This window comes from Polyodon spathula, chromosome 3 (genome assembly GCF_017654505.1).
Source record: "Polyodon spathula isolate WHYD16114869_AA chromosome 3, ASM1765450v1, whole genome shotgun sequence".
In the NCBI taxonomy this organism is placed as follows: domain Eukaryota; kingdom Metazoa; phylum Chordata; class Actinopteri; order Acipenseriformes; family Polyodontidae; genus Polyodon; species Polyodon spathula.
This window is the reverse complement of record NC_054536.1, coordinates 24,356,191-24,594,511: the sequence shown is the minus strand read 5'-3', so window position 1 is coordinate 24,594,511 and position 238,321 is coordinate 24,356,191. Positions and strand designations below refer to the sequence as shown.

Sequence of the window (238,321 nt, the reverse complement as noted above, 5' to 3'; positions counted from 1 at the left end):
GTGTACAATGCTTCACACTAATGGGCTTCAGTGCACAGTGCAACAATACTATGCTTCCCTACGTCCTTCACCATCAGCATAAGAGTCTACAGTGTTGCCCATCACTCTCAGCCTCCACCTGCTGAATGCATCCCCAGTATTAAAATAGGCACATCTAAAAACCTACCTGTCATATGCCATTGAAATATATACAAACTGAACTTACTGGCAGGAGATGGGGTGCTGCATCCACAGGCTGGAGGGTAGCCCTGCAGCCTGTGGAGAGGAGGAAAAGGGAGTCTGCTAATCACTGAAGGGTATAGGAAAGGATAAGAGCCTGCAGGGTATCTGTTCATTTGGCCATCCACGGGAATGGGGCAGGACTGACTTCTGGCTGTCATCTCCATGCCTCCTAGGACCAAGGATGGTGCAGAGCCTCTAAATCATTCCTTCATGCCTGCAAGCTACAATCCTGAACAGCAAGAGAGGCAGAGGCAGAGGCAGCAGCGAACCATCCAGGCTACACATTGGCAAAAAATGAGACTGTCCATTGATTTCGACGTTGTGGTTTTTATTCTTCCATCTGTTTCTGAGTCTTTGTTAAAAAGCTCATGTGCATCTCTTGATATTTCACCATAATCCTCTGCCGTCTGAAAAATAAAGTCAAAAACATGTTATATATGTTATTATGTGAGCCTTGTTGGCTAAAAAAAAAAACTGAAACTACAAGACTCGGTGGTGATACCAATACAAAATGAATACAGGTTAAAGTGTAGTTGTTTCAAATAACAGTTTGTATCTTTGTGTTTAAGAATCACTCAGAATGAGTGCAAGTATCATAAAAATGTAAAAGGGACAGCAAAAAAACCCCAAAAAACTATGACAATGTAATTTAAAGCAACTGACGCATTCAAACATTGCTACCTAATTTCCACTATGCTAATTCAGACCACAGTAAGCCATTGCATTGGTCCTTCAACACAAGTAAAACCATTGTTTTCTTGATAACACTTCTCATCCAATGTGTCGTCATCATTATCATCATCATCTCTCGTGCAGTTACCCAGCCCTGGGCTGTACTTTCCCTTATGGAGAAGAAGATTCATTTTGAAGTTTTCACACATCCATGAGGGGAAGCAGCGAAGGTTATTAATTCCACTAATTTGACAAGATCCAGTCCTTTCATTTCAGAGAAAGTGTCTCTTTCTCTTCAACATATAAAGCTATTGAAAAAGAGGAACATTTCCTTGTTGGGTGGAAACAGCGGGTGCCAGTTTTGAAGAAAAAATAACAGTTAGGAAATAACAGCAAAGCATTTGTGTTGCTGTTATCTTCACATGTATATTGCAAACTAGTCATTTGTAATTTACTTATTCTATCTGTATATGTGGGTATCCACATTGCTAGCTTTGTAATTGTGCATATATTGTATGGCATTTGAAATGGGTAGAAAGTGCAAACTTCATCCCTAATCTTTATTCTAGACAATAAAAATTATGTGTTTGAAACTGAATTTAAGTTTATTACATTTGCAAAAAAACGCTGTTGTATTTTCTTACTTAAACTGTAAGTATTAGTACAACAACATAACTTTTTGTTACAAAGTTTAATGTATAAAGTTCAACTTGTGAACAACATTTCAATGAACTTACTGTTGTCTGTAATCACCAAGTTTTATTTTGTTACAAACCAGTATTCCTGGACAAATCAGAAATTTATATTTTATTAGCTTAAACCCATGTTATAAATGGGCAACTTTAAGGCGGTAGAGGGCCACAAAATCCACAAAAAACATATTTAGAAATATATATTATAAAACATACATCTTGTTTTTGTCAGTGTACAAAAGAATAGGGGGTTAATACATTATAATAAGAAATGTATATCTAACATTTTTTTCAGTTTCATTTAAAGTGAAATTTATGGGTTCAAGTTATATTGCCTATCCCTGCTATAACCTATGGTTGAATCCTACTAATTTATTAAAATCAGGCATCACATCAATGGATTTATTCATCAGTATCTTAGCATCATTGTGACAATTTTTACTTCCACTAAGCTCCTGTATGCTTTGTGTCTTCATTTTGTCAAGTGTACAGCAATATTCAGTTGTGCAATTGTAGTGAATATACTGGTGCCTAAGAAGAGAAACTTTTTTTTTTTTTAAATCAATTTCCATTGAATATTGCTTCACTGCTGCAATACATCCCTGAAGACCTACAGGCAACCTCATGCTGTCAAGCCAATTGCCAGGCCTGAGAAACGGATGTCACCAATCTACTGAATGCTGGAAGTAAATCCCTGCCTGGACTCATTGGGTGCCTGACCAATTGGAATTGCTGAAAGCAAACTAGAAGATTTGCCCCCCTAACCCTGCAGGAGAACAAAGGCCAATGAAAGCCTCTCTATGGGCACCCAGATCGGCAATTTGCTGCAATCTGTATTCAAACCATACTCACACGACTCACCTTGCACTACAAATGGCAGTGTTTCTACAAGTGGAGCCACACAAGTGCACCATAAAAGATGTGCAAATGATACTTTAAATATAACAAATTCTGCTTATTAAATTGTGGTTATTCATTGCATTGCTAATTCTCATTCTATACTTCTCTGTACATAGTGTGGATAAATGTCATATCAACATTTTCATGATACTGTCTAATTTACAGCTGTGGTGGGGATATTTGCTACTAACATGCTTGTTTTACTGAATATTTTATAATCATGTTAATTTAACCTGACAGCAATGCCCTTTAATCAAGGTTTGTTTGTTTAAGCCTACCTAGCTAGATGATGAATTAGGCAGTAACTTTAGAGAGCAGTTGGCTGATGGAAGTGGCGGTTCAGAATGTGCGTCCAGCTCATCTAACTGTTCAGTAGGAAGCTGATTTTTCCACTTCAAAACCACATCAAGTACGAGATTAGACGGATCCCCAATCAATCAGTTCCCGGACTCACAGATAAAATGAAAAGCAAATATACCCTCATAGCATAAATGTTGCTCCGCATTCCTGAGCAAGCAAAGGACATCCACTAATTGTCCAGCCCATCCGATTGGTCCATATAGAACTGTAAGTGCACAATGGAAGGAAACAGGAAACAGACTGGCACATCTGCACTGTCTTTAATAGTGAGTACTGAAAAATAGTCAAGCTCGCACTTCAATCACACATGGAATAAAACACACCTAACAGCATGCTCCCCAGACTAAACTTTGAAACCAGAAACAGCACACGACAAAAATATTATTTCATAATTATTTTCACATAGAAAATGCCAAACAATTTGACGAACATTTACAATGTTATGAGTAATGTAATTAAGATAACTATAAATTAAGTTATATTGCTATAATCTGGATGTATATGGAATTTTCCAGCATGCCATTAGTTCCTGATTCCTCTCACAAAGTCTTGGTTGGTCCATAAGTCTGTCATACTTGTCTGCTCCCTTCCGGCATATAAATGTTCACAGGGGTGTGAACAGGTCTATAAATAAACGGCAAATGACAAATACAAGTGTTTTATTCACGGTTTGCTACTGATGACACCAATGTATTACAATTGGTGTCATTAAATCAACATGTTATATGCTACATCCAGAATTTTCCAAAGCAATTCTGATTCTACACTTCAAGTCTATGACAACGTAAGCCGCCTTATTTGAGATGCATTCCATTCCAAAAGTTTAAACGCCGTTTGAAACAAAATGTGTTTATTAAGAGAGTTTTGATTTTATAATCCACAACTGTGCAATCTTTGGAAAAGTAATAAGTGACGTCAATGCAATTACCTGTGTCATGCAAACCATGGCATGGGAGTATGCCAGCGATGACAAAATGAATTCGCTAAATGTCTAATAGCCTGGAGTCAGGTATTAATTTTATACCACAAGCATTTATGTAAATTCATTTACTAGGTTTCTTGCATGCTGCAAGAATAACTAAAAACAATTATGAGTTTAAGATAATGACATTTTCATTAGCAGCTATTCTATTCTAGCTATAACATGTAATTAGGGTGGTCTATATTATTCAACTAAAGATTTTTTGGTGGTTTCTTAAAAAAAAAAAAAAAAAAAAGCTAATACATGTTAGAGATGAAAAGCATAATTTGTTTTCATGTATTTATAAAAAATACAAATACGAACAATGTATGACTATATAGTTTCATAAAATGAACTTTTAAATAATAATTGTGGAATAAGAAAAATTGTATATAGGTCTGGCATGTGTGATTAATAAAATTTTGGGAAAAACAATGGTAGCCTGTGGCAAAGGTGAGAACAAGAGCAAGGAGGTAAACACTGAATAATGAAAAGACGACAAGTGCTAAACGTGCTGGCTCAAAACCAGCTAGATTCTTGTTTTGTCTAGTGGAATTATTTTTTGTCTTGTTTGGCCAACGTGCCCCTTTGTTTTGTTATCGTGTGTTTTTTTTTTTTTTTTTTTAAACTGTTTATTATTTAATAAAACACTGAGCGCAGCCATAGCGCTTCAGTTTCACCCCATACCTTTGTTTTGACTACTGCATCAGGGTTGCCAGATTGCTGCAGAATTTATAGCCCAAAGTCACTTCAAAAACAGCCCAAAAACAGCCCAATTATTTGTTTTAACCGAAAGCAAGCTTAACACGTAGGCATATGCATAAAAAACAACAAGCAAAAGCTTTCGTAAGAAAAGATACCTGGTATAAATTTGATAAAAAACTACAAGCCCCAGTACAGCTTCGTACGGAATTCGTACGGAAGCTCTGAAGGGACAAATAAACATTCATACCAGGCCAGCAACCGACTTACAGCGTGATCCCTTTATTGAAATACTAATGCTGGTACTGTATCACAAACAATATTGCAAACAAGAAAACAGTTCAATCTTTTAAAGTTATACCACTAATCTAATTATATTATCAACCCGCGACTCCTTAATATTTCCCACGGCTGTGTTTTTGAAGTAGCCCAATTCTGCGGGAAAAATGTGGACCCGGCAATATTGTACTGCATCCTGAACCTGACGTCACCACCCACACTCCACACAAAGCTATCTGTGACATAGCCCTGTCCTTGTTTTGCTCACAGAGGCTTCTAGAAGTATGTAATGAAATATCCTGTCATGCTTGACTGATGTCACACCTTGTCTACTGATGGAAAACTTCACCGGAGTATTTAGGAATGAGAAAAAAATGTAACAATGAACACAACCTTGGGAAATGTGAGTCTGAAAGGTCAATATTACTGTATGACAGTAACATATTGGCTGTATGCTTTCAAGTGTAATTAATCAAGGAAAAGGCTTGGGGAGGTCAACTCAAATTCATCACCCAAAATCAGTTTACTAAATCATTTTTACACATTTATTAAAATGCATCACAATTTATTGTTCTCCATGTAGTTTTCCATGCAGCCTCTCCCTATATATATATATATATATATATATATATATATATATATATATATATATATATATATATATATATATATATATATATATATATATATATATATGCACACACACACTAACACATAAACTTTTCTTTTTGCACATTATGGAACTCCCCAGTATGAATAACACTAAACAAGATTGTATCATCTGGCCTACAAGTACAACTAGCAAACTAGGACAGTACAGCTATACTCAGCTATAAAGTATTAGACTGACTGTATTTAATTCTGAGTTCAAGACTGACTGTATATGATTGAAATGAAGAACAGCTTTAACTACCTAATGCAGAGGTTTCAACCCTGGACATCAAGTACCCTCATGTGTTTGCCCATGTCCATGCTTTTGTTTCAACAGCTGAATATTTTGTTTTAAACAGGTAAGACCACAGACAACAGACCATATATTTAAGATAGCTGATGGGCTGATATTCAAATGGGCTGAACTGATAATTCGATGTCTTACTGAATCATTGCTTCAGCTTCAAGCACACCGTAATGAAGTTTCTAGAACAGCTGGTTTTTGCAAAAAAAAAAACAAACAAACACAGATACAGTAACTGGTTGAAACAAAAAGCTAGACCACAGGGGATGAAAAACACTGATTTAATGGCAGTATTTGTACAAAGCAACCTCCTGGATGAGTAGGGTTCTAAACAACATTGTGTGGACACTGTTTTTATTTATTTTTTAAGGAAAATGGGGATATTCAATCTAATTATACAACAGTACTTTATGACCAATGCTATTTCAATGCTCAGTGCGGAATTCAATCACCTTCTACAGCCAAGTTTTTTTTTTAAAGGCATAATGAATGTAAACACAAAGGTTTGGCTTTTTTGCTATCACAGTGGTGTGTTGTCATATTTGTTGTCCCCACTTGACTGTGATTGGTTATTCCACCGAGGGTACCAAAACTTCAACCCATACAAATGTTATTTAAATTTAAACGTTGTTCAAGGGATTTTTTTTTTAAAGGTGTGTAAATCCCTATGTAAAAAAGGAAAAAAAAAAAAAATCAATAAATGCTGGAATGTTATCTCTGTTGTATGTCCTTTAGTTATTAATTTTCACTAAAAACCTAAATGTAACTGGTACTCTGCAAATTTGAAAGACTTGGCTCTATTTTACTTCTTTGTCACGGCAACTCTTAGTTATAACTGGGTATAAAAGGTGCCATATTTATAAAAAAGAAAGGCATGTTTTTTTTCTTAACGATAGAACGTTCTTTTAAAAAGGTGGACAATATGTTGTTTATACACATTTCAGCTGAGGGCTAGGCTGAGCCAACCCAAATGGTGAAAATCTTACATTGACCAGTTGCACCACCTGGCTTACTGTCATTGAGTATTATAAATCTGTAATTAGTATGTAATGCAACCTCTGCAAAACTGCATACATGCCCTGCAGTAATTATGCAGTCTGTACCATGCTTCTGCCACACTATTATCATGCTTGATGCCCACTTTCTTTTTTACAATCTGGTTACCTTACAGACTTTACTTTTTACCAGAAATCAGTGCCAAATGAAATCATACTGCAGTCTGTTAACCAACCCGCTGGTAAAAGTCAGACTAATTAGTGAGTCATCAACAGTTACAATATAATTAACTCTTTTCATGAACTTTTAGCCATACAGAACCATTTATTCTTGTAACACATGGACCTGAGCCAAGACAAATATTATTTTATTCCACTCCTGAGATTAAAAAAAAAAAAAGTGCAGCATATTTTTTTCTATTAGCTAGCCTCAAAGATCTAAGTGGGGAGAGCTTGTTGGAAGTGCCTTTCCCATTGAGAACCATTGTCCCCTAAACACAGCATTTTGTAAATTCAACACCTTGTATTTTCCTGAGCTGCAAGGAAAGTGTCATATCATTGTCCTGGTTTCCCATTCCCACCTTTGCTGCACTCAGTGGTCTTGTAAGGTCTTGTTTCAATGTGTAACTGCAAAAGACTTATATACATATATTGTTTTCATTGCAAGCAACAATAAATCACTTTGTCTCACATAAGTCATATAAATGATTCCCCCAAACAGGAAATTATATGCGACAATCAAAAAACAGTTCTACATTAAGTTGATTTTCTTTTTAATGAATTCATAATACAGTATCTATTGAAATAGACATGCATATTGAATAGCACTGCATTCTTAGATTAGGTCCCATAGGAAATATATTAGAGATAAAATATATAAATGTAGAAAATATACCTGATGATGCTTTTTGTTTTTAAAATAAACAGAATCCCAATGCAAGACCAGCAATTGGAGATACTGAATCTATTTCATTTGAAATGAAAGCCACGGGCAGTCCGGTGCTATATACAGTATGTCCCTCAATGTAACTAGACTTCTAGACTATAAAACATCAGGGGACTGAATTCCTTTTCATTGAAACTTAAATTTGTTCTGACCTATTTATATTAAATCGCAGAGATAAAGCTGCTACATAATAGAGTAGAGACATGCAATTGTCTGTTTTACTAGAGCTGGGATACACGTTGGGTGTAGACAAGCATTTCTTCATGTAGAGTAACTAAATTCAGACTAGCTGATTCAGTCGAGGTCACGTCCCCTAGTCCTTTCCTGCAGCAATACAATGCTGAATATTTTAATGACTCCGTTGTATTTAGCTCCAAACGTAATCTGAAAGGACCACCTAGAATGTAATGAATTGCTGGAATACTGTATTTGTTTTCTTAAACTTTATGAAACCCCAAGGAGGCCAGGCACTGATTCAATAGACAGAGAATGTAATAGAGTTGCCTCAGAGTTAAATAACAAAAACCCTGAAGTCTGAACCAAGAAACGTAATCCATATCCTCCAGGTCCTGAAATATGAATTTACAGCTTCCCCTGTCAAGCAGTGTTTTCGATTCTTCTGATAAACTGGGATTCTGTTAAACTGGTACTCAACAGCTGTGTGTCTTACCAAATATAGCCTTTTTTATTTTTATACTTGACTTCATTAAACAGGATTTCAAAGAGAAAAGGGAAAAGACCATAAATATAACTGTCTGCCAAATCAGTGGTTACATTCTAGCAATTAGCTACAAGCAATACTAAACCTTTGCCTACAACTAAACAGACAGTATGACAAACATAACTAGCAAATCTATCAACATGCTCAAACAGTTACAACTTTGTAGGTTTTATTATTCTTATTGGAGGAGCTTGTAGGGAACAGTACACTGTTTAAAACAGTAATAGATACAGTAACTGTTTGCAGTGAGCAGTGATGCACTTTGACATGCTCAATGTCAGACTGTTTATAAATGTGTGGCAAACAAATAAAAAGTAAGTGTTGGATTTTATCTACTAGTGTGCATGTTCGTTTAGGCTTGTTTATCTCTTAATAGCACTGGCAACATTATTACTGGTCACTGGTCTGAAGATCTTTGTTATTTTACCTTCATGCAGAAACTCCATATTTTTTTAAATCCAACGCTGTATAGAATTGATGCTTTATGGTACAGTACCTCATAACTTCCTCTGACAAAGTGTCCTTGTGGCAGGGCAGAAGCCCTGCATGTGTAAATAATGTGGGAATATGAAAGTGATTGTTAGATATGGCAGGGCTGGAAATTAAGATTCCAGCCCTGCTTGTCTTGGGTGTGTTTGTGGTTGGCAGGGATAGGGTTAAGTCCAATCATTACAAAATAAATGTGCAGAATGTAGCCAGGTGTTGATTGAATTATTAGTTCTCAATCAACCCCGGCCACATGGTATTTAAGGGAACTCACTTTTGAGAAAGAGCTTTGGGAGAGAGACACATGCTCTTGCAATGTTCATTTGAAAACCTCACTGATAACACTGTTTGGGTGAGGGTTCTTTTTTTTGTGAAATGTGATTGTTTTGTTACAACCTTTACTTTGCTCTGTGAGCTGTGTTTTGTTTTCTTATTTTTGTTTAATAACCCCGTGCAGCAGAGCTTAAACTGCAGTTTTACTGTCTCTGACTCTCTGTCCACCCAGGCACAGTCCTAAATTAGTAATGCTGTTGAATTTTAAAGCCTTGTTTATTTTTCCTTTGACAGTAAAGTTCACATGAGATACCGTAATTTAAACATAATAAGCAACTTGAATGTATACGTGTTACACAGTTTGCACATTGCTGTGCAGTGTTCTGCTATCAAGAAAGTTTTCTTTTTTAAATTAAAAACTACGTTTTACTAGATTTCGTTAATGTTTTAAATATAATATATATATATAGATTATATATATATATATATATATATATATATTATATATATATAATAAGATAGTAAGATTTGCAAAAAACATAAGTTTACCTTAGTAAAAGCATAGAAAGGTGTTATAAAGCATTGTGAAAGCATAGGTATGTACTGTAAATCCTATCAAAGTGGTAAAACATTAAAAAACATGGTAAGCCATAATAGACTTAGGTAAATTCATAGTATAATCTTGCATAGAAAAACTGCAAAATTACTGCGCAAATTTACTGCTGTTAACTTTTATAAGGGTTGTGTCTGAAATAAAGAAAGATATTGAGCAATTACAGATCGAGGAGTAGATCAGTGAGCAACATGTAAAGTATTTCATGGTCATGATTGCAAAATACCCAAGAGCCATAATTAGTATACAACTGAGAGACCACCAAGAAACAGTCTCTCATGATCTCAGGCCAGCTCTGATTCATGTAGATGTACTATATATATATATATATATATATATATATATATATATATATATATATATATATATATATATATATATATATATATGTAACTGATCCTGCAACTTACGATTCATTGCCCCCTTAAAACAGGACCCAGGACAAGGAAATGGAATTTTAAGCGCTTGCGCACTATTTTTAATAATCACAAGAACAGAAAATAACCAAACACAAAATAATCCCTAGCTCTAATCGAGCACTAACTACACAAAAACGATTACCCTACCTACTACTGGACAGCTAGGCTGTTTAACGGTTAAACAAAACACACACCAAGGTTTTCTCACACACAGTACCTTTTTGACGGTTGCACGCACGCACGCACGCACGCACGGCACGCACGCACGCACGTACACACTCACAACCAGGCTCTTCCCATTACAATCTCAAGCACACTGCCTGCTTTCTTTAAATACGCTGCACCTGGCTCTAATTTACAATTAACACCAGGTACAGGGGATAACTAATAATAAAACAATTAAAAAATTAACAAACAATTAAACACCAAATGTGCATTCACACATGTCTTTTGGCAAGGAAAACTTAACCCCTTCCCTGCCGTATTACTATATATATATATATATATATATATATATATATATATACGTATATATATATATATAATATTATATATATATAAATATATATTTACATAGACTTTATGTATTGGATAAACTTGCATTTCAAGAGTGTCATTGAAGTTAATGATATGGTTTGGATAAACTTGCACTCAAGTGTCATTGAAGTTAATGATAGCTAGAGCCCCGTGTTTTTTTTTTTTTCTTCTCACAAATACAAAATAACACAAAATAAAATGAAATGCAACATATAAAACTGAATAAAACAAAAAATCACTATAAAGCAAACATAGAAGGACATTTTTAAATAGGGAGATTTAAACAAAAAATACTTTAAATAAATACTGTCAAGTTAAGTTTATTCATAAGCAGTCATTATTAGACCAAAAACTCCTGTCATCACAGCTGTATATATTTCTTCCATATCCGCAGTATGAATAAATAAAAAATCCTTCCAAACTGACAAAAATAAATAAATACTGTGATTTCGTAAATTTAGTCAATTTGTCACGAATGTTATTATGTTGTTTGGTAGAGCACTCTTTATAGAATGGAAATGTAATCCAGTCCTGGTTCCTGGTGCACCTGATAAACCAACATAAGATGTTGGTTTATCAGGTCCAACATAAGATTCACAAAACAAGCAGAATTTATTATCGCAGCAGCAGGTGTAGAGCACCGCTGCACTTCATTCCCAGCACCCCTAGTTCCTGCGCCCCTGATATATTCTTCTATACTGGCATAACAATTTTATTTAAAGCCACCACCTGATAGATCTTGGATAAATGATTGCTGCTAATAGAACTCAATTTTGGTGAAAGGTGCTGTAGAGAGAAACACAGAGAAAATACAATACTGTCTCTTTTAATACAAAAAGCACATTGTGTAATACACTTTCAGTTTAAATCATGAACAAATGTTTTGATAAATGCTTAATGCAAAGTATCAACTGATTGCCCCCATTTTCTTAAAACAAAGGATAACATGCAGCAATTCATTGCACTCCACTGTTTTCCATCACATTTTCATTCAGGCATAGCATAATGTTAGAAGTCAATAAATGAAGCATATGCTTCAAGGCTAAATATGTTTCATCTGCCAAAATTCCAATGTTGAGTTATCATGTGCCCAACCAGCCAAGAGTCATTTAAGCTTCTGAAGCTACTGGTAAACGCAACAGCCGAGCAAAAACATCTGTGTTGTTTTCAGTTCCTGTTTTACATGTCTAGTGTGGTTTAAAACTGTCTCTTATTATTAGGAGAATGTACTTGTATTTTTGAAGAGAAGCACTGCCTTGAGATTTTTGTACAATAAGCTATTTCTTGCTACACTGAATTTTGACTCATTCTTTGCTACATTAGACACTGCCTTAAATCTGCAAGATGCAGAGAGCTGAGATCCCATAAGGATATTATGAAACTGTCCTAATTTCTTGTAAAGCACCTGGGTCGGACACCCAATTTTTACTTAATGGGAGGTACAGACTTTTTCTTGTGCTTAAGTTCATGTCAGAAGATAGATGCCTTAATATCTTCTGTTATTTTAGGTGAAATTCAGTATTTGCAACTGTATTTGTTTTGCCTAAAAATACAAGTAATATTTGGTAAAGAAAGATATAATAATCATGCAAAAAAAGCTTTTAAAATTAACTCAAGCAAATATTTTTAACTCAATATATAATATTACATGTGGTTGAGGGCAGCAGCCCAATGATGCTTTAATAATAATAATAATAAATAATAATAATAATAATAATAATAATAATAATAATAATAATAATAATCTCTCACAATAAACATATTCGATAATAACAATAGGCTCCACTTACAATTCATCAGCATGTGTTTCCCACTTACTGTTTATAGATATTGCAAGAAAGTGTCAGAGGAAAACTTTTTAAGCAACCATGTATCCAAAATCTTCTTCTGATTCCAGAATGGAAATAAACCATCAATTATGAGTGTTAAAGGTTAATATTTAGTCATTTTTCCAGTAAGACAAGTCTGCTGAGCTAAAAAAAAAAAAAAAAAAAAAAAAAAAAGTCCCACAATTGCAGAGTTCCAGTGTATTGTCCTGATACCTCTGCTTTCAATGTCAGCTCAATAGATTTGGAAGAAATGTTGCTCTGTGGTCCAGCAGTACATTAACAACATTCTACCCATTGCAGATACAGTGCCATCTGCTACCCTATCAAATCACTGCAAAATCATTGTATAACCCCTGCATTTCCACTGAAAATTGTTTGATAAGGGTCTCTCTGGCCACTATAATGTGATACACAGCACTGCTGTCCATTACACAGTGATGTGTATATACAGTTAATCAAGTAAAACCATATAATAGGTTGATACTGCAAAATAAAGAATGATACACGTTTCCAACTGCCAGAATTTGTTGCTTTCTGAATTAACCTCAAATAAAAAAGGTTGCTGTTTATTTTAGCAACTAGAATAATGAATTATAATAAATGAAACCAACTGCAACACAATAATAAATGTTATAAGGTGTCAGCTATGCCTGTGTGTGTTGTATTTTAATGTATTGTATAAATGCACAGTTCTTTCAACTATCAATGGTTCACAGCTTTAAAAATAATGACAGGGTAGTTATCATACAATAATTTTATTCTCCATATTTAGGCTGTTGACCTTGCCACACTCATCAACATACTACCATAACAGGAAAAAAAAATCCATGTGCAGTGTAAACTACTAATGTGACTCAGATTAGTTAGATGCAGCAAGGAAACCCCTTTAACCTTGGCAAAGGATGTTTACAAAGAAAATAGATAAAGTAATCTGGATTTGTACAGGATGCTTCTACATTCAGCTCTTATTTTCACCATTTAGAAAGCACTTTCATGCTGATACATGTTTGGTCTGGAACCCATGATACACCATTAAAGACATACATGTGATTCCTGACTTACCTGCTTTCTAAGAGAGTGCATCAGAATAACTGCTCTAGTGCATATTTAAATCACCAGTGAACAAATAAAGGGATTGAACATTTGGCTGCTTAGGCAGGAGACAAGGCGATGTATTCAAGGGATTTTTTTTACTGGTTTTATAAACCAAATGGCAGTGTCATAACTTGTTTCTGAAATACGGTAATATGCCTTCATGCCATCTACATTGTCTAAAAATGTTGATACGCAGTTATAACAACACATTGTATGCACAAAAGGTTGGTTTGGGGTTAGTCCTTTTTATCTATACAAAGTTGTTTTGTTGTAAATTCTTAACAACATATACATCAAGATATATTAAAATATTTGGATCTGGGGTAGCATTACTACCCTGGAAGGGGGTTAATTAAATTCTGTCTTTATTTAGTATATCCACCCATTCTTCCCTGGCCCTTTCCCACTATATATATATATATATATATATATATATATATATATATATATATATATATATATATATATTATATATATATATGTGTGTGTGTGTGTGTGTGTGTGTGTGTGTGTGTGTGTGTCCTGACCCTATAAACGTCACCAGAGTTACTCTTGGATTGAGCACTCATCGTGGGCCTGACCCTAGCCAGGACTGGGATCAATCCAATTATGACCTCTTAACCCAAATCATCAATGCTAATAACCACTTTACCATTCAAGATATAAATTGAATACCCTGGAGCAGACTCTCTCTCTGGAAAGCACTTACATTTAACTTAGTTAATTTTTTTTTTTTTTTAAATTGGCCAATATGGGCGTTAAAGCCCAGTGTTCTTATCTCTGAATATTCTTCAGAAACCCCCCCTGATAATTTATGGCGATTTAGTTATTGTACTTGACATGGGTTTCCCCAGGGGACCCATCTGTTGCTCTATACAGATCTCTAAATAGGCACTGCTGTTAAAACATTTATTGCAGGCTTCAGTCTTATAATGCTACTATCACAGACGACTATGATGGACAGCTCCATTCTCTAATTAAATACCAGAAAACAAACCAGCAACTATTTTAAAGCATGTTAAATATTTAGTGATTAATGTGCACAGTAAATAGCCCTTTCTTATTTTACAGTACACAAACTTTCATTTTGGTGTGGAAACATATTAGTGATTCAGATTGTAACAAGGCGAGCAGCCCTGTATGTTTAGTTGTTTATTTTTAGAACAGTTTCCCCCTCCGCCTGTGTTATTTTGTATTTGCTTATTTATTTATTGTATGTTTATTTATATGTGACGGCGAAGCGCCGTGTTTTGTTTATTGTTTTCTATATGTTTTGCAGCATGGATTTCCCAGCGAACTGCCCCCTTCCACCAGAGGAACGCCTGCTGAGCCCACCCCCACTACAGCTTGAGTGGGAGGAGCCCTAACATCCTGCACCTGAGTGGGAGGAGCCCGAACATCCTACGTCTGAGTGGGAGGAGATGGTGCGTCCACAGCCCAAGAGGCCTGCCTGTCGCTCTGCACTGCCTGGGGCTGCCTATCGCTCCGCATCGCCTGAACTGCTTGTCTCTCTCTTTTATCCCCTAGGGTTGCCAAAGATCCCGCTTCGCCTGGGGTTGCCTGTCTCTCCTCCGCTTTGCCTGGGGTTGCCTGCCTCTCCTCCTGCTTCGCCTGGGGTTGCCTGCCTCTTCTCCGCTTCGCCTGGGGTTGCCTGCCTCTCCTCCGCTTCGCCTGGGGTTGCCTGCCTCTCCTCCGCTTCGCCTGGGGTTGCCTGCCTCTCCTCTGCTTTGCCTGGGGCCACTACCTGGCTTGCGCCGCCTGGAGCTGGGGGGGGGGTCAGGAGACCAGCCGCACTTTCGCGGCAGGAAGTACGGTGGCCGGAGCCCCACAAAGGGGAGCTGCTGGCCATGAAGAAAGGGGTGGGGGAGGTCAGGAGACCAGCTGCCCCATCCGCACTTTTGCGGCAAGAGGAACAGTGGCTGAAGCCCTGGAAGAGGGAGCTGCCAGCCACAAAGGAGTGGGGGCAGGAGGACCTCCCACCATGGCCACCCCAACCGATTACTCCAGACCCCTCTTCCGGGACTCTGAGACTGAGGGGGGAGGCCCTGTACATATAGTTTATTTTTAGAACAGAGTTTCCCCCTCTGCCTGTGTTATTTTGTATTTGCTTATTTATTTATTGTATGTTTATTTATATGTGATGGTGAAGCGCCATGTGTTTTGTTTATTGTTTTGCAGCATAGATGGGAAGCCCCCATTCACGTTGATTTAAACCTTGTGTTAATGTGTGGCTGTCCGCTAGTGCATTGGTAAACTAACTGGCAATCACACATATGAATAAACTCGTGCAGATTGTGGCCGAGGGGGTAACAGAATAATTATGAACTAGTTAAACCTCTCGTCCACTGTATTTAAGCCTGCAGCTCTCCCTGGCCTGTAGGTGGCTGTACGGAGAGCGAGAGTGCGAGCAATTTAAAACGAAACCAAAAGCGTATATGATCAGTGAAGGTGATTGCCCAGCCTGACCTGTAGCGTAGTTCTAGTAGTTTGTTTCGTGTTTATTTTTGTTCATTTATTTTTTATTATTTCAAGAGTGTTTCCTGTTTAAACATTTTTTTTTGTTCTTTAATAAACGATGCAAACGCCATTGCACCGTACCCGTCTGTTGATCCTCCTTCTGGTCTGACGTCACCGCAACGCCATTCCTGCCACACAGATTTAAACCACACAAGAAGTTTACCAGGGTTTTTTTGTTTGTTTGTTTGTTTGTTTTTATATGAAAGCGGATTACTGCGAAGCAGTATGGATATTTAGAACATTCATATGTAATGTGCTCTGAGTTCATCATGTTTTTAGGAATGGTATTCTTATGGTTTCAGTAAATGAACTATTAGACAGGATAGGATTTCTGTCAAGTATTTTATTAATTAAACAAAAATGACATGCTAGCCTGCTAACAAAAATAAAAACAGCATTTTTTTTTTCATTAAGAGATAATTTAAGGACGACACAGAAGACCATTTAAGATAATTTTCTGTGGCAAAATGTCCTACAAACAACATAAACTCTTTTCAGTTCCTATAGCAACGGTCCTTTTCTTTTTCTGTTGATAATACTATTTTAATAAATGCAATAAGGTTGTACACTAAGATGCTATCTAATTACTTAAAATTACCTGGTACAGACTGTTCAAGACTGTGTTCCTTAATGCTATATAAATTAAACCTCCTGTTCATTCCCCCTCGCATTCTCTGTAATAGACATCTTACATGACTAGTTTAGGTACTTTCAGCATTTGATTGAAATTGACAATTTAAAAGAGATTCAGTACATAGTCTTCATTAACAAAGGTTATGGTTGTACACAACTGTTCACAGACGGAATTAAAATACAATATACATTAAACAATGTTTATTTTTATATATAGTAGACGGTCATAAACATGGAACCTGGCAGTTCAAACTGACCTATGAATCATGTTTTCATTAGTTAAATTACTGCAGCTAGCCACTGTATAAACTTTAGTACATAATTATACTGCTTGATAAGTTTGTAAAACATTTAGAACGATAGTATCTCGGCATCTTCTTTTCAACGGGTTAAAAAGGACATTTCTATCATAGTAGTATAGGACAGATTGCAATCAAGCTCAGCTCACTAGTCTAGAGATCAAACATATAAGCATCAGCAGACGACTTGACCTTAACATGGGAAAAACAAAACTGTCTCAAAGCCATGATGGTTTCTCTTCAGCAGATTCCAGGGACGGGGGGACTGTGAAAATATAACATCTGATCACATGTTTTCAGTTGCAATCGTTGACTGCTCTGGTTCTATTCATGATGCATTGTTTTCCTTTAGAGTAAAAGGTTGTTATTTTTATGAAACCCATTAAGAAATGATGTACTGCACTGTGCTAATTACATTTGAGCTAAAGCTTGGTAACTTTTGTTCAAAATATTTAACTATATTAAAATTGAAATATGAATTATGATGTTTTTTTTTTCTTCCACTGTTCTAAAGTGCCATTACCTCTGCACAGTACAGGTTTACCATAGTAATGAATACTAGGGAAAAACCTGGCAAAGCACAGGTAAGCACTGTAAAGCCCAAATGACAAAGTTTATTTAAAGCACGGCAAACTACAGTTAACTATGGTAGATTGTTAGTATAATTATTGGGGGATGGGGTGGAATTACCCTGCTAATTTACTGTGGTAAAACTTTATATGGGCAGTACAGTCTTGTCTTAAAATCTGGTTTCATTAACAGCAGCGCATTTTTGAACTACAGCTATTGCAGCTTTTCATGTCTAAAACTGAAATATTTTCATAAAATACGTATGCAGTAGCAGCTAATGCATTTTGTTACAGTTTTTTTTTTTTTTTTTTTTTTGCAATCATTCTGAAAGTTTGTTCTAATACTGATTTTTCTGAGGAAATATTTAACTCTCTGCCAGTCACAAAACATGTGTTAAGTGAAGTTCTAGCAAAAAACACACTGGGGACGATTCATAAAGGGTTAACGCCTGTCGAAATGAGAAGACAGGAGTGCATGATCAGATTTCATCCACAGCCGTCTATTTAACGATAGTTGCTATTCATAAGAAATCATTCAGATGCGTTGTTAAGCCCCAGCAATTTTTGTGTATGAAGGCATGTTTTTAAAAAATTGAGAGAAAGGATAACGATTACCTAATTAGCATAACGTTTTCACCAGTTCTGAGCGTCACCCTGCTATTCATAAGAGTGAACGACAATGAAATGCTGTTGATGAATAGTTATTGAATGCTTTCTACAGCCAAGTCTAAACTAACGACAGCCTCGGCAGACCTATTTTTTAAAGACCTATTTTATTACTACACTTGCTCTGTTGTTATACAGTTTTACATACCTGTGATTAACACTGCCTTTCAAAAAAAAAAAAAAAAATCTGTAGCTTCACATGAAGGAAAATGTTTAATATAAATATATACACAAGAAGGTATTCTCTGGAATTTTGAAACAGCGCTGTGAAGCAGAGAGCAAGTGAGACTGAGAATAGACAGTTATTTTATTATTATTATTATTTCTTTGCTATGATCCGCGACTGACACTGTCCTTTTCTTTTTATTTATTTTACCTGTGTTCACAATAAACAGTTTGGACGAATGCTGCATGTGTGAATCTGTTTATTTTCATTGAGCGTTACAATATATAGTATAGCAGTGCTCCTGGTGCAGTCGGTGGGAAATTTGGGCTTGCTTGTTCAAGTACCCTCAGGGTCACATACCTTGCCATCTATTTCACTTGAGGCACTTAGATACAATGGATTACAACTGATGCTTAACACGCTGTGCTTAAAATGAGAAAGTAATCCTAAAAACTTATTAGCATGAACTGCTATTCCATACTGCAGCAGCTCTCTAAATTGTATTAATTCATTTAAATGTTACTCAAAGAGAGAAAATTGAGATTTACTATTGGACTTTTAGGATGACCTAAGGACAAGAAAATTGAAATTAATAATCTTAGAAACAATATTTATTTATTAAGTATGTAGGCCTTGTTTCATGAATAAACACATACAAGAATAACCTGTGACTCAAATAATAATAATAAATTAAAACAGATATGAAGGAGAATTCTGTAAATGACTATATGTTCATAATGACACAGGTGAGGCTTTGTTTGAAGAAGCTTTATTGTTCCCTGCTGACTGGCATATTCCTATTCTTGTCAGCTAAGAAAACGATGTAACCCAGTAACCCCCGTTTCCTGAAAGAGAAGACGACCAACAACAATAGATTTGGGATATGCCTGCCACAGGTCAGGTATTTACTGAGCATTTTATGTCAGAGCTGACGATAGACTCCTGTGCGGAGATTACATTCTCTTTTGCATTGAACCCGCGAATGCAAGTGATGTGACATTGAAGGGTTTGTTGGTCATCTTCTCTTTCAGGGAACCGGGGGAAGAGGGAGCGTGAGCGGACAGCAGTTGAGGGATGTCTCACTACCACCAGACCAATCTTTGTGGTGTGAGCGAGCAACCTCCAGGACCCTTGTGCCTAATGAAGGCCTAGAGGAATCTATCACATTGAGTTGGTAGGACCTGGTGACGGTATGCGGAGTAGCCCAGCTAGCCGCACTACAAATATCAGTCAATGAAGCTCCTCTAAAGAGGGCCCATGACAAAGCCACTTTTGGTAGATTGTGCAGCCACCCTCCCAGGTGGGGGTAGGCCGGCATTAGTATATGCAGTCGAAAATGTGTCGACAATCCAGTGGGACAGTCGTTGCTTTGAGAGGGCTTGATCCAGAGTCCTTTCACCATGACAGATGAAGAGCTGGTCAGACTGCCGCAGCGCTCTTGTCTTATCCACATAACATCTCAATGCCTGAATTCAAACTCCGATCCTCCTCCGAAGAAAAAGGAAGGGAATGGTAAGCCTCTAGTTCCACTGATTAATTCAAGTGGAAAACCGTAAGCACCTTAGGGAGGAAAGTGGGGTTCTTGCGTAATGACACCCTGTTTCCATCATCCTGAACATGCGTATAGGAGCAGTGCACTCACAGAGCCTGTAGCTCACTAACTGAACATAATCATTTGCTCATTTTCAGCAATTCTTCTTTTCAGGCAGCACTTTCAATAGTCAGGAATTTAGGCACAGTTTATATTCGCTGATGCAATATTAAGAACAAAAAGGTCAGGGACCAAGACTTTTATAGCATTAGATAAATCAATTGCACATCATAAAATACACCTTCTCATAGATAACAAACAACTCGCAAAGATGGAATATAAATTTGGTAGTTGTTTTAAAATTAAATACAAGAATACATTTGACATCCGCAGAATCACTTTTCTTTGAACCCAAATATTACATACAGGTGACAAAACAAATACTAACTTACTGGATTGAAGGAATACAGTAAAATTGATACAAAGTCCAAATAAATGGTGCCTATTGGAAATAGTTAAGACACAGTCTATATGGATCTGTGTTAAATTGTTCGATTTCATAATTTACGTAATACATATAGACCAGACTAGAGCATATTTAGTATGTCCTACAAACTGGGAAAGGTTACAGGGATATACTCCTTAAGGCTGAATGCATCATTTTTTCCACTTTAAGTAATATGTTTGCAACAAATGATAGTGCCTTTTGATATGACGAATGGCCACAGAAAATTTCCCAGTCTTTTTTCAAATGGGAATTTTTGTAACAATTGATACTTATAGTATCAAAACTTTTTAGGTAAAGGATTCAGGTTTTTGGGATTCACTCAGATGATCTGGTGTGATATTTTAGATTAATAATAATAAGCTTAATAATAGTTCATTCATTCTGAGTTAGAGTGGGAATGTGGAAGTTGAATGGGAGGAGGATACATGAACAAAATGGAGACAAAAATGCAGTGCACTTCATTTCAACACACACAGCATATAGCAAGCCAAATTATAATTCAGAGATATCTTAAATTAATTTATAGATAGCTCTAAATATTTTAAGCTATCTCTAAATCATTTCCAGATATCTCAAAATTGTCAAAATGCACTTGAAGATATCTGCAAATGCTTTCCAGATATCTCTAAATAGTACAAGGTTTCTTAAAATGTACATATCTCTAAATGATAATTTGGCTTGCCATACACAGCAAGTACAAATTAATGAGAACTAATGCAAGTGCAAATGTTCACAAACATATGGCTCATTCACTGATGCCTTAGAGAATTGAGTTTTACACTGTCAGTTGCTGAGGAAACATTACTCTCCATAACCACTATTTAATGATCATTAGAGAATTGATTTGGCACTGACAGCTTGTATTGTGTTACTGATTTTCTTATATATATATATATATATATATATATATATATATATATATATATATATATAGATATATATATATATATATATATAATCTAAACCTGCAATCATTTTGCCCATAGAGGCAGTTGAGAAAATAATTTTCATGACAGTTCTTGTTAGGTTAAGCAATGAAGCTCAATGTGGTGAATCAGATGAGGACTGCACCATTAAGATTCTAAAGTCAAAATTTCCAGCAGTAGCATGGAAGCCTGATAGAAGTGTCGTTGAAAGGAATCTCACACCTTACATTTGATAAAATATTTGTTTTGCATGTGTGTAATGGTAATGTATTGCTTCCCCTCAAGTGCTCTCTAACTAAGCTGTCACTAAACCTCAATGATAATGCATTCTCTCTGTTTGCCAGCCCACTGTTTGCCAGCCCATCTTTTTTCATGTTCCTTCCAAGCTCATTAAACATACACTGACACAAACACATAAATGGTGACACTGATCTAATACAGTAGGAATAATGAACATTACTAGCGTTTTTATGAAATATAACTTTACATAAAAAAACCCCCAAAAAACAAAACTATGTATGCAAACAACATTACAGCCTACAGCCATGTCAGAGTCTTATCTCATCAAGTCTCAGATGGTTTGCAGGGCCATATTTGGATGGTGTGCTTGGTAGGAAATCATTATTTTAGTTCAAACAATGCCCCAAAAGGTGTCTGAGTCCAGAAGGTATGACTCAATAAAAGGATAGACAACAATTGTACATGGCTGAAAACAGTGCCACAATTCAGCCTGCATCATCTTGAATACTGGCTCTCAAAACTTCTATGCAACAAGGGGAAATCTACTAAATTTAATTTAGTCTCTGATAAACTTAGAAGCTTTTAAAGGCATGGTATGGGTTGACTTTTTTTTTATGAAACCAGGTATAATTAATTGAGATACAATTTTCATAAGCACTGCTGCCATTTCTCTATCATGTTGCTATGTTGTTTAAAGTGACATCAGCACAAATATGTTCAGTTGTAGGTCAACGGTCACCTAATGAACTCAAAGGGCACTAAACTTTATGGTGTGCGATAATTGCAATTAGTGTGTACGTTCATGACTTCCGTATTTGGTATTGAAATGTTATTCATTATCGTATGCGATACTTGTCATATTATGGCGCACACTAAATTTAGTGCTGCACACTATGGTAATCAGAATGAATATGTGATTTTTATTGTAATGCATGCTGATGTGTTTAAATATGCATCCAGCTCAGAATAATGAGATGAGCTGTATTCAGATAATATTTACTGAAGGACATGAATTTTATAAAGTGTACATTTATTAGTTTGTTTGGACACTAAGGTTTTACCACTGACTGGCACGCTATTTAAACCTCTTTTTCTGACCCGAAAAAATAGTGTTGTGCAGTTTGATTCTTTTTAAGAACATAAGAACATAAGAACATAAGAAAGTTTACAAACGAGAGGAGGCCATTCGGCCCATCTTGCTCGTTTGGTTGTTAGTAGCTTATTGATCCCAAAATCTCATCAAGCAGCTTCTTGAAGGATCCCAGGGTGTCAGCTTCAACAACATTACTGGGGAGTTGATTCCAGACCCTCACAATTCTCTGTGTAAAAAAGTGTCTCCTATTTTCTGTTCTGAATGCCCCTTTTTCTAAACTCCATTTGTGACCCCTGGTCCTTGTTTCTTTTTTCAGGCTGAAAAAGTCCCTTGCGTCGACACTGTCAATACCTTTTAGAATTTTGAATGCTTGAATTAGGTCGCCACGTAGTCTTCTTTGTTCAAGACTGAACAGATTCAATTCTTTTAGCCTGTCTGCATATGACATGCCTTTTAAGCCCGGAATAATTCTGGTCGCTCTTCTTTGCACTCTTTCTACAGCAGCAATATCTTTTTTATAGCAAGGTGACCAGAACTGAACACAATATTCAAGATGAGGTCTTACAAGTGCATTGTACAGTTTTAACATTACTTCCCTTGATTTAAATTCAACACTTTTCACAATGTATCCGAGCATCTTGTTAGCCTTTTTTATAGCTTCCCCACATTGCCTAGATGAAGACATTTCTGAGTCAACAAAAACTCCTAGGTCTTTTTCATAGATTCCTTCTCCAATTTCAATATCTCCCATATGATATTTATAATGTACATTTTTATTTCCTGCGTGCAGTACCTTGCACTTTTCTCTATTAAATGTCATTTGCCATGTATCTGCCCAGTTCTGAATCTTGTCTAGATCATTTTGAATGACCTTTGCTGCTGCAACAGTGTTTGCCACTCCTCCTACTTTTGTGTCGTCTGCAAATTTAACAAGTTTGCTTACTATACCAGAATCTAAATCATTAATGTAGATTAGGAATAGCAGAGGACCTAATACTGATCCCTGTGGTACACCGCTGGTTACCACACTCCATTCTGAGGTTTTTCCTCTAATCAGTACTTTCTGTTTTCTACATGTTAACCACTCCCTAATCCATGTACATGTGTTTCCTTGAATCCCAACTGCGTTCAGTTTGAGAATTAATCTTTTGTGCGGGACTTTGTCAAAAGCTTTCTGGAAATCTAAATAAACCATGTCATATGCTTTGCAATTATCCATTATCGATGTTTTTACTGACTCAATTTGTTTGATTCATTCAGTTTAGTGAATCAATTCAACAGATTTGTTTGTTTGATTCACTGATTCACTAACGCAAAATAAATACATCTTGCTGAATTACTTGGTTATGAAAATTTGTTTGAAAGGAAAAATCTGGCAGCAAGTCACTTGGTGGGCGTACTACGTACGTTTATATATATATATATATATATATATATATATATATATATATATATATATATATATATATATATATATATATTACACATATAGATATACAGGCATCTCCAAAATTATTGGCAACCTTGATAAAGATGAGCAAAAAAGGCTGTACAAAATAAACAGCACAGATAATAAGCTATATTTTATGCTAAAAAATATGGGAAAACTATATTATTTAATACTAATACAATTGCTCAGAGAAGACTTTTATTTTTAATAAGTAATATTTTTTTTTCTCAAAAAGATAGGTGTCAAAATTATTGGCACTCCTGAAGGTTGTTATAAATAAAATCAAACAAAATTAAATCTGCATTAACATTCTACGTTGTTAAGTACATCTCAGTCTTAAGGAACTGTATTGCAGCCTTTCATAGCTTCCTGTTTCACTGGGGTATAAAAATGAGATAACACACATGTAAAATCAATTTGTCATCAATCACCATGGGGAAAGGCAAATAACTCACAAATAAAAAGAGACAAATGGTTGTTGAACTTCATAAATCAGGCAATGGGTACAAAAAAATAGTTAAAGCCTAAATATACCACTTATCAGTATTAGGGCAATAATTAAGAATTTCAGAACTAGTGGAACAGTGGTAAATCTGCCTGGTAGAGGACGCAAGTGCATCTTGCCCCTACGCACAGTGAGGAAGATGGTTTGGGAGGCAAAGAAGAATCCAAGGGCCACAGTTGGAGAATTACAGAACTTGGTTGCATCTTGGGATCACCAAGTCTCGAAATCTAAAATTAGACACCACCTCCATGCCAATAGCCTATTTGGAAGGGTTGCCAGAAAAAAGCCTTTATTGAGAGCAACCAACAAATGTAAGGGCCTGGAGTTTGTTAAACAGCATTGGCACTTGGATTGGAACCGGGTGCTATGGTCAGATGAGACGAAAATAGAGCTCTTTGGCCATGCGTTTGGCTTCAAAAGAAGGATGCGTATGCAGAAAAGAACCTCATACCTACTGTAAAATATGATGGTGGATCTTTGATGTTATGGGGATGTTTTGCTTCCACTGGTCCTGGAGCCCTTGTTAAGGTCAATGGCATCATGAACTCTACCAAGTACCTGGACATTTTAGTCAAAAACCTGGTTGCCTTTGCCAGGAGGCTGAAACCTGGCCACAAGTTTCCCTTCCAATTTGTTCTCCAAACTCATAAAAAATATATAGAAAAAGGCTCAGTTCCGTTATCCTTTCAAGGGGAGGGACCTTCAACCACCCAAGAAGTGATGCTATCTCATTATAACACACAGACCCTGGAGAGTATTATTGTTATTTTTAAATAGGTCTATCATGGGGTTTCCATGCAAGTTTTTTTTTTTTTTAACATTTACTCGAGAAAAATGTCTTGTGTAAAATGTTTTTTTTGGTTTCCATTCGCTCAGTTTATTTTGCTTGAGTAAACCAGGCTTTTAACCCACAGCAAGCAAATGAATGGGAAAGGTGGAGGTTGATATGTAAATTATCAATGCCTGCTGTTTATGAAGATTACTAGTGAAATTTTGTGAAAATGTGGTTTTCATGCACATAGAACTGGTACACCAGTAAATCTAAGCTGCTGTAAAGCAAAATACCTTGTGCCTGGTTGGTTAATAATGTGTTTTATTGCTCTTGCCCAAATTGTTTTTCAAATGTCATTAGTAGTGAATACTGTTTCAACTAATTTATCTTACGACTCATTAATTAAAAATAAACTCCCAGGTATACAATGAAACTGACAACAGATCAGATCACCATGGCTGAAAACCGACACTCCACTCAGATTATATATATATATATATATATATATATATATATATATATATATATATATATATATATATATATATATATATATATATATATATATGCCAATATAAAAAGTTTGTGAACCCCAATGTTAATTATGGAAATTGCATAGTTTTACCATGATAGCCTTCTTCAATCAAAACCAGTCTTTTCTTAAATATCCAATAGCGTTTATATTTACCAATTCCATGTCTTTTGAAACAAAATGATGTATGAATTAGACAAACAATGGGTAATTAAGATTCAGTGTATGTGAAAAAGTAAGTGAATCCCTGGTTTTATCAGCTCAATTAAGGTGATAATTAGAACCAGGTGTTTAAATAATTAGGTAGATCTTCAGGGATGAGTTTGGGATATAAATAATTATATAAAGATCAGAAACTTTGGGAGTTTGGTCTTCACCATACAGGTGTGTGGAAACACGTCATGCCACGATCAAAAGAAATCTCTGAGGATCTCTCAAGCAAAGTTCAAGACCACAGTCACTCTACCTAAGAGCAGTAGTCCTACCAAAATCTCTCCAAGAAGAAACTGGAAAATCATCAAGGAAGTCACAGAACCCCAGAATAACATCCAAGGATCTGCAGGCCACTCTCAGCTTGGCTATGTGAGTGTTCATGACTCAACTATCAGAAAAAGACTGAACAAGAATGGTGTTCATGGAAGTATAGCCAGGAGCAGGGTAGAACTTTTTGGCCTCAATGAGAAACATTATGTTTGGTGAAAACCAAACACTGTGTTCAAACAGAAGAACCTCATCCCAATCATCAAGCATGGTGGTGGGAGTGTGATGGTTTGGGGCTGCTTTGCTGCCTCAGGACCTGGACGGCTTGCCATCATTGACACAACTATGAATTCTGCATTGTATCAGAAGATTCTAGAGGAGAATGTCAGGCCATCCATCCGTGAGCTGAAGCTGAACTGAAAGTTGGTCATGCAGCTAGACAATGATCCTAAACATACAAGCAGATCTACAAAAGAATGGCTGCAGAAGAAGAAATGCTGCATTTTAGAATGGCCTATCAATGTCCGGACCTAAACCCCATTGAAATGTTGTGGCAGAACCAGAAGTGAGCTGTCTATGCAAGGAAGTCCTCAAATGTCATCGAGTTGAAGCAGTTCTGTAAGGAGAATGGGCCAAAATTCCTCAAAACCGATGTGAGACTGACCAACAGTTGAAGTTGAAGTCATTGCTGTTGAATAGTTGAATACATTGCTGCTCAAGGGGCTGCCACCAGTCATCAGCTATTGAATGTTGAATCATTTGTGGACACATAAATGTTGAAAAATTATCATGTTTTTGTGTCATTTGTTTCATTTGTTTAATCAATTTATCTATTATTAGGACTTAGATTAAGATCTAATAATATTTGGGGTTTGAAATAGGTGAAATATTTGAAAATCCTAAGGGGTTCACAAACTTTTTCTTGGCACTGTATATCCCTTTCATTCAGGCAATACAGCAGGGGATCAGGTGATGCTGCGTGTACTACCCTGGCTTTGATTTAGAAACCCTACCGTCGGGACGGCTGATGCTGCTGAGGAAGCATTCAACACCACGCTTGGGCAAATACGGGCAGTGGGCACTTGAAAGGGAGGTGGCGGATACTGATGAAACGGACTGAAGTGCAGCATTAGTTCATTCCCAAAATTGACACTGCCTGCTGTGAGACAGATGGGGAAGGTTACCAGTGTTGTCAAGTCTCACGAGAAAAAAAAAAAGCGACACTGCATTTCAAAACAAGCGAACCCATGTTAGAGTATGGGTGTATGCAAGTTCTAACCAGCGACTCTCAAAAACAAGCCCAATTTTGCTTATTATAAGCCGACATGGCAACTGTTAAGGTTACCTCAGCCACCAGTTTCACCTGACGTCCTGCAAATGAATGGGAAAGGTGGGGGTTGATATGTAAATTATCTATGCATAAAGTACTCATACTGTTTTTGTAGATTACTAGTGAACTTTTGTGAAAATGTGGTTTCCATGTACAGAGAACTGGTACCCAAGTAAATATAAGCTGCTGTAATAAAGCAAAATACCTTGTGCCTGGCTGGTTAATAATGTGTTTTACTATTCTTGCCCAAATTGTTTTTCAAATGTCATTAGGAGTGAATACTGTTTCAACTAATGTATCTTACGACTCATTAATTAAAAATAAACTCAGAGATATAAAATGAAACTGACCAACAGGTATTGCAGATCACCACGGCTGAAAACCGACTGAGACTTTTTTTATAGATAGATAGATAGATAGATAGATAGATAGATAGATAGATAGATAGATAGATAGATAGACAGACAGATTTTTTCGGCCTCAAACCTGATTTACCCGACTACCCAAATGTGCATGCGCATCGCCATTTCACGTGTAAATGGACTGGCATGGAAACCCCATGATCGAGTATGTTATTATTGGTAAATAAAGAAGACTTTAAACTTTATTTTAATCATTTTTTATTTGTGTAACCTTCCACTGAGAGAAAAAGTAGTTCCACAGTAACTAAAATTATTGGCTTAACAATAAAACATTTAATTTTAAAGAGTTTTGTATAATATTTTCTTTTTTGGGGGCTTTGATAATAGTTTGTTGTTTAGGCTTTGTAGATATTGAACTGGATGTTGCCATTTATTGTTTCAACATGTATTTTTGGGTTTTGTCCAGTCGATGGAGCTGCTGCTCCTTTTATTTTTAAATCATTGTCAATGTTCTTTTCAGTTAGCCAGTTACAGAAAACTTTCATAGGCCATTTTGTCTGCCACTTGGTGTTTTCCTCAGCTGTATTAATTTCTAGGTTGTCTAAATCTGCTTCATTTACCTCAGTGTGGCAAGATGTTGATATTTTCAATGTTTTCAGCTGCTGAACTTTTGTAGTTAAATCATACTGACTGATTTGAGCGGTTTTATAGTTAACCTCAGGGATTGCTGTCATACTGACTGATTTGAGTGGTTTTATAGTTAATCTCAGGGATTGCTGTCATACTGACTGATTCGAGTGGTTTTGTAGTTAATCTCAGGGATTGCTGTCATACTGACTGATTCGAGTGGTTTTGTAGTTAATCTCAGGGATTGCTGTCATACTGTCTGATTCGACAGGTTTTGTAGTTAATCTCAGGGATTGCTGTCATACTGACTGATTCGAGTGGTTTTGTAGTTAATCTCAGGGACTGCTGTCATACTGACTGATTCGAGTGGTTTTATTTACCCAGGCTTACAGTTACAGTTGGCGTATTGATTTTGTTTACTTCAGAGAAACAAGTTCTGCACTGTTGTGTTATCACAATATATGTAATGGCTAGTGTGAAGGTCTCAGCCAATCACAATCTAGTAGCTTTACCAATTGTTTCTACCCATTTAATAATCTTTTATAACTGCAACCGTTGTACTGCAAATCATACATATTACCTTGCCATCAAAATTATTCATTGAACAAATAATCATCTGGCTATTGATTTTAGAATCTTCTGTGTTCCACCTCAACCTTTCGCTTCTGTGACATCTCCAACTACTTTTGGCTGTTGATTTTAAATTGTACACAAAGTAAAATAAATGGTTTAAACAAGCCTTCGCTTCGCTATCCTAATTAAAATTATGAGTCCTGTGCTGTTACACGTGTGCATGAGGAAATGGATCCTGTGTGCTATTTGATTGGTTATTTTACTACCTCTGTGAGCTGTGATTGGCTTAATGGGAATGTACTCATACAATGCCGACTGAACATTAAAAGAGGCGGGTTGTTTTAAAGAAGAATTCCAAAATGATATAGTGCATCAATGCAATTTTAGAAACCAATAGGCGGGCTGCCAAAAATTGCCCTGCTGGCCGTATGTTTGACACCCCTGCTTTAGAGAATGAATTATTTATTTTAAACTATGTGATTCAGCTTTAACTGCAACCTATTTAATAAACTGCATTTTACAAAAAAAAAAAAAATAAATAAGCCCTGCTAAAATTTCCCACTCAAAGGACAGGTTTATTTTAATTTTATGTGTGTTATTGATTGTACTCACATAGCACTGTCACCCGATCCATGGAGGGAGCAATGCCGACAAGAAGAGAATTGAGGCTACGTCTCATCTATCAATATTTCTCGAGTAAGCAAAACAAATAGACAAATACACCATTGCACAACATGACTTGTACATTTTTCACATTATTCAAAAACAAAACCTGAAAGAGCACTGAACACTTTCCAGTATGTTGCTTCCCACAGCAATATTCATTTAGACTCATAGAGTTTATTTTTGCATACTGTATAAACATAAAAAATATTATTATTATTATTATTATTATTATTATTATTATTATTATTATTATTATTATTACATGCACACCCTTGGATTATCCATTTGCTGCAGTTATAGTACTGTACCACAAAGCAACGCATAAGCTGGTGAAAAAACGATTGATTCTCATGCTTATTTATGTTAGCACATGACCATGTACTGGCACACACATTTAATGAATGCAATATTTAGTATGTTGCAGGTTCTACTCTTCCATGATAATTTCACAATATCCCTCAAAAATGACATTGCCAGTTTGGCGCTCTTAAGCTGTCAGCACTAGCACTGGAAATATATTTTCTCTCATTATAAAAACTGACATAAAATGTAAACAATTATGAAGCATTGTATTTTCATTAATTAATATGTTAAATAAAGCCAAAGTGATTTTTTTTCATAAACTTAATTATAAAGAACAATTGTACATCCTCATAACTGTATATTTTACCTGTAGGTCTGTAACAAATCACCCAATTCCAGGTGCACTGTAACACAGTATGGGTCACTGAACTACAGCTGAAGATGGAGAGACAGTGGTTTGGTCCATTGGACTATTTAAAGAATATATTTCATGGTTTCACTGAGGCTGTGATACACAAGTAAAACCATGACCAAATAACCACTACTTGGTCCCCATCCAACAACAATTCTATAATTTTAAAATGGTTAAAACAAAAAGGGAGACATAACAGTGGCAGTGGAATTCTACCCAATGGTTTTTGAATATCACATACCAGGTATTCCCTGAAGTATACTTGAAGCACCAAAACATTTGTCTGCTTTGCATCAATAATCTATCCTTGACTTCTTGCATTTCCAATACCCTTTGTGCATATGGTTTCTATTAAACGAAAATGAGAATTGAGTTGAACAACATCAGTTTCACTAAAAACACTTGAGGAACTGGTGATTCTACCATCAACAGCACTTTAAGCACTACATCAAAATAAAATCTCCCACATAATTATTTAATAGTCAATATTGGCTCAAACATCTGCACACATGACTGGATCAAGTCTTAACGATTCTTCCTAGTTTGCAGAGGAATTTTAATTTTATTTTTACTTTTCTCAACTTGCATATTATTTATATCAAATTTAATAAAAATATCAAAAATACCTTGAATAAGCGGCTGTCCTAATTAAACGAGATGCATTTCATTGGACCTTACTCACACTTATACCAATAATTTACAACATGCACAAGACAGAAGTATTTTTTACTGTTTTTTTTTAAATTTATTTCTAAATGAAATGAAAAATAATAAAATCACCTGCGATGTTGACACGCCAACTTTCTTTACAACAGCAGCCTGAGAAACCATAGGAGACTCGGCTCCTTCAAGAGTTCAACCTGGTTTACGAACGTCACAGTGTTATCACACTGTCACTGCACTGCGCTATGTGAATCTGTCTTGCTCTGAAAAGAGATCTCCATTCATCATTTGAAAATACTGTATCCCAAAGTGACGTCACAGTTAAACAAAATAAATACTAGCACCATCTCTCAGAGTTCTGTCCCATTTAAACAGAAATTCTAATTATCAGTGTCCCGATTAAGTGGTGGGGACTCTTTTACCACCAAAGTTAAATTTCAAGTTTGTTCTCTATTTTTTACTAATTTTCTAAAAGGAATAAAACCATTTCATGGTTGTCAAAAGGGTTTCTGGTTTTAGGTTATAAATAAAGAGAAAGAGATGTGGACTAACTAAACAATAATTAAACACAAGCTTTCAAGACCTCAAAGGTTTCTTCTTCAGGTGGAAGTAGGAAAGAGAGATTGATGTTTACATTCAAAGGTGGCATAAAAATAACCCATTTTGAATCACTACAATTTTAGTGTAAAGAAAAAAGCTGCATAAAAAAACAAACAAAAAAAAAAACAGGATGCAAGGCCGCATAATAAATAGGGCGATTTCAATGGAAAAAGAAAAATAAGTCTCATCTTTTATTCACTCTATTTTGGCAATACTTTTGGGTTGTGTGTGTTTCCATGTAGTTTTCTTTTAGCCAGATAAATTTTCCTTCCAAATGCAAATAACCCAATAACTTAATAGAATGTTTCTGAGTTCCAATTTGGCCTTGCTTACTGATTTTGTGTAGCTTTCTTAAGTGGATTTCCACTAAGCTTTTAGATTGCCTCAAAGTTTCTGGCCAGCCTCATTTGGCCACAAAAAAACCCCCAAAAAACAAAAAACAAGACAGAGTTACACAAATAATAATAATTTAATAAAAGATTCTATAGAGAAACTGCATAAAATGTAAAAGGCAATGCAATTTAACAAAAGATTAAAAAAATAATACTAGTTTCCAGAATGAAAAAAGTATCCAAAGTCAGTATTCAAAATTGCAGACTATGGACCTCGATAAGGCCCTAATGTAACAGCTCATTTGTAAATGAAAATGCACAAAAGCAACTAAAGATTACAGATTAAAAAAAAAAAAAAAAAAAAAAAAAAAGCATAACAGTATGTAAAACTGTTTAAAGATTGACTTTTACATTACCGTAGCTTGTCTCGTTTGCTTTGTTTTTGCTTTTGCTGCATGTTTGTCATCTGAATTTGTAGGAAGTGCTGTGTAACTGCACAATAAAAGAGATGTGAGGGAAAAAACTGAAAAAAAACGCGGCCTGTGATGGATAAAGAAGTACATTGTAACACTGAAGAGATGGGCTTTGTATCAGAAAACTGGTGACGAAGTCGGAAATCTCGTGTGACGGGTAAGTGTATTAATTTGTTACATGTATATAATGGGGATCGGTTTTGTTCTTTTATTCCTAACCATAGCATCTGCAATTCTGATTGAACAGAGCTAAAATACCAGCATTTAGGTTAATGATATACAAATTATCCAGTCAAAATGTTTAGTACAGTATGTTTTTAAAATATTGATAGCATATCTACAATAGGATAACCTACACACCTGCATTTCCCACTTATAAATATCTTCTTGTAATAATAATAATAATAATAATAATAATAATAATAATAATAATAATAATAATAATAATAATAATAATAATAAAAATATGTGAATCCAAATTCCACTGGGACGGTGCAAGGCTTTCACCAGTAGTTGTCTTTATTGATCAAATTCATGGAACTAACAGCTTTTTTTTTTCTTTTTCATGTTTTCATACTTTTCAAACAAATCTTGCTCATCAAATTAGGCTAAAGCCTGATGTTGGCTGTAGCCCACAACAATAACACCGCTATGCCCTTTGATAGATGCTGCTAAAGGCTAGTGTACAATGAATGGCATCTTATTGCTAAGGGACTAGGCTTAAAGCAATCAGCTCTTCAATGACCAATCACGAAGATAACACAAAAATAAAAATAATAATAATAATAATAATAATAATAATAATAATAATAATAATAATAATAATAATCTTTTTTTTACACTGATCAAAAATATAAACGCAACATGCAACAAGAGTTTACTGAGTTACAGTTCATACAAGGAAATCAGTCAATTGAAATAAATTCATTAGGCCCTAATCTATGGATTTCACATGACTGGGAATACAGATATACAGATATATATGTTGGTCACAGATACCTTAAAAAAAAAGGTAGGGGCGTGGATCAGAAAACCAGTCAGTATCTGGTGTGACCACCATTTGCCTCATGCAGCGCGACACATCTCCTTCGCATACAGTTGATCAGGCTGTTGATTGTGGCCTGTTGAATGTTATCCCACTCCTCTTCAATGGCTGTGCGATGTTGCTGGATATTGGCGGGAACTGGAATACGCTGTCGTACACATCGATCCAGAACATCCTAAACTGCTCAATGGGTGACATGTCTGGTGAGTATGCAGGCCATGGAAGAACTGGGACATCTTCAGCTTCCAGGAATTGTGTACAGATCCTTGCGACATGGGGCCGTGCATTATCATGCTGAAACATGAGGTGATGGCGGCGGATGAATGGCACGACAATGGTCCACAGGATCTCGTCACGGTATCTCTCTGCATTCAAATTGCCATCGATAAAATGCAATTGTGTTCGTTGTCTGTAGCTTATGCCTACCCATACCATAACCCCACCGCCACCATGGGGCACTCTGTTCACAACGTTGACATCAGCAAACCACTTGCCCACACAACACCATACACGCTGTCTGCCATCTGCCCGGTACAGTTGAAACCGGGATTCATCTGTGAAGATCTCCAGCGTGCCAGTGGCCATTGAAGGTGAGCATTTGCCCACTGAAGTCGGTTACAACGCCGAACTGCAGTCAGGTCAAGACCCTGGAGAGGACGATGAGCACGCAGATGAGCTTCCCTGAGACGGTTTCTGACAGTTTGTGCAGAAATTCTTCGGTTGTGCAAACCCACAGTTTCATCAGCTGTCCAAGTGGCTGCTCTCAGATGATCCCGCAGGTGAAGAAGCCGCATGTGGAGGTCCTGGGCTGGCGTGGTTATACGTGGTCTGCGGTTGTGAGGCCGGTTAGACCTACTGCCAAATTCTCTAAAATGACTTTGGAGGCGGCTTATGGTAGAAGAATGAACATTAAATTCTCTGACAACAGTTCTGGTGGACATTCATGCAGTCAGCATGCCAATTGCACGCTCCCTCAAAACTTGAGACATCTGTGGCATTGTGTTGTGTGACAAAACTGCACATTTTAGAGTGGCCTTTTATTGTCCCCAACACAAGGTGCACCTATATAATAATCATGCTGTTTAATCAGCTTCTTGATATGCCACACCTGTCAGGTGGATGGATTATCTTGGCAAAGGATAAATGCTCACTAACAGGGATGTAAACAAATTTGTGCACAAAATTTGAGAGAAATAAGCTTTTTGTGTATGAAAAATTTCTGGGAACTTTTATTTCAGCTCATGAAACATGGGACCAACACTTTACACACTTTGTTCAGTGTGTATAGCACCTTTCATAGTGGAGCACCATCACAAAGCGCTTTACATTCGAAACTAAGGTGTGTGAACTATGCATCAGCACAAACCTTTGGTTATAATGAACCTGGCCCATGGACCCCAAATATATATATTTTTAAAGATATTATAGACACTGTCAACATCCCGGTCTGTACGCATGGGATGCCACCTCCTCAATGAAGTCAACTCTTTTATAGCCAAATCTGTTTTTTGTGTTTATGTCCTGATTTTATGATTGGTATGTTTATTTCTCTTTTAGCTATTGTATTAATTTTTTTAACTGTGTAAAGGGCCCTGAGATGTGCAGGTCTGCACATGATAACATGCTATATATAAATCAAAGTTGTTGCTGTTGTTGTTGTTGTTGTCTGTCTTGCTGAAATACTGGGTTCAGGAAACAAAGGTTTGGTTCTGGGAGAAAGAAGCAGCAACACACCAATGATCAAGAGTAGATCCGAGGTTGGAGTTGGGTGAACTGCCCAAGGGACAGGGAGTTAGTTTCGGGATAGTAGATCCCATCCAGTATAGCAGGGTGGAAGCAGGACCTCCATTTATTAGCGGACTAGCGCAAGCCGTTTTCACGGCACCTTTATTTTGATAGTTTTTTGTACAGTGTTTATTTTGCTTTTTGTATGCTGGGTTGTATGTCCCACATGAGCTACCATTGCTGGTAGCGTCCCTTAATGTTCCTGTGTGTGCAAATAAACCTGCGTGCCTGAGTGTCAATTCCAACCTTCTGTCTCCATCTCCTGTCAATCAAGCAGCCAATACGCATGCACGTCATCATTTCAAGTACTCTTTACATCACGGGTAGCCCTTTGCTAAATCCTAAAAGCCAGTAACCTGGGAACAGTGAGCAAACCCAGAAAGAAGACTCACAGTTACGAATGTCAGTAGCAATGCATCAGCTTCCTGTTATTTTAGTTCTGAAAACAAACTCTTCCGATTGTTCTCACTTCTGTCTATTTTCAAGAGCATAAGCTAGTTAGCAGGGTAAATCCTTTTATAGAAAGATGATAAACAGTAACAAGTGAGGAGGTTACCATGTCACTGAAGTTTTATTAAGTTATCAGAAGCAATTAATTACTCTTAAAAAGGAAACATATTCCATTGGTCTGCAATGACAGTCCAAAGGCAAGACAGATTTTTACTATAAGCTCCCTCCTTATGCCCTGAATTTGAGTTCTCCTTGGACCATATCAACAGTAACATAATCTATACCTTCACCACAACCAGAATAGGGGTGAGTGAAACGATTCTCAAAACTTGCTTAATCAAGTAGGAATGTCATAATTGCTTATGTGCCTCATACAAAAAGTCAGTCAAAGCCATTTACTCTGACACTGCCTGGTCCAAACAATCAGAGTGCAAAAGCTGTGGTTTCCTTGTAGTGGACAATAAATGTCAGTCCTGTTGAATTTGGAGAGGAGTCAGAAGGGGTCAGGCTAATTTGCTGTCAGAAATACCTATTAGTTTGGGTTATAAAACACAGTCACTAAGTTTTATAAATCCTGCCCCTTCCCCACCACCACCCCAGAATTCAGCTAATTTTAAAGCACACCTAGCACCTACCAATCCCTGACCTTGGAAGTGTCACAGGCTTGAAGGTGAAATTTGTTCCTTAAGCTTGAAGAATTTAGTTTCTGGGCAGGAAGCCAAGAAAAAATGAAACACTTGGCCACATTAACACACACATCGGACACCTGGGAATAAAATGAACTGCGGTATAGAGGGGCAGCACGTACCACACTGTAACCTGAGCTCTAGGGGAAAAATAATCTGAGGTACTGGAAATAACACCCAATCTGCTAGCACAAAAGATAAAGTCAAGAAAAAGACGTCCCTTCAACAATTTTTCACATGCCAAATAAGGGACTGGCGCCGAGGAATTAAACAAACGCAGGCCCAGGTTTCTAACAAGGAACGATAAGCAGCCAGCGGAAAGAAACCATTATGTACGTATGAGGAATTCACTGAGACAATGGGTGGCCTGAAATAAGAGGAAGAACGAAGCAATGCTTCAAACTAGTTTGACCTTAGAAAGCTGTCTGGAGAACAACATGGATACAAATTAAAAAGTAATAATAACAGTAAGGCAATATCTTCTGATATCTTGATTGGAACATGTTCTAGAGTGTAGAGGTCTCACAATAACAGCAATACCTATAGTGATCACCATGAATACATCATTGCTTCACCTTACATATTTCAGTAACTCTGACTGTATCAATCCTAGTTACCATACATCACAAGATGTATTAGATATTGCAAGATTACTTTCTCATGCTTTTTCAAATCATTTAAAAAAAAAAAAAAAAATCCATAATGAAGACACCAACGCTCACCAGATTTATGCATTTTTGTTTCTATATTGTTAATTGCAGATGGCGGTTCTGCTATTTTTATTGAAATAACATGTCATTCGAAAAAGATATCTTTGACTGTAAAAATAAACCTGTGGCATCATATACAGGATCTCTTAACAACAGAACGGAAATGCTTGCACCAGTCAATAACAATGTGTTGTGTTTTGTTTTTACTGTAAAGACACTGCTCAGTACCTATCATTAATTAAACATACATTGCATAAAAGTATGTTTACAATGACTTTGTAAGATTTTAAAATTATATTACAAAAACATTTCAATTTCTTACTTAAGTGTGGTCATCTGGGTCTACAGCAAAAGAAAGTGGAGCATTCTACTGGTCATCTCTGCTTTTTTTGTTGTTGAGGATGGTTAAATCAATTATTTTCTGTTTTATATTTGTAACAAATTTAGAACAATTTGTTTATTTTATTTTCACTTTGACATTATAGACTTTTTTTTGCGTTGATCAGGCAAAAACTCCTGTGTATATGTATACACTCTAACTAACTCAATCAGTCTTGGTGTCCAATCCTTATAGGCTTATATTATTAAAAGGGACACCTCTAACCCCTAAAAATTGTAATCGTACATGGAGTGGAAGTTGCATTGTTAAACAGCTGGAGATTAGGACTACAATTCGGGAGATGTTTGTTTCAAATCCCAGCTTAACCATTTATTTATTTTGTATTCCAGCCAAGCCATATGTCATTGTCCCTCCATCTACCCACATTTTCAGCTCCCACATTGAATACTTTATTGTCACTGTTGTTTTCATTACTCAAAAAATATGCTAGAGGCAAGTACAAATATTGTCACAACAAATATAAACATACAGTCTCCTTCCATTATAATAAATACTGTTCACATAAAATCCATGAATGCATAACAGGAACACATGCCTTCATTATAATAACTTTAATGATTTAAAACAACAAATTCAAAATAATTTTAAATATTGAAATCAGCCAAAACAAGATCAAATGATTGTAGTAGGGGCACATAATTTAATAATGTAGCAAACTCCTTATTGTTCAAAAACACAGGAAACGTGCAGGTTGCAGGTGTTTGCCAGTAACATACCTATCCTCAGTAAGAATAAATAAATAAATAAATAAAGTCCATAGCATGATTTTCAGTAAGCGGATTTTGAGTATAAAATCTACTGTTCTTCTGTTTTTCAATTTAAACAGGATTTGCTTTTTTTATTTCCAGAGGTTTACTATCAATACCTTAATCAACATAAGTTACCAACCTTTGAATAAAAGGCCCATACAGTAGTGCATACAAATGTTTGACATACATCCTCAGGGATGGGTGGACTAACAGGCTCCCTGCATATTCCCCCAGACTCTGATACTCTCAGTAATGTGGACGCCTCCACTATACCTCACTGCTGGGGAAAACAAATTAAGGTAAAGAGCAGGTAAAATAAAAGTGTAGCGATAATTCTTTTTCCCATTCTCTCAAGTCATTCATTGTCTCTTCATTATCTCTTGTGACATAAGGCTGTCTTCTCATGAGTACTTTGGGAGGACAAGAGACAAAGAGCCAGCTATGTGGTTCTGCCACCTAAAGTGAGAACACAACTATAAGCTACAGGGTCAATTGCACTGGGATTAAAACCATCTTTAGTTAAAGAAGAGCCTGACATTTATATGCTACCCTGCAATACTGGCTCAAGTCATGTGTAAGAGTGTGTGGCAATGTTTGTGAATAGAGTGTCTTAATTAGTTAAGCAGTACTTAATGGTTTAAAATAAATTTTTTGAAGCCAAGTCTGGCAGGGTGAAAGCCCTGCTGGGGCACTTGTGTATGTGCTGGTGTGGAAAATATTGGGTTAGCAGGGAGGGGGTTAAATTTCTCCCTGTCAAAATGTGTATTTAAAGGGTGATCACAGGTGTTAATGATAAATTATTAGAGTTGATGATGGTGAGAGGCGGAATTATGTGTTTTCGTGTTCTGTGCTGTCCCGTCTGTTTGTTTCCGTTTCCATGAGTATTTTGTGAAGACTGATTTTTGGGCTGTTTTTTTTTGTTAATGTGTTTTGTTTAATGTTCAGTGTTTGTAAATAAATTGGCGCATTTGCTCTTAAACTGCAGCTTTCTGTGTTCTGAGTCTCTCCCCATGCCGATAACATCCGAGCTGTGATGTTGCCTCGTCACACCAGGCAAATAACTGTCAGATTGAATCTGCCGTAGTGAAGAAATGTGGAGCGCTGCAGGCACATCAAGATTTTACTACCGTGTTTCTTTGTCAATTAACTACCCAATTGGTGCTAACTGTACTCCTGATTCAAATGGTTTGCAATATCTGTATGTTATGGTAAACTACAACCACACAAGGTGTGTTTTCTTATACGTATTGCAAGTTGCAAAGTAAAAAATAAATATGAACCAAAGGCCTAGTTGTTAGATGCATTACATTTTGCCACATCATTTTTTTATTTACCATTAAAACCCCCTGTGCAAAGGGACACCAGAGGGCAGGACTGACCTTTATGTGCCTTTCCATTACTGCATTAAACTTGATGTCACTGACACAAACTGCATTCTAGAAATAGCACGGCGCTCTAGAATGAACAGGAACATGCTTTGGCTTTATAAATACTTTTGGCAGCATGGTTCCACTGTAACCCATCTGATGCTCTTTCTAATCGCCTATTAGAGGTGGGTGATTTGTTAATGTTCCTACTGGCTTTATGGACCCACAAGACCTTTATTTTATGTTGTTACAGTAAGACAAACTATGCCCTTGCAGATTTATCAACATACTTATACAGTATTTTTTTAAAACATATGTTCTTATTGAGGCTAATTATTTACTTTCCCATTACTGTAATAATGTATTACACAATATTAGTGTTAATGTATAATTTAAATATAGCCATAATATCACTGGTCTATGCCTTTTATGTATTACCTGCATAGATTTTTGGGAAATGGGACTGTGGCAGGCTGGCGAGTGGTTAGAGGCCCAGAGACAGACTTCAGTTCAAACAAATATACTTTTATTATAAATAAACACAAAATGAAAGGGCACAAGGGCCAAAACAAAGCAATTTAAACACAAAAAAGATAAAAAGCAAAACTTACAAAAATAACAGTTTCCAGGCTGGGCAATGCCTTCACTGGATTCAAACTTTCTAACCAACCAAAAAACCAAAAAAAAAAAAAAAAAAAAAAACAACCTGCTTCCTCAGCTCCCTCTCTCCAAATGAGAAGCAGAGGCCTCCTTTTATATCAGGTGGCTGGGCGCTGATTGATCGTTAATCAACCTAATCAACTAATCAACCCCAGCCACCTGAACATAATAAACCCAGGCAGGTAGGGGAAGTTAACCCCATCCCTGCCAATTTAAAGGGCAGAGCTTTGCTCTGCCACAGGGACATTGTTACAAAAGAATTCAGCCGTTATTTTTATTTGAAGATAAGCTTTGTTTTAAGATTGATCAACTTTGTTGTGCCCAAGAGATCCTTATCTGTTTTCTAGTGCTATTTTCCCTTTTAACCATTGCTGTATTAAAACCATTCGTCTGTTTTTGGAATGCTCTCGTACAAAGCTGACAAATCTCTCCTACGGAAATTAATAAGCATGCAATGGGAATAACTCTTCTTTAAAAGCACATTGGAAATGTCCTTTGAGGGAAAAAATGTCGTGAAGAACAAAATCATCTGCAGAAAACAAATGAATTTATTGATTTGCTGCAGTTGGAAGAAAACAGCTGGCATTCCCATTTGCACTTCAATGCATTTGGTACATTCTCAGCCTCTGCTGTACACTCTTTTCTTCTTACATTTAGCAATTACTAATTCTAATGCTTTGAGGCTGGGAGCGAATTACAGAAAATAACTTAAGTAAAAGCAGAGCATTGACACACACTATGTGTATGTATGTCATTTAGGGAGGTGTAACAGGGGGGTTTGCTGACACTAGGGTACCAGCAATGGTAACTCTAGTGTTAGATTTCATAAAGAAAACAAAAGAAAGCTAAAAATAAAAATTTGCCGCACAAGGCTAGTCCCACTAAAAGGATTGTCCTGCTCCAAGAACCTACTACTCTATGCAAACTCTTTGTTTGGGATCAACCTTCCCTAAACTAATCTATTCCTGGGCTCCCAGATTCCCAGCCTTCTCACGGCAACTCCTGCCTTAGCTGGGCATTTCCTTCACGAGCACCGTTTTGCAATTAAAGGTTTCAATTGTAATTTGTCCTGTGGAGCGGACTGTCTCCTGGGTTGTGATCGTGTGTAGGGGTAGATTCTCCTGGGGTTAATGCTGGCTCCATAGCTTCAGCTCCTGGGTTGATACGTCTTTGCAACACAACGCAAGCTTTCACCTCGAGCTATAGCGCAATAACACTTCTTGTATGTTTGACCTGACAAACTCTGTGATGTTTAGTTGTTTTAGATAAACAATGTCTCAGGCCAATATGACCCCAGACATTTATTCATGTAACTTTGTGTACATTAAGACAATGCTTTTAATTGGTCTTTTCATTATATTTGTATTACTATTGTTATTATTATTTCTGGAAATTGGTTATACCTGTCTGAAGAGCTATTGGTAAAAAGGGCTTATAAAAATCTGTTCTAGGCTTAGGTAATTTTTGCTGCAAGTAATAGCTTCTTTCTAAAAATGTACAATAGTTATAGTTACATTAAATTCTGCACTACCCTCCAACTTTTTGTTATAAAATTGAAAAATAACTATGATCTAATTAAATACTGTATTACCTCAAAGTTTATTACTGTACTTTGCAATATTTTGCAAACCAATCAATAATTTGCTTTATTTATGTATTCATTTAAGATTTATTTGGTTTGATATGTAATTATTCACAAACCACCATTTGCAACATCCGAACAGTGTTAAATTTACAGTATTTGGAGATAAACCTACAACTATGGTATCATTAATTTTTCATAATTTGAAAAAAAAAAAATCAGATTTAAATAAAAAAATCAGATTTTTTTAAAACGTAAAATAATAATAATAATAATAATAATAATAATAATAATAATAATAATATAATAATAATAATAATAATTGCAACCCTGACATTAAGTTCACAGCCTTTATGCAAAACAAACTGTCATCTGTTTATTCTCACCCCATGGCATAGTGAATAATAAGAAATTGAAAAATAACCTTGACCCTGTAATGACACATGTGGTGTAATGATAAATGTCGTAAAGATACATGTGCCAGTTTCCTGATATGATGCGCAGGTTGCAAAACAGGGCATGCTGTTTTAAAAATGGGGCATAAATGTCAAGGTTCGAGGTAGAAATTGATCTGTTAAGCAGGAAAAGATATCCCCCCAGACTTCAGCAAAGCATGTGCAAACTATGTGAAGTCATCTAGGAGCTGTGGCAAATCCATTGGAGGAGGATACACAGAATCAACGTTTACGATCAAGAAAGTTCTTTGCACATTTGTATTTTGGACATGTGTTAATGTATTATCATTGAATGCTATGTATTAAAATAACTAGTTTATCCAGACAGCTATATTATTCACTGAGTATTTGGAACAACAGGGTGCCAATGATTGTGGACACCACTGTAATATAATTGTTATTCCCTGGGCTTCTTTGTTGCATATTCATGAAATGAATTTAAGCAGGTTATTAAAAGTCCATATATTTAAAAGATGTCCTTGTTTGTAGACAGGCGGATTTGGAAAGTAGACATCGCTGGAACATAAATATAAATAGCCCCCACTAGCAAGGTAAAGGCTTTGGTCAAACAAAATGAGATCTTGAAGTTTTAATGGAAGAGGTCATAAACAACTCTGATTAAGTATGCTGCTGCCAAAAGAAAAATTCAAGTGAAGGAAAAAAAGATGAAAGGACGTGGGTAACCAAATAATTTCCTTAGGAGGTCAAACAAAAAGAACAATTTTACGACCTTAGAAACAACGATATAGCAGAAGCTGGGGCTTCAAAGTACTGATGCGAAGCTCCCTTTCCCAGCACTAATCACCTTTGGGAGTAAGAGATTGCCGCTACCTGAGATAGCACTGTGTGGGATTGGTGGGCACGCTTTAAATAAGACACATTCCCAAAATGGATTTTCTCTTTTTTTTGGATTTATTTTATCCACTATTTTTCCTGTTGTGTATAGTTCCGTCTTTTATTGTAAACTTCAATCCTGAGGAGCCTTCTAACTTTGAAACACTAACACTGATATAAGTATAGTACATTTTTCAGATAAATTAGTATCTGAAAAACAAAAAGGTTCAACTCTCTAAATCAAACGTTTTTATTTGAAAATAAAAAGCTGAGAATCTACTCAATTTTAGATGGTTCTTTTGTTCTCAGCAAATTCACATTTTCAGAGAGGAATAAAATAATTGTTCTACAGGTCAGTCATTTCATAATAAAACCAATGGGGATAGTCACCTTCTAAATCATATCCAATATTTTGTATTCAGGTAGAACAAGACAAAACCAGAAAAGATACTGTATCAACACAATGCAGCACACCTCCTGTAAGTGGTGCTATAAATGCTCTGTATCAAAAGCTATTCTATTCTTTTTTTAGTTCATGATTTATACACCCAAGATCAATCAGTGTTTGAAGGTGGAAGCTTATGAATCTGTAATTTCCCTAATATATTGTAATATGTGACGATGAAACACCAATGTTATTAAACAATCATTAATCATAACAGTGCTTTGTGAGGTAAGCACTTAAACAATACAACAAAGATAGTCAAGATGAGTTGGAATGGAGCTTCAAAATTTCGAGTCTTTAGCTGCAAGTTTATCTTTACTCTCTTTGAGGGTGTTAAAAGCAATGTGTCCTGTACAGTGCATGTAAGATAAGAGACCTGTCTGTTAGATAGTGCCTTCACTACCTTGACTGATCTTTATCTGCTTCTCACTGTGATGCTTCAAACATAGCCCAGATGAAAGTACCAAAGATCTTAAAGCTTTGAAACACAATTAATACTTCCCTTTTTAGAAGTGGTCTTCTCTTCAACATAAAAAAAATATGTTATTGTTGCATTCCAGCCAAGGTATCAGATTAACATCAGTGAAAAAGGCTTAGGATTTGTTTGTTGGTTAGCACGATTTTTACAGTATAATAATAATAATAATAATAATAATAATAATAATAATAATGTGTGTGAGAATGTGTATAGATGTTTGTTTGGACATTTGTTTCTATGAAATCTTGCATCTCATAACTTTTTTTTACAGACCTGGGTACAAATCACATACATTCATCCTCGTCGGAATGGGTACCAGTTGGATCTGAGTACTCAACATATCTGTAAGGCAGTGCTAGTTGGCATTGAGGTATACTATAGGTCTGCACAGTGCATTTGCAGGCAATCCCTTTCTTGTTCCAGTAGATATGCATGCTAAAAGGGAAGCAAACTCTTATATTTCTGACACTGCCTTACTACCATCATTTTGCTGCAGTTATGGCCATTAGATTTTCATTTAAATTAGAAGACATTCTTTAATGAAAGTAAGACTTAGTTTTAAAAGGACCTTTTTTTTAATTGCCCCCTAGAAGCACCTGGTTTTCCTGTAGAGATTTTCTGGTTTGGCCTGAAATTAAGATTCAGCAAGCGCCACTTCTAATTCCACTTGGCTATCCATTTTCACAAACTGGCAGATCCTAGACTGTGTGAATAACCCCATACTAAATATTTTCCATGCTTACTTTCTTTTCCCTGTTCCAATCACTGGTTTAAGTAATTAGAAATTAAATATGATACGCTGGAAAATAGTATGTTTTTAAATGTGCCTAATGAGACGTATTGAAAAGTACAGAATGTACTAGAGGTCCAGAGCTGCACGTGCCTTCTATTCTTAGTGTTCATCTAATACTTCAGGAGAGAACAAAAAATAGGCATCTAGCCAATAATCTTAACTGCGAGCTGCAGCCCATCGCAGAAATGTTTTGACATGAGTTGGTTGAACAAGAGCCAGCAACCACACCAGATCTTACCTTCCAATAGGGCTCAATAGGACGCGAACTTACGATCTGCCACTTAATCAACTCACTTCATTCTTAACCCCTTTCTTGGGTTGGTGATTAGCAGAAATGTACAAAAAGATTTAAAATTGAAATATGAAAGATGCAATTTGTATATCTCAATACGATAGTGATGGAAATTAACTAAATGCAAATGTTCCATTTTATATAGACAAACATTTTTTTTTATCTTTTACTGTGGATCACAATGGCTCTAAGGGGAAGAACGTGGGAGGGTAATAGTTGGGAGGCTGATTATTGAATTATCCAATATTATAAACCTTATAAAATTAAAGCTCATCTCTGATCGGCTGAGAGGGGTAATTACTGGCAAGACTAACTGCTGCAGCTCATCATGTTTGGTTGATCATAGCGCATCGCTGAAGGGAAAGTGTTTCTTAACATGTGCTGACATTAATAAATTATTGTTTAAAGAAAAAATTATTTTCAAGTTTATAATAATGTAACATACAGTACCCATAGCGATGTGGAGGGCGCGTGTGTTGCTCAGTACACTACACTGGTACAATATCCCGTTTTACAGGTTTTCTATGTTTCTATTTCAATACATTATATTGTTATTTCATGCTTCATTAAAGCCATAAATTAAAGTTACCTTGTAGAAACGTATTTGGGTTTTGGGTTTTTCAGACAATAATGTCCTTTTGTTTACCTTGTACTGCAATTTTTGATACGTATTTTATTTTGCATACAACTGTAATCCGCCCTGGGTAGGGGTGCCTGCTAAGAAATAAATAAATAAATAAATAAATAAATAAATAAATAATATCTGGTATGCAACTTTGTCAATATACACTTTCATCTCAAGTTGGTTTTATTACTGATGCTATTATTATTATTATTATTATTATTATATCAATTATTATCCAAAAAAAGAACCCCTCATAAAAACCCTGTTTTCCTATTTCTGGATTCTCTTTGTAGTTTTATCTTTATTTACAACCCGGCATTGTTGTTAAATTGTTTGAACCAACTGTTAAATCACAATGGAGTCAGTTTATTACTCACCTTACTGCATTTTTACAAGGTCAAAGGAAATGAGTATTTTTCCTACAAAAGTAACAGCAAAATTATTATTAAGTATTATTAAAGTTTAATAGAAAACTAAATTTTCCCAGTTTCCTTTACTCATAAAGGGATGTTTTTCATTGTCGTTTAAATAATAATCATAATAATTTCAAATTATCTTTTATTAATACAGTAACTTGAAATTGCCTAAATAAAACAAAGCTACACTGTTAACAGGTGTGCAGTCACTGGTTTATATATATATATAAAATGTTGTTATTATTTTTCTTTTTTTTATTTACAAAAATTAAAAGTATACAGTGCTTGTTGGACTGAACTCTAACTTAAACATTTTAAACTGTGGGCTTCTTTCTTGATAGTGTTCATTACATTTTGTTGTGATCAAAGGCCCTTCGTTGATAGGCTTTTTTTCACAAAACATAAATGCTATAATATGAGATGACTAGGCAAGTAACAGTTAGAATTATTAATACCAGATGAAGTAATTTGCATTTCTAATGAAAAGCTGTTTAATGCAGTCTATCACTCTTGAATAACTTCAAACAAAACAAATAACTGCAGAATATTTTATAACAGCTTGAATTTTGTGTGAAAAAATCTTACAGTTTAAAGTGTTTTTTGCAAATGTGCAAACTGCCCCAATGGCTCACATGCTTATTTCATTATTATTATTATTATTATTATTATTATTAGTGGTAATAGTAGTCATAGTAGTAGTGGTAGTCATAGTTGTATTATAATCATCAGCTGAGGTAATCATTTATTCATTTATTCCTAATTGACTTAGTTTTTGAAACTACTTGCCAGAATTTGATTAAACTTTGTGTAGCATGAATAAAACAATATCTTAGCGTAACAATATCTTAACCTGTAAAATATGGTTTTGGTTTCATTACAAATACGGTGTGGTGGGTTTGTTTGATTTTTAAATAAAAATGTTTAATTTTGTAAATTAAAGTATGTGCTAGATATTGCAGGGCTGGGAGTTTAAACTTCCCTCTCTGCCTAATTGAAATCTAATGTGTAGCAGGTGGCCAGGTGTATAAATTGAATAACTGATCATCTATAGACCTGGGCCACATGCCTTTAAAAAAGGTCTGAAAAACCAGTCCTTTATTCTGTGCTGTTCCATGATGTGCTGTACTTTGTTACCAGTGGAAAGCCTCATGACAGCGTGTGCAATCAATGTGAGTAAACCGAGGCTGAGGGCCACCATGTGTTTAACTGGGATCCTTGGTGTACTGTAGAATAGGGAATTATTTTAATCCCACTCCAGTTTGTGCAGGGAGAAGGTTCCTGGTGCGGGACCTCCCTTTTAGTGGGAGTAGTGCATGGCCCAAGCTTGGCCACCTTTTGTTTATTAGCTTTGTTTTTGTACAGTGTATTTGTTTCATATTTTTGAATTATGTACACGTACACCTTAGTGGTGACCACCAATCACTATAACTGCCTGCAACCCCTTGTTTATTAATAAAACCTGGAAGCTTGAGTGGCATTTCCCAATACAACCCTGTGTCTCTCTCGGCTCTCATGGGATACTCACACGGTAACAGAGCATCGCTGTTACAGTCCCTTACTGAGCAACGCAACACAGCTGGTCTAGCAAGGGTAGGGAAGCACTTCACCACACCTCACAACACAATTATTCCTGGATGATGTAATACAGACATGAGGAACATAAACAACAAAGTTTCATATGTATAACCCATATTAAACACACTTGCAAGCAAATATCAAGAAAAAGGGAACAAATCTGAATAAGCAGACTAGTGTAGTCTTCACATGACTAAGATAATGTAGATATTTTTGTGACCACAAGAATTTGTTTTAGCACAGTAGTTCCTTGCTAATAGAGACACTGTTATGTCAAACATTTGGGTAAGCCAGACATAATGTATGTTCCCCAATAATAAAATTAAGTGTGATGCTAGGTCACTATGAATTGCATGAGCCAAAGAGACACACTTAAAAAATTGATTGTTATACTGACACCAAAGACAGGACAAAAAGAAATAGAAGAACAAATACAAGTAGATTACTAAATCGCTAAAATTAAGAACACATCTAAGAGGGCATAAAAACTCAAACTCTACAGAAATTCAGCTAACTGTGATCAAATGTTTTTAAAGTTTTTAATTTCTATTTGCAAAGAAAAGAAAGTCTGATTGTGGCAGGCTGGCGAGTGGATAGAGGCCCAGAGACAGACTGCAGTTCAAAAAAATAACTATTTTATTATAAATAAACAAAAATAAAGTGCACAAGGGCAAAATAACAGATACTCAAACACAAATAAAGCAAAAACAAAACTCACAAAAATAAAGTTTCCAGGCTGGGCAATGCCTTCACTGGATTTAGAAAATTCAAAAACCACAAAACAAACACCAACCTGCTTCCTCAGCTCCCTCTCTCCAAATGAGAAGCAGAGGCCTCCTTTTATATCAGGTGGCTGGGCGCTGATTGATCGTTAATCAACCTAATCAACTAATCAACCCCAGCCACCTGAACATAATAAACCCAGGCAGGTAGGGGAAGTTAACCCCATCCCTGCCAATTTCTAAAGAGCAGAGCTTTGCTCTGCCACACTGATTCATACCAACAGAAAACAAACAGCTAGGCCATGTGTTTTACTTGCAGACACATGGACACATGTAACATTTTCTATATACACTTAAAAATATATATATTTTTTTGAAGTGTGTGCAGTATATGTAAGGTGTGCATAGTATCATAATGTGTTACTGCAGCACCATTATCTGTTTGTATTAATTGTATACTAAGTGAGCTGCTGTAAAAAAAAAAAAGAACTAAAATCATCCCTTATTATACAGTAGTGTGTACAAAGAATGCAACAGCATGATTTATTTATGTTACTGGTAGCCTATAGGCTAAAGTAAAAATAAAATGCACTAGGTGTTCACTTGCTTTTAGTTCTGAACTGTATATTGTATAAGCCGACTGTACACAATTATATTTTTGCATAATGTAATGTACACAAAAAACACATTAACATTATTTCAACACAAAAATGTATATGTTTAAAATAAACTGAGCACTATAAATGTGAGTGTGTGTCTAAGTTTAAACACAGACAGTCTGTCTGTCTCCCCACATGTCTGGTTTAGCGAGGACTTCTGTACTCTGCAATCAGTACTAAACTTGATCTAGGCCCTGTCCACACTATACCTTTAAACCGTATCAGTTTCCTTTAAAATGGCGTAAAAGTGCTAAATAAGGTTAGTGTCTACACTACGCAGTGTTTAATACTGTACTCGAGAACCAAGCTTGAGACCACCTCAAGCGGTAGTCTCGAGTCCTGTTCTAAATTAGACCGCATCAGGTAGTGCGGTTTGTCAGAAGTGTGGACGCTGTAATACCAAACTACATTTTTTGTGTATCCTCCAATATCCCAAAATGCTTTTTGATCTGTTTTGGCACGTGGACATCACAAATACAGTACTCTGAACAGGTGCCTGAAGGAGCTGAGAACAGCTATCAATACTGCTGTACCATATACAATTTCTGAGGCTTGTTGTAAAACGGTGACTCATGGAGCAACGTGATCAGATGCCGAAATTAAAGCACATTGATATCTGGAGCGATGAAATCGGTCAAGGAGAACTTCAGAGTTCAAAACGAAACGCAGATATTTTAACAAAATGTACCTCGCGTTTTTAAGAAACAAATCCATAACGTTCATGCTAAGAAGCGCTTTGTCTTCCATTGGCACAGGCTCCATATTTACCCGGTTTTAAACATAAAATACAGCGCAAGGTGGTATAATGTCATATTGAGTCCCACAGTTCATTGCGCTGCCAGGAACTGTAACCAGACTATTTTAATAGTGTTTGTATGCATTAAGCCTGACTAAATATGAAACAATACTTTAGTGTGGATGATTTAAGATTGATTAATTAAAACGTTTTTGAGTATGGTTCTTGAGATCAGTCATGTAGTGTGGACAGGACCTTAGTTTAACTGATGATCTCAATTATCTAATCCACTGTTGGTACAATGCAATTGGGATTAGCAATGGTACTAATTTAAAACCAAGCAAGTGAATAAAACCTCACTTAATGCCCCTGTTGGGCACATCAAGTGGACTAAATCTGGTACGCTGCAGTTGGCCCAATAAGATTTAGGCTGTATTTTCAGTAGCTAGTTGCTAAAATCAGTCTAAGATCCCCTTACAATTTATTTTATTCACTACCCACAGTTTAAAGAACTGTCCACCCATCTCATTTCTAAATACATGCTTCACACACTCACAGAGTGTATATAATTTTGTTTGTATATATTGGTTAGTTTGCCTATTAGCGATGATGTGCATGATTTGTGAACACCACCTGCAAAAATTATATAATTCTGTCTAATCTTCTCCACTACTATATCCCGTGAGGTTAGATTTCACTGAATGTGAGGCAGATGCTTTTGTGAGATTGTGTTTGTATTTTAGTAATGCAGTGAGGTGCACTCCACACACTGCTGGAGGCAGTGTTTAAATTGTAACCTGAAACATCTGCATTGTCTAGCTGTTTAATGAGGAAGATAGATATGAAAGATAGATACATCTTGTTAGCTGTCACAACTTCTAGTACCATGGAGGTTGATAAATGACTTTAGGTTTTAGACATTGTGTCTGCAATCCATGTAGTGTATTAAAGTATTGAATGAATGCACAAATGCTTTTGATGCATGAATGCTTTTTTGTGTTTTTTGTGTTTTCTGAGTTTTTTTTTTTTTTTATCAAAACATATTATCATGGTTGAAATGTCATTTAAATGTGAGCTTGTTTATGTAGATCAACTCTGGATGGTGGATTTCTGATGATAGAAGGTAATACATGTAAACTAAACATCTAATGCACCCCTCATCTTCAGTTTTAGTCAGTTGTGAAGGGATATTGCACATCACCATTCCTCATTTCCATCTCTGTTCTCTTTCAGGGAACCTGGGGGATGGAAATCCTGTCCTTGAGTCCCTGAATCATTGATTTCCAATCTGTTCCTCATGAAATGGCAGCAATATGTGCCATTGTAATGGGCACTGTTGTATGATGTACTGCCGCTACAGGTTCTTTCACGTCGGTGAGATGAGATGAGGTTGAAAGTTCTAAAACGTGAACTGCATTGTGCGAGGTCATGGGCTCATACCCAGCATCCACCCTGTTACACCATCATGGATATAGCCATCTATCACCATCTGTTAGATCTGCTTATTGTCCATCAAACTTTTATAAATTAAGAAACACGTCAGGGATTTATTTACAAAAACAATGACTCACCAATGTAAGAATGACTGAACGTGTGTGCTAATTGTGCCCTTAGATCATAGGATTCAGGGTAGTTGTGCATTCCTAAGGTTAATAAAAACAGTATGTGAGGAACCAGTCCTTAAAGAGCTCCAAAATTGTTAAATGAAATGGGTTTTTTTGGGAAGCTGGGACTTTAATTTAGATTAAAAACCTACTTTATCTTCGTACTTTTAAACTAACAGGTTCAAAGATGTGGTTGAATGAGCCGTGATACAGACTCATCCATGTTTTAAAATGGCTTGGAAATGTCCTGCATTCCGACTGGCTGCTAACATTCCAAAGCCATACTCTAAAAACAGTACAACCAATGGTTCAGACCTCCTTTCATTCCATATATTAGGATCAAAGCTCATCTGGGTACCGAATGCAGTGCTTAATTAATTTTTTTAAGTATAGGTTCAGATTTTAAAGTTGTCCATTCAAGAAGTATTCAGGTAAACAACAGTACAGTAATTTCAGACATTGTGTTTTAAAATGCAGTAAGCAGTTTTGTTTGTGTTTACTATGCATGGCTCCCAGCCAGCCAGCAAGCAAGCCACACTGCCACTCCAAGAGTCTGGAAGAGTTGTAGTGAAAATAAACTAAGGCTTTGCATTTAGAATTTAAAGGTGCAGAGCGTGATTATTGTAGGGGAAATTTCATTCAATAACACATCAGTTTATTTTTTTTAAATAATAATTTTAAGATGTTTTAACACATTTTAAAACATTTCTGCGATATCACCCTTTGATATTTTGATTGAGTAATTCTACCAATATTCCAACTAAAAGTGGCTGAGTGGCTTTGAAGAGAAGGGGAGTGTGGAGCAGACAGTGTTGATTAACAAATCCACAGAAAACTATTGATTCGTCAATGAAACCACAGTCTGAGCAATTCAGCAGAAAAGTGAATACCATTTTATTACACAACAATAATTTCAGCAATTAGTTCATTATAGCATTACACATTTCAAACATAATACTTAGAAAAGGGTTTGCGATTTCAGTTTAGCATTTCATATAGCCTTTTCATTTATTTAGTTTAACCATTGTTCAAACGAGCTTACAGACCACTCACTGTAAAAAAATTGTATAAGTCTATTTTCTAGGTATTTTTAGGGGGTCCTAAAAAGGGTTATACACTGGTGTGACCTATAGGCTTTTTTCTAAAATTGTTGTCTCAAAAAGGGGTGGACTTATACACTGGTGTGACTTATACACAGGTTTTTATGGTACATTTACCTGAGTACTTACTCTAGAAAAACTGGTAATGATATTTAGTTTTTCACCTGTTTTACATTCAACAAAATGATCAATAACTTTATTCTCTGTTCCTGGTTCACATTCCTTTGCTTTTAGCATATTTATTTTTCTAATCCCACTTTCATGTTCTATTATTGGATACTGGATAATGGATTCTAAAGCATAGTCGTCATTACTATCTTCACTTACAACAGATATTTTTTGTCTGTGTGGGATTTCAAACTCCAAGTAACTCATGACAACAATATGAGAGACAAACTTTTGAACTGTCTGAACTAAGTGTAACAAAACAGCAAAAAAACAAATCCAGTTACCAAATTAACAATTAATTAAATCTCATTAAGTGGCATAAACAACTCATAGTGTTGAATCGGTAAGGAAAGAATCCAGTTTCTCATGCCTAAAGGCACTCGAAACAGTGATTTGTTTTTTACAGACACAACACTTATCGTTGTTTATCCCTTACTTGCAGGCGTGGGTTGTTCTGATATAACCCACTTCTCAAGTGTTTGAAGTCGTGAGGAACAGCCAGGCATCAGTACATCCCACGCTTCAAGTGTGTTATTGCTTACAAGTAAGTCGGATGTTATTAGCAGAGTTGGGCATGTTACTGAAAAAAGATATATTACTTGCTACTCATTTCTTCAGAAATAAATAATATAATGTCCTTACTTATTTTGTTCATGTGTGTTTAGTGTTTTGTTTGTTCATATTTATTACTGAAGTATGCATTAGTGCTTAAACATGCAGCTCCTGTGCCCGAGTCTCACTTCCCGGTAAATAAGAGCCTGGCCACTAACGTTGTCCTGTCACAAGGGGTTTCGGATTACATTTGGTTCTAATCCGATACAATTTTAATTGTTTATGAATATACACCCATTCACTTTCTTACTTTAAGCAGTCCAAAAACATTACATCACTTTACGCCATATCCACCTAATGTGTACAAAACATACTGTAGAGGCTAGAGAGCGGTCAGAAGTCGTTCAAGTTACATTGGAGTATACAGTAAAACTTATTGGCTATTGTACCTTGGATGATGTTAGAAATTTCATGACACTTTTTTTTTTAAAACAACTATCCCAGCAAAAACAACACCAGCTTAAAATTACTCTATTCACACTGTTAGAAATATGTGATATTAAAAGGACAAGAAGAATAGAACTTATAAATATGAATAAGTAGATGGGTTTATACCTTCATTGAGACATGTGTTTGATTCACTGCTACTGAGGTTAATGCTGAGACTGGTGACACTGATGCTACAACTAGAACTGTTAAGACTGGTGCTGCTACTGCTGGGAGTGGTGCTGACACTGCTGGAACATGTGCTGCTACTGCTGGGACAGGATAGACTGGTGCTGACACTGCTGGGACTGGTAAGACTGGTGCTGACACTGCTGGGACAGGATAGACTGGTGCTGACACTGCTGGGACTGGTAAGACTGGTGCTGACACTGCTGGGACAGGATAGACTGGTGCTGACACTGCTGGGACTGGTAAGACTGGTGCTGACACTGCTGGGACAGGTTAGACTGGTGCTGACACTGCTGGGACAGGATAGACTGGTGCTGACACTGCTGGGACTGGTAAGACTGGTGCTGACACTGCTGGGACAGGATAGACTGGTGCTGACACTGCTGGGACAGGATAGACTGGTGCTGACACTGCTGGGACAGGATAGACTGGTGCTGACACTGGTAAGACTGGTGCTGACACTGCTGGGACTGGTAAGATTGCTGATACTAGCGCTAAGACTTATCAGACTGCTGAGACCATTTGTAATACATTATTAAAAACACTGATTTAGAAGGCTTTACTTTAAATAGAGTTTGCCAATCCCCCTATGGCCTGTTCTATTAAAACACTGTGACACTTCCTCCTGGGACATGTCTCTGTGGACATATAGCAGGGCAAGGCCAGTCAGTCTATTGTCACCCATATTGCTGCGAGACCAATCAAACATATTGTGCTTCTCCACGCTACCTTTCTGCACAGGGTACAGTTGCCTGAAGTTTTATTTTTATTGCACTTGCCAACCTGGCATTGGGGTCTCTTGCTGCTCTCTGCAGGGTTGCCAGCTTCAGCTGTGGGTACACGCTTGGCAGTCACCCTCTGTTCCAAATGCTTCTTGTGAAGTTCCTGTGCTAACTGTATTCTCTCCTTGGTAAATTCTTCTCTGTGCATTCTTTGTAAAGTACCCAGAAGTTGATGGCTGCTAGGTCCAATACATTGTAACACACCTGGAAAGGCCACCGCCGGGAGCCAGCTTTCAGGGAATACTTCCATGCCACCTGATCCAAAACATCAACTCCATATTATCTTGAGATGTAAAACTCCACAGTCTCTGGTATTTATTTTCACTAGTCCTGATGCTAATTGACTGTCCTAAACGCACAGTTGTCCAGCAGGTGCCAGTCTTTGAAAAGGCTGATTAAAAAACAATAGACTGTCATTCGCTCAGGCAGAGTAGAGACTAATCTAATTGCAGCTAAACACATTGCAGACTGGTAATAAAGTAGACTGTATCTGACCATTCTGTATAATCACAGTAAAATTGTTTTCTGCGTGGCCATCAATGTGACTGCTCCTGGGGCTTTTAGAGAGCTGCTGTTGAAAATATATCTCCTTTATTTCTGCACTCCCGCGTTTCAAGCTTTGCGAGAATTTTTAATACACATGGACAGAAAGGGACATGTACGGGCAGCCCCATATGTGTTACACGACTGGAGAAAATGACATTTTAAAACCAAAAACCGCCAAAATGACTGCTGGAGGGCTTCTAGTTCTTGGACCATGTGAGAAAAAAAAAAAAAAAACTAGAAAAAACTTTTAAAACATGAAATTTCGTACATTTACATATGAGCTGGGTCTCGGGAAAAGCTTGTGGAGGCGGAACTCGGAACTCTTGCTGACAGCACTGCTGCCTGAAGCCTTAAAAAAAACGGAATTTTCTAGTATAAATTATAGAATCATACATGTTTGAAAAAGCAGCTAAAGTTTGGAGTAAGCTTGTTTTACATGGGATTGATCAATAATGAATCTGCGTTTCTCTTCAGGCAATATTCCGTTTTTTTATGAAGGCAGTTTTAATGCCCCATTGATCACTGATCATAGATAAATGTCTCTTTGAAAAAATACATAAGTTTGGAGCAATGCAAATGACTTATTAAGTATTATAATGACATCACCAAAGAATGCATATTGCCCCAAATAACCCATTATCCAGTATCCAATAATAAAAATAAGCCAGCTGTAGCCCTACATAGTAGTACTCAATTAAGGCTGGCTTTTCTATATAAAAAAACAAAACAAAAACCTTGCTCCAGGATAATGCCAAATGTATCATATTGTATGGACTTGTATCGCTTAAGAAAAAAATGTAAGCACAGAGTTTTGGAAGATATTTCAACAAATCTGAACACAGACACTTTAATGAATAAAGCGGCCAACATGATTCATAATAGACTCATATCTCTTAGGAAAAACTGTTTAAGGTTTGGGTTTCTTTCTTGGTTCTCTTTAGTCCTGCTTCTCTCTGGCTCTCTTAGGCTGTTCCTCTCCAGCCTTTCTCTCAATTCTTCAGCTCTCTCTTTCATTTCAACAGCAGCTCTCTTTAGTATCCACAGCCCCAGCTCTCTAGTCTCTGTAGCCTTTGTTCGGCTCACGCTACCCTGTTCATCTCAGCAGCCCACTACTTACCCCCCCCCCCCCCCCCCCCCAGGCCATGCCCCTGGTGTACCAGCCATCAATCCCAAGCATATGTTTGTCACATTGATAGTAAACAATATAGTGGGAGGTATACAACACTGACAATGCAGTCTTTATTTTATTTCTTCTGTGTACTGTTCACTGTGTAATTCACTATTAGCCAATGTTTTTAGCTTTATAGATTGCTGATCCACTTAATTTATATTTAAATACCCACATAGTCCTTGCCTACTGATATGATGCATCTACATTTAAACTGTTACATGCATAGAATCAGTGTTCTACTGTGGACAGTATGTTAAATATTAATACAATTTAAATTGTACATTTCACTTAACTATTTCACTGACCAACATGTCTGTCTGTCTGTCACACTATATTGTGAACATGAGAACTATTAATTTTGCAGCAATCTACAACAGCCTTTTTTTAATTTTACACTCCTGGCCTCCTGCAGAAGGACCAGAATACATTTCACTCTAGGCTTGTGCTTGTTATGAGATTATAGGACCCTCTGTATGTGTCTGTAGTGCTTTAACAACACAATCAGGCCTGATCATGGTACATTAATAAAAGGTGACATGAGTCCTTAAAATGTTTATGCAAGCCTTAGATGAAAAAATCTGTATTCCAATAAATTCATGTTTCTTCTGAACAGGAGATTCTTCATTCATAATTTATGTCGTGTGAGAACTGTCGTCCCCTCAAGGCTAGCATGGGCTAACATTTTTAAAATGTCTTTTTAAAATCTGTTCTCTGTTAAAAGCTGAACTCACCTGCACTTTTTCACTTTTTCCCATGCTTTTCCCATGGTTATGTTATGCATTTACCATAGTACACCATGGTTTGTAATGATTTCTAATATAATTCACAATATTTCCCTATGTTTTACCAGTCTTGCCGGCACTGTACCATGCTATCACTATGATTCTCTAAATGTCGCTATGTTTTAACTGTGATAAACTTTTATAATGTTGGTTGTTTATATGAAGGTTATTTATCATTTATAAGACAGACAAAAAAAATGCCAAACACCTGCAATATTTAGCAATTTATTATTATTATTATTATTTTTTTTTTATAAAGGGGGGACCTATGACTGATTAAATTGTTGGACAAATGACATCCTGGTGTGTATTCTGTCATTAGTTTTATGGAAACTGTTCCTTATTTGAAGAATCATTCATCAGCTTGATTGTATTCTGTATTTTCAGCTCTTGCTATCACAGTCACAAGCAGGAAAGCAGGCAGGAACACTTCTTTGAAAACGCTGTGAAGATTCATATTCAAAGGTAGTTTTGAATCTGAGAGTTTGTACAGTCTTTACATCAACATCAAGTCTCACTATCATATGTGTGTTCCTCTGCAACAACAGGGAAGGGCTCTACTCAGACGTCAGATGATTTAATGGGGGATCCTGTCCCATTCTTCAGCAGTGCAACACCAATAACGTCCTAGAAGATCCCAAAGGTGTGCTATGGGAAAACGGTCTGGACCTCTTGCTGGCCAGTCCATAAGCTCCATAGTCTCCTGCTCCATGACAATCCTGGCAGTATGACAACATGCATTATCTTGCAGCCGACCAAACTCAGGGCCAATTGTACCAGTAAAGTGTTTACTACTGGGCCCAAGACTGCCATAGCTGTAAATCTGCCCCCTTTAAAGTACAATAAGATCCATGCAACCTCCAATGCAGATGCCACCCTTAGGGCCTCATTTACTAAAGGTTCTTAAAAGTAGCCATAAGACGCATGTTAACACATCCCATAACACAGGTCTTAAAACTATAAATAAGTTGGTATTTACTAATGTCGATGTGTGCTATGGAAATCATTAGCATATTAAGACGTGCCTTATCACACGACATGACGACATAGGGGCCACTGATTATAATGGAATGAGCAGAGATTGAGATATGCAGTTGTCAGTTCTTGACTTTTACTAAATATATGTATTAAATACTCTATAATGGTGTTTGAAAGGCAGGATCACAAAAATAAATCAATAAAAAGTTATAAATAATCCTAACTAGACACCGTCATGACTGTACATTATATATAAAAAGCATTTCGCTCAACAGTATAGTAGCCTTTTTTTTTTTTTTTATACATCATTGATCAGATCAGTCTGCAGCCCTTAGACTACATTAATGAAATTATCAATACAACGAAATATGGAGTTGGCATTTAGACCAGGTTGCATATTTCAGCGATCAACGCATTTCTGTACATTGAAATGACGTTCACGTGTTTAAAAAACGTGGCTCTCACAGACACCAATTGCAAGAAATGCACAGGTAATAATAACTAGGAGTAACTATACTGTGCATAGCCTGCTGTATAATCTATTGTAGCTAGACAAAGAATAATTTGTACTGAAAAGTGCAAATCGGTTATGCTGTGAAGGTACAGAATTATTTGCACAGAAGTAAAAGCAGGTATGCAGAAATTATCAACCCCAGTGCCAGCCGACACATGCAATGGTATAGCTGTGCCCAAATCGTGTGGAGAAAAAAAAGTACAGTGTATGCAGGTGTGTGATTTACGAGAACACTTCCTTCTTTGATATTATGTGATATTGTGATTGTAAACCCAATTTCCTTTATTTATTTATTATTATATTACCATGTTTCAATTATGTCTGTATGAACGCAGTTGTCTTTTTTTTTTCATTTGCGTAGTAAGTTATGACCATTTTTTCCCCTTTGCATAGTAAGCTTTTTGCATGCTTTTTATGTCTATAGTCTACATAAACACATTTACTTTTTAAATGTTTTTTATTTAATTATGATATACCTGTATATAGACACGTTTGTTCAAAAATAGTTTTTCTTTCTTTATTTTTTATGCATTCGGCTGTTATATATGCGTTTTAGTATATAAACGCATTTATTTTAAAATTAGTCTCACTTATTCACAGTTTCGGATGTGTAGTATCGTACATACCTGTACCTTGTGCTGACAGACAGCTTTAAGACAGATCTCGGCTCGTAACACCTGCTTTCCTTCAGTGCTATTTAGGAAGTGCTTCATGGTTAGCACAGTTTAGAAAATATCGTCTGAATAGCATTATCCTCATTATTGCTCTCATGCCACTTCATTTGAATACATCACCATGCATTTTGCATATTCATCAGATGCTAATGTATCCATTGTGTTACTTTTAAGGCTTGTCTGCGAACTCACATGCTTTAAATTCCGCTTTATCGTGTTGATAAATATGGGATTAGCTAGCACTAGCCATATCCTTGGATAACACGCATGTTATCACATAAGAACCTTTAGTAAATGAGGTTCTTAGTGAGTCCCCTCAAAAACAGTGGTATTATTTGATGTTTAAGTGAGCAAATCCTCCTTGGGCTGCCAGTTCTAGTGATCAAGGCAGTAATCACAAGTCTCTTCAGTGTTGTGGGGTCAATTGAGGAGCTGCAGCTGGTCTGCTTGACCTTAAACAAGACAAATGCAATCAGTTTCTCACAGTTTGGTTTCTCATGGTTAGTCCATTTGCTGTCCTGAAGTTATTATTAAGCACATGTGCAATGGACTGGCAATTCCTCAGTTCCATATTGTGTAGATATAGACCATTGTTTGGTGTGGTTGACCTCACATAACTTATCTAGGACATCTAGGGGCTGATATAAAGATAGGCGTGGTGCAAACAATTGTGGCTGCAAAATCAAAATTGCCTAGCCGCCAGGCAATTATTTTGCACTGCAGTCTATGTAAGCTTAAGAGTAATTCAAATTATACAACACGCACAAATAATGAGCTGATATCATGATAATGACGGTTGCAGTGAGTGCCGGCTGTGCATCGGGGTATTTAGCGTCGCCACTTACAGCCCAGAGGTGAGGAGAGTTAGGAGTACAGAGAGCAGTAGGCGCTATGTGAGCTTTGTGGAAAACAAAAATTAAACTGAACAAAAAATGTCAGAGGAAGGGCAGTAAAGTCCTCTTGGCACACAGAAAAAAAAATTTAAAGTTTTCTGAGGAGGAGCTGAGAGTCCTTATGGCTGAAGCCACTCAGCATGAAATTGAGTTACTTGGAAAAGCGTCAGCCAACATCAGTTATGCTACCAAAGAGGCCATATGGTCCTCTATAATGGAGAAAGGCAATGATGTCGGTGTTACCAGGAGGACAGTCAACCAGGTGATGAAAAGGTGAAATTCAGCTTTTAGGTCTAGGATGACCTGCAGAATAAGACGATAACACCTTACCACTGCATCCTCCGGCATCCCAAACAGTGACCCCGGGTTTGAATATGCAGGGTCTTCTCCATCTTGCCCTTTCCTGCCTGTCCTCAACAAAAGCCAAGCCAATCACTGCATCAGGAAGTGTACCACAGCAGCCATCCTGAGGCCAGTGACAGGTTTCTGAAGGTGTGTGGTTTTATACAGCTCTTAAATACTCGCTTCTACAATGGTTTGCACCTTGTAAGGAGGAAATGCAAAGTTTTTGGACTGTCAGCAATTGCCCAAATGCAAGACAAAATCCTTATATCTTATTATAATATTTGCACCCCCTTAGTATTCCAGATCACCCAATTCCATGCTCTTTTCTTCATTTGAATACAATTAACGCTGATTTTAGCCGCAATGTGGGTGTTTTGCGGCCGCAATGTGGATGTTTTTCAGCCGCAAATCACTTTGCATGTATCCTTACATCAGCCCCCTAGTGTACAAACCTGGTGTTCAATAATGTGTCAACAATCTGGAGACAGCAGAAGGGGCCAGCTACACATCTTTGTGCATCCCCAGATTTTGGCCTTGGAACAGCTCCGGCAGTTTGGTCTTTTGTCAAAAATCTTAATCAGCCACCACCTGCCATCACTGAAGCCATGATTCCCAAACCAACAACAAGCAATGTTATCCCTGAGCAGCCACTTAAGAACATAAGAACATAAGAAAGGTTAAAAACGAGAGGAGGCCATTCGGCCCATCTTGCTCGTTTGGTTGTTAGTAGCTTATTGATCCCAGAATCTCATCAAGCAGCTTCTTGAAGGATCCCAAGGTGTCAGCTTCAACAACATTACTGTTGAGTTGATTCCAGACCCTCACGATTCTCTGTGTAAAAAAGTGCCTCCTATTTTCTGTTCTGAATGCCTCTATGTCTAATCTCCATTTGTGACCCCTGGTCTTCTTTTTTCAGGTTGAAAAAGTCCCTTGGGTCGACATTGTCAATACCTTTTAGTATTTTGAATGCTTGAATTAGGTCGTCTTTGTTCAAGACTGAACAGATTCAGTTCTTTTAGCCTGTCTGCATATGACATGCCTTTTAAGCCCGGAATAATTCTGGTCGCTCTTCTCTGCACTCTTTCTACAGCAGCAATATCTTTTTTATAGCAAGGTGACCAGAACTGAACACAATATTCAAGATGAGGTCTTACTAATGCATTGTACAGTTTTAACATTACTTCCCTTGATTTAAATTCAACACTTTTCACAATGTAACCGAGCATTTTGTTGGCCTTTTTTATAGCTTCCCCACATTGTCTAGATGAAGACATTTCTGAGTCAACAAAAACTCCTAGGTCTTTTTCATAGATTCCTTCTCCAATTTCAGTATCTCCCATATGATATTTATAATGCACATTTTTATTTCCTGCATGCAGTACCTTACACTTTTCTTTATTAAATGTCACATACTTGACTAATGATCAAATCTGAAGTCTAAATGGGGGTATCTGATTTTAAGTGGGGGAAACCAGTGCAAAATGCATCTCAACAGCTACCACAATTTATTAACAAATAAGGACTTTTTTGACTGTATGTTCACAGTGTCAACTTTGCCATATGCAATGGTTAGTACTTTACATTTTTTTGAGTAATGTATTTTCATTAGTCAGTCTGCTATGCTATATGAGGCACACATTTGCCACAAGGCTCAATGTTTGGACCTTCCACTTGGATAATAAACAGTCCAGTAACAAGCATCGTTAAAAGGGAATTGCTAGGATTTCTGATCCAGTGCTGTGATTTGTCAGCCTTTGTGCCAAGCTCCTGTAATATATAGAGAAGCAGCTCCCTGTTTAGGCAAGAAAGCACAGCTAGCTGACTTTGATAGAGGGATGAGTGACTGAGTGCTTCTGTATTCAAAACCACACAAATTACTGATGCTTCCCAAGAAACACTCTCAAATATGACAGCTTTACAGTGCCATTCTAAAAAGAGAAAAGAAAAAGTCTCTGCAGATTTAACTCCAACTCCCCAGAAGAAATTAAGAGACAGTAATTGTTGAGGGGTACACAAAAATGCCCACAGAAAATTAGTATTTGGTAAGGGCTGGGTAAAAATGTTATTAGAATTAAAGGAAAAATAAAAGTTAAACCATTGTAGCCACATCCCTATTACATACCGTACATACATATTGTATTGTATATAGGCATAGGTCAAATTAGTGAAAAGGAAAATAATTGCATTTCATTTTGATTGGAGAAGCATTATTATGGTACTGGGAAACCAACAAGCACCAGAGGCAGTCTAGAAAACTAGAAAGGAATAGAATGCTCTTGATAGGATAATAGAACATTTGTTATTTCTCACTCCAAGGCATTTAACTTGAGGATAAGCATGTAAAAGCACACTGACTGCACTCTCTTGATGAAGTTGTGCAAATGGAGAATACTCCTTAACACTAAACACATTACTGCACATGTAATAGACAAAGAAGTCAGTAAAGTGGCAGCCCTCTTTAACAATCAGTCATTGTTAAATCTTCTATTGGCCCTTGGAGGAATTAAAAATGATCTATTGCAAGATGGTGCTGTGTGCCCACATTGACTAACATAAGGTATTCAGAATCCTTTTGTCAGCTTCACTGTAGTGGAAAATAAGCAAGCGAATTAGAGCTTAAAGTGAAACTGCACTGCTTACCTTTTAATTTTAAAATGTATTCCTTGTCTGGTGTAAATAAATAAATAGCCTTTTTTCTTTCTCCTTTAATGCATATACAATAAATGCCATGTTGTGCAATGGCATATTTTTCTTTTTGTTCTGCTTACTCGAGAAATATTGGTTGATGAGACGTAGCCTCAGTTCTCTTGTCGGCATTGCAGCCCTGCAGCCCTCCATGGTTTTGGAATTCTTCTTTTAAACAACCCACCTATTTAATATAACACATGTATTCAACATGTGCAATATGCATTGTATGAGTGACAGTCCCATTAAGCCAATCACATCTCACAGAGGTAGTAAAACATGTATAACAGCACAGCACACATTTTTTGATTAGGATAGCAAAGCGAAGGCTTGTTTAAACAATTTATTTTACTTTGTGTAAAATTTTAACTCAGTAGCCAAAAAGAGATGTCATGGAAGCAAAAGGTGGAGGTGGAACACAGAAGATTCCAAAATCGCTAACCAGGTGATTTTTTTTTCACTGAATAATTTTGAGAGCAAGACAATATGTCTGATTTGCAGTGCAACAGTTACAATTATGAAAGATTATAACTAGGGCTCCTGATTTTTGGTTTTAACTGATAAAACACTCCCGATACAAAAAAAAAAAAAAATGATACCATTGAATAACTACAAAAATAATATTAAATACATTTCCCTGTGCTGCTGGGCAATGTCCCACCTTCCTGACTTGTATCTATCATTGATTTGTTCTGAATACTTTAAACCTGCTGCAGTGTGCACGAGGGAAGAGAGCAGCAGGGCTGGTAGGAGACGTAATCACATACAAAGACATAATTCTGATATATGGTCCTTGCAAAGGAGTCAGCTCTTTTTTACAGCGGTATTGGCGCTATGCTTTAGTGCTAGAGGTCTCAGGTTTGCATGCATGTGGATTGCCTCGCCCTGTGTGAGGCACCTGCTTGCAGGAACCGAGATCGCTACACTGCCCCAACTATGACAGCACATTCCTGCATTTCTATTGGAGACTCTGCTTGCGAGTTTTAAAACAAGATTACAATTAGGAATGGAGACTTCTAGCAGGATTTAAAGATGTATTACGGAGAATTTAAAACATAATTGTGGAGAAATGTACAAAAATGCCTGCACACAAAACCCCCAGAAGAACGTGCTCATGACTGTAGGGATTTCGTTGTGGAAGACAGCAAAGGAAAGGGGGTACAACTTAAGTGTACAAGTACTGTTGAGTTACTACTATACATATTTTGACAGAAAAAAAAAACGCTCAAGCATTTTGGAAAGTAACCGAAAAGACTAATTTCATACAGTATATCAAAAACGAAAGCCCAGAAAAAAGAAAGATTTACAAACCAGGTAAAAATAAGCACCGAAAAATAAAATTAATAAAACCCGAAAAACAGAAGCCCTAATCATAACATACATCATCACTATGACACGCTGCACAAAGCAACATATTCTGAGTTTAATGGAAATGAAAGAAGCTATGGAGTCTCAACTAAAGGTTTTTCTGAAAAGGAGAAGAAAAAATGTAAGTGCTTTGGATGCCAGTTTTATTGTTAGCAAAGAGATTGTCTGTGCTACCTTTTTCAGATGGTGAATTTGTTAAAAGGTGCATGCTTAAAACAGCTGATATCAGTCTGTCTCGTAACATGGTTCCTGAGCATATGACCGAAATGGCAGGTAATATTAACTTTAATGTCATTGAAGAGCTTTTAAGTTTAAGTATGAACAACACAGCCACAGGAAATAGCTTTTTTTAACTCCAAGAAGCCATGGAAAGTGCAAAATTACCTTGGAAGAAACTACCTGGCATTAGAACAGAGGTTGCACCATATATATGACTGGGCAAAAGAGTGGACTGGCTAGCGGAGTTCTGGAAAATTGTAAGAAATGCAGAAGTAACAATTTTCATACACTGTATTCTGCATCAACAGGCATAATGTGGAAAAGTTGTAGAATTAGAACATGTAATGAGCATTGTTATCAAGTGTGCGAGAAAAGAAGTGGCATAAAAAGGTACATTTCATAGTGGTCTCCAAACTAACACATTATCGCTCACTTTAAGGTGCAAACTACAATTATCGCCCTTTAGTAAATACGGGGTGAATGAAGTTCATCTCATTATTCAGAGTGGGGTGCGTCATTTAACTGTATTATCATTCATTATCTTATAAATCACATAGTCATTCTAGTTACCATAGTGTGGCACAATAAAATCAGTGTGCGCCATAATATTCCCACTATTTCACCCGATAATGAATACAATTGCAGTAGTAAATACAGCAATCATGAATAAGGCCCCGTGTAAATCGCAATTTCACAGGCTGCACCGAAATCATGAAATTAGCCCAATCCTGTGATTTTTACAATATTCTTAAGAAATACAAATAAATTTAATAATTATTATTTGTATTTCATACAAAAAAAAGCACATTAACGAAACTGTACAGCTGCTGTGTGTTTGCGTGTACTGTTCGCCATGCACATAGCGCTGTGCAGTGATTATGTCATGTGACAGTCTAGGTGGAAAATTAAAATACTACACACTGCAAACAAGAAAATGGATGTCTCTAAAAAGGCTAAAAATGCAGCTGCAGCAGATCACGTAAAGCAGTATCGAGCAGGAGTTTACACAACGATGGAAGTAAGCTCTTCTGTCCGTCCTGCAATGTTAATGTAGATCACTACCGAGAATTGGCTGTTGACAGGCATTTAGATTCAAGTATTCACCGAAAGAGAATGGCAGAAATCCAGAGCAGCACTGGGACTGCTTACTTGCAAAGAAACAAAACTGTCCACTGAAAACCATGAAGCACGAAACACATTCAATTTTGACCTGACAGAGGTGTTTGTTTGCACAAATATCCATCTAAGAATCCATGTAAAAAAGGTTTTCAGAAGCACTCACAGTCTCCCCACCGTGGCAAAGCAAGGTTCTAATGAGAGCCTTTACTTCTAGAGTGTAGGTATTATTAAAAGGATGGTGGAGGAGAATAAGAAAAGATGGAACAATATTCCGAGGGGCACAAAAGAAAAAGTCTCATATACAACGAGGGCTCATCCTCCACCATTATTTTAGTAATACCTACACAATGTATTTTTTGTAATATGGCATTCTGGTATTTAACAATACTGGTTCAGGCAGTATTGTTCAATTCGAGTTTGAAAGAAAATGGTAAACAAAAAAAAAACACAAATACAGACAAACTTTAAGAAGATATAACCATAGTTAAATTGAAGACTGTTCCGTGTTCGTATGAAGCTGTATTGTTGCTGAACATATTGCTGTACAATGGAAGGATTATCCACTCATTTGACTGCCATGTTTGTAATTAAATAAAACTTATTGTTTCTGAAGTTTGAAATCTATACACCTGGAATTATTCTATATGAAATAAGAAGTTGAACTAATACGCGAAGCACAGTAACTGGATGATGCGTCGTAATGTATAAGCAACCTAGACTACAAACTCTGAAGAGGTACATTTGCTTATTAAGAAGTCACCGCACATTGCATATTTTATTCATTTGTCCTGGTGATGTATTTCGAGCTTGTAACACATCTTCTGAAATCTCCAATTCCATATTGGTAAATTTCAGTTTTCGCTTCAGAGCACACCCTCGCCATGGCTAGTACCAGACTGAGGTCTTTGTGTGCCATTCATTGTTCCAAACCAGCTATTTATTGTGTAAATCTCCACCACTAACCTCGGTGAGGGGTATTTAAATTGGGGGTGGCCAATTGTCTTTAGAAGTCACATAATTAGTTGAATGGAGTCCACCTGTGTGCAATTAAGGTGTTTCACATGATTTCAGGTTAAATACACTTGGGAGGTCTCTGGGAGGTCCCACAGTTGGTTAGTACGTTTCCTAACAAAAACTACATCATGAAGACTAAGGAAAATTTAAAGCAAATCCAGAATTAGGTTCTTCAAAAGCACCAATCAGGGGTAAGATATAAGAACATTTCCAAGGCACTGATTATCCCCTGGAGCACAGTAAAGTCCATTATTAAGAAATGTCTAGAACAGGCTGTCCTCAAAAACTGACTATCCGGGCAAGAAGGGCACTAGTCAGGGAGGCCACCAAGAGGCCTATGGCAACTAAAGGAGTTACAGTCTTCCATGGCTGAGCTGGGAGACACTGTGCATACGGCAACAATAGCCCGGGTGCTTCATAAAACTGGCCTTTATAGGAGAGTGGCAAAAAGAAAGCCATTGTTGAAGAAAACTCACATCAAATCTCGGCTAGAGTTTTCCAGAACACATGAGGGAGACTCTGACACCAAGTGGAAGAAGATTCTATGGTCTGATGAGACCAAAATAGAGCTTTTTGGCCTCAACGCTAAGTGCTGTGTTTGGCACAAGCCTGACACCGCACATCATCCTGAGAACACCATCCCTACCGTGAAGCATGGTGGTGGCAGCATCATGCTATGGGGATGCTTCTCTGTGTCAGGGTCTGGAAAGCTTGTGAAGATAGAGGGCAAAATGAGTGCAGCAAAGTACAAAGAAATCCTGCAGGAAAACCTGCTGAAGTCTGCAAGAGACCTGGGACTTGGGAGAAGATTCATCTTTCAGCAGGACAGCGACCCCAAACATACAGCCAAAGTGGAGTGGCTTAAAAACAAAAAGGTCAATGTCCTGGAGTGGCCCAGTCAAAGCCTGAACCTCAATCCAATTGAGAATGTGTGGAAAGAGTTGAAAATTGCTGTTCACCAAAGGTCCCCATCCAACTTGATGGAGCTTGAGCAATTTTGCAAAGAAGAATGGGCAGAAATTGTAGTGTCCAGATGTGCAAAGCTGGTAGAGACTTATCCAAATAGACTCATGGCTGTAATTGCTGCCAAAGGTGCCTCTACTAAATATTGACTCAATGGGGTGAATATTTATGCAATCAATTATTTTCTGTTTTGTATGTGTAATTAATTTAAAACAATTTGTAGATTTTATTTTTCACTTTGACATTATGGACTTTTTTGTGTTGATCAGTGGCAAAAACTCCTAATTAAATCCATTTTGATTCCATGTTGTAACACAATAAAATGTGGAAAAGTCCAAAGGGGGTGAATACTTTTGAAAGCCACTGTATAGCTAGTTTAAGAAAGCAGTATCTGCAGGGAAAGTTTTATGGCATTTCAACACTCCTTGTCAGGTGGTTCAAGTCATACAATCCGATGAGAACAGGCTGTCTAATATTTACAGATGTTTTCAAAGTGAAACATTGGTAAGGTGATACAGGAATATATTCACATGAAACAATTTTAATCTTATTGTTCCCTATGGATTTAGTTATTCACTGTAGGTTCTTATTGGGTATTATCTTGCTTGCCCTTTGTTTAAAGGCTGCAGAACACAAACAGCTATTGTGAGCAAAACAATATAGAACAAAGTATAAAATATTACCTAAAAAGCTTTAATATGCAGAATACAATATATTGTAATGTAATGATGCATTTGTTTCAGTGCTCAACTTTTTTTTAGTGGATTAGGATTATTGTAATGAATCCTGCAATAAAAAAATAAAGGAAAATTAAAGGAAAAATAAAGGAAATGGTGGCTATATTTACTTCCCCTTTAAGGCGTAACTGTTTTCATTTGCCATTTTTACTTTGTTCATAGTGCCACCTTTTGGCTAGATATTGTAATTGCACTTTTGTTTTTCAAGAGGATGATTTGTTATCTTAGCCTGGACCTGAAATACCCAGAAAACCCTTGTTTCAACCAGGAACTCAATATTGTTTTAAACATGCACTGATTAAAGGGAGCATCAATTCTGGATTCTCAGGACACCTCTCAATTCCTGTTTAGATTTATTGTGACTACATCTTTACTGTCAAAACACATAACAATGGCTACTATTTTTAAAAGCTTTTGATTCCAGGGTACAGCCTGCACAGCATTTTGTGAAAGGAAAAAAGCATACTAGTAACAATCTGTCCATAAGCCCATAAATAAACCTTGTTTCTTGCTAGTTCTGCATACTTGAGGTTATTAGAATCCTATGGGAGCTTATTTTGATGTGCTGTTTTTAAAACTTGTTTTAAAACTATTCATGCTAAATTACAAAAATCTATCGGTTTGCTATTAAGCATTTGGACAATGGCATGAACGGGCCAAAACGTTCAATGGCTTTGGACAGACTGTTTTCCAGTGGCGCTCAGTGTTTTTGTCAAAGCCACTTCATGAGGGATAATTGTTATATTGCTAACAGCAAGCCATAGATTTTCTTTATTATTTGAATTATTATATGTATTATATTACTATTTATATGTTTCTTTTAATTTCATGCCTATGTAATTTGTGCATGCGGTAATTGCCTTTTTAAAAAAAAAATCATTTTAAATAACAAAATGCATTAATAATTGACAAAAACCATGGCAAAAAAAATCCACAATAATATTTCTATGTACATACCCATAAGTTGAAACATCAAAGGATGTCAGAAACATGAAAGTCACCATAAATCAGCTTAAATAAGGATGCACTGAGAACGTGACTCCTTACATAATAGTTTTGTAGACACAGAATGCAGCATGAAATTAAACATTTCTTTTTTTATTAAATACTGTACTGTGTGTGTGGTTGATTTTAAATAACTTATTGTAGTCTAAAGTTCAATAGATTCTTGGTCCTCAGACCATTGAAAAAACACAGCTTTCATGTGCCTTAAAAATAGTTTCTAATGTTGAAATACACATTGGATGATTCTTTAAAACCTTTTAAAATTAGAGACCATTTTAATAATTGGCCTTCAGGTGACACTGCTTGCTATGGCAAAATCCCATAACAAAGTGAAAATAGATTAAAAAAAATGGTCAAGGGCAATATTCTTCCCACATGCCCTTACGACAAACTCTTCTCTAGCTAGTACTTTGACTTACATTCTAATTATATAAATCAATGACAAACATTTTCTGAAAGGAAGCTGTGAGAGTTAAGAGAAACGGTATTTAAGCTACACTAGTAAGTCCCAATCTTACTGTACAGGCAAATAAACTATTGCAGCACTTCCCAAACTGAAGTAGTCGACAATGACCAAATACACATCCCAAGATAACCCAAATAAAAATTGTTTTTGCCTTAAGAAATCTGTATTTCTGAGTTATGGAAAATCAAACTGAAATCTTTATATTGGTAACAAGAAGAAATCTTTTAAAAATCTAAAACAAGGTTATTCAGGACAAGAGCACCTAATATGACCCTGAGCCAACATTTTAAGCAACAAAGAGCCAACATGTCAAAACAATATAGAGTGTTCATACACAATGCAGACTGTGTCTCTTTCAGGGAAAACTGATATTAATATCCACAGCAAAGCAAAGTGCTGCAATAGCTTTCATGAATCTTTGCCTACATCTTAAAAATATTGGTTAAAAATGTTTGCAAAATCTTTGCATGCAGCACAGTATTTAAAAGCTAGTTGAAATAATCCAGCTAGAAGGTTTTGCCATGACATTTTTTTTTCCACATATATCGCAGTAATGTGTTTTATTCATACAGACTCAGAATACATTGTGTGTTAAATAAGCAATCTTTAAACTTACCAGCAGCACGTTCTTTTTTGGACAGCTTTTTCATTCCATTCACGCCCAAGTCCCAAGTTTATCTTTCTTTCTCCCACAGCAACTCTTCTCTGCTCGTCAGCTGGCAATGCTTGTCAGTAGCTCTATACATTAGAAAGCAACACTTCCTTGTAATATTTATTAGACTACCAATCTACAACATCTCAGTTTTCACTCTTGCAAGAGAGTATCCAGCGCAGGACCTACACCTATTCTCATGCTCTGGCTGCTGTAACACAGCACAGCTGAGCTCCTCAATAAAATCCTGGCAGGTTACAATGAAGGCAATGATTCAAATAAAACCCCTTGGTAATGTAATAATTCAAGCGCTCGATTATATGTCACTGGGCTTTGCAATGGGAGCCTCCAACGGGAAGCTGTGGGAGGCTTCCTTTTGAAAGCATTAATCCACTTTGGATTGCCCCCTTTGATATCAGAAGATGCTGAACATCTATTTACTGTAGCTTACATCACTGGGCTCGGCATATGGTGCATTCTTTATTTATGAGAGAAAAATTGGAGACAGTGCAGCACATAGTTTAAATAGGCTAAACAACTGGAATACTGTAAGATTTGGGCTTTTGCACTGCAAGGAAGCCAACAGGGCTCTTTGTCCTGAGACAAATTAGGCTGGTTTGTGTAAATTGCCACAGCAGCAACATAGAAAGGAGAAGAAACCTCCAGTATTGTACCTGCCAGCCAGAGGACTGAGATGCTAAAGTGAAGATTTTACAATGTGTAGAAAAAAAGACAGATTGTCTAACACAGGCTTCTGACTGTGTTACACACTGTACAGGGCTCCTACATCAAATTAAACGTCATGTTCTATAGAGTGTGCTTTTCCTAGTTAGTAGCATTTGGTAGCTCAGTGGGAGACAATGTATTTTCTGAGCTCGCACTGTGAGCTGGGATACAGATTTTTCACTGAGAAAATAGATTCAAATGCATTAATGTAGATTCTTTCTGATTGCATTGACAATTTTCTTGTAAACATACTGTTTTCAATTATGTATGTATACATAGAGAGAGAGAGAGAGAGAGAGAGAGAGAGAGAGAGAGAGAGAGAGAGAAGAGGGATTATGCGCACAATAGTAAAAACCACTTTGGCTTTACAGTGGTATTATATAGTTTTCATTAGTGCATTGTGTGTTAAGTTACAAATCCACTGGCTTCCAGCTTTTGGCTCCAACCATCAAGAGGCAATTAGTAGTCTGTAGTTTGAGCTTTGTTGATTATTCATACAGATAGATGTCATTACAATATACCGGGCTTTAAAATGCATAGAAAAAATAGTAGAAATGTGTCAGATAACATGAATATAAATCCTGTTATAAGCAAAAAAATCCTGTCAGCAACCAGGCAGTGTGAGGAGGGAATGAAAATAGCCACACTTAGGAACTACTTCACTAAACAGCAGTGATGTGTTTTTCATGCTGTAAGCCCCTTTACTGCATGCTTTGCACACCTACTGTATTCACTAACCAGTGGTGGAAAAAGTACCGCTTTCGAGTCATTTAAATATAATAAAAAATGTTAATGTGTGGAAATGTATGCAAATGATGTCACAAAACACTGCGCGGGAGGTATTTGATATGCAAGCCATATTCACTTAAGGGCACCAGGATAGGCGGCACGTCTTTTGTTTGGGGAGGCTGGTATTCCACATATTCCCCCCTGCATTTATTGTACAATAAGATACACACACACACACACACACACACACACACACAAACACCATTTCCATCACTTCACACCAATTTAAATCCATTATAAATACTGACTATTAAGCTTCTAAACACGCACTTACTATTGTATATAATCAAGGGGCATTCAACATATTTCATAAGGTATATTTAAAATAAATAAATAAATAAATAACTGTAAGAATGGATGTTAAACCAGCCAAGCATGTCTCCTCGAATGGCACTGAAATGCAGCTAAATCCTGTATTTTAAACCCTGGTGATACTGCAATAGGACCATCATAGCCTTGGTTACCTGTCTATCTGAAAACTGTCTTTAGTAAGCAAAACCATTCATTTTCATCAGAATATTAAAATAAGTTTTCATATTTAGAGCACAGTAAGCAGGCAGATACTTTTTTCTGCTTTCATTGCAGACACTTTTTCAGAAGTTCAAAAGACCCCGCTTTCACTGAAAATAGAGTGAAAGACTGGAAAAATCTAAAGAAAACACTTCAGAAGCATTCATAATCGGGCACCAAAAACAGTGTTCTGAAAGGTGGCATTTGTTCAAACAGTTGAAGGAAGTATTCTGACTGAGGTGTCACATGCATTTACAAATTCTCACAAAACGGTGGTGCGTTAAAACAGACAGTATGCTACGAAAATATTGTGCCACAAGTTCTGTAAAATCAGATTCAGATCAAGCTGTTTGCATAGATAACAGCAATTAGAATAAATGTTGAAATTGTGAATTGAATGTTACAGGCAAGCGAATGAGCGAAAAGGAGTCAGAGTTTTCGTCGGCTGCCTCCTTCAGTGGTATGGGGGGCTCAGATCAACGGGAAGAACTGACGTCAATCCAGCCAAGCATTGTCTCCTCCAATGATATTGAAATGCAACTAAATCCTGTATCTCAGTCTACAGTGTTGATTTTGATATCCCAGCTGAAAACCGTGTTCAGAGCTACGAAAAGGGGGCATTGCATGCAGATGGTGGGATTCTGTTTTGCTCAAGAAAAAAAGGTACTGTTTACAAGCATCTTGACAGCACAGTACACAAAAACAAGAAAATCTAACTTGAAGTTCAGGCTAAACAATTACAGAACAAGCCGGTCACAGTCACAGGATTGTTAAAAAGAGCACAGAAAGGGAGCAACATGTGGAGTCAAACTCAAGAGTAGGACAAATGTTATTGCAGCTCAGAGAGAAAAAAATAGTTAATTGTAGTAAGTAGTGTTGCCCATTAAATTATTTGTATTTACTTTTGTGCCCACTTTCAATGTATATGAAAGACACACTATATGGACAGGGATTAATATATTGAATTAACAAATGTAAAAGAAAAACTGTAGTCCTGAAAAAGGCTGGCCAAACCCCACTGCATGGCTTGGCTGCTTTGACATGACGCATGTAGTTTGTGCTCCTCAGAACGATTCTCATGTCGGATTCAGTGACATTGCTATTGGAGCAGAAATAGAAGTTGGAAGTAACCCTTTTCAAACATCAAACGGGTATGAAGTTCTGACTGATTTATCGCAATCTTCTGAACGTTTGAATAGTGCGGCGCAACTTCAGCCACCCAACAAAAGAAGTAAGCGTTTGACAATGGAAGACGTTGTCTTGGAAAAGCTAGAAAGGGTGTCAATGGAAATGAAAGAAATTAAAACATTTTCAGAGAATGCTGATGTAAACAGCAGAAAAGCAGCCGATACTGTTCAAGGATTGAAGGCAACTTTAAGTCAAATCCAAAACTATGTTAAAAAATCAGATAACTTAAATAAAAAATGGTATATGAATATTGCAAGATATGATAAGAGGATCGAGAAAAAAGAAAGAAAAAAAGAAGCACAACTATGGCCAATTGTTGTGAAGGTGAGAAAGGACTTGTTGCGTACTTCAAGGGAGCCAAAGCATTCATTGATGGCATACTTCTCAAACTGATAGAGGATACCTGTGCCTGCATTGTTTGGGGTTTGTTCATAAGGAACAAGTTATACACTGGCACAGTACTGTACTGTAGTTCCAGTAACTGCATTTGGAGTCAGGGTGTTTTTTCTCATATGTGGTAGTGTTTGTTATTAATAGTGTGTGTATGTAGGGTACATGTGTGCATAGTATCCTTTTCACTCATGGAAAAAAAACATTGATCATTGATATATATATAAAGTGAGCAGGGAGAGGGTTAAATTGCGGGAGAGTAGAAGAGGGGCCAAAGGAGTGCAACTGGACTGTGGGGGCAAAAAGAGGTCTTGTGGAGGCTGGTTTGACTTGTGAAGGCCTTGACTTCGCCATGGGAGGAAGAATGGCTGTGGCCCAGAGGAGAAGGCGGGGCAGTTAGTGGCGGCACTAGAGGGAAAAGCACTGCAGGTGCTGATGGATCTTGACCCAGTTGACCGCTGCTTCGGCCAAGTGGCGCCTGCCGTCGGCCTGCACCAGCGCCTTGTTAACCATGAACGGGCCAGCGACAAGAAACTTGGGGTCCTAGACACTATTTGCTGTACTTGGTGTGGCGGGGGTATCCGCACTACCCTTTGACCATGCAAGGAGACCAGGCAATAGAAGCCTTCATCCGTGTGATGACGCCAAGGTATGGTTAATGGAGAGTCAACAAATCAGGAAAAAGTACACTGAACTAAGGTTGTTATGGAACACTGTAAGGGACTGTTTGAGACTGTGCCCTCACCACGAGGAGAATGTCAGAAGTAACTGAAGAGATTGGTCAGCATTGTAGAAAGTTTGTACACGGTTGTTTGCGTGGTCGAGGCCGACAGCGACCTAGTGCATTCAGAAGCCTGTAAACAACTAATTGCCGTAGCTTCTATTATTAGTTTAATGGGACTGCAACATCGGCTCCCTGGTCTCCTTAAATGGTAAAATGTTTCAGTATTTCAAGCTGTAAATAATGCGTTCAAACTCGCAAAACTGAAAGCAACAGCAATGAAAAAAACATAAAAAAGGAGACTCCTCCTTCTTCAAGAGTTCAGCATGGTTTACGCAATTTACGCACGTCACAGCGTTTGTGCGATTCATAATTTTATTGAATGCAGAGCTCCTGATAAAGGGTGGGGGGGGTTATGATAAAGTGGCGAGGACTATACTATACAATGCATCGTGGTGATTGAAGTTCTGCTCTGGTGATATCCTCATAATCGAAAGGGATAGATTAAAACATGCATGATAAAAATAGCCAACAAATAACCAAACCGCAAAAGACAACATTTACCCACTAGATGCTTTCAAAACAAGCCAAATTCAGCTGGAAAAATGTCAATCTGGCAGCACTGGGATTAGCCTAAAAGTTCCTTGTGAGATGCATGCATTACCTAGTAAATGTTAACTCAAGTTCAATGTACAAATAAAACATGAATTTGTGTAATTTGTTTTAGAAAAATCTATATTTGAATTGCCGTTCTGATACTTGATTGGTACCGCCACGAAATCAGTGGTAATCATGGTAGTGATCATGTAGATGGAGAGAGAGCCAATGATGAGATATACAGGCTCCCAGACTGCTCTGATGAATTAATTCATGTTTTATATTAATGATGTATATTATTTTTTTATCATAAAATGTGGTCATTTTAAGGTAAAAGAAGTAAACTAAGAGACTAACAAAACATAAAATTGCTCCGAAAATTAAACAAAACCTGGTTAAACCTCTCCTATGAAAGACTGGACAGGACTGGCATGTTTTTTTTTTTTTTCAGCAAATAGGAGATACTTTTGTCTTCTAAAATATAATCTATTTTCCTGGGCAACCAAAGACTAAAGAAATGTACTTTTGATCACCCTTCAGTGAGCATCGTCTTATCTCCTCCATTCACTACAGAAGACAGTTACAAGAGCAGCTTCATTCCTACATACCGGGCAGACAATTAGTCTAGACCACAATCGCACTTCTGTGTGCTCACTAGTGAAGAAGAGTCAAGACAGCGCTGGTTCATTAAGGGAATGAGAACATTCACTGTACAATAGAAAACAGGCTAAGTAAGGTCATATTTCCAAGAAGATAATACAGCACACTCTACTATGTTGTAATCATCTGCATTCTCTTTTATCTTCACAACCTGAATAGCACTTTCTAGTTCTAAAGCAACAACAAGGGGGCACGTTCCCCACGTCACCAGCAGTCGTGACAGCGAAGAGTGGATTGTTCTGCTGCTGCTGCTGCAGGCCATCTGCGTTTGCTTCAGTATGGCTTGTTAAAGCTGCAGATCATCCGTCTTGCTAACAAGATGAAAATCTAAACATTAGTAATACACAGGCTTGTGAAGACACACTTAAAAAATGGGCTGTGCCCTGTGTATGACACAGAAACCATTTACCTAAGCTGCATTTTATTTGATTACTCTCTGAAATAAAATTAGGACTCTCGCATCTCTTCAGTACCTTCAAAAAATGTAGAACTAATGAGGCTTAGTTTATGAGCCTGGTTTGTGAATAGGAGTCCCATTGCTACACCTAGACTCATACATTTTAATAATAATAACGAATGGCAGTGATTTCAAATTAGCTGGTAGGATTTCTTATGAAGACTGTATCTCCTCTAACGGGAAAGCATTCAACATTTTTCTTCCGTTTTGTTTTCCTATTTAAACATGATGCTTTTTTAAAATTAATATCAGAGTACCAATAATATTTACCAGTAAGTCTTTTTCTGAATGATTATAGAAATTGAGAGTGAAAAACCGCTTCTACTGGCTCCTCAGTGGAGTTAACATATTTGGCATAGGTGGAATAGATGACTGTATATTCTTGCAAATAGAAACTCAGTAACATTTGTATTTACAGGATGTTGTTTTCTGTGTAGCTTCTTTTGGTTTGTGCCTATGTATAATATAAAGATATCATGCTGATATTGATAGAAGCTCACCAGTGGCTGAAAATGAGTACTAATAGAAGACATAGCTACAGGTAATACAGCATGTTTAAACATACTGTAGAAAATCATAATATTTTATGACAGTGAAATTGTCACTAAGGCCAAAATCTAAAGGCTAAAGGACCAGGTTAATGTTTCTAAAGTAGATCAATTTGTTGATTCAGCTGTCACTATTCAGTTTGGACTTGGGGGCGGATCAAATGAAACCCAGATTGCTCTTGTGAGAGTGTTTATGTGATAATATCGTTAGTTTCCATATTTTCTTTATCCCGAAACCAATACTAGCCATTTACAATCCACAAAAGAGGCGGAGACGGAGATTGCTTGTTTGGGAAGCAAAAGTAGGAAGGTACAATATAGCAGCTGTCGACCAATCACAGCTCACGTTCCTAAAATGTTGCCTTATGATTTGTTGGTGTTTCCGTTGGCCCTGGGAATAGGCTCCCACATCCTCCTCACACTCAGACCTATCACCTCCTGCTCCCTCATCACTGATATCTTGACGTTCCTCAGCAACTGGCTGTTCTGGTTGCTGGGGAATGTTGGCCTCTTGTGGCAACATTACCTCATGGGATAATGCAATTTTGTGAAGTACACAACATGCAATGATGATGCGAGCACACTTTGAGGGCTTGTATGGTAGGGCTCCACCTGATCTATCCAGGCAATGGAATCGCATTTTAAGGAGCCCGAATGTCCTCTACAATACTGCGGCTTCAGCACAGGGCCTCACTGTAGCGCCCCTCCGCCGCGGTCTGTGGATTTTTCACAGGTGTTAAAAGTCAGGAGCTTAGAGGATAGCCACTGTCACCTGAAGGAGGAACAGAGAAAATATATATAACGCAGTTACCACACGTATTACATAACAGTACAGTAAAGATATAACACATGCACTTACCAATGAGGTGATTTGTGTCAAGGCGTCACTATCTGTCAAATCCTTGGAGAGGACTTTGCCGCAGAATCTAGGAGTCATGGCATGATCCTGGGAAACGTGACACAATGCTGGTGATTTTGCAATCTGATGTTGTTGTCATTTGCACTTTGAGGGAGTGGAAACGCTTTCTGTTCAGATATGCATATGCATGTTCTCCAAGGGACTTGATTGCTATGTGAGTGTAATCAAGTGCCCCTATTATACTGGGGAACCCTGCTGCACTATAGAATAGTTGTTTTACTTGGTGATGGCTTTCAACAGGTGGAAACTTAATGAAAGCGGCCCAGACCTTTGTCTCCACAGATAGGGGGGTAGTTGTGAGACATACCGAGACATTAGATGAGGTCGAAGCACATCACACAAGTATCCTAGTGTTACAATCAAACCAAAAATGATCAACCAGGCGGTGATCAGGAAGTTCTTTCTAAATGCATTTTTTTTTTTTTTTTTTTTTTTTTTAACTCAAGACATTTACATGAGAAAAAAGTCTCATGTAAAATGCTTTATTGGGTTTCCGTTAGATCAGCAGTCTCCACCCCTAGCCCTAGAGAGCTACTGTGGCTGTTGGTTTTCATTTCAACCAATCTCTCCATTACTTCATTGAACTAATTATTGGCTTAATTAGTCCAGATAAACAGGTATTCCAGATCTTTAGCCACTGATGATGTAAAGACAATTAAAAATAAACGCACATGTATAAAATGAAACTGACCAATAGGTATTGCAGATCACCATGGCTGAAAACCAGCGGAGACATATATATCCCTTTCATTTAGGCAATACAGCATATAGGGGATCAGGTCATGCTGCGTATACTACCCTGGCTTAGAAACCCTACCTGTCCAGATGGCTGACAGCTGCTGAGGAAGCATTCAGCACCACGCTTGGGCAAATACGGGCAGTGGGCACTTTAAAGGGAGGTGGCAGATACTGATGAAACGGACTGAAGTGCTGCATTAGTTCGTTCCCAAAACTGGCACTGCCTGCTATGAGACAGATAGGGAGGGTTACCAGTGTTGCCAAGTCACAGTGTTGCCAAGCGATACTGCCTTTCAAAACAAGCCCAAAAAAAGCAAACCAATGTTAGAGTATAGGTGTTTATGCAAGTTCCAACCAGCGACTCTCAAAAACAAGCCCAATTCTGTTACTATAAGAGGACATGGCAACTGTGAAGGTTACCTCAGCCTCCAGTTTCAATTGGACAGGAGCGATCTGAGGAGTCTCATGCTGTCAGAGATTCTCTCCTTTCTTTTAAGTTGTGTGGGTTTACTGTTGTGTTAAATATTAATGATGCAAACAAATAAAACACAGTCAATACGTCCATTTGCAATTTTATTTGGTCAGTTCTGAGAGAGCATCAACAACTTATTGTATATTGTTACGCTGTTTTGGGCACTCGGGCTGGCTAATGACATCCAATTCACCAACTATATTTACTAACGTGGAGGGCAGACACTGTCTTTGGACATAGCTGGGATTAAAAAAAAAAGACGGGAATTAATTCAGTTAGACAATTATGCAGCAAAGGTATTCTCAAACAGCTGTATTAATACTATAACACGGGTATAATGCAGTTCATCTTAAGTGGATTATTCAGAACTGTAAACCCACAAGAGATATGCAACATGACAGACCAGACACAGCAAAACACAATAATAATAAAAAAAGCCACCCCCATTATCATTAAGGTGAACTACACCATTGCTAACTGTAAAAATCGCCCATCAGCCAGAACTTTCTGCTGTCTTGGAATCCACAGTAACAACTGACCTGCTCCCTTGCAATATTTATAGTTAAGAATAAACATTAACATTTACATGTGAAATGCGGGTTTCCATGCGAAACTGGGCGTGGACTTCCCATGTATTTCGTTATTTACACGTGTAAATGAGACTTACCTTATCCCTCTCTTTGGCTGTTTTTTTTCCGGCCAAAAACCTGATTTACCCAAGTAATTCTCACAAACGTGCACGCACATCGCCATTTTGGAAATTGAACCGCATGGAAACCGAATGATTGCTCCACACAAAGCTATCCATGCATAGAAAGGAGTGTATTGTTTGTATGTATTAAAGAAATAATACGTATCGAGTTATTAAACATTTAACTCGAAATGGTACAAAAAAAAAGTAGTAAATAACAAAACAGTCTTGTGCGTGTTTTGTTTAAGGGTGCACAAACAAAACATATAGGCTATTATGGTAATAAGCATAATACATATAATAATATTTGGTACGTAAATTATTAGTTTTAAATTCAGTGTTGTGTGCGATATATGAGGTCAGTGGAGCATCTTGAGGCATGTAATTGTTTATTTATTTATTTATTTATTTATTGCAAATATCAGGATGTTTAGTACTATTTTTTTTTTTTTTTTTTTTACTATTTGCTTAATACACGATAGCTTTATACAACTTCGAAGTTGACTATAAAATCTGGTCCTGCTAAAGTCTTGTGATGTGATTATAGTTGGAATTGAGCAGATTTGGTTGGACAATAGCAAACCACTTCACCTTCTCAAGCCACTTGCAATCAACAAGTGACAGCTGCTTTCTGAAGGGCGAAAAGGGCTTGGAGTTTTTCGCTTGGAGTTTTTCTTGTGTTTTATTACCGCGAATGCTTTCGCGTCCTCGTTCGCCAAGTACTAACTTTGATTTTGTCCGGCCCTTGGTGCTATTATATGGCAGTGTGAACAGACTGGCTTGTGTGATGATGTCAGGCCAGGAAGTATATAGACACAGACAGCACTGCGGTATAGATGAATGCACTGGTGCGCAGATTTATTAAAAAATAAAAGGTTTAAACAAAACACTTAACCAAAACAAAATGGCACAGTGGCTAAAATAAATAGACAGATAGAAAAACAGACACGAAACAAAAACAGGTATCGTGCTGGTGTAAACCAGCGTGGGTAGCAATTGCTTTCTAATACTCACGAATCACGTCTCTCGTTCCGCCTCTGAACACACACTCCCCGTTCAGTCAAAGCTGCTTGCTTTTATGTTGTGGCTGAGGGATTAACTGGCTATCAATTACCCAGTTTATCCCTCCACCACATTCGGCACGGGTTTTCTCATATGTGTGGTCAACAGCCAGTTTGTCAATAATCACTTGCTGTTGACCACGCATTGATCATGATTTTATCTGGATGGGGCATTTTAACAGTAAACAGTGCATTTTAAAAAATACAACAAAATAATAAATAAGCACACAAAACATAAAATACGCACAGGGGCTGGGAGTGCACCGTCACAGGCATATAATCAAAAGCACACTTTCCTTGGTTAGGTGACAGAGTTCCAGACTCCTGATCCACATAGCCTCAGTTTGACCTCAGATAGCCATTTGTAAAATGCTAATGTAAAACAATCCTGACCGTTGTTTGCTTTATGGACTGGTATAATTGCATTTCTAGAACAGCAACCAGTACTTGAGATTTGGTTTAAAATCCTAATGAAACATGACAGCGCTTTTAGCACCTACAATATACAGCCGTGCCAGTCTTCTGTTCCAGATAGTGACTTCTTCGGAAATTAGGTAATTTTCTTGTGGATTTAATGACGCAGTTAGGCAAGACAAGTTGGTTTGTTTCCCAGACTTGCTGAATTAATATGGTGTTGCCTTCTCTTCTTTTTTTCCATTGTGCTATTTCAAACAGCTAAACAATTACAAAAAAGCTATTTGCTAAGGTAGGTTTGACTCAGACAGCATCAGCCTCTATTAATGTCTTTATGCTGCAGGAGGATTTTCCATCACGTTGTGAATATACGTTTGAAGCTCTTGTATCACAGTGAACTCATCTATTTTCCATTATTAAATCTCCTTTTTCCCACAGTGTATATCTGCAGGACCAAATCGTTTTTTTTTTTTTTTTCAGATCGTGAAGTCAGCAAAATACCCCTAATAGCTTTTATATTTCTGTCTAATAGATAATGTTGACACTACTAAGCCACCCACCTGCTTTTGGTAACAATACAATTGCTCGGTTCCTGCAAATATTGTGGTTTGTGCATATCTACTACAGAACCACAGAGCACAGGAAAAAAAAAAAAAAAGCAGAAATGGAGATTCCAAATAAAAATGTCAAATATATCTTCATTCATAGCTTAAACTGATTAGAAATGTGCAATAATAATACAAAATGGGATTAATTAATTTTAACAGCAGGGATCAAAACAAACTAGAATCCAACAGCTACAGGACACCATGTTGACATATGCTGTTTTTTTTTTTTTTTCTTTTTTCCAAAGCAAGCTGGGAAGCCTGGGATATTCCATATAAAAATTATATTGTTGATCAAAAACACAGATAAGACCAAAACATATGTCTACTGGATCTAGCTGACCTCACAGTAGATTCCCTGACCGGTTCTAAACAAACTTGTGTCTGTTGGTCAGACAACTGCAGTAAAAAAAATAAAATAAAATAAAATAAAATGTCTTCCACATCATTTGGCTTAATTTGGATTGAACCCAAAGGCAAAGATTTTTCTTTATTTTTTTCTACTGTCTAACAGTATAATTCATGTGTACTTTTAAACCCATATATTTTGATTTATTCATGAAATTAACACAAACCCAGACTACATTAGCAACACCTGAACCTAATGATGATATGAATTCTGGACTCCAGGCGCACGCATTTTGAAGGTTGTATTATGTAGCACTCTTTTGTTAACCTGAATGTAAAAAATGGCCCAGGCCTCCCTCTGTCCCGACAGAGAGTTCAAAGCAAATCTGGAAGACTTTTTTTCTGCCTTTTGAATCACAGCAAGGCTTTTAACTTAACATAGTGTACAATACAATAACAAAACCCACAGCGTTCGCCGACCTTTATATACATAATAAACACAAATAAATAAATCATAACACAAAATAAACTGCACAGGGTCGGAGGGGGAAACCCCGTTCTAAAAATTAATACTCTACAGTGCTGCTCCCCCTGTTACAGTGTGTTTTATGTATTGGATTTGTTTTAGTTATTTAGAGCTGAGCGCGGACATGGCTTCAGGGAAGAGGCGAGTTTAGCTCCCCCTCACAGAAGTTAAGCGCTTCAATCTATTTTTATTGGTTTTGTTTTCATCCGTGCAAATACATTTTAACTGTCTCTAATGGTTACTTAGCAGAGTTTTATTTATTTATTTTAGAAATCCCTCATGCCGTCATTCATCAGACGCCTCCCACCAGCCCTGGTTTATTCTTGCAGCCCTGCCCTTCAGTTTTACAGAACTGAGCTTGGACACTTTATTAGGACACGGAGAAGGGACTGTAATTGGACTTTTTAATGTGTTTTTTTTTTTTTTTTTTTTTATACTTTCTTTGAAACTTTTGTGAAGTACTTCTATCCTTTAAATATAAATATTTTAAAAACGTATCTCTTGTTCTGTGCTTCTTGTGTGCATTGCCAGGGTGTTGCTACCCCAATATTAAAAGAACCATTCTGTTTTTCTGTAGTTGATAGCTACCAGGTGACAAACACAAATTCCATTAAAAGGTTTATTAAATCACTGAACACAATAACTATTATAATCATCTGTTGGGTATAGAGTTTAAACCCACAAACCAGGCATGTCACTACTGGGAAGAACAGCTGCTGAAATAATTATTATTATTAGTCATAGTATTACTGTAGCTGTATAGGCCCTACATAACCTTCAGACAAATTAACATTGCTGTATGAAACTAACCTATCAGTGAGACAAGCTGACCCACAATATTTTTGCTTTGTATGTAATAATTTAATCTAAGAACGTTTTAGTGAGTTAGTGTCCAGAGGATGTAGAGTAGTAACGCTTCTTTAAAAATAACAATTTATACGAGGCAATAATTCCTATGGTGTGCAAGGGTATAGATGTAATGTTTTTTCGGGAAAAATACTAGAAAATATGATTCAGTTTTGGTCTATTCTAAAGTGGTATAAAACCCAGTTTTCGTGGGCCACACCTTTTGCCATCCTTTGCCTGGAAGCTGTGAACTCCCGTTTGTTCCTGATAAGGACTCTCTGCTGCTTCTTTTATGCTCCGGTACTGGATCCCATAGACTTTGCCAGCATGTTTTTGTAACTGGATACAGATACAAAGCAGGAAAATGATCCTAACTGTTAATTCCTATAAGGAGCAAGACTTTTAAAAAATACATCGTATCAGAAGTTTTGATAATGAACCTCACACTGTAAAGAGACTGCGAGTATTGGAAGCATCTCTACACACTTTTAATTGTTAGGCTGATAGCTTTGGGTTTCTCAGATGAAAAACTGAAGAGCAATGATTAAGGTACCAGAAGAAAACTGTAACAGTGACTGTGGATTTCACTTCAAGGATTACTACCTTCTTGTTGGAACCCACTTACCTATAAAGGAAAAGGAGGATCTACAGTACAGTTGTGGACTTTCTGTAAATACATGTTTTTTTATTTTCAGTTTTTTCATCTTATTCATTTAACGATCATTTATTATTTTTGCTCCTAATAAAAACACATACAAGAGTCATATTTGCGTTTTGTATATTTTAACATATTATGTGTCTGAGCTTGTATATTTGTGTTTGAATCACAATTTAACTGGGACTTGGATACTTGCCTGATCCTTTCCTAAGTCAGCTATATTTTTAACAACATTCTAATAATAACAATTATTATTATTACATTTCCCCAGTTCCAATATTAAGACTTTTATTTTGACTAGTTTTGTTTGTTGGCTAGTTGCCAATTTCATGCAAATCAAAAAGACCTTGGCTAGAACCCTGAGTTAGAACTGTCAGTAATAGAATTGTACTGGCACAGATAATGCCCAGTGGATACAAAAATATTTGATATATAAGTGTAAATTTATATATATATATATATATATATATATATATATATATATATATATATATATATATATATATATATATATATATTTCAGAGCTTCATGCATGTGCTGCCTAACAGGAGAACACTGCTTTGTCTAGTGTCAGGGTCATTTGTCATAGAATGTGTCTGTGTGCACTGCGGCCCTTCTGAAACCGTCTTGCATCCCCCAGTGGTCTATATGATAAGATTGGGTTTGTACAAGTATTTGAGTGCAAAAGCTCCAGCTTGCTTAACAAAGCTTAGTGACTTTCATACATTTAAAACCTGTATGCACTTCAGGGGTAGATTAAAGGTGTCCGCTCCCTACGTGGATCAGTATTCAGAATAGTACACCTTTTGGGGTAAACTGTCACCATAGCTTTGTTGTGTCCTAAAATGTTATTATTTCGTAGATGACCAATCCAGATTTAATCTTATAGTCCTTATGTAGCAACTGCTAGTGCAAATGAGCGCCTTCTTTTCAAGCAATTTATAGAAATGAGACATAATGATGAATGAGGACAAAGCTGTATTTCCTGGGACACAGTGCCTACAGCAAGCCAATTGATTTTCTTTGCTTACTCTTTTGGTGATCAGATTTTATTGGAGACTTGTTTCCAGGTCACACTGTATGTTATTAATGCACTGGTTTAGACACCCTTTGGAAATCAATACCTACCTCATAATTTAGCTCTGAATGGTCTTATTCTTCAGCATTGACTTAATAGAAATGAGTAGCTTCAGAAATGAATTATTGCACCTGGCAGTGGGAACTAAGCTTAGCTTTTTTAAATGATCTATTATCTTTGTATTACTATTTATGTGCTGTATATGTATATATTGTAATGAACTTAATCCTGTAGCTAACTGAGTGGTGCAATATAGAAGGTGTGTAAATTAGCAGAGCACGCTGCTGGTCTCTGAGCCTGGAGGGCGTCCTTCTATCCTGCTGGTCTCTGAGCCTGGAGGGCGTGGTTCTACCCTGCTGGTCTCTGCTGAGTCTGGAGAGCGTGGTTCTATCCTGCTGGTCTCTGAACCTGGAGGGTGTGCTTCTATCCTGCTTGTCTCTGAGCCTGGAGTGTGTGCTTCTATCCTGCTGGTCTCTGAGCCTGGTGGGTGTGCTTCTATCCTGCTGGACCCCAATCTGCACAAGCCTTTTTAACATGTGTGGTTGACAGCCAATTTGTCAATAATCATTCGCTGCCGACCACTCATTCTCACGAGAGACCAGATGCTGACATCGCCCCTCCCAGACCACATTTAAACTATACAATACACTAAATCATCCGTTCTTAAACCCCAAACACTACATTTAAACTATACAATACACTAAATCACCTGTCCTTAAACAGCAAACACTACATTTAAATAAATCCACAATAATACATTTATAAGCAGGGCTTTGCCCTGCCCCACCGATTATACACAGGGCTGTTCTTCCCTGCCACATATCTACACGCAGGACTCTTCTGCCCTGCTACATAGCGTTACTCATTTTCTGCCCAATCTGACCTTTAAACTTTGCCAACCTCATCTACACTCTGTCTGCTTAAATGTAGAGTAGGTGAGGCTGGCAGAGCTGAATGGTCACATTATCACATGATTTGAATGGAATGAGGAAGGCAGTTCAGTCCTGGCACTTGGGATACTCCAAATAAGCTCAAAGCCAGGTAAAGGCAGAGATAGAGAAAAATGACTCAATGGAGCCCAGAACCCAGAACCGCTCAGAATCATTGCAAACACCATTATCAAGGGAAACATAGAAAAAAAAAATTAAAATAACATTTTATGTCACTTACTCATCATACATGTGTAATGAGAAACCCTATGAAATATTTTTTCTTCAGCTGTGGTAAGTCAAAGCCTCCCGACATTTATTTGATAACTTGCTGATTTCGACAGTACAGCAGTACAGCTCTACAAATCTTTTTAAGACCCAACTTCCCTGACTAATTTGCTCACTTTACAGAGCTGTTGCTATAAATTCAGTTGGAATGACACTGATACGGATACAGTGTTAGTCATTCATTACATTTCCACATCTCTGGTAGCTCAGGCCTAGGGATGAATGTACTTAAGAGACATTTACAGTGACTGGAGCCTTTCACTTTTTTTCTGTTTCTCATAACATCACACTCTCCAACTGCTTTCCATTAGGCACATAAGGAGGATTGTCTGTCAATAAAATGTCAAGGAAGCCTGCAAACAAATGAACCCTGAAGAGCACTAGAGCAAATAACAACCTCCAAAGACAATAGAAATGTAACAAGGACAGTGTTAATGTCTTCTTCATTGTAACTGCTAGAAATGATTTGGATATGCTTTTGAATAGAACTTTGCAAGTTATTCAATAATGAACAACAGCAACATTGGGGAGGTTCAGGAGGGGGAGTGATGAATACCTCCTTTACCAGTAATCAGTCCTCACATTCAAACCTCTTGCTCCTCCATCTTCTGTTCATCACCATTGCAATGGAGTGTAACCTCTCTGTGAGGATGGCCCTCCCTGTACCAATTATACCTTAGGCCTGCTACTTATGATAAAATACTTTTAATTAGGTCTAAATATAATTATATGTAATTTGAAAACTTACCTACAGCTGTGGACAAAAAGTTTTGCATCACCCTATAAACTTAACAAAGAAACCTATATCTTTATATAGCACCTTTCATAGTAGACTTTACAGAGGTAGGCTGTGAACTGTTCATTATATGCAGAGTCACTTACAATAGGACATTGATTTAACATCTCATCCGCAGGATGGAGCACAAGGAGGTTAAGTGACTTGCTCAGGGTTTAACCACTGGACCACAGTGCCTCCTTATGTGGACATCTTGAAATCCATTCCGCTTTTGTAGTTTTCCATATACATAGCAAAAACTGACAAATTGAAAAATGTGGCATTTCAAAATCTAACATGAAATAGTGTACTATCATCAGGGCTTCGGGTAGACCTTTTGTTGTTTCTTTGATTACATGATGTTAAATATAATGTCTAAATGAAATTAATATCATTTTTTTGTTTTTTTTAAATTATGTCTCAATCCTAAAATTCTAGGTAATGCAAAAATGTTGCCACAGCTGTATATTAAAGTGCATATCTACCATTATTATTCTTTCATTACATTATACTTGATAGAAATTCATGAAAATGATTTTTAAAAGTATTAAGAAGCAGGTTATAATAAGTGTTACGCCAGTACAGTTTTGTAATACGGTATAGGGACAATGAGACTTTATTTTAAAGGACATATGTGTTCTGACATATGCCCTGCATGTTTTTAATATCAAGGGAAACACCATCTAACATTTTTGTTTGGGTGCGAACAAAAGGTTTAAAATTAATTTGCTTATCTCTTACTAGCACTACAGGACCAACCTTACAGGATTAACATTACAGGATCTTCAACTTTATAAATCCAGTCCTGAAACTTGTTCATGATTTTATTTTCATTAGAGTAAGTTTTTAAGTTTTGAAACCACAATTGTTGCAAGCAATTAGATTGTACAACCAGTAGATAAATCAATAATAGTGTGGATTGTTGTGCACAGTCAGCTGGAGATGCATAACAGCACTTAATTAATCCAATGTTGATGGGGGCCTGTGCTAAATGAAATCAGTTTTTTTTTTTTTTTTTTTTTTGGAGGTTGTGTTGGGGCAGTAATTAGGAATGCACAAGCCTCATCAACGTACACTTCATGTTATGTTGAGTGCTCTCATACAGTTCAAAGGCCTTTGTTTGGCCTTTAAAGACACTGTTGCTATTTTAGATCAGACAAAAAGACCAAAATAATTCTTCATAAAACCCACATGGTACTTTGCAGGGATGTTGCTTGCTTCCAGAATGAAATTCTATGTGGCAACCTTAAATTAATTATAAACTTTTTTTGTTTTGTTTTTAAATGACAGCTACTGCCTTGAGGAACATGCTCATAATGAAAACCATTTAACAATAAATTGTGCAATAAAAACATGTACTGTATTGCATGATATCATAAGGTCTCATTTAATTAAACTGTAAAGATCAATGCCAGGCAGTGATATCATTCTTTTGTTTTCCAGTTCACAGTGAAGACATAGTGATTGATTTTTGTTTCATTGGTCATTGCACTGAAAATGTATTCCCTTTCATTTATTGTCTTCCCAGGTCTGCCTGTTTATCTATTTGTACACAAATGCTTCTGCAAATGACTGGTAAATGGCCTCCCAGTGATAGCTGTCAGCATGAACGGAGGTCATTGAAAGGTGAATGAAGTGAGATGGGTATGCAGATGTCACCTGTCATTCAGGGACACTAAGTATTTATAAAAATCCTTGTGTGCAACCAAATGGCTCCCTTTATTTACTAGATTTTTCTAAATTTTATGCGTTTGCTAGCAGGGACTGGATTTTCATATCGTAGCAACACAGCTGTTTGGCCAGGTGCTGTAGAATACTGTTGCTAGGGTACAGTAGTAACATATATTCCACTGTGGCAGTAAAGGGATGTTACTCATTTAAACATGATATATATATATATATATATATATATATATATATATATATATATATATATATATTACATGACTACCCCTTATACAAGTTCACCATAGTAAAGGCATTGACAAGTATCATAAAGAAAAGTGAAAACATGATAAAGCATAGATGAGCATTGTAAAGTATCATTTAAAAAACTGGTAAACAATGGTAAACTATTGTAAAAGCACAGTAAATCCATCTGAAATGCATGGGAAACCTGCCAGATTACTGTGAAATTGTATATCATTAAACCTTTACAGGGGAAGCAGCAAATAATGACAGTGTCTGTATAGACTAGATACAATCATATAGATCATATATATATATAGATAGATAGATAGATAGATAGATAGATAGATAGATAGATAGATAGATAGATAGATAGCTTTTTCAATAAATGTGTATTTTAAATGCTAAACTATTGTTCTGTTGATCCAATCAAATCATAATTTCTTGGTTTCTTCTTGAAACATACATAAATCAACAAGTAAAAAACATTTCAAAAACAGCTGTATTATACAATGTGGTTTTCTTGATCTTTCAACTTATTATATCACCACTCGGTGGCAATATAGGAGCACTGTTGAAATCATCCCTCTGCACTGTAACTGTTGTTGGCAGTGTGATTTATGAAAGTAATGGAATGGAATTCCGCTCTCCCCAGTGTGTGATTTTCAGTAAACCTCATGTCTATTTGCAATCTTCAAACGTGTTATTAATTAGGTTACTGACAGTTTTATATTATGATTACCAATAAAAACACTATTTTAAATTACACCTTTGCCATATATTATAATAAATTACAAGATTCCGGTATATAAGCACTTTAAACTCTAAAGTAATTGCTACCAATACCATGATGACAAAAAAAAAATAATAATAATAATATCAATATACATTTTTCAAAAATTCATAAAATATTTTCCTTTTTTTTTCTTTTTCACTTATCTTTTTATGGTGCTTACAGTATTTCTGAATGGTTTTAACTGCAGTTTCATCAAATACTGTTTATTTATTTATTTATTTGTTTATTGTGTGTATGTTCAGAAGCCCAGACTCTGCTATTTGGTTCTAGTTGCCTTCATAGACATATTGGGCCCTATTTAGCAACGTTTGCAAACCCCTACGGCAATCGCAAAACACTTTTGCGGACAGTTAGCACATCAAAATCATGCACACATGTGGGCAAACAAACATTGCCCACCTGTGTGATTTATCAACTGTGTTTTATAGCCCAAGGTTTTTTTGTAGCCTTAACTTCACGTTCACTAAAATCACGTTTTTGTGCGCTATCGTGGCGGTTCACTAATGCTGTCATTTTTGCCCGAGCAGAAGTGGCTGCGCACATATTTGCTAAATAGGACCCATTGTATAACGTAGGCAAGATCAGTCACAGTGTCTTTACATCAGTAATCCTCAGCACAGCTGTATGTAGCAAGGATAACAACAGCAAACTTGTATTAAAATGAGATGTTTACACAGTGGTGCTGGCTCTTTCTTCTATAAAGACACTTTGTCTGATCCAGCCCATGTAATTTACAGCATGTCTATGACAGGAAACTTGTGAGTAAAAACATTGATTGTGTACGTAATACAATGGTAAATAGACTAAAAAAATAAATAAATGCAATGCAATTTGACTCAGAGACTGGTCTGTGACGCAGTTATTATGCAGTCACAAGAAGGACCTGTTTGAAAAGAGTTTCTTTTACCCCAGCTTCCGCTGTCTAATCAGCATGTGCAAGGTACTGCAAACTAAGTTTCTCCAGATGCACAAATGGGCTGACACAGATTTACGATTTTAGAGGTTGCTCTCAATTCCTGCAATTAGCCTTGATAATTCATGTAAAAAGAAAAAAAACATAACACTTCTATAATTAAAAAAAAAGTCAATATTTGTGCTGTAACTGGAATAATATGCATCAACAAATTATCACCTCAAAGTTAAAAGCTATAATTAAAATGAAAATGGTACCTAATCTGATTTTCATGAGCCCATTCATTTACATATTAACAAGGATTCTTATCCTATTTGTGTTGTGGCTTGGTGCATGTGCATTTAAATGATCTATCCACAAACTATACACAACCATATCAATGATAAGAATGTGTATAAAATTGAAATTAACCATTTTTGACTGAAATTTTTGAATAAAAATGAGTATTTTTTAAAAATTTTATGTGGGTATTCACGTCTTACCTTGAGTTGTTTTCCTTAAACTTTCATGAAAAATATATATTTGCAACAAAGAGAAATGGACTCCTATGAATAAGAATCTTGGCATCTTCTTCAGATTTTTTTTACAGTTATGGTATGGTATGCTCCCCTCAGAGTGGTATGGTATGCTCCCCTCAGAGTGGGTGGTATAAAGGGTTGATTACAGTTTGTGGATTTTAAGACTTTCTTTCTGTTACTAATTCACTACAACCCTCGGGCCCCATCTCTTAGCCTCATTAAAAAGTAATTGCCTCCTGACAGAAACCAATAAAGTAATTTTTGAAAAACCCCCAATATCAACCTAGTTAAAATGAAATTGCTATGCAATAAAATAGCTGTAAGTAGTCTCTGTTTTGCAGATAAAAGCTGATGAGAACCTTTTTCAGATAAATAAAATTAATTTCAAAATAGTTTTATGTATGAACAATATACAGTATGAACACCTGTGATAAGATGTTGATACTATTAAGATATTTGATTTACAGAGGTAACCTCTCTTTGGTTGCAACCAAATGTTCACTATTTTCTGAATGTAAACTGGGTGGTTTTGGTTTTCTTTTTCTTCTTCTTGATAATGTGTCTGTGTTTGCGTTATTATCTTTGTGGTTGTATTTTTGTTGCACTTAAATAGATAGGTGAGATGGAAAAAACCTGACTGCTTTCACTAGTGATTACCACTTTTATCAACCTTCATGGTTTTGTGACTAAATACAGTTTTTTTTTTAAAGTGTAGCAGCTCCCAGACAGTTTAAATAATTGATTTATAATTCTACTAAACCTTCATCCCCAGAGTTTCTCTGCGTGGGCTAAGACACAGAGTCTGCGAGTCTGTCAGATCAGTGTAAAGGACGTGTGTCCTGAAACACATTTTTGCCATGAATTATTTCTTATAATAATAACTACAGTTGAAAGCTAACTGAAGTATATTCCTCTTAACGGACAATGGCCTATTTCTTTTCACTTCATAAAACTAAGAAAAAAAATATATTTCCAACACGGCGAAATTTAGCTGACATTTAATGCTGTAGTAAATGTTGGTGGCTGTCTAGAATCTCCTTAGCTCAAGTGTTGCACCTCTGCTTGTAAAATTTTAAAGCTCATAGTCTGCTTATATGTAAGTCTGATTTGTTTAGGTCCCACTGTCAATAAACTGTGTCTTCATTAAATAAAACCTCTCAACACCGCAGCCACATATTGTTCTTCAGAAAGGACACAACCATCAGCTTCCTGATAAAAGATGTATTGTTTACAGTTTGTTGTTGTACATGTTCAATAGCTGGCCCTCAGCCTCATCCGTTGGACCTCATAAAGTCGCCTCTTTAACACTGCTGGCATATGTGAAGAAACCAATATAATGTGTGAATTAATTAAAAAAAATGCCACCAAGCTGCTCAATAGCTACCCTGACGCTGGCCAAAAAAATTATGCCACTGAAGCTGAATGAAATGACCAATGTATTATGATGATGTGGATTGAAATGAAATGGATGATAGTAATTGCCAGTAGGCCGGACAAGTGGCAACAAGGCCACACCACCCTAAAAAGTTAGGCCCCTCTTTCTTCACCTCACAGAACCATACCAACAAATGGAGAACAATTAAAAACCTCCCCTCTAATGGGTAGAAAACCCCTTTTGGCTGGCATGGTGGTGGAGGACATGAAAGTGGCAGCAGAAATAAATTAATTACACAATTGTACATGCTAATCTGCCATTAGCTGGCTGCAAAAATGTTTTCCATTATTTTTTTACAGTATGCCCTATCAGGGTTATGCAGGTTTCCACTAGAAAAATAGCATTATAGGGAAAAAGAAGGGCAACATTCTCTCAACAATGCTGCAAACGATATTATTTGGCTATATAAAATGCAATAACATTCCTTACAGACCCTAACTGCCAAATTAAGTACTAAATGCATTAGAAGTGTGCCACAACCTATTCTATAAAGAAAGATAGCAATCTCTCTAGATCATCATTTGAAAAATTGACAAATGTTTTTTTTTTTTTTTTTTTATTAATTCTAACAATTAAAACTTTAAAGATAATTTGACCAAATCTGATAATTTAGTGTTATTCAACAGGATTAATCAAGGCTTGGTAATAAAGGTTTAAAATATATCTGGTGTAAGCCGCAGAAGGTCCAGCTGTAAAATAAATAGGGATTTGGTTTTATTGTTTCTCAAAGACGACATTATTATTATGACATTATGTCCACCAAAACACTGAATTCACAGCATACGCCAACTGAGGTTTTACTAGCCCTCAAGTCTGTCAGATTTTGACTAAAACTGAAGTGTAACAGGGAGATGCAGCTTTTACATATCATATTCTGGGCCTTAAATACAAAAGAGCACTAAATATTATGGTGCACCATAATTGCAATTAGTATGCCGCACGTTTATGATTGATATCTGTATTTACTATTGTGTTCATAATCGTGCAAAATAGTGGACATATTCAGATTTTATTGTGCCACACTGGTAATCAGAATAAATATGTGATTTGTATGGAAATGTATTTAAATGAGGCACCCCACTCTGAATAATGAGATAAGCTTTATTCACAGTGTAGTTCACCCCTTAAAGTTGCGATAATAATAGTACACTCTCGTTATAATGCCCTTCATTATAACGAACCTTCGGCTACAATAAACCTAGCCCTTGGACCCCAAATAAAAAAACATAAAGTTAATTAAAACACACACTGCCAACATCCCGGTCTGTACACACGGGATGTCACCTCTGCAGTAAAGTCAACTCTTTTGTCTTTATAAATACGAGCTGTGTAACTACGCCTCAGAAAAACTTTTTAAAGCTGGAAACTATATTAATCTTTTGGAAAAAAGAGTAATGCAGGCGTATCTCTGTCATGAATATAGGTTGTCATAATAGCACTTGTTTTGGCTTGTTCAGCAACCATGTGACAAAGCAAAACTTTTCATGTCATACTTTTTAGGTCAGGTTGGTTTGGAATAAACACTCAGTTTGGGATTCTTGCACGCTGGATTAAGATCTGATGCACTTTGAAACGATTCATGGAAGATTGATTTTGAATAAAAGTTCAGCTTCAATTTGGGATTTTTGCTTGTTCTTAATTCTTTAACGAATTGGATAAAGCAAAAGCAGAATACTACATACATGAGACGAACAGGTACATGCAATTCTACTTTTATTTACAATCTCATTAACTTACTCTAACAGTGTATTGGTCATTTTGACTGTCCTTTTGCTATAATGAACCCATCGATATAATGAACAAAAGATTTGGACCCCAACAGGTTTGTTATAGCGAGGATGTACTGTAGTTGGTTTGGAGACCAGGCTTTATCCACTGATAGGCGCACTATTTAAGCCTGTTTTTCTGGGCTGAAATCTATCTGGCATCATGGAGGCATTACTTGCACACATATGCTGTATGGGTAGGGTCCGAAGAGCTACTGAAAATTAATGAGTTATGAGTTTGAAACTGAAGATTTTGTCTTTAAAACTCGAAATTATGCATGAAAAACTAACACATTTTTTTTGCAAAATGGCTAAAACCTATTCCTGTTCCATATCACGAAGCAAGTCTGCTTACCCCACAAAATTCAACATTTACTTGCATTAAAGTTTTCATATAGAGTAAATAACAGGTTATATTAGGTGCAAATCAACACGAATGAATGCTATAACTTCTTACATTTTATTTTATAGATCATTACATTGGTACAAATAATAGAGTGGTTAAATAAAACACTTTTAATTTTTAAATCAGATTGCAGGGTTACCCTAAGATGTTGTCTTCTGATCTTTAAAAATAGGTTGCAAACTTTTCTTTTCGATTAGGCTTATTCTTGATTGTAAGCACTTTGTGATAACTGTTGTGAAAGGTGATATATAAAAATTGTTTGTAGCGTTGAGTGGAAATGAAGCCGTGGAAATTAAGGCAGACTTTTTCAGGTTCTTGAGCAGCAGTTTATTAACCAGGGACTCTACACTTAACAGGTAAAGTGTGCTGCTTTACCATCCAGTGGTACAAATACAGCTGAGCAGTGTAGTGTAACTCAGACCGTGACAAAATAATAAAAAAAAAAGAAAGGAATATCCAGAACACACTGTTTTGGCCGTGTGCTACAGCCAACTAAGTGAAGTCTCTAGTTTCTTTCTTGGTTCTCTTTAGTCCCACTTTTCTTACTGGCTGTTTCTTCTCCAGTTCTTTTTCTCTGTTCTTCAGCTCTCTTACATCTTAGGAACCAGCTCTCTCGTCTCCACAGCCATAGTTCTCTTTAGTCTCTGCAGCCCGCTACTTATCCCCCATCTAGGCCACGCCGCCGGTACACCAGCCACCAATCCCAAGCATGAGCAGGTTCCTGCTCTAGATCCCTCGATTCCCTGATTTGTCACAACAATGCTGCAACCAGGTCCTGCTCGGGCGGCAAGCCGAGCCTATGATTGGTGGCGATTCTCCTGTCTCTGATGTCTCTGAGCACCTACTGGAATTTAACCTTTGACTCTGGGTGAAAAATACATATTCAAATATTTTGCATGGCATTCCCATTTCTTGAAGTTCAGTTAAATAGTGTAATATACTGTCAGAATATATGCAATGCCCCCAGTAAGATAAGGGGTGGAGAAATTAAAAATAAATAAATAAATAAATATATTCATTTTTCAATTTTCTCCCAGTTTGGAATGTCCAATTATTATACAACCTGGCTCACCATTGCAACCACCGCACTAATTCAGGAGAGATGAAGACAAGCACTCATGTCATCAGAAATGAGTGCAATCAGCTGTCCACTTTTTTTTTTCACTCTGCAAGCCCGCCATGCAGCCATATCCAAAGATTACAGTGTTGGAGGACCACGCAGTTCTGAATTGTGTACAAGCTGACCTGCAGGTGCCCAGCCAGCCACAAGAGTCTCTGGTGTGCGTTGAGCCAAGGAATCCCCAGCCAACCTAACCCCCTAACCCGCCCGGGAAGCGCTTGGCCAACTGTGCTCCGCCCCCTGGGAACACCCGTCCACGGTCGGCAGTGGCATAGTTTGGATTCGAATGATCTCCAAGCTATAGGGCGCATCCTGCACTCTGAATATGCACCACTCGGAAGCCACTTAGCCCATTTATATTTTCTTTTATTCTTTTTTTTTTTAAATTTAGTCGTTGCCATTTTATTAATTTTTTTATTTCCTCCCAATTTGAAATGGCCAATTATTATTTATTTATGCTCGACTTACCCCTACCTCTCCTGTGCACTGAAGCGTGTGCCGTCAGCCGACCGCTTCTTTACACACTGTGGATTCACCATGCAGCCACCCAGGAGCTACAGCATAGGAGGACAACGAGCTCCCGGGCAGGTAACAGGCAAGCCCACAGGCGCCCGGCCAGACTACAGGGGTCGCTGGTGCGCAGTGAGCCGAGGACACCCTGGCCGAATAACAAAATGGTGAGCGTTAGTCCCACTAACAGGAATGTCCCGCTCCATGAACTTGCTACTCTAAGTAATCTCTAAACTAGACTTTTGGGATGAACATCTCCTAAACTGGCTTACTTCTGTTCCCGGCCTCCCAGTGACTCTGGGCCGCTCCAACAGTCCTGGCTGGGCAAGCTCCGTCTTGCAGTTGAAGGGTTCAGTGGTAGTTCCTGCCCAGTGGATGCTCCCTCCTTGATGTAAACAAACACACTTCCAACACCTGTTTGTGTGTCCATGGCATTTCAGTCACCCCAAGTCACTTTTTGAGCTCTGCACAGCATTCCTGGGCATGTCCCCCAGCCAATCCGGACCTCTTGATCAGGACAGGTCTGGGGGAGCCTGCCACTCAGCTGGTTGCTTAGCAACGCATCTCCTGCTGTGCATTGCAGCTGATTTCTCCAAGACACACACACTTGGACAAGAACCAGTGACCTGGAGCTCTGGCTCAGGATCCTAACAAAATGAATTTAAAAAATGTATGAAAAAATATATATTAAACCGTCTGCAATGAGATACATACAACATCCAGCTGTAGCCACTACATTGTATTAAGTAGACCTCCCTGTTACACAATACTATCAGTGCCTTTGAAAGTTGTAGGACAAAAGCAGTGTTCCAGCACAAACAAGCAATTTCATTGAGCAAAAAACTAAGCTTTTCATGTATGGCATTACTTTATTTAAATTTGCTTGTTGCATTTAACCATTGTTTCACATTAGGCAACGATTTGGATATTCAGAAAACAATACTGGTTACATAACTTGTCATTTTTATGATTTTTTTTTTTTTTTTTTTGGTGCTATATATGCTTTTAAAAATGATATAAGCAAAAAAATAAAATGAAAATGCACATACTATACGTTAAATCTGAAACTCAATTTACTACCATAATCTGGGGGTCTGAAACAGTAATTCCTTCATTCAAAGGGTTAGATTTTGTGGGTTGAATTGAGTGTAGTTTATTTAACAAATATCTTCAAAAATATGATAATGGCTTTATAGACAGTAATATGATAATGAGAAAGCAGACAGCATTATGCATTATGTTTCCTTCTGTCTATTATCTCAATAAAGTTTTAGAGCTTTTGAGCATAACTAGCAAAGTAGGTTGTGTTTGAATTATTTAACAGAACTCTGTCAGGGCAAGTGAGGACAGATTTTGTTTACATAATTTATTCAGAGCACATTAAGGATGTCTGACAATAAAGTAACCAGATGTGACCTCTAACTACATGTAACTATCTTTGTTTAAATCTCTTCAACATATTGAAGAGATTTATTGTGAGCTGTTATATTGAAGTTAGCAGTAATTAGAATATTTTGTTAGTGTACGTATATTATTTTGTACCTTAACAGCTCCCGTAGCTGGAGAGAGAAGAGAGAATGCTGGGAGAAAAGGAGGAGGAGTTGGGATTGCACAGGAGACGTGGTAGAGTGCCGATCGTTCCCGACTGCATCCTGTTACTTTTATTATTGTATTACTGTGATCATACCACAGTTTACATACTATCTGCTGATCAATTACTTTATGTGTTTCTGCTATTGATAAGCCTGTATATCAGAATCACTTTTCAATAAAACCTGACAAGAATGGAAGCAAGATCAAACTTCTGTCCTGCTTCTTTTGTCCACGCTACGGATCCCCGAGAACCGAAGGTAACCCACGGCCTTACATTATTTTCAAATACAGTTATTAAAAGGACTTAGATAAATTAGTAAAATCCATGAAGAAATGATGTAATTATAATGAACACACATGCACGTGTTTATTACAAACATAAACTGCAGACGTGTAAATTTTTAAGTTTTAACTTTGGTTGAATTTCGAGGTGCATTTGTGAGTTTCACTGTAATCTGATCACCCTGTCACACGTTCCCTTGCAGAATGGTAACCAGACCTGTAACCCGATCTCATTGACCTTTCATGCAATCTGCTGACTGCTATAAAACACTTTCATTTTATCTACACAGTCTCTTTTGAGTTTGTTTGTATCAACCATATGCCCCACCTCCTTATGTCCTATACTGGCTCTACACTGGTTACCGCTGGGGGGGATAGTGATCACACTTCCTCTAGCCCCCTGTGGCATCCACCATTATCAGCTCCATGCTCTCTCCAACGGGACTCCTGGCCATAAATATTTCTGTCCTGTAGCAGCTCATGCTCTATAATGCCTTTATTCAATCTATCGTTACTGTCTTTCCAGTCTTATGTTTTATAACTGTTTATACTAACCATAGGGTGTGGATTGCCTCGCTCTGTGTGATGTGTCTGCCTGTGTTAACCAAGATCGCTACAGTACATTTCCTGTTCAGGGTATCCCTAAAGCCAATGCCAACATAAATGTTAGGGTCTCTCTATCTATTCTTTTCCTTTTCAAGGGCACAATTGCGAGTTCTGCCCATTGAGATGGGTCATCTATCTTCTTCCCCCTGCAGCTCTTCAGTGAGTAGAGGACTAACAGTTTATGTTTTCCAGGTATCAGGGGTTATCAAGACCAGCCTTCAGCCAACAAGGTTCCCAATCGCGAGACTGAGACTTCCTTTCCTATCATTCTTTTCACCTTCAAAGTAAATGGTGCTCTTCGAGCTACTATAAATCCTTGACTAACCAATGCATGAAATGTAAGAAAGGCAACAGTAGTCATGTTAAATATTTCAGTCCTGAAGTAGGCTGGGTAAAATATCATATTCTATAAATAATACGGCAAACAAAGTATTAAAGATAAGAAGTAACATAAAAAAAGAAAGGTAGAAGAAATAAATGTGGTAGACTTGTGGTAGAATGTATATTGCTGCATTCCAGCTTTATTCTACTGGTCACGCCATCTTAAAATAATGTTGTTTAAACTTATCTATAATTGATATCCATTTAACTTTCTTAAGTTATTTCTAATCAATCAGACTTAAAAAATAAGAATTAAAAAAGGAGGATAAAAATCTTGCTTCTTTCCAAACAGAGATATTGGGATGAGTAAAATTAAATCTCTATACATTACAGAAGGGAGATCGCATGATAATAACAGTTGGCATTCCTGCAAGTTAGTACTGAAAGGTTGCACTTTGGGGACAAAGTCAAATACGGCAAGTAAACCTTGCCAACTCAATTACTTATCATACACATCTCAATTTTCTGGTCAGCGTGTAGAAAATGAAGCTCAAAGACACGCAGTATGTGAAATCATGTTTAAAAAAATGTTTTCTGAGCGAGTGCATGGGGAGGTTGGCTTGGTCTTAACCTTGTTAAGTAATTTTGCCATAAGACATCCTTTGACAATGAACTTGAAAGCAGACGTGTGTGTGTGTGTTTTTTTTTTATCACTATGGTTGTTTAAGTACATAAGGTAGCCATTTTTATAATTTTTATAAACATTATCGCTAGGTTTAGATATCCTCTTGCAAACCCAAGTATGGAATCATAGCTGTATGCCCCCATCCTACTATTTTCATGTATTATGCACTTTCCACTGTATTTAGTATACTTTTTCATGTATTATGCACTTTCCACTGTATTTAGTGTACTATTTCATGTATTATGCTACTATCATGTATTATGCACTTTCCAGTGTATTTAATGTATTGTTTTTTTTTTTTAAATGAACCGCATCCCCTGCCTTAAATTGAGATAAGTTTCTTGCTGCATGGTGATGATTAAAGAAGAATGCTTCACTTTGTTTGGCTTTAGCATTCTTTTTTTCAAATTTCCTTCAAATTTGGTCATAAAGGATAAAGATTTTCATCAAGGCTGGCAGAGTTATCCTAATTTGACATCTCATTAGAATCTCAGCAGGACTGACGCCAGTCACGGTGGAGGGTGTAGAGCTGTAGTAATGCAGGTAATGGATCTTTTTGTTGCAAGATCCTTTTTGCCATCTGCACTGCTCGCTGGGCTTAACCATTACTCTGTGGATGATATGGGCTGGGTTTAATGTGTCTGAAATCAAACTCTGCCCCAAAGTCTTGAAACTCCGAGCTTGCGAATTGAGGACCGTTATCTGTCACTATTTCTTCTGGAATGCCAAAACATGCGAAAGTATTATTTTGACACTATTTGCCTGGTGGTTGTAGTTGGAAATTGTAGTATTTCAATGAATCTTGAAAGATAATCAGTAATAACTAAGTAGGCTTGTCTGTTATTCTCACACAGGTCAAGTGCAATTTTCTTCCGCTGCCTCTCTGGTAGCTCTGTGGAAATGAGTGGTTCCATCTGGTGTGTTCTTTTTGTCTCAGCACACACTTTCCCCAATTTAGTTTCAGTCTTCTGACTCAACGACTTGTAAAACTCTGTAAAGCCATTTGTCATGTTCTTCTATGGAGTTTACATATACAAGTATATCATCCATATATACTGCAACTCCTTCTACTCCATGTAGTGTCTCTGTCATTTTCCTATGAAAGATCTCTGGGGCACTTGTAATGCCAAAAGGCAAGCGACAGAAGCAGTATCTTCCGAATGGGATAATGAATATAGTCTAGTGCTATCACAGTGTAGTGGAACTTGGCAAAAGCCACTAGCAGCGTCTAGTGAAGAGAAGACTGTTGCTCCTAACAGCTTAGAAACAATCTCTTCTGTGGTAGGCAATATGAATCTCTCCCTCTTCACTGCTTCATTTAGCTTTTCTAGATCTACACAAATGCAGATTTTCCCATTATTTTTCATGACTGGCAAAACGGGCATACCATACTGGTGGTTCTGTTATTTTCTCAATTATGCCATTTTCTTCCATTCCTTATAGTTCTTCTTTAACTTTTGCCAACAATGGTATAGGTACGCTGTGGGCTGTGTGGACTGCATATGGCTGGGATCTTTCTTTCAGGGAGATTTTAACTGGTTCAGTTTCAAGCAAACCATTTTTTCCAAACACACCACAAACTTCTTCTACACGTCTCAATAATCCCATTTCAGCAGCTGTAGAATGACTTAACAGGTTGTCTACGCTTAGTCCATGAATGACAAACTCTTGGAAGGAATAGTACTTATTTTTGTATGTGGAGCCTGCCTGAAACTGTCCAAAGCAATTTAATTTGCCTCCAGGGCTATTTAACACAATATCTGTATGCTGCAAATTTTATCTAGGAGAAAGTTTGGTAAAGGTCTCCTCACTCATCACAGTGGCATCAGCTCCTATATCAATTTAAAATTTTATTGGGGTGCTTCCTATTTGCAATTGCACTGTCCAATATTCTTCACTATTTGTAGCATGCTGCAGTGCCCTCTTGCTGATTAACTTGCATGGTAACCTCTTCCCGTGTGGAGGTTGTATGTGCTATCTCTTGTACAATGCTGCTGTGACCTCTTACTGATTAACTTGCATGGTAACCTCTTCCCGTGTGGAGGTTGTATGTGCTATCTCTTGTACAATGCTGCTGTGACCTCTTACTGATTAACTTGCATGGTAATCTCTTCCCGTGTGGAGGTTGTATGTGCTATCTCTTGTACAATGCTGCTGTGACCTCTTACTGATTAACTTGCATGGTAATCTCTTCCCGTGTGGAGGTTGTATGTGTTATCTCTTGTACAATGCTAGCAGCGCCCTCTTACTGATTAACTTGCATGGTAACCTCTTCTACTGCCACACCACCTGTACCATCTATTCTAGCATCTAATCACTCATTCGCTACAGCTTTCTTGAGAGCTCTTTATCTACTGTCCCCACAACGATTCGGTCTTGTATGTGTTCATCTTTACTTACGCCAAAGTCACAATACTCTGTAAGCTCGTAAAGGGCTCTGATAAATGCTTTGGCTTTTCCCCCCCTGCTTTTGTACTGTCTGGTAGAAACAAGCATGCTCATGAATGACATTCCACTTCAGAACAAAGTACTCGTCAAACTCCTGTATGATTGTCGTATAATCATGTTTTTTAGCTTCATCCACGAAAGTGAAAGATCTGAAAATATTTTCTGATTCAGTGCCCCTCACTTCTGATACCATGTGAGGTTAATGAATTGATGCAAGGCAATGTCTTGTCTAATTGACTGTTTTTTATTTATGACAACAACTGTTCAGCTAAACTACATAAAGTAGAATTCCTATCTTTCTATCTAGGTTGTTACCATGACATTTAGCTAACCCCCCCTTTACTAGTTACATGCTCTTGAAGGTACAGTGAACAATTCACTTATGACAAGTGCTGAAACACAAAGTGTGACATTGATGCCTGCATTGTCATGTCTTGAATTGCAAGTTTGTGGTGAACTATCATAGCTTGACAAGCAATTCTTGGAAATATAGCAATTCTAAAGAAATATAGTTATCTGATTCATAAAATAAACTGTTTTGTCCACTGGTGGCTAGTTTTTCATATACAGTATTTTCAGGCCACACATTGGAGATGAAAAGTACCAGTGTACGACATACACTCTAAAGAAACCTTAGTCCAGTGGTTTTTAAACTGGGGGCAGGCGTACCTAACCCAGATGTGACAGCATTTTTGCAGTAATTCAATGTTTAGGTTAAACAAATGTCTAACTGGTGTTATCTTGTTTCAAAATGTATTTTAAACTTCAGAAATGTGTTAATATTAAAATATTAATATCATTATAGTTACATTATCATAGGTTATAACATTTCTATAGAAACCACTAGGTGCCACTTTTCATTTTACAAATCAACAAAGAAGTGCAGTGTCAATGTAATCTGTGCAGTGACTTTATTTATTTTTTTAACTTATTGTTTTTATTTGTTTATGCGGTGACTTTAGTACATCTATTTGGTTGGATGCATACCTAAATTAAGAGGCAAAAGAGACTAAACAGTTTGAAAACTGATGCCTTAGTAGCAGAACCACAGATGCAGACCAAACTCCGTATCCAGAAATGGCAACACAGTATTGCAACAAATACTCCTACAACAGTTTTCTACTTAGGGTTTTTAGTAGTTTTATATCAGAATTCTATATACATATATAAATATATAAATAAACCCCTGCCTCATGTACATCTCATCTTCTACTGAATCTTCAGGCCAGTTCTTCCTGGGTCAGTGTGAGAGCAACATTGTTTGAGAAGTGCATCGTTGAAAAGTGAGAGCAGTTAGAAGCAGTTTGAAAGCAGATTGACAGCTGCAGAGATTGACTAAATTTACTATATATATATATATATATATATATATATATATATATATATATATATATATATATATATATATATATAACAACATGGATTTCAAGCCAGGAGTCTGTGGGAAATCCAAAAAAACCCAGCAGAGCTAAACTAAGTGTATGTAAAGTGCTGCACGATCCAGCTTTAAATAACTTTAACATAACAAGGCAGAAATGTTAAAGAGACTAGCAGCTCTTAAAATAAACAAATACCCTGGGCCGGATGAGATCCTCACAATAGCACTCAAAGAAATGAAAGAAGCTATTTACAAACCACTAACCAAAATCATTCAAGTCTCTTGACACAGGGGTTGTACCAACAGACTGGAGAATTGCAAACGTAATACCGATCCACAAAAAGCAATACAAAACCGAACCAGGTAACTACAGACCAATAAGCCTGACTTCTATTATATGTAAACTTATGGAAACTATAATAAGATCCAAAATGGAAAATTACCTATATGGTAACAGTATCCAGGGAGACAGTCAGCATGGTTTTAGAAACGGTATATTGTATCTAACTAACCTGCTATGCAAAACATATGACATGGTTTATTTAGATTTCCAGAAAGCTTTTGACAAAGTCCTGCATTATTAATTCTCAAACTGAACGCAGCAGGGATTCAAGGAAATGCATGCACATGGATTAGGGAGTGGTTAACATGTAGTAAACAGAAAGTACTGATTAGAGGGGAAACCTAAAAATGGAGCGAGACAACCAGTTGAATACCAAGGGATCAGTATTAGGTCCTCTGCTCTTCCTAATCTACATTAATGACTTAGATTCTGGTATAGTAAGCAAACTTGTTAAATTTGCAGATGACACAAAAATAGAAGGAATGGTAAACACCGTTGCAACAGCAAAGGTCATACTAAATGTAGACAGCATTTAGAACTGGGCAGACACATGGCAAATGACATTTAATAGAGAAAAGTGTAAAGTACTGCACGCAGGCAATAACAATGTACATTATAAATATCATATGGGAGATGCTGAAATTGAAGAAGGAATCTATGAAAAAGACCTAGGAGTTTGTTACCTCAGAAATTTCTTTATCTAGACAATATGGGAAGCTATAAAAAAAGGCCAACCAAATGTTCAGATATATAGTGAAAAGTGTTGAATTTAAATCAAGGTAAGTAATGTTAAAACTTTACAATGAATTTGTAAGACCTCATCTAGAATATTGTGTTCAGTTCTAATCACCTTGCTACAAAAAGGATATTTCAGCATAGAGAAACCACTTCAGTGAATGATAGTGAGTGAATAATGATAATAGCGACTGCAATTGCAGATGATTTATGAGTGTGAAGGGCGCTCAGGGCCCGAGTGAAATATATATTTGGCCGGAGGTCTCGTCCACGAGTGCCCGACTGCTACCTGCGCGAGGCCGGATGGAAATACATGAACAGATACATGCATACCAGTGCCGCAGACAGGATGTGGCTATGAGCCACCTCCCCCCAAAAGACGAGATTGCCAAACCACGAATGGAGAATAATAAATAATTAACGCACCCCACAATTACGAGATAAAATTGGCCGGAGGCCTCATCCGTGGGTGCCCGACTGCTACCTGCATGAGGCTGGTTGGAAATACATGAACAGAAACATGCATCCCAGTGCCGCAGATAAGAAGTGGCTGTAGCCACCTCTCCCCGAAATGACGAGGCCGCCAAACCATGAATAAATAATGACAAATATTTTACGCTCTCCACAGTGGCACTCTGCCATCTAACTCCCAAATAGAATTTAATGAAAATCAGCAGCTGAGACATGAACCGTCCTCCAGAGCATGACTGCACCGAGGAAGAGAGCCCAGCCTCTCAAACCCGACCAGTCACCCTGCAGAACTACTGAAATACAAACCGCTCGGCACTCAGGTAAGGAAAAAAACCCTACTCACATGATATTATATATATATATTATATATAATTCATATATATATATATATATATATATATATATATATATATATATATATATATATATTAGGGGGAAACCTCAGGAAATCCATGACTGAGGCAGCCCTTCCTCCAGGCTCCCAGCTCTTGACTGAGCAACAGAAACAAAAAGAAGCGACAAGAATGAATAGTATAGAGCTTTTATGCGCTTGCTGAGGACGTATTAGTTATTGGTGGATTCTCCTTCCAGAAAAGCAACCAAGTTTGCAATGCTGCTAGAAAGTGCAAAGAAGAGCGACCAGAATTATTCTGGGTTTAAAAGGCATGTCATATGCAGACAGGCTTAAAGAATTGAATATATTTAGTCTTGAACAACAAAGACTACATGGCAATCTGATTCAAGCATTCAAAATTCTAAAAGGTATTGACAATGTCGACCCAAGTACTTTTTCAACCTGAAAAAAAGAAATAAGGACCAGAGGTCACAAATGGAGATTAGATAAAGGGGCATTCAGAACAGAAAATAGGAGACACTTTTTTACACAGAGAATCAGGAACCAACTCCATAGTAATGTTGTTGAAGCTGACACCCTGGGATCCTTCAAGAAGCTGCTTGATGAGATTCTGGGATCAATAAGCTACTACCAACCAAACGAGCAAGATGGGCTGAATGGCTTCCTCTAATTTGGAACCTTTCTTTTGTTCTTCTTATGTTCTTCTGAATGTATCACATTCACATTCTACATCATCGATAGAAACCGACAAAACCTCTACATTACCTATTGAGGCAAATCCACATACTCTAAAGCTGATGGTTGGCATTCATTGGAGGGTGACAGGATGAATTTTGAATTTCTCAAAAGTAACAACTCAATTTTTGAGAAAAGACTTTGCATCCCCAACCTTGAAGGGGCAGTATTTAAAGATCTGACAGGTCTTTCCAAAAAACTTTACATTCATAAGGTTGTTTCATCTGTATGTACATTACTTGCATCATAGGGATGCAAATATTCAAACTTAAATGTTTTTATACAGAAAGTTAATGTAACTTCAACCAACAATACATATTGTGGTATACTTGGTAAACAAAAGGGTAATAAATGGTTTGGGCTTTTTTAACAGTAATTTTGTTATACTCATAACATTTTACAGGAAACATCTACAAAAATACAGGGCTGCCATTTTCACCATTGCCCTACTGTATATAAATACTGATATATATATATATATATATATATATATATATATATATATATATATATAATATATTATATATAATGGCGTTATATATAATTACCGCAAACAATATAAAATCGTATCACACCGATGTTTGACTTGAAAAAAAAAACAACTCTTACTGCTTTAATTGCTATATTTTCACGCATGTATCAGAAATAGCAACATTTCACTAGTGTCTCACCTGAAAAAAAGCTCACTGAGTGTTTATGTAACTATGCCTTGTACTTTTGCAATTTTGTTCCTATAGTCTGGTTGGTCGTGATCTTAGTGGACACGCTTCACAGCAGCAGACAGGGCGAGGTTGTGGTTGGAACAAAACAACTGGCTCTCTGATTCCCCTTAGCGATCAGAATGAGAGCTACACAGTATACGTATGCTATACCAGAGTCCACGTTGAAGTTCATTTGCACGGTTCGGACTTCTTTACTACGTTTGCTTGAGTCATTTTCTGGACAGCACGTTCACCGATCACTGGCAGTTTATCACCTTTGACTTTCACATATGCAGGTATGTCGCTTTTTAATTTTTTTTTTAAAGAAATATAGAAATACGTTGAAAAAAAAAGACCCTTCCTGGCCGCATTGTGAAAAAGATTGGTATTTGGGGTCACAATCATTATCCTACATACTTGAATTCAATGTAAATAGTTGTGTTCAAAATGTGACGCGTGTAAAACCATGCAAGAACAAACTTTTTTTTTTTTTTTTTAAGTGGAGTTTGTCATTGTTAATTTTAAAAAAGTCGATAAAAATAATTGTATTTGCATATAAGTGATTTTTTAATTGGTCGTCGGACATCTGCTTGATGATATGGGAGGTGGAATGCATACATGTGTTTGCAGGAATCGGTCTGAGTAGTATATCAGATATTAAAAATGGCAATCTTATCTTTGCTATTGATACATTCCTAATGTTAGCAGCAAATTCAGTAGTGGTTAGTGCTTCTCTACTGTATTTAGCCTTCTAGCAGTTTCGCTTCTCGATACTGCAATACTATGGTATATAGAGATGCGCGGGCTTAACAAAATAGTTTTAGCTCTGTCAGAATGTTTTATAACAGTGAACCTCATACAGGTCAAGTTTACTGGTGTCTGCATCACTTGTGTCTTGCATCTGTCCGATGGGTGTTCTGTTTTTAAAGTGCTCCACTCCCCCCTCTTCATGTTACTATGGCTCTGAGCGCGCTGTCCTACCCTGCAAAATACCGTGTTATGGCACGGAACATCTGCAACAGACAGTCATGCTAGGACATCTCATAGATTTGTATTACAGAACTGTCCATAGTCCTCCTGTCATACACCTATGTCTCAGGATGGACCACACAAATCCACTTCCCCTCATGTTGCCCTGTATGCAGCTCCACACCCCCCACCCAACAAACACCCAGCACATCAACATGTGAATACCACACTAGACACTAACCATGGCAGTGGCATTCATGCAGGTAGTGTGTTGTTGGTGCCACCCCTACTATTATGCATCTGTCTCCTACTCGACCTGCCTAAGCAGTGTCCAGATGTAAACGCAGTGGCTCCCCCCATAGTGCCCAACATGCAATTTTACGTCACCCCAACACATTTGGCATGGCAGCGGACCTCATGCACCTAGTACACCATGATGATGGATATCTCTTGTGTTATCTGCAGAGTTGTTGGTTGCTTGTCTTACCTGATCATGGCTGTCTGTGGTTGTGTGTGTTGCCTTGCCCCTCCTTCTGCTTGTAAGGGAGGGGTAAGAGGGGGAGGAGGGAGGTGCAGAGTTTTAATATCAACCCTAACTGATGCATGAACAAAGTTTTTTGCAAATAATTTCTGTCCTTTTTGATAATATATAGTTACAAAGAACATACTGCAATATAGATCACCGTAAGTAAAAGTGGCTATATTTGGAAACTTTTGTGATGTTTTTCTTAGGATTTATATTGCAAGTAAAGCTAGCAAAATCTTCATATAACCAAGACAGAACACCTCTATATGGGTTTCACAGAAACTATAAGATGCTTCTTTCTGAATAATTAGTGTTATAGTGTTATATTATTCTTTAAGTGCACTGTCAAAACATACATTCATGCATCTCCATGTTCTAATATGTCAATTAATAAAGACACATATCACCAGAAATACATTTTTATTTTATTTGTTTATTGATTAAATAAATAAATAAATAAATTAAGTGAAGCCAACTTAATTAAGACAGAATTGAAGTATATTCTTGGAATGCATAAAAACAAAGTATGCATATATGCGCACAAAGTACATTCATTTCAATATGTCATCTTAGAAGCCAACTGAGATGACGCTTGACAACACACACACATATAGTTTTATGAAGTATATACAACTATTTACAGGAGTGTACTTGGCTGCCTTATGATGTGCATTCCAAAGTCTACATGCAAATGCATTTTAGTCAGCTCGGCAAGATCAAATTACATATGCTGCAAAAATACACACTTCAACAAATCTGTTTCCACAGTGCTAAATAATATACAGAATCCAGGTCATTCCATGACAAATCACCCAACAGATAACACCCTACCCCTTCCCATTGGGTTGTTCATGGCCTTTGCCTGGGGTTTTCAGCACTGACCATGATATCTTTTTAATGTTAGCTGTGTTCTCCTCCCAATCCAAACTCTTCCCCTAACAGAAAAACATAAAAAATTAGGCATGTTCGATTAATGGCCATGCCTACACAGATTCATCCCCACATACTAGAACCAGCTTCAATACTCTTACCTCTCTCTGGTGCATCAGAAGCTGTTGTCAGAATCTCCCGGGATGGCTCACATGAAAGGATTGGAATGATTGAAAACCTCTTTGAAGAGTTTGGAGAATTTGATTTATTTATCAAATCCATGCATCCAGGGGGGAAATCAGGACAGTATCTCAGACTAGAGAAGGATGAGAAATGCCGGATACCCCTTGAGAACATGCTCTGCAGTGTTCAGTGCCCAATTCTCACTTCAGCTTCACAGTTAAATTCAACATGTCAAAAGACTGAGGAAAAAAGGTGTCATTTACTGCTGTGACTTTGAATATGTGAAGCAGAATTTGACCTTTCCATCTCATTTTTGTTTAGATTTTTATTATCGTCCTTTTTCCTAAATGTATCAAAAATATTGTTAACAAGTAACTGTACTTTTTGGGGTTTTGTTTTTAATGTTATTTTTTATTCCTCCTGTTACAATTCTTCAATCTATTGATGTTGCGGCAAAACATACATGATGATAATTGACCAGTTAAGCTGACAATTCCCTTTGAATTGAAATCACTCTGCAGGACCTAATGACATCATTGAAGAACATCACCATGTTCAAATGAAATGTCGGTTCAGTTTTTTTTTTTTTTTTTAAACCTTACATGAAGATGTTACACACTATTGTTATGCTTATGTGTTTATAATGTGGATCTGCATCAGCCACTCCAAACTCACCTGTCTACAGATTAAAAGGTGACAATTTGTTTCTAATTGAAAGCGCTTTGGAGATTATACACACAGCACAACCTAATTATGTGACTTAAAAGTTTAACTGGCTTTCAACTTTCAATTGAAATGTGTTGGTTCAGTGAGACCTTAAAGGACAATTATTAGGAACTGTTGTATTCATCCCATCCCTTATATATATATATATATATATATATATATATATATATATATATATATATATATATATATATATATATATATAATTTGCTTATATAAAAATATTTAGAGTTGTCAGTATGACATTTTACAGTATTGTGGCAATTTTAAAAAAGTGACTCCTAAAAGAAAAATAAAAGTCTCCCAGGCAGTTAATCAGTGACCCGGAGTGACGCTTGTTCCAGTGTCCATGATGATCCAGGTCACTGCTATGACAGTATGTTTGCTTTTCCTGTAGGTGTCCAGAGTTCTAGGATCCCATTTTTGGTTTCATGCAATGCAGCTTACAGGGTTAAAAAGTATATTATCAAAGGCAGACAGAAAATATAGTGCAGTCTTTCTTTTTTGCAATATTCTAGATATGGTCAGAAAAATTATAATTTTCTCAAATCAAGCTCTTGCAAATATATATAATATATATATACTTATTTTTATATTTTTTTAAATAAAGATGAATAAAACAAATGTTTGTCAACTAAGAAAGTTTGCGTATATTGTTTATTTGTAATATAAAAACTACTGCAAATTGTTGGATTGTTTTTGTTTTAAGTACCTTTTCTGTGCAGTAACACGACTGTATTTAGTCATGCAAAATACTCTTGCACTGTAGTTTATTGCACTAATGGGGTATATTTTGGAAGCATGCACTTTAATTTGTGAGGAAGAAATAAAATATCACCTATTTAGGATGTGATGCAGAGTGAGACACTCATAAGAAAGTTTACAAACGAGAGGAGGCCATTCAGCCCATCTTGCTCGTTTGTTTGTTAGTAGCTTATTGATCCCAGAATCTCATCAAGCAGCTTCTTGAAGGATCCCAGGGTGTCAGCTTCAACAACATTACTGGGGAGTTGATTCTAGACCCTCACAATTCTCTGTGTAAAAAAGTGCCTCCTATTTTCTGTTCTGAATGCCCCTTTGTCTAAACTCCATTTGTGACCCCTGGTCCTTGTTTCTTTTTTCAGGCTGAAAAAGTCCCACACTGTCAATACCTTTTAGAATTTTGAATGCTTGAATTAGGTCGCCACGTAGTCTTCTTTGTTCAAGACTGAACAGATTCAGTTCTTTTAGCCTGTCTGCATGACATGCCTTTTAAGCCCGGAATAATTCTGGTCGCTCTTCTCTGCACTCTTTCTAGAGCACCAATATCTTTTTTAGAGCGAGGTGACCAGAACTGCACACAATATTCAAGATGAGGTCTTACTAGTGCATTGTACAGTTTTAACATTACTTCCCTTGATTTAAATTCTACACTTTTCACAATGTATCCGAGCATCTTGTTAGCCTTTTTTATAGCTTCCCCACATTGTCTAGATGAAGACATTTCTGAGTCAACAAAAACTCCTAGGTCTTTTTCATAGATTCCTTCTCCAATTTCAGTATCTCCCATATGATATTTATAATGTACATTTTTATTTCCTGCGTGCAGTACCTTACACTTTTTGCCATGTGTCTGCCCAGTTCTGAATCTTGTCTAGATCACGCTAAGCTTGCTTTTTGATTGCTGGTTCTAAAATGCCAATGTGTATAATGCAGATAACCGGGTAAATTCACTACACCAGCACATATGCAGTACACGTAAGTACACACAATAAATGCATGCAGCCAGGAGCGTCAGAAGAAACATGGTCATCTTGCACCGCACCACTGTCAAAGTGTTGCATGTACATTAGGCTACTGTCGCTTTAAGGAGGGGTTATCCCCCTGTGCCCCCCCCCCCCCCCCCCCCCCCCCACACACACACAAACCAAAAATGTTTTACAGAATCGCTGCGACACATTCGAATTAATTAAGTCGCACCAAGTCAGTTAGCAGAGAGCCCCCATTAAAAAAAAAAAAAAAACTAATTCTTAAAGTTTTGGGATACTGCACGTCTGTCTGAACCCATTGCTTGTATTTCTGAAGTACACGTGTGTGTATTATAAGTAGGGCTGCATTACAAATAAATAAATAAATACATAAATAAATAAATAAATAGCTTATTTCATAGCATTTGACGGTTTAAAAATAGGTATTTTAAGATATTTTACGATTAAATATAATGTTTATTAAAGCTGAACAAAATAGCGTTTTTTTTTTTTTTTTTTTTTTTTTTTTTAGCCTAAAAATAATTGTATAACAAATATGCCCAAATATTGAAATACTAAACTGAAAAAAAAAAAAAAAAAAAACAAAAAAACAAAAAAAAAACGGTATATCGTAAAATATTTAGTTTTTTATGTCCAAATGTTGTTATTATAAACATTCTTACAGGTCTGAAAAAAAAAAATAAACTTAACAGCAAATGTGAAAAGCACTATATCATTTTTGGGAGAGGATACGTCACCCAGTTCAGTGGCAGAACGAGAGTCAGGCTTTCAGTGTGCAGCCTTGACTTTTGCTGTGAGACAACGTTGTTTATTTTTTTTTGTTTCAGTGCGCGACAGCAAATCTATATTTTGCACAGTAGAAGAAAGTGTCTCGCCGCCATGATTTACAGTTTTGCCCATTCTTGATTCCTTGTTCCAGTAAGCGTGCAGCATCTGAACATTCCGTTTTATATAAGATCGGCTATGTTTAAATGGAAAAGTGAACGCTTTAGAGGCGATACTATTGTGGACGAGGCAGTGAAAATTTTAATTTCACCGACACCAATACAACGTATTAAATTACTTCTCTAGGAGCCACTCTCCACAGCAAAACACTCGCACCTTTAAACGCAATGGCTTTTGATAAACATACATCAAGACAGAACTAACACCGTGCATGCTGGAAAAAATATGGACATGTTTATGCCAGCCTAGCAAAGAATGAAGGCAGAGAAGTCGACATAGGGTGTGATAGCGTATGTTTGTACATTCCTCATCTTGTTACACTGTAGAAGGTTGTTGAAACATGTAGAAACATATGTTACAATTTCATGTCATTTGTGTCCGAAGCAGAAAATAACCTTAGAACCCCCACCCCCACTTTTAAAAAGGCTCTGGCGCCGTTGCAGGCAATGTGAAAGTGAAATGAATGTAACTAGATTGTCCCTTTGGAGGTGCCGTAGATAAGGATTTTTTTTGCTACATGGAATGTATCAGAATCCTGTGAGACGAGAGTGTCTTCAGGGGGTATTTCAGGTCAAACACAGGCAAAGTGTGGTTGTTTGATGACAAGTGGACATAATTAGATAGCGGTCGAGGATCTCAACAGCTGATCAGAACTAGTAAGTCATTTTGTGTTATCGGTTTGGAGATGCATATAGCTGTATTTGATAGCTAGAGATGATTAGTTGTTGCCTGAAATCATATTCGTTTTATTCTGTAAGGTTGTTTATAATGATAATTGGTTGGTGTAGTATGAAAGTGTCGAATCGTAAGTAATAACGGTGTGTTTGTGTCACTTTACAAATGCAACACTGTATTTTAGTGTCATTAGTGAATGAACATGTGTCGAAAAACACCGAAGAAACAATGCTATTTATTAGTTTGCCCCAGTCAACATTAGAGTTTATTTATTTATAGTTGCTTATATGAACGTTAAATGATTTCGAACATACTGTAATAATATTGAAGACAACTCTTACACCCCGAAGAAACTCGTAGGAGTGCCCTTTACGATTTTGGTTCAGGAAATTTGTTTATTCATTTGGGTATAGGCTAGTATTCTGGTAAAATTTTGCATTGGTGAATGGCAGGGATATTTCTACTGTCAAAATTCCGGACGTACATATTATAAACCCTACAAACTATACTTTTTGCCTTAGCTCTTAAATGAATGCCAATAGCCTGTGTACAGATCTAGATGGGTTTTCCAGATATGTGTTTTAGTATGTCATTCAAATATTGCCACCTTATCAATGGAGGAGAATGACACTCAGATAAGCTTTTTTTTCCTAAAATGACTAGTAACTGATATATGTTTTTAGAATCATGTATATTAAGCATCTGACAATTATTTATTAAGACCTGACCTTAAGACCCTGGTTCTTACCAGGCAATATAAAAGACAATGTCAGGTCTACACATACACTACTCAGAGTTGTTATATTTTTGTATCCCTAATAATAATAATAACAATCATATATGTTTATATAAAAAAATAAGTAGGATGCTGTTCTTTTTTATTTCTTTCTGCCACAATGTACAGTACAGAAAGATACTTTTACGGACATTGTTTTAGAGTTGGTTGATCTATTACAGTTAGAACAGGCCACAAGATGACAACTGAACTCTGTTTCTGCTCTCATCTCACAAGTGGTCATAGCGTTTAATTTATTGCACATACAGTAATTACAACTGCAGTAGGCATTTTACAAGCATTTAAACATTATGTTTTAGTGGTGTCTATAACCATCGTGGAAGAAATTTACAAATATGTTTGTATAAGAAAACGATATCGCAAAAGTCTACCAGAAGCTGTAATAGTAGTAATATTTAATGTTAGATTTCAAATGTCAGGATTTTTTAGTTAAGTATATGGAAAACTACAAAGCTGTTCAGCAGGTTTCATTCAACTTTATGTAGCAACATTAGGTAATAGGGTGATGCTGTGGTGTAGGCTTGAGATTGATACTACTGTACCTGTTTCCTGTTAATATTCTGCAGTATTTACATCTGGCCAGGTGTTTCATTCTAATAGTGTATCTTTTGAAAGAAAATGAGGCTATAGTGATGTAAAGAAGCTTTTCTTGTGTTGTATAACTGGTCACATGGCAGTTTGGATTTACAGTGGAATAAAGGTATAAGAGAGAGTATCAATCTCCATGCTCACCCCTTCTGTCTGCCTGTGGGACTGCTCAGTGTGTGTCAATTGTAAAAAATTGTTTAACATTGTAGACCTCTGTCTGAAAGGAACTGTCTTCACAGTTGTGAGTTAATTGGTTTTAGACAAGAGCTTTAAAAGTAAGATCTGTACTGAAAATTCACAGAGCAACCCAGATTCTGGTACAGTTGTCTCCAGCTACGAGAACACCTGTAGCAATGGGGTGCACTCCTGGAAATCAGAATACACACAAGACACTCACAATGATAAGTCAGTTTTGAAAAGATTGAATAAACCATTTCAATTTAAGAAACTGAGTGCTTAAAACATAACCATTATCTACACAGCCTGTGAATCATTCACTCTCAGGAGTTCTATGAATGGGTATAAACATATTTACATTATAAACAGTTCACTCATTCAGACGAATATGCAAAATCTCATGAAAATCTAATTTTTCTCACTTCAACAAATAGGAACAAAAGCTTTTTAGATGTATATTTCTCTACAGTTCACACACAGTGATTTTTTGCATATGATTATGAATTGTCTATGCATATACATAAATATTATGTTGGAAACCCCCCTCCTGGAGCGATTCAGTCACGTTGTTGTTTGTTTATATGTACAGTACACTAGAGACTTATGAAGATTTGATTGTGTATTCTTAACTGTATAATTATGGGGAAAAAAGAATAATTATTTTTGATTTGAAATAACCTGTATGAGTCACAATGGACAAGAGCTTATTTCCAAGGCTTAGCAAGTGACCCAGCATAGTAGTGAACAGTGGAACTGACAGGGTTGTCTCACAGTGTACATTGTTTACTGCAGCTGAGGGGGTGACCTTGCATACATTTGCATCATTATTTATATTTTCAGGCTAGTACGCAACGTCTCTTAAAGATCATAGGCCAAAATATTAGAATGGCTTTTGTTCCTGCCAAAGCCTACGCTGTAATCTCCATTAGCATGGTATAATAATGATCAATTATGCAAACTAAAATATCAGATATATAAGTTTTCAAGTGCGTGGAGAATGACAGCAAAACCAGAATGATGAACACACAAAGTCAGCTGTGAAAGACATCCAATATGATCCTCATGATTCTGCTAGGCCTATTAGAATTGTATATATGTATTTATTTTTGGTGCATGTACAAAGTGTGTTTTTACTGGTTACCATTATAATGCCAGCTTTAGTCCTACCGCTAAGCATAATAAGTAATAAGGTTTTTCTTTTAGTTCTGTGATTGACTATAAAAGGTGCAGGCACTGTTGTAGTGTGTTAATTCCAGGTTTGGGACACTAAAAGGAAGTTGACAGATTTGAAACACTTAGTAATTGTGTGTTTTTTGTGATTCCAAAAAATACAGAAGAGGAGTAATGTCTTGAAATAAAAATGATGATGCTTTTCATTTATGATAAGTGCCACCACTGGAGAGGATGCAATGTAAACTAATTAAAACAAAACAAACAAACAAAAAAAAACTGGTTGGGGCCAGGCAAAATGTCGTGGACAGCATTAAAAAAAAAAAAAAAAAAATGGGACAAGGGTGTACCTTTTTTTCCTCTGTCAACACTGAAGAGCTGAACATGTTTAGGAAAGAAAACACTCAAAACAGACCAGCAAACTGGTATTACACAAATATTACATGAAATTATACCTGCACCCCTTTCTCAGCTTGTGTTGAAGCTTGTTCGAGAGAAATAACGTTTCTTTAAAACTTGGAATTAAGATTCATGGTGTGTTTTTCATTCTTGAAACTCTGTAGTTTAAAGTCCTGCGGGTGCAGAATGTTTGCTGTGTTTGTCAGCTGGGTATGTTTTTTTAAATAAGTGCCTATTGTGGTGATTAGGCTATGTTGAGTGGCATGGCTAAATCAAAAACATTACTAGAAGGAAACCATAGTTCACTACCTGTATTTGTTTGCTAAGGAAAGCGAATCAGACCTCTACTTATGACATTTGAAAGTGGCCTAGTCTTATTGATGTGTCCTCCTTTTATGTCTACAAGTGCAGCATCAAAGCTTTTGGCACAGTGGAATTGTGAACCTGTACTGTGACTGCACTGTAAGGGCACCCGAGACAAACTGGGCTTGGATATAACCCTCTGGCATTGGACATTGTGTCCCACAGGGAGGGGATTAAATGTTTATTTATCTCCCACAGGGAATTAAATCCCTGGTGACATAGATATAGTAGAGGCAGACATATGCATGTCACACATGTCCACATAACTGGAAAATCACTTCTACATACTGGTATGCTATGAAACTTGGTGTTAACATTATTTAGCATAAATGATTGAGAAATTACATTCTGTGGATATATGGTGATGTCTGTACATTTATCTAGTCCACTAAACCGTTCATTGCCATCTCTTATTCTATACTATTTGGAGCATACTGTGGATATTCATTATCCTACTGATAGTATTCATTATCCTACTGATAGCTCTAATTTTGTATAACTGCCCTTTAATAATGGCCCCTGTATGTGCTGTCCAATGATTTCTTTTTAAAATAATTTATACAACAGATACCACTGCGCTCAATTTCCAAATTTCCCTTTTAACTCACTGGTGCGTCGACCCAAAAATGATTATCAATTCAAAGCAATGTGACGAAGGTCCGCACTCACAAGAAGAACAAATTCATTCCAAAAAGACATTTTCATTATTTATTCTTTATTTCACAGCTTCATTTTTTTTTTGAAGAACAAACAGATTACAATTCTAATTCAAAAGGAAATTCTCAACTATGTTTCAGCCAAAAATCCTTCATCAGTGTGTATACACAGCTTCAGTACCTCAATTTAAATACACTGAGTTTAACCGGTAATTACAATTAAGTAAAGTGTTAGTTCAGGGGCACACAACACAAATTACCAATTAATTTATCACACCTGGTATATCACGGATATTTGTTCATCAATTTTCGTTTAGATTCTAAAACTGTTACCTCAGTGTAATTTACATACAAAATGAACCATTCCTCAGTTTAATTACAAACATCAATTTATTGTCCAGCATTGATCCTTCAAATAAACCAGTTATATAGATACACTAATAAACCAATTTCCAAACCCACTCATAATGGACGAGTGGTTTTACCCAAATACCCCTTTCCACATGGATAAGTCAGTAGATAAACTGCATGTGTGGTGTTACATGTTATACAATATTTGATCTTTCGTTTTTTACCAGTCGTAGGATAATTTTAAAAAAACTAGACTTTATGAGATTCTTACAAGAAACACAGTTATGACATGGAAAGCATCCCATTGTAAACACTCTTTTGCTTTTCGATTTATGTACATCTGCTTTCACCAATATAGTTTTAAGAGTAGTTTTAAGCAAAAAGAGGGGGAGTTTGAAAGCCAGAACCCAGAGACATCTAAGAAGAAAAAATACGCCAGTGTTTAGTCACTATTGATTTGATCTTATTACAAAGAGGGTCGAATGTAATGTGTAATTAACAGAACATTGTTTTTGTTTTGATTTTTTAACAAATAAACTGTCACGCTTGACACTTTTTTGACTTTATAAAATGCAACCTTAAGCCGTTCTTCTATATATCCCCATGACTGAAAAATGATTCAGCAGGTGTTTAGAGCAGGGCTTCTCAAACTTGGTCCTGGGGACCCCCTGTGGCTGCTGGTTTTCATTCCATCAAGCTCTCAGTTACTTAACTAGACCCTTAATTGAACTGGTAATTTGCTTAATTAGATCTTTTTTCTTGTTTTCAGCTATAGAACAGTTTCATATTTCAAGGTAGCTATAACATTTGATAAGTAACTTGAACTGCAGCTGTTTAAGAGCTGAAAACAAGTAAAAAGGTCTAATTAAGCACATTATCAGTTCAATTAAGGGTCTAGTTAAATAATTGAGAGCTTGGTTGGAATGAAAACCAGCAGCCACAGGGGGTCCCCCAAGAAGCCCTGGTTTAGACTGTCTCTCAAACTCCTCCTCTGTATCACAAATCCTGTGCAATCTATATAATTGGCTAATTGAAAGTCCTGTCTTTAAGGAGATGATAACACAGTATTTTTATCTGTTGGTTTTCTATATACGGTTGTACTCAAATGATTTTTAAACTTTTTTTTCTACAATGAAAGTTGTTGACTCGACTCTTGTATTGATGTAGTTAACAAAGTCATTTAAATTAACTTCAGTATCGGACCAAATCATAATGATATCATCAATGTTCCAAGTGCAATATTTTACAGAACCTTTTATAGGATTATTGTTATAAATGTAATATTTCTCTAATTTTCCCATAATAAATGTGCATAATTTGGTGCTAAAGGAGTCCCCATTGCTGTTCTGTGTATCTGTAAACATAATTTATTTTATTTATAATTAATTTTTTTAAAAACAATGTATCCTATGGAGGTTTTCACACTGGCCACCTTGCGTAAATTTGTTTCTCTAACCAATCACACTGCAGCTCGCGTCCCCTTGTCGGCATGACAACAAACATCAACAGGTAGCCCTGACTGTATTTTGTTAACAAACCTAGATCGGCTTAATAAAACTGAGCAATTTGAAACAGTAGATATTGTTGAAATGAAAAATATCCTTAAAGATAATGGAAACAAATATAGCTACAGTAAAAGAAAACTTTATTGGATTTTTAACAGCAATACAAAATGAGACCTGACATGTTAAAATACCTCCATCTGAATTAAATGAATACATGTATAAAGATAATGTATATAATCTTCATGTTTATGTATATTTTACATTATTTATTTTAGGACAGACACTAAATACATAAATGTACAGTCATCAAAATGCATAATACTGACTTGTGGAGAACAATGTGAGTTTTAAACACAAATTATATCTTTAAACTGAATAGTTGTATAAAGCTTCGTTTTTTATGATTAAGAACTTCAACTGTAGCCTACATGTTAAAATATGCAACACATTAATGGTTCTGTTCTGGTTAAAGTGCTGTTGTGAGCCACAAGTAAAGTACTATACCGTTGCTTGTTTTACTCAAGTAAAGTACTATACTGTTGCTCGTTTTACTTATTTTGCATGTCTTGTGACTCGGATGTAGTTAAAAAGCGATGGAAGAGCTTGCGGGACCAGTTTCTTCAGGGCTGGGGGAAAAAGGAGGAAAAAGCAAAGAGTGGACAGGCAGTAAAAAATATAAAACCATAAAATACAGGCTGCAAATGCAGTTTTTGGAGCAGCGTTTGGAAATGAAAAGGTAGAGAAACCTAAAAGGTCAGCAGTAGGGTAATTATTGTTATGTAGGCTCCTTTATTATTATTATTATTATTATAATAATAATAATAATAATAATAATAATAATAATAATAATAATAATAATAATAATAAATAATATGTCAGTATTTTTTCTTACTTATTCTATGCGCAGTGTTCTTTTAGGGAGAGTGCTCGATCATGCACATGAACTAGTAGTAATTAATAAGTATATTATTTAATAATAATACATCTTGACTTCTTGTGCAGCACAGATTTGCCATTTCTTGCATCTAATTATTTGAATGCCTTTGGCTTGAAAGCAAGGTGACTGTGTCAAAATACGCTAGACACTAACGATTTGATGCAACGCGCTCAGTGTGAAGGGACCTTAACTTTCTCAAACAATCTCAGTCAATGAACCTATCCCAGCTACAACTGGTCATCTCTGGGAATCGATTAACGTTTTTTTAATTTTAGGTAGATTATATAAAATATAGGATTTTCTGTAATTAAGAATTTGAATTATTGTTCCAAAAGCCAAGAACTATCCAATCTCATTTGTAACATTTTCTCAATTTATTTTTTGAAAACCAATTAGATGTTTATAAAATTTATCATCCAATAACATCGCCTTTATTTTGTTAACATAAGTAATTGTATCCTAAATAACTGTAGAACCACCCTTATCAGCTAGGGTTATAATAATTTCTTTATCAGTCATTAACTCATTAAGTGCCATTCTTTAGATCATATTCAAATTGTTAATTTTATAGGTATGTGGATCATCATTATTTTGATTTGTCAATTCCTCGTCAATATCACCCGCCACCAATCTACATAAAGTATTAACAGAAGCATTGGTCACAAATGGCATACATTTACTCTTAGGTTTAAAATGGGTATAGTTTGTTGGTTCTTTAGGCATTGTCTTAGATCCAAAAAAACTGTTCAACTTAAATATTCCTGAAGAACTTAAATAGCTCTATTTTAACTAGAAAATAATATGTAATAGTAGTTGGTACCAAAGAAAGACCTTTAGTTAGTAGTGTCACTTGATCAGAAGAAAATTCTTTGCTGGACAAATTGAAAACTACATCTTCATTGAGGAAGTTTCTTTTTACTTTTTTATTCTTCTTTCACCCCCTTACCCCTTCTCTTGGTGCTGAATGGTGAGGAATGGTTCATTTCATTGTTCTACTCCTTTATCTACTATGTTCCGCATGCATTGTCCAATGTATGTCAACTCCTTGCCAGTTCTGCCATGGATATGGCTATGAGTGTGGGTTTCACGCATGTTAACTTATTTTTAAATCGGATAGATTGAGATTGGTCTCCTTGTGGTCAATATGCAGCCTATTTCTTTTGAGATGAGTTATTTTACAAAATTTATGGCTGAAGGAAAAAAAAATCCAAGGATATTATGCAATCTATGTAAAACACAGAATACTGCAAATCATTAACTGTTTGCAGCTTTCACTGTGTTTCTAGACACAAGTGAAGACACTGTATAAACATTAAGTAAGATAACATTATTTGGCAAAGCTACCAGACTAAAGTGCACTGTAACTTAGGGCTGGATAAAATCTAAAGTTCAGATTCTGAAAATTACCAGTAAATTAAGACAGTCTGGTTTAATAAATAGTTGAGGATATGCAGTACAGTAATCAGTCGTGTATCAGCTTTAACCTTTTATCAGCCATGATCAAGCTCTTTAGCATCGTCACTCATGTGTACAGCACTAATGCAAAATGGTGACAGGAAAGCGAGTTGTGATTAAAATTGAAAAAAAAAAAGTTGGAAATACTTTCACTTCTAGAAAAGGGAGTTACCAGGAATAAAATAGCACAAGATTTGTGATTGAGTGCGTTACAGAGGATGAAAATTCAAGAGTGGGTGAAGTGTGATGAAGCAGATCCTGCCTATAATCTTTCAGATGATGAAGAGATTGTGGATGTAGTAAATGGAAATAACACCAACAAACCAGAAAGTGACGAGGAAACGGAAACATTAGTTTCCCACAGTGAAGCTGTGGAGAGCTTTTCAGAGAGGATTGGACTGACTGGAACAGCAATCCGAAACCTATCTGACTCTGCTTTTGCTTGTCCGGCCTTTGATAGCAATGGCAGCTAAAAAGTGAACCTTCAAATAAACCCGCACTCAAGAGTTTTTTGCTCCAACACAGTAATGTAAGTACGGCACATTTCATTTCTATTGCAACTTCAGTTTTCTACTTTTCTGTTTTTGTATATTGTTTGACCAAATGGACATTTTTTTTTTTCTTTTGTAAACCTATGCATTTTGCAACTGTGTAAATTACCAGACACTAATGTAAGTGTATACAGCACTAATACCCTGCATCTTTCTAAACAAAGGATTTAGAGGCGCTTCCTAATAAAAGCTGAATCTCAAAACAGTAATTGTGTGGATATACTGTATTCCTTCGAATTTAAGACGCACGCTTTTAACATTTTTTTGCTTCTCAAAAAGCATAGTGATGCATGTATTAAAATTAGCAAGCAGCAACGTGAGACTGTTGAGAAAAAAACAAACTAAGCTGCCTGAGGAATTCTAAGAGAAATGTTTACAATTTCAGCATTTCTAACAAACACTACCAGCTTGGACAGATCGGAAATGCTGATCAGACCCCCGTATTTTTCGACATGCCAAGCAATGTTCAATGCTGTTGTGGTTGCTGGGTTACATGTTGTCTGATGCCGTGGAGTGCTGTTGCCAGGATGTGTGATGCCATAAGTGAGTGGTGGTGTGTGTACGACAGAGGCGCCATCTTAAGTATTATACAGTGCCCAGCACAATAAATGAGCTCCGTGGTTAATCTACAACAACAGTTCATGTTAGTTTTGTACAATACAACAGCATAATTGAGGTTGTATCTTTGTAAATGCATATTTATTTGATTTATTTTTTCCTCAAATTGAGGATGGTAAATTTGGGCTGTGTCTTACATTTGAAGGCGTCTTAAATTCAAGGAAATATGGTAATCATTGTTACAGCTGTGTATAATGGTGTTTAAAACAGGATTCATTTAATTGGCTTTGTACATTTTCGCCTTTACTCTGGACCCACCACAGTCTATTATGCGACTGACCACTGTATTTGAATTGTAGTTGGTTACAGTATGTGTCCAAGTGCTGAATGCAGAAGGATACAAAAAATGTATTTAAAAAGGTAACTTCAGAGTTTGAATAAACTCACAAACTGACCCCTGTTCATGGAAACAGTTTAAAGACAAGTGACTTCCAGTAAAACAGTGAGAACCTTTACTGGTAAAATTACAAATTTGACTGCAGACTTGCTACCTTTAGGGGCTTAACAAAGTTATTTCTTAGCAAGGATTCTTAGAAGGGGATATGATAGTGTGCAGGTGCAGCTGATCAATGAACAGACAAATATAATCCAGGTGCAAAGTTTGTTAAATGACATTTTTGTGTCCAGTGCCTGACAGCAAAACAAACAGTAAACAATAATGAAGGTAAGTATTACAACAGTGTGTATTACTTAATTTATAATCCCCAGGTTTGCCCTCCAAATAATAGTCCTGTTTTTATTATACACCCACACAAAACCCATACACAAGTCCGTGCTAGTGCTAGTGCTAGTGGTGCAAGTACACTTATTTGTGATACAGTGCAGTGCTGTTCCAGGTTTGTGCTGACCTCTTGTGACAGCTCAGAATCTGTTAGCTGTCTAGTGATAACAAGTAACAAATAGACAGAACAAACAAACACTCGTGATATGGATACACAAAACGTAGGTCCTTCCGGGTCACTTTTCATAAACCAAACAAAGGAACAGATAACATTGCTTCGACCCCTATTTATACAGTCACTCATAACCCCTTGGTAAAAGATTGCAGCCGCTTCTGTAATCCGCGGCTGCCCCGTCATTTCTCTTCTGGATCAATGAGTTAGTGTAGTGAAGCTCTGTCTCTTTTCTACATGACTGACTTCCTTTTAACCCTCGGAACGAAGTGTCAGGTCAAGTAGTCCTGTTACTTAGCACCCTCACAGGTTGGGAGGAAGATTTACCACCAAGAATTCTTAAGTGGCACATTGTTTTTGGCCATACCAGTGATTAGGGGTGTGTGGCAAAGTGGTTTGCAGTGCTCAGGCGTAGAGGTGGTTTACTGCTCAGTAATAACAAACAGAACATAGTTCACGGTGAAAAGCAGCTTTATTATTTGCAGCACAAATAAAGTAACTGGCCCTACACAAAGATATATATGGCACAAAACCCACAGGGCTCAGTCCTGAAATAATAACACTAATAAAGACACACACTTTATACACACACACAATCGCAAGTCCAATAGTGAGTGCTACTAGTGCAAGTGGAGAATTTTACAGTAATTAGTGAAACAGTAGTGCAGTGGTGTAGTCCGGGGCAATCAAATGTCCTCCAATCCATGACTGAGACATCGCCTACTGCATTGAGGCGATGACTTCTGATATTGTGACTCCACCCCCTTTCTGGATGGCTGACTTCCAACTGACCCTAGAATGAACTGCCAAACCATCCAGTCCGTGGCACACTGTTCCTCTTATACCGTGCCCTCACAGGTCGGGAGGGAGATTGTTTACTAGGATTTATTCGCTCTCTGTCACAGGGTGTTAATCGTCTACAGTTTAAACATTAACAGTCAAACATTTTAAATTTTGCTTAATCGTTTAAACTTTGTGAAAAATTTGCAAGTCATATATTAAGAACAACAGGGTGTCTGCAAACAGTGGCTGCTCAGAGGTTATTTTCACCTTTGTCTCGTGGCATCGTTGTCACTGGATAGTCACCTCCCAATGTCCAGCATGCTTTTGCTCACGTGACTAGACTAAGCAAAGCCCTGTCTGGGCGTATTACAGTTAAAAGGGAGACCAAATGCTAAAATGTAGGCTGTGCTCTGCAGAGCTTAGTTACAGCGGCAGTACAGGAACAATGTTAAACCATATGACAGTAAAACATCATGTACAAACAATATCTGCTGCTATCACCCGTGCTGGATCTAGCGCAGAGGATGTGAAATTTGGACAAACAACTAGTAGTGCTAGGAAATACCATAAAACAGGCTGAAAACATAACATAGTTGATTATTGAGATGATCGCAACTGACATGCAACCAATTTCAATTGTGGAGGAGACCGGATTCAACAAGTTAATGCCTTTTGGTGAGCCAGATTGCAGAATGCTGTGTCGGTCATGTTGCTGTTTTGTTTTTTTTGCTTTGTTTTCTAGTTTTCATCCTACCGAAGGAGATGGTGGTTCAGTTTGCAACTGTTGGTCTGAGACAGAGTCCTGATTGTTTAATACCTTTAAAAAAAAACATTTTAAAGTTAATTTTTTTTGTCATCTTTTTTTCTACTGCTGCCACAGTTAGACACGTAAAAACGGTCGCTATTAGTAAATTATAATTATTATTTATTTTAATGTCACAAGTTTTTCTTTGAATTAACGTGATACTGTACTTGGAATAAGTCCAGTTTGTTGTGAAAATAACTAGTTATTGTCTCTTATGTACAGTAAGTAGGAGAGATTTTAGTGTTTTGAATAATTGGACTGCATAACATTTCTATATTAATACAATTCATGCTCTTAATTCTGTTTAATAAAAACAGACCATTATCGTACCCTGCTGCTATTATTATTATTATTATTATTATTATTATTATTATTATTATTATTATTATTATTATTATTATTATTGTTGTTGTTGTTGTTATTGCTTCACTGTTTTTATACATTTATTTATAGATGAGGCTTCTGATTTTTGGTGTTTTACCCTGACCTGTATACTCTACTTCTAATAATGCAACTGATACCTGTTAAGCCATTTGTGTATCTTAATTATAACTGAGAAACGTGTTAATAGTAAAATTTATTTAATTTCCGTATGTGTCTGTGAAACAACTAAATGAGCTTTTAAATTGGCCAAGCCTTAATTTGTAAATAACCATTAGACTGTACAAACGAGATCGCAGCATGTTAATAAGAGATTACACTATTATAAAGCTATAATGGATAAATAAAGTATATTATGCTGGACACACTTTTTATTACAATAGTTATGAATAACTGTATTTAGATTAATAAAGACGAGTCACTTCTGCTTTTAAATGAAAAAGACGTACGATTTAAAAGCCCATTTAGTTGTTACACAGAAAATAAACATAAACTAAATCAATTTTACTATTAATGCATTTCTCAGTTGTGATTGAGATACACGAGTGGCTTAGTATCAGCTGCATTTTTAAAGGACAGTAGAAAAGCTGGGGTAAAACACAGAAAATCAGAAGCCCTATTTATAGACAAACGCAGTCATTTCTATTAAAAAAGCTATTTGTTTTAAAATAAGGAATAGCACTTTCTCATATTGTGTTAATTTTATTTTATTGTTTAAACTATAAATTTAAGTTTAAATGAAACTGAATCTATCACCCCTATCTGTGATGCAGACTATGAATTTTTCATACTATCTTTACATTTTGGTAGACTTTGGTATCTGTGATTCTTTGTCAAGTTTCATTACTGGTGTTGTTCAATAAAAATTAATCGTTTTGCCACATTAACCACTGGGCATGTTTATTATTAGTAGCTTTATTATTGTTATTATTATTTATTTCTTAGCATACACCCTTAAACAGGGTGACTTAAAGTTGTTACAAAATATCACATTACAGAATATCACGTTACAGGTAAGAGCAGTTGTAGAGTAAAATAATATCAGATTCAAATAAGAGCAAAATAAAGAATACAGTAAATTTCCATTTAAGAGCGAGTTCGACTAAGAGCAGTTAAACTTATAGTAAAAATATTTGCTTAAGAGTAAATTCCATTAAGATCATGTAGTAAGTATAATAAATGGATAAGAACGATTTTCAATAAGAGCAATTATAAAAAACATGAATACAGATGCCTTATAGTCAGTATAGTCGAGAGTTGTGAGGTTTAGAGATGCTGTCTGAACTGATGTTTCTTGAGGAGGTGCAGGAAGGTGGTCGGGGACTGAGCAGTTATGAGATACATGAGTAGGTCATTCCACCACTGAAGGGCAAGGGTGTAGAAGGAGCGAGATCTGGAAGTGGGGGAATGGGGGGTACAGCTAATGTTGGTAGCGGAGGAGGCGAGAGGGGGTGTAGGGAGAAATAATAGTCTGGAGATAGGAGGCAGCAGAAAGGTCGAGACAGGGATAGGCGAGTATAAGAGTTTTAAATTGGATCTGAGCTGCGATAGAGAGCCAGTGGAGGAAGTGGAGCAGCAGTGTAGCGTGAGAGAAACGAAGAAGGGGAAAGACATGGCGGGCAGCAGAGTTTTCGATGAGCTGGAGTGGAGGCAGGGAGGCCGGCCAGAAGGGAGTTGCAGTAGTCAAGGTGGGACAGTGCCAGGGCCTGAACTAGGAGCTGCGTGGAGTAGTTGGTGAGGAAGGGGTGAATTCTGCATATGTTGCCGCGGTAGAAGAGACAGGAGCATGCCAAAGTAGAGATGTGCTGAGAGGAGAGGGAGGGGTCGAGGGTGACACAGAGGTTCTTGGTGGATAAGGAGGGAGAGGATATGGATTCAAGGGGAATAGAGATAGAGAGATCAGCAGTGGGGGAGGAAGAGGGGGAAGAAAAGGAGGTCCGATTCGGAGAGGTTGAGTTTAAGATGATGCAAGTGCACGGAGGTGGAGAACCAGGCAAGAGCAGTGCCCGAGAGTCCCAGGTCAGCAAGTCAGGACAGGAGAATAGAGTAGTCGACTATGTCAAGTGCAGCAGAGAGGTCGAAGAGAATTAGAACCGAGGAGAGGGAGGCGGCACAGACAGAGAGTAGAGAGTTGGTGGTGGAGAGAAGAGCAGTTTTAGTACCGGGCAAAAGCCTAATTGGAGGGGGTCGAGCAGAGAATGTTTTGACAGGAAAGCAGAATGCTGGTGATGTACTTCTTGCTCGAGGGTTTTAGAGAGGCAAGGGAGAAGGGATGGTAGTTCTGGAGGGATGAGGGATCAAGGGAGGGTTTTTTAAGATGGGGGTGATGCAGGCCTGTTTGAAGGCAGAGGGGAAACCACCAGAGAGTAGAAAGGTGTTGAAGAGAGGAAATGAAAGGGAGTAGAGCACACGTGGTGGGTTTATGTCTGTAGAACAGAGAGCAAAGTTCAGAGTGTGAGAGGGAGGAGAAGGAGGGTAGATTAATAGGGGTTGCCGAGGGTGATGGGGAGTGAGTGAGCAGAGGACAGGAGGTGGGTGGGGAACAGTGTTCCCTCAAAGCTTTTTAGATACTCAGAAACTTGACGTTTTGACTGAGAAAGTGTATAATATCTGTGAGAAACCTTCGGCCACGCATTAACCCTTTTAAATACATTATTTTTGTTGCATTATACAATTTTGAAAAAATATTCCAACACTAGTAATTCAACAATTTTACAATTTGCTTTAAATTTAAACAAGACATTTATTGTGGCTCTGCCTCTGATTCTGAGTCATCCTCTGATTATTAGGGGTGCAACAATTAATCGATGCATCGATTATTGATCATCTGTCCTTAAATTTCCAGAGTGTCGATTACATATTGGTGAATCGATGCATCAAATTAGAACCTAGTTTGAAGTCTTCTGTTGCCGGTTTGCATTAAAACCCTGACTGTTTGACTGTGCTCTTCTTTTAGTGCTAGTACGGTAGATTAGCGCGTTGCTAGGATACACACGTTAGGCCTCTACATTCGCTGTTGGACAAGCCAAATCAGAAGTAGGTATATTGTAATCATGTTTTCTTGATTTAAAAAAGTTAAGGCAAAAGATTTATTATTATTTTTTTAAATCTTTTAAATCAACCAATTTAGATTTTGTTTCATAGCATGTTGTGTTTGGATTTTATGGCAATATTATGTAAAAAGAAGCTGAATTTAGTACAATAGTTAAATTAGTCAGGATTTGTGCGATTAATTCAAATGTTTTGCTTTGCTTTTGGACATAAAATGTTAACAGTAATGAACAATGATAGTTTGGATTGAAATTACTTCTGTTAAAATATAGCATTTTTTATTATTAAAACAATGTTAACACTAGACCGCCACGGTTATACACCTAAAACCGCTGCAGGCAGTCATTATGACGGTTACAAAAGTTTTATTCAAGCACGTCATAGCAAACATCTGCACACCTGAAACACCGTTTTTAAATGAACAATTAAACATAAAAGGGTTTATTTTCTAACTTTTCACGATAAAGCACTACTTAAATGAAAAACTAATAAAATACACATTTCAAAAGAGACTATTGCATTAACAGGTATATATATATATATACATACAAAACTGTAAAAACAAATGTATTTTTTAATTTAAAAACTATAGTAACATAAAGTAAAGTTTTGTGAAAATGAAGACAGACAGAGACAGGGATTGCAGTTCTGAAACTCCATGGTTTATTATTTACAGGTACTGTATGTATTTAGTCACTGTCGGCCATGACCCTCGCCTCCAAAATAAACCTGGCTGGTTACTGATGTCTCTTTTTTAAGACGTACTGCATTTAACACTGCCTTTGGCTACTCTCTCTCTCACTCAAGCACCAAACCTTTCTTCCATTCTCTCTCAAAGGAATGACAACAATTACCGAATGGGAAGAGCTCTCCGACCACTAATCACTGAGCATATATAAAAAAGCTGCCCTATCAGGGCCCTGTTATGAGGGGGAAGTCCCTCCCACCTTCTGCTGAAGAGGGACGTCCTCACAGTAACATATCGCCATTTTCTCTCTCATTCCACTGAGACAGGTCACAGATTGCTGTGTGCTTTCTTTGTCCAAATTTGGCTGATTTGTTGGTTTAATACCATCAAATTTATTTTCTTCCATGGTAAAATCACGCTTTCGAGTGTTATTGAGAGTGCTCCTGCCTAATTCTTGTCAGTTTATTGACTACAGCTGGTTTAGACCCCTCTTTTGCGATTGGTATGCTATTCCGTGTCGGGAGCTGTTGTGGTGCTGTAAGGAGACCCCGTGGGCTGATTTAATCAGCTAAAAACAGCTCAGGCCTTGCGGCCCTCTCAAGCCTCTGGCTTTCCTAGCGCGGCTGCGCTTGCCTTCTGCGTTCACGCCGACTGAATCAGCTACACAGCCCGGCATTGACCACACTTCTACCTGCCGACTTCAGGCTTGAACCAGCGCCTACCCGGCCCCCGATTGACTTGACACCGGTGTGACCACCTTCAGCGCTGTCTACAGCCCTGCACCGACCGTGCTACCTGTTGGCACAGATTGACTTGGCACCAACCGCTCAGCATCGACTGCGCTCTCCCTCGCCGCTCTCCCCTCGGTGCCAAAAGATGAGGTACCGACTGCTCGGCACTGATCATGGTTCCTCTCGGCACCGAGCGCAGCATCCCCGCCTACGCATGGACCATTGCGACCAGTGTGCAGCGAAGCTTGGGTTCAGACCATGCAGCCAAAGCACTGGCAGGTGAGTTGGACTGCTCTCCATGCAGAAAGTTCTCCAATAGAACTATGCGCTGGAGAGCAGCCCTATCCCCAACTGAGTCTCCTTCTCAGGGGAAGTGAGGTGGTCACTGCCAAGGCAGTACCGCTCGACCGGGCGTTCAACAGGGAACAGGCGGTCACCACGCAGGCGCAGATGCTCCCCGTCGGAGTTGACTCAGAGACGCCCAAGCTCAGCTGAGTGGCGTTTTCAGGAGCTGGCAGAGACTGTGAGGGTTCAGCAGACAACGCTGGAGACCCTGCTTAAATCTCAGGGCAGATTGCCCCTTACCACCGGCAGCCCCAACTTCCCCAGTCTCGCTCCCCATCCCCAGCGCATAGACCTCCTATCCCAGGCGAGCTGTCTTTTACAGCGTCGAGGTCGGACGTGTCTGGGCAAGCCACAGCGGGGGGGCTCCTTACCGCCCCTGCCGCATGTGTCGCAAAGAGAAGAGTTCCGGGCACTCATGCAGCATGCAGCTGCAGCCACAGATGTTCCCTGGCCGGCAGAACAGGAGGGAAAGGGGAACCTCTTTCTACAGAAGAGAGGGTACCCACAGCATGCCCTCCCCTTGTGCCAGGATTTTCTTCAGCTGGTTTGCTCATCCTGGAGTAACCCAGCCTAGGCCTCTAGAACAGCAGAGGCCTTGCTACACACTGCAGGAGCCCAAGAAGCAGGCTTAGGCACGTTCTCCACCACCGGGGACACGGTCACAGTACTGGTGCAAGGATGTACCTTCACCAGAGGGGACAAAGACCCGAATTGCCCGTCCAAGCCATGCAGAATGACTGACGCCATGCTGAAAAAAGCGTATATGTCAGCGGCACTATCAGCCAGGGTGGCCAATGCAATGGCTATACTGGTCCTGTACCAGACACAGTTGGCTGAGAAGCTGCAGGAGCGGGCAACGGAGGCGGACATAGGGGAGTTACTGGCAGTAACAAGAGCGTTGACCGACCTAATGAGGGAGGTAGATCAGGCATCAGGCAGGTTTCTAGCGGCGCTGGTAGCCGTGCGCAGACACCTCTGGCTAACCCAGGCCAAGGTCGTTGAGACCGAGAAGGTAGCGCTATTAAATGCCCCCATTACACTGGGACATTCAGAGCGACCATTGATGCGAGCCTTGAAAGGTCCCATAAGGCCACGGAGGTCGCTTCGAAGTTCTCGCACCTTCCTGCTTACCGCCAGTGCCCAAGGTGGCTTTCACATCCTGCAGAGGCAACAGGGTCTGAACGCCGCCCGCCACCCCAAAACAGACAAGCAGGCAGAGGAAGAGCTGGCGGCAAGGGACCACCGCCGGCCAGGGGTAACCGGTTCTCCGGCTGGAGACCGAGGCCGGGGCCTAAGAAAGACCCGCCCCCTCCTGGGTGCTATCGACGATGAGACACGGATACACTATGCAATTCCACTTAGGTCCACCACCCTTCAAGGGTGTGCTCTTCACCACTGTCGAACCAGCAAGCACGATACTCCTTCAGCAGGAGATCGCCAGTCTTCAACAGAAGAACGCTGTATGCGTGGTAGATCCAAGCGATGCCCTAAGCGGCTTTACTCCAGATACTTCCTGGTGCCCAAGAGGGACGGTGGTTTCAGACCTATTCTGGACCTCAGGGTCCTCAATTTGTTCCTCAAACAGAGGAAGTTCAACATGTTGACAGCAAAACGTATCCTCTAGTCCGTCCAACCGGACTACTGGTTCACATCGATCAACCTGCAAGACGCCTACTTCCATGTCCTGATCCGTCCCCCGCACAGAAAGTATCTGCGTTTAACCTTTCAAGGCAACACATATGAATTCTGCATGCTACCATCTGGCCTCTCGCTGGTACCCCACACATTTTCAAAGTACATGGATGCAGCAATGGCTCCACTCAGGCTGCAAGCTGTATTGTATTTTCTCCCAGTTAAGTACTTGGCATGAGGAATGTTTGTGAATTGCACACTAGAAGTGCCACTTTTAGAGAATTCCCATTATAAGATGAATATTGGATGAAAGCCACTTGATGTAGGAAAAGAAATAAAGTTGGAAGGAATTCTTTTGATGTTTGCATAGAGAGCAAACACAGTAAATTTCTGTGGGTTTAATTTGATCAGGCAAATCTAAGTACTATTTTTAAACCAATGTCTGGACAGTACTGGCTGGAGAATGAAACTTCCTGTACAAACTTTGATTCCAAAGACACTAAACTGCCAAGTCCATAAATTGACCTCCATAGATAGAAAGATTTTAGTCTGTGATTCCTCAGAATGTGTTCTTCGAACTGTAGAATCTGCCGGCCTTATTTATTTCAATGTAACAAGGATCTTTTGTTGAGGTTTGCTTTCAAAATTATGATGTTTAGGAATTCTGGGTAAAAACTAACAGAGTGTCAACTTTTTTTTTTTTCTAGAGCAGCCCTGTTTGGAGAAAACCTCTTAGTTTTTCTTTGTCTTTTAATCATCCATGCAATGTAGATTCTGCAAAATGCTGCTGAGTTTCACATTTTCTGACTCTGTCCACTGCATCGAGTTTCATTTTAACAGAAAGTTTTTTGTTTTTTGCTGTCTGCCATTATAGTACTATGGGGGGAAATGGGAGCCACAACCTTGCCGTGTTCTAAACGATTGCGCACTGTACCGGCTCACGTTATGACTAGGTAGCACTGTATCTTGCATTGTCAGTAGAGGTGCTGAATATTGACAATCTTTCATATGATTATATCTAAAGTTACTTCAAATCCATTGGCCTTTTTCACACTCACAGCTGATTGGTTAATCTTGCTTGCTTGTGATGTCAAAGTGGCATTGTGTTTTTCTGATAAATATGTAGCACTAGCATAGCAGTGCTAACTTTTGAGGCCATGGTGTTCAATGTGCTGAGTAAATGTCTGCTGTTGCATCAGCAGGTGCCCTTTACTTCACTGTAAGATTCAGCTGCCTTTGGTTGTTCCTGCATGACACGTTTGACATGGACTTCTGCTATCTTTTATTGCTTGCAGTGCTGACAAGGATCGCCTGCCTTTTTTGAGAGAATAATGTTATTTTGTCCTTTTACATGTCAGTACTAAAGTAAAATAATTGTGACTTTGTCTGAAGTTTACCCAAGGTATCATTTTTCCATTCCTTTATATACTACTTCTTTATTTTTTATTATTATTATTGTAAACCAGAAAGCATTTAAGACCACCCCCACCCCCATATTTCTCCCAGTGTGTTGATAACAACGACTCACAAAATAATATAGCTGCTGGGATTAATTATCCTTTTTTGAAAGCTATTGAAAAACTTTAATTCTTGAATTCGGCCAAATAAAAACTTTTTGATGGAAAATCCCCATATATTCATATGGAAAATATTCTTAATGTTCATTTGGAATTGATGGAAGGATTCTTGGCTGCAGGAGTTTCGATGGCTGATTTACGGCTGTCAGACTGTGTGTGCTGAGTGTACTGAAGGAGGGTAGGCTCCGAGCTTTTTGAAAAGATTCATTTTAGTAAAACAATCTAGAAAATGTAAGACACAGCTAACAGTAGCTGCACACAGAAAACCAAAAAGCAATTTTCAGCTGAACCCGTGAATCAGGCTCTGTATTTAGACCCAGCCATGTAAATAAAATGTTGCCGCTGCAGTATGCTTTTTGTCAGCAGGTCTTGCAACTTTACATTTCAGGCTCTCACTCCAAAGTTTTAAAGGGCATAGCTGTGACAGTCTATGTCCTCCCTGGGTATTGAAATATGTTCATATCAGTTGTAAGTTTCTGAAGTTTTGCCCCTGTTCTTTTAGCACTTACTTTACAGTATTTCATTTGTCAATAACTAACATGGGACTTTTTACCTTGCAGCCAAATCAACAGCCTATGCTGAATGGGCTGAACACATGTGGGGTTTAGGCTGTGCTGGATAGCTGGGCATGAAAAACAGCTGGAAAGACAGGTATGGCTTTTTTATCCCTTTATTTCTTTAAGATGACAGTCCTTACTCATAAAACTTTAAGGAGCATGCTATTTTGGCAACTGGGGTAAAGTAGGCAGCAATCTTAATGTATTGGTCTGAACAGACTGAGGAATCCTTTATACATAATTTTTTTTTTTTTTTTAATGTGCGTTAATCGCATGTTTATTTTTATTATTTCTTGACGTTTACTTTTTTTAAAAATATTTTTGTACTAATACACCTGGTTTTTATAAGTATCTAGTTTGTTTGTGTGCTGCACTGGTTGCTTCCTGACTGGTAACAGAGGGGCAGGGAAGTCTGTGCAGAAACAAAACAAAACATAACAAAAAGGCCCTGTGTAAATCACGATTTCACGGGCTGCATGGAAATCATGAAATTAGCACAATAGCGTGATTTTTACAATATTCTTAAGACATAAACATATATTATTTCATAATTATTATTTGTAAATCACATTAACAAAACTACAGCTCTTCTGTGTTCCTATATGTGCTATTTGCTGTGCACATAGTGCTGTGCAGTGAGTGGTTGCAAATCTTTGAACAGCTGAAACAGATGCTTTGGCTTTTCATTTTTTTCAGAAATGTGTCTCTTGGCAACAGTAAGTTCATCCACACTAGTGCTCTGGTAAGAATGTGCAACGAGAGAAAGAGAAAGATGCTTACATTTTAAGAAATCTATATCATGATCCAGTGCTGAAATTGCTTTCAGAAGAGGCATATTCTCAGAAAAGCGCCTATCAAATTCTGAAAGAAACCTATCTACCATTTCAAAGTATTCTATTTTGGCCTTCAATTCAAAAGAAAGAGATGTGCTGCTAGAACTCTCCACAGTATTCTTTCCAATTGTGGAGTCTGTGCGAAACTGCTTCAGTCGTGATGACACCTTCTGAACTTGTCTAGACACCTCTGACCTTTAGTCGCATCCATTTCTAAAGCTGTCTCAATATCATAAGACTGCAAAAGACTTTGCTGCATCAGAAAGGCTAGAGAAAGATGAATTAGACCGCATGCTTTGTAATTCATTCCTGGCTGACTCGATGAGCAAGTATGCTTTTGAAATCAAAACATCACTTAGATTAAAGCTGACCTGATAGACTGTTGGTGGCACAGAGAACCTGGTCTACACTATGGAATTCAAACTGCAGATTCAGCAAAATGCCTACAACAAAAACAATATATTGCATCTTGTGAAATTGAGTACTCTAACCAAGTAAAAGCTTCAAAATAAATGGCTCTGAATTTCCTATTACTTTTGTTGTTAGGGTATTCTATCAGTTTTGGTTGACATGGACCATAATAGGGTGTTTTAGAACTGCCCTGTATGTCTGTTGTGTGACTGAGAAGGTTGAGATTTAGGAACTTCTAAAGATTGAGGAGACTTGCTCAGTGAAACTGTAGATGTCAGTGGGGATTCTGGAGTAGCAAGCGAAGAACCTTCACTGACTGCACCTGACACTTCCCCAATGGAACTTTCACTGACTGCACCTGACACTTCCCCAATGGAACTTTCACTGACTGCACATGACACTTCCCCAATGGAACCTTCACTGACTTCACCTGACACTTCCCCAATGGAACCTTCACTGACTGCACCTCATACTTCCCCAATGGAACCTTCACTGACTGCACCTCATACTTCCCCAATGGAACCTTCACTGACTGCACCTCATACTTCCCCAATGGAACTTTCACTGACTGCACCTCATACTTCCCCAATGGAACTTTCACTGACTGCACCTGACACTTCCCCAATGGAACCTTCACTGACTGCACCTGACACTTCCCCAATGGAACTTTCACTGACTGCACCTGACACTTCCCCAATGGAACTTTCACTGACTGCACCTGACGCTTCCCCAATGGAACTTTCACTGACTGCACCTGACGCTTCATTGCATCAATGACCTAAAGAAATAATTTAAAAAATAATTTATTTTGCTACTACATTTCAGTTCATGTCGCAACTTTCAGTTGTTTGAAATGTAATATTTAATATTGAACTAAATGGAAGTAAAGTTATAAAAAGTAAATCTAAAATGTGATTTTAACAAAAAAAAAAAATCAGAAATCTCTAATAACTGACCAAAAATATTTAACTTAAACCTCTACTGTTAATGATGTGCATAAAAGAAAAAAGTAACAACTTCAGATGCATCTTACTTTTTCAGCTGGAGGATTTAATGATCTATTGAAGGAAACACTAAGTTTTGGTTGCTTCCTCTCTACTTCTGCCCTTTTATTTGCTGCTTTGTGCTTCTGAGCACCTGATGGGTATAAGTGGCCACTCATTGTACACCTTTTCTAGTCAAATACCATATAGATTAATTTTTCCTAAAATACCTCTATTTCAAGAATTATTTGAAAGTTTTACGAACTTAATAGCTATTAAATAAGATGTTAAATCTAAATATGTTAGCTTTGTATACAAAATGTTTTAAAGTCACTACTGCAACATTTGGGACAGTTAGTGTTTTTAGTGCCCCAGGACCCCCTCTCGACCACTACCCTAAAGCACACACAGTATAGATCATCAGTCTGGCCAATGCGCACACAGTATAGATCATCAGCCTGGTCAATACACAAATATAGACCACACAGTATAGACCAGATCACCACAGTGCACACACATGCTGTTGCACTGAAACACTGACATAATTTTTTCCCCTCTAAGTCCATTTTCTCACCTGTAATCAGAATAAGAGCTTTGTCTACATTTTTTGCAAACCGTGTATTAAAATTCAACACAATAACATTTCCCAAATTAAATGAACATTTAAGCAGAGCATGACTAGAAATATAACAAAATAGTCTTTAGCATTATTAAAAGAGGTAATGTCAAACTAAAATTGTAGTCATTTAAGTAGATAAATGCTACGCTTCATTTGTATAAACGCTGTGTGTATGCAATTGTACCCCCGAAAAGGGAATGATTGAAATAATCAAAACGCTGCATTGTGTGCTTACGCAGGAGTGTTTTTTTTTTACACAGAAAATGACATGCTTACTTTTACATCTGTAAAATAGCAAGCATCCTTTGAGAGTTGTACCAGCTCAAAAAAGAGAATACAAAATACCTGTGGCGCAAGTTTAGCTTTTTGTTCCCCTCTTCAAATTAGTAACATCTTAATTAGTTGAAATGGCAGTGATTTATTATTTTGTTACAGTATTTGAAATCAGCTTAGTTGCTTTGACATGATAATCTTATTTATCAGATAAATTGTAACATCGAAGAGATGGGCTTTGTATTGGATAACTGGTGACAGAGTCAGAAATCACGTATGACAGGTAAGTGCATTAATTTGTTTTACGTATGTGTATATCTATATATAATAGGGATTGATTTTATTCTTAATACAAGGTTGGTAAAATGCGACTTACATGTATCTGGGTAACGAATAACTGAGTGATGACTGTATACTGTATAACAACCTTGACTTGCATAAAGAAGGAAGCACATTGAGTGAAATAGCTTGCATTACTTGATTTTCAGGGTGTGGTATCTGAAGCATAATCAACAAGTACCGATAAACATCATCTGTAATTGACAAATCCAGAACTGGAAGACCCAAAAAGCTGTCTAACAAGGATGAACAATACTTGAAGATAATATCCTTAAGGAATAAAAAGAAGACAAGCGTTGAATTGACAACAGAACTGGTGTTGTATTGTCCATCCATCCCCAGTCCAAAACACCTTTGACCGTTGTTCCAGTTTCTGTGTTCTGGTTCATCTTTAGCCTTCTAGTCTTGTTCCCCTTTCTTAAGAGGTGTTCTTACTGCAACACATCCTTTAAGTCCTGATTTTCAAGAGTGATCTTTGCCCTGTTGATCTGATGGATAATGGCACCAGTGCCTTCTGCCAGTTCTGTCGTCAATTCGTCATCTTTCTATTCCTTAGGGATATCTTTAAGTATCGCTCATCTTTATTAGACAGCTTTTTGGGTCTTGTAGTCCTGGGTTTGTCTATTTATAGATGAATGTTTTTCTGTATTTGTTGATTATGCGTTGAATACCGCACCTTTAAAATCGATTGATGCGAGCTATTTCACTCAATGTTTTTTATTCTTTATGGAAGTCAAGGTTGTGCTAACAGGAGAAAACACTAGTGGCGGCTTTGAGTAAATTGTTGATGCTCATAATGCATCTGAGTAGAAAAATGCAACATGTCTAAGAATTTTGCACAGCGTAAAAATACAGTTTAATATAATGAGATATTGTGAGCTGGCTCACAATAACAACCAGCAGGAGGCGTTCGTGACAGGCTGAAACCAAGCCGGTCCACACAGGAAGAAACCGCTGGAATGATCTTTGGCTGGCTTTGAATCAGCCTGACATGAGTTTGAGGAGTTCATTGTATGATACAGGTGCTGCTAGTATAGGAAACAGAGTTTGCTTATTAATTAGTAATTGCCTCTTTTAGTCAGTACCTGTGGCCTATCTGGGCTGCAATAGAGATCCTTTAACCCTCCTATTAGGTTTCGGGTCTATTTGACCCAAATCTAGTTTCCAGTTAGCTTAAATGCTATTTTTCTTTTCATTTTCTGTATAATATTTTAACTTTTTCTAAGTTGGGGACATGAACTAATACACAGAAATCAGAACCTTTGAGATGTTTATTTTTTTTAGAACAGGTCATGTATACAAATAATATATTTTGGGTCACGGTGACCCGTGGCATTTATCAATGTAGATTTGTGTGCAGGAATAAAACAAACCTATTTAATTTGTTGTTGTTATTATTATTATTATTATTATTATTATTATTATTATTATTATTATATTTTATTATTATCTCCGGAAATGGCTGCACCTGTCTGGAGATATTCATAAACAAAAAACAAACAATATATATCTACAAGGCAGAGCTTAATTTTCTCTGTAACAGCATCTCACTGGTAAAGACATTCCAAAATGAGGAGCTCCAGGTTGGCAGTCAGACAAGTTTTATCACAGCTTCTGGACTAAAAGAGCATAAATGAGTATCACCTTTACAAATAAAAACATTTAATCAATTTAAGACTGTTTAAATTAGTTTGAAATTGCATCAGGTCAATATGACCCAAAGCTTAACAGATGTACCTAAAATCTGAACATAATAGGAGGGTTAAAAAGGTTTATTTTTTGTGTTCGAGAGACTGCTTGGACCGTCTGAACCGAGTGGTGAAACACAATACAAATCTAGAAGTAACCTGCTGGGAGAGAAGCACTGGAGATACAGTTAATGAACAGGAGCTTGTGGACATTGCTGCGAGACAACTAAAATCAGTTTGTGTTTTGTTTATTTTACATCTGTAAAGAGACCTGCTTCCAGTTTATTCTTTTTGTTTGTTTGTTATTTCTTTTGATCCTTTGTTGCGGCAGAGCCACTATTAAAGAATACTTTCTTTGGGACTTGGTTGTCCGCGTCCTCCATGTGCGACCAACCCTTCACAAAATATATATATATATATATGTGTGTGTGTGTGTGTGTGTGTATATATATATATATATATACACACACACACACACACACACACACACACACACACACAATCCCGTCATATCGGACCAATTAATCAACTAAAGAGTTGATCCCAGATTTTTCTGTAAAATAAAATGAACCAATAGAACTGCATTTTCTCCACGGCAGTCCAATCGTAAGTGAGTGGAGGCGGGACTTAAACAGTTGAAGGTCGTTGGTAGGTTTAACCAATGGGAGAGTCAAAGATCTGCTCCTGTTTTGCAGCTGTCCAATCATTAGTGAGCAGCAATCTAGGTTGTCTAATGAAGTCATCACAAAAACACGAGCATTCCCAAAGTCACTTGCAAGCCACTGTTACACTCAAAACATCAAACCCAGATTGATGTTCAACTGGATGAGCAGAAGCATAGGGTACAATACATCACACAATGGGCAAGTAAGAAAAAATCGAGAGGTCTTAAGCGCTTGATTGATTCTGTTGTTTACCTTGGCAAGCAAGGACTGGCTTTCAGAGGGCACGATGAAGGCACCAATTCCTCAAATAGAGGCAATTATGTGGAATTACTTGCCTTGTGTTTTCAGGTATGTGACTGACAGTGGCCCAAAAGAAGGGTTGTTTTATTTATTTTATTTATTTATTTATTTTTGACAATTATCAACGTTTATTTTAGAAAGATTTTAAAAGAATTTAAATTTAAAAAAAAAACATGACTTTTTCTATGCATAACATTGAATTTTTTTTCTCCCAGTTATTAACATTTCTGGGGGACTGGCTATTTCGGGATGCTTAAACAAAGACTGATTTTATACAGCATTTAGATTTTCGGGACTGTTGTTGTTTATTATTATTATTTTTTTCCCCAATTGACTCAACTGCTAGTAATCTCTTATTACCGTTTTACTGGTTTTGTGTTTCAAAGCATATACGTGTTTTGTTAAGTCTTTTGAGTTTGATACATTTCCCCATTTCATATTTGCTATTAAGCAGTTGTTCTATTTGCAGCGAGGTTGTATCTCCTGTTCTTCTCTTATATAGAAATAACAGTTGAGAATGTATTTGATTTGTAGAGCTGTTTGTTATAAATTGATAGTCAATAGTTTCTTAAATGGTTATGCATTGGTGTTAATTTAAATATGTATAGTTGCTTCTTTTAAACGTTGAATACATTTTGTTTGATAAAGCAATGGAGTATTCTAAAATATACAGAATTTGACTTTTTTTATGACCTCCAGTATTTCTTAGTAGTTGTAATTCCTATTGTTCCAACATTGACCACCTAGTACTGTTATTTAGAGCTTTATGACTACATTGACTGACAAAATCGGCCAAAGGTGTGAATGACCGGCCAGTGCTGTCATTGGCTGGCTTTGGACATTGGCTGTAACATATATATACAAAATAAGTAAAAAAAAAAAAAAAAAACCTCCACAATATTAGAATGTTTAGTTATGTTTCCTCACCACACAAGAGCTAAAGAAGTCATATAAAGTAGGCAGTGATACTTGCGAAGACATTTTAAAAATGATTTCCTCACTGATCTTTTTATATGTTTTATATAAGACGCTGTTTATGTACCTACCTATCGGGATCTCAGCCTTTATTTAGCTGTGTATGCAAGCCAGTTAACCTGATTGCACAGTGCACACACAATTAGCTAGATAAAAATAAAACTAAGACCTCTGTGCCGATAAAGCCAATATGAAAACTATTTTGTGAGCTGCTTTCTGAAATTGGTCTTGGTAGTTATTGAAAGAAAAATCACATTTGACACATCATTTACATATCGTGTTTGCTAAGAGAAACTGAAATTTACTTCGGCTTTAAAAAAGAAAAGACCACAATGTAAGTGTACAACAGTGAAAAGGTAACAAGACAAACTTGTTTCTGTTATTGTGGAAAATAACTGAAGTCCCTTTCACACTGGAATGCTCTACATGTGTCAGAACCTACCCGGGTCAGGACCCGGTGTCATACGGGTCAGGTACACAATTTCACACTGCTTTGATAAACCTGGGTGACAGACGCAATTGCACAGAACGCGTAGCAATGCCCCAGAAGCAGCTTGTTACTGACACTTCCATCAAAGCTTCTCTGGATTGAACCATTGGCGCAAATGTTGATTCTTCAAATAATGATTCTTCATCCCTACTGCAATCTGGCTCATGCTGTGTCTCAATCATCAAAAATATGGCGATATACACTCCTTGCAAAGGAGCCAGCTCTTTTGTACAGCGGTATCGGCGCTATGCTTTAGTGTGAGAGGTCCCGGGTTCACGCCCGCCCTCCGCCTGTGTGTGGATTGCCTCGTCCTAGGTGATGCACCTGCCTGCGTGAACTGGAATTGCTACAATATGTTTGGATAGATGTTGATGAGATCTATAAGCATCAAGCAAAATATTATGGTATCCGGGGATATTTGGCAGATTTTTTAAGTTGCATTTGTCATGCATTCAAGCATTATGGTCACTTTGGTGAGGCTAAAGTACCACATACCTGCTATTTCTTCAACTTTGCATTCTCTTAAGATTGATCTAGAGCAGTGGTGCACAACTCAGGTCATGGAGGGTTGGTGTCCCTCCTGGTTTTTGTTCTAACCATACCCTAAATTAGTTAATTGGACCAATTAAGCTTCTAATAAGGTCCAATAAAGTAATTTAGGGTGCAGTTGGAATAAAAACTTGCAGGGACACCGGCTCTCCACGACCGGGTTATGCACCACTGATCTAGAGGAAAAATTAACAGTATGTCCTTCCACTGGCACTAGCTTGGAGCTGAGGGGTTATGAACTTGCATAGGACGTAGGACTTATTTGTTACAGTGACACATTTGAAACTACCAAAACCTTACTTAGTTTGGTTTTAAAAACAAAATTCACGGTTTTATTAAAAAAATAAATAAATAAATGAAAAATTCACTGATTGGCTAGCATGAGAAAGCAGCAAAAATTAGTTCAGCTCCAAGCTAGTGCCATTAGAAGCCCACATTCATCGCCAGATTACTGAACGGGCAACCGAGGCAGTTACCCAGGGGCCTCCAGCCACCAGGGGGCCCCCCGACTACATATCATGTAACTGAAATGTAACTTATGCCACTGAAATAAATTAGAATGAGCAAGTCAACTGTCCAATGTTTACACACTCACTGTTTAATCACATCAAATTGACCACAACCAGTATCAACTCGGGACGTTCCTAACAAATTATTTATTTTCTTGCCGCTTACAGAACGGTGAAATAGTTTCAAGAGATTGTCTCATTTACTCACCTACTACTGGACATGTGTTCTGCTTTGCCTGCAAGGTTTTGTTCACTAAAACAAATGTGTTTATAATAGGATTCAGCGACTGGAAGCACTCTGATTGTATAACTGAACACGAGAAGAGCTTACAGCATAAAACTAATATGCTTGCGTTATCACAGCGATGTAATGCAATTGATACTGTTGATGCATCCTTTGTGCGGCAGCTGGAGGGGGAGAGCAAGTACTGGATAGAGGTGCTGAGGCGCATTGTTGCTGTGATCAAGTTTTTAAGTGAGAGAGGCCTCCCATTTAATGGCGACGATGAGCTTCTAGGGTCAGCGCACAATGGAAACTACTTGGGGAATTTTAGAACTGATTTCTGAATTTGATCCCTTTTTGCCTGATCACATTCAGAAATATGGTCAGAAGGGTAGAGGCAGTACATCCTATTTGTCTTCTACAATATGCAAGGAATTCATTGTGCTAATGACAGAGAAAACTAAGCAAGTCATTGCAGCAGAACTACAGCATGCCAAATATTTTTCAGTGATTGTGTACTCAACACTGGACCTATCTCATGTGGACCGGCTTACTTTTATTTTCAGGTTCGATAATAATGAGGGGAGAGTTGTTGAACAATTTATTGGTTTCGAGCGTATTGAAAACCATACTGGGGCGAGCCTGGCTGACAGTGTACTAGCTATGATCAGTCATCACGGCTTGGATCTGTCTAACTGTCGTGGCCAATCATATGACAATGCCAGTAACATGTCCAGCCGATACAATGGTCTTCAGGCCCATTTAAACAAACAAAACCCACTAATTCATTACACACTGTGTGCTGCACATTCTTTGAATTTGGTTGATGTCAATACCATTGAGAACAGCATCCAAGAGGCTATTAGTTTTTTTGGGATGCTGCCGTCCATGCACAGCTTTGCACTGCGTCAACTCACCAGTGGAATAAAGTTTTTCACAATGTTGACATCAAAGTAAATATGACTCTGAAATCCCTATCATGCACGCGATGGAGCTGTCGCGCTGACTCAACATCAGCACTTTGGAAGAACTACAGCTCAGTAAAGGATGCTTTGGGGAGTTTGTCAGGTGACATGCATGAAACTCTTGATACATGACATGAGGCAACTTTGTTGTGTGGCAAAATGGAACGCTTGGAGACAGCCTTCATGGCCCATTTCTGGGATGCCGTCCTACACAGATTCAAGATGACAAGTGAGCTGCTGCAGAAAAGCGACATTGATTTAATGACTGCTGTGCGACTACTGGAGTCTGCTGTCATTTGTAGTATCAGTTCGGGATCAGTTTTCAGACTGCCATGGTTGTCAGAGGTGTGTGCTAGACCTATCAGCACTACTGATTGGATTGAGGGGAGACACAAATTTCAAGTTGAGACTTTCAACGTGATGATTGATCAGTTACATGTAAGTAGGCAAATACACTTTCCTCTGCTTACCCAACTGATTTGGATCAGAGCTTTGTAGACAAACTCATTCAATTTAAATTCTTTGTAAGAGCTGAGCAGGAGAAATCACTCTCAAAACTGCTGCAGATTGCGTTGAGTAATGGCCTACAATCAACCTTTCCAAAAGTGTTTGTTGCCCTGAGACTTTTCTTGACCCTACCTGTAACTAATTATGAGGGTGAACAATTGTTTTTGCAAATGGCAAGAATAAAAAATGAACTCGGAACAAGTATGGATAGGAGGAGAGGTGGGAGGGGCCCATGATGTGTTTGTGACTAGGAGCCCAGAATTTGTTAATCCGGCCCTGCCCACATTGTTACTTTGTCCTCTAGATCAATCCTTAGAGAATGCACAATTGAAGAAGTAGCCAGTTTGGATAGAACTATGTGGTACTTTAACCTCATTAAAATGGCCATAAGCAGTGCTCAAATACATGACAAATACAACTTCAAAAATCCAAAATCCCCGGATACCAAAATATATTGAGCATCAAAAGGAACTTTTCACTTATATTTGGATAAAATTCACTAGATGTGAACTTTTTTTAGAGGAGGTACAGTGATTTTTGTATTGGTCTCTCTTGGTCTCCTAGTTTGTGGCCTGTCATTGACAGAGTGTGTCTAGTTATACCGTCTTGCCAGGTTTGAAATTGCTGGCTGGGATCACCCAAGACGACAAGCCACAGTACGCTACCCTAGTCCAGCCTTCAACATGCCGATTGCATGAAGGCGCTGCTCTCTTGACAGACGTGGCATATTGTTTTTTTTCTGTGATTTTTTCTTTCTTGCTTTTATTCAAGCTTGCAATTCAGCAGCTGAAATCACTCCATATCTAGTGTCCAATCAACTGTCTCACTAATTAGGTGATTAAGTGCATGTGCTTCAGTTATAGTCACTCAAGTGTGTCATAGTCAAGGATGAATGATCAAGTGATTAAAAAGAAATCAAAAACATTTCGTCAATGTCCATCATTTATATACCTTATTTTTTTTCCAAAATAATGTGTTATAATAGTAACAAGTTTCTTTTGATGCTCGTTATATTTTGCTTGATGCTTGTAGATCTCATTAACATGTATCCAAACATATCTTTGATTGATTTTTTGGAGCCCCCACACGCAAGTTATTATGGCCTAAGCTTGGTAGAAATAGCAAAAATTCAAATTTCAGTGGGGTTTAATGACCAGTGGTGGAACTTGAAACCAGAAGTTTTTCACAGAATTTGGACGACTGGTTCCTAAGGTTCTTACAGCAATACTTACATTTTAGGACCCGCATTTTTCCGGTCAAGGTCCCTGTGGCAGGGCAAAAGCCCTGGACATGTAAATAATGTATTGCTTGTATGTGTAGTTTAAATAAAATATTTAACACATGTGTGTACTAGATATGGCAGGTTTTTGCAGTTGTAAATACAGTTGAAACGTTTTGAATTTAAGTTTGGCAGGGATAGGGTTAAATTCAACAATGCCAAATCCATGTGCGGAATGTGGCTGGGGCTTAATTGACTAATTGATGATCAATTAAGCCCAGCCACATGGTATAAAAAGGAGCTGGAAAGCCAGTTCTGTTGGTCTAGTTTCAGCAAGCATGCAATCTCACTACTGTGTGGAGAGCCAGGGTGAGTGAGTTGTGTAGGGGGGTTTAATTTAGGGGATTTTGATCCCACAACAGTTTATTTTAGTGTCACAGAGTAGGTTCCGGAGCGGGACCTCCCTTTTAGTGGGAGCAGCGCTAAGCCAGTGTTTGGCAAACTTGTTTTTAGCTGTTTTCTTACTGTGTTTTGTTTTAGAGTTATTATTTTTATTACACTCTGTTTGTGTATGTCCTCCTGCACTAGGGCTATCATTGCTGGTACCCTAGTGGCATCTACCTGTCCCTGCAACTGTGTTTATTTGTAATACAACCTGGACGCCTGAGTGGCATTGTCAACTGCATCCCTCTGTCTCTCTCTCATCATTCAGCGGACACCCACAACAAAAGTAGCAGATACCAAGACCCCTTGTTACAGTTGCTATCTCACTTAAGGTTGATCTTTGCAAGGTCACAGGTCGAAGGGGAATTAAAAAAAATAAAATAATGGCTATCATTTCTGAACTCAGCATATCAGAAAACCCCCAGGTGAATTTTTCTAGGAACATCTGAGACGGACAGGCAACAGCACTGGCAATTGGCATGGAATAACCCTAATGTATTTGATTACATTAATAAAAGAAAAAGGAATATTCTGTTTCTTAAGCAGAGAAGGCACTTAAATAATAGTTTTGCTTTTTTTAATGAGCGTGTTCTTGTTAGCCTACAACTGTATAATTTAATTGTCAGACTCCAAAGTAGCATTGATGTGTTTTCGAATATAATAAAATAATCATGGTGGTGAAATACAAGCCATAACAACCCCACTGCTGGTTCAGCAGAGACCGCGAGAATGAGCCCTGTGCCAAAATTAAACCAAGTTTCTTAGTTTAAAGTGGCATGAATGGTTGTGTTCAGTTTATTTAAAAAAAAAGACTTGTGGTTCATTTTTCTTTTATTAATTTCATATTCGTGAACTGTTGTTTAACCTTGTTACAGGCTATGAGTGGTGCAATGTATAAATGGAAGGTCCAAACAGTATTTCCCAATGAAACGTCTGTATTTTAATAAATAATCAAGAAATAATAATTCAACTGGCCCTATACCAACAATGGTATAGAGTAAATAATATGGTGGGTTGCAGTCCCAAATAGAAAATAAAACTCCTTAAACCACAGTCTTCTATGCATGAAAATGTGTTCCTTGTTCCTGGGGAAAGTGGTGGTCGTGTCTGTGCTGTGCTGTGCGGGTAGGGTAGGGATCTGGGGTCCGTGCTGACTCTGTGGCAACAGATCCGGATCCTGTTAGTCCTCCTCTGCAGCAGACAAAACAATAACAAACACAAAAGCTCCAGCTGCGTAAGGGGGCCCGGTACTGACGATGCTGCTTCCCTTATGTACCACAAAACTCCTCCCTGCAAACAACCCATCACCATGGTTTCTCCCCCTAATATGGTCTCCTTCTGGTTTTTGCCTACTGTTGAGGCTGCCCATATAGGAGGAAGCTTACCACCAACCTTACACAGCGCCCTTTCTGGGAGGGAGGGAGATTTACAGCTTTAATCCCTTCACTCTGTCACAAATCTACTATCCAGGTCTTGGAAACAGGGTAGTTCTAACGAGCCAATTTGAGAAACAGCTCTCAGCTCTTGGCTTTGCACTTGAACAGTACTCTTGCCAGTCTGAGTTAGTTTAATTACAAAATGGCAGTCTTTAGCATTCTGTTAGAAGCTTGTGTGGCTCTTGGCTGTGTCAGTAGGTAAACAGCACTGGGGATGTTGGAGAACATTATTCCTCATTTCAATTTTTTACAGAAATGCATTATCAGTTTCCCTGTTTAGGTTCAGAAGGTTTAATTAGGCATTAGATCTGTGTAATTTGCTTACCTGAATACACATTGAATCTGTATACAAATGAAGATTTGTTTTTGCTGAAAAGCAGTACAGCATGCTTGTGACTTTTTTTTTTTTTTTTACCATCTATAAACAAATAAAAAACAACTGAAACTTTGTCTCATCTGTGTCACACATAAGATCACTAGTGTTTAGCTTATAATGACAGTTATACACCATTCACCTTATAACTACAAATATTTTTTCTCAGTCTGGGTTTGTGGTTTTCTAAATGTATTGCTCACTAGGCTGTTCCATGCACAAGCATGGCCAAAGATGATGAAGCAAAGCTTCAGATTGGCTGAGGAAAATAATTTGATACCTTTTCCTTTTCAATCTAAATGTTTTAAAATGTGTTACTGTTTTCACTTGGAAGAGATCTTTGCATTCCAAACATTTCTTTATTTAGTGGTAGGGGTAACTTCAACATGATAAATACTAATGGTGCCTAATTTTGCAGTTTTGGTACAGAGATACGATGATTAATTCACTTTTTCACTCTCATTTCATAATTTGAAATAATTTTGCTTTTTAAAGCAATAATTCTTCTTAGCTCTACCTGCCCCTTCCCCAGGATTCACCACCTTGTTGTGGTTAATTTCACACTCTCTCCCTTGACACATGTATCCACTACCTGGGAAGGGAGCTTGCAGAGGGGGCAGTGAAAGACTGCAGCTCTTGCGCAGTTTGTGCTAATTTTTCTAAGATGCAGATCGGACGCTGAAACAGCAGGCCAGTCTGCTTTCTAGTGTCCGATCTGCATCTCTGACGCTGACACAGCACGACTCGCCTTCGTCCCCTTCAGTGTGGTCAACAGAGTCCCCACTCCCTCTTATACGGGGAGCTAGGAAACGATCCATGAGGGGTAGGAGCAGGACTAAGAGTCTGCACGCCTCTAACTCCTCCTCTTCTTCTTCTGGCTCGTAGCATGCATTCTGGTATGAATGGGTGTGGGGGGCTTTTTGAAGCTATGAACCAGCAGCAGTCCCTTTTCACAGAGCTGCTGTGAGGCCCCTTCCATTGTCTCAGTCCTCAGGGTTTAGGCACCATCGCCTGACCCACAATCTGTGCAGGAGGACGCCATGTCACATGACACCTGGACACCCAAGAGTTAATCTTCACGTCCGAAGACGCGGAATCAAATGTCTTGGTTCCCACGGGAAGCCCCTCCCTGTCAGAGGAGCTCACCTCCCTTATCAGATGTGCTACCACATCCCCGCAGGTGTCTTGGGCCATGGAAGATAAGCCTAAACGCTCTATATAGGCCCTTGCCCCTCGCCCCATTGCATAAGCTAAGCCTGGTCAACAACCATCTGCTCCAGTTGTCTAAGTGAAATGGTCAGGTGTTGGACAGGAGCATGGCTGCATTAGTGGCAGCAGGAAGGCAGCTCTGGCTTGCTCAGGCTCGAGTAACTGACAAGGACAAGGCGCGTTGTTCTGGATTCATCTGTAACATCAGGACATACGTTTGGGCTGGTAGTGGATGAGATGCTAAAACACTCTCACCAAGCATGTGAGTCTTCCAAGGAGTTGGTATACCTCCTCCCCATGCAGAAGCCCCCAGCCTGTAAGCCAGCAAAGCATTGGCAAAACAGGTGTATTCAGCCCCAAAAGCAACAGCCGCAGGCGCAAGCCCCTATGAGCCAGCAGCCCTAGGGATTTGCTGCAACAGATCCAGGGACTGTTCCATCAAGCCCACATGCATTATTGCCAATCATGTACCATGGACACCTGGGTCATTTCCACCTTCAGGGCCGGTTACTCTGTGCAGTTTCAATTCGGCCCTCCTCCTTTTCAGGGCAACAGTCATGAACCCTCATGACACTGTATTAGTGTCTGAGGAGGTGGGGGCCCTACTGCAAAAACAGGCAATTTTAATTTTTCACTCTCTTAGAAAGAGAGAAGAGTTTTACTCCAGGTACTTCTTGGTGCCGAAATGGGATGGCAGCCTCAGACCGATCCTTGACCTCAATCTGTACTTGAGAGTACAGAGGTTTAAGATGCTGACAATGCAGCAGCTGTTGCAGTCAGTAAGGTGAGACTGAGGTTCACTACAGTAGACATTAAAGATGCTTACTTTCTCATCCCTATAAGACCCAGCCACAGGAAGTATTTGCGGTTCGCGTTTCAAGGGACCACATACGAATTCCCTGTACTACCGCTTGGCTTCTCTCTATCTCCTCCCACTTTTTCTAAGTGCATGGATGTTATATTGGCTCTGACTAAAAGGCATCAGAGTGGTCAATTACCTGGACAACTGGCTGATATGTGCCAAGTCACTAGCACAGGCAGTGTTGCACATGGGACTGGTCACCAACCACCTCCAACGGTTAGGCATCACAGTGAACCAGTTAAAAGGCCAGTTAACGCCCTCTCAAAGGGCTGTCTATCTCGGCATAAGCCTCAATTCTGGAAACATAATAGCCAATCTGTCGGACGACAGAATCCAGAGGCTAACTGTCTGCTTGGAGCTGTTTCAGCCCAATGCAGTGGTGAGGGTGCTGACCTTCCAGAGACTTCTAGGCCTGATGGCAGCAGCATCCCAGATCCTACTCTTAGGGCACTCTCCAAACCTGGTTCAATCACAAGGTCCAACAACCTGGCTTAGAATGCTGCCACTTACTCACAGTGTCTTGTCACTCTCTCGTGGTGGAAACAACCAGCTAATCTGCACAGATCTGACTACAGGTGCTTCCATCCTAGGTCGGGGTGCTGTCTGGAATGGCATGGGTTAAGGAGAGTGGGAACCCTCATGGGAGGGTCTCCACATAAATGTTTTGGAGCTGCAGGCAATTAATCTGGCCTTGCAGCAATTGTTCCAAGAGATAGAAGGGAGACATGTGTTGAATCATACAGACAATACCACAGTAGTGGCTTATATCAACCACCAGAGTGGTCTCCAGTCTCCCAGGATCTTTTGCTATTGGTTCAGTTCAGCTGCCAGGGCTTAGAAATTGGGCGGCAGGCCTCCAATCCAGAGGGGCACCCCCTCACAATTCAGAATGGCGACTTCAACCAGAGATTGTGAACCTCAGAAGTCCACCCATTATCCTTACTGGTATTCTCTAATCATCAACTCACCATAGACATATTGTCCCACAGATGGCCCACTACTCTGCTCTGTGCTTTCCCGCTATTGCCACTGCTTCCACTGTGCGTGGAAAAGATCAGTCAAGATCGGGCCCGGGTGCTCTTAGTCTCCCCAAAGTGGCCCAGCAAAACAGTTCTCGACACTGGCACAGCTCCTGTTTGGTAAGCTATGGGAGTTGCGAGCCCATCGCGAACTGCTGAGCCAGGCACGGGGGACTGCATCCAAAAACAACAGCTCTGCAGCTTTGGGTCTCCGCTAAGCAGGTAGGTGAAACGTAAGCATTCTCAACAGCAAAAGTCTGTTTGTTAGAACTAGAACTAAGGTTACTCTCTGCACTAATCCTACTTTTCTCCCGAAAAGCATTTCTTCTTTCCATATCAACCTCTTGGCCATTATTTTAGGGTGCATCTGTCACAGACATTTGCAAAGCTGCAGGATGGGCAACGTCTCTTACTTTTACCAGGTTTTACTGACTAAATGTCAGAAGATCAGAAGAACCCTGGTTTTGGGACCATAGTGTTACTGCTCTTTTTGTTGTTATTGTTCCACTTTGTCCTGGGGTAGTTAACCATACGCCCATTTTTGGACTTCTGGTGTTAAATGCTGAGGTTACTCAGTGTAACCTTGCAGCATGTACACTGCATGAGGGTTCTCCACCACAGTACTGTGGACTATATGCCACAGACCCTTATCTGTCCCCAGCCAGAATAGTAAAGGCGGTTTATGTTCCTTTATAGCACATCTGCCGGTGCTACAAGTTCTACACTTGCGACGGCTTGGGTATTTCCATTAGGTAATGGTTACATTTCGTACTTGAAAGGGAATGTTATGTTATTATCATAACCCTGGTTCCCTGAAATAGAAATGTAACCATTAACATTCAAGGTTATTGTGTTCACTTCTAACACAGTAGGCCTGAAAAGAAAATGACGCTGAGCTTTATGCGTCACTCGTATTTATGTCCTGGGGCAGAGACGGCATCTGATGTCCTTAATGAATAGAAAGAAGACAAGCGTTCAATTGACAACAGAATAGGCAGAAGGCATAGGTGTCATTTTCCATCCATCAACAGTCCAAAGCACCTTTTGACCATTGTTCCATAGTCCAATTTCTGTGTTCTTGTGCATGTTTTAGCCTTTTAGTCTTGTTCACCTTTCTTAACAGAGGTATTCTTACTGCAATGTATCCTTAAAATTTCAAGTGTGACCTTTGTACTGTTGATTTGATGGACGACGACACCTGTGCCTTGTGTCGCTCACTTGGTTGGTGCTCCCATTGTTGAAGGATTATTGTAAATCTTCACAGAGACAGATTTGTTAAAATTGCCTAAAAATCACGTATTGTGGGTATTGTCGAGTGATTGAAATTTTGAAAGTCATTGTCAGGAATATCCTTAATTTCCCGTTCCAATCCAGTTTCTCTGAGTGCACCAGCTTTTCTATGAATGCACCAGCTTTACATCAGTTATTATTAGGCTTCCCAGCCAAAGGCTGGGAAGCCTATTGTTATTGTTTAAAGTTTTTTTTATTGTTTTTATTTTTAGTTTTTTATTCCCAAAACTTTAAACTGCTGCTGCTTCAAGGCTGTGTGCCTGATCAGGTTCTGACTTGGCAGGTAACAAGCTGGATACCTTGGCTGTCAGATGCTGAAAAAAAATTCCTGCTGCGTCCTTGCAATTGGCGACATGACGCATTTTTCGATAAAACCTTTTGAAATCTTCTTCTTGGGAACAGGTGAAGTCACTGATCTGAAACAAACTCTAAAATTGGTAGTTATCATCCTAGTAACAATGGGATACAAATATGTCAAAATGGTGATATTTTATTAAACAAGATGGCTGCCAAATGTATGTTTTTGTCTGAAATTTAAAACTGCCTCAGTTGACAAACGGTTTACTTGACTAGCTAGAAACTTCACAAGCATCATCCTTGACACTGTAGCAATAAAACTGACTTTTAAGAAACTTGTGTTAAACAAGATGGCTGCCTGACGCATTTTTGAAAAAAAAAACCTTTCAAAATGTTCTTCTGTGGAACAGTTGAAGTTGCTAATTTTTAAACTTGGCGCATTGAGAACTAAACACGCTTAGACAGGTACTGATACTGGGTCTTGGGAGCCGTAAAACTGCCTGGTAGTTCTAGTTGTTATTATTATTATTATTATTATTATATTATTATTATTATTATTATTATTATTATTATTATAATTTTTAAACGTATTTTCATTTTGTTGTTTATGAGTGAACATTGTTGTGCCAAATAACGTTATTAATTATATATGTAATTATAACGCTGTTAATAAAATGAATGGTTATAGCAGTAGTTTTTAAATATTCCTTAAATATTTTATCTAATAGTTAAAAAGTACAATGCTTATGGGGCTGTGTGGCAAAGTGGTGAATACATGCAGGTGAGTGCATTGCAGAGCGGATTAATCACACAGACAAATGATTCACAAATGCAAAGGTGTTTATTAATGGTTATAATGTCCAGAGCCTTGTGGCAATAACCTGTAAACAATAATAATGAAGGAAGTGGTACAACGGTGTGTATCACTCCCGTTTGTAAAAATCCCACAGGTTTGACCCACAACCAAAAGTCCTGTCTTTCCTCGCCCACAGAAAACACAAACACAGACACAGTTCCTGCAGTGCGTGAATTAAGTACACGTGGTGCAAAGACAGTTCCAAAGTGAAAAGGTGAGTGTTGATGTCCGGGTTAATGCTGGCCTGCGGCTACAGCTCCGGATCATGCGAGTATTCTTTAAAGACAAACAACACAAAACAAACAGTGTTACGAGACAGACGAATACACAGAACACTCACGGTTTCTATTTCACAATTTACGGGGTCCTTCTAGGTTTGTTTGCTAACCATCTACAAAGGAACAGATCACTGAAGCTACGCCCCCTTATTTATACCCTCGCCCATGACCCCTAGATTAACGAGCACATCCGCTCCTCCAATCCTCGGTTGCTTGGTTGCCGTAGCTCCGCCCCCTTCCTAAATGGCCGACCCTACCGAATAAATTGTCTTGTCATTTGCTTAAGATTACTCTGTTCCTTCTTTCTAGTGCCCTCACAGGTTGGGAAGGAGATCTAACACCAAGTGTCATTCGATCTCTGTCACAGGCTGTCAGGACAATTAGCCAAAATTGTAGGTATTAGTACTGCCGTAGCCTTATGTTTTTGCCTATTGATTCACCCAATGCCGCTGTACTTCTTTATGCATCAGGTCAAACATCAGGAAAAACTCACAATTCTTTTTTGCGATTTCATCGGGCAGAGTATGGTACCCACTCACAAAGATGTTTTTGCGACGCAACTTCCTCCATTTGAGATGTGACGATCTCATTGGGCAGTGTGTTCCGGGCTTAAGCCCCCTCAAGTTTCCATTGTACCTGTGACGACAGGCCAGCTCAGCTCTCTGGTTGACAGTCATTTTGGCACGTATTGTGGGTCATTTACATTGCATGATTTGCCACTGGTATTACTCATAGTGGACTTCATAAATTAAGTATTTGGGCAGTTAACCTCAGCCATAGATTGAACAGCAAAAATAAGGTTGTCTTGACCTCTGCAGGCTTCTAAACCCTTTGGCTTCACTACGCTCGGCAGAAAATGTACTCTCTCTTGGCACCTCTTGTCCACTTTCACCCATGTCTCATCAATTTTGTTGTAGAAAACGTTCATCAGTGTTCTTGTGGTTGGAGTAAATGTGAACACGGTGTCTCCCCCCGAGATCACACTTGCCTATGCCATTGGTCTTGAATCACTTATAACCCAATGCAGCAGTTTGTGTATATTGGTTAGAATCATGAGCTGAGTGTATTACATTAGAATTGTTTGGCAAGATCTCTGTCGAGTTGTATTTATTACACAGTGTTACAGATACTCTGTTACAGATCAGTTGGCTTGTAAATTTGGATGCTTGCTCAGAGTTAAAGCACAGGACATTCTGTACATGAAAATAATATTAATAACATGCTAGCTTACTGACCAGATTTGCGCAATTTTTATTTATTTTGTAAAGCACATGATTATGTGGCCTTTCACAAGACGGAGAATATTGGTATAACAATGGGGAAACAGGGATTTTTAAAAAGCAATAAAAAACATGTTAGATGTAATCCACCCCTTTGTTACAAATTTAGTGGGTGAGCCAAATAATAGTTCTGATTTCCAACAGCTGTTTTTCCCACTTACTGCAGCTTATTCCTAACCCTGCCATTATAGACTTTGTGACTTCAGCAAAGTTAGTCAATACTGGAACTTTGGAGGGGGACCCTTTTCACTGTGTCCATCTATCCTGTATGTCTGTCTGCCACACTCTATATGGTGAATACTAGAGGTGGGTATTGGGACTCAGGATCTGTATTGCAATATAAAACAGTGCTGGATTGAAAGCTATTAAAAATTCTCTAAAAACACAAATTTTAAAATGTTGTTATAAATAATATCTTTATTTTTATTTTATATTAAACATGTTTTTTTTTTCAAAAGTGCATCCTATGACTGTGGCCATAAACATGGGTTTAAAGCTGTGTTTTGTATATAATATATATATATATATATATATATATATATATATATATATATATATATATATATATATATATATTACAAAAGCATAAATAAGTGCTACATATTTATTTAAAATAAAATAAATGAAAACATACTGGTGTGTAATGTATTAAACTGTTTATTTATGTATCTGCTTTGCTGTTTTTTTTCTCACAACTTACAGAACCAGAACCACTGTTTTTGTTTTTATCTGATGAGATCAAATACGGGAGGTACAGGTGAAAAAAAAGTTATTCAGAATGTAGTGTAAAATTACATTGTCCAGAACTGTCGGCAGATAGAAATAAATGTACGAGCAATTAAAATTGCACTGATACAGTTCTTAAATTGATGATGAATAAAAAAAATAAATGGGCATTTGTGTAATTTGTAATTTTATTGAATGCAGAGCTCAAGGAAAAAGACTAATCTCAGCAATACTCGAGAAAGTAAAAAGAGACAAGGGCAGCCTCATCTTGACAGCACCTTACTGGCCCCAAAGGTTTTGCTTTTCAGAAATCCTGGATATGGCCGGGGTGGGGCCCTTGCACTTACTGGTGAGCCGCGATCTACTGTCCCAGCACAGCGGGAGGATGCTTCACATGAATCCGTCAGGACTTCAACTGACTGGAGGTTGAACTGTTGAACCTAAACTTAAATGGAAGTTGTATTGTATCTGAAATCTGTTGTGATTACATTATTTTAGCTGCCCTTTGAATGTAAATGAGTGGAGTCATGTATTTAAAGTTCAACACTGTTAATAAATTGGGATATAACTGTAACAAACCTTACAAAATATGTAAGAATTGCATACCCACCATGGGAACCCAGGTTTCCCTCCATATCTCCTGAAAGGAAAAATAGCATCAGTATTTTAGCAGGTGTGTTGTACTGAAGCCCTTTTTCCATCCAATTTAAGGGACACGTTGTGTACTCTACTGTAAGTGTGGTGACACTGTAGGGTTATACTCAATGTCTGTATTAGTTTATAACTTTGGAGGTACAATACCTGTGAAACGCTGCCTCTGTCTTGCTTGAAAGGCCAAATAACAGCTTTCTAAAATGCATTAAGAAAATCACACCAAACCAACAAATCATATTGTGTTATACACTTGGTCTGCTTATGCAACAACAAATCCAAGTTTTGATTTCTACAGAATTAGGATAAGAGATATGATAAGTGTAACACCCCCCCCCCCAAAAAAAAAAAAAAAAAAAAAAAAAAAAAAACAAGAAGTTCATTTTGCTGCTTCTGTTGTCTTTTAGGGTTGTTATATATTGTCACAATTTTTATGCATGCAGTTTACTGGCAAGCCCACTTGCTGTACCTCTCCATTGACAAACTGTACAAACAATTCACTCTGGGTGGAGATGAAAGAGTAACTTGTGCTTAAACTGCTGACCTTCTTCTGGACACAAGACTGAAGAGCAGTCAGAAATTGAGGCAGATGTTGATAGTATAGAGTTCAGTCTGATATTCATGGTAGCTATAGATCAGAGGTCCAAACAAAAAAGCCATTTGTCATGTCAGTTTTCAAAGCTTTTTTTCTGGACTCTGTTCCCAGGGGACACCAGTTTGCAATGTGACTCGCCTTGTGGTATTAAAGAGTGGGTATATATTTTTGAAGAAATTCAAATATTTATTCAAGAAAGCAGTTCTTGTCATTGTTAGTGAATTTTTAAACCAACACTGCATATTTACTTTTAGTACCACACAATATCAGAGAAAAAAGTACTTTTCAATATAAAGTTTTAATGTGAGTGAATGTGAGTGTAATTTGCTCATGAGAACATGAATCCGGGGGTAAAATATGACTCCTTGGTGTCCTGTAATTGTGGCTTCTTATGTAACTGCCTTTACGCATTTGCTGTGGATGTCCTGTCATGCATGAAGCCATGTGAAATAATAAAACATCACAGTTAACATAAAATGCTTTGTGTGACAAAATGTTGTAGGCCTACAGTATTTTTAAAGAATGTTTTTAAAATAAACTTGTTTCACAGCTCTTCTGAAAATACTCTGTATCCCTTTTGCATGTTTTGGGAAAATGCTGTGTAGTCTACACCAATCAAACTGAATCCCCCAGGGTTGCAAACATTGATAGCAACACTATTACAAGGTCACCGCCAGGGCGGAAGCTGGAAATGTTCCTTGCTTTTCAGATTTACTCACGTCAAGCTATTTTTAAACGGCTTGGTGTGAGGACATTAATGACTTTGTCCTAAACTGTTCTGACCTAGTATGCACTTGTACGCCTGGCATGTGTTGTCAAGTCAGAGAGATGTGATGTGTCTATACCTAGAAGCATCATCTAAATGATTAATTGCGTGCATCATCGAAATAATGCATTGCTTGCCTGTTTGATCAGATATATTGGCATCATTACAGTTGACCTGAAACTAGGGGCTTTAAAACACTTTCTTTATTTTTTTACCTCTTAATTGGAGGGAAAAAGAAAACTTCCTTATAGCTGAAGTGTCATTTTTAAGATAATTACTGTGTTGTGCCCTTGCATGTAAAATGCAAAATAACCCAGAAGCTTACATATGTCCTGTCATTTCTAAAACCTGTGTAACTTTGACAAACTTTCCATGTTATCCGATTATGTGCATTGTTTTCACAGCAGTTAGGTGGGGATTCAACGCTTTTCAATTGCGCACTTTTAGACAAGCCATTATTTTGACATTTCACATCTGCAGGAACTCTTGAGCTCTCTTGAATTCCGCTAGCAGGCAGTCTCCAGTGTTGGTTATATTGTGCACGTTTGACCACATCGCAATGTCAATTTACAGTAGGGTTCCAGAAAGAGAGAGAGCAAGTGATCCAGGACTCACAAAAATACAAGAAGCACACCAAGATTGCATAGTTAACAGAGTAACAAAATTCAACCAAGATACATTAGGAACTATTTAAAAAAAAAAAAAAAAAAAAAAAACTAAGAACATTCCATTATTCCATTAGAATAGTCTCCGGCTAAGAGAACACCCGTCGGGAAGCAAGCAAAGTGTTCTTTAAGATGGACTTGACCACCGTAACACAATCTGAATCACTAAATAATAGATTTTTATTACTTGTCATGACACACATCCATCAACATATGAAATTTTAGAATAATTAAGAGAAAAGTAATATGCAAATGTGTGTTAATAAACTATAATAATAAAGTAACAGACAAACTAACGATAATATACAAACTGTCAAACTAAATTAACACAGCTCCCCTACATAGATTAATAAATGCAGCTGATTAATTAAGAATACCTGTACAGGAGCAATATTCAAGAGATCCACACATTTTTAACAGAATGGTGAAGCAACTCACCAGAGTGGAAAATGCCAAATTGCTCGGCAACTGGTTTAGTTTTTTTTTCAGGAGCTCAAACAATTTACAACTTTTTGTAGCAAGAGAAACAGAGATGAGGTACACTCGTGGAAATTGGAATACAAAACAAGGCAATGATATGACAGTTGAGTTGTTTTATTTAATTGCAACTAAAAGAAACAATACAGCACATGTGCTATTAGTGATCATGTGTTCTTGCATCATGTTGCTAGTGCAGTCACCAATATAGTTGTTTCTTGATCAACACTTGTGAGGTGTCAGTGTGTACAGTAGGTCAGTGGATTTGAAACAGACATCATTAAACAGTTACCCATTGTAATGTGGACACCTGATTTTTTCTTTCTTTCTTTATTTATTTATCAGTATTTCACTAGACCTTCTGAGTACATATTTATTGCAGTGATCTACAGCAATACCAGGGAGGGAAATACTTTGAAAACAAACTAGTTGGCAAGAGCCATTAAGTACTGAGGAAGTGTAACCTGTAATAATGTTGAGATCCCCAGGTATTTGAGGTTTATTGTCAACATAAACTTAATCCTATTGATAGGTTTGGGGTCATGTAAGAAAACAATGCTAGTAACAGGTGTCTAGACCACAAGAATTACTGGAATGTCTAAAGCAGTAGGGGGAGTGTTTGTTAATACAGTAATTATAGTAATGATGAAAAATTCAAGTAAAATTGTGAATGTGAATTTTACAAACTCGCAAGTGTAATGTTTTGTTTTTTTACATTTTATTTAGTTTGCCTGTGATAGCAGTACTCAGACACAAAAAAGCTGTGATGGGGCATGATTTAAAAAAAGGTTGAGAACTGCTGATCTAAGCAAACATTATGCTTACAAATTGCTTTTCAGTTAAAGAATGTTGTCAGAGAATGTAACCACACATCCCGTTTTGTAAGAAACTGTATGTGTAAATGCAGCATTTCATATTGATGTAAAAAGTATGTGCTACAAAAAGATGAAACAATTAAGAAAAAGGTAGAATAAGCATGCTGTACTTCTATTCTGGTATTAAATCCATTTATTTAGTTGATGAACAATTTCATCTCAGAAGAAAATTGGTGTCCAAAATATTTTAACCCAGGTCTAATTATTTCAAGAGAACTAAAGGTGTTGTGACTACCAAAGTTCATGATTGTCTACCCAAATAATAATAATAAAAAAACAAGTAGCAGCTGCACAGTAGGGCAAACAAAAATGTCAACCCCCTGTGTGCAGTATTACCGTATAAATTGAACTGCTAAACTTTCACACAAGCTAAGTCTTGTACAGTGTATGTTGTAACACCTTGTTGCAGTTAGAAAGGTGTTGTTGAACTTAATTACTGTAAGACAGCTCTTCATCCGAGTAAAAGGTCTTGTTATAATGAACAGGAAACTGGATAACCTGATTTTGTTTTTGGTTACAGTAGGTAAAGCAGGATACATGGGTGCTCGGAAACCCAGCATATCTGCTGTTTGGGTTAACTAGAATTTGTAATGTCTTTTATATATCCCATCTGTTCATATTAGTTTCAGAAGGAAACTACAGTGAACCTTTCGGGTGCCCTGGGGATAGAGACAAACCAATAAAATGAAAGTGCACAATATACATGAAATGTTCCCTCACAAGGGCCTAATGTGCTGCATTGCTCTGTAAATGTAATGTTTCTGTAGCATAAATGTGGATAAACATTATATTACATGATTATAGAGTATAATGGTGAAAAGTAGTTTAAAATAATTAGGTTTTTGTTTTTCCATTTTTCTTTGTTTGCAGCTCTGAGTTGGTTGGAGTTAATAAGTAGTTAATGTTTACAAAATGCATATTTAAAATGATTAACCATCAATATATAAACAGCTGATTGTATGACTCGGTATGTCTAGACAGTGTTTTACCGTGTAAGCTTCTCTAGGGTTATGGAACCTTACAGTTGACAAATCCTGACCTTGTGGTATTGATTAATTTTAAATTAATGGTCAACTGCTCTTTATACATATATATGCTTGGTTGAACATCAGCAAGCTTGTAATGACTTATTTAGCTGTGCCTTAAGAAACATCCCTGTAATTGTTTTTTGAACTTAATATTTAAGTTCCTTAGCACAAATTCCTGTGGGTATGTGATTGTGGGCCTGCTTTCGCATGAGGTTTGAAACATGACTGGCTGTGCTGTTGAAGACTTGAAACCACTTGTAAAAAATATTATATGGTATATTTTCCTGGTTATTAAATAATACATTTGTATAATGCCATTTGATTAATAGCTATGTATACAATCTAGACAATTGATGTCTATACATCTGTGGATATTTTAGTTTAATGAACTTAATTTGTATACCTTGAGAGCTCTGCATTAATGTTTTCAAAATGATAATTGTCATAGAAAGCAGTCTTCATGGCACCGACACTGAAAATGCCTATTTCATTAGGGGTAGTATAAATTCATTGAATTTAGCAGTTTGACAGCTAAAAAAAAAAAAAAAGTGCATTGATTCATAATGAATTAAAGTGAAACAATACTGTATATGAATAACATTTGATCCATTTGCGGCCTGTTTTGTGTAAGGTTCTCCCAAAGCATCATTTTATTTTTGTCAGTTAAAGACATGATTGTCTCGCACTGCCCAGCAAAGAGAAAAAGCTCAGACACTGGGAATAGGATAACATCATTCACTATAATTAGGGTTTCTAATTGTTGGTTTTAATGGATAACCTCTGATATTTGTCAAGGTATCACACAGACTGCAAATTTAATTACGTTACTTATATTTTAACATTGCATTCTTAAACTCTGTGAACATGTTGAAACTTCTATGTGAAGCCATACAGATAAATAAAATAATGAAATGCAGTAATAAGTTATAAAACAGTTTGTCTGTGGTTTTGAGAGTTCAAAGAAGTGCGACCAGACTAATCCTAGAGCTAAAGAATATGTTATGAGGATACATTGAAGGAACTGAATCTATTTAGCCAATAAAATAGAAAAGTTGGAGGAGACTGGATCAGAGTATTTCAAATCTTAAACTGGTCAATGAAGTCAACACTAAACTTAAGAAGGAAGTTGAATGTAGGCTGGCTTAGGAGTCTGTAGGAGTAGCTTCTTCTTATAGTGAGTGTATTAAAAAGGTTGCTAAGCTAATATTGTTTTTGCCAATTCATCAGGATCTTTCCAGAGCTGTGTGGAAGTGATTCTGGGAACAATGAGCTATTAGGAACAGTGCGCCTACTTGTGTGAATGCAAGCATTAAACTAATTGCAAAGAGGCAACATAGTTCATTGTTTCACACTGTGCTTCAAACAAAAAATGAACACGGCACAGAATATGAGCACTGATCAGAGAATGCTATCAGAACACAATCCACTGGTTATAATGGATTTGCCAGGGGTGTTGATCTTTCACGAAAAAAGCATTTTCATGGCAGTAGCCAGCCATGAAAAATCACAGAGGCACTTGTCCATGCACTGCGTCTAAGCAACATGTAAGAGAGAGTAAATAAATAATTATTTGTATGATTTTAACCAAGGCCCGTGCCATAGCTGGCTATGGCATTTTGACATAAAGGGAACTGTTTGTACTTGTTAATTCATGTCCTTCATAGTGAACTTTATGCGGATTGATAGAGATCGAGAACTTCAAATCCAGGCATTCATCTATAATGTAGCAGTAACACTAGTTTATCCTTTTATTTGAGGCTAACATGTATCAGAGGATGCATTAAGGCAAAATTTTGCGTCCTAGATGCCAAATAAATCCATTGGATGTAAAAATATTTTGTCTTGTGTTCATGGGTTGCACAGAATGGGCAAGGGACGCAGACATCCATATTCGTGGTAATCTATTACACTGCAGCACAATGGCTGTAAAATACTTGGTTGTTTAAAAAAATCTGCTTTTCATCAAATATATTGCATTCCATCCACTCACACAGTCCACTACCGCAACGTTTCTCAAATGCGCTTTCATTCAGCACAGTTCATGCTGCTTGCATTCTGTTTCCTCATACTGTTTCTGTTAGCTGCTATTGGCCTCCATTAGCTTCAGTATAATTGCTGCATGTTAACTGGCTGAGCTTTCATTCTGATCAGACTTTTTGGCACAAGTCACAAATCTCCACCCAATTCGCTTTGTGTCAGTGCTCATTTGTTGATCAACTTGAGAAGACTTTATCAGTGCAACGTGAAAGCAACAGTATGGAGTAATTTTGATTATTATGAAGTAATAATTATTTTCTTTAGTGCGGCAGAGAAACTATCTGAAATATTCTAAACGAACATTGCGTCACATGAATTTGAAGCCAAAAAACACATCAGTGTTCTCCATAAATTTACACAGTTGATAAATATTGGAAACTATTATCATAATGCGTTTTGCCTTGCACCGATTTATCACTTGCTGGAGTTTGCATGAAAGTTTAGTTTAAGAAAAAGGTACATTCATTCATTATTATTGGTACTTTTTACTCAAAATGGGTCCTCATTTTCTCTTCCTGCCTTTGTCTGAACTGGTTACCTACCAACCAACTGAGGCATTTTTCCACTGTTACATGTCAGCCAATCAGCGGAATACACTTATAGTGTTAACTATATTCAGAAAGTTGTACTGTATTGTAGCGTTTGCCGCTACAGGGTATTACTGCGTGAGCTGTTTGCAAACTCAGTAGCAAATGGCAATATTGTGTTAATACAAGAACTAGCAGTACATTGCTGGATGCATGACAGGACACAGGCTGGCAGCTCTGTAGATCTGTTTTCCCTGTAGTTCTAATGGGTGCATATTCTGCACCGGGACAAACCCCCCCTCCCCCCCGCCCGCCAGTGAGGGAAGAGTGCACACAGGACTTGGGGTGCACCTGGTGGGAGGTGAGGGGCCTACGAGATGGGAGAGAGTGTGACTGGTGGGGCCGATTAAACGTTGCAGTTGTGGGGTATAAGTATTGGGTGAAATCTGTGCTCCACAGCTAGTTTGGAGATTGGCGGAAGCCTCTGTCCATTTGGAAAATGAAAAGAAAAGTGTAGTGTACGATACTGTTTGTTTTGTTTACCCTTTTTATTTTATTGTGAGTTTTGGTGCATACCTACTTTTATCCTTGTATTCCTCCTTACCCAACATCTGTCCATGTTCCTCATTCACCATAGCAACAATTTTTTGTTACAGCATTTTGAAATGGTGCATTTTCTGAAGAAGAGTGTTGGAAATGGTGCTAGGGGAGTCGAGCGGCACTGCAAGCAAAAGAAGTGCTGACAACAAGGACCCGATCAGCAGCAAAAAACCAAGAACCCAAAAGTATGATAAAACATATTTGGAATACGGCTTTACCTGGTTTGGTTCTGAAGAGGAGCCACGGCCACAGTGTGTGGTAAAGTGCTGGCTAAAACCATCGAAAATGTTACGGCACTTGCAGACAAAGCACGGTTCTGTTCAGCAAAGGTTAACAGAGCCAAGGGGCCATACGAAAGTACTCCATTTGGTGGCTACAACTAATGAGAAGGTTCGTTGTGCATCTATCTGTCACACTGGATAGACAAAACTTGGTAAACCCCACAATATTTGAGAAACTTTTTTTCTACCATGCGCCAAGCAGGGGTTTCCTTTCCTTGACTTGGAAGAATCTGTTACACTTCACTAGATCAATTTCAACTAAGCAGTTTCTTCCGGGTCAAAGCCTCATACTGGCATAAAGCATGTTAGAAGCAGCTGTTTGGTTGCTAACAGGACAGAAGGCCGTAAAAGAGTGGGGACAATTTCTCTCTCCATCTCTCAGTCAATTACTGTATCTGTGTTTGCGACACAATTTTACTACTGATTTCCCCAAGTGCACTTTGCTTACCGTTTTGCTTCCAAACTGTGGGGGCAACTGTATTACTACTCAAGGAATCCAAGGAAATACTTATATGGTGACTTTGATGCACTGCCTTTTCATGGTTTTTGTTGCTTGATCTATATTTTCTTCATTACTTTTTCATGTTTCATATTACTTTGGTTCCATCTTCGTGTCAAGTTTAATATACTGCAGCAGCTTAATGTATTCTCTTTTAATCTAAAACCGCTATTTATCAGTTTGATTTCAGCAGCTTCCTTATGTAAGCTGTCACGGTGAAAAGAGAACACTGAGAACAGTGAAGTTCAAACTGTTTCAAGTCATTAAAGCCCTTGGAGTTTATATGAGTCACAGTGACATATCTGCTTACTCTCTTAAATTGTTAGTTGCACTGTTTGCAAAAGAAATGTCCAACTAGATTCACGTTTTACAGGGAGTAAGGCTTCCATGTATTTATAAACCTGTATACTAACTGCAGTAAAGTTACACCTTCAAGATTTGTTCCAAGCACAGTGAAACAACCAACCCCTGATAAAGTAAAACTAACATTTGGAATATACAGTATATAATTAGAATCTGCTACTGCTAATATCTCAAATACAGTCGCAGACAAAAGTATTGGCACCCTACACTTATTATATCGTAATTCAAGGTAACAGATTTAAATTAGTGCTATTAAATATTGACAGACTTTTAAAGGTGCCAGTACTTTTGTCATGTATAAATTACTTGTTATTTTTTTTTACAAAGAATGTTTGTTAAAGTACGAGAAAGTGTGTGTTTTGATCTTTCTCATTAATTTGTGGCTAATATTCACTAAATGTTAGTATTTAATTGTTTTTCTTCAATTATCTGTTATTAAGTGTAGTGTGCCAATACTTTTGTCTGTAACTATCTCAGAAATAGCTCATAACGTAACTTCACATTTTTTGTGTTTTGGAAACTCCTCAGGCAAAATGTAATACACCCTTCACTTTGGCCTGTGATGTAAAATGTACATGTGATCTTTTATTCATCTTATTTGCATATGGATTTTTATTGCATACTTATTATTAGTGTTCCGCATTTTCGGTTTTTATCTTCAAAAAAATTTCCCGGCCATTTTTCAGACTTTATTTTACAAATATTAAAACAGGGATCAAACGTGGATCAATCCCAATCAGTAAAAAAATGTTTTTAATTGAAACATCAGGAAAAAAAATAATGAAAAAAAAAATCTCAGTATACACACTTTTACATGTGGAATGTGATGCATAGCAGTTATGGTTTCTGATTAAGTTTAATGTCCCAGGCATGTGTGATGAAGTGGAGTCTGCAAGTCGAATCCACGTTTTCCCATGTTAGCTGGTCCTTTGTGAACGTTTGGATAATCGCTGTGCTGATAGAGCTAGTTTCAGCAGAAGGTATGAACGTGACATCAACATAAAAGAAGATATAGTATTTAAGCAAGGATCCTGAAATCTTGTTGTATCAGGTTGTATTAAATGTTTCAGTGAAAGTGTTATCTACTTGTACATTTCTTGCCACCCCCATATAGATCATTTTTCATTTTGGATCTTATTAAAGTTTCCATATAATAGAAGTCAGGCTTATTGGTCTGTAGTTACCTGGTTCGGTTTTTTCTCCCATTTTGTAGATCGGTATTACGTTTGCAATTCTCCAGTCTGTCGGTAGAACCCATGTCTCAGGAGACTGTGTTGCATGATCTTGGTTAGCTGTTTGTAAATAGATGTGTTTATTTTAAGAGCTCCTAGTCCCTTTAACAATTCTGCCTCCATTATGCTAAAGTTATTTAAAGCTGGATAGGAACAGGTCGACATGTGGGGCATGTTGTCCTTATTTTCCTTTGTAAAAACTTGTGAAAAATAATAATTTAATATATTTGCTATTTCTTCATCTATTATTTTGCCTTTTGTATCTCTTAGACATTTTACTTCCTCCTTCAATGTTCTCTTGCTGTTATAATATTGGAAAAACCTTTTGGAATTGGTTTTAGCCCCCTTGGCAGTGTTCATTTCTATCTCTTTCTTGGCCTTTCTAACTTCCAAGTACTCTTTCTGTGTACTTTGTGAATAGTGAACATACGGAAGATTGAATAGTGAACATACGGAAGATTATTTGATTATGTAAACAGTATCTTTGTTATAATACCATTTACAATGTCACTTTGCACAGTACAAACAAAAAGTTAATTTGGCAAGCACCCTTGACTGTTTTTGTGGCATTATTCTGGGGCATTAGTTCATGAAAGTAATTTCGAAAAACAAAGCATGACCTTCAAGTAAAAACTGTTTACATTCATTTGGCAGAGATGCCAATGGCTACAATTTGGCTGGAGCAGCTACTATTTTGGAGGTTCTGCTACGGCGCTACGTTGAAGGGGTAGAATATAACGATTTTTATTAAATAAATGAATTAATTATGAATAAATAAATAAATAAATTATGACTACATCTTCCATAAGCATAATGTAACCAGCATTGTGTCAGAGTATATGCTACTGTTTGTATACATTTGTGCAGAGTGTCTTTAAGGCTATGACCAAGATGCAGTACTATATGGAGATAGTTACAACCAACTTTAATATACTCCTCGTCTGTTTGGACCAGGTGTACAATATGTTGATATTCACTTGGTTTAAGCATATCACCAACAGATGGAGAGTAAAAAGATTTGGAATATCTTACTGTAATAAGTCCTTGAATTACACAGCAACAGTATAGTCTGGTTAAATCATGGCACTCCCATATTCAGTGTGTTTGATTTTGAAAGTGGAGCCCGCCCAGAGCTACACCACAGCAATGTGTTTACAGGTGAACACACACACACACACACACACACACACACACACATTCATCCTTGGGGTAAATTAATGAGGCCTTTTATTCTGCAGGCTCCCTTGGATTTGTAATTAAGAAAAGAACATCTGGAAACTACTGTAAGGTATGTATAAATGAAACCCTGCTCTAAGCTAAGCGTGCTTTAAAGGCGACAAAATCTGATAGGGTTTAATTCTACCCAAAAAAGTTTTAATTCATTGATCTGTATTAGATGCTTGTCTCTCAAACACATCTGCTATACCAGTTTGCCCTGTGCTCTTTGAATGTGAGCATTCCTTTAATTTTCAGTATCCCACAGTGAAATTGAATGTAAGTTTAATAATTTAATAATAATAATAATAATAATAATAATAATAATAATAATAATAATAATAATAATAATAATATTTTATTATTATTATTGTTATTATTAGGCTTCCAAGCTGGCTTGGGAAGCTTATTGTTATTGTAAAGTTTTTTTGTTTTTTTTAGGGTTTTTTTTTTTTTTTGTTGTTTTTCCTCCCAAAACTTTAAACTGCTCCTGTTCGCACGTGGTGTAACCAATCAACATGAAATCTGGCAGGTATCATCCTGTGTAGATTACAGTTGCTGTATAGATTGCGATCCTGCATCAACCAGAATGGCGGCCTGATGCATTTTGTGGAAAAGCCTTTTGAAATGTTCTTCTTGGGAACTGGTGAACCGATTGATCCGAAACTTTGTAAATGTCATCAGAAACCAAACCCACTTCAAGTTTGCGAAGCAGAAGTTGCTGTGATACATTTTACTATCAAAATGGCTGCCACAAAACATGGCCAAACATCAAACTGCTTCTGTTCGCAAACCAACTAACTCCTAACTTGGTAGGTGTCATCCTAGGGACAGTGGAATTCAAATATGGCAAAATGGTGTTCTTTCATAAAACAAGATGGCGGACAGACATATGTTTTGTTTAATTTAAAACCACTTCAGCTGAACATAATTTAGTTGATTAACTTCAAAGTTGACAAGCATCATCCCTGTGTTAATACAATTGACTTTTTCAAAAATGGTGTTTGTGCGTAAACCAATAAGTTCACCTGACACATTTCTTTAAAAACCTTTCAAAATCTTCTGTCAAATGTAAAGCTACCTTAACGCCTTACAAAGTGCAGATAGGTTAATGGTTACTATGGAACACATATGGGAACCTATATGTGCTCTATCCAAAAATGACCTTGCCTATGAGCTTTCACCTCTCCTTAAGTTAAAATGTAAAACTAGCTTATAACGCCTTACAGAATGTATGTAGGTTAATGGTTACTATAGAACACAGAAAGGAACCCATGTATGCTCTATCCAAAAATTACCTTGATTGTGACCTTTGACCTCTCCTTAAGGTTAAATGTAAAATGACTTATAACTCCTTACAGTGTGTCGATAGGGTCACGGTTACGATGGTGTTTAAAGCATCGTGAGATAATGAACTAATGCAGTGTTCTGAATTGAAACTGCTCCATTAAACTGATCTGTTGCTGGCACTTGTGCTGCAATGCTACAGCTTGCCAAAATATCCAAATAGTATTGTGTTTGGGAGCCGTAAAACTGCCTTACAGTTTATTATTATTATTATTATTATTATTATTATTATTATTATTATTATTATTATTATTTATTATTTTAACCTCCTAGTTAATTATCTTGCAGGTCTCATTGTGGTTAACAGAAGAACCAGAAATGATTTCTAGGCCATAATGCCCAGCAGTATGTCGGGTAAGAATATTTTATTATAATGTCCCTATTATGCTCTTACCAGTTTTATTCTAAGTATTTTGTGTACATTACAGTCAAACCCCAGTGTATTTAAATATCAAATAAAATGGTTGCATTGCAGAGAGATATGTGAAAAAATGTGTGAATTCATAACCTCAAAATAAAAATGACCTGTTAATTCATACAGAAATCTAGTTTTTATACAGATTTTTATTATTATGCTGTACCAGTATTGCATAAGTAGCATGGTGTCCATCTAGGCTCTTTCAGATGAATGATAATATCTCTTTCCAGCTTATATAGTAAAGTTATACTAAATAATATGTGCAAGGGTGATTTGTTTTATTTATTATTGTTTGTTACATTTTAAAATCCCTAGAAACTAGGCATAGAAAAACTGCACTGAAAAGGATATTTTTATTCGTTTACACTCCAGGGATGGGCAGGTGTAATAGTTTATTCAAATAATCGATTAGATCATTGTTAGTTGTTTAGGAAATTGCTAAATTGTAGAAGCTGTCTTATACTGCAACAAACATAAATGATCTGAACAGACCCATTAACCAAACTAAGCCTGCAGCCCAATGTATTACAATAAATAAATATAAATTAAATACATTATTATTTCTTTCTGTGGATCTAAATTACTAAAGCTCCTGACAGGAAAACAAATGCACCATTGCACATACTAAAACTTTTGTTGTTAAATGTAATTAGTACAATAAACTACAAAATGGAGATATTTTACAAAAAAGAGATATCATGCAATGCAGTATTATTGGGGGTCATGGTATAATTATGTGTACTTAAACCACTGTGGCTGATAATAATAAGCAAGACAAACGGAACATGAACAAGATTGCAGCCAGACGCACTTTTCAAAAAATCCAATCTGATTTGAAAAATAATTTATTAAAAAAAAAAAAAAAAAAGTTGTTTGGGGACATTTTACCAAAGTTGACACTAAAACAGTAAAATAGGACAATAATAACCACCTGCGACATAAGCAGCATGTAACTATGTACCTGCAGGGAGAGGACCAGCAGCAAGCCTCGGGCTCTGTTCACTGTGAGACTGTTGACAGTATGCTTTTACAAGCAGCAGAAGTGCTGGTCAATCACAACGAACCATTACAGCTTGCTCCTCTAAATGCGCTACACAAAGGCGTGAATAATGAACCAAACGGTTGAAATGATCGCTAAAGATACATGGACTATCAGTACTGTTGAAGGACAAGATTAAATACATTTTAAAAAAGAAACCTGTTTTGTACTTTTAATTTGACTTTTAGTTAATAACATTCATGGATTTCATGTATAGTCTTTACTACATTATTTAAGGTTTATATAAGATTCATGTAACAGAACGTATACCAGGACCGGGAGGTATGTATTGTATTTAATATGATAGATTACTCAATGTAAACATTTATTTATATTTTTTAGTCATCCAATGAAGACATAATGTATTGATTCATAATCTGTAGGTTATGCTGCCTTTTAATTGCTGTTTGGAAATGGTGCATAAGTTGGGATTTATGCATACTATACTTGTATTACACTTCCTATTAATAAAAAGAGCTACTTATTGAAGCATTGTCAAATAGAACCTCGATTTTGTCATTTTGAAGTAACGTATTATGTCAATTGTGGTATTGTGTAAGTATTATTTTTGACATATTGATGTAAAGTACAATAATAGAATTGTTTAATCATTTAGTAAATTACGTGCACTCGATTATTAAAATATGTGTAAATGCCCGTCCCTATTACAGACATTGTAACCAAGCGCAGCAGCTATGTGGTAAAGCAACAAAAACACCATTACAGTCAATTCACAGAACTGTTGTTTTTCTCATGTGTATTCCACTCAGGCAGAGCAGTCTAAGCGGTGCATAGCAACACTGTGGATGTTTTTGAATGAGCCTGTAAAGCTCATGTAAGAATATCACAGCCCTCAATTTATCCGCGGAGGAAGATTTCTAATCACAGATTCCAGATTATGAAAGGGAGTAGCTTGTTTTTAATAGGGGGTTGTTTGTGTAATTGTATAACACTATTGTAGGAAAAGGGTACTATAAAAAAAAGGGGGAAGTGTTTTCATAAAAATCATATCTTTTTCACATCTCTCAAACTAAAGTCATAAACAATAGCAATGATGCATTGTTATACTTATGCTGACTGTGATTGAGGTGTAATGTGTGCTGCTAAATATGTTTTGCTGTGTTAATTCAGAGGGTAGCTGTAGAGGTTCTTGCTAATTTCTGCATGTTGGTAACCCTGTAACATGTATTTTCCTCTTGCCATCAGTTAGTGAATTTCTAGGAAGTGACAGTCTTCTTAGCGTGTGCTGTTCTTGCGCAGCCAAGCAACTGCTGAATCAACAGCTGTGTGTAAAACACGACCACCCGGGAAACTTGTCAGCGGGCAGTCCTCCACAACGTGAAGCATTGTCTGTTTCTGTCCACATGAGCAGAGTGGGCTGTCTACGAGTCATAAAGACACCCCAGTCATAAAGACAAGCTGCACACCGACCGTGACCAGTACGATAGCGATTGAGTAAAGTTCAATCTTGACGTGGCAAGTCAAAGCTGGGCAGGTGGTCTGTTGGATCGGCAATGAGGAATTAGTTGCGAGTGTCGCTCTGGTACCACTCCTCTTGCCACTGGGTTGTTGATGACCAATCAGGGTCAGGAAGTGACAGCCAGACTGGACATCTAGATTCCAGACGCACCTTTGGTGGATGGAGGATAAAGTCATGCGGTGGTAATGCCGGGTTATCCTGGATCTTGTTGACGATTTTGACCACTGCTTCCTTGCGCCGAAAGTGTAGAGGTGTGATGTTGCTCAGCACCGGTAGCCACTGGACCGGAGTTGAGCGAAAAGTGCCGGAGATGGTCCACAGAGTGTCAATTTTCTTTGCATGTGAACTGCGACACCAGACTGGGGCACAGTACTCAGCTGTTGAGTAGCAGAGAGCAAGGGCTGTGGACCAGAGGACCGGTGTTTGTGCTCCCCATGATATGCCGGCCAACATACTCAGCAAGTTGTTTCTTGCGCGGACTTTCGCGGCTGTCTTTATCAGGTGGTCGTGGAATGTCAGTGAACGATCCAGGGTAACACCGAGGTAAATTGGGCTGTGATCACACTTAAGCCGTTCACCATCTAGGACTACATTCAGTTCCCATGAAGCGCTTGCATTGTACAGATGAAAAACTGCTGATACAGTTTTTGTGATGCTTGGTTGGAGTCGCCACTTTTTGCAGTAGTCGGATAAGATTGCCATATCGATGTTGAGACGCTCTTCCAGTTCTTCGAAAGCTTGGGCTTGAGTGGCACAGCAGATGTCGTCCGCATACATGAACTTGCTAGATCTTGTATGAGGAAGGTCCGAGACATACACATTGAAGAGAGTGGGTGTGAGAACAGATCCTTGTGGGAGACCATTCTGCTGAATCCGCCACCTGCTCACTTCTTCACCCATGTGTACTCGTATCCTCCGGTCTCGCAGCAGGAACTCCACGACATCTGGAACCCAAGCTGGCAAGGATTTTGCCAGCTTTAACAAGAGGCGTGTGCGCCAGACAGTGTCGTACGCTGCAGTTAAATCCAAGAAAATGGCGCCGGTTTTAAACTTCTGCTGGAAGCCGTTTTCGATGAAGGTAGCTAGAGCCAGGTCTTGATCACATGTACGTCTTCCTGCTCTGAAACCTGCTTGTTCAATTGGGTGGATCCGCTCAACATCTGGGGTGATGCATTTAAGGATCACCCGCTCCAGGACCTTGTAGCATACTGAAGGTAATGATATAGGTCTGTAACTTGCTGCAATGCGAGGGTCCTTAACCGGTTTCAGGATAGCGATGACTTTTGAACATCGCCAAACTCGTGGCATGTTGTGCTCTGACAGGACACGCGTTAGAAACCCAGCCAGCCATGACCTTACCCGTGGTCCTAAGTGCTTCAGGAATTCTGGGGGGATGTTGTCATAGCCCATGGCGGTTCCAGATTTCATTCTGTTCAGAGCTTCTGCCAATTCAGCAGGTGTGACTGGATTAACTGTGACCTGACCACTATTCCTTCGGTGGAGTTGGCGCCACTCGTCTCTTACATGTCTCTTCCATTGTTTCTCGAGAGGTGCTTTGCCAATCTCTATCAGGTGAATGGCCACCTGGTTTGCCGTCATTCCTGGGCGGCTACATGAAGGAGGTTTCTGGGATGTACCAAGTCAGCGGATCAAGTTCCATGCCTTCCTGCTTGAGTGGGTGAAATCGAGGTTACTTGTCGATTCCTCCCAGCGCGCTGTTCTGGCTGCATCCAATGATTCCAGCAGGTTCTCTGACCAGCAATCTCTGGTTCTCCTGAATCTTCATACTCTTTCAACAGAGCTGCACATTCATCCTCCAGGCACGGGATGTACACCGGTCTTCGGCCTGTTGTGACAATAACGGTGGGGATAATCTTACTGGGTATCCATTGATTTGCCGTGGCTTCCTCGTTGCAGGTATAACCAGTCCTTTTAAACTGTTTAAGATGTTCCCTCAACAGCCTTATGGGCTTCTTTTTTTAATGTTTACATTGGCACGGGAAGATGTGCCGCAGCAGTATTTTTTTTTCTGCTGTCACTGTTACCCAAAATGCCCTTGATTTTTATATTGCTAGATTTTCATTTCCCAGTCTTTTGCACACAAGGCTTCTGTAACTCCTTTTGTGTTTTCTGAAAACATACAATGGGCACTGTGACAGTTCAAAGTATTCTTGTTTAAGGATTAAATACTGTGGAGCCGTGCCATATTAGCACATGATTAGCAAGCACATAATTAGTTTAAAAAATGCCTGAGGTGCCTTCAGGGTAGTCTTGAAACCCTCAGTCTTTTTTTTATAAATTGATATATAAACTAAATGCTTGATTTTACTGCTGTAGTAATGGTATGTACTATTCTTAAGTTATAATTGTGTTAACAGGCTTTGATCAAAATTATACTCATCAGCAAAAGTAATACACCACTTGCACTGTGCAATTCAGGTGTTCGTTTTGGGGTGAGCTTTTCACTCAATATGTATGTTGATCATAATGTGATTTCCTGACGTTTTCATTTGCTCAGTAAGTCACGCATGTCTGGTTAAAGGGTCAGTTGGTACAATTGTTTGATCTGATTGATTGTTCTGTGAGAAAGTACAGTCCGTTCTATGTTCGGAGTAGAAGGAAAATATCAATATTTGGATTGGATGCCCTGTCTTTTAACTGCTTTCACCAGAGAGTTTCAAAGATCCAACAATATACATAAGTCCTTCTGCTATACAATTACGCTTTTTCTGGGTTCACATTATGACATGACCACATTGCAACAGGATAATGTCTGTCAACATGTAATATGTAAAATGCAGGACACATCAATGTTCTACCTTGGCCTATGTTTTCACCTGTTTTCACCAGACAGGACACAAATATGCTGCCAGTGTCACCTGTTTGCACACAGACAGGTGTTAAAGAAGTAGAGATATTAAGTAATCTGCAAATCACTGGGCCAAGATGAGATTTATCCAAGGGTGCTTAAGGAAACAAAGGTAGAAATAGCAGACCACTGGCTAGCATCATGAATAGTTCTATAGAAGCAGGCAAGGTCCTGAAAGATTGGAAGCTTGCAAATGTTGTGCCATTATTTAAAAATGGGGGATCAGACAAAGCCAGGTAATTATAGACCTATTAGTTGAACTTTCGTAATGTGCAAAATGATATATTAAGAGGTAAGCTTGAAGTCTGCAACAATATTATAGGTGATAGCCAGCATAGGTTCAGAAGAGGGAGATCATGCTTAACTAACCTACTTTACTTTTTTGAGGATGTTGCAGCTAATGTAAATGATGGCAACACTTCTGATATAGTGTATCTTGATTTTCAAAAAGCCTTTGACAAAGTCCTACATGAAAGACTTATACATAAATTAAAATCAGCAGGATTACAGGAGAGGACGTGTAATTGGATACAGAACCTGGTAAAAAACAGAAAGTAGAGAGTAATTGTGAGAAGTGTTTAGTGGGGTACCACAAGGGTCTGTATTTATATAAATGATTTGGACCAAGATACACATTGTTAAGTTTGCAGGGGATACCAAACTTGGGGGAGTAGTGGACTCTGAATCCGTAGCCCAGATAATTCGAAGGGATTTGGACCTTCTCAGTAACTGGGCAAACTTGTGGCAAATTAATTTTAATGTTAAGAAATATAAAGTATTGCATATTGGCGTAAAAAAAAAAAAACATGTTATAAGTATAAAATGAACAGGATGGACATAGGGGGTGAGGGCTTTGAAAAGGATCTCAGGGTTATATTGAAGTCATCATTAAAAGTATCTGGCCAATATAGTGAGGCAACTAAAAAGGCAAATATAATGTTAGGCTATATTGCAAAAACTGTCTCAGTTAGACCCCAACCCCACAACAGTGTGTGCAATTTTGGTTACCTCACCACAAATTGACATCACTACACTAGAGAAAAACGACTTGGCTGATCCCAGGACTTAATGACGTGAACTATGAGGACGGGTTCAACAAATTTAAATCTCTTCAGCCTGGAAAAAGAAGGGAAAGAGGGGACTTGATTGAAGTCTTTAAAATCATAAATGGTCTAGATAACGTTAACCCATGACACTACTATAAATTTAGCACTGAGAGAAGAACAAGAGGGCATACATAGAAACTAAGTAAAAGTAAGTTTAGAACAGAAGGCAGGAAGCGATTGTTTTTACAAAGAGTGTTATAAGTGCCTACCAAGTGAAGCAGTAGGATCTAAAACACTGGGAACATTTAAAAAATAGAATGCTTTTTTAGAGGGGAGAATGGTGTGCTAACAAGGGACGATCCTTGAAGGGCTGAATTGACTTTTCTCATTCCCAAAGTTTCTGTATGTTCTCTCAGATGAGACAGGTACAGAGAATTCAGTCTTGCCAAGGGCAACAACAGTTTTTTTCCAAAGATTGATTATATTAGTCACAGATGTGCTGCAGGATGAGAAGCATAAGCCTCTGCTGTATGTTTTATGATTTTGTGTTTGTGGAAGTTGAAAGGGCGCAATGTGTGTTGTTTTTTTATGTGTTAGGCTTTTTATAGATCCAAGCCTTTGGCCCTTTTTAAAATCCTAAATACACTTGCACATTTACATAATTTGATGTTACATAATTTGAAGTCTTCTGCAGTAAACAGGATATGTGTTTATTTTTCTAGTCTCAATATAACTGTGTTATAGGTGTAATTGTAGTCCCACTTGAATAACAGATCTGGGAATTAACAAAAAAGGGTTAAAGATGTTCTTGCATCATTAACACAAGAACGAAAGTGCTGCCTCATTTTATTTTTCATTATCTTCCTTTGCCTTTGGTTCAAAATAGTGCCTAGTATATTCACTAAGTTTGGTATTTTTAAAATCTATTAGAAATTTGTGTTTATTTTTTTCAGCAATGAAACAGTACAATTATCTGGTCTCACTTCTTCTAGTCAGTATAAATTGTAAAAGAGATTCCTAAAAAAAATAAATAAAGAAAAGTTTAACCACCATCCTTCTAAAGGTTAGCATATTGAAACACAGGCCTAACTTTTTCAAGTTTCCTCAGAATGACAGTCAGGGACGTGGCAGTGAATAGGTCTGAAGCATTTTATTTTGTTTTACAAAAAATCTCTGTAAATGTTGTGTAGCAAAGGATATATTATAACATATGAACCTAAACCAGTTTAAGTAGGGTTTTTGGTGATTTTACTTGATGCTGAAAGCCTTATGATTCAGCTTAGTTGCCTCTGTTCAAAGAAAGAACAGAGAGAGTCTTATTCTTCACATTTTGAAAAAAACTCTTGTATGATTTGCATACCTGGCGGCAACATGGGTTTCACCTGCCAGCTATTCTTGATGCAATTAACACTTTACTGTTGCTTTTGTAACATTAGCTTTCTCTTCTGTCTTTTGCCTTGCTGCTTGCAGCACCTCATGGTGCATCAACATTGTATTCAGTAGAAACTGGGCTACAGCGTTGTTTTTTTTTAATTATATCTAAAGCAGATAGTTGCAGGACATCTCCAATTATTTCACCAATGATAAAATTAGAAAAGCTTTGTGCTTGCACTGTTCCACCTAATCAGTCTACCTGCATGGATTTCCCATGAAAAGCTCATCCTCAGACATCAATGGTGTCTATTTAATGTTCAAAACAAAGATGAGTTTTTATAGGCTCCTCCTGTTAAACTGACAAGCTGTAAGGAAAAGATAAATAATGCAATTCTAAAAACTGTATATAATAAATATCAACAGAGCTCTTGATAAAAATGTCAAGGATTTTACTAGGTTCTGTTAGTATTACTACTTTCAATGTAATTATGTTCGCACATGTTCATTCTAGGAGACAACAACTGTAGTCTTTTCTAAACTCTTTTATAGTATGTTGAATTCTGAATTGCTTTAAATGTCAAATATAATTCAGTTTCTAGCATAACCACTGTTAAAATTAAAAATAAAGGTTTCACTAACTATTTATTAATACTGTGGTAACTATAGTCAGTTCAGTGAATATGATTGACTGTGTACAAAATGAAGCCCGCTGATTAAAGTTCCAATGAAATATGTTTAGTTCTATCTGAGTGGATTTTTACTGCATGGCTTTACATTGAGTGGTGTATAGAGCTCTGCTCAAACTGAGGTCAATTGAGGTTATGAACATCCTTTATATATTATTATTTAAAAACTCAGCAAGTCCTGGTTGTTTATAATGTAAAACCCAACATAATTATTATTCAGTTAGGGACCTACTGTTCAAATAAGTAAAACAAGGCAGAAAATATTAAACTGTGTGATCCTGAGATATAGTTGTAACCCAGGCAATTATTTTTTTGTATTATAGTAAATAACGATAACATGTTATTTAGTTCTAAACCTCTCATCTCCTCACCAGTTGTTGAAGACTGCTATTCCCTTTTCACACCATAGTGCGTATGTAAGCACGACACAAATAATTAATATAGCTGTTTTAACTTCCCTTTGGCATCTGTGACAGATAAACTCTTAATCACAGCTGAAACTGATCCAGTTCCCTCTGCACACAAGTAGTGATAATGCCAGATGTTTTCAGTACACAATGTGCTGTGATGGATATTACGCCAATTTTTTTACTCTGGCACAAATGTGTATGATGTGTTTTTTTTTTCTTGCACCACGCACCCAAACTTTTCCACAATTGATTTTTTCTTGTCAATAGGCAAGGTAGAGTCTGTGCCGTTATAGTTTAGTTGCCAGTCTTGAAAAGAGCTGCTGGCAAGTAGAGTGTGTAAATTTGGGATTTGGCATAAAATTGCATAATGGGAGACTTCTATGTGTGTGATTATTATTAAAAAAAAAATCTATCCCGTAATAAGAACATAAGATTTATGAAAGAAAGGAGTCCATTCAGCTCATCTAAGTTCGCCCGGTTCTTAGTAGATGATCTCAGAACTTTGTCAAGTTGGGTCTTAAAGAATCTAAGTGATTTTGCCTCAACAGCATGACCAGATGGCCCATCCCATACCCTCACCACCCTTTGTGTGAATTCTTTCTGTTCTAAGTCTATCTCCATCTCACTTAATTTCCAACTGTGTCCTCTGGTCTTAAATTGGCACAGGTTATGTAAAAACAAAACCGCGCTACCTCTCTGCGAGGGAAATATTCTACTTGCCAAGGCCTTTGGGTCTCATACCCTATAATATGCAGTGTAAATTCAGCACATTCTAATTTAGAGTTAATACGTCTATAAGTAGTGTGGTATTGATAGTTATATTCATCCATCAAAGCATTTTGGAAAAGACAGGTCTCAGAGGGACCATTGCTTACAAAATATAACAGATATTGCCATGCCTTGTTGTGTCTGTTGGATACTTCTGACCCCTGCTGGTAAGATGGTAAAATTGGCTTCTTTATTTGTACAGTACATATTACACCATGTATGCAGCACTACTGTGCTTTTGATTGGGTTGTATGTATATAAGAAGTGTGCATTATGCAAATAATGAAACCCTGACATATATAAGACACCCTGTTTTAACTACAAAATGATCACATTCTTCTAAAGAAGACATTAGCTTGGGAACCATGAGCAGCTATTTCAGGCCCAGCCTCCACTACTTGCACATATCTCTCTGCACCCATTGTAATACAGGTCCAGGGAGCATTTTGCTCTCATCTCTTGCACCACTTTTCACCACCTTAGCAGAGCACAAATTGCAATTACAAGACTGGATGCAGTAAGTTCATTTAGTTTGGTACTGATGTGTTTTTACTTTGACAGCTCTGTTCATTTTGAATGTGTCACAGTTGTACTACTTTTCAGAAATATAACGATATTATTTATGTATTCCTTAGTTAGCAGGCTGTTGCAGCCTTTGTTAATGGGTTAGTCTGTAAATGGCCCCGGGATGCTCATTTATGAAGGCTAATATATCATTTGTATGATACAAGGGTCTTTGATCTTAAATAACCTTGAAGAGAAAACAGCTGAGGTCTTTCTTTGCAGTAATTCACTGCTTTGTACTGGAATTTGTTACTGTAGCAGCACAGGCCAACAAAGCATTTTTTAATTGGAATATCTGTTCAAATTGAATATTTTACTTTTCCATTTTTTAACACATTAAGTAGATAAAGTAGTTAAAAAAAATAGAAAAAAAGTAGAAAAACCACAGAGACTCAGTACTAACGAGATACATATATTTGTGTGGTAATATATTCTGACCCATATTATTATTTTATATATTCTGTGTTTCTTACCTTCTTTCTTAAATGTTTTTTGTTTAGCTGATAGTGTAATTTTGTTTGTGTAAACTGTGACTCGCTGTTGTAGGAAATGCTGCATTCATAGTTATGTCTGCACAGGTTACGCTACTATGCTTCAGAGAGAACTTTTATTTAATTTCCCATATCTTTGTTTGTTTTGAATGTAGCCTAGTATTGTCTGCTTTGCAGTGCTTGTTTTAATTAGTGGTAAATATGGCGGCTGTTGACATGAAACGGCCCAGGCAAGCACTCCACACTGAAGAAGACAGAGGAAGGAGTCAAATATGAAAAATATTAGTCACATTCATACATATGAACGTAACTAATACCATTATTTTTTTCCAGTTTTGGGGTCTGTTGCCATGGTAACATAGAATACATGAGAACATTGCATGCACTTACTGCTTGATCAGATAAATGTATTGAGTTTTAGTGGGTCTGTGCACCTGCAAGGCCACAACATATACTGCTGATGTGAACTGAAATTGTTTTGCCAGTGTTGTGCACTTGCAAAGAACCAAGCTGCACCAGTGATTTAATCCAACATTAAATGTTTTATTTCTGGAAAACAATAATAACTCTGCTTGGTTACAGAGCTCCGCATCACAGTGTTTACATTCACTTGTAATAAGGGATTGTACTAATGAGCTTGTGACCCTCGTAACCCTAACGACAAATCAGTACACGCTCAAGTTAAATCTAAGTTTTAAGGTTTTTTTTGTTTAAAGAAAACAATGGTAAAAATAATTTTCTAATATAAATATTGATGATGGCTGTATTGTGTGATAGTTGACCTTGACTTTCCTTAGTGCCCTCAACTTCGGCTCGGGACGCATAACTCCCATCACGGTCAATTATTACACGGTAGGGCCATCATCAACGGGCACTATCGCGTAAATAAAAAAAATCTATCAGAAATCATTAATCAAATTAAAGTAAAGCATGGTTGTGTATAAAGTGTAATCTGGTTAAATAACTTAAAATTAATGCAGTTTGTGTGATTTCTCATTGATTGAATTCTGTTATGCATTTATAAATGATAAATGTTAAAAAGGGAATGACCTTTAAAAGCATAATCACAAGCAACTCAACTACGGTTTTATACAGTGTGAGTCATAATTATTTTTATTGAACTTACTTTGCTATCAGTACATTGGACAGCCAAGATGAAGTATATCACATTAAATGTGTAGTCTTTCATTTGTTTCCATCATATGTGACTATAAAACTAAATAAAAGTGTGAGAATGTATTCAGCAATGTATTAAAAAGATGCCTTGCCTGAAGTGAACACCTGGGGGCATCCAAGCTGTCACACACAAGTGTAAAGACCTGATTAGGCTTGTCGCCAGATACAGAGTTCAAAGTGTATTGAACCAGACAAAACTGTCTGAGACCAAATATCTTTCCCGGAATATTGTGGGTTAAAGATGTTTCTCATACATGGATTAGTTTGGGTGCCATCAGCTATATTTCTTCACAGAAGATTTAATCAACTGCTATTTTTCCCTGAAAAGGTGATTTCAGTAACAACTTGTAATGAATTCTAGACCAAGAAAATGAGTATTCTATAAGCTAGTAGTACACACGGATGATTCGTATCGTTATCCACAAAGCAAAACTTGTGGCATTACATTTTATGTTTAGTTAGAATGCTGCCACACTAGAAATTAATTAAGATATAGCCTTCATTGTATATATCCTGTTTTCTTTCTTTATCCACTACTGCATATGTACTGTAGATCATGGTGTCTTTTTCATGGCATTCACACTTGCAATTGAAGCTTGAGTCCCTGTACATGTTCTTCCGAATTTAGATTAAGAATAAGTTATACAGCACATATACAGACTAGGTTGATTGTGTAGTCTGAAATGTGATCTTGCACCCTGATGGCAATGGCTATTTTCAAGATACTGCCATGCCACAGACACTTCAGGCATGACAACCACAATTCCTGAATCTCATTCGTGTTGAGCATGTTCCCTCATAACACCTTCCAGTAGAGTCAAGGCTAGGGCAAAGGGTGCCTCGGCACAGTATTAAGTAAAGGTCTTAGCATATATGGTGACATAACTGTCCAATGCACTGGTGACAGTGTGGGCGAGGGGTTGGATGCTTTGTTTGCATAAACTCTTGATTTCTTCTGTTTCTTGTTTTACAGACAAAACAAAATGTACGATGAGGGGCGTTTATGTGCAATTGTCATTAATCCACTGCTAATATGTTAAACCATTTGAGATGCCAGCTTCATATTTTCCCCACAGACATTCTCAAACCAGTGCTGTCTATGGAGAACCCTTGTGTTCATGTTTTGCAAACTACAAAAAAAAAAAAAAAAGTTTTAGTACATCTGTAGATAAGTGATTCTATTACTATATGTAATTTCAACAGTTGGTGATACTGAATTGACAAAGACTAAATTGTGTTTGTTTAGGAACATTTTTGCAGGTTGTTCCATTTAATAGCTTGTAGACAGAGTATATCAGGCTTTCTGGTTAAATAGTAGTTACCGGTAGACCAAATAATTGATAACAATTGTGGTAACGAAATCACACAGCCATTAGAAACCTGAAATCTAATTTACCCTTTTATACTTTCCAGTTACAAGTCTAGCAGCATCTCTATAGAATAGAGGCTTCCTCCTGTTTCTCAACTTCTACTGTTGTTCTGACTGACCTCAGCTGGCAGTAGCTTAGATAGCAATTTGAGTCTGAGATCATGTGTGTGTGACTACAGGCTGTTCACAGCTTTATTGTTGAACAATGAGTGGAAAAAGGCAGGGAACCTTAATTAATTACTGGATTTTTTTAAGACTGCTAAATATTTTCTCATACACAAAGGAGATTAAGATTGGTATTTTTGTCAGACCCTGTTATTGCCTAATTTAAGTGCTTTAACCATACCCTTTGTGCAAGTAGATGCAATAGTGACGGTTGGAAGATAAGAGCTTTAATTTTTCAATCCAATTTAGAGTCTTTTAATTTAAGGAATAAACAGTGTTATCGTTACATAGAAATGAAAATTATGTAAATGACCCTTTTGTTTTGTACAGTATCTGTTGCTTTCCACATAATTTTAATATTACAGATAACACATTGGCATGTTTGTGTCTGCCAGAAGTATACATTATATTTTGTATACTATTTCATGGGATGGGAGCCTGGGATTTAAGAATACCTTTTTAAATCATAGATGAGATGCTGGTTGATTCTTGCCTTGGCTGCCGATGTTGCTGCCCTGATCCTGAAGGAGTGAGGGGTGTAGAACTAGGCAGGAAGCCTGCCTTGGAGATCAGAGAGGCCAGGTGGGAAGAGAACCAATGTCTTGATACGACTGAACAGGAAGAATCCACAAACAGTGGGGCTGACGGGAGGAAGGATTTCCTATGTGCGAGGTATCTAGACATGGAGCTGTAAGGGCAGAGAGGAGAGTTCATCTTTGGCAGCTGAATGAACTGGCCTTGACTAAGCTGATTGAAGTGCATAGTATGAGGAGGAAGTGGGATCCGGGAACCAGTGAGAGGTCACAGGAATGGATGCTGATGGAGGGAAAACTGGGGATTGATGGAACTGTGAACTCTGCACATCTGAGGAATCCGAAGAAAGTGGTTAAACACATTGTCTCCATGTGTAGGTCGCTGAAAGGATTGAACAGCCATTTTGAAAGATTTGTATTAAAGTGAATAAAATGTCCACAGATATAAGTAGCCGTGATGGGGAAGATGGGGCTATGCTTTTGATGGTTCCTCGCAGTGTCGGACTAGATAAGGGAAGAAACTGCCAATAAGCGATAGTAATACTGGATCCCACTAATGTATGATCTAATTTTGCCTGGAGCCAGATGGAGAGAGTGCCTTGCGTGTGCAATGAAAGTGAGGATCCAGTCTTGATTGAACAGAATAGGAAGAATCTGATTTTGAGTACAGAAGACTGAATAGCAGTTCCAGCCTGTGGTGTAAGATGGCCTTGTGGTGAGAGCTGAACCCATGCAGTTTCTGTAAGATTGAAGGAGCTTGGATACAGTTGAGTTTAATTGAACACCAGGTTCTGGAATAGCGGGACCTGCAGTGGGACACGAGCTGCGGCTGGGATCAGTTGGCAGAATCTGATGATATGGAGGAGAGATAAAGCATCGATTCAGCAGCTATGTTTATCCGAGCCTCCAGGCTTGATACTGTAGAAGAGAGCTAGGAGATGTGAAATGAAGGTTCTACCCTGGGGGATGATGCGAATTGTGTAATTGAAGTAGCCCAGCAAGGATAGCAGGTTGCGTTTCTGGTAGAGTTTGCGATTTGAAATTGATTGATGAGGTATCAAATACGTTCCAATTTAGCAGGAGGTAGGTGGGCTTCAAAGTTAATTGTGTCCAGGGTGATGCCTAAGAACTCCAGAGTGTGTACTGGACCGGTGTTTTTCTCTTCTGAGAGGGGGTCACTGAGTGCAGAAAATAGTGCTCTGAACTTTGTGATTGCTTCTGCTGGGGGTCAGAGTGACAGTGCTGACTGATTGAGGGTCCAAGGTTGCTGAGTGTAAGTTATTGCAAATATACGATGATACTGGGATTCTTGACAGGCCAGTAGAAAATCCGTGCTGCAGACCGTTGATGAGATAGGTTGTGAAAAGCTGGTCTGGGATGTTCAAGGGCTTTAATCAAAGCTGGGATGATTATTGGGGTGGAAACTGTGAGCATATTTGAATGTCATTTCTTGGGGCAACTGGGCAAACTTATTGAGAATGGGCATCGCCACATTAGTTGTATATATGGAGATTCCTGAAAAACTGAGGAGTTGTAATTGTTACAGATTTGCTTGGAACCAGCAAATCTGATGTTATGACCGTATTTATCTGTGTTCCTGGAAGAAAAAGCTGGAGCTGATGCATGGCCTGCATGGGGAGCTGCAAATGGAGCCGCTATCCTGTCCTTGAAGCCAGGCAGCATGGAAGGGCCAGCTCTGTGGGAGGTTACAGGTAATGCAGTCTTAAGTCACAAGGAAGTACAATGCGCTATAGAAGCACAGACTGTGCATGCGTTTGCAGATCAGATCAGAATCAGAGGCAGCCTTGCTCCCATTGTGTCTGGAGTAAAACAAGCAGTACCAGGCCAAGGTGCTCCTAGTAGCCCCATTTTTGCCCCGGAGGTTTATAACCTTTTATGCAGCTTCTATGTGGCCAGCCGTGGAGACTGCCAACGTGCTGCGACCTACTCAGTCGGGCACGGGGGACCTTATGGCATACAGACCTATCTAGCCTGCAGCTCTGGGTCTGGATCATGGGAGGCGGTGTTTGAGCCATCTGGGTCTGTCCAACAGGGTTTTTGACCCTACAAAATGCCAGGCCAGCATCCACACGTTCCCAACGCAGGTACAGGATGTGGTGTCAAATGTCAAGATATCGGTGTTACATGGATACATGGTGATACACGCCAATACCCTACTGCGCTAGTACATAATATCAAAAAGCAATTCAATATCAAAAAATGGCAAATACAAATTTTTATGCTGATTTTTGTATTTTTAATAATACAATTGTAAACCATCACTTCAATTTGTAATTTGGCACTTGAAAAACGTATTTACACTTTAAACTGGGCACATCACAGATTGGTGAATAGACAAGTCTTAAAATCAAACCATGCGTACATATTTATAGGCAATTAGGATCAGATAGCTGTATCTTTGAAACTTACAATGCACACAGTCATAGACTCAGGCTGCTGTAGGGTTCTGAAACTTAAAACACAGGAGCTACAAATGTTACCTCTTCTGCCAGCCAGTCTCATGTGATCAACTTAAACTTGATGAATGAGCGATGCAAGAAAGGGCTTAGAATGTTAAACTATGTGTGCAGGTACTGTTTCTCTCTCACATAGGTTATGTCTCTCCCTAAGTTAGGAGGTCTGTGTGCTTTCCAGACTGAGTGCAACAAGTTAGCACTAAACAACAACCCCTGGCCTTTCCAAGCAGAAGCCCAGAATGTTGTCTTTAACCTTTTAACAGAAACATTAGACTGAGCTGATGGAAAAAAAAAAACAGAAATTCTAAGATTCTTAACTAATGCATCCTTGTTTAGATTCACTGAATCATTGTATGTATTTGTTCATCACACCCTGATGGCTTTTTAAAACTCTGTAGAAATGTGGTACCTCAGCATCTTTTTAAATTTCACGAGAAAAAAGCAATTGTTGCAAAACCGGTCATTTCTGCAAAGACATTAACATGGCCGCAATATGTAGGTCAGGGCAAATGATTATCTCATGAGCATTAAGACATATGCTGCGGCCGATATAGTGAGAAAGGGGAGAATACGTCACTGTGAAACAATCGGATCTCACATGCACGAATACGTGTACAGTAAGAATGGTTGGGAGGGGTTAAGGTAAGTCTTATACTCAGTGAGTATTTCAGATGAGAGTTAATTTGCAGGGCCAAGAATGGTGGTATCTAAGTTGTAAATGTACCCGATTTTGCTATGACTCCCGATTTATCTCAAGATCTTTAGTGGAACTTAATTAAATTGAATTTGCTCATTCCATTTTAAATAGTTAGTGCAGGTTTAATTATATTAAACAGCTATCAAATTAAAAGCAATTGCTTTCAATACGTAAGCACACATCTCCTTTCTTAAGTAATTAACTGCTGCTAAATTATATTTCTGTAAGTGTTAATTGAAAAAGTTAAATCTAGTGTCCTGGTGTTTTTTGCCTTTTGTGTTCTGTTAATTTTAATCTGAGAAGTGTTTTGCTACAAATAAATTCAATTATTTTGAAAAGCAGCTTCAAATAAGACTTAAAATAAAAAAAAAAAAAGAAATTTTATGCTTTTGTCCCAAGACCTGCTTGTGAAAATAATGTTATTCACAAGACACCTAGTGTGGTACACAAATAAACAAAGTCAGTGGGGGACAAGTCTTCTGTTTGTGCCCTCACGCTACCTCCATAACATGATAAGATGCCCCTTATCAGAATGTCTACCTTAGGTAATGCAGTGTCTCTCAGGACATCTGGCAGTAAGAGCAAAGTCAGTTAAGGCAGAATCCCTGTTGTTTTAATTTCCAAGTCTCTGAAAATTGTTCATGACCAGCCCTGAACCCCTGAGACCTCAAGTGATCGATGAGCCTAGGCAATAAATTGTTGGGAAAAACATGCACTGTCAAAGCAACACTGTGTGAGCATGCAGGGTAAGGAGTGCATGTAGACAGAAAGGCGTGTAGACAGGGCACAGGCACAAGTTAAAGGAAAGCTTTCAGCATGGTTGCTGAAAGTTCTTGGCTGAAAAGTTCTGTGGGCCATCAAGGTTGTCTCTTCCAGGGCCAGCATGAAAATGAAGTATACCAACGCCCTTCGGAACAACTGGGGCAGAATGTGTTTACTAAAACACCGCAGCTCAATAGGATGCTGGCAGTACCCTCGTTTTACCAGTCTGTGGCTTCCAGTGCTGAAAAAGGTGTGCACCAGTGTGCCAGCCACAAGGCTGCTGGATTTTTAAGTGACCACAAATGGCGGTTTTGTGGAAAGCTGTACAAAAATGAAGGTAATACTTTGAGGAACTCTGAGGAGCATCCACTCATTGGATCAGGGCTAGATAGAACTGACACTTTTTACCAGTGGGACCACAGGACACAGTGCAGTCCACTGACTGGAATTTCAACAGAAGGAAAGTTTAGAAAAAAAGTCAAAGGTACAGTAACCAAGGTTTTTTAATTTTTTTATTGTTTTACTTTGTAAATCGCTACAAATTAAAACACTAGCATTTTAAAAACGTGACTGTGTCTGTTTCAGACAGAATAATGGATTGTATTGTTGCAGAGTAAACTATTTGAACATCAACACAGTCTAGTCATTTTTAAATTCCAAGGAATTACTACCAGGGTTTCCAAAGCTTACCAGGGACCTAAGCCACCTAGTCACGCATGGTGGTTCAAGCAAATTGAGTTTAAATATATATGATCTGTGAGGACTCTATTCTAGCTTATTTGGGGAAATCTTTAAATTACGACTGCAAAAGGGATTCATTTAAATGGTCTCATTAAGCTGTTTGTCCAAACTGAAAAGGGCTGACCGAAAGTGGTCTTAATGGAGAGCTGTTCTTTATACTGGATGGGCATAAAGAGGAAAGATATTGCATTTATACATAGATGTGTGTATGTATGTACACTATACCACTGTTTTTAAGAAAGCATAGGCTAGCTGTTAAAATCTACAACCAAAGTTTGAAGGTCAACCAAAATACATTAATTATGGTAAGGTATACTGTACTGTAATGTTCACTTATGTATAGGATCCTGAATGTTGACTGCCTACAGAACTAGTGTGATAATCACATTCTTTTTGATGCCTTGATTTCGTTTGAAGTTCAGTCAAGCTACAAAAGCTTCTTTGCAGTAATGGCTGGTAAATATCCGGATAAATATGTGACTCGTGGGGTTTCTGTTTGCCAGAGAATATGTTTTAGGCAAGTGCTGTGAAAAGGCAGTATACAAAAACAAAAACAAAAAATACAAATTCTGTGCAGTTCCACAAAGTGGGATTATAACAAAATTTATGTTTGCCCCGATCTGTCATGCGGCCAATTGCTAATTTTTTTAAGTAAACCGCTTTGACAGTAATAGAAAGATTAGCTTGCTCCAAAGGCCGTCACCTCAGAAAAAAGTTAAACTGGTATAAGAACCCTTTTTCATCAGATTTACCTTAGACACCCTGGCTATTAACAGATGTTTAGTGTTGATCGCTTTATAGTCTTATCAGTCTGTCTGAGGTGCAGTTAAGTCAGCTAACTTTTTACATTTAGTAAAATTGGGCACTCTGGATAATGCCATTTAAAATGCATAATGGGCTGGATTTATTAAGCTTTTGTTCTATTACAAAGTTGACAGCATTAAAAAAATTGGCAAAAAAACCCTGTTGTTTTAATGTGTCGAGGTAGAGGTAAACAATATTGTTATAATGACTTCTGCCTGCATCAAATCGTTTCTTTCTGATTTTGATAACTTTAACAGCATACATTACTTCCCTGACGAAAGCTTGAAAATGCCTTGTATGCATAACTCCCACACTTACTACAGTGGATATACAGGGATACAAATGGTAGTGTATTGCATTTTTGCGTAACTGAATTGAAAAGTCTGCGCTTTCCAAACATGTTGATGTTCTGAACGCTGCCTTTTATTTATTTAATTGGGCAGAATACTTAATTAGGTCATTTTTTTAAATTAATGTATGTCACTCCTGTTCAACTTCCATCCTCTAGAATGTCTGTTCTTATTGTAAAATATTACAATTAGTGGAATCTTTTGTCTTGATTTTTGTATTATTTAAAATAGTCCGTTTTGAAAAAAAAAAAAAAAAAAAAAACACTTGTTATGCTGAAAATCCAAAGCTGAAATTCAGCTAAAGGTCTTCATACCTGCCATATGGTTAATACTGTAAAACATAATCAATATGACTGATAGCGGCTTAGGATGATTAAATGTGATTAGGAAACTCTCGCAAAAATGGAATCAATACTGAGCAAGTAAGTAAACAAGCAAGTGTTAAAGCAGATTTTGGGATTTCCCATCGTTGTGGTATCCTCCTTTCTATTTAAGAGTTTGTTTAAAACAAGAAAGAAAGAAATAAAGAAGCTGAGTTTAGTGTAAGAAGTTTAAAAACCAGTTTCATATCATCGAGGTATGAATGTGTTTTCCAAAAAACGCTCTTGTGGAGATGTAACGGACTAGGCCGCAGTGTTTCTTTGTCTGGTGGACATCGCTATCTGTCTGTCGTCTTACCAAGAATTAGTAACCGTTGCAGATTAGAACCTCGGCCTGTCATAAATCTGCTTCCCAATTTGTTTGACTAATGGAGGGGCGGGGGAGTTGACAGAGCTCCCATATATAAAGCAGATTCTAGCACTTAACGTGCCGTACCATATATATATATATATATAATATATATATATATAGAATTACAAGTTGGAATGTTTTATTTGCCTTTTTTTAAGTAATTAACATTTTAAGCAGTCATTTAATCTTATATACTTGTATTTATATATATTTTGTTATTAAGTTATCTTAATTGGTTGCAAAGTAGTACTCTTTGTATTTCTCTTTGTACCACTATGAACTACTGCATGCAGGAGATGTACAATGTCCACCATACCACAGGTAGTAATTTCCTGGTGCAGCCAATAGACTACTGCATGCACACAGAGGAGAGCCAGGGTTACAACAGTTGTGATGCGCAGGTTCTACAAAATAATGCATATATGGAGCAGGCCTGGGTAACGAATCAGCCTTATATCTGTAGTTACCCAGGAAACGTGTTTAAAGGTGAGCTCTGTAATATGGACATGGCCTTGAATCATTATAACCAGTCAGAGTATTTCACAGATGGAAAAGCTGATTTTTCTCAAGTTCAGTGGACGGCAGGGTCACCAAAAAAAGGTATGGCTTTGTGTTCAAATTGTTTATCAGTTGCAGCAGCTTTTTAGAATTCAAAAAACATTGGCATTTTTGGTGAAAAAGATGTGAAAAGATATTGGCAGTACTGTAGAATAAGGATTTTTCCAAGATACTTCAATCTTAAATCTTTTTAGTAAGACTGTATAGTTCTGAAAGAGAATTATTTTTTATTTGAAAGTTTTAATTTTCTGTGCTTTAGCATTTGCTTATATTCAAAACATGATTCAGAATCCTCTCAAGTGATAATATTCTGGTCTTTTCCTTTTTAATTTCCTATGTAAATACAGTTTTGTTCAATGTTTACAGTTTAGCAGTGTTTAACATTAACCTGTTCATAGGCTGGTATAATGTAATATTTGAAAGTGTCTCTTAGAAGCAAGCTTCTAAGGATAGATGTGCATAGTTCTGGAAGTATTGTAATGAGTAACAAATTGAGTGGACATAATTACTTGCATCTATTAAAATTATTAAATATTACAACAGTGCTTCACAAAATTAAAGCTGTACCTAGCACTAGCATACTTCAACTCAATTATGTAAAATTGGATGGTGGCTTTTTTAGTGAAAAAAGAATAATGGCACAGAGAGGTTAGAATTAATACTCAATTCTGGATTGGCACAATTTCAGATATCCTACTTTAAAAGATTAAATCAGGCTGGACACTTGAAAACAGCAACAAAGAAAAAATAAAAATACTAAATATATATTTTTTTCTGCTGCTTTTGCATTATGTTGTCAAGTCTATCATTAATGGTTTGGAAAATTATACCCCACTTTTAACATCAGCCCGTTCCATTTAGATATAATACATCCTTTTAAATATAAAAAATGAATTCCTATTACATTGGAACATAGAATCTGTTTCTTGTCGTTACGGTATTTCTCAACATGTTTTTGTTAACCCTGCCGTGGAGTTTTACTCTTATATGTGTTTTTTCTAGGTATTTATTGTTTTCCCATTGAATTGATGAATGTGAAATGTTTGAGTTTGATGGATCCAGACCTCGGGACAGAACGCTGTTCAGAGCGCCTGCCCACCCTCCTCCAGATCTTTATTGATCAATTATTGATTGTCTGTTAGATGTGTCTGAAGTGTAACTCATTAGCCCAAAGTACATGCAACCCTTAAGCCACTATGAGTTGTTTATTTAATCCTTTGTCTAGTTTGGATCAGACATTAGTCCACACTAAACCTTGCGTTTCTTCTCCCTTAAGTTTTCCAGTAGCATGTGGTTTAAGAATATGATATATACAGTACCATATGTAGAACCTTTCTTATTGATCTCTCCATAATAATTCTTGTCTTGATTGTGGCTTTATTTTTTGTTTGATGTGCTGAAGTCCTAACTCATTAAATGAAGATTAAATAAAGATAAGTTTTATGGTATATTAGAGTCAATTAAACCGTTGTTAAAACATACATTATAATAATCGACTACAGTCATTTCCTCGGGGGTGGGGGGGGGGGTGGGAGGGTGACTGGAGGGGGGGGTGAGGGAGGGGACGAGTTTTTCTTTCATCTCCTGAACAAAGCTCTGGTAATGTGGCCTGTACAGGGCAGAGTCACCTTTAATTTTAGGTCTCTTTAATTTTTAGGTCTCTGACAATTGCATTTATCCTTTATCACAATTATCCTTTGCTTATCATAGAAAAATGTATTTCAAAATGAAGAAGAATGCTACGGAAAGATAGTTGTAGTTAACTAGCACTGAGTAAGTGGTGGCATTAAAATTAATTTTCTATTTTTTTATAGGGTACATACCAAGTTATTTGGATAAGGATGAGTTGTGTGTTGTGTGTGGTGACAAAGCCACTGGGTATCACTATCGCTGTATCACCTGTGAAGGCTGCAAGGTAAGTTTGTAAGCAAATTATGTAGCAACAATATCTACTGGCGTACGTTCAGTTTCAAAATAAATTTAGCATGTACTGTGTGTATATGTACCGTATAACACAAACTCTACATATAAGGAAAGTTTTATAGTAAATAGATTTTGTTTTGTGATTATGTAAAGTCAATTGTATTTGTCAAACTTCTTTGCCATTTGGCCAACACTAACAGTTAACTGTGAAAAGAGACTGGTGTGTGGATATGTGTACTGGTAATCAAGTATGTTTTCAAATTAATTTACATTTCTCTTTTTTTCTCTTTTGTTAATTCTTGTGTAGGGATTTTTCCGGAGAACCATCCAGAAAAACCTCCATCCATCTTATGCCTGCAAATACGAGGGGAAATGTATAATAGATAAAGTCACAAGAAACCAGTGCCAGGAATGCCGTTTCAAAAAATGCATTGCAGTTGGCATGGCAACAGACTGTAAGCTATTTCACTGTTCACATATTAATTCAGAGACAGCGCTGGTCCCTAATCAATAAATACATGTGGTTTTGTTTAAAGGACCTTTAAAATGTGTTATTTAAGTGAAAGTTTATAGTTGTCTGACAGTATGTTTGTATTGCTGCAGTAACACTGCCTTAGTTTTGTCCCAGTTTACTATAAAATATATAAAAAGATAGTAGCTGAACTTGAATAGGAGATTTTCATCTGTTGTATTACGCACAGCATGTCACAGCACAATGTTATTAAACACATGTGTGCCTTTTAATAAATGGGACAGCAAAACATTCAAAGCATTTTGTTGAGCAGGTATTTTACATTTAAATCTAGCGTCTTTTAGAAAATGTAGTCTAGACTTAATTTGTGTACTTGTACGTTCTTGGCTAGTTTCCAGTTGCTGATCAAATCAAATAACATAATAAAAGCCTACAAAGTGAACAAAAGGACTTGCGGCTTATATAATCTTTGCTTTTTTAAAATAGATTTTAAGTTCTGAGGGGTTGGTTCTTACTAAAAGCCTATTTAGGGTTAGTCAGCTTCAGATAGATTTTATATATTTATATATATATATATATATTTAAAAAAAAAAAAAAACTGGAAACATGTAGCTTATGTAAAATATAAAATATGCTCCTTTTTTCTGAAAGTTTTTCAAGCAAACCTCCAATAAAAGTATTACTAGACCATTGGTAATAAATTGACAGAGCATTCATTTCTGTGTGTTTTTTAAATCTTTGTCCCTCACTCCAGTGGTTTTGGATGACGGCAAGCGGTTAGCAAAGCGAAAGCTGATAGAGGAAAACCGGGAGCGGAAGCGCCGTGATGAGATGCAGAAGACCGTTTGGAGCAAGCCTGATCCCAGCCAGGGAGAGTGGGAGCTGATCCGAGTGGTGACAGAAGCACACGTGACCACGAACGCACAAGGAAGCCACTGGAAACAGAAACGGAAATTTCTGGTGATAAGCAACCCCTTACATCTATTGAGTTCATTGTTTTGTGATAAATCTTCAAAAGACGCATTGTCTACCAAAAGTTTTACGCTTTACTTTGGGTACTTGCCAATTTGGATATACTTTCTAGTATTGGATGGTTTAACTCTTTCAACACTCAGACCTCTAGAGAGATCAAAGTAACTATCTTAAGTTATGCCCCAATACCTGTACTTATTTCCATGCAAGACAGCTGTTAAGTAGGTATAGTAGTGGGGTTTTTTTGTTCAGTTTCTTGGTTCAGAGAGAGTTTTTACACTGTGAAATATAAAGTTTCAACCCAGAAGTAATGTCAGTAAAAGTAATATACTTGTCCTTTCATTTTTTCAAAGGACATGACCTACAGTTTGCTTTAATTGCAAGTTTGTTTCAAAACAGTGGAAAGAGAAGCAGGCATCCAGTGGAAAAAAATAAAATAAATTACAGAAAAATTGCTTCAAACTGTGTTAGTTATTTTATACATGTGTGCTTTATCTTTACTTTATCTTGCTGCTGTTTGTACATTCTCAGTAGCCCTACTAATGGAGGCTTTTATACCTTCACAGCCTGAGGACATTGGACAGGCTCCAATAGTGAATGCGCCAGAAGGTAGCAAAGTGGACATAGAAGCCTTCAGTCAGTTTACAAAAATCATCACACCCGCAATCACACGGGTGGTGGACTTTGCCAAAAAGCTGCCTATGTTCTGCGAGGTAGGCATTCTTAATCTCTAAAATTGATGGTTGAGATATTTGTCATGAATCTTGCCTAAGGACAATCTGCCTGAGCTCCATCCTTGTACACATTGTCTTGCGAGTGTGGACGCTGTGCTTTTAAAGGTGACCTCCTTTCGATTAGAAGTAAAACCAAGATCTGCTTTGCTGTCTGTAAATATCCCTTGGCATCTGAAAAAGTATAATCTGAAGGTGTCATTGGCAACAGCGTTTCTCTAAATAGTTGACTTTTTTTTTAATTTATTTGGATTAAATAAACTTAAATACAAATAAATCAAAACAAGTGTTATTCTACTTTCACCTCCATTATTGCAGGATTTTTTTTTTTTTTTTCCCCAAAGTTGAACAGTTAGTTGAATTGGGCTCTTTGTTATGCATTTCTCCCCTGTGTGAGCCAAGGCTTTTCATGTCATTTTATTCATAACTAACCTTTCTGTGTTCTATCTTTTGCAGCTGCCATGTGAAGACCAGATAATCCTTCTGAAAGGCTGCTGTATGGAAATCATGTCCCTCCGAGCAGCCGTGCGCTACGACCCAGAGAGTGAGACATTAACACTCAATGGGGAGATGGCTGTGACCAGGGGGCAGCTGAAAAATGGGGGCCTTGGAGTAGTGTCGGATGCTATCTTTGATCTAGGTGTGTCGCTCTCTTCTTTTAACCTGGACGATTCAGAGGTTGCTTTGCTTCAGGCTGTAATTCTGATGTCTTCAGGTACACAATTTTCATTTTAAGTTTTTATATGCAAGATCCTTCTTAAAAACATATTCTGAGCAGATTTTATAATGTATTAAGCTCTAGAAAAATAGAAACTTATTTGTTGGATGTTTAATTGTGATATTTGACTCATTCGCGAATCAGGATGGTTCTTAACTACTTTTATCAGCATTGCAGCCCAGCGTTAGTCATACGGCATACCTAATCTACTGGCTGGGAGTATTACGAGCCAGGTCATTTTTAGAGGGTAATCTTCAACAATCTGACAAAGTATTTGAATATTGTGTATTTGTTTTCTGTAATATAGCACAGAAATGTTTATTACATTTTTTGTAATGCCCTATTCTATGTCATGATGACACTGTTAGTCCCCTCAAGGAGAAAAGAAATACCTTCAAATGATCATTTTGAACATTTTTTTAACAGTTATTTTACTCCCTCTTTTAGGATTTTGGTGAAGTCATCATTTCACTGAACAAACTACACATGTACTCCTTTTAAACTCAATGTGTTTATTTGCCTATATATTTTTTATTTTAGAAGTAAGATGTTGGTTCCCTTTTCTCAAGCAAACAAAAAAGATTTACTGTTTCATATTAAAGCATGTAGTACTTATATTTACATATGTATTTCATTTTTGCAGATCGTCCTGGTCTTGCAAGTGTAGAGAGAATTGAAAAATGCCAAGAACAGTTTCTTCTGGCATTTGAGCACTACATAAACTATCGCAAACACAACGTCTCTCACTTCTGGCCCAAACTCTTGATGAAGGTGACAGACCTGCGCATGATCGGAGCGTGCCATGCCAGCAGGTTCCTGCACATGAAGGTGGAGTGTCCTACGGAACTCTTCCCTCCACTCTTTCTGGAAGTGTTCGAGGACTGAGAACAAGTGGAATATAAAGAAATAAAAGTCTGCTTTTCGGTAACCGTTCTGAACTGCTTTTAGCACTACTGAATGTTATTTCTTTCCATAGTGTAGGATAGTTTCTGTCAAGACATGGATGAAAACATTCCTTCAATGCGGGTACATGTGAATATAGAGTTTCTCTTGTAGAGTATATGTTGCTAAGTAATTGTGATTTTTTTTTTTTTGTTTTTGTTTTGTGTAGTATGTTCAGAAGAAACTGAAAATTAAAAATTGTTAGCATGTGGTTTGTGAATTACCAGAACGTACCCACAAATTATGCAGATGTATTTAAGAAGGCAATCTGCCCTATGATTCCACGTCCATTCAACCAGTACCCACCCCCAAAATCCTTTTCTGTTTGCACAAACACAGACAAAAAAAAAAAAAAAAACTAATACTATTTTTCTGAATACACATACTAAGTGTCTACCAAAAAAAAGCCATATTTCCCAACAGACAATGCGCAGCTATAGTGGTAACATCATCTTGTCTTGTCAGTGTACATACACACCTGACAACAATCCGGACTGGCAATTTAGTGCCCGCAGCAATACTAAACCCTGAAACGTATTTGTTTTTAACATAAGTAGTGAAGTATTTTCTCTTCTCTGACTTTAGAAAGCAGTTTGTTAATCGTTTTCTTTAAAACTGTAGACAACTGTTTGAATCAACTATGGAATGGAAGGTAGCATGTATTTTACTTATTGCTAGAGTACAGAAATCTAATACTTTATGGTGCCAAATAAGGGAGAGTGAATATTTCAGCTCCTAAAAACATTTATGCACACTGGCCCAGGTGGTGTGCTGTGACCTGTTTTATTGAAAAGGTCTCATTGCTTGTTTAATCAGCTAGGATGTAACAGAAGAATACGCAGTTCAGTTTATTATTGCTCATGTATACTAGTGTGGCTGCTGATCACTACTTGCCAGATAACCTTGTTGCAGTAGAGTGTTAATATTCATGTTTAGGAACTCTAAATTCCATGTGTCATATTTTTCTAAATGTATAAGTCATAATGGATTTATTAAGGCAGTGCTTCTGCCAATGCTGGGTTTATTTATTTTTTAAATGGCTAAACATATTCTACTATTATTCAAGATCGTTTGTTCTGAGAATTTTAACCAGCAAAGCACGGCTATAGTAAGGACGTACTATAATGTACCTTGGCTTAACAAAGCACTCTGTAGCTACATTTTTATATCAAAGATGTAGCCTTTTTTTGTCCAGCAAAATCAAAATTATCCTATGCATTTTATTATATCACATTTAGGGAGGGAGAGAGGGAGGGGCCTGTAAGGTACAGACTGTTTTGTAACAAGTTTGAGATTGATAAGGGGGGTGTTTTCTGGCGGCTGACTAAAGTCGATTTCTTTAGCTCACTGAGTGCAGCTGCTGTTTGCAACCCCCAAGGTCTGCAGACATGATGGCTGCTATTGTAATATTACCCTGTTCTAAGAATGAAAAAATGGTTAGACTGGCATGGATTTTCACCATCTCAGTTTATATTTATTCCTAAAAGCTGCTTTTGATTTATGTTTAATTGAAGGTGGCTTTTATAACACTAGAACAACATTGAGAATGTTTTGTTCACTGGCAACTGCACACAAATGTTTTAATGCACAGACAATCAGACAGTAAATCTAAGAGATGAGTCACATTGTTAAATGTAACCTTAAAATGTAATATATATTTATATAGCAAATGTAAAAAAAAATAATAAGAAAAAAATATTTAGGTATCAGTGATGTAATGCATGTGTTGAATTGTTGATCAAAAAATGTTGTATATTTTGGATTTAAAAAAAAAAAAAATGTTTAAAAGGACAATGTGGGTATTAGCTTTTAAAGCATTGAGTTACTCAAAATATTAAAAATGCACCATGAAAAAGCTATTTTACAATATTGAGGATAAAGGTTTGTATATTTTCCAAAGCAGAAGTTATTTTCTACAGATATTTTATGCATATAATGGGCTCTTCGATGAGACAAATACAATCTTTTCATGAGTTTTTAGTATATGAACATTATACAGATCAGATACGTGTTCATTGTAAATTCATCAGTATTTGTTTCCAATCTTTTTTAGCATTCCAAAAAAAAAAAAGGTATTGTACAAGGCTATGAAATATTGTTGGTTTTCAAACTAAAAAACAACCAATTTGACAGTTGTGAGGCTTGTCAGGATTAAAACTAATAAAGTTGGGATACATTGTGTAACAACAAAAAGTTAAACCATCGCATGAGAGGATAATCTGAGATAAACTCTTTAAGTGGCTCTACCACCTCCTTACAGAAACCCCTAGATTTTTCCAGCCATAAAACTGAGATCCAGTTTAGCAAAGCAGCAATCCTAATATTTGAGTGTAAAATTATAAGCGCTCATCGTTTTGTACTAAATAAAATTATTTGTTGCACAGGCCTGTTGGTTTACATTAATGTTAGTTGTGACGCATTGGGGTTGAACAGTTAAGTATAAACCTGCACTATTAAGAATTCTTTGTTTGCACTTAAATGTAAATTGGCTGTGAAAATAAAGATGGATTGGAAAACTTTAGTTTCTCTTTTTGTTGTCTATTCAAATGTCTTATATGTTACAAATGTTTAAAATCTATCACCACAATTAGCTTAAAGTATTATTTCTTTAATTGAATTCGTAACATGTTATATGTTATTTATGTTATATATATATATATATATATATATATATATATATATATATATATATATATATATATATATATCAGTGCCTTGCAAAAGTATTCAGACCCCTGACCAATTCTCTCATATTACTGAATTACAAATCGTAAACTGAAATTTTGTTCTGTTTGATATTTTATTTTTAAACACTGAAACTCAGAATCAATTATTGTAAGGTGACATTGGTTTTATGTTGGGAAATATTTTTAAGAAAAATAAAAAACTGAAATATCTTGCTTGCATAAGTATTCAACCCGTGTGCTGTTGAAGCTCCCAGTTTGCACCGATGAAAGAAATTGCCCTAACGTGGACACAATTACCTTAACATTGGCCTCCACCTGTGAATCATTAAAGTTGCTGTCACATTTTCTGGATAAAAACCCCACTGTTGAAGGATCATTGGTAAGGCTGTGAATCTGAAGGAAAATGAAGACCAAAGAGCATTCTACAGAATTTAGAGATAAAGTAATACAAATGCATAGATTAGGGAAAGGGTACAAAATAATATCCAAGTGTTTGAATATCCCAGTGAGCACAGTTGGATCAATAATCAGGAAGTGGAAGCTGCATCACACCACCCAGGCACTGCCAAGAAAAGACCGTCCCTCAAAACTCAGCGCTCAAACAAGAAGGAGATTTGTGAGAGAAGCCACAGAGAGGCCAACAATCACTTTGAAGGAGCTACAGAGTTCAGTGGCTGGGAGTAGAGTAATGGTGCACCAGTCAACCATATCAAGAGCTCTGCATAACACTGGCCTGTATGGGAGGGTGGCAAGAAAGAAGCCGTTACTCAAAAAGTACCATCTGAAAGCACGTCTGGAGTTTGCCAGAAAGCATGAGAGTGACCCAGCTGCGATGTAGGAAAAGGTTTTGTGGTCAGATAGCACTTTAAGTTTTGGCCAAAAAGCTCTATGTGTGGCGCAAACCCTGCCCATGCCTCAAGACACACCATCCCTACAGTGAAGTATGGTAGTGCAGCATCATGCTGTGGGGATGCTTCTCTTCAGCAGGGACTGGGCATCTTGTTACAATTGAAGGAAGAATGGATGAAGCAAAATACAGGAAAATACTGCTTCTGTCCGCTAAAAAACGGAAGGTTAGGAGGAAATTCACCTTTCAGCAGGACAGTGATCCCAAGCACAAAGCCAAAGCAACATTGGAGTGGCTCAAGAACAAAAAGGTGAATGTCCTACAGTGGCCCAGTCAAAGTCTTGGTCTCAATCCCATTGAGAATCTGTGGCACTAGTTGAAATTTGCGGTCCACAAGCGTCGTCCAACCAACCTGAACAACCTGGAGCAAATCTGCCAAGAAGAATGGGCCAAAATCACTCCGACACTGTGTGCAAAGCTGGTACATACTTACCCCCAAAAAAATATTTACCAAATATTGAAGTGTGGGGGTTGAATACTTATGCAAGCAAGATATTTCAGTTTTCTGTTTTTCTTAAAGATATTTCCCAACATAAAACCAATGTCACCTTACAATAATTGATTTTAAGTTTAAGTGTTTTAAAATAAAATATCAAAAAGAACGAAATTTCAATGTGCCATTTGTAATTCAGTAAATGAGAGAATTGGTCAGGGGTCTGAATACTTTTGCAAGGCACTGTATATATTTTCAAATCTCAAATGTTAGTCAATAGAAAAGGAGTTCCACTTGCCATGCAGTATATATTAACCAATCAGCAACAAAGTAAGCTTAGTTAACAGTTTACTAGCAAGGCAGCTTAAAATAATGTGACGAGATGTGACAAAAAAAAAAAAGCTATGATACTCTCAGATTGACAGCACCTGTATCAAAAAAACTGGAAGAACCAGACTGAAAAAACAAGAAATCCACCAGTAAGCATATTGATTTACAGTATACAGCACGTTTTTAAATTGGTTGCACGATTTAAGGTAAATACCAGTTGTTAAATTGGACGGACTTTCAAAGCACTTAAATTTAAGCTGCTTATAGCACATCAGATTTTTTTCATGCCTAGTATTTAGTTAGCTATTTATAGGAAAGGATGGAAGCTAAGGACTGAGCTCTATGCTGGGCATATGGTCTAAAAAAAGACGTTTTTGCACGCGGCACTTGATTTTTTTTAGCCTGTCTCTATATTCATTGGCTAGCTCTATAGCAAATAGTATTTTCTAAAGCATGAAGTGCCCACAGCAACACACATTAGTGATTCTATTTTTAATCCCTCTGTCTCACCAGGGAGGCTTGAGAGAAAGAATGTGAGAGGTAAGGATGTAAGCCTCTAGATGTAGCTGTGCCTAATTGACTTTAAACCTGTAGCATGGCTCTAGAGGTACGACCTTGTCCATTGTAGTTCAACGACCATTTTGGAGTATTTAAAGTGCTTTGTTAAGATCAATTATATGTGTACAGCATATCTGGTTGCAATTTAAAATATGTGAAAATCTGCATTTCAGGACAGTAGAAAACAAGAATACATCGGAAAGCCAGCGCAAACATTTTTCTTTTGTTTAAAAAATCTGTTTGGATGCTTGACTTTACCATACCAACCCCCGCAAATGTTCCGTCTCTCATAAATCCAGCCAGCATTAAACCCTGAATAATATAATTTGTACTTTTGTATGTGACTGTGCTTTTCAAATAGCTATGTTTTGCCTAGCCTTGCACTTGGATTCATCCAGTGGTCAGCTCCAGTTCAGATTAGTGAATGCATTATGTATGCATGTATAAAAAGATGGCCACACTGCAATGCTATTGGCATTATAATTCTGGGAAGAAACAATGAACTGTTATTGGTGAAAGCAAACTGAAAATGCCAGATTTCCAAAAAAGAAAAAAATATATATATACAAAGAAAAATAAAGGTAAAATACTATCTAAATGAGAATTCATTAAATTCATTTAGCAGATACTTTTATCCAAAGCAGCTCAGAGACTAGCAGGTGAACTATATGTCAACAACTGCTGCTGCAGAGTCACTTACAATAGGACCTCGGTTTTACGTCTCATCCGAACAGAAATACTTTTTTTTACACTTTATTCTTTAACATTTTGATTCTATTTCAAATACAGATCTCTGACCTCCAGTCTCAGTACAGTATTAAAATGGTTCATGGTTCAAGGGTCAGAGGTTAATGTTCTTTTGAAACTGTTCTGAGATAATGTGACTTTTTTTTTTTTTTTTTTTTGAGTACTTAATTCACAATCTAAATTCAAATTGTGATGTTCTACAGAAAGAATGTTATTGCATCAAGTGATAGTCTAAGAGTCTCGCCTGGTAATTTCTATGTTAATCCTTAGGTACTCATTTTGATTGAGGTCCTAAAAAGGTTAATACTGGTGAGCTTAGTTAGATTTTCGTTATGATTTGGGGGTTTAGCATTCTGTACTGTTAATGCATTTTGAAGAAAGGTAGGAAATTAAAGGATCAAGGCAGACAGCTGCAAGTAGAAGCATGTAACTGCCAAAGGAAGGTGTAAAATCCAGGAAAATAGAATCTAAAACCTCTTCCACTTTAAATGTTGTGGAAAACATTAAAGATATATAGTAACAAAAAGAGGATGCAATTATCGAGACCAGCTCGATGAGTGAAACAATTTTATACCTCCTATAATTGCTAACTTTTACCTTCTCTGGAAAATGTGTTCTTTCTAAACCAAGGCCTGTATTTTTCATGGTGGGTAAAATGCAGACAAATTGCCCACTGTATAGTAAGTGTATACCCACAGTCAAAAATCTGGCTCAATATATCTCTGTTCTAGCATAGGTGTGCTGAATGGCCTTTTCCCAAAAACCATGCTTGTCTTCTCTTAAATGCAAGGGCGTGTTTCCAGAAGCTGGATCAGGACTCATTACTGCCATGCTGCCCGGTTATGTAACAGGCAGTGCCCACTGACATTATATATATATATATATATATATATATATATATATATATATATATATATATATATATATTATATAGTTATTTTTTTTAAACCTTAACGGTTATTTTTTTTCTCATTTTTCTCCCCAATTTTAAAAGCTTAAAATGCATTATTACGTAATCAATACAGTAATACAATACGTTTATATATATATATATCATCGCTAGTGCATGAACAATGCTACGAAAACGCCCACGATTTAAATTTTAGAAATTTTATATATATATATATATATATATATATATATATATATATAATATATATATAACTCTCAAGACTAAAACATAATTTCTATACCCTATCAGTTTTTCAGAGGCCCTTAGAACATGGATAACACAACTTGTAGTTAACAAGTCGAGCGATACTTGACTAGGGTTTTACCTTGGTTTTTATATAATTTTTCTCCATTGAATACATCAGGAGTCACAATTAAATCTGATCATCAATCTGCCTTGACAGTTCCTATCTTTGCTTTAATTATATTTTCTGGAAGGATCCGGTCAACTCTGTTTTCAAAATCAATTGAATGTGAGCTCATGGTTCAATATCTTCCACCCCTCATTTCCCTAAAAATGAGGTGAACTGGAGTTCACAGGGTCCTTGCTACCAAATACAATATGTATATGTGTATATATGAGGGAGATGTTTAACTTCATATACAAATGTGTGTTAACAAAGTGTATAACAAAAAGACTGTAGGGGTTTATCACAAGCCTTTGAATAAGCATACAGTGGTCAGTTCAGTTATTTCCACTTAAATTTAAGCTATAATGAAACATGTTAAATATAATAGCCTTATATTAACTTGTACCATGCCTTGTACCTTTAATCGATAGTGTAATGTCTAAAAGACACTTTTTGTTTTGTTGGAGAAATTGAACAAATTCTTAAATTGATTTAATTAAATTAACATTATTTCAAATGTGTATTAAGAATATATCTACAATATTGTCCATGCCATGCTTCTGCTATAATACACTTTTACTATGTTCTTGCAGCAGTTTAACTTTAATTGGCCTCATAAAATGCATTCTAATTAAGTTACTTCAGTTTAACAGTTGCTCCTAGAAATGGTAATCTTTTACTCTGGTAATCTGTTATGAAGTAATTTAAGCTTTCAATGGAAGGTCCAGTTATTTACATCTAAATACAGGCCACTGTTAACATATTAGAATGGTATAGTGTTATAGTGACTGAGTTAAAGCTTTTAGCCAATTTAGGGTTGATTAATATGAATCACTATCGTAAGCATTTTTCTATACTCATTATTTCAAACCAATTTGCAACTTAACGTTTTAACGTTTTATCCGCTTTTCATTCCCATCTCTTCCTGCCAGGTTCTGAGTAATTTCTGTTATATATAGAAAATGATTACTTGTAAGATAAACTCCTATCTTCTGTTATCCAAAAGGTATTAACGCTTGTTAATAGTAAAGATCTTGGCTTTTAAATCGTTGACCATCAAAAATCCCGGCTTCATCGGTCAACACCAATGAGTAATTTTTAACACTGCTTCTACTACAAGCAGGTGAGAATGAGGTTAGTTGTATTCCTTCAGTAAGTTTACTGTTAGAGTTACAGTTTATACTTTAAATGATTTTATAACATGTACAGTACTGTGCAAAAGTTTTAGGCAGGTGTGAAAAAATGCTGTAAAGTAAGATTGCTTTCAAAAATAGACATGTAAATAGATTATATTTATCAATTAACTAAATGCAAAGTGAGTGAACAGAAGAAAAATCTAAATCAAATCCATATTTGGTGTGACCACCCTTTGCCTTCAAAACAGCATCAATTCTTTTAGGTACACTTGCACAAAGTCTGGGATTTTGTAGGCATATAGTCAGGTGTATGATTAAACAATTATACCAAACAGGTGCTAATGATCATCAATTCAATATGTAGGTTGAAACACAATCATTAACTGAAACAGAAACAGCTGTGTAGGAGGAATAAAACTGGGTGAGGAACAGCCAAACTCAGCTAACCTAAGGTGAGGTTGCTGAAGACAGTTTACTGTGAAAAGTCATACACCATGGCAAGACTGAGCACAGCAACAAGACACAAGGTAATTATACTGCATCAGCAAGGTCTCTCCCAGGCAGAAATTTCAATGCAGACAGGGATTTTCAGATGTGCTGTCCAAGCTCTTTTGAAGAAGTACAAAGAAATGGGCAACGTTGAGGACCGTAAACCCAGTGGTCGGCTAAGGAAACTGCAGCAGATGAAAGACACATCATGCTTACTTCCCCTCGCAATCGAAAGATGTCCAGCAGTGCCATCAGCTTAGAATTGGCAGAAAACAGTGGGACCCTGGTACACCCATCTTCTGTTTGGAGAAGTCTGGTTATAAATGGCCTTCATGGAAGACTTGCGGCCAAAACGCCATACCTCCGACGTGGAAACAAGGCCAAGCGACTCAACTATGCACGAAAACACAGGAACTGGGGTGCAGAAAAATGGCAGCAGGTGCTCTGGACTGATGAGTCAAAATTTGAAATATCTGGCTGTAGCAGAAGGCAGTTTGTTCACCGAAGGGCTGGAGAGCAGTACATGAATGAGTGTCTGCAAGCAACAATGAAGCATGGTGGAGGTTCCTTGCAAGTTTGGGGCTGCATTTCTGTAAATGGAGTTGGGGATTTGGTCAGAATAAATGGTCTCCTCACTGCTGAGAAGTACAGGCAGATACTCATCCATCATGCAATACCATCAGGGAGGCATCGGATTGGCCCCAAATTTATTCTGCAGCATGACAATGACCCCAAACATACAGCGAAAGCCAGTAAGAACTATCTTCAGCGTAAAGAAGAACAAGGAGTCCTGGAAGTGATGGTATGGCCCCCACAGAGCGCTGATCTCAATATTATTGAGTCTGTCTTGGATTACATGAAGAGAGAGAAGCAACTGAGGCTGCCTAAATCCACAGAAGAACTGTGGTTAGTTCTCCAAGATGTTTGGGCCAACCTACCTGCCAAGTTCCTTCAAAAACTGCAAGTGTACTTAGAAGAATTGATGCTGTTTTGAAGGCAAAGAGTGGTCACACCAAATATTCATTTGATGTAGATTTTTCTCCTGTTCACTCACTTTGCACTTTGTTAATTGATAAATATAAACTATTAACATGTCTATTTCTGAAAGCATTCTTACTTTACAGCGTTTTTTTCACACCTGCCTAAAACTTTTGCACAGTACTGTAGTTCTAATTCAAATATGTCAATATAGCAATCTCTTATAAACTGTAATTCTATTTTAATTCACTGATATACATAGAAGGCAAGAGGATAATTTTTAATTATTAATATTCATATTAATTGAATATTTAAACTTAGGACTACTCATACATTTACTTAATGTTATTATATTAGGTTTCTTATTTATTTCCTTTCTTACTATAATCAAACCTAGTTTGATTGCTTCTGGCATATTAACTGTGCTCCATAGATTCTGCCAATCTGCTCTCACTGGATCAGAATGTGCTGAGACTCTGAGACTAATTAAAAAAGACGCTTTTTCCTGGTAAGGAAGGTTTGGATCTTTCAGCAGGTCAGTCTGATCTTCAATGCAATGAAGTCCTCCTCACAGGCCTTACACAGATCTGCTAATAATATTTTCTACTGGTTTTATGTTCTTTAAAAAACATTACAGTCAGTACAATAGTTGCTGCAGTTTCAGAAATATTCAATTTGTATCCCAATGATCAGCCTGCTTCCAGTAGCTGTGACAGTCGTGGGTCAGTTTCTGCTCACAGGTGTGGGTGACAGTCTTTAAAAGCCTGATACCTGCAAAAACTTGAAATCTTGTTAGCTGGGCTCCCATCTCTGCATTCCCATTCCCATTGTCAGTGGGCAAACACATTTTAACATAGTGAGTCGCAAACAGGGATGTAAAAATGCCATATTCTTCTGCTGATAATGATGATCCTTCACAGCAAGATGTGGTATAAAATTTTAAAAGGGTATGCGGTATTTCTTGTGAATTATTGAAGAAATCTCTGAAGTAAAAACTCCAACATAGGCCTTCAGATTTGTAATATTGCTCAAAATAAAATGATGCATTATTCTTTTAACCAATCCAAAGCACATAAAGTACATTTGCAATATATTAGTATTTGAACCACTTTAAATGTGATCCTATTAAATTGATACAAGAATTGTGTTGTGTCTATACATGTACAGTCATTCATACTTATTTTCAACATCAAAACCAAGCTTTAGTCAGATAATTGGAAACTCCTGTACCGGTGTGATTAAATTAGAATCAGCCAATCATTCTTATTCTAGAGTTATTTTATTATTCATATTAATTTTGGTGTTGTTTGTGCTGGACATTCAGACTGGCAGATAAATGTATTCTTATTGGGGAGAAAACATTTACTGTTGTTGTTCTCAGTGCAGGTGGTGGGAATACTGTGTGTATCTTTCCTTTGCAGATACCAGTAAGTTTCTCCCATTTTCTACAGCAATGTTGCTGCTGCCCCCATTAGGCACTGCTTATAAATGACATGAAAAGCTCATTAGTTTCATTTGGGTTAAACTGTCCTGTTCCAAGTCTTCAGTGACACTACAGCTCCCTCCAGTGGTTCGTCAAAACTACTGTGCCTATTTATGTGAATTGTTTTCTACAACATTGTTTGTCAGCTTATAATTTTACTTTTATAAATGGAAACTGCATACTAAATCAAAGGTTTTGAAGAACATACATCTGACTAGAGTAATCATGCTACCAGAAACAATGTTTCCTTGTGTATTTTCTGACTTTTCTAATTCAATCAGAATGTTGTTATGCAAGACTACAACTCCCATGGGATTTGCATCTGGAAATGATTTGCTTAATGAACAGAAAACTGGACACTAATGTGGTGCACATAACATATGATTGGATTATCTTTCATCATATACAGTCACAGACAAAAGTATTAGCACTCTACACTTACTGTAATATAAGATAATTCAATAACACATGCTAAATACTAGCACTAGTTAACATCAGCCACTAACTAATATGACAAAGACAAATAAAAACAAAAAAGCACTTAAGCAATATGAAAATGCTCATGACAAAAGTATTGGCACCTTTACATTAAAAGGTTGTTAAAATGCAATAGAACTAATTTAAAATATATTTATTAACTGATTGAAAACCATTACACAGTAATTTGTCTGCATTATAATGTCAACAGCCAGAAAAATAAGTCTTGAAGAAGAACGTTTTGGCAACACAGCAGATGGCGGTCAAGCCTAAGGAGCTGGATTCACATTAGAGAAAAGCACTCACAGCAAACTACAACAAAGGAAATGACTACAGAACAGTATCAAAGAAATATGTGATACCTAAATCCACAATCAGAGCAATAATCAAGACAGACCACAGAACAAATTCAACTTAAACACTTGCAAATGGACGTCCAAAGAAAATTATGGGTACAGAAGATAGGGAAATTGTCTAAGCAGGTAAAACAAAAAACCAAGATCAACAGCCAAGGATTAAAAGAAAGATGTAAAAGCATCAGAAGAGCTGCATGCACAAAGACCTCACTGCAAACCACTTCTAATTAAAATGCATAAAACAAACAATCTAAAATTTGCCAAGAAATATGAACAGGAATCTGAAATATTTTTCAACAAAATGATTTGGTCCAATGAAACTGAAATAAAACTTTTCCTCAAAAATGGACCACAGTGTGCTTAGAGAAAAAAGTGAAGTCAATAAAAAAACCTTGTACCTACAGTTAAACATGGAGGTGGTTTGATCATGACATGAAGGGTGTTTTAGCAGGTTAGGGACTGAAGACATGTGTGTGAATGAATGCAGCCATGTATCAAAACATTCTGCAAAATACAATGATACCATCTGCTCGCACACAGTTTATCTTCCAACACAACAACAACCCAAAGCACAGGGTTAAGCCAACTGTGGAATTATTGAAGAAAACCAAGAAATGCTTTGGGCTGAACTGAAAATAGCTGTAGCTGACCATTGTGTATCCAATTTGTCTGAGCTGAAGGACGTGCAAGACAGAATGGGCCTAGATTTCACCGACAAGAAGTAATACACTGGTTAAGAATGATCAAAAATGTCTGAAATTCTGTAATAAAAGCAAAAGGACACACACACAATACTAAAGCAGGGGGGGCAATGCTTTTGTCAGGAACGAATATTTAAAATCTAAAAAAGTTAGTTTTTGATGAAGTTGATTTGTTATATGACTAAAAATTGTGTATTTTTTTGTTGTTGTTTTATTAAAAAGTGGTTAAAGATTACTAAATGCTTGTCCTTAATCTACTACCTTGAATTAAGCATAGGGTGTCAATACTTTTGTCTGCGACTGTAGCTCTACTGTCAAAAATGATTGTCACTTTAAACGGTCATAAGGAGATAAACGAAGTTGATGTGATTAGAGCTCACCAATAAAACACAGAATAAATATGACTGTTGTGCTGTGAAATTTCAAACATAGTTCTATATATCACAGTTATAACTGAGTACAATTTCCATATTCATTCTACTACACTGTACATGCACAACACAAAAGACATGAAAACATACACATTGTGGTTTTCTGTATATTTTGTTATTACACTATGTAACACAATTTTTGTAAATACAGTATAATCGTAAATCTCGAAAAACTACTCACTTCTAAATCTTTTGTAGTCATTTTTGTATTACTTTAGTATAAATACATGTTAATTTGGATTCATATGTTATTTTTTTCTGACTTTTATGTGAACGAAAAGACACACATTTGCCCGTTTTCCCATTGGAAGTAGTGATATTTTGAAATATCACTGTCCTGGTCACAAAAGCAAAGTTTGTGGGGAATAATAGCCATTTTCTATACTTTTGAGGCATAAGCAATTAGGAAATAACACTTACTACCCAAGAACAAAAAAAAAAAAAAAAAAAAATTTGTTACACAGTGTTATCATTCTTTCTTACCGTGTATCCAGAACATTTGTACAACAAACTCACTTGCGTGTAAACTTTACCTCTTACCTCGTGATCTGAAGGCAGCTCCGAAAGGGAAGATTGAACACTCCATGTTAACGCCTAGAAAACCTCTTACGGTGTGGTTCTTTATGAGAACCAGGAAAGCTGCTTTTTCAAGCAGTGAAATTGAAAACTGAGAAACAAATGGATTTATGCCATTAAAAAAAGGCTGATGCATTAACTGCTGTGCAAATCACAAGTTGTTAATAACATACAGCTATTGCCGAATAGATTATTGATAGGGAATTATTTAGCATGTTTGTAATACTTTAATAATTTATTCTAGTATTTTTAAATGATTTTAATATTAGTACTTGATTAGCAATCCTCCATGTCTAAAACATGTCATCAAGTCTCCTGTAGCTCAAAAATAGTGTAAGTCTGTTTGCTGTCAGTGCTTTTTACAAATTGTGGGTGCTTAGATTGAAAGGAGGATGCAATTCAATCTAGGTACTGGTTGCCAAAACATTCAGCTATTGATTGACACCTTTCAGAAGTCACATTCTCCTTGAGCTGTTGTCTTCCTCAGCCTTCAAACACATCTTATTGCGCATACACTGTCAAGTTCAGTATGCTGAACAAAGATGCTTAACACAATGGTACTGGACTTCAGGGATTCATGAAGTAAAAGGGGCCAACTTTAAATGTTTTTAGGCTTCCCAGCCAAAGGCTATTGTTATTGTTAAAGTTTGTTTTGTTTTTTTTTTCTTCCCAAAACTTTAAACTGCTGCTGCTTTGAAGCTGTGTGACTGATCAGGTTCTGACTTGGCAGGTAACAAGCCGGATATATTGGCTGTCAGATGCTGAAAAAATTTTGCTGCTGTGTCCTTGCAATTGGCGCCGTGACGCATTTTTTGATAAAACCTTTAGAAATCTTCTTGCTGGGAACCGGTGAAACGATTGATCTGAAACTTGGCATATATCATCAGCATCCAAACCTGCATCAAGTTTGCGAAGCAGAAGTTGCTGTGATAAATTTTAATTTCAAAATGCGCCCCTAACAACAAACTGCTGCTGTTTGAAAACTGTTTGTCTCCAAACTTGGTAGTTATAGTTCCAGTAACAATGGAATACAAATATGTAAAAATGGTGATGTTTTATAAAACAAGATGGCCGCCAGTTATACGTTTACATTTGAAATTTAAACCTGCATCAGTTGACAAACGATTTACTTGACTAACTCCAAACCTCACAAGCATCTTCCCTGATACTGTATCAACACAAATGACACTTAAAAAAATAGTGTTGACCAAAACGAAATTGGCCGTTTGACACATTTTTTTTAGAAACCTTTCGAAATCTTCTTTTTTGGAACCAGTGAAGCGATTGGTCTGACATGGCATATATCATCAGCATCCAAACCCACATCAAGTTTGCGAAGCAGAAGTTTCTGCTATAAATTTTAATGTCAAAATGGCTGCCACAAACTTTAGCTAAATGCACCCTTAACAGCAAACTGCTGCTATTTGAACACCGTTTGACCAATAAACTCCAAACTTGGTATTTATTGTCCCAGTAACAATGGAATACAAATATGTCAAAATGGTTATGTTTTATAAAGCAAGATGGCCGCCAGGTGTATGTTTACATCTGAAATTTAAAACTGCCTCAGTTGACAAACAGTTTACTTGACTAACTCCAAACTTCACAAGCATCTTCCCTGAAACTGTATCAATACAACTGACTTTTCAAAAATTGTGTTGACCCCAGGTCCCTCAGGACCAGGATTGGGAAACCCTATAAATACATACAGTATCTGAATCTAGTTAGGAGCTTAGAGGTTAAACGTTGACATTTTAGGGTGAGGAAGCAACAAGTTGCTGGCGACATTGTCAACAAATATGAGGTCAGTGAATATGAGGAATATAATACATATAATAGAAGATATTTCCTATTTCATCTCTGTAGCTGCAAAAGCACTTCATTTTGTAGATGACTATTTCATTTTGAATAGATCAGCAAAACAGAATAAAAATCAATTCCATATTCACAATATCAAGTTTCAATAATAATAAAAAAAAACTGTATCTGGTTATTACTCAGTGTACTTGTATATACACACTAAGTAAATACTACTGGCTGGCAAAAATGCTGTGAGTGAAAGAGCAAATGCACTCAAAATGTTCAAGTTTAATTTATTTTGGTCCATCATGTCAATCAGTCACAATAAAAGCACACCACAGAAACACCTTTTTCGCCGTTTTTTCCCATCTAGTTATAGCATTTGACAACAGCATAATCAGTGAAAAAATCCAAGCTATTGGAGGATAACGACTAACTTCTAAAAACCACTTCAAAATTATTTTTTTCTTCTACAACCATATTGCAACTCTCTATAAGGCTTTTCCGTTGTTACCTCTAACTGCACAATACATGTTGCAATATGCATCAAATAACTTTCATAAAGCTTTCATTAGGCTGCAAGAATGAAAAGAATGGCACACATATATATATATATATATATATATATATATATATATATATATATATATATATATATATATATATCATACTTGCCAACATTTGGACACTATTCAGTGGGTCGCTCGTCCCGGTGGGGTGGGGAGGTCATATGCATCATGCGCATGGGAGACGTCATATGCAAAAAGCACTCATTTTCATATAATAGACGACACGACCATCATGACATTAAAAATAGCCATAATGAAGCGTTCTTCCCTTCGTATAAGTTAGTGATCAGCAGATGTGTCAGCCGCACGAAGAGCACAGTGTGTGGTTTTCACTAACTCTACTGTGCAGAATAAATTATTTTTGTCTATGGGTAAATATCGGGACACTCTTCCTATGCATCAGGACGCTGGACATTTGCTAGGAAATTGGGACTGTCCTGACCATATAGGGACTGTTGGCATGTATGATATATACATGTATTACATTTAAGGATTGCTTACCCCCCTGCCCCCCCCCACCCCCAAATAGCATTAACTTGATCAGCTGTCTGCAATCACAAGGCAGAATGTACAGTCGCTTTGAGTAGCCATCAAACGTTGTAAACTGCAGGTCTGTTTCATTAAACATGATCTCATTATAATGATGTCATAATGGGCCTGGCTTGTCAAACAGCACAGGTAAGAGGGTAAAAATGGAAATTCATTCCAGTCTACACAAGCAAAAAACTAAATAACATAGACATTAATACAGAATTGAACAATTAGCATACATTCAATTAAAAAAGCTACTGCACCTTCACAGCATGGGATAAAACCCACAATCATAATGTAACTCCGCTTACCAGAGCATACGTCTGAACAAGCAGACACTAAATCTACAAAATACCCAATCACATGGGGTAGCCATGCATGAGCAGCTATCACATTTATAATCTTTCTTTTTTTGTAGTAGTAACAGTAGTAACACACCAGTTAACCTGTGACATGCCAGGCATTATTAGAGTTTATACAGGTACAGGCTAATTGTTGCAATCACATCCATAGCTTGAGGACACTACTCCATGCAAGATCAATTTAGGAAGTAATATAGTAAGAAAGTATCTAAAAAAAAAAACTAAAATATTGACAAAACAGAAAAACAGGACTTATATTACACTAACATTACATATATTTTCTTTCAACAAAAAGGTGTTTCAGAAAATATGTGCTAGCAAACATCGTAATAACTTTTTCTTTTCTTTTTTTTGTAACAGGCAAATAGCCATACAGTACAAGGATTGGTTATTTATTTTTTATATTTTTTTTAGTTCTGCCTTTTTACCATTTTTTAATCAAATATCCAAAGATTGTAAAGTATATACATAAATGTGACCATTCTATGCAGCAAAATATACAACAGAGTTGATGAAATTGTTACACAAAATCTATGGATGAACTTTAAAGGCCAACAGCTCCTCTGAGTGCATGTTGTTGAGGGAGCGGAGGTCTGGAAGCTTCAAAAGCAATTTGGTAAAAGTGGAGGCTTCATTGGGGTGGTTTTTCATTATTAAGGTTCTGAGGGCTCTGATTAGAGTTTCCTGCAGTGCCTCAACTGAGTTCACATTCTCCAGACCTGAACGGCCTGAAAAGAAAAACATAAAGTGATACGGTGACAACTATTCAGTAGTAGTTGAGATGCACATTTTTACAAACAAAAAAGAAAAATATGAATATTAGTACTTGTTTTTAAAGAATGAGAGTTAATTATGAGTGCACGCATTTAAAAAGCTTATCTTTTAATTTGTTTTATCAATTGGAACAAACTGACTTTCTGAAGAGCTAGGTCAATCAGTTAAGTTGTATGTATAAATAAATAAATAAATAAATAAATAAAATAATTACTATTAGTAACAGAGAAAAGTAAGATTAATCTGCAGTAATACTGTGCAGCGTATTTTGCATTTGCATTTAAATTTCAGTAAATAGAAATAAAATGATCGAATTGGTCTGATGAATTCTGGACCAGTCCATGCACTGAAAACAATCTTTTAAAAAGGAAAAAACTTAAAAAGATGTTAAAAGCCCTATGAAACTTACACATAATCCAGACTTTCTTATTTATTTAAGGAAACTGAAATAAAGCATCTTAATTTGTGTACTGAATGACAACAAAAAATACATTAAAAAAACATGTATGAAGGATATACTGCTACTTCCAGTCATATTCCACACAGTTGATATATCCAGCCAACAGCTAAAGATGTATTTACAAATTACATACATGTGTAGAATAATACTACAAACCTACAAATAAAATGTCAATACTTGCATGGTTAGATTTCATTCTGTTGCATTCACGTTGCATTTATAGAAACTGTGCTGTCAGATTGCAATGCCTTAAATGTCATGAGCAGACATGAAAGCAAAAAATGCCCTTTACTTACCAGCAGAAACCAGGACAACCGCTGTGAACAGACTCATCTCCTCTTCACTGAGCTGCAGAGCAATCAGCTTCTCGCTGAACTCAAACATTGAGTTCAGCAAGTCTCCTGCTCCCATGGAACGCAGTGCATCCACACTGTATTTGTTTCCACTCAGGAAAGTGACAGTACGGTCCTTAGCATCAAACAAGGATGCAAAGCGCACCATTAAAACCTGTTCAAGTTAATAAAATACAAGATCAGGATAGAATGTATTCCATGTACGCCAACAAACTAAGGGTCGGTTTTTCAAAAATTGTTTTACTTTCCATTTTAATCTAGTGAGTTAACTAGTCTTTCTGTTTTTCTTGAGTCTGTTCTGCTCGGTTAAGTTAGTTTCCAAAGTTTTTTATATGTAAGTTTTGATAAGCAGGCCTTATGTGGCCACAAACAAATTCTAGAATAATTAAGGTTATTTAAATCCTAAACCTTGTCTGAAAGTATAATTTCAAGCCCACTGACAAATATAGAGAAGCTGATTTATAAATAAATAAAAAGATTTTGGATTTGATTGTTCAATTTTTTATCAGTGTTTACATAGTTTTTTTAATACATTTTTTGTATCTATTTATAATGAACAGGTACGTACCTCAAATGTGCCAGCCTTCAGCAGGCTGACCTGGTCGTGCTGAGAGAGGTCTCGGAACCCGGGGACACGCTTTGCGAACTCCACCACCTCTCGTACTGCAGAGGTGAAGCTCATAGAAAACTCCTCCCAAATATCATGTCCTGATTTACTGGAGTCAACATAAGGGGACATTCCCATAGGACACACCTGAAGAAAAAAAGCGCATTTACAGTACAGACTATATCTGCCCCCCCACCTTTCAGAGGCCATCTGCTGGATAAATGAGTTTTATGAAAGACCCACTAGATGAGGATCCTGAACCAGAAAAAAAAAAAAAATATTAAGTATTTGTCTTAATGTGAAAAACACATTAAGACAAATACAGCAAACCTACAGCTTGCAACACTGAAACCTAAAGCAATGAAAAAAACTGTGTTATACTTACAATATAAAGGGCGAGTGCACTGATGATCCAAGCAGTACTGTCAGCTAACACTTGCTTTTATTTTATCAAATGCAATAGCGACACACAATACAGTACCGTAACTTATAACACACAAGAATATCAGTAGGCTACCTAAAGTACACAGTTCAGTAACTTACGTGCGCATTCCCGTTGCTTCCTGTTTGTTTTTAACCCAGGCCTTTGGCTTTGTTCAGATACATGACAGTTAATAAGAAGCAGTGTAGTGCTAGTGTAAGAGAAAACTACTGACAGTGTCAGAAAACATGTGTGCCGGTTCTATGTAGTACTTTATAACAGAATCAATATGTTACAGTGCTGACTGACGGCTAAATGATTGGGGTGCTGATTGGGCATAAAATGGATGAAAGAACTGGTTTGACCTTTGTGAAAACCCAGCTGGGTGTAAAAAAAACATTATTGATCAATGTTACAGTTCCTGTGTTTTGCTCACGCTGAAGGAGCTAGACATTACAAAGTTAGTCTATAAAGTTTAATTATCTGCCCCCTAAGAGTAATGAAAAGCTGTAATCTCTCATAGGGTTTGATTATTTCCCAATAATCCCCCTTTAATGTGTTTTATCAATTAACTAATTACTTTTTGTTAGTACTGGTCTAGCATGTTTTGCAGTTATATTTCACCATGTATAAAAACACCTCTTAAGAATTCCACTTTACCAAATGCATCCTGTTTCCTCCTGTCCACACAGGCCCACTAAAACTCTTTTTGGGCATCGGATCGTTCTCAGGTGTTTTGCTGGCACTCAGGGTATCATACAAACAGCCATTTGAAAAGCCAGGGCAGTGTCCGTGTGTCAGTCCATTGGCATGCCTGCTGGGACAGTGCGCCAGAGTGTCATCTCTGTGATGCTCTCTGGGCATGTGCTGGTTCCCGTGGCCCAAGTGGTGGTAGGCGTTATAGCTGCTGAAATCATTGTGGCTGTTCCTATTGTACCAGCCATGCCCCTCCTCAGAGCCGACACTCATCCTGCCTCCGCCCTGCTGGCTTGCAACATTTTTGTCCATAGGGCTGGGCTGCTCTTGGTTGTATTGGAAGGTCTCCTTGTGGGCCCTAGTGACAGTTTCGATGACCTCTTCACTACTGTCGGAGCTGGATGGGGAAGGTGTCTGGACTGTTTCCATCTCCTCAAGTTCAGACTGCAGTGACACCGGTTCCTGCTGCCACTCCTGGAGGGGTGAGTTCAAGAAAGAGGAGGAGGAGGAGGAGGAGGAGGAAGAGGAGGAAGTGGCAGAGTCTCCAGGTCGCTCTGGAGATGACTCCGCAGGCAGCTGCTTCTCGTTAAGGTGGGTGTTGTTCATCATGTTGTTCATGGCACTCTGCATCTCTAACAACATGCGCTGTTTTTCACGCTTTGGGATACGTCCAAACCGAACAGCTGCGAGAATAATGAATGAAAGAATGAAAACATTTAGAAATATCATAAAACTTCAATATAGTACTGTTGGACTACTGAGGAATCATTGTGGAAGGTGATATAACCAGGCAGTGGCAACTAAAGCAAAGTTAAGATGTGCCATGACTTCTTACCGTCTCTTGACATTCCAACTAATAAGCATTTCTTGAAGCGACACTGCTGACAACGGTTTCTGTTTATTCGCATGACGGGACAGTTTTCATTCTTAAGGCACTTCTTGTACTGGATATTTTGTTGAATGCTTCTTCTAAAGAAACCCTGTAAATCAAGTGAAAAACAGATTTTGTCGATATGTATATTGCACTACGCATATCGGCTTGAAGACTCTTTATATTTCTGAAACACTGAATTGATTCAAAGCATTAAAACAAAGGCGATAGGAACAAAGGTTGTCAATATACCTCTTTCACAGGCTAACTTTAGCTCCATAAAATGTTTTTTTTTTTCCAGCATGGGAAGGAGCTAATCATAGAAGGCTGTAAGTCACAGGAAACCATCCAAATGAATTGTGCAATGTCCCTGGAGCTTTTCCTTTGTTAGTAGTACAGGTATTTATGTTATAGTTATAAATAGACCTAAGAGCTGAACTACTTTTAGAGAAACTTGTAAGTTCCTCAGGGTATAGATTCAATCACTGCAGGTAGAAATTACCCACTTCCAAAAATAAAGCTTTTCTTATTGTTAATCTGATGAAAACAAAAACTGTATTTTACCTTGCATCCTTCACATGCATGAACCCCATAGTGAAATCCAGATGCCACATCTCCACACACTTTACAGAACAGAACCATGCCATGAATCTCTGGAAACAGCAACATATACGTATTAATCACAGAATGCCAGATATCTGAAACCCCTAGAAGATTCTGACATTACAACTTTTGTAAACAGACTTTTCATCTCAATGGGTTCTACCTGATGGAAGTTTTTCTATTTTAATTAATTTATAAAGCAAATGGAAGAACTTTTTTTCTGATAAAGTTATAAAACATAGTAAATACATGTCTTGTTTCACAAAACCCGATTCACACCAATATTTACAGCTAGGTTTGGGAAACCAGCAGACAATAACCCAAGCAGAAACAACAACAATGAATGACAGAGGGCACACATTATAGGGTATTTAACAGGAAAAACTGTGATATTGGTTACTGTTGTTACTCACTTGTAATTCCACCCTTGGCAGATGAACGACTGGTTTTAGTTATACAGTGAGGGGTGCTGTGGCTCTGGACCCCCCCAGACACATGAATCTCTGCGACTGGGTGCCCCCTCCTGCTGGGAGATGAAGGAAGGGACGGTGAGGAAGACTGGTATCCACTGCTGGAGCTGTCGCTGTGGCAGGACTCCGGGCTTAAAGACGAGACCGAGGAGCTGATGTATGCTATTACACCCCCTACAGGAATGAAAGAACAGAAAAAGGTGTCAACATTGAGATGTCAATATTTCATCACAAAGGGACAAGCGTTTCCCAAAATATGACCTTCAGCATCTCAGCCAATTAGGTATTAGTTTACCATAAAGAAGCAGAAAAGCATGACCTGCAGCTACATCATGTGGTATATTCAGAATATGCATGCATATGTTCATAAAAAAATTAACCAGTCCTTCTCAATAGAATGTAAATGTATTAATTAAGCTTATTGATTTGTCGTGAATTACTTGAAAAAGTACTGTTCCTATTACAAGAACCATCACAATTTGATTAATGGTTCAAATATGGCTAAAAATAAGTGTGGAAAAACCTTTAATGCCATTAAACACTCAACCGTGTGAATTAAGAAAATGCACTTTGCTCCAGTTGAATGGAAAGTACAAGATGCTTAAAGCTTGTATTTCTATTCCATTGAATTGCTTCTCACATTCCATACTCAATGCAGCTGCATAACACTGTTACATTAACAACAGCAAAGGGTGTAGGCTGGCCGAAGCAGACGTGTACTGCAATCAGAATGGAAACTACAGTGGGAAATATGAAGTCTCAATGATTTATTTGGTACATAATTTAATTTAAAATAAAATAAAAACAATGTGCGGAGAACAAGAGAAGTAAAGAAGCAGATGTATTTTCTAAATAAAAGATGACTTTATGAATCACTATTTCTGGCATTTATCAAATTACTTGATGACAAACTGCTGTTAAATCCATTAATTTAGTGTCCAAGCTATTTTCGTGTTTTTTTTTTTTTTACTGTTGTTAGTATTGTGGCTAGAACTCTTTAACAATAAAGGTTACAAGTACATGTCCTACATAAAATGAATGCGTACACACTATGTGAAATAGTCTGAAACTCACCCTGTTCATTACAGGTATAAAAACCACAGAAAAAGAGAGATGTTGTTTGTGAAAAAAAAAATGTTATCATGGCCAGCTCAAAAGTGACATTGCACAATGAAACTTCAACATGAGGGAATATGGAAACAAGATGGGGCTGTTCACTGTGGCTTGAATAGCCAGCAAGGTGGGGACCAGGGCAACATAACCCTAAACATCTCTGGTCTCGTGCATCTAATCCACAAACACAAAAAAAAAACAATAATCGGAATATAGGTCCTTGTGCCTTTGATGTTGCCATTTTTTTTATTTTGTAAACATTTTGTGTTAAAATGTTTGTTTACTGCACCGAGGTAGGTCTGTCTTCAGTGCAGCAGCAATATTCCAAAACACTCAAATTCAAGACTCCTATTACGGTCATCTACCGGAAATACACAAGTAGGACTTTGTTTTAAAGATCTGAATCTGCTCTTTCCATGGTCTCTCACCGTGCCTGAATAACAAGAGTTAAAGGGTCAGGTCGTCGGCATGATCTTTAACATTGAGCAGACCCTAAAAGGTAATACAGCTGCTGTCCGGCTTCAAAGAGGCCAGTATGGGACAGCTTGCACAGGACAATCCCTATCTGTGCAGATAGCTTCATGCTAAAATAGTACTTTTAGCAGAATTTATCATGTGCAACGTATCTAAATACCACCACCTAAACTCCTAAACCACATATTCTACAAACCTGGATTCAAAATTCCAGCTGGAGTAAAAAGGCACACAGTTTTAAGATCTGCTATTATTTACATTATTAACATAGACCCTGATGGTTCTGGTCATTTTAATGGTAATATTCCAATACAATGCCAATGGGTTATCTGCATGTTACAATTGATATATATATATATATATATATATTATATATAGATATATATATATATAACTATATATATATATATATACATACGTCATATTAGTCGTCATTTTGTTTTATATATGTTGCTATTATCATAACGTTGTGTTGCCTGTGCTGGCTATACTAAATGCCTAGAGTGTAGAGTAAGACAAATATCAGGGAAATTACAGGAATTAGAGATACAGTAAGTTATTAAAAAGTTCATTTGTAAGAATTTTGCTAAACTATTTTAATGGCAGTAGACCGTTCTACCTAAAATACCGTTTGTTTCCGTTATATACTTCTGAGCAGGGCAACCAACAAAAATCAGCTGCCTGGTGACCTTTTACAAATTAAATTGGATTCTGCAGGTCCAGATTAATAAAAATACAACAATAACAAGAGTAACAATAACGTGTACATTTACAATCCCTCTCGCTCTCTGTTTGTAAAATAAACCCGATTATTTTAGCTACAAAGCACCGGTATCTCGTGTTCGTTCAATGTGAGATTGTGTTTTAATTTGTGTTATTACTCGTAGTGTTTCTCTTGCTGCGCTGGTTTCACGCAGACATACCCGCCCTCTCGTGTGGTAACTAGGTCACAAACACACTGGTTTGGGGCCTCACGTGTATCTGTCGCAAGTCTCCTTCACTCACACAAGGTGTAGAATTATGCAAAATAGGCGTCAATGCTCCTCTCACCCAATCAGGATTGACGCACGCAGAGCGTAAACACAGCTGCACATGGCTAGGGAAACTGTCCATGTGAGTACAGGAACTGCACTGGTATAGCCAGATGTTTTGAGAATAACAACTGCACCCGTGACACACCTAACCCAGTTCCTTTAAAAAGTTTGCGGTTTTAAAAAAAAAAAAAAAAAAAAAAAAAAGCTTTTTTAAAAAAACAAGCCTATGCCATTTTGTGTCAAAACACCAACAACAACCTGCTACTACACACAATCTCCTAACCAATACATATGACACAGTGAATGTTACTAAATCATGCATTATATTATACAATCAAATCCATACCATTTGACAGTGAAAATATAACTGATTTGACTGCAAGCCATCTTGTTTTTCAACACAAGTTTTACTTACACCATCTGTAGTCATACCGATTCATTAGAAAAAAAGCACACCAGTATAAAAGGACTTTCTTAAAACTTACCAGCTTTAGTTGATTCCATGTCTTTCGTATTTTTGTATTTTCTCTCGGCTTTCGTTGTTTATGTTAAGAAACGTGAAAGATATTCTTTGAGGAGAGAGGATCTCTCGCCTCCTCTCCTCTCCTCTCATATTATATATATATAATATATATATATATATTATTATATATATATATATATATATATATATATCATTAGTTTGTTTTTCAACAAACTGTATGCTTTCAGTCCAAAGTCGAACAGCTTGTAACTGCATTGTTTTAAAAGAATTTTATATATATATATATATATATATATATATATATATATATATATATATATATATATATATATATATATATATATACTTCTCTCTGTCTTGACTATATCAACGATTGCCTATTTCAGTACTCTTGTCTTGGTCGGTCTATACCACTATCTTACTGTAAAAAAACAAAAAACAAAACCAAAAAAATACCTGCTAAATCACAAGATAGCTTTTCCGTCACTGCTGTGCCAGTCTTTAGGAAAAGAATGTACCGAGTAAAATGTTGTCATGTGACCCAGTTCTGTCTGCATGCAGCACACAGCTCCTCCCCCAGCTCAGCTTTTTTGACTGGCTTAACCCAGTGACACACTTTTTCAGATGAAAGGAGAGGAAGACTGTGGCAACAGCCAGGAAGGTAGTCACCCAGATGCGTCAATGCGTCGCAGCACCCAACCGTTAGCGTTGCTAGATTTCTGATGTAAAAAAAAAAAAAAAAAAAAAAAAAAAAAATTAGATCTTAAAAACAAGACCAACTGAAGTCTGTACACCTACCATTTCCAGTCACACAGAACGGAAATGCCCTTACATCATTTTTAACCAATCGGAATGCTCTGCTAGGGACAATTTAAACTAGGTCAGTAAGGTTAATTTTAATCGCAGTCAGTAATAGTATAATGTAATATGGAATTTTGGCTAAATATATATAAAAATTTAAAATCTAAACCTATCCCAATAATAGGATAGAAAGGTAAATGAACAACTTAACTTTAAAATTTTTTTTCGTTGCATTTACGAACATTACAAAAGCAAAGACCGCACAAATAAATAAATAAATAGATGTTATTTTTGAATCAAAAGAAGAGTTCACGAAACGCGGTTTACTACGTTATGATAATCAATAATATTTATATATAGATATATATATATATCTATATATTTATATATCATATATTAATATATTAAATATATTTGTATGTCTTACAATATATTTGACAAAAGTCATCTAGTCCTAACGCACTTCATTACGTTACACAACAAACCACACAAAAAAACCCTCCACATATATATATATTTATAATCTAATGTTTTTTGTTCCATAACAATAATAAGAAATGATTGTGTTGTTTGCTGGTGTGTTTTTTATATATATATATATATATTAGATTACAAAAACAAGGTATTGTTATATTCTTTTACTATTCAATCATCAGTCACCTCAAAACCATCCATCCATCCATCCATTATCATTAACTGCTTTATCCTTTACAGGGTCATGGTCAGCCAGAGCCTAACCCGGCAGACACAGGGTGCAAGACGGGACTACACCCTGGACAGGACGCCAGTCCATCGCAGGGCACACACACACACACACACACACACACACACACACACACACACACACACACACACACACACACACACACACACACACACACACACACACACACACACACACACACACACACACACACACACACACACACACACACACACACACACACTCATACGCAGGGCAATTTACAGTGACCAATCAACCTGAACAGCATGTCTTTAGACTTTCTTTGGATTTTTTGGATTTTCTGTTGCATATGGATTAGGTTCGCAAAACAGCTGGACCATCTTTGTTTACATTTTCCTATTTTATTGACAAGTCTAAAACAAAGCTGCTTGTAGGTGGCAACCCAACCCAGATATAACAGCCCTTCGTGCAGAGAAGGGGCATCGAGTAGACTTCCACCCACCCACCACAAGTTTTATCCCATTCAAGAACGCAAAGGATATTGCAAAATGTATTAACTGGTATCCATATTTGTGCCTCTGTTCTGTATTGTAGTGTTGTTTTGGGACTACTGATCCTATGATGCATTTTGAGTTGCTGTAGTGCTCACGTATCAATGCCATTTACTTTAAGCACAGAAAACACCTATACAGATACAGACATAGCACAGCCAATGAGAACTAGCACACTGGTCCCGCTGCAGCTGCTGTCTCTGACTGCGATACACTGAACGGTACTGCTGCCAGACGACCTCCAGCTGCATAAAGCAGTGTTTGTTGGGTTGGAACTTCAGACCTGCCACCATCAACCGTTCAGCACCTTCACTATCAGGGGCTCGAAGGTGGCTGGAGCGTCACACAGGCTGAAGGGCATGACCTTGAACTGCCACAGCTCCTGACCGGTGTTGAAGGCTGTTTTGGGCAGTACCTCTGGGGCGCGCTCCACCTGTCAATAGCAGCAAGCTGAACCAGGAAGACCCAGCGACTTGGTCCAAGGACTCGTCGATGCGGGGCAGGAGGTAGGAGTTTTTCTGGGCCATATTGTTCAGCTGCTGGTACTTGATGCAGAATCGCCAGCCTCTGTCCTTCTTGGACAGCAGGATGATGGCTGTGTTCCATGGGCTGCCGGACATTTGGATGAGGCCAACCTCCCATGTCTAGGCCAGTCAGCTCTGCAACCTGCCGGGTGAGGGGTACCCAGCGGGGACACAGCTTGATGGGTGGTGCGTCTGAGGTTTTTTAGTGTAGGTATTTTTATCTATTTTATTTATTTTTTTACAGGGGTTTTATCTGTTAGAAACAAAAATCAGAGCCTTGTCTTCCTCTCCTTGCAGAGTTTATAGAACAGACTGCTGATCATAACTCTTAGGGGGACCCTTTCAGTTTGTTTTATTACAGTAGGTTGGCTGTAGTTGGGTGCAAGTTACAGAATAACAATTTTTATTGGCCGGGCACTGTAGGAAATTTTAAAAATAGTGTATTGGATGGGCATGGAGATCTGCTCCTCACCCCATGTGTGGGGAGTAATGTGCTACTGTGGATCGAAGTCCTCCTTATAAAAAAACACCTGTCATGAGCACCAAAATTCATCATCATACAAGAACACCCGTATTAGGAAAGAACTACAATTTAACAGCAGTACAATGTAATGGACTGCCAGACCATTGCTTTAGTACTTGGTCAGTCCATGTCATAGCACCAGATATCAATGTTTGTCCCTGCATTTTCATATAGAATTTACATGTACAACATTATACCATACAATAAAATAAACAGTAGTACCAAGAAGATGATTAAAATGAACAAATGTTTCAATGATAAGCATTTGTAAATGTGTTTTGTCTAACTCTGATTTGAACTGCAGGTTAAATAAGTCTTAAAATATGACCCCTTTTTAATGGTGAAAATGTAAGACTAAATGCAGACATCTGTGGTTACTAAACAAAAATGTCAAGTAACCCCAAAAAGATCTAATATTAATTATTGTTATGTAATATCCTTAGATGCTAGGCAAAATTGTTGGTGCTAATTATATGTGGTGTTCTCTAGTATTATTATTATTATTATTATTATTATTATTATTATTATTATTATTATTATTATTATTAACTTTTAATACCTTTTTTTATGTCTGCACCGGTTGCAAAGGAAGTTTAGAAAAGTGAACTTTTGACGTACAGTATATACATAAAGAAATTATGTTTTTCAAGGCACAAAATGACAGCTCTCGTGTAAATTGATCAATTAAATTCATTCCCTGCCCTGGAGAACATTGTTTCATCAGGTGTCCAGGTCACTGTGTGCTGTGGCCCCCTCAAAACCATTTCACTGCCTCCCAGGGATCCCTGGTTCCCAGTTTGGGTCCCACTGAGTTTGTGAATTATGATCACTATATCACAGCCTATTTATTTGCTATTTAATCTATTTCAGACATTCCCAAAGGAGGTTGCAGCACATACAGAAATATTAGCTCCAGAATTACCCTGACAACTGAGGTTTAATTTATTTCTATGGGTATAGTTGTTAGGTCCTTGGGGTTATTTCAAATGTAACTTTTTAGTACCTAGACACCAGTTCTCCAATGCCTATTCTAACCATATTTACCGTTATACAAATAAAAGGTAGTGATTGCACATATAACACAATTTCCTCTGGATTCATCAGATGGGGGTTTCCTGGCTTGGGAACCGTTGACTTATATGGCTCATGTTACTTTTAAATTAACATTAAATGTCCCACATTTAATTCACATTCCATATCTGCATATGCAATTAAGCCAATCTTTTTAGATTGGGAGTCATTCATAGAATCAAAAAGGTACATCTTACTTCATTCTAAAACTATTTTGTAAACAAATAAGAGTAGAATCCTTTGTGCACATTATCAGAGCAAATAAACTTGCAACAATTCAACAGCTCAATATACTGTGTGTTTTATCATGACTGATTTTTTTCTTTTTTTTTTTTAAGACCTGTGACCTTTAATGCACCGTTTCTTTCAGAGTTATAGTATCTCTGGCCTAAAAATATGAATGTGCATCCTTCAGTTTGCAGGACTTACACTTGAAAAAGTGTTTTTCATGAGGTTAAGTTATCGACATCTGTCAACAATTAGATTAAAGCATATTTTAGAAAGGCGGTGAGTGGGAGGTTGACATGCAATGTTAATCCTGGTGCGTGGGTACATCACCATGGAGATGCTTTTGGGGGCTTCAGTTGAATGACTGTTTCCATGATGGGTTGGCCTTGAGTCTAAAAAAAAAATTTAAAAATATTGTGGCAAATAAGATGGGAATTTTGCATACAAAGGATGACCAAAACATTAAATATCTACTATTGAAGTTGTTTCACCTCTAATGGGTATATTTGCAGTAATTAATTAATTTTAAGTACATTTTCCCTACTTTAAATTTACATTTTTCATGTGAGCATCTTTAAAAACAATATTATTATTGTAATAAATGAAAATATCTAGAAATATTGTGTATCGTCTGTGTTTTGCTATTATGGATAGTTTGACCAGAGGACCCTGCCGCCCTTAAAGGACTGGAGTTTGACACCCTGCAATAAAAATACAAGAGGCCCCAGGCAGTGCAGTGACCTGATTCTGGAAATTCCCCACCCACTCTGCTGAGGCTACATAAGAAGCCTGTATGAATGAGTTGCTGCATTCATTCATGTAGTCAGTCTTTCATTAGAACTTTTAGCTGTTGCTATTGAAAGAGCCCCACATCTCTGAAAGAACTGATTTAAAGGCACAGAGGCCTGTTTTTATTAACACATGAATAAAGAGTTATCTGTTCTATTCATTGGGAATCACCTCCAATCTTTACAAACCCTGAAACACACATAACAATATTTACCACATCTCGTAATGCTAAACATACTGTAGATTGAAGTTGTTTAAAGACACACCCTATGTGTCAAGACTGGATTTGTGTGGTGGATTTTATATTAAAATAATGTGCTTTTAAAGTAATGCTCTACAGTACAACCTCAGAGTTACAAACACCAAACTTACAAACTGATGGCTTTACCAAACACCCCACTTTTAGCTGGAAGTATGCAATCAATAAGACTATGATGAGTATTGTATGGGTATTATATTACTGTCTTGTATTCCTGTATTATTTGCCAACTTAAGGCTGTAGCTAGCAGGTGTACACATGTAATAATACCATTGAAAACTCATTTACAGAGTTACAGACATTTCAGACTTACAAACAACCTCCTTTCCCAAGGTGTTCACCACCCCACTAAAAATTACCTTTGGACGTTCTAAACAAATTGGAATGGAAACAAAGAAGTGGCATGCAGACAGCTGAAGAATGGAAGAATGTAGAGATGATCCTTTCTATTTCATTTATCTTTTGACACTGAAGCTATTCATGAATGTTAGTACAGTATTCCTCAATTTAGTTGCATATTACTACTTGTTGCATACTCCAATGGGTAACTCGACTTGTTTATTTAGCTGATGCCTTTATCCAAGGCAGCCAATCTATACTATTTATTGATTTATTTATTATGCTTCAGTCTCAAATGTCTAAATTTTTTTTTTTTTTTTTTTTAAAGACAATACTTATAATGTTGGATTTATACAACAGACTGGGAATTAAGGCTTAGATTTGAATATGAAGGATTTATACTGTATAGAGAGCAAGTTGCTGAACTGCTTCGGAACAAAATAAATCAATACTATGTTAACAGTAAAAAAAAAAAAAACACTAGTTTAATAATGCAAATGTTTGATTTGCATCAAATAAAAATTGAGAACGCTATCCCAGACCACAGTACCGATTGGTATCAAATGTGTCTTGTTTTTCGTAGTAATAAATCAAAAACAATATTTATAATCTGTGAATATAATGAAGACACTAGACTTCAAAAATACTATTCAATTTCTCCATCTTTTTTTGTTTACCCGACCTACAAACATACTGTTGGAACACCAGTGTGAAATATGCAGTTACAGATTGCCACATCAACAATATTACAAATAAAAATAAATAAAAACGTTGGTGCTTAATGAAAAGTATAGACATTAATACAAACTGTTAAGCCTTACCATATTCTCACATTCATGTGAACAGGGAGTAAGTAATCCAAATGTTTTTTGGGGGAGATATAGGGGATATAAGTAACTTGTATCTTAACTGAAGGTACAAGGCCTATATTTCACCCCCAAAAATACTTGAGAAAATACACTGAACAAAAATATAAACGCAACATGCTGAAACATGAGGCGATGGCCGTGGATGAATGGCATGACAACGGGCATCAGGATCTCGTCACGGTGTCTCTGTGCATTCAAATTGCCATCGATAAAATGCAATTGTGTTCGCTGTCCGTTGCTTATGCCTGCCCATACCATAACCCCACCGCCACCATGGGGCACTCTGTTCACAATGTTGAAATCAGCAAACCGCTCGCCCACACGACATTCATGCAGTCAGCATGCTAATTGCACGCCCCCTCAAAACTTGAGACATCTGTGGCATTGTGTTGTGTGACAAAACTACATTTTAGAGTGGCCTTTTATTGTCCCAAGTACAAGGTGCACGTGTGTAATGATCATGCTGTTTAATCAGCTTCTTGATATGCCACACCTGTCAGGTGGATGGATTATCTTGGCAAAGGAGAAATGCTCACTAACAGGGATGTAAACAAATTTGTGCACAAAATTTGAGAGAAATAAGCTTTTTGTGCGTATGGACAATTTCTGGGATCTTTTATTTCAGCTCATGAAATATGGGACCGACACTTTACATGTTGCATTTATATTTTTGTTCAGTGTAGTTTGGGTCATACGGGGCTGTTTGGAAAAGCAAAAATGCTTTTTGTCAAAGACTTTTGGGCAGAACTGAGATTTCATACAATTTAGAAGCACACCCTTCGATCTATACAGCAGTCATATCTCAGAGGCACCCCGTAGACATCACACGAGATTCAAATGGATTACATACAATGTGGAAGTGTGTTCTCCTTACAACCACCTTCTTGTGTTGTGTAAAGGTATACTGTTAATGTAATCATTGACACTGAAGATTTTAATGGAAAAAAATATAATGTAGTGTTTTTGCACTGTGTAAAAATAAAACTTTGCTTTATCAGGATCATTTGTACAAGAGCATTTCTTTATGTGCTGTGGACACCACCAGATCAATTAATCAATCATAAACTACCAAGTATAAAATAAATGTGACAATTATTGTGATGGCTCCCTACATCTCTAACAGATACTGAATATATATATATATATATATATATATATATATATATATATATATATATATAATATATATATATATATTGCTCAAGGTGGTATAGTTCCCTCATCACATCTGTAAGCTTAATGTGTCAATAAACAAAATCAGAAGAACCGAGGCATATTAAAACTGCAGTAGTTAGTGGAATCTATCTTCTAGCCTGCCGGGAACTCTGCTCAAGTGTAGTGGACTACAGATTAAAACTAATTCAAATCAGTTTTGTCCATACTAATGCATGTTATCGTTCATGTGTAAAATCTATATATTTAACCGGTCTAGGAGCAGATACACTGGCTCAGCGGTCAATGTATAAAATAACTACACATTTACTGGTTAATCTATAGATTTACCAAATTTTTCAAACCGTAACACCTATATTTATCTTCAGTACTGTTAAAACTAGGGCTGTAGTTCTACCTATATACCATGTTCAAGGACCTGCTACACAGGGCGAGGGCATTTTATTTCTTTTTTTGCACCTACTCGCTACAAATACACCCACCCACTTACATGTTTTGGTAGAAGCCCCTACTTCAGTGGTACTCAACTCTGGCCCTCAAGACCTAATCCAGTCCAGGATTTTACTCCAAACAGGTTTTCAAATGTAGTTAACTGAAGCTGCCAAGAAGCAATTAACTAATTTATGACCTGGTTGGAATAAAGACCAGAACTGGAATAGATCCTGAGGGCCAGAGTTGAGTACCACTGAGATTTACAATAACTTATGGTAGAGAATGTCCCAAAAACAGTGATTGCAAAAATAGATATAATTCAATTATATAAAACCTCCCTTGATAATGTACTTATCCGGTTAAATCAATCACACACAGGTGCCATCACACTTACTTATTCAGATTCTCTCATTTTGATGAGCACACATCAAAATGGAGGGGGATTGTGGTGGGACGACATCACTTAAAATGCCCCAGATCGTGCAATTAGTCTCCCTTGTTATACCTCCTCCTTTTAATGCTACCCTCACAATCAGTTATATATTCCTTCTGAACTGATGTGCAACAATATAAACAAAAGCTATTTCCCCGTTATACCTCTACTTCTCACATACAGGTTTCCACAATGTCATTTTTTCAGAAAACATCAACACAAGCCAGTACCATCCAAGAGATATTTATTAGCACTTGAAATACACAAGCACTACAGCGATTAACGATAGCGACGCAGTTGCAGAGTGTTGCGTCTTCTCCAGCAAGCACGGCGGGAGCCACCAATGGTAAGGTGGAACTTGTGGCCCTTGCCCAGACCACGGCTCTTCTTGCCAGCTGACGTAAGCCCACGCATCTCTCTGTGCTTGTGGACAGGCTTTGTGAGCCACTGGATATCGGGATTGCGTCTGATGGCCTTGTGGAACGGGTCAATGAGGATCACCTCAAAGAACTTGTATGTGGCATCTTCACCGACCCAGTAGGAGTTCAGTACTCTGAGGCCACCGCAGTGACGGCCAGCACGCTCCTATGAACAAAAATGAAATCTCGTTAGGGACCATCATTTCCAATTGTATGAAACTGAATACCCACAGCAACCTTAACAAGTCTTAAATCAGTTGTGATTTTTTTCTCTGTTTATACACTGGCTTTATCACAAATTAATTTCCCTGCAATGGCTTGACCACTTAAATACTTTTAATTGGAAATCAATAAAATTTGCAATCACCTTCAGGAATCTTACAGAAATCATTTTTTGTCAGAAATTGTATGAAAGCTAAACAAAAGCTTCCACTTTCCTAAAAATATAAAATAAAAACTGTGCCAAAATATAAAACCAAAAAATCTCCACCAGTTAGTATTGATTTTATTTCTCAGCAGACACCCTTATCCAGGGCAACTTACAACTGTTACAAAACTCACAGTATAAAGTATCACACTGCAGATAAGTGCCGTTGTAAAACCAGTTATAAAAATCAGCAGTAAAGTATCTTTGCTTATATGAGTAATGAATTGCAGCTCTAAAAATCTAAAATCAGCTCACCTTTATATGTAGGGTCATCGTTCAATTACATTAAAACTAGAAAAAAGAAAGCTATTGTTTCCCTATTTCTACCAAGTATACTTTTAGTTTGACTGCTGCAGATGGGTTCATAAATGTGTACCCCACTACCCTATTTCACGGTTGTGTAACAAAGTATGAACATGTAGTTAAAAACGGCAAAATATAAACAAGCACTGAAGTTACCAAAAGCATGTGACTAACAAAGTAGAAACGCCAAGAGAAAATGAAACTGAGATCCAGATGTGCTTTATTTTAGTGCAGTGATGATTAATTACCAAAATGAATGCATAAAAAAATGCTTTTACTGACATTTGTCACATGACCTGTTATATGTCCAGCATATTATTAAAACATTTAACCACTTTAGTTTGTATGTTGAAAATTCCCATCCCCAAGATGGTAAACAGTCAATTTTACTTGCATCCATGATCTGGCAACAACAACTCAATACAAAACAATGTTTTGCCAGCAAAATGACGTAGCACACTACGATTCTCACCGAAATGCAAAACCTGTGCACTTAGGTTATGCTTTTTTCCTAAATAAGTTAAACTTCATACTAAAATGACACTTAGTAGAGGCATGAGTTTTGCTTGAGATGTAATTATTGCCATACCTAATGTTTGCCATATGCTAATAAAAAAAAAAAAAAAAAAAAAAAAAAAAAACAGGAAGTGCTTTTTTTTGACAAAGCAAAAAATCATAAATAAAAAGATGGCTGTCTCTAATCATGTCTATTTGACAAAATACATGGGCTCTGCTAAATACATAATAATAATAATAATATTGCAAGAAGGGGTGCAGTGAAGTTAATTTACCCAAGTATAGTGCCTAAAAGATCTTACAGAATTTTTTTTGCCATTAAGCTCCCTGATGTTACTTTATTTCCATATTCACCTGGTAGTATTCAACTACCATCTCCTCAGTTATTTTATACATTATGCGTGAGCTGCTAAATCTACACATATACCAGTTACCCATTAATCGCTGAGCTGGTAAATACAGCCCTTGGAGGTACTTTATCCGGCCCCCCGCAAAGTTAATTCATTAGTGTAATTTGGCCCAGCCCAGTTTGAGTCTATTGGGTTATTACACGGAAGAACTCCAAATCCCATCAGCCATCAGAAAACCAGCAAGAAGCTCAGAGCTAAAGAAACAGAAGACAGCAAGAGACAGCCAATCATGCTTGGTGCTTAAGGCGCGTTTTGCGTTAGACGCTGTAGCTTACTGGCCATCAAAAACGATAATATAACTCAAAATGTCCAAGAAAAGAAAGATTGATAAGGAAGGCAGCCTGTTTCAGTTAAGGTGGGAGTCACTATTTGTTTGTAGAGCAGCACGAAAACCCCATTTGCTTGGTATGTAAGGGAAGTACCACGGTGACGAAAAAATTCAATTTAAGGCGCCACTGAGAAACGAAACATGACGAATTTGAAGAAAAGCAAAGGGAAGAAAAGCTGGCCGAATTAAAAAGCACTTGATTTACAGCAGAACATGTTTAAAAAAGGCAAAAAAGTGAGTGTGATGCGGCAGTAAAGGCAAGTTACCTTGTGTCAGAGCTAACTGCAAAGTTGTCAAAGCACATTTGAGGGTGCTTTTGTAAAAGACTGCATGCTTAAAGTGACAGAAATAGTCTGTCCTGAAAAAAGCATGCGTTTTCCAATGCCAGTTTCAAGAAATACTGTGCATTTGCTGCAAAACTAAACGTGTTGCATGTGGAATTTGAGCACCGTTTTTTAGATTTTCGCAAATAGCAGTTCCAGCTTTTTTCAAACTTATTTTTGGTGTAGATGTGTAAACTGCACCAGAAGACATCCAGGTGGATGCTATTTAATTGCAGTGCAATAGCGCACTGAAGGCCAAGTTTGATTGTCTCGGCTTAGCAGTTTTACGAGTTCCTTCCATCCACACTCACAGCTCCGCATTCAGGCTGTACGCGTCATGTCAATGTTTGGCAGTACGTACTTCTGCAAACTGCTATTTTCACTGGTGAAAATTAATAAATCCGCTCAAAGATCTCGCCTGAATGACAAGCATCTACACTCTGTGCTAAAGATTGCTTCAGCACAAAACATGAATCCTGATATTGACAAGCTTGTCTCAAGAAAAAGGTGCCAGATTTCTTCAGTAAGTGAGAATGCACAAGGTAGCAACTAGGTATGATAGATAACATGTGTTTTAAATTAATAAGTCATATATAAAATACATGTGTATATTAAAAATTGTGACTATAAACATGCATTTTCTGTATCACCTATTAAAATACATGTGCATATGTACAAGGTGTGCATTTTGTGGCCCGTGAATCAAGCTTTAAATTAAGATATGGCCTTGGTAAAATTGGGTTTGACACCCCTGATCTATAGGATTTACCGATTTTATACATGAACCGAAACACTCACATATTACATATACAGTCTAACTTCACTATAACGAACCCCCTTTAACAATCCAATCTACCCGGATGAAATGATCTCAGTAGTGACCAGCACTGAACTTTCTCCAGTGAGAATGTACTTTTCTCAGTGAAACCAAAGACATTGGAAGGCTAATTCAAAGATAAGGCTTATTGTAACCTATTGTAGTGCGAACCGTGCAACGTATGCAACTGTTGTCTTCACACAAACTGCAACCACAGCGTGAGGAGGCAACAAGATTGAAACACCGTGTATTGAGAAAAAGCATGATAAACATAAAGCAATCAACACTGGATGTGTTTTTCAAGATAATGGGCACATAATGACATTCAGTATGTATGTGTGCTTATTTCTCATCTTTACTGTTTTCTTCTAAATATATAGCATAAATGTTGATCAATGTGACACTGTCTTGAAAGAACTACTGCGTACTGAATAAAGAGGTCCAATTCAATTTAAACGTTTCATTATTCTGATACAGCAAAAAACTCTAATAGTGAATCCCTGGGGGGTTGTTATAATGAAGTTACTCTGTGTGTGTGACACAGACAGAGATTTTACACACACTATCAGCTCCAATGTTAACAGCAGCACAGACCAGCATGTATCCTTGACTATCACACCATGTTACGTTAAAGTTGTCTCATGTACCTGATAAGTTAATTCCATACAACAGGAGTGGGAAATTCCTGCCCCAAGCCCTGTGTTATACAACTAGTAATACACTTTATACAAGGAGATCTCTAGTCCAGGGGTTCCCAAACTGCGGGCTGAAGGGTGGTTTCAGGGGCCCATAGCACATACAATAAAATAGTTATCTCCCAAATGACCCTGACAAAGCAATGTTCCTCAGAATTGGGACCATTCATTTACATGAACGATACCATTAGGTGCTAGGGTTTATTTTTTACTGGAAAAATGTCAAGTTGTGCCAGTGCCAAAAGAATACAACAAAAGGAGGTGACTTTCAGAACAAAACAAGCACTTCTACCAATGTGTGGTATAAGTTCTTGCTCATGTCAAATTTCTTTATAACATATACAAGGTTAAACAATGCAGATCCTTTATTTTAAAAACACAAGTTCAACTGAAAGGAAGAATAATGATACTGACCTCAGCCACAGACTGCAGACTGCGGGCAAACTTGATCTCATTGATTCCATGGTTCACAGGTTTACCATAGGTGGCACCCTTGGGGACAGGGCGTTTGCGACCACCACGGCGCACACGAACACGATAGATTACGTAACCTGCAAACAAGATTGTTAAATTTGTAAGTTCAGCCCAATGAAATGCATAGATGGAGGTATTGTGTCATGCTCAAAGGCCTGAGCTCTGCTACCTGGTGTCTATTACATGTACCCATGTCCTGTTTTGCATGCACTTGTGAATCCTAAATATGGATTTGAAACCTGTAAATATTAGCACCCGTGTTTTAATGTCCAAAATGACTATATATATTCACCACTGCTAATCCCAAAACCGGGTGTCCCAATTCTGAATCTGTCACATTGTGAACATTTATTATAACAGCGTAATTCAAAATCCCCATGCCAGCTGTCCTATTCTAGATAACCAGTTTGTTGTAGACCGTTGTTACACACGTTAACTGTACTCCTAATGAGTGATAAATTACCACCGCAGTGAAAATGCCTGCCAAGTGTAGCGTTTTAAAACACGTACCTTGCTTTGCCTTGTATCCAAGCCTGCGAGCCTTGTCGGGTCTGGTTGGTCTAGGAGCTCGGTGGAGGTTCGAGAGTTGGCGATACTGCCAACAGCGAACACGAAGCAGAAAGCGCATCACATCAGACTGCTTCTTCCGCCATAGCTCCTGCATGTACTTGTACGCGCCCATGTTGCTTTATCTGTTACACACGAAAGACCGGTTTACAAGTTAGCGTTAAACCTTCATGCTTAAGCCTTGCAATTAAAATGATGCACAAACATTAACACGGGTTATAAAAACTGTCCTGTATAAAGGCGCAAAGGGGCTTGTTTGTTTTACGCACGTGTTTATATTTAACAGCGTGGACTACTGCACTGTTCATCCAGGTTTAAAATTATGCATTTCATTCGGTAGCCAACACGTCCGACGTGGGGCTTGATTGCAAGCATTAAGCACACACTTTCTAGCACGTTGCGAGCAATTAAAGTACTAACAGAGATTTCACCTACAGAAAGCCAACCCGAACCGACACTTTTTAAACTGCATTTCCAATGCAGTGATGTTAAACAGCGATGTTTAAGCAAGGCCTTCTTATCCCTGTTAACACTGGGCCAACTGCAGGTTACAAATGATACGGATAAAGGCATGCAGAAATATGGCAAAATAACCGAGAACCGTTCCACGAATGTATCATATTTGTTCCCAATGATTCACGCTCATTCACAAAAACGCCATTGGATAAACCATGCCGACGCTCAATACAGGCCCACACCACAAAAACACCCACAAAACGTACAACCCAGTTTCAAACATTGAAGAAAACAACCTAAACCATTATTTTCGACAAGACGCTACATTGCATAGTAATTTTACTGTGACGTGACCATAAATAAATTTTCATTCAGAAAACTCTTCACTGTGCCCCGTCCAGCTTTAAGCCACTGTATTTCTCTCACGTAGTAAAGTCATACAATAAATGCAAGTTGTATCTGTGTATTGAAAGGGTGCACTTTGTAATCCCAAACTGACCACGTCCCGATGGTACAATTTTATAAAGATATTATTAGGATTACAGAAACAGCACAAAACACTAAAACTGCCTTACATGATGGCGTACCGGCCGGAAAGAAAGTAGCACAATTCCCTACATGCTTTATCACAGCGCCCTGACGTAACTTCCTGGGGCCAGCTAGGACGTAGCTGGGAAATGTA

At 37.3% G+C, this 238,321-nt stretch overlaps 4 protein-coding genes across 5 annotated transcripts in view; 1 reads left to right on the top strand and 3 right to left on the bottom strand.

Annotated features, from left to right (window-relative positions):
- Positions 1–453, bottom strand: part of LOC121312885 (retinoic acid receptor beta-like) — a 116,431-nt gene extending 115,978 nt beyond the window's left edge. Inside the window, exon 1 of the mRNA XM_041244765.1 lies at positions 206–453. Within this exon, the coding sequence (XP_041100699.1) occupies positions 206–386 (181 nt within the window). The 5' untranslated portion in view covers positions 387–453. The remainder of the gene's footprint in view (positions 1–205) is intronic.
- A 107,974-nt stretch (positions 454–108,427) lies between these two features.
- On the top strand, positions 108,428–200,536 carry LOC121312884 (thyroid hormone receptor beta-A). 2 transcript variants are annotated; one of them, XM_041244763.1, is made up of 10 exons: positions 108,428–108,617; positions 135,976–136,066; positions 169,425–169,474; positions 171,037–171,102; positions 194,072–194,172; positions 194,488–194,635; positions 195,407–195,612; positions 196,191–196,337; positions 196,812–197,070; positions 197,717–200,536. In XM_041244763.1, the coding sequence occupies exons 4-10, from the start codon at positions 171,084–171,086 to the stop codon at positions 197,956–197,958; spliced, it is 1,122 nt and encodes a 373-aa protein (XP_041100697.1). In that variant the 5' UTR covers positions 108,428–108,617; positions 135,976–136,066; positions 169,425–169,474; positions 171,037–171,083; the 3' UTR covers positions 197,959–200,536. The 2 variants fall into 2 exon arrangements, with proteins under 2 accessions (XP_041100697.1, XP_041100698.1); XM_041244764.1 differs by lacking the exons at positions 108,428–108,617; positions 135,976–136,066; positions 169,425–169,474; positions 171,037–171,102 and adding an exon at positions 191,883–192,299.
- Positions 200,537–214,596: 14,060 nt separating this feature from the next.
- LOC121312883 (nuclear receptor subfamily 1 group D member 2-like) lies at positions 214,597–223,271 on the bottom strand. Its single transcript, XM_041244762.1, has 8 exons — positions 223,229–223,271; positions 220,066–220,296; positions 219,614–219,702; positions 219,014–219,158; positions 218,143–218,861; positions 217,023–217,208; positions 216,398–216,608; positions 214,597–215,595 (listed from the first exon to the last, which is right to left on the bottom strand). Exons 1-8 carry the CDS (start codon positions 223,245–223,247, stop codon positions 215,399–215,401), a joined length of 1,797 nt encoding a protein of 598 aa, XP_041100696.1. The 5' UTR covers positions 223,248–223,271; the 3' UTR covers positions 214,597–215,398.
- An 8,860-nt stretch (positions 223,272–232,131) lies between these two features.
- LOC121312882 (60S ribosomal protein L15) lies at positions 232,132–237,345 on the bottom strand. Its single transcript, XM_041244760.1, has 3 exons — positions 237,127–237,345; positions 236,557–236,693; positions 232,132–232,489 (listed from the first exon to the last, which is right to left on the bottom strand). The coding sequence occupies exons 1-3, from the start codon at positions 237,296–237,298 to the stop codon at positions 232,184–232,186; spliced, it is 615 nt and encodes a 204-aa protein (XP_041100694.1). The 5' UTR covers positions 237,299–237,345; the 3' UTR covers positions 232,132–232,183.
- Positions 237,346–238,321: the final 976 nt, after the last annotated feature.

Excerpts from the sequence above, each read along its gene's own strand:
- LOC121312884 (XM_041244764.1), top strand. The coding sequence starts at position 191,975 with ATGAACTACTGCATGCAGGAGATGTACAATGTCCACCATACCACAGGT. Across the intron at positions 192,300-194,071 it reads GGCAGGGTCACCAAAAAAAG|GGTACATACCAAGTTATTTG; the intron begins GTATGGCTTTGT and ends ATTTTTTTATAG. Across the intron at positions 194,636-195,406 it reads AGTTGGCATGGCAACAGACT|TGGTTTTGGATGACGGCAAG; the intron begins GTAAGCTATTTC and ends CCCTCACTCCAG.
- LOC121312882 (XM_041244760.1), bottom strand. The coding sequence starts at position 237,298 with ATGGGCGCGTACAAGTACATGCAGGAGCTATGGCGGAAGAAGCAGTCT. Across the intron at positions 236,694-237,126 it reads TGGATACAAGGCAAAGCAAG|GTTACGTAATCTATCGTGTT; the intron begins GTACGTGTTTTA and ends TCTTGTTTGCAG. Across the intron at positions 232,490-236,556 it reads GTCTGCAGTCTGTGGCTGAG|GAGCGTGCTGGCCGTCACTG; the intron begins GTCAGTATCATT and ends TTTTGTTCATAG.
- LOC121312883 (XM_041244762.1), bottom strand. Across the intron at positions 218,862-219,013 it reads AGTTGGAATGTCAAGAGACG|CTGTTCGGTTTGGACGTATC; the intron begins GTAAGAAGTCAT and ends TTATTCTCGCAG. Across the intron at positions 217,209-218,142 it reads GAGGAAACAGGATGCATTTG|GTGTGTCCTATGGGAATGTC; the intron begins GTAAAGTGGAAT and ends TTTTTTCTTCAG.